The 288,358-nt window shown below is 43.0% G+C and overlaps 1 protein-coding gene across 2 annotated transcripts; it reads right to left on the reverse strand.

Moving 5' to 3' along the window:
* Positions 1-28,925: 28,925 nt before the first annotated feature.
* On the reverse strand, positions 28,926-159,898 carry PDZRN3 (PDZ domain containing ring finger 3). 2 transcript variants are annotated; one of them, XM_082288712.1, is made up of 10 exons: positions 158,985-159,898; positions 153,154-153,240; positions 151,996-152,103; positions 43,914-44,167; positions 41,708-41,795; positions 34,428-34,526; positions 33,814-33,876; positions 33,455-33,556; positions 32,276-32,392; positions 28,926-31,360 (listed from the first exon to the last, which is right to left on the reverse strand). In XM_082288712.1, exons 1-10 carry the CDS (start codon positions 159,699-159,701, stop codon positions 29,810-29,812), a joined length of 3,186 nt encoding a protein of 1,061 aa, XP_082144838.1. In that variant the 5' UTR covers positions 159,702-159,898; the 3' UTR covers positions 28,926-29,809. The 2 variants fall into 2 exon arrangements, with proteins under 2 accessions (XP_082144838.1, XP_082144839.1); XM_082288713.1 differs by lacking the exons at positions 151,996-152,103; positions 153,154-153,240; positions 158,985-159,898 and adding an exon at positions 57,999-58,237.
* Between the last annotated feature and the right edge of the window lie 128,460 nt (positions 159,899-288,358).

Genomic DNA, 288,358 nt, shown 5'->3' on the forward strand with positions numbered 1-288,358 from the left:
GTGTTTAACTGCCTTCTCAACCTTTCGTTCTTCTAGCAGGACACTTAGATCAAATTCAGTATCAGTGGAACTTAAATTATGCAGTTTCAGGTAGGATGAAATAAAGATGATCACAGCTTGCATTCATTTATGGAGAGAGCTTGGAAGACATCACAGGAATCTCTATTTGAAGTTTGAACAGGATTTTTTTCTTGTGTAGACAAAGGAGATGCAATTGAGATGAGCTCAGCTCTCCATGGATGATGGGGGGAATAATTCTGCACGTTGATTTGTGACAATCTAACTCAGGGTGCTGATGATCTGGCCTTACCCAGTTCTTACAGGGAAATGCAGGATGAATTCTGGATTTACATGGTCAGTAGTAACCAGGCCTGTATCCTTCTACCAGCTGGATATTTTGAGTACTGTAGAAACTCTTCCTGAAGGAGCTTTAGTTAGAATCTCATCTCACTGCCCCAGGCTGCATAGAAAGCATTCAGCAGTAGCAGAGCCAGATCATCACTTGGTTTAGCTCCATGTCAGAGGTGTATCTGTAAAGTAAGAATTACACATAGTCTGTATGTGTGCCTTAAAAGGAGTGCCACCTGTTTCTTTCTTTGTTTTGGTGTCATTGGCAGTGGCAGGGTAAAGGCACAGAGCAGCTTTTGGCTGTTGGCACTGCAGAACTCACCTGAGCCTGAAGCAGGGTCTGTGTTATGGAATCTTTGCCGAATTCCACAGGCACCTTTGCTCCAGCTGTTCACTGGGGCAAATCCACCTGTCAGCAAGGCAGGTTTGTTGATCAGCCTTTAATATTTTGCAGAGGTGGCCAGCCTGAAAACCCCAATTAATTATTGTGTTCTTTTCCTTAGTGGAGGTTGTGTGAGAGAGCACCCAGTCTCTGGAGAAGGGTTTGATGCCTGGTGTCAGTTCTGTTCAGATCCATCACAAGATGAAGGTTCATGCTGTGTGGAACAAAGGGTGCTTGAAGTCTCCTGCTGCTCCTGTGCCTGTCTGGAGCTAAATCTCCCTCTGGAGACTGGCAGGGCCAGCCAGTGCTGCTCTTGTGCTGCAGCCTGTCCCATCTGTCACTGGTGCTCCAGCAGTGGCACATCTGAAACAACAAAGGCCTGGACCTATTTTGACCAGTTTAGAACTCGTCAAGACTAAGTTCTGAAGTTAGGACCTACCTATACCAATAATAGTAGCTGGGGAGAGAGAATCTGTGCTCTGCTAGGAGACTTTGAATACTGAACTTGCTTGAATCATGCTCTGAAAGCAGCAGGGCTGTTACCAAAGCATAAAGGAGTTTGTATGTGAGTCTATATATGGATTTCCCAAGATCTTGAGTCTTGAGGAGAATTTAAAGCATCTGAATCTTTCATTATCTCAGCTCTGGTAAAATATGAAGGCCTTTTATGCTGTGGCACAGTGGTATTTTATTATAATTTATTTTTCGGTAGGCCCCAAGAAGCAGAGGAATTATTTTCAAGCAGTCTAATTTATAGTCTAATATTTATATGAGACTGATTCACAAGTAATTAGGTATCTGTGCTTGTATTGAATTTCCTTTTAAAGAGCAATAACTTCAGTCTAGAGAAAATGCTGTGGGATTTCACCCATTCCAAAGTCTGAAGGTGTTTGTTTTTTCAAAGTAAACAATGGATGGCACTCACTTCCCTGCATGTAAAGCAGGGAAAGAGGTGAAAAAACCTCTGTTTTGGATGCAGAAGAACACGGTTTCACTGTTTTCATGTCCAGCAGTCATATTCCAAGGTTGATGATCTCAACACTAACTGGATGGTTTGGTGCCTCTTTGATAAGTTGAATTCTCTAGAAAAACTGAATTTGAGGTTCCTTAAATCTTGTCCAGGGAGTTTTTTTTCCCCTCAAAGTTATAGAATTCACACACCTCTCTTGTGACTGCTGTGTGCTTGACAGAGTTTCCTTAAAAATGGCAAAATGGGAGCAAGAGAAGCAGAAGAGGTAAAAATCAAGGAAAACATCAATGCACTTCTTAACTGCTTTTCAAATTCCTGCTACAGCAAGTTGCAGGTGAGCTGAGCAGGTTTGGCAGGAGGCATTTCCCCCATTTCCCAGACACTTCCTCCCCCCATGTCCCTGTAATGGGAACCAGTTCTGTCCCATGGCCACTTCTTTGGTGGCCCGTGAGCCTTCCCCTGGGCAGGTGGCACCATGGCATTGCCAAATGTGCTGCTGGCAGGGGCAAATAAAGATTGGATGCATCAGGATAATCTGGCTGAGCTCTCCAGAGACAAAGGGTACCAGGGTCATGATGTCATTCACTTCCCAAAGGGTCTCTTTTTTTTTGTTAATGAAAGGGTTATTTTCTTTTGTTTTATCAGCTTTACCTGACATTAATTAAATTGTTGACTAAAAGCTGTGTTTTGGAAGGGGGAAATGGGGACTTGCAGAGGAAGGCCCAGGATTTAAAACCAAAATTGCAATGGTTCTTTTCTAATAAAGTTCAAACTGTTTTCTCAAGTGTTCATTAATGAGGTGGTTTGGATTCTTCTATATAGAGGGAGATTGTGCTGGATCTCTTTGGTTTTGAAAAACATTCAATGAATGGAATTACTGGGCATTTGGACAGGATTTGTACACCATAGCTCTTCCCCTTAATAGCAGTAAGATAAAGTAGGGATGACTTAAATTTTTAATTGAGACTTGGAGAAATTCAGCAGAATTTGGACAATGTTGAGAATGAGATTCCAAAATCTTAAGTATGTGTTAGGACAGCTTGGATAACAAATCATATCTAGGTCTGCTTAATGTTTAAATACTTTGCCAAACAGCAACGAGTTTAAGCTTGTGCACAAGTGTGAATTTGCAGAAAATTATCAGAATTTCAGCACTGAGCACAGTTAGTTCTGTTAAGAGCCCCCTCACCATGGGGAGCTCTTTGGGGATATTGGATAATTGCTGGTGGTCTTTGGTTAGTGTTAATATTTGTCTTTATGGACATCTGGATACTTTCACATTGCTAACTTTTTATAGGGATCTTTTTTAAGGGTGTGTCTGTGTGTAATTATGTAGCCCTGTAGTTTGAATTATTTTATCCAAATTGGACATAGTTGCTTTTCTGAACATTTCAGCTTTACCTCAAGCACTGAAACTTTGGGTATAGTCACATAAATGAACTAATAAACTGTTTTCTTTTAAGAATTGGCTGAAGAGGTTGTAGGTTTGTGGAAATATATATTAGGAAAAAGCCCCCAAAACTAACAAAACTCATGCTTGATGGAAGCTAGACTGAACTGGTGAGTGAATAGCTGATTTTTTTTCCCCCCACACTGATTTTAAAATTACATAATTGCTACACTTGGGTTGTGAATTACCAGAGCAAGTAATGTTCTGCATCCAGCTGGAGTTATAATATAAAATGCCCCACTGAACACCTGTTTGAATTACTCTAAGGCTTTAGAAGCCTGTGGAGAATTTTCCAGGCTGTTCTGTGCAATCACTGCCTGGCAAACCTGACTGGGGCAGTGCCTGAGGTTCTGGAGCTGCTGCTGCTGTGGAAGTGATGTGTGAGGATGCTGGAATGTGAAATTCCCAGCTCACTGTGAAACTGTCTGCAGGGAAGCAAAGAGAACTTGGTGCTTTCACTCCTCCTGTAAAGATTGCAATGAATAGGAAAATGCTGCTTTGCATCTGTGAACTGAGAGATTTTTTAAACCCCACATTGCTGTGGTGTGATTTTTGGGCTTGTGGTGTTGGAAGAGTGAGATCTGGAAGACTGGACTTGATAAGCACTTGCCTAGCAATTATGAATTAGGTTATTAAGTGAGAGATCCCAGTCAAGCCCCTGCTCCAATTCATATTTAATGTGAGTTTTTAGAAAACAGAGCTGAGGAGGGAGAAACCCTGAAGTGTTTAAGTGGGGCATAAAAGTCCTACTGGTGTTGAGGAAGCTTTGCCTAAGTCACACTGTAGCTGTTTGTAGGAATGTCATTGATGAGGTAAGGTAGAAAAAGGTCTGAGTTTCACTCATGGAGGGGTGATTCTGTGTCCTGACAGTGGATTTGTACCTTTCAGGTGATTAATCTGTCTGGCAGAGTCAGCTGCAGGAATGAAGCCAATGTAATTAAGCATCCCAGTGTTGTATTTCTTACATAATCATCTGACTCTACAGTGACTTCAGAGCTCTTGTTACCTACAAGCTTTATTTCAGCACTGAGGATTCTTTCTGAGATGAAAAACACTGTTGTGCTCTCTGCAAAAATCTGGTCTGAAGGTTTGGGAGGTGTCTGAGTGCAGCACCTCTGTTACTTTGGCTGTGATCACCATAGCAGGATTGCTGTGGGTGACTTCCCTGGTGACAGTCCCTCATGAGGCACAAAGGATGTGCCACATAATTTGGAGTGAGGGTATGGTGAGAACCCTCTTGTCTGTATCAGTCTTAGCAGCTGCAAGTGTTTAAATGGTTTAATATCCTTTTATGCTACTGCACCTTAAATAAGGAGCAGAGCCAGGGCTATTTCATGCTTGTTTTTATTACTTGTACCTTTATGTCCCTAGAAACTGATGGAAATGAATTCTGTATAGGGCAATGTTTGATTCAACAAAAACTTCTGTATCAGTCTCTGTGAAAGCTGGCTGAAAACATTTCTGTCAGGACTGGGGCTTGGAGTTTGTGACTTGTTTACTTTTACAGCCCCTTATGTCAAGTTGCAATCATACTTTCATCTAGTGTTTTATGTATTTTTGATTCTCCTGACCCAAAAGATTAACAAAAAATGTTGCTCTTGTTACTCAAAATATTCCTTGTAGCTAATCAGACTTCTTACATAAAGTTTTTTTTCTTTGGGTGTGAGAAAAGAATGATTTTTTTTTAAGACCTGCTAACTTATTTTTGTGTAAATAATTTGATTTTGCAAAATTGCCATGATTCCAGAGAGATTCTTCTTGCTGAACATAGAGCAGCCAGTGACTGCTCAGCAAGATTCAGCAGGGCTGTTTAATGAGGGTTGAAGACAATACAAATGCAAATCCAGGGAACAGTTGCTTTTTCACAGTTGGTAGGCTGTGTTGCAGGTGCATTTTCTTAATGAAGGTTAATTTGTCTCATATTTTAACCTGACAATACTTGGTGTTGTTAGTATATAGGCTTGTTTAGAGAGGTAAAGGGGAAGGTTTTCTTAGGGAAGGTTGGATGTTTAATTTCAAGTGTGCTGAATATTAGCTGGAGTTATTCAGAAAAGTCCTATTAGATTTTTATGAGAGAAAGGGCCTTTTGATTATTTTGACAGTTTGGAGCAAGGCCAAAATCGGCTCTTTTCCTTGGATAAAAATCCTGAAAGGCTGAGATAAAATGGAATAGATTTGTGCTGACCAAGATTTACTGAGGGAGAACCAGAACCAGAGGCAGGCTTGAGTACCACAGCAAGTAATAAAAAGGCCTTGGATACCTCCTGCACATTAAACCCAGAGTAAGAGCCACTGGCCTGGCTCAGGTTGGCCAAAATCACCTTATAAAGTTCATTGTGTAACTGGAAAAAAAAAAGAGAGAAATTACCCTGGGCATGGGCAAAATAAAAAGCTTTTCTGCAGTTGCTTATTAAGCATCATGTGTAAATTATCCATTGTTATCCTACTGTACCTCAAAGCCTTTTAAATCTCCCATGCCTCTTGTATCGACTTGTTTTTGTCCAATATGAGCTCTCATGAATGCTGGATGCTGAAGGACTGGCTTAGAAATCAATTCCAGCTTCTGAAATATTACCTCTATGCCAGTGACTTCTGCTTCAGGGAATCTAGTTCAATATCCTATCTTACACCCATATGGAGGACTCCTTTAGCTTTCTTGTTTCTGGAACATGCAAACGGATATTTCTGTTCTTGTAAAGTAAATAACATCAGAAATCAATGTGTGAAAAGGCTCTGTGATATCTCTGGCAATGGTCAAAGGAATTTGGAATTTTTCCCCCCTCACCTAAGATGTGATCCCAGTGGATAACAACTGAAAGCACCATAGCCATGATATTTATACAGTGAGCCAATGACTTTAGTTTGGTGCTTAATAGATTCTCATAGAAGAAAAAGCAGCATAGTCTGGGCTCTGAGCTGAAGGGCTCAGTGAGATGTTGCATCCACTGGCATTTTCATGTTGCTACTCTTCCACAGATACAGAAATCCTTTTAGCAATTCTGTATTAAAGAGATGCTTATCTCATTCAGCTGCTGAGTTCACGTCCAGGAGTAGGTTTTAATAAGAAATTGCCTATGTAGTAGAATAAAGTCAGATTTGAATCAGGGGGATTGAGGGGTAGTTTGCTACATGTTGCTCATGGTGAGGTGGAGTGTTTTAGAATAGTACTGTAAAAAACAGAAAAATCTGGATATTTGCCAATTAAGTATAATTTTGCAAAATTATACTTAATTCGTGTGACAGATTTTTTTTTTCCTTTTGGCCTCTCAGAAGCATTTTTGAAAGTGATCTCTCAGTTATATGAAGAGTTTGGTTTGAGCAGTACCTTTAGCATTTATGTCTGCATAAATCTGTGTCTGTGCGTTCCATTAGTGGGAATTACAGCCTTACTCGAGGAATCCTTTGGAGAAGATGATGTTTAAATGTTTAAATTAACAACCCAAGGCCTCAGTTATGCAGCAAGAACCAAGACAGTTCCTTGGCAGAGTCAGAGCTTGTATGAAAACTGAGGATAAATTTTTGATCAGTTGCGGGATTAAGGCAAAAGAAGCTGTTTAACAAGGTGGGATTTTGGAAATGCAGGTATTTCAGAGCATCTGTTTTTAAAAAAAATTCCTGCTTCCAGAGTTAGAGCTTCTCTCTCACCTCACAGACTCGGTTCCTGCAGCATCCTGATGACCACACAAAATGGAAGACTTGAAATGTTTTGAGACAGTGGAGTATGAAGCTGACTTGCTTTGCCACAGCAATTATTGATCAATCCAAGGTTAACTCCAAACCCACAATAAGGCAGAGCAGCCAGAGAGCAGCAATGTTTGTAATGAGTTAAGAGCAGTGCCTGTGACTGCAGCTCTGACGTGCAGGGCTGTGCTCTCAGGGCTGGAGGGGACGCAGGGACTGGCTGGGATGACCCGAGGAGCCAAAGGGTGGCCTCAGAGGGGCACAGCAGCATGGCTGGGCAGACAGAAAGGGTGTTTACATGAGGAATCAGCAGCTTTACAGAAGCTCGTTTTGCACTCCCGGGTGCTGTGATAGGTTAATTTATTTCTGTCTAGTCAAGGCAATGATAGACACAAATCTCACTTCTGACCGAAACCAAATAAAATCATTACTCCCCTACAGCAGCTGGGGTGCTGACAATACTTTAAATAAGCATATCCATCAAGAGGGGAGCTCTGAAATTGGCTTAGGATGAGGTCCTGCTCAGAATGGTGCTGGACTTCTAAATCAAGTACAAATACTCTGCTTCTGATTTTAGATAATTGTGTAATATTTGGGGTGATTCTTTACTCAGTTTCACCTGGCTTTGAGAAAAGAAGTTTGTTTCCTTTCTCCTTTGCTTCGAAGGTATAAAATTTCACTTTGATGTACCATATCTGTGTTCTTGAAAGGTGTGCTCTTATTGTATCATATTTTATGGGCATAAATAATAGCTGGTGCTTCAGGTGCTGCACATAACCTTAATGTTTGATGTAACGTATTTTTAACTTACAAACTTGCTTTTTATTTTGATTAAACTGCTGCTAAACTTGCTGGTGAATGGTGATTACTTTTTTTTAGTAGCAAGTTCCCAGTGCTTATTTGAGGTGTGATTAATAGGAATAACATATTCCACACTGAAGTGCCCTACTAGTCATAATCTGGCTTATTTTGATTAACTCATTAAGCAAAATTCTGAATGACTCCCTGTGTCACTACTTCCTTCACCTCTCTGTAGGGAGCTCAGGTGTGCCTTGGCAAACAGTGAGGGTGTTATCTGTTATCAGACACCTGCCTGTCCCATTACAGCTGTCCATTCTTGTGGCTCCATCCCTTACAGAAAGCTCCAGTGCTTTCCTTAACCCTTTTGGGGCAGGTGTGATAGTTACTTAGCTCAAAATAACGAGCTTTGGAAGTTTTCATCCACACAAGACCACAGAGGAAATCGTGCACTTGCAAGCTATCTTTAGAAAATAAGGTTGGATGGGGCTTGGAGCCCCCTGGGATAGTGGGAAGTGTCCCTGCCCATGGCAGGGGGTGGGATGAGATGAGCTTTAAGGCTCCTTCCTGCCCAGACCATTCCAGGATTCTGTGACTCTATAAGCTCTTGGGAAGCAGACTCTTGTTTCCCTCCTGGCATGTCCAGCATGGCCACAATGGGAGTTGATGTTCTGGAGGGAAACTCCTGACCAGCTCATCTCAGGGTGGTGGGAGGGTCTGCCTGAGCCTGGCCACTGTAATGTGCCTCTTGTTTGCCTGCTGACCTTACACAAACCTGAGGAGTGTTCTGGTTGATGCCTTTCAGAGTGTGACGCGCTGCATTTTCACACATTGCAAAAGGACAACTCTGACACAGCTTCACCTCATTGAATGCAGTGGGTGAGACTAAGGCTGTAAATCTCCTGGGTGACAAAACATAAAATCTGCATGGAGCATCTAATCTTTCCTGTTCTGACTGATAAAAAAGAAGGGTGGCTGGTGGGTAGTAAATTAGGATGCAGCGCAAAAGTTTTACCCGGAGGTGCTAAATCGTTTAACTGTATCAGGCTCTTAGGACTGTCTTTGTTAATAACTACAGAGAGGATTATCTGCACTGGGGTGGGGAAGAACTCAGGGGAAGGTCAGCATCTGCCAAGCCTTTCCTGTATAAATAATGGCCTCTGCAGATCCTCCTGGATTACTGTTGTCATTTTTGTGATTACAGTTTTTCATCAGGATATTAGTGAAGAGTTGGGCAGCATGGCAGGGTTGCACACTTGAACAGCAAGGCAGTGCATGTGAGTGGGCAAAGAAGGGCTGGCTTCACTGTCTGGGGGTGGAGAAGCAGGGTATTTTTGTTTAGATTTCCTAAATAGACAACTAAAATCACTGAGCCGTGTAAATGGATACTTTACCCATGCATCTGAGCCTTTGTGATGAAGCTTATTCGGGACATGCTGCTGGGTATCCTCTGATTTATATATATAAAAAATAAATTTAATCTTCTCTAACTTGGCTTGCAGAAATATGTTGAAATAAGCTGGTGTTCGTTATAACCAGCGCCACAAGGCGAGCCCCTGAGCTCTTGCTGTGTCTGCAAATGCACAGGTGCCTGTACATGCAACACACTGCTAAAGGCTGCAGGCCTGGCTCTCAGTAGATTTTGCTTATAATCCTCCCTCTTCACTTTCAAACTGAGTTGTAGGAGTTGCCCTTGCAATTGCATGGAAATCCTCGCTGCAGCAGACTGTTCCCTGCTGAGCCCAGGCTGCACGAGTGAGAGTAAAGCAGGTGGTGAGCGTGCTGTGGCTGTGAGGATTCAGGCAAAAGATGGATTATGTGTTTCATTGAAATTTTAAGCTCTTCTTCCCTTCTCTTTTTTCAGAAGCTGGAAAGATCAGATGGATCTTAAAACTAAAATGTTTAAGTGTACAGCTGAAAATATCTGCTTCAGATCAGCAGTGTGCTTTTTTTGTGTGTTTTACAAAGGACTTTGTTAAAACCAGAAATTCAGCTTTAGGAACACTGGGGAGGAAATGTCCTTTGTAAAACAAGTAAGCATGTACAGAGGTTTGTTTGTTAAAGACCCAGTGTTTTGGGATGCAATTAGACCAGAGCAATTGAGGAGGAGTAACCCAAGCATTTTCCAAAATCTGATAGAAATTGACCTATGCAGAATGAAAGAGCTCTTCTGCATGCTGGTTCTTTGTGGCTGGAAGAAACTGCACAGGTTAATGGTATTCCAGACCCTTCTGAGTTTGCCACTACTGGCTGACTTAATTTAGACCTTGATTATCAAAGCAGCTCACTGTGCTGGCCTAACTCTGCTCCTGCTGAAATCGGAAGGGATTGGGGTGAGGAAAAAGCCAGGTGGGTTTTGGAAACACTGCTGGACTCTGGGTGCCTCTATCCAGCCTGGGAAAGGGAAACTGTGCTCTGTGAGAGGCAGGAAACTTGGAATTGTTTGGATAAAGTGTTAGAGAACAACACTGCTGAGAAGAGATGGTAGGTTCTCTTTAGCCATCACAGCAGAGAAAATATCCCTGTTTATTCCAGTATTGGTGTGCACTGGAGTTCCCAAGATAATTTTTGGGAGTTATTTTAATTGACTCTGGGAACAGGGGAGTAAATATTATCAGGTCTTTTGATTTGTTTACTTGCTGAAAGAGAGGCGAATATAAATTGTGGAAAAGCTGGGCTTCATCCCAGGTGTTGCCTCTTCTAAGCCCCCAAAAGCTGTAAATAACCAGCCTGGGAGTGCAGAATGAAGCTCTGGACAGCAATACTGCACTGTTGCAGTGCAATTGCAGCAGTGCAGTCCCAGTTCTGTGGGGTTTGTGAGCTGTTTGTGGTGAGGAATCAGGCAGCCAATGCCTTAGGAGATTTCTTTGTTACTGCAAAGGGAGAGGAAAAGTGAACTGCTTCCCCTGCTGATCAGTGAGGGTGAGAGATGCTGGAACTCTGCCTGGGAGGTGTCAAGGATGGAGCAGAAGGGTCATCCCGTGGGAGCTGTGGCTTGGGCCACCTCCAAACTGGCTCAGTGAGATGTAAACACGGTTTGCCAAAAGTATGGCCGGGGTTCTTGTGCACAAATCTTAACTTAATTTGGGGTTGGCAACAGTGTCCCAGCAGGAGGGTTTCACTTGGGATCAATAGGAAGGCTTTAGATTGCTTTGGGGGCATCTTGCTGCAGAGGAAGTTAAAAGCTGTGTCTGTCAACAAAGTCGCTTGAGAGAATCATAGGAAGTGGAATTTTATATATTCAAAGCACTGCATTTGTTTCAATTCTTTCAGGCATTTCTGCTATTCATTTTTTTTTTAAAAAGAAATTAATAAAATTTAAAAATTAGAAATATTTCCTTGCAAGTGTGCTTGTGGAGCAAGGGAATGTGAGAGCTACAAGGAAAGCAAAATTACTTCAGGATCCCATATCATATCATATCTTCCACTTCTTAGTCCCCTTTGTTTTTCCATTTGTTTTGGGATGGGAGATGCCTCATATATTTTGTGTGATGAGGGGAAAGAAATTATCACCTCCAAAATAACCAGTCAGTGCCAGGTCAGGATGATCCTGCCACTTCATGTTGATACCTTTCCTGAAAAACAAAAGCAGTGGGAGCGAGACTGCCCTTGGCAGATGGGTTTGTCTGTGGCATCCAGCTGAATCCTGGCTGTTCCTGACCCTCCTTGCCCAGCAGCAGCCTCGGTGTTCCCCAGCAGGCACAAGTGCCACTGCCAAGCCAGGGCAGGGATTTTTCCAGCACTGACAGCTGGAGGGTTCTTGGCCTTCCTTTGGCAGCTGAGCTGATGCCCCAGGGAGGTTTATGGGGCTGCTCTAGGGTGGTGTTGGCCCCCAGAGCTCTGCTTTGCTTTCTGGTTTAAATAGCCTGGCTTTGGTGCTGCAGCTGTGCTCTGTGCCTTGTGGCACTATTACAGTGAAAGATCTGTCAGCATTTTCAGGAGAAGGTGTTAATTTCAGGCACTTAAAGCTCAGCAATAAAAGTTGCTTCAAGCAGGAATATGAAATACAAGTGCTTAGTAGTGGTGTTACTATTTATTCCCAATCTTTCAGAACAGCAGTTTAACAATTTAAAAGAGATTTCAGCTTAACTCTCCTCTCTGACTGTGCTTCAGAAGGTGGATTTCCTTACTGGCCATATGGGCACCAGGTATGTTTTGCACTAAGGATGACAATTTGCCTGCAGGGGACAGTCACTTCTGAGGCAGCTGAGCATCCAAAATTATGGGTGCCAGCAGCAGCAACCAGCAATTTGGTGTTAAAACTCCTCACAGCTCCCAGCACCACAGGATCTCCCCTTGTGGCTGAGTGAGGATCCTTTGGGAAAGAAACCCAAAAACCACCAACACATGCTGCATGGAATAAATCCCTTGCTCTTCCTTTTTTAACTCCAGTGAGAGTTTGGCTGAGCCTTCCAACACATTTGCTTTCTTTGGGAGCCTGCCAAAGGTTTCTGTACTTATTCTTTAGTTTGCATCACATTCTCCAAGTTGTAATGCTGATTGGGTGTCTTTTCATGTCAAAACTGTAGTATTTTATACTTTAAAAAAAGAAAACCTATTTTTTTTAATCTCTTGCCATTTTGAAGCAAATGGCAGCAGTCAATCTCTGAGAGTGAGTTTGCTGGGTAGAACCTCAGCTGTTCTCCAGCACAGCTACTGAGGTTTAACCCAGCAAAGGAACTCTGTGGAAGATGCCTTCTCTATCCAAAAGTCTTACAAGCATAAGGAATCTTTCCAGCTTGACCATTATTCCATATTAATAGCAGCAGCTCCTGAATTTCAAACACAGAAATATGGGGGTGAGGTGATGTTCAGTTGTTTCTCACAGTAGCACTGTGGTCAAAGCTGAGACTGTGACACAGAGAAAGAGCTCAGCTCATGAATAGTGTTACTGACCCCTTCCCAGTCAGAATTCCAGAACCAAGGATGCTCTGGCTGAATTTGGGGTGACAGCTTCCCTTGGAGCTGCCTGGGCACTAACACTGAGTAAGGGCCCCCTGCTCTTGACCTGCTGTGCCTGGACCATCTAGGTGTGTCTTGGCTCTGCTTTTTCATCATCGCATCCAGCTTTGCAGGTGACTATTTGGGGTAACATCAGAACCATGCAGGAATGTGGGTTTGTAGTCCCATGTCTTGTGTTAGAGAAGCCCCATGGGTGTGTTCTGGCTCTGGTGGGATCACCTGTACAGACAAAGACCTGTGGGGTGTTTGGGATTTTAGAGCTTGCTGTTATGGCTACATGGCCTCTACCAAAATTGGGGCTGGAAAAATACCTTGAAATCCCATCTCTTTCAATATTTCCCTGAACTGCTTGGCACACTCCTTTCTCTTTACCCTTTCTGTGCAGTAAATCTTGCTCTTGCTGACAGGCCTGGTAATTGCCTTATGTAGAATGAAAGTCTTCCATTCTCTTTGTTTTTATAGTATGCAGCCTTCCCCAGCAAAGTTTAAAAGGACAGAAAAATTCATGGTGTTTGCAATAAGAGCATGTTTTATGCTTCCCTGCTGCTGCAGCAGAGACAATGCTGCCCTGATATGGAGATGTCAGGGGCACAGGCCTGTATCTAAGGCAGTAAATGTTTCTTTTATTTCTTATTCCACTTTATTCTGGTTGCTATTAATTTTAAACTTTCCTTGGCATTTGCAGCAATAAAAAGGATAAAATCTTGAGGCTTTGTTCTTCTCCTCCTGAACCAAGCCTTCAAAAGAGGCTCAAATGGGACTTGGGCTATACTGGGAAGAATACTGCTTCCAGAGACAGCTGGGAACTCTTACAAATGTGTGTGAGCATTGGAACACCACTGCCTTGGGGCTGAAGGCATTATCTGTTCCTGATGAACTCCACATAGAACATGTGCAGTGGGGGTTAATGGAGACAAATGTCTAAAATCATCGTATAAAAAAATAAAGTCTCTCTTCCAAGCCCTTGTGATGCTGGCCAACTGTGGTTCTAAGGCTGCTTTGTGGGTTTAACTGCACCCTCTGATGTGCAGCAGCTAAAGGATGTGCCTTTGGCTCAGCCCTCCGTGCACAGGATGTCCTCTAGCGTGTGACCTGACTGTGGAGAGGGCTCTGCTGTGCCTTGTGCTGTCCAGCACCCAAATTCCCTCTCTCACACCAGGCTCTTTGTGTTCCAGGAGCTGGGGGGGCACAAGGTTCAACTCCTTCTGTGCTGTGATGATTCATTTAAAACTTGTCCTGACTTTGGCAGATCAGCTCCAGAGCACCCAGGGGAAACAATGACACGTTTGCTGCTCTCGATCTTGTGTGTGTCAGGATTCCAAAGACTTTACAAGTTGAGCTCAGATTAAGGAATATGTGGTGCTTGGCAGTGGTGTGTAGGGCTGGAAGCTAAATTCAATTGTTGTAACTGCCAGATGAATTTCCACAGCCTTTGATTTAATCACTGGAGTATTGACAGGAGCGTCTAGCTGTGTTTTTTGGGTCCCAGACTGGAACAGGTATTGTCATGTTAATGGAAGGCATCCCATAGCAAGTTCTGCCCTGGCTCACAGTCTGAGCAGCCAAGAAATAACAGTTCCTTGCTTGACCCAGACTGGTCATGAAATTGGGCTTGCTGGAACAGGGAAGGCTGTGTTCAATTTTTGTGGGGATGTGAGAAGCTGTGAGAACCCTGCACTGCTCAGGGCTTGCCCCATGAGCCCACTCTGACCTGCAGTGCAGGCACAGCGATAAATGCTGACACTGCCCTCAGAAGCTAGGAATGAGACCAGGTCTGTGTTGTTAATCCCATACCATTGTATTAAATTCACCTCTGTAAATAAATATTTGTTATATAATTATGTAGTGTTGATGAATGTGAGCAACTTGGGTTAGTGGAAGATTCCCTGCCCATGATGAGATGATCTTTAAGGTTCCTTCCAGCCCAAACCATTCTGTGATTCTATTGTCAAAGTTTTCAAGAGACCTTTAGCCAAGATGCTGCTCCATTATGTCTTGGGAAGGAAGATTCCTTCAGAGCATTGCTCTTTCTGAAGTGAGATTTCCATTCTGTTCTGTATAAACAAGCATGGAAATGCTCGCCCTTTTTTCTGATATTACAGCAAAGAGGATTTACATGTGAAATAAATCTTTGTAAATCTTTGCAAGGATGCCTAAATTATTTTAGGGGGTTTTAGTTTGGTTTGCATACCATATTGCACATGTGTTAAACACTTTATTCACCACCCTGCTTTTCACATTAATCACTGCAGGATGTGCTCTGTTCTCCCTGCTAAAGAGCCATCTATTACATCCCAGTGGCCACAGCCAAATGGTCTAATTTTTCTGTTGGTTGTTCTATCCAATGGTTCATAAACTCATGGCTGTTATTACAGTAGCAAAGATGTTTTGTTATATCACATTGATGCATTTGTTATTTTCGTGATTTTGTCATTTTCTTCTCTCCTTTTGTAGAAGAAATCATGATTGAAATGGGGGCTTGTTCACTGAGCTTTGCTCGGTGGGTGTGGGCCGTGCCCTGAATTTCTTTGTCTCTTTATGTGTAAATAGTATTTCAGCTTAGGCTGTTTTCCAAACCAGGCGATGACTGCTTTTTTGGGAATGTGTCCAAAACCTTACAGACATTGCAACCTTTTCCCATTTTGATTGGGGGAAAAAAATAACCTTGACAGACTCATGTCTTTTATGGTGTTATTGGCACGGAAGTGGGAGACTGATGCAGGTGACCTCAGCTGGCTGGGATGAGCTGCATTAGAATTGGCCCCAGTCCCTAGATGTGACCTGTCTGTGCCACTGTGTCATTGAAATGTTCAGTGTCTGTGCAGCTCTGCCTGAGTCTGCTTCAGTATCTGTAAACACCTTTAGATAACATTTGGGTAAGTCCTCCTATGGACATCTCCTCTTGCTTTATTACAAACAAAAAATGGTGCATTAATTTGTACGTGCACACGCAACAAGGCTTTACTGTGCTTGTGGATATGAATGTGAATTCCTAGGGATGATTAACAGGATGGAGACATGGGAATGATGAGGTTTGGAGTTGTACTTTCCTCATGTACAGCTGACAATGTCTTTGAGGCTATTTTGATAATTCCTTGGGAGACTGAATTCCTTATCTTTGTGAATCTGAGCTATGGGACCTTAAGAATAGTGCAGGCTTGTCCTGGTGCTTCTCTTGCCTGGGTGCTTCTCCTCACCTTCCATGTGCAGTTCAGACCTGATGTAGCCAAGCTCGTGCCACATCAGGTCCCCTCTCAGCAGTGCAGGGCCTGTCTGATAACCACAAGCACAAATCAAACACAATTTTGTGGGAATAGCCAAAATGTTGCATTAAAAATACATGAGCACAGATGGCTGTAGAGTAAGAAAGTCACAGCTGTTTGCTCTCTTATGATTCTTAGGAATCACATGTTTTTAGCTAAGGTGCCTGAACCACCTAAAAACATGGGAGGGGGAGGCCAGGAACCCTCCTGCCTTTAGGAGAAAAGCACTACAGGAGCCTTGTTCTGCTGAAGTCATGGGGGTGTTGCCCTAATCCATAAAGCACAGCCATGTGTTCAGATCCCAAAGGGGCATAGTTATTTCATAACAGCTCTCCCCAGAGTGGCCTTACTGGTATTTTAAAAAGCAATTATTGTGGAGAAAACCTATATTTTTAGTGCTGACAGTTTTAAGAATATCGAACAGTAGTTGCAGCTGAGATAGTGATTCACAGAGATTAATGCAGCTCTTCAGCCTTCCCTCTTTCCAAGCCAGAGGAGCTAGGGAGAAAGAAGAAATTCTTTCCATAAACAGCTGTAAAAGTGTAGAACTTTTAGCACCCTCATGCAAACATCAGCGGTTGTCAGGTCCAAAGAGAAATTATTCATCTTTTTCTTTTAATAGGCCAAACTGTGGAGTTCTTTGATCCAAATCTCTGCTCTGGTGCTCGCTCAGGTTTTTCCAGGTGCTGTGGGAAGGCTGGGAGGGCAGAGAGCAGAGTGTGAGTGACATCTGCTTTGTGAGGGAGGCGTGGTGCTGAAAGCCTGCATGTCGTGGGAGGTGAGCTTGCCGCTTTCTAAACAGTCCACGAATAGTTGCAGCATTGGAGTTTGGCTTTGTTCATCCCCTTTTGCAGAGACCCATCCTCAGGTGATCACAATGCCTCACACAGAACTGGTTCAGCTCTTGCTGTGATGCTACAGGAGAGTTTTACTTTGACAGGCTTTTGAAAGCACATTTCAGAGCTCAGAATTCATCATTCTATAACGGTTCCAGTGCAAGAATGCATTTGTACATTTCCTGAGGTTGTTTGGTGTTAATTCTTCGGTGAGACACCTTTCTCCAGTGCCAACAATGCCCACAAGAACCGTGTGACTGAGTGGGATTCTTTTTGGCTGGGCACTCTCCACATTTCCTCTCTCCCAAGGAAGCTGGGATATAAAAGCACATGGTGAGCTTGGCTGGCTGGAATCTCTCTGAAGGAGTCCTGAAGCCTGGATGTCTTTCACCACTACACTAAATTTCCCTTCTGTAATGGGGGAGGTGGAATAGAGCATGGTGCAGCAATTGTTTTTGTTTGTTTTTAATAACAAGCTTTAAGGCAATAACAGGCAGGCAGTGTCAGGCTGATGTATTCTGCTTTGATTTCAGGCATTACACAAGGGACCAGACTATTTTCACATCTCCCCCTAGAGCTCTTTAGCAACAACAGCAGCAATAATAACATTCAGGTTATTAAAAAAAGAAAAGAGGGGAGAAAGCATCACACCAGTTCCCTTAAGGAGCAGCACAAAGCCATGGTGAAGGTGCACAGGACTGGGCATCTTTGCTCCCAGGGTAAGAATAGTGCACATAAATAACAATTTCCAGCAGCATTGCACTGTGAGTATTTCTGATGTCCAGGAAAAATATGAGGCTTTTCACAAAAAATGTTGCCTTTTCAACCCTTGCCTGTGTAGGAAAATGAAATAACTTTTTTTAATCTCTTTAGAACAAGCATTGAGGGAACTTAGGGGATTGCAGTGAGTCAGGCTAATGCCCAGGGTGTTGCCCGGGAAAGAGCAATGAGTTATGTCATGGGGGCTTTGCCTCACCTGAAGTGAGGGGCTTGGGGGCTGGAGAAAGGGAAATGGCAGTAGAGGGAAGGGCTGATGCCTTTTTAATGGTAGAAGGGTCAGTGGGTTGGCAGGAGAATTGATGAGCTGCCCCTATAACGTGCTGTGTGTAACACTGAGGCAGTGCCAGGTCTGTGTTTTAGGAGCACAGTGTCTGCCCCAGGAAATGGCACAGACTCACCCTTGGACTGGGTGAGTCTCAGACTTGCCATCTTCTATAGCTTCTGCTAGGTCTTTCCTTTCTCTCTCTTTTTTTTTAATCTAAAATGATTAAAAAGAGAACCTCTAGGCTCTTTTGTGCTGGAACTCTCAAGAGGACACAGTTCTGGATTTCCTGTGTGGTTATCAGGTGTGTCTGATGCCAAAGAGAGGAGGTTATGAGAGGGGTTGAGGAGGGAGGGAGCAGTGCTGGAGGGGAGAATTGTGCAAATGTTTGGTATGAACATTTCATCAGAGCAGGAACAGCAGAAATGAAACTTCTCTTATCAGGTTGGAGGAGCTTGGTAGCACTGCAGAAATATTCAGAGCCTGTGAGCTTGTTTTTTTCCATTCATAACCATCTGTGGGGATAAACAGAATCCCAGAGCCAGGTGGGAAAACAATACCCTGGATGGAGCCAGGTGCAGAGCCATTGTCTTCTAGGTTGTGGCAGACATGGAAGATTCTTCTAAGTTTTGAGCCATCATCTGCATCTCTGATTTCATTATGGGCAGAAGATTTTTTTTCATCAGTAATTATCATGATTAATTACATTAATTACAAAGTTTGTGCATTGATTTTGCTGTGCTGTCTGTCCTCAAAATCTTTGAGGCAATAGTTGTTGAAGAGTTAAAAGAAGCCCTGTTTTGCAGTGAAGGGTGGTTATGGCCACCCTGTCAGCTGAGAGTTATGCTAATGGAGAGGACCCAAGATACAAATGTGAAATGTGCACATTAGTGAGCACACTCCTTGTTAATTAGTGCTTAAACATGTGCATTGTGCTGTGATTCAGAGGCCCTGAAAGATGTCTCTGACTGCATTTCCACTGCCAGGCATTTTGTCTTCTATGAAAATGTCTCAGGAATGCAGGTTCACCTAAAATAGCCAATTTTTCAGATTGAGAGAAGCAAAAAAGGAATTCTCTTTGTTTCTTTCTTGGTTTAACCTTCTCCTTGTTCTTCAAAACAAGGCATTAATCAATGACAATAGAAACTGCTACTCTTAGGGCTGTCAATGTTTATAGCTTCGGGTTTAATAGCAAGGACATAAATACATACTTTTCATTACATTTTTGCTGTTATTTGCTCATCATCCACAGTGTCTGATATTATCATAACTCTTTGGTTGAAGCTATTAAAGTTATAGCTTGTAGCTCACACTGGCACGAAGCAGAGAGCCATAAAAGCAAAAAACCCTCATAGACTGAGATCAGCTATTAGGAAGAACTGGTCATTTTCTCCCTGTTCAAATAACAGCAGCTCCAGTCTTTGTTGATAATGTTGTTGCCCTTCCTTCCTTATCCTGCCCTCTTCCCCCACAGTAACATTTCTCCTCTTCCCTTGAAGCTTAAGCCATGTTTCCCATTGCTGCTGCAGGTTTGGTTTGGGAAGGACCAAGACTGCTGAGCTGAGAAAGTCTGTTCGTGTGCTGAGCAGAAGCAGAATAGGAATTAGAGCTGAGATGACTTGAGGCTGTTCTTGCAACTGGCCATGTTGGTGCCCACCCCAGTTCTGACAGTAAGGATCCCCTGGGTCACGTGTTTAGGGGGACAATGGAATTTTTCTCCAATGGAAAATCTTTGCAGAGAAGCTTTTTCCTTCTCTGTATTCAGTTTTGCCTGGCAAATTTCCCCAGTGGGGCCCTACCCGTGAGCTTCTCATCTTCGCTGGGAGGCTTCTTTCCTGTCAATACTTTGGCCTGTTTCCAAGTGAGTGGGTAGGAAGACAATGAACTGAGGGAACCAACTCATCAATTAAAGATGGCCAATAAGCAAATAAAGCCTTGGTTGAGACTTGTCAGTATAGGAATGATTGAGATGGTGACTTCATGGGCATAAATCATTCATCTTCTAGTAGAGGATGTCTGACTTCCTTCAGTTTGAAATAACCAGCAAGACATTCTAGATCAAATTCTGATCTGGTTTGAGCTGTGCTGATTCTTGTAGTGTTGCCAGACTCTGATAGGCATGGAGGGAAGGATCCTCATTCTCAGAGGCCTAATCAAAAACCCACTGCCTCTGGTGAGGTTTGAACTAACTTCTAAGAACTCCCAAGCATTTTATACTCTGTATTAGTTTAAATTTCTGTTTACATGCTGTATTTCAGAATATAAATTTACAAAGAGTGCCAGTGTTCTTTCATATCTCCTCCTTCAGAACCAGTCAGCTGTTGGCAGACTTACTTTTGCTGGGTTTTCCCAGCTTTCTGCAAATAATCCAGGCTAATCCTTAAATAGCCTAATTCTGTGTCAGAGAATTTTAGGATTTATTTCAGTTCTGATATTTCATGTGACTATCAAACAAAATAAAACATCCCTAAAAAAAAAAGTCTTTATACAAATCTAATTGTGTTTCTCTCCAAAGAAGCCAGCAGCACATTTAGCAGCTTCAGAACAAGTTTGATTTCTATTTCCAGTGAGGTATTATTCTTTTTAAGCTGCTAAATGCTTGCAGTAACTCACGGAGAGGAACCAGGAGTGATTGCATTTCCCATCTCCCTTTCTACACGCATTTGCTGCTTCCTCACCTGAACCAGCACCTAAAGACTCTCTCTGACTGTGGGGTCCTTTTGTGTTTGCCCCGTTTGCATATTATCACCCTGCTGTGTGACTCAGTCCTGGGACAAACCCTGAATCCATGTAACCCAGAGTTTTCTCTCTAACCATGCTGTTCAGGAGATGCTTCTGGAACCATCTACAAAATAGTGCTGTAGGCTGGCTTAGTCCTCATGAGTTCTGGCAAATAATAGTTTGATAGTAAGAGGAGGTCTGTGTGAGTGAGGGCTTTGTGTCAGTGTCTAAACAAGCATTTATTTGGCCGTGTGTGCAGGGAGGAGCAAACAGTGACCAGAGCACTGCCATTGTTGGCTGATGGCACAACTACGGATGCTTTATTCAATGCTGCTGTTTTCTCAGCTGGCCACCTCCTGTCCTCACTGAATTCCTCTCCACAGCTCAGCACGAGCTGCCAGTCCTGAGGATTTGCCCTTCTGGGTGAGACCTCCCACAGGACAAACTCCAGGCTGGCCCAAGACAAGGAAGGTTCACAAACCAAAGCACTGTGAAAGCCTTGCAGTTACTGCTCCTTGCCGTGTTCTCTCCTCTGTGTGGGTGCTCATTTCTAATCCCCTTTAGTCCTACGGTGTGGAGTAGCTTCATTGGGCATGAATTGCTGTGGAGCAGTCCTTGTCTCTCTGCAGAGGAAGAACAAGGTGTCTCTGCCTGGGAACAGAGCATTCCCTTTGCTTTCCTCAACCTTTTATGAGTCTGAAGACCTCAGGAACATGAGCTCTAGCTGATGTCTGTCTCCAAAGAGAATGAGCTTAGCTCACATGGAAAAGCGCTGCCTCTGTTTGTGAGTGCTGTTGGAATGAAAATTTATAATTTGATCCAAATGGATTTAAAAAAATGTTTTAGCACTTTTTCAGATGAGTGATCTGCTTGGTCTCTGAGCTTGTAACTCTGTGTTCATGTTTATTTTTAACACAGGATTGTTGTTACCTGATCAGCCAGGAAAGTGAGAGAGGGGGAGAGATATTTGAGGGGCTGCTGGCGGAGTTGCAGGGGAATATTCTGAGCTCTTTGCTGGGGTCTATTGCTGCTTTTTGTGGGTTGGCACGCAGGTAACCTCAGTCAGAAGCAGGGTCCCCTCTTCCACCTCTGGAGAAGATGAAAACATGAACTGCATTGTTAAGGCACCCTTGCTGCCTCAGATGTTGGTGATGACTTGAGTTTAGGGCTGTGCTGGGAATACACAATCCCTTTGGCAGGCACTTGTTATTTAGCAGAATTACTGCATTTTGGGCTCCTGTGCCCCTGCTGATGGCACTGATCTCCATGTTAGGAGACAAAGTACCAGCTGTGCCTGGCCCCATTTGTACTGCTTTAGCCACATGGATGTTCACCCATTTAATCTGGAAATATTTCTCCACGCTCATCAACAGCCACATGCAGGCAACTGAAATTGCCACATTTATTCTGACTTAGTTTGAAAACGACAGATGCTGCTTTACTGTAAAACATGGTGAGAGGGTTTGCTAGCTTGGTTTTGTTCCTTATTTGTGTGTGAGTGTTTGATGTATGAGCTATTAATGCTGATGAGTGAAGCTACTTTTCTTCGAGGTTGGCTCCTTCTCCCAGAGCATCAAGCGAATCTTCCACTACAGGACTGGTGTTCATTTATGCTTAGGTAAAGGCCTTAGAAACTGCTCTGGGACTCAGGAGAGAGAAGAGTTGGCACATGTGTGACTTGCAAACACAGGCAGATGTGTTACGTGGTAGTTATTACTTTTTCTTAATAATGTGACTTTTCCCTCAGCCTGAATAATTCAAAGGACGCTGCAGTGCACGTGCCTGAAGGAGCATAGCCTTCTGCATCCTCTGGGTGTGTGGGGTGTGTGCTGCTCCCAGTGCAGGGATTTTAAGGGGGCAAATACAAAACCATCTGCCAAATATGGTGCATCAAGTGTGAGCCTTGTACAGCTGCTTCTCTTCTCACACCTGTTCATTTTTAGGGCTGTGCTACAAACATTTTGCAGGGTGGTGTTTAGAGCCTTGTTCCCATTCCTGGCCTCATGAACCAGCTGTGCTTGGGTCACCAGTGGGGACAGGGACTTTGTCACTGCTCCTTAGCAAGGCCTTGGCACCCAAAAGGACTCTGTTCATACAGGCACTGCCCTGTCCTACACACCGAGGGCCGCTCAGATCACCTGCCTAAAACTCTGTCTGCACTTAGGAAAGCTGGCATTGGGGTCCTAAATGAAAAGCCCTGCAAGACCAGGACATGAAGGACATGCCCTAGTGTCTGGCAGAAGATGCTTGTGGAGCCTGTGTTGAAATTGTTAAATCTCCTTTTAGTGCCTGGTTCATTGTGCCTTTGGGATTTGCCTTGAAGCTGCATCCCGTAGCTCCTTGTTTGTTTATATTGTGTTTAGCAATCCTTCCTAATGCCATGTTTGAGTGGTGAATGGGGCCAGAGGATCTCCAGAGGGCCCTCCCAGCCTCAATTACTCTGTAATGCAGATGCTCAGGGATGCCTACAAAGACTCCTGGAAAGAATAAATGAAGCAGACCCTCTCAGCCTCATTGGAAAACAGTGACACAGGAGAAAGCTCTGTGGTTGTAGGTATAGAAGGGGTCACTCTTTCCTCACTAGAGACAGTTTTTGATGACTTTGGAATGGAAGTACTGAAAAAGGCTCATCAGTTCATTACCAAACAATCCTGCAGTGCTTGAGTTCGGTTTGTGAGAGTTCAAATACAGTAGAGCAGAGAGGTGTTTCTGGAACAGCTTTGTACATTTGGTTTTGTGTTTTGGTACATTTTGCATCTGTGTTTGCTGGATCTTATGGTGTAACCAAGTTGTGTTTCTCGTGGAAATTATTTGGATGTGACCTTACTGCTTTTATTTGGGCTGATTCCTCGAGCCCTAAGGAATATAAATGTTGGGTGCTTACATTGAACTGGAGCAAAGCAGCGATTTGATAAACCTTGGGTGCCTTCAATTTGCAGCTTTTTGATTTACTTTTATTAAACAATTATAGCTGGATTTGCCTTTTGGGGAGCCTTTGTTTATGGCATTCAAAGCTAAGAAAGCCCAGCTAAGCCGGAGGATGGATTATGGAAAATCAAAGCTAGCTCTCCTAATCGTGACAATGGAGCCTCGCCATGACACCTGGGAGGCCCACACTCCAATATGATAGAGTATTTTCTTTGAGGGAAGGTCACCAAAAGTTCACTTTTACAGAGAAGTTCTTATTCTCAGCTAATGGGGCTCCCCGTAGCATGGTCCTGCAGTTGCTTCACATAAAAAGGATGGATTGTCAAAGAAATTACCTTCAAAGCTCCTCCCTGGCAAACTGATTTGAAAGGACAGCCCAAGCGTTGTGTCCTGGCCAGAGGAGCAGCCCCTGACCCAGCCACACAAGCTGTCGTGCCTCTTTGCACTTCTGCACTTTGGGATTTGTCAGCAGTTTGAGTCCAACCCTTGTTGCTGGGCAAGTGCCATCGTTCAGGCTTGTGCTTTATAACAGAATCTCCTGCCTGGCTTTCAGAGCAAGCCATTTAATCTTTTCATGCTGTGGAAATGAAGACATTGTCAGTCCTTTGGGGATATTATGTGCTTCTCATATCGTATGTGAGATGGACTAAGTCCTTTTTTGGTCCTGAAGAACTAAACACAAAATCAAAACACATAAGCAGAGCCAGCCTTGGCGCTTGTTTTGTGTGTGTTACGTATGTAATTTCCTGCACATGTAATTGATCCCCAGTCATAGCTGGGCCCAGACCCAACTCTGGAAGACTGTGGGGATTATTCTTTCTGATCCCTTTCTGGCTTAGCTGGCTCAGTTTTCCCAGAAGGGGGAGAGAGATGGGAGTAGGGTGCAAGAAGTGTGACCTAAAGCCAACATCATCTGCTGGGAGAAATAGTTATGGGCTGTTTGGGCTTGCTTTAACTCGATTATTCCTAGAGGTGCTTGAAGATGATTTTGGAAAAATGTAGTTATCTTTTTAAAATTACTTTCATTTTGCATAGAAAGGAAAAATAATATCAGCCCAGATGTGTATTTGGGCACTGGCTCCCCTGATTTGGCTCCACTGTTTGGGTTTTTTTTTTTTTATGCTATTGGCATTATACTTTTGTAAATTAAAACCCTAATTGGAGCATTGTTGCCAAGTCATTATTAATTGATTTGATTAAATCTCCTCTAAGAAACATTCTGTGTCAGAAGATGACAGTTTTTCGTAAGAAACTGTTAGAAGCTTGTTCTCATTTTGATCAGTAAAAAGCATTGCAATTATGCACTTAGATCTATGACGCTGATGTACGAATTTAGGTAAAAAGAAATCAGGGAAAGTTTTAATTCCCAGCATTCAAAACTGGTAGATAGACTCCAGTGGGATAGACATGTGGCTTTTAAGTTAATTTTAGGTTTTCTTTTCTACCTAGTTTTCAGAGTAGGCAATTGCATTTGTTATGCTGTAGAAATGAGGATGTTTCTAGTGCTTTTGGGTATTTTAGGATTCCAGCAAGAAGCTTTAGGGCACAACTGAGGGGAGGAATACACCCAAGAACACTGAGCAATGCTTGCTGACTGTGAACTTCACGGTCAGTCATGCAGCAGCTGCACAATTCCTTTTGCAGCCTTTGCTCAGACACAGATCCCCTGGAGCTTGTGGAGCAGGGCACAGGTTGGGGTGGCAGAGTATTAGTGGGGGCTGCAGGATGGTTTTTTAAAGCAGTGACCATTAGAAGATCTGTGGGAGGTGTGGTGAGCAGCAGGAAACCCAGTTGTGCTCTGATGTACAAAGCTGTGATGGCCTGTCCCTTCAGATCCTTCACTGCTACAGTGCAGGGTAATTAACTGTGTAAGTTAATAGACTGTTTTAAATCCTCTGGGACTGCTTGGAGTCTTTCAGCTCACGTAAGTGGGCTTTGTGGCAGGCCTGTGTACTAAAGCCCTTATGCTTGAGCATGAAATCAGCCCAGCTACCCTTTATATGTGACCCCCTTATTTTTTATAATGTTAAATACCTACCACTGTCTCCACCACCATCACTTTCTCCAGTGGCCAATCCTGTGTTTCTGAAGACATGATCTGATGGTGAGATCTCCCCACAGAAACCCCTGAATGCGGTGCTGCTTTGTGCCATGACAGACACCTGGAGAAAAGGGAGGTTAATTCTGCATGTTTGCATTCAAACAGAGAACACGTCTCCACATAAACCCCATGGGGCTGAGGTGCTGTACTCATGCAGAAACCACCACTCTCCCAGCTGAACCCTGCCTGGGAGCTCACAGAGCTGTTCCAATGAAACCCCAAGCAGAATCTTTGCTATTTTGTCACATCAAACAATTTACATTCGATAAAACCAGGGGCCTCGGGATGGAGGTACAGCATCTGCTGTGTCAGTTTCTGTCTCACGTTTGGTTTTTGCATTTTCTTTCTAATTAGTTTATGTTCCAATAAATCCTTAATACAAAAACTGCTTTAAAACAATTGAAAATAAAACAAAGAGAGGAATTTAAATTGCTTATGGCTTGCCTTGTATGGCTTCCAGGCATTTGAGCAATTTTGCTAACAAGTATCCGGTAACCTATTTCCAAAGGCCACTAGCAGATAATTATATTTGGTTAATTTACATACTTTCAGTTTATAATCCTAATTAGTTCTCCAACCAGTAGTCCCTAGGCAATGTGTAGTCTTACCTCATTTTATCTGCCATCCCTACTGTGCAAGTTCTCTTAATTTACAAAAAAATGCTGTTAGGTTTGGTTCAGGGCTTTCCCATTTCAGCGCGCATCTAAACCGGGCGATTCCATGCCGCTTTAAACCCTATTTGCAAATAAGTATTTTACATTTTTATAGATTTTTACATCTGGGACACATTGTGCAATTCAGGGAAGCTGACCCCAGTTTGACACAGAGCCTGTTTGCATTGCAGAGAATCAGCCAAATTCTGCACCAACCTGTATCCAGGGTGTCCCCTTGTCACCTCTGGTGGGATGAAGGGGCACGAGTTGTCAAGGGATGGGGACTGAGGTGTTGCCATGGCAGGAGCAGGGACAGGGTGTGGGGCAGCAGGAATGAGCAAGGGCTGTGTGAGAATCTCCAGGAGCTGCACACATGGACTCTGGTCAAACTTCTCAGCTTGGCAATTCCTTGTTCCCTCTTTGTGTATTTAGGATCTCTCCCTGCATAGTTATTATTTTGGGATCAGTTTGCACCCAAGCTGGAGGTTGTGCTCAACAAAGTGGCTGAGGAGGAAGATGGAAATGAAGTTTTATACTTTTCGGGTGACAATACCTTTAGCTCCTTCCAGGTTTAAACTAACTTCAAAAACCACGTGGACTGAGCATCCCCACTGGAAGGAGCACATTCCCAGTGCTGATCCCTGCAGGACTCTTGAGTATCTGGGGTTGTGTCCAGCAAGACCAACCCACCACGTTGTCCCACAGGGGGTGTGTGGCCATGGTGGAGGGTGCTGGATTTTGGGTACAACCTGCAGTAACCCAGGAGACACAACCTCCACTGCTGCCTGGAGACTTTGTGTGTGAGTGTCCTGTGGATAACAGAACAATTTCCATTGTTATCTTTCAAGCACTGGGGTATGTACTATAATGTCATTTTTAGAAAAACTGTTAGATGAAGTATTTCCTCTTGGGTATCCAAGGCTGCTTTTAGTTGGATTCATTGCTCTGTAATGTGAGGTTTGGATTAACATGGTAATTTCCAATGTTTCCTTGCAAGCAATAAAAAGACCCAAAATCTCCCTTTTCAACACCTCATTAAGTACTTTGATAGGGCAATGAGAAGTGTGATGATAACTGGAAAAGGAAAATCTGCAGTTTGCAAAGCTTTTGTTCAGATTTCCAGGATAACTGACGGATTCTGTGAACTGATGCTAATTAATAAATCCTAGTGCTAAAGGAGAGAGCTGATTTTTAACTATCCAAAACAGCAAGTGTTTAGTGAGGAAAATCTCGAAGGTGTGAGAGTAATTCTTGGCCAATAATTTTACTTCAACATCTTAATGAATGTAAATTTTATACTGTGGATGCTTTGGTGTAATTTCTGCACATCACACTGAATTCCAAAACATGTTGGGAGTTCTGCTGCTACCCAATGTACACAATGCTCAGCATCGCTGTCACTGGTGGCCCAAAGGAACCATTGCATGTGAGGTTATTCCAAAGGAGCTTATTTTTATGAGGAGCAGCTTGATAATAACTATTCCTCATTGGAACATTTCAAATTTTAATATTTCTAGGCAGACTAGAGATGGTTTAGCTGTCTTTTCATGCCTGGTTTAAGGATTGTTATTCGACACTAATCACAGCTCTGTACATGTGAGTGTGTGGGCTTGAGGAGAAGGTAATATTTTGCTGTGGCTCTCACACCTGCAGTTGGGATGAACAGAATATGAACCAGGAGTGAGGCAGATTTGAGACAGAGGGCAAATGTCTTACACTGAAAGCAGCGTGAGTGTGAAAATCTGGTGTTTTTCCCACTGTACCACTGGTGATGGTAACAGCTGGTGCATGTCAGGTGAAATCCCAGCTCTTACAAAGTCAATAGAAAAACCTTGCACAGACTACAGTAGGAGTAGCTCTTTATCCCAAAGGAAAATACAGTTTGAAGATAAATTTGCAGAGGCTTACTGACAAGAGTGCCAGATTACAGGGGCTGAAGGTGCATTTTCAGGTATATAGAAGTTCACTGTGGTGTGCGGCAGACACATTCTGTGGAAATCAGTGCTAGTCCACAAAGGGAGCACAAAAACCCTGGACAAATCCATTGTTTGCTTCTTGATGACAGACAAAATGGGCACAAGAAGCTGTTAATCTCTCCTCTTCCAACTCTTCATTTTTATCACCAAGACTGTAATTTTTGCTCTTCTGAGTTAGGACAGAAGGGTCCAGAATAAAAACTCAGAAGGCCTGGGAGCAAATTTTCAAGGGAAAATGGAGAGGGGATAGAGAATCTGGGAATTATTCATAACGAGTCTACATCACTTAATCCAGCGGAATATTCCAATTTGTATCTAAATTCGTAATCAGAAATAGAAAACACAAAAAGGAATGTGATACCTCTTTGACATTGCTGTTATTTTTCCACCATCTCTTTTAATTTGTGTATTTATTTGCTTTAGTTTATATATGCTTTAATTTATATATTGTCGGTTTTTAAAGCAAACCCCCACTGAAGGCTGTAGTTGGGTTTATACACCATTAAGAAACCACAAACCAAAGCAAAGCAGGAGAGCAGATCTTCTATTTCTTTCCTACAAGTCACCTTAAATACCTTGTGAGCTGAAGATAAGCACTGCTGGATTTTACTCTTGATAACCCTTGTGCTTCTCCCTTGCCTCTTCCCTCAAGAAAACCTCAATCCAAATTCCCCCCCGAAGTCAGGAGGGCAATTATTCCCTCAGGTTTGGCTCCAGTGGCTGTCCAGCCACTTCTGCACCACAGGAGCTACACTCCATAAAATTATATTCCAGGTGGTGAAACCAGAAGGGAATAAAAAAGAATTTAAAATAGTTTGAAATATAAAACAATAATTTATTTTACTTCATTTTACTTGTTAACGTTTGTAGCTAATGATGATTTCATGAAACTGCTTTTATAATTCAATACATTCAAATCTATAAAGCAAACAGTTACTACCATGGGCTTTTCAAATTCCACAAACTGTCTTATATAAACAAATTAGCTGTACATGCACGTTTCTTCAATAGGTTGCAACATTTGCAAACATGCTTTAAAATCCTTTAAAGCTGCATTATAGTGTACTTTGCCTCAGGCTTTTCAGATGAAACCTCTATACTTTCTTCAGAAACCTTAAAGAGAAAAATGTTTAAATGTTGAGCATAACTCTATAAAAACTGCTTGATAAATGTTAAATATTACAAGAGAATGACTCTAATTCTGAGTTTAAACCTTGAGCTAAGTATTGATAAACAGCACTCCGTGTAGAAGTGAACAACAGCAAAATAATATCACAAAATATGGTTTCACAAAAAAAAAATACATATGTGCAGATGCTCTTGTGGGTTTCTTGCATTTTTTTTTTAGGTAAAGAAAAGCATGGGTACCTTTTAATATGAATATAGTTTAAGCAAATTACCTGTGTAAGTATGGTTAATACATTTCTGATATTTAAACACATCATGTAAAAGGTAACAAGTAAAAAAGTACAATCAGTATTCCAAAAAGCACTGCTAATATTGCCTTTGAAGGAGATGGGCAAACTTCCTCTCCACCGCAGAATGGAGATCCTGGCACCCACGGCTGTAGAGTTCAGTATTTGAACTATAAACTTGGTGACTGTATCTTATATACAAAAATCTTGCCACATTGAACGAGGCATTGATTCCTACCCCACTGGTAGTGTTTTATGTACATAATTTAGCACTGGGGATTGATTATACAGTAGTCACTGACAGGAAGGAATTGTACACCCGCGTGCCGTCCGGTGATTTTGTTCCATGGGTTAGCAGTTCTTGGATTGTCATCCAATTGTCAAATATTTTTTTATTTCTCTTCTTCATCATTTTTTTGTGGCTCAGTTCAATGATGTTCATCTCCTTCTTCTCCTCTGCACCTTGCTGCTCCTTTAAGCACTCTAACCTGCTCTGCATCATGAACTCCCGCCGCCTCCTCTGCTCTTTCGCTTTCACCAAGTGCTGCTTCCTCTCCTCCTTGCTCCAATAACGGCCCATCTTCATCTCACTGATGGCATCGTCATCCGTGGTCATCCCACTGCGCTCCTCCTTGATCTTTATGGCCCGTTCCCTCAGCAGCCTGTCCCTCACTGGCCTCTTGGTGATGTAGCGCGTCCCATCGCTCCTGACCTTCACCTTCCACTCCATCCTGGGCTCGCTCTGGCCCGAGGCCAAGTCCTTGCACATACTCACCAGGCTCATCTGGCTCTGTGCATATTCCACAGCGGATTTCTGCTGGATCAGCTGCATGTAGCTCTGGTAGTGCTGGGCATGGGCAGGGATGTGAGCGTGTTTATAGGGAGAGTGGTGGTATGGGGACACGTAGGAGCCCGAGGGTTTCTGACCGTGAGTGGGGCTTTTGCTGCCATCGCTGCCTTTTCTCTCCTTGCTCTCCAGCTGCTTGCCGAGGTCAGGATCTTTAGCGGAGGCGTGGCATTTACCAGCGCTGGATTCATGGCTTTCTGAGCCGGCAAACAAATTCTTTTGGGAGACATTATATGCCACTGTCCCCTCGTTACCTTGACAGTTAATGCCTTCTGCAGTTCTGCGCAGGGAATTGTCAGGGGAGATCTCCAGCGTGAGCGGAGTGCTCCGGCAGCTCTCGCCCGTGTTGTAGGCACTCGAGCTGTCCTTGTCGGACTTCTCGGGCAGCTCGGTGATGTCTGAGAGCTCGTGCCTGCGGACGTCAATGCTCGTGTTGTAGTTTCGGAAGCCGCTGTTGTGCAGCATCCAGGGCTCTCGGTACTGCTCCTTCAGCTGCTGCATTTTGTGGGCTCTCACAATGTTCAGGCACTCCAGCTCAATGTTGCGCAGCTCCTCGTTGAGCATCTCCAGCTCTCTGTCAACGCTCTCTTGGTCGCTTTTGCTCATCTCCAGGGTGCTGTTATGGTAATACAGGCTGTAGGGGTTGGCAGACTTCACCTGGCACTTCAGCTCCAGCAGCTCCCGGAACCGCTCGCACTCGTCCACGGGGATGCCAAGGAAGTCGACGTCGGTGCAGTCAGCTGAGATGAACGACTCATTGCTGAACTGCATGTCCCCACTTCCCAGGGTGTCATGGCTGTAGGTCAGCTTCTTCTGGCTGCCCAAAGTGTTGGAGGAGGTGGTGTGATCATCCCCGTTGTTCTCCTGCTCGGAGCTCTCGTCGTTGCGAGTGCTGTCGTCCGTGCGCCCCACGCCACTGTCCTTCTCGTGCTGGTTGGACAAAATAGTGGCTGTGTCTGTGGTGCCTCCATCTTCCTCGTGCTTCTTCTAACAACAGAAAGAGCAGGACAGAAAGAAAAATTATTGCAAGCACATGACATATTTCAAGGTGTTTATTTTTAAATAGTTCTCTTAACCTGTCACTTTTTACACTTTCAGCCTCTTATATGGAAAGAGTATTATTAAGAACTCAAGAGAAAAGGTGACCAAACCCACAGCCTGCTGTGGGTGTCCTTTTCAGAAGAACCTGAGGTCTGGGTTTCACGTATGCAGCAACACTGGTAGAAGTCACATTTTCAAAATGTTTCTTCTCCCACTTCGGGTGCACAACGATATCCAGTTCTCCTGCAGTGCCAAAGTGAGAGCATGTCTCCTCAGAACATGGGGATGCCACAGAGGATGTAGAGTTCTAGAAAACTTCAGAAAAAATGTCTAGGCAAAAACTGAGGAATTGCTTTAATCATAGCAGAATGATGGAGAATATAAGCCCGTATCTGTGGCCCTGCATAAAATTTGTAATGTAAAAATGTCTTCTTTGCCTTTCTCCCCTTATATAGATCTTAGTTCAGTCATTTGCCTGAGTTCTCTATTTGAGTTTCTAGGTTTTGGAAGGCTGTTTCCAGTCTGTTCATGCACATCAAATAGGAGATATTCTGTAAGACAGCCCTCTATCTGCGCTATCCACCATACACCCCGTACTTCTCTCAGTGACTACAGTGACAGGGGATTTCCAAGAATTGTGATCATGTTGTGGTAAGGGGCAAAGCACAAAAGGTACTATTTTAAAATATTTTGGTCCCCAAGATGAAGTTGTGGACAGTCATGTAATATCTTGATTTTACAGCAAGTCCTTTTGGCTTGTCTTAGTGTCATTGAGACACTAAGTGTATTCAGCCAAGTTCAAGATTGGAATATTGAGTGCAGTGGGAAGTTTGACAGCCCTGCACACCAGAAGGGCAGTACCTGCTGAAGCATGCTGGCAGTAAATTGCATTGCCTGGTGGTGCTGTTCCTCTAACATGTCCATGTGCAAGTCATCCAGAAAATCATTTCTGTCATCATCCATCCATCCTTCATCCAGCTGTGTGAAAAGGGAGGGAAAAAACAAACCAATCGTTGTCAAAAGAATGAAGACTGACATAAATTACGATTTTTCTTTGTGGACAGTGGTTGGGAAATCTCAGGAGATTCCTTCCTGTGCCAGTGCTGCCGTGTCCTGGGAAGGAGCCTGTCCTTGTGCTAAGTGCAGGTATTATTGACTGTGCTACCTCCTCCCACAGCTGCCTCCATCTCCAGCAGCAGGGTTTTATCTTCAACAGCCCTTTACATATGAACAGTCTTTTGATCCGAGGAAATACTTCTAGAAGTTAGGGCAGTCTTGGTTTGTGCACAACTTGATTAGGATGTACAAAAATACTCCAGAGCCCAAAGCTTGAACACCTCTTGTGAGGCAGCATCAAACAGCGGAAGGAAAACCTGGCTGGGGTCCGTAGGACATTTTTACTCCCATTCCCAATTATCCCCATGGGAAAGATCAGAAATATCCAGGATAAGAGGACAGTCGTGATCCTGACCCTGCGTCTCCAGGTGCTCTGGCAAGGGCTGCTCTCCCAGCACCAGGAGCAGAGACAGATCAAACAATGGTGCTCCGGGCTGTTTGTTCAACACCTTTGTTGTGCTAATCCCTGCTCTACAAAGGGATCTGGTTCAACCTTTTATTACAGCTGAGGAGGCTTCTTGACAGTATTCAAGTACTTTAAGACATGGTATATGAAGTGCTGAATAATAGGTGTTTTAATGAATGAATAATCAATGGCTATAGGAATTAGAGTTCAGCATGTTCTTCAAAACTGTGACTCAAAACCATTCATAATACCATGCACTGATGTTTGTAATAGCACTGCAGCAAATATAAATCACCAGATGTCTTAGAAATTGAACTTTAATATAAAATATGTATGTAAGTACCATGACTGCTGAATTCCATTATTTTAGACCATATATACAAGTGCAGTCAAACCGTGTATAATATGGTTTTAGGTAGATGGTAGATTTAGGCAGGTTAAACAATTTGAAAGAACTTCTTTCTACAAAACAGCAACTGTTTTAAGACTCAAGTGATGGTTTTTTGTTGCTACTGTACCTGAATTTCTGGTCTTGCCACAAGTAAGGAGATATTCTTGCTCTCCTCGCTGGAGAGAAGTGCCACAGCTTCCTCTCGGTTCTGCACCTCGATGCCATTGATCTTTAAAGAAAAAACAACACCGTGAAGTGTTTTCATGGGCACACCTGGATGCTGCTGTGCCAAGCTCCATGGAAATGCTTGGCTGGATGGATCCATGCATACACCCCCAGCCTTGTGCAGAGAAGTGCGGGGCAAGTGTGGTGGTTTGGACATGTGATGCTGTTCCACCCCCCTGCATGGCATGGGCAGAGCCTTGTTAGGAGGGCAGGAAGTGGAATTCTGGGGTTTAGGGCACTTGGAGCACTTGCCACACGTACCTGGATGATGCGATCCCCTTCTCGGAGCCGCCCGTCTTTCGCAGCGATGCTGTTGGGATCAATCTGCAAATCAAGGGAACTCTGAGTGCTCTGCAGGTTTGGGAGCTCAGTATTTACTTCCCCTTATTTCCTGAGTGGCACATTTTAATGGAAGGTTTTAGATTTAGCTATGAGGTTCTTTCCCTAAACTGGTGCAAATAATTTGAAATGATCTGCATGGTAAAAAAATGTTGATGTCTAAAATGCAGCTTTTTTCATGGAAAGGGACAAAGAGAGACAAATGGGCCCCAGATGTTTGCAAATAAAAATGTGTGGTGTTTTTTATAATTTCTATTGTTTCAGGAATAATCAAGAACAAAAATTAAAGGGGGAATATATGAAAATACTCTGAAGGCCTCATTTGAAATGGAACATTGTTAATATAATGAAATTTGACTTCAGTGGGAGCAGGATTGCACTCAGTTTGAAGAAAAGGAAAATAATTAGATTTCTTCCAATTACTGCATTTTGGGCTGTTTATCCAACATGGTACAAACAGAGGATGAATGTCTTAACTGCCCAACAATGCAGCTGGAAAGATAAATGGTATCTTATGGAAAGCAGCTCAATCTTACCTCACTCACATAAATACCCATGTCATCTTCATCATCTGTTCTGTAACAGACAGTAAGGCCAAGCTTGTCCTGGCTGTTCACTCTATGTAAATCCACTTCCTGAGGTTTAAAAAAAAAAAGAGAAAATACATTGTCAGTGAGACACAGGTGACTGATGGAAGCAATTTTTCAAATGCAATGAAAATATTTTGCTTAAGTGATATAGTGGATGTCTTTTCATTTCACTTGTAGACGAGGTTAACTTACTGAGCAAAACGTGATTATATGCACACAATCAATACCTGGGACATTTCTGACCCTTCAATCAATATGAAGTCATTTTGAAAATAGACCTTTTATTGATCTTAAGGAAGAAAAATTACCTATATTTCATGTAGTGGTAAGACTTCAAAGGCTAAAATACTTATAAAGTATGATTTCAATATTTGTCACAGCTGATACATATTTACTAATAAGCAGGGAAATTCTCTGGCTTTTCAGAAAAAACTATAATACTCTATTACTTTAAATTGTATAATTTTCATGAAGTCATCTAATAAATTTCTCAAAAGTGTGACCGAAGATCAATGTATTGTCAGCAAAGCATTTGGTACTGGTAATAGAAATATAGTAAGCATTTCAATATCTTGCAAGTGCTTGGCTTCAGCAGGTCATGGTGGTCTTGTTCATCTTGGAGACATTTAACCCATCTTAAAAGTGTATCTTCTTCCTCTAGGCTTGTTTTTCCACGAGGAATTCCTGAGGGTTATTTTTTTTTTTTCCTTCTGTGCTGCTGCTGTGTGACACTGGTGGTAGGGAGGATTATAAAATCCATGGAGCTACCCCCGGGCTCTGGGATGTTCCTGACTGGTGAGCTGTGACCATTCCTGTAGCATCTTTCAGTCCTGTCCTCTTGCTTCTGAGGGATATCCCAGAGGTTTAACGTGTTTAACCAACTTGCTGTGACTGCTGTGCTGGTCCTGAGGATGCTGCCGTGGGAAGGAAGGATTTTGCTGCACAGACAGAGGTGCGAGAGCACCTGCAGTTGTGTTTTTATTTCCTCAGGTGAGGGGAGTGAGTGAGGCTGGGCAAGGTCTTGCTCCTCCTCAGGCCAGGCAGGATGGAGGCGGCAAATCTGGGCTCTGTTGCGAAGGGAAAAGTGGGACCAGGCAAAGGGACACAGTGGGATCTGAGGGCTGTCCCATCCCTAAGGCAGACCCTGCACTGTGTGGTTGTGCTTGGACCCATCATTCCAGAGGAAAAGTCCTGATAACACAGCTCCTTATTTCTGACATCTCTGTTGCTGTGCCATTTGGAAGGGGCAAGACAATAAAACAAGCTGATATGAATAATTTATTGGTGTGTCTAGATGACAGCTGCCAAGATCAGCAATCTCATGTTATTTACTTGTCAACATGTGTAATTTCTTTTTTTTTTCCCCTTAAAGGAGCGTAGCTGTAAATGTCAGTGACATTTCAGCTGGTATTTAAGTGGTTTCAATCAATAGTATCCATGGTGAACTGCTGTGCTGTCCCCCCCTTCTTTTGTTACTTAAAGGTTTGAACACAATGCTTTAACAGCGGGGTTTTCTTCAGATTTCTAAAGCTTTGGAGCTTTCTAGAGAGGAGATGGAGATTCTTCACAAGGAAGATGAGACAAAGTGGATTAATTCTGATCTCAGCTGATCCTCGAGAATGCCACTGCAGTCAATGGGTTTATCCTGCATTTAACCATGGAATGAACTGGGGATGAGGTGGGAACTTGTGGATTGAGCCTAACCCAGGCCTGGAACGATTCCCATATTCCCTGCATACTTTAACAAAAAGTTTCATTATCTTCAGGAATGTTTTTACATACTTTATTGATTTGAAAACGTGGCAAGAAATTTGTGCTGTGGCTCATTCTACTGCTTGCCATACTGGCAGTGAAAAAATATATATATAATGTTAAAAAAAATCCCTCAAAACCAAACAGAAATACATGGTGACTTTGGCCATTGCTTTAATAGATCCTGTGTAACTACAAGCACTTGGAGTGGAAGGAAAGGAGGGAGCGAGCTCTTATTTTCATTCTTACTTGCCACATGTTTTGACTAACAATAGGTATTTTTTCAACAGTGTAGGATTACAAAGGGTATCATAATTAAAAATAAAGTATGAGTTTAAATTGTACCATCTGAGACATCACCTGTGATATACTGGAAGGTAATAAATCACCTGGTAAACTAAATAATATATATTTTGAAAGGAAAAGAGCTATCTGTTGTTTAAAAACATACTCAGAAAGAAAGCAGCAAAAAAAGCTAGAGAAAAAAAATTTATAGAGCAGATGTTTAGAACCTGAATTTTTATGAGTAGTTAGTTGACAGACTTACTCTTGGGTACAATCCCTCTAGTCCTTGGTAGGAAGAGAGAAGTGGATTTGATGCTACCCAAATATGATAATTTTATGAACTTAAACCTAGGAACAGCTGCTTTCTATGGGTCTTTGCATCAGTGAAGTTTTAATATAATCATAAAGGTTTGAAATATTTGAGAGATAAAAGTGTGCAATTCCAGTTGGAGTTGAAGAATCAACACCAGAGTCTTCAAAGCAAAGGTAATATTTTCCATATTCAGAGGCAAGTCTGTGTAATGCAGAGATACATGAAAGGGGAAAATAGAAAAGTGGGACCTGCAAGTACAGGTATTATGGCAGCCTGAGTAATTGTACCAGGAATTAATTAAGCAGAGGAATTAATATGGGCCTGGAGAACTTTAAAGGTGTAATTTCCCCTGTTTGTAATGCCACAGGACTTGCCATTTCTTACAGTTCTGTCTCAGGGGCTGCATTCCTGGGCTGTGCAAGGGACGCACTGAGGTTATTCCACACCCTCTCTGGATCCACAGAAAGCAGCTGGCAGGCAGAGGTGCTATCCATGAAGTGCGGGAATGTTTGGGCTGGGTTAATATGATAAATGTAAAAATTCCATCTGTGAGAATTTTTACACTCACAGATAATTCAAATCTGCTTCTTCAGATCAGGTAAAAGTGACATTTTGAGAGATGTTCAAAGGAGGATTTGGATGCTCTTTCAAAATAGTCTTTGCAAGAGAAGTGTCTGAAAGATTATTGGCTCCTCATCAAATGCAGAGCCAAGGAGGGCTCACAGAGCTGGTTGCTGAAATCCATCTGGCATTTGCAGCAAGACAAGAAGAAATGAACATGCCCTGTGACATTATACCTGCAACCACTCATCATAATGAGTTAGGAGCAAGTGATAATAGTAAATTAACCTCTATAAGCTTAGAAGATCCTTCATTTGCAGAGGATTATTGAATTATTGTACTGCTGATTTAGAATTATGGCCTGTCTGCAAATTTAAAAAAATCAGAGTCCTTTCTCTAACAAGACAGAAATGAGCAGTAGAGATCTGAAGTGACAGCGATGGGTAAAAATAGTTCAGTCACTCAGAAAGCCTCATCCCCAGCTTGCATGATAAGTGCTCTGTCCTTCTCCCTCTCTTTGTAAGATGTGGTGGGTTTTTTATCCTGTACTGACCTCTGCCATATCTGACCAGCAGGGCCCCCTTTTTTGCTGTTCTATTAATAGGTTTCATGGAAAAGAAAGTCAGGGAAATAAATATAAAGAACTATTTCCTTTTATACTGCACAAGGCCCTCTCGCTACCTTTCGGCAACTGACCCTGCCACCGCAGGAGGAAGAACCTTGCTCATGCTTTCTTGACTTTGGAAAGTAATCTTTTGATTTGTAGTTTCATATCAATGTGGTTTTCAACGCAGGTAAATGGAAAAAAATCCCACCTTTTTGCTTTTCAAAGGAGAAAATACTATAAAACCAGGTTTTCTTTCCAGAATCCTTTGCCCTAGAGAAGTAGAAATCTACCTGGAGCTTTCTCTGGCAGCCCAGCTCTGTGATGGGAATTCTCTGTCAGACCATAGAGGCTGGACCAGCATTAGTCAGCAGTGGTGCTGGGGAAGGCTGAAGAAAAGTGTTTCTCACCCTGATGAAAAGAGGTTTGGGATGCCTCACTACGGTAACTTGGAGGATGCCCAGGCTCTCTGCCAAGCAGATGGGCAGTGCTCCATGATTCAGACCTTTCTCACACAGCACGAGGTGCTGAGGCCAAGCTAAAACCCTCTACAGAGCCGAGGGAGAACAACCTTTCATTGCTGGCTTGTGAGTTAAATGAAATGTTTTACCACTTTTGCATTTGTTCCAAACAAAGAACATACAAATATTTGTGTTAGAAAGTACAGCTGTGAAGCTTTTCAAACCTTTACATATTCAATCACTGCCTGAAGCAGGCCTGCTCGGGCTGCAGCTCTTTGTATTCAGAGACACAGCAATGCCTTGAGAAGCTCCTGATCAGTGCAGCTCCCTGCAGAGCTGGAGTTTTCATAGAGAAGAAATATATTCACATAAAAGATGCTTTGAAATGCTTTGCAAACTGGAATGGAATAAAAATTGCAGAGTGCCTGTGATGGAGCCTTCCAATTCCCGTGTTCATAGTCGCCTCTCGCCCCCCTTGCAAACAGATTATTGGAGAGTAAAACAAAAGTTTCAGCCAAAGTAGAAAGTACAGCAAAGGGGAGAGTTTGAAACCCTGGTACTCAGCTTTTATTCATGGTTTCCTAAAAGCAGTGGCGTATTAATTTCAGATTTTGAAGCTCAGATTTTGGTGCTCAGGGTGTTCATCTTTTGCTCATCAGCTGTTGTGGTTTTGTGCTGGGAACTCTGGGAGCTGTGCACTGGGTGGGCAAAAAGCTCTTTGAACGAATCTGGTGTCCTCCTTCAGTCTTTTGACATGAATGCTTCATTTCTGTCCAAGACTGAGTGAGAGTATCAGAGGGAAATTTCTCAGCAGTAGCAAACATTTCATGTAATTTTCATCTCCAAGCTTCACTGACTCTCAACTAACCACTCAGTTGAGTTCAGTTCTTTTCTTGGAAAGAAAGACCTACATGCAAGTTGCGTATTGGGAAGGGTGAAGACAGAAAGTCAAATGGGAGGGAACAGGCCCCTTTTTGATGTAGAATGTTCTCCTTTGTAATGTGAGAAAGTTCCACAGAAAGATCCCTCGCTTGGGCTGTGTCTGACAGCTGGACAGACTTGTCTGAATAAACATATTAATGCATAACACTGCTGGGGAACCCTGGAGTGACATTATTCTTCCTTTATGAGCCTGAAATGACTTCTAGCTGGGCCTCAATGAAGAATGAATGTACTTTTAATTTATAATAAAATAGGAGTTCACAATTTAGTTCCTCTTTACTCGTGGCATGTAAACTTCAAAAGAAAATAAATGGTATTTATTTATTTTTGTAGTAGAGAATATATGGCAGTTACCTCTGAGTCATCAATTCTAAGACAAATGTTGAGAGATAAAACCAAGAAAACAATTTTGGCACCTCAGCAATACTGCCAGCATAAATTCCTTCCTATGGATATTTACATTGGAGGTTTGTTGTGAACTTGGCTATTTCACCTTTTTTGTCTTGTTTACTTGTTACAAATCACTAACCAGTCAGTTATAGACCATAAAAGTTTAGACGAGGAGCTTCTGATTTAAATTCAAAGCACATTTTATAGACATAGAAACCCAGAAGGCTGACTTGATGGCTTTCTTACTTTCGACATTCCTGCTGCAGTCAATGAAACAGTGCCTTTGTGGTCTTTTAAAACATATCTATCAAAAGGCAAACAAAAAAGCAACCAGCCAGTTGAGTCCCTGTTAGCACTTTGACCTTACCATTGATCATAGTCTTTACAATTTGAACAGGAATCTTTAGTGGTTTTTAAGGAAATACTATTAGGCTACAGCGACTTTCCTAACGTTCATCTGCCTGTGTTACTGAGCTGATCACCTTTTGCCATCAAGTACTATATCAATGCCAAAATTATTAATGTTGTGGTTTAAGGCATATTAAGGTTTGGCTACTGGAGTGCGTGTGTTTAAACTGTTTTCAGCTCAACTGGTTGACCTTCTGATGGAAGCGTTATAATTTATCCACAATATTAGATTTCCTAAAAAGTAGATTTTGGAAAGATAGTGGTAGAAAATACCAATTTGTTCTACATTTTTCTTTGAGACTGAAATCTATATTGTATTTGTTTTTATTTAAGAGAAGGAAAAAGGCCCTTGTTTGAAAAGTAAGGCCTTGAAGTCTCCTAAGTAGCATTTGTTTTACTGGCACTTTGATTTTATCCTGCCTTTGATTTACGTTTGTATACAGAGATGAATTGCTACCAGATCTGCAGAATTTGAGAACGCCTTGCGAACTTTTTATGGGGTTTTAGTCCTTGATCCTGCAAACACTTTTATAGAAGGAAACAACCCCATGCTCACAGAACGACTGAACTCTGCTCCCACTGAAGCTGTTGACAAATCTACCACTGATTTAAGCAGAGCTTCAGGCAGGTCAGCACTGCTTGCTTTGACAAATAAGTGTTAGTAGGACCAGGATCTAAGAAATCAGAAGTGCAAGCTAGCTAAGGGTATAAAATATTCTCTTACAGAAAATCTTGGATGGATCAGCTGGCTCAGACATTGCTGGCAGTATTTGGAACTATTGGGATACTTTGCTACTATTTATTACAAAATAATTAAAACCACTTCACTGGGTCAGTATTGCTTAAGTATCTTGCAGAGCCCCACAATTTATGTGCTGCACTTTGAATGCTTTGGGAGCAGGTTATTAAAATTAGGAATGAGAAAACTGAAGATGAACTTCTGATGGAATATACAAGCACTAAAACCAAAAGTGATTTTTAAAGATTTGGCAGGTAAATGGACTTTCATACCTTCATGACTGGTTCAACTTTTATTATCTGTAATTTCATATGTATACATATGTCACTTAAGTAATGAAAAAGGGAGGAACAGCTTAGTATAGTGGCAAATCTATCCTGGCCTTGTCTTGTAAACTTAACATACTTCTGAATTGTATGATCAAGAACATCTGTTTCTCAGCCAGGGAATATTTAAGGGAAACTCACACATTTTTACTGTGGTTATGTAGAACAGGTCCTGCCACTCAGCAAAGCCTTCCAGATTTTCAGAAAGCCTAAATCAGCACACTTACACAGAATTTAATTATAGGAATCAATGACTTCATTATTTATGTTAATTTGTTAGCTGAAGATCATCAGTGCCTGGCTCACAGTTCAGAGGACTGATAAAGGTATCAGCAACTAGTGACAATGTTATCACAAATATCTGCTTTGAAAAGTCTTTTCACTGTATATAATTCAAAGACCTTGAGGTGCACACGGAAATGAAATAGTTGCTCAGATTAAGTACCTCTAATTCCAACTCATCCCGGTCCATTTCTTGGTGAATTCCTCCCATGTAGTCATTTGGGTCATAGTATTCATGCACGGATGGATGGCTGGAAAAAAAAAGGTATTTTTTAGGGCAGCACTCAGGACTTTAGTGGAACTTGTTAATGCATTCCAAGCTTGTAGGGAGATGATGGACTAACCCCCACACTGAGGAGCTGCATGTGGTTAATTCTATAAGCTACACTACTTACCCCTGTAAGTGTTTTAAATGAAAATTCCATGTATTTGTAGGAGGACAGCCTGCTGCTTTTTACTGCTTGAGCTCTCCCACACTTCCACTGCCTATACTTTGGAAGTTGTAAGCAGAGTAATGCTCTTGTGATCACTGTTTTCTGTGCTGGATAGTTTTATCTGCAGTGAAAGTAAACTCCCTTTAATTCTCTGTTAACTAGATACATGTCTGAGGCTATTTATGTAACAGCATCTGCTAATTGGCTAAGATAGTCAAGTTGTTAGAGGCAGGCGAGATTTATCTGAATGGAATTGGGAGAAGTGAGAGGAAACTAGGAAAAAATGACTCTGCTTTCACATGCTAGCTGACAGCACACCCAGAGAGCTGAGTGTGGGCCATCGCATGAGAAGGGCTGTGAGGGAACACCAACACCTCCAGCTCAGAGGAAGGGCACTGGTGATCCAAGAGCTGGGATCTGTCTAATGATTAAGGAACAATATGAAGTTGATAGGGCTGAGCTGGAATAATGCAGGCATGTTGTAACCTAAATTATAGAATGATAGAATTATGGAATAGTTCAGGGTGGAAGGCACCTTAATCTCATTCCACCCCTGCCATGGGCAGGGACACCTTCCACTATCCTAGGTTGCTCCAACCTGCTTTGGACACTTCTAGGGATGGGGCAGCCCCAGCTTCTCTGGGTAACCTGTGCCAGGGCCTCCCCACCCTCACAGGGAAGAATTTCTTCCTAAATGATTCATCAGGAATTAATCTTTGCCGTTTTCTTAATGTAACTGGTTTTGCAGTTGGCAAGTCAGAGGTACTGAAAGCTTCTCCTGCAGATGAGGTTGGGAGTGTGCAGTGTTGAGGCTCTAGGAATAATCATGTCCTCTCCACAGGCTCCAAGCCCTGCTGTCTGCTCACTGAAAGCTCAAAGCTACAGCCTCTTGTCAAGTATTTCCACTAAATCGTGCTGCTGTGCTTGAATTTTCAATGGGCTGGGAATAGGTGGCTCTGTTGGAATATCTGCTGGAACCATCCTTCAAGTATCAGCAGAGAGAGCCATGAGAGGAATAGACACTGCACACAGAATGGTCCTGGCTCAATGTGTGAAAGTCAATGTGCTGTGAAAGTGGCTCAGGAGCAGTGCAGGATCAGTGCCTGCTTGTAGCCAAACCCTATTTCCCAGGAATGCTGGCAGGGATCTCTGGAGAGGTGCACTGGCGGTGCGTGCACACCAGTCCTGCCTCTCACCGTGTGCAGCTCACCTCAAACCCAGGAATTGCTGTGGCTTGACCAGATCAGTCTCTCACACACAGCAACTGGGAGGGTCAGAATCCTTTCTATTCCCTGCTCCCTGTGGAGATGTGTGGCAGGATGACAGGCAATCTGCAGGGGCTCCTTGGGGAGCTGTTTTCCTCTTGAACAGCATGTGAGGGCGGGGGGTTTGTGCGCCAGGAGATAATTGTCATTTGTATTTGTAAGTACAAAAGCATCAAATTACCATTAACAATAATTAAAATTTGATTCTAAAACATCCATGACAACACTGGTAAGTAATTTCAGTCCTAGAAAATAACTTATTCGAGTAACAGCGCTGCAGGGTTATAATAAAGTAATTAATACACTGGAACAGAATGCAGCAGCTCTTAGCATTACACAATTTATGGCAGCCATAAAAAACAAAGTTAAAACATAAGCAACCCAAAGAGGCAGTGAGAGGAATTACAAAATGCAATAACTTTATCCATCAAATGCCAGCAAAAAAAAGAGTTTTATGAGGCCATGTTGTGACTCAGTGGCATTACTCATGTGAGTAATGTCTTGCTAATGTGTAGGAAAAATGAAAATGCAGTGACTTATGGCTCAGTGGTGGATGAATCCTGGCTACTTCTGGGATTACATGTTTACCAGCAAGTGAAGGTGAGGTTGTGAACTACTTGTAACGTGCCACGTTACAAGGATTTTTGAGGCTCAGCAAAGCATTACTTACTCTTCAGGCAAGAGATAGGGGTCCAGCACGGGGATGGGTGGGGTGGGCGAGCCCATCTTGCTGAGGGCCATGATGTGCTCGAAGGTGATGTCGGTCTGGGTGGCCACATCCACCAGCTGCGGGTCGTGGGCCGGGGCGAAGGCCTTGGCGCGCGGGGCCCTCCTCAGCACCTGCACCACGATGGGCTCCTTGGCTGTTTTGAATGCTTCCACCGCCTGCTCATGGGTGGCTTTGGATAAATCCTTCCCATTGACCTGCGGGGAGAAAGCAGCAGAGCCATCAGGGACCCATCTCAGCTTCCAGCCATCCCAAGGTACGAGTAGCCAGTGCCAGGAACGAGCCCCGCAATCTTGTTCCTCTCTCATTTTCCCCTCTTGCTACAGTAACTTCACAAATCCTCTGCTCTGCTTTGTATTTTGGTAAGATTTTATTGGGCTTGCTCTTTGAGGTGAAGTACAAACCAGCATCCCATTTGTTTCTTGCAGATTAGAAATCCCTCAGCCCTTGTTCAAACACAACATGTTATTGATTCCCCCCCAGTTTTTCTAGTTTTCGTTTGCTTTTTAGACTCTTCACCTTTTTGCTGAACAAAACTGAAACTACAAAACGATGTGTTTGTGTCTGATAAACCATTTTTCAGATGAAACATGATGGTGGTACTCAGTCACTGCAATAAAAAACTCCATTTTAGAGTAGTGGACAGAAATAACACTAGACATGCCAGGCCATGGAACTGGGGGGCTGAGAAGAGAATTTACACACTGCACTAAGTACACACTGTAATGCCATGTTTAGTCACATTAAAATAAGTGGGCCACCTGAATGAGAACATTACTCAGCACAGTAACTGAATTTAGCCCATGCTTAACATATTGCCCGAGGCAAAAAGCTGGCTGATATAAAGAGGGTTAACTCGAGTGCAGAATAGATTGAAAGGGCTAAATTCCTGCTGAATTACCTTGCGCACACAACACTTTTTCTGCTGTCATCTTGGGTTTACCTTAGAGAGGTGATGACACCAGGATTTTAGTGAAGCCAGCTGAGATGGAAGGTGCTAGCATGACATTTACATTACACAAACACTTGCACTGCACACGACTGCTCCCAGTAATGCACAGTGTGTAAAGTTTGGCCTGGTCAAATTAAATATCATTAACTCACCCAATTGAACAGATTACTTTAAAACAGTTTGTACGGCTGTAAAATTAGGTTCAGCGTAATGTTTTCTCTGGAAAAAGGAAATGCTGATTATGGTTTGAGTTTTATTATTTGCTGCAAATTAAATGTTGCACATTTTACTGTGTGCATCCTAATTTTTTTTTTTTTTGGTACAACTAAACCCAACAAGCAATCAAAATAAAATAATCTAAATTGCAGCATGTAGTGTTTTTCAGAAATGTTCTCAGAATAACTCTTGAGCAGGAAGCTATTTACGTGAGATCCTTTCTCCATCTTTATAGTAAAACCTGGTAAAATCCTGCAAAGGACAAATTTCCAGTTCATTCCCAAATGCTGTAATGAACCTGGATTACAGACAGCTTAGTACAGGCCTGCATTTTAATTTAGGTTCCTTAGGACACTTTTATTTCTGCAAATCCATGGCCTAGCATCCTCTTTGTGCTTTCCTATGCAATTGTTACATAAATAATCATAACCTCAAGGACAGTTTGATGTCATGCAGGGAACAGGTGGTGGCTGGACTGTGTCATAAATTGTTACTACAGGAATTATTTCCAAGTAGTTTCCTGACTATGTTGTCTGCAAGCTGATAATGCCATGAAAAAGAGAAGGTGCTGCACAGCCAGGAAGAAGGACATGGGATCAGATTTTAGAACTGGGGTGATGAGCCAGCTGAATTTTAATATAAAAGCTCTACTGCTGTAGAGGGACCTTGTACAGAAAAGGTTTGTAACTTTCTGGTATTCAGCATTCAGTTGGTAAACTGGTAACTCTACAAGCAGAACTGTATTTGATGTGTATACAATTTTAAACCATGGGTTTGATAAGATGACAATGATTATAGTGAAATGAAAGTATAAGTCACTGTACTGCTGTTATTATGGGTTTCTTAACCCACTTCAAAGATATTGTTAGGGATTTTGTCTTTAGAAGTTAGTATTTCTATGAACTGTGGCAGCACCCACATCATAGTAGGCAAACAATTCTCTGGACAGTAGCTGTTCACATGATGAATGGTTTTGGGGTCAGTCTGTGGATCCCTTACAAGAGACTGATTCCTCAACCCCAGCTGAGTGGAATCCTTTTAGCTCTGCAGGTTCCTGTTCTCATCAGCAGCCTTGGCCACTGTGCCGGACGCTGATCTGTGAGACGTGGTCAGAACTGCACTAACAAATGATGAAAGAATATGCAATGATGCAAAAATATGCTTTAAAGTGATTTACAGCAGGGAATTACATTTCTGAATCTGGTTCCTAAAAAACCTGCAGTGACGGCAAAAATATGGGGTAAATAATGAACAGTGAATAGTTTGTAATTACTTTTTTTTTTTTAAAAGTATTTCCCATCTCAGCACAGCAATAATATCATTTTCCATTAAAGAGAAGTGAGGATGGACATGCTAAATATTTGGATAATAAAACGCAGTAATTCCCAAGTTTGCTTATGCATAACAGAGATAAATTTCTTTTTGGTCTAGAAAAAGTAGCAGGTATTGCTATTTTATTTTTAGTAGCACAAAAATGATGCAGAAGAGAAATATCCTGGGATGATCTCAATGGCCTGATTTCTGGTGTCTGTGCAGAGTCAGTACTTGTGGCTAATCCTGAGCCTAGCAAATAGGTGATACTAACATGGTTAGTTTCTATCTGGAAAATTTGTCACAACTGACAAATAATTATTCCCAGTGCTTAAAAGCCAATAAACACATAATAAAATAAATAAATCAATCTGTATGGCTTTGCTTTGTTAAAAAAAAAGGGGGGGGGGGGTACCTTATATTCATAGACTTTATTCCTAATGCTCCTGAATTGTGCTCAGCAGTTTTTTTTCCTTATAAACAGTTACATCTGAAATAACACAGGGGGAAAAAAATCCAGGCTTGAGAAGACTGCCAAAAACGACGAATATGCATAATTTCTTAGGAACATGCCATGTGACAGAGACAATGGGATCTTTCATGGCACAAAAGATGGATAAATTAACTTGTCTGAAAGGGTGAAATGCCTAGCTTTTGGACCTTCTTAGCACTGGAGATATACTGAATATGGAGAAAGCTGTAGATAAAGTGCAGTGACTGGAGTTAAACTGAGCTGAATGGACTTGGATGAAATTTGTGGTGCAGCCAGATAGTGGGTTTAACCACTGCATGAGGGAGGGACACAAATACACTGAATTAAGACCAGACATTAAAGAAGGAAGGGATGCTTGAATTTTATTGTATTTTTTAATAGAAGCTATGCACTGATTATGAAATAGAATAGCATTTATAGTATTTTATTTTATAGTTTGTACTCTATGTTATATTCTTCTGCACTGAAGTAGGCTGGGGAGAGGACCCCACCTAAAATCTACATTGTAGAGGTAGCAAGAAACCCGTGGATAAAAATGGCCTAATCCTGTCTGGGAGGTCTGTGTCTCCTGGGAGTTTCAATACTCAGAATGAAAATAAAATAGTCACTTGAGCTTGATTTGATGCTCACTGGAGCCAAGGGGTGTTTTGCTTTTGCAATGCCTCAGTTCAGGTTCTGACTGAGAGAGGATATTAACAGCAAAGCAAGAAGTTATGAAGCTGAGTGTGCCATCAGCATTCCATGGCCAAACTGAGATAATGGAAAGGAAAATGCTGTCAATTAAGGTAGAAGTGATGTATATTTGTAATTGAGAAAAAGAGAGATGATGCCCAAAGGCAGAACAGGGGAGGCCATGGCACAAAACCAAACAGGGTGATCCCAGCAAACAAATAGATGGAAAGGATGTCTTAAACCCTCATTTTGATCAGGGAGCTCTCATCAATTCCTATTTCCAAGATGTAAATGGTCAGAAAAATAAGCAGGAATTAATGAAAAGAAGGAAAGAAAAAAAACCTCAGTATGCTTATCTGGCCCTAAATGGAAGCAGCAGAACTTCACTGAGGAACCCTAAACATTAGGTGGAATTGCTGAGGAACATCCCATGATAACTTAGGCGGTGTGAATGCAACAAATATGTGGATATAGTTTGAGATCAAACTCCTAAGAGCCATGAAAAAGGCTGGAAAAGTTTGAGTGCAACTTTGGAGATAACAGGGTAAAAACAGGCAGTAGGAGCTTGATGGGTGTAGCGTTGGTAAGATCCAAGTGCCTTCCTGAGTCTGTTCTCAAATCTCTCTCAACTGGTAGCTACACATTAAGCAGAAAGAACAAATAGATCAGTGATGTTCTCAACAAGGAGAAAGGCAAAAAAAAAACCAAACAGGAAAAACCTCATTTCTCTTTAGGCTTGTGAAGAATTTGCTCTGCCTCACCAGGACATGGCTTTCCACATAACTTTCCAGTGCTGTGAGTGTGTAAGGTATTGGATGTACAATGGCTTCTCTCTGTTGGAGCTGTGCAAGGCATTTGGCACCCTTCCTGTTGAAATCCCCTTTCTCTATTAATTCTGGATATGTCACAGTGAAATACCTTTTGCAAGGACAGATTTTCTCATGTTTTTATACTTTATATAGGTGCTTTTAGTTTAACACTTATTTTACTGAGAGGTTTGGGATCCTCCAGCGATTCCTGAGCCAAGTGCCACTGTTTAGATGCTAATTTCCTGAGGTCAGAATTGGCACAGGGTCCAGAGGCTGGAGCCTTCCAGCCTTCACACTGTGAGGACAAGGCTGGACCTCCTGTGCAAGGCAATGGGAGTTTGCAGCCAAGGCTGGGATGACATAATTGTTCTCAGTTACTAGAAAACACATTTTCATTTGAGGTATGAGGCAGGATTAGTACATGGCTGCACTATTACATAAATGTCATTTTATCAATAGCTGCTGTTTAATTATTGAGTAAGGTAAGTGATTTACATGCTTTATTTCCCTGGGTGGGAAGACAAGACTAATTAATTACCACTTTTTAATGACAGACATAAATCAGAGGCTTTCAGGTATATCAAACTATGTTACTTGTTTACAAGTGGACAACATTTCCTCCTGGTTGCCACCAATTCTTAGTTTCTTTTCCTTCTGATACAGTGCTTATGGAAACTCCAGTAGTGGTGGTTTCTCTTTCCCTGTGAGAGCAGAATTAACACACCTGGGTTCTCTACCTGAGAAGGATGTCCCTGGAGCTGGTTCCCAGTTTCCCACTTGCAGCCACAGCAGGAGCACAAACAGGAGCCCCTGGAGCCCTGAGAGGGGACACTGGGACAGGGCTGTCCTAGGACAAGGCTGGCAGAAGGAAAGTGGGGAGCATCTCAGAGAACGGAGGAGTTCAGCACTCAGGCATGAGCAAACATCATCTGCACTAGCACAGATGAAGTGACTTTGGGCACTGGTGGAAGCAATTACTGAAAGGCTGAAAAAGCCAGAAAATCCCTGTGCAGAACAGTTTAGTTATAATTACTTTGCACTTTATTTTTGCTTCAATAGTGTGTAACATTGTTTTCTGGATGTTGGGAGCACACAGCAGAAACCAGAAGGGTTTCAGTAAAAGAAAATTTTTTTTTTTCATCAATTTAGACTGATTTCTGCAGGTTTAATGCCATGAATGATAAACATTTGTATGCATTGTACAGCTTCTTGGCTCTTCTATGCCTCACAAATGTCACAGAGAAAAAAAACTTCTTTTGCCTAAGAATGAGTAAGCAGCTTTTCTTTGTAGAAATTCATGCAAATCCTTGGGAAGTGCACTATAAAAATGCTAGTTCTGTTAGACTACAGACGTCTCTGCTCCCTTTAAATGCTCTCTATGGTCTGATTCACTTCTTTAGCAAGTTCTTAAAGAGTCTGCATACTAAGAAAAAGCAGCACAACTTTAAAGATTTTTATGGAAGCAAGAGCAGCAAAAAGCCTATTTTATAACCCCCCTTTTCCTCAGGAATTGGAGAAAAAAGGTTCAAAATATAGGTTAATTCTTCTTGCAGCTCCATCTAATCCCTCTTTTATTTCCCTGATATGTACAGTCTCCCTCTTTTTCAAAACCCCAGAATTATATTGTTTAGTAATAGACTGTTTCCATGTGTGTGCATTTCCCTTCTGCCTTGTGAGCCATCCATGACAAAACAGTTCAGACCAAGGAAAAATTCTTTTACTTAAGAGCACAGAATACATTTGTTCTCCAAACCGTTAACTTGCAAATAGAAAATCTTGGGAGAAAGACCCTGGAAATAAAGGAATTTTTATTTTGCTGGTAATTAGCACATTTACGTATTACCAAGGCAGTGCCAGGACTGTCTGTAGCATACTAAGATGCTCTTGGTTGGGTTCTCAGGCTCTGCTCCTGTGGATCACAACTCAAAACAAAACCACAGGGAATTTTATCATTTGCTTCAATGAAAACAGAGCAATGCTGGGGCTTCTGAGACTCTTGGACTTTCACTCTAAGTAAAGTTTATTCAGAGCCCTTTTTTTCTTAAATATGCATTCATTATGTTAAATGACTTTATATCAGGGCAGAAATGCTCTTCCTTTTCTCTTTTTTAAGTGATCTTTTGTGTATCTTTCCATGGCTTAATAACCCAGGTCCATCTAAAATACAGCCAGAAGTTTACAGGCCTCCCCTTTTAATGCCTCTCTCTGCCATTTCTGCATCGTGACCCAGAGGGGGCCAATCAATGGGATCTCTGAGTGAGGTACAAATGAGCCATAAATAATCATGAATTACTAATGACTGGGATTCAGCAAGTGTAATCACCCGTTTTCTCACATCCTCTGCTTTGTCCACCTCTAGCACTGCACCTCCAGTGTGGCTCCTTGGGAAATGCTCTTGCCCTTCCCACATGTGCTTTTCCCAAGAGGCAAACCCTGTGTCTACGTATTCACCTAGTACAGTAAAATACAGGTTTTTATGAATTAAACCTTTAAAAAGGCTGTGTATTCTCTATTTATGTTTAAAATAACACACAATGAGAGTGAACAGCATGAAGAAGGTTAATCTGTTTAGTTGAGGGTGCAATGTTACGTGGGTTCAAGCTGAGTTTGAGCAGCACAAGAAACCAATTCTTGTACTGAATCAGACCAAAGGTCTGTGTAGGGCAGCACCTTTCTCCCACAGAAAAAGGGAATGGTCAAAGACTAAGATTTGGTGGAGGGAGCTTTCCTCTGCTATGGCCTTCCAGCACTTACACTTTGATAAGGCAATATTCAATACCATGCCTCAATTAAAATCAAAGTAGTACAAGTTTCTGGTGTCCAGACCAGGATTTCAAACAATACTGATATTTTAGTAGCAAATCAGACCATGCAAGCACGCAGCAAAAGCCAGTGCTGCCTCTGGAGACCTGCTCCAAGCAAACAGACAAAAGGAATCTCGTACAGATGCAAAGATGAAACACAGAACAAGTGAGTGATCTGCCTGAGGTCACACCAGAGCACAGCACAACTGAAACCTCACATCCCATCTCCCAGACATGTTTAAGATCATTCTAATTCCCAGCATCCCATTTTTACACTGTTCATTGTTTGTAGTTTTTAAGTCCATCTTTCCACTCCCTCCCTTCTTCCACAAATGCCTCAGTGATGCAGGACAGGGAAAGACGAATTTTGGACAGCTCTGAAGATCACCTGTGTTAAAGAGGGTTATTGAAGCTGGTTCCAAGAAAAGATGGAAAGAACACCCACCCAGTGCTGCCCTGTGGGAGCCCAGGGACAGATCCCAGTGGGTTCGTCAGTGAGAGGCGCTGCTGCTTTAGCAGCTTTGTCACCTCGGACCTTCCACAAGCAGAGGTGAAGTGGGAGAAGAAAACGAACCTCAGAAGGGATTGTGTAGGCAGGAGTCCCACCACCACCCCCCTCCACCCCTGCAGTCCGTGCTGCCATGGCCATGAGTTCTCATAGTGTGACATTGATAAAAACACCTTCATTTTCCTTGCCTTTGGCTAAAACTGATGGCAGTCACACAGATGCATCAGGTCAGATAGAAGAGCTTCTGCTGCACTCTGAAGCAGCTCTGCCAAATTTAAAAATTCTCATCAGCTGTGGTCTTCCTCCATATGAATAATTGCTTTCTCTAAAATGATGTTCAGTTTTCACTTCGCAGGAATGTACAGGATATTGGTTTAAAGTTGCAAAACCCACTCTTTTTGCACTTCATTTGTAGTTTTTGTTATTACTTGGGATAATTTTGATATATTAGTGCCCAGTTCCTATGCCAGTGGACAATGCGTCCAATCACCTCCATGTCCCTACCCAGGATTATCCCTGTATGGACACAAGGAAGAAAACACAGCCATGATTCTTGATAATTTGTGTTTTGGATGGAGGCATCTGGCTTTTTGCCTGTGGATATTCAGTGTTAATAGGAAATTTTTCTTCAATTGTCACTGCTTGAAGTAGTGAGTATTGTAGTATTTAATGTTTATGTATATTTGATATTATTTATTCTGCCCCTCTCCTGTCAAATCCCTGACTTGCTACCAAGTTCTGGAGGGCCACTTGGATCTGCTTCCCTTTACCCACCAAATCTCTGCAAGGGCCAATCCCAGTGTTCATGTAACTGCAGAGTTGTCCTGTCCCAGTGAAAATGAAGCCTGACCTTTTGTTCCATTCTTAATGAACACAACAAAACGCATTTATTGAATCTGCACTTTTTCATTACTCCATATGTTTCCTTTTTTTCCCAGCCCATGTCTGACATGTGACAGTAAAGCACAGAGTGACTGTCCCCTAGTGCCTTCTCCCTTGTGACTTTCTGCCACCTGCTTCACAGCATTGAACAGATGTGTAAGTGTAGAGCATCACAAAACTCATCCCTTCAATCATCCACCATCCTAATAAATCCATGCTATGGCTGAGCATTTTATCTGCCCACTGTAAAGACGAAAGGCACTGTAGATTTTAGGAAGATTATGCAGCAGTGAGACATTTCATGTGCAGAGAAGGTCAAATTATGCATTTATATCACAGGTGACCATTAGGCATTTGTTTATTTCATATGGCATCTTGTTTATGTTTCTTTAATGGCCAAAATATTCCTCTAACTTTACAATAAAGAGTATCTTCCAGAGAAATCCTAACAGAGGCATTGCATTATTCATCATCAAGTGAAGAGGAAAATTTCAATTGCCAGTTTCTGGTAAATGTCTAATTAGGAAAGGGGACTTGTGAGCCACAGACAGGCGCCACAATCATTAAAGGGCAGTTTTCTGAAGATTATGAGTCTCCAGTCTGTCAAGCAGAGTTTTTCTACAGCTGAACTAATTCTGCAGTAGAAAACCCTGTCTAGAACAAAGCCCTTGGAATTAACATCTTGTTTAAGCAAACACATGCCTACTTTGAAGTAAGTGTGATAGGTTCACAACTGTTATTGAGGTCAAGTTTAATGGTAGTGAAGTGACAGAATTGGACTTCAGTGTTAGTGTTAATTTCAGCTGCAGCATGGGCTGTACGTACAGAGCACTTGAAGCCATACACTGTATTTCAAGTAGAGCAGTTCCCCATAATTGGCACCACCACTTTGGTCTTAACATGGAAAACTACTGAAATGTAAAACAACTAATTCTCTGGCTGCCCAATTAAATTTGAGGGTGTGAAAAGCATATGTACAGAGGCAATTATTTCTGTTTTCCAAATCTTACAGTTTTGATTAGATTTTTTTTTTTTTTTAGGGCTGAATGTTTATTTTGGCAAGCTTTACTTTGGCCCTGCTTTAGGATAACCTCATTGCTCAGTAGGTTTAAGTCTAGTTAGACTGTTTCCTTGAATTAGGCTTTCTTACTGATTGATTACTTTAGTCTCATTTTCTCAGGCCTGAACGTGTGAATGGAATTCTGATGGCGAAGGGAACTGCCCTGGTGATTAGCTCAGTGCAGCAGGGTTTGTGTGGGAGTTCTGCTGGAGAAAAGTCCCCCACAAGCAGTGCCACTGGAAGTTGCCAATGGAAAACACTGTTGGCTTGTTCCTCATCACTGCTGACCTCTCATTAGCACAGAATTCATGTGTGACCTTGGTGCTTATATAACCTTGCCCACAGAGCATCTCAGTCTGGTTTAAAACACAAATCCAACTTGCCCACTATTGTTTTTACCAACACTGTCATTTTTCTGTGTCTCGGGGATGTGCCAGCCCAGGAGCATGTGAGAGAGGCTTTCACGTTTCTGACACGCTGAAAGATCATGGCAACAACTGTTTATTTATATATGAACTTTAGTGTTCGTGAGAGGTGCCAGCTCAACAATCACGGAGCAGAATCTTCTGACCTCGGCTCAGCTGAACCAAGGGCAGTGGCAACATGAGCTTGTTTCCTGCCAGCCTGTCCTTACCCTGGAGGGACAGCCTGGAGGAAGGGGCTGGGCTCTGTGCTCACTTATCTCAGGGTTTCTCAGCTGAAAGTGCCAGTTTTGATGGGCTGTTCTTATGGTATCTTCCCACAGCCAGCACCGGGTGAATTCTGTCATCTTAAACCCCAGGGAACAGTTTTGAGCACTGCCCATGCAGGTTAGAGTCATCTATAGTTTAAAGTTCTATGTTGATATCCTCAGAAATTCTTCCAGTGGAAGGTGTCCCTACCCACGGCAGTAGGGTTGGAACTACAAGATCTCTTTAAGGTCACTTCCAACCCAAACCACTCTGTGATGCCATAAGGATTCCATGAAACACTGTGTTCCTTCAGGAAAAGATTTCACTGTGTGTTTACCTCCCATACTGTGGGCAACATGTGCTGAGTGTGAAACAGGTGCTGAGAAAGTTCCATAAATTGCATGCTTAATCTTATTTTACTTCATTTTACAAACTCAAAAGCTCTCTCTCAGATGACTCATTCTTCTGTAAGTTTCCTGCAATGGAGTTTACTTTTTAGTTCCCCAAAAATTTTCATACAAAGGGAAAAGCCCTTATTTCTGTTATTGTTTATGTAGGAGTTGATGACATTGAGAAAAGCACATCGAAAACCTGGGGTAAAACACCCTCCCAATTTTCTGGTTTTCTTTCTTCCCCCTTCTTCCTCCATTTTCACAACTTTTAATCTTCTGAAGATTTTCATCTGACCAGACACCCAAAAATCTAATAGCATGTATCACTTCATTTCATATACTGTATTCAACTGGGAAGTAAACCTTGGGATACATCTAAGATAGAATATGCATCCCATTGCTGCCACGCTCATCACTGGTGACACTGCTCTGCATCAAGGCTCCAAGCTGCCACAGTCCCCTTTGTGTTTGTACCACAAAGCATTGATATGCACAGCTACAACAGACTCTAATGACGAGGTGTCTTAATTTGGTTTTTATTATGTGATTAAAGGTACAATAAGGTAAGTGCTCAACAAGAGGGAAGACCATTGTTCTGCATCATTAAGCTCACAGCAGCCCAAAAAGAAATTGTAGGCAATGTGCCAAAGCCCTTAATGAAGAGGATCTCTTTGAATTATCTATGGATGAGGAAGGGATAAAGCCTGAGCCCTGGTATATTTGATCCTCTTTGTGCTCACTGTTACGAGGACTTACAGAGCCAGCCGTACCGGACCTTCTGGAATTGTAATTTATTGAAGCATTAATTTCCCAGCCACACTAAAGCTCTTGGCCTAATAGAGAAAGTGCAGTTATGTACTATTATTAATTCCTTCAAGTGTTTTCTGAATTCCTACATCTTGGAGTCATGAACTTTTGAAAAATAAGGCTAAGGAGATTTATTTATAACAATGCTCAATATTCCCTAAAACCAAGTTATGCAAATTTTGTCTAACTCAGACTTCTTAAATAGCAATGCCTTCTTATCACATGATATTAGGGTTACATGGATGACACAAAACCACTGTAAGAGACATTTTCTAGTGCTGGCAGATTTTGAAACTTTTATCTTCTATATTCTGTAATTTTAAATGACAGTGATTCTTCATCTCCCTCACCGTTAAATTTTAAGTGATTGCTCTTATGTGTAGGTTACATGAGGACGTATTTTTATAGCTGTAGTGACATATAATTATCTGGATGTGCTCCATGAGCTATAGGATTCCCTCCCTCTTATCTTGCGAAATAGAGAAATCAAAGTAGACCCCTGTTAAAATAATTTTGCACAGTTATTTATATGCTAGAATAATCAGGGATTACAGTCTTAAATAATTCAGGTTTTACTATGTTAGAAATCTCAGTTTTACAGGATTACATGCACCTCTCACTTCTGTGGAAACTGAGGGTATTCCAACAGTTTCCCAAAAGACCTCCACACTTAATGGGCACTCACATATTGTGGAAGCCAGGCTGCAGCACTCTGCAGGTTGATTTCTAAATCCAAACTCCTGCACCTGCAGCCAGCACTGGATAGTTCAGTCATCTCAGATATCAGCAGGAACTGTTCCTGGGACTGATTTCAGGACATGTATTTAAAGAATGTTGTCCTGCATCTGTTGGGAGATGTCAGTAAGTTGCAAAGGGTCTCTGCCACCTTCCCTTCATGACAAAAATCGAGCAAGCTTCCTGAACAATCACAACGTTCATGATCTGGTGCTGTCTCAGTCTGTCCTGATTGTTGCATTCCTGAATGTGACTCACTGATAGTCCCCAAACCCAGACTGCACAAAAACTTGGCAGGACAAGGAAGTTCCCACAGCCACTGCTGTATCTGAGCAGAGCATTCACACAGACCATACCTGGCCCCAGGTGTGCTGCTGCAGGCAGCCTCTGCAGCTGGTTCTCAGTTCAGAACACTGTCTGAAAAATCTGATTATCTCCCTCTAAAATTCCTCCCCCCATCACATGCACAGCAGCTTAGCAAGTGGAAGTGTACTGGTATAAATAGAAATGACAGTCAACATGTCTTTCTATTTGCTCCCACAGGGTTTTTTTTATGCTGTAAAACGTCAGCGTCCTTTGGGTGAGCGAGTGAGAATTAGATCACAACTACGTGGTTAAAATTTAATCACTTCCCTACTAGCATAACATACAGACCACATCTTTTATTCACTCTGTTGTCAGTGACATCAGTATCTGGGATCAGCTGCAGGTGGGAAGGCAGCAGGACATGGGACTGCTGCGCAATTCCCTCTGCCGGCAGCACAGAGCAGCGCTGGGAATGTCACCCAGCAATTGTCACTCATCCTAGACCACCTCAGGAATGGCAAGGGGGTAAAAGTATAGCTCGAAGGATCTGGGTAGTGTCTGTCCATCCAGAGTCTTTGTACAGACAATCCACTTCACCTTTTCAGTGTTAACTATGAGTGTATAAGCCTATGAGAGTGTTTCCAAAAAGATCTGCAGGAATACATCCTGAAACACTTGGCCATCACTTTGCAGGGTTCCATCTCGCTGCCTCAGTCTGAATTGTACTGTAGATGTGACAGAGTAAGGAACTTCAGAGGCAGGCAGAAGGAAGAGCAGAAACAGGAAATAAAATCCTTGTAACAGAGGCTGATGTGTTAATACATTCACAGAAAACTCCTCAGAAGGGTCATATAAGTAATTTGGTCTATAAAGATCTGTAGGGCAGTAGTTTTAATCTGCTGTCAAATGTGTTTGTTAGCTGATATTTTTACACACCAAGGTGCAAAACCTACAACAACCAAATACAAACTCCCAGTGACAGGCACTTACAGAGCAGACTGAGCACCAGTGAACGCACTGCACACAAACAAGTGGCTGTAGGTACTTGTAAACAGGTACAAAACCTTCCTCGTGCATCTTTCCCAACTTGTGTAAGGAGTGTGTGACCAAGTCACGATCCTTGACAAAAAATTTTACTTCGTATACACTGGAGAAATGAACACAGTCTTATTTTGTGATGAAAGTTTTGTGAAAAGTTTGATGTGTAATAGCTACATTTAAATATTTAATGTTCTGCACAAGTGAATGGGAAGCTACAGCCTAAAAACACAATCATAATCACACACATTTCAAACAAGGCAAATCCCCTTTCATTTCCAGCTCCTGGTACTCCAGCTTCCCTGCCCTTAACAATGGTCACAAGCCTGAAAGAGAACATTTGCTTTTAGAGACAAAAATCTAATTCTTTACCTGACAAACTTCATACAGTAACTTGTACTGCTCTTCCGGCTTCTGCAGAGTGCACAAACTGCATCCCATGTTTAAACTCAAGTGGCAGAAAGGATCTTCCTTATTCCCCCGAGCAGCCAGAGCGATGTCTGTGGCCAGCACACATCCAGGTACGGCTGGGAGCCGCAGGTGAGGCGGCTGGAGCGGGCGCTGGGAGCGCAGCGGGAGCCGCGGAGCTCTGTCCGTCACCAGCACTCAGCACTCCCTCCCTCTGCCTCTCCGGCGCCCAGGCACGGCTATATACTGCCACTCATGCATATTAATCAGCTCTCATTGACTATTCATAACAGACAGTGATACACAAGCTATAATTGCCAGCTATGACAGCTGAAATTTCTCTAATTAACAGGCAAGTGCTTCAGTAGCAGGCATAATAAAGGACACTAACAATTTTGTAAACCATTTTGTAGCAATTACAAATAAACACGACTGCGTTTTACTACGGTCCCTCAGGATAATTCTTCCCACATTTCAGCAGGCTGGAAGCGGGGTTTAAACGTAAGGCACAATGAAATGAATGCCGTGGTACAGAACTCAGCCACAGTGAAGTTGAATATGTTCAGTAGCATTTATTTCCCTCCTGGACTGTGGTGCTATTTGAGAGCCTCAGTTTTACAGCAGGGGCTGACTGAACTGGGTGTTTAAAAAGCACAACAGAGAAAGGCATCTCTGTCCCCGAAAGCCTCCACAGCCTTAGGATCTGGCTGCAAAGCAAAGAAGATATATGTGAATGTATGTGGATTTAGGGACAAAAAACACCCAACAAAAAAGAGTGTTTTGTATTAATATAGATTAGCTTTAGATTAATATGTATTCCAAGTGAAAAATGGCCATTTATGCTACTGACTCCCATTGTGTATTTGAGTGGTGTAAATGGCAGGTTCACAGATTATCTGTGGTATTAAAAATATAAACTTTATGAGATTATAAAAATATGTACAATAAAATCAGTATGGCATTTATGACTGCTCAGCATTTGAGTGCGTAGATCTGCATTAAACCTGTACCACAGATGTAAAGAATAAGACAGCAGTGAACTTGCCCAATGAGCTAGAAAAGTACTCGTAAGTCATAGGCTTTATGGATATTTTCCAGTCTGTGGGAAGCACTGCCTTGTGTTGGGAATGTGGATTGACCGTAATTTTCCCAGTTGTTTAAGCATTCAGAAGGGGGTGCATTTTTATAACCTCACTGCAATTCATTCTGCCATAAAGAAGATGAGAGAGCAGCCAGGAGTGAGAGCAAGGGTGCCATTCCCACAGGCAGTGCATGGAGAGCCTGGATGGATCCTGTGCCCTTGATATCTAACTGGTTTTGGCTATTTGCTCAGTGAGTTTCTGTGGGTCACAATGGAAATGTTGTGCAAGGACCATCTTTTCTGTCCAAACTCTATACACAGGTGTTTGCTGAGGTTATGTTGTAGGATACTCAGCTCTTGACATAATGGTACTGACTCATAGTTTGCATTAAAATATTCAGTTACTGCAATGCAGATCATGCTTTAGTACAACTTTAGTAAATACTGACTGAAAAGAAGGGTTCCCTTGACTCTGAGGCTTAATTTTGGTAGCAAAATTTGCTTGCCTACAGAAAGAAACAAAGAAGAGAAAGAAAGGGGGCCTCGTTTCAGTGGTGTCCAGTGACAGGACAAGGGACAATTTGGCACAAATTGAAACACAGGAAGTTCTATCTGAATATAAGAAAAAAACTTCTTTATTGTGAGGGTGGCAGAGCCCTGGAACAGCTGGCCAGAGACATTGTGGAGTCTCCTTCTCTGGGATTATTCAAAACCCACCTGGACATCACCCTGTGCAACCTGGTCCAGATGACCATGCCGTGGCAGAGGGGTCGGACTGGATGATCTCCAGAGGTCCCTTCCAACCCCACCTGTGACTGAAACCCCTGCCAAACACCCAAAAGCAAGTAGGAACTTTATCCCTGAGTTGTGACTGGCTGTTCCCTGTTGAGAGAACTGCTGCCATGGTGGCAGAAGTTGCAAGGTTGGAGCAAGGCAGAGGAAGCCTGGATGTTACTGCTGCCCTCAAGGAATGTTTCAGGCTATCCCTGGTCAGATATGCCACTCACATACTAAAGCTTTTCCAAAGCTGGTTGACAGCCAGTGATTGTGGATCCTGAACAACTGGAAAATTCTTGGATGAGGGGACTAGTACTCCCTAAAAGCAGAAAAAGATGATGATGATAAATGAATTAAATAAAGAAAACCCCTCAGACTCTATGGAAATTGTAAAAAAGTTTATGGCTTTGATTAGATAATTTTTTGGTTATGTAATTTGATTAAGCAACTTAAGGTAAAGCTTCCAGAAATGTTGTCCGTGATTTTGGTTTTCTTTTGAAATGCAATTAAGTTTCTCCCCAAATACTAGATGCTATTTAAATAAATGTTAGTGTTCTGTTCAGGTGGCTGAGGTCAGTCAGGAATTTTTTTTTTTTTTTTTTTTTTTAGGAATAGCATGCAGCTGGATCTACTTAGAAATAAACCAGAACCATGCGGGATATTTATTTTCTAGTTTCAAAGTTTCAACGGAAGCACACCTATTTGTTATTTCCCTATAGCAACGTGATAGACTACAGGAGATAATGTTTCATCTGATTCAGAGAGATAATCCCTAAGTCAGGCCAGCAGAGTAAACCCAGCAGAAGACTCATTTTGATGTGTGAGTGGAGGGTCCCATAAATGTGATGTTTGGGATTCTTCAGCTGACACAGCCCCAGCAGCAAGGACTTCAGCCTGGTAAATGAGCTGCTCCTGGAGCCAGGCCAGTGCCCATTGCACTGGAGATGTTTCCATTATTGAAATATAACTTGCATTTCCCTGTTCATCTCACAGGCAAAAATGGTAGCACTGCCTCGGGTCAACATAGACTAGTTTTTACTGCACTTTGCCAAACTTTAAACATTTGGGCTGTAAACTTGCGTTCTGGGCATTGTCCAGTGTTGATTTCTGCCTTTAATGGTACACTTGAGCTGAAGTTTCAGTTATTTCCAGGAGTAATATTACAGGAAGAAAAAGTTTGCCTGTGTTCTGAAATTCTGGATGCTTTCTTTGAGAGGGTTTTAGTATCAACCTAATTTGAAACAAGAATTTGAAGTTTGGCACTGGGATGGTTTGTGTTGTCCTTGTGAAATCTGCTAAATCTGGTCAGCTCCTAAGCTCCTAAGATGTTGCAATTTGTGTGTTCTCAGCACAAAGTTGGTACAGGCTTCCAATTTAATTCCTGTGAGACTTTAAACGAGTTCGGTGAGTGATGCCAGAAGGTCTGAGGAGGCTCCGTTTCCTAATGGCTCTTTGTGAGTGGGAGGATGGATATCAGGAACAAAGGGATGCTCTCTGTGCTCCTCACTGCTGGACCCACTGAGGCAGGGAGAGCCACACGAGCTGCTGGGATGGGCTGGATGTTAATGGTGTGACCACACTTGTTTTATAACACATTAACCAAGGAAGCCTGGTGCCTTACAGGAACCCTCGTCACCACCTGCTGTACCTGGGGCAGGTAAATCGGCTTCCCTTGGAGTGTCCGCATCAGGCAGCTCGTTATGGGATCTGTCACCGGCGCTAACAATGTGTCATGTGTGGTCTCGCCAGGGCCACAGATAATGAGCTTAACCAAATGTACGGCAGTGGAGGGTTCATATCACGTGTAATGGGAATGTTAGAGTGGTCCCAGCTGAATCTGAGCAATCCAGGCTGAATGGGAAGTCAGCGAGCCAGCTGACTGGGAACAATAGGAAATAGCCTTTGAATACACAAGGTGCCAGCAAGAGCTTTCATTAGCATTTATCTAGATTACTCACTCCCTGACTGCCTGCGTGTGACCACGGCTGCAAAATCCCCTTCTCCACAAAACCTGGCTCCGACTATCAGACATTTGCTTTTGTGTCCAAAAGCTAATTCCCAGGAAACAGAGGAAGGTGGGAAGCAGCCAGACTGCATGGGCCACCACAAAGGGGAGGGTGCTGCTCTCATCCCCGGGAAGCTGGAGGTCCTGGAGACAAGGAGGGAATGCTGCCACAGACCACGGGCTGGTTTTGCTTTTGTATGTGTCTTAGTTTCAATTTGCAATCTCTCATCTTGCAGCTACAAACCTAATACAAAATTTGCTGTTTAAATGTTTGATTTATCCTCTGATTAAGCCCGCCAGGTGCTGGCAGGTAGGGGGAATCCACAGGAGACTGATGCACTTCAGGTGTCCTGCCTGTCTGCACAGGATGGTGAATCAGAATAAAGAGGGAAATGAAGCACTCATGAGGGACCTGCACCCTGGAGGGGATCATTATTAGAGAACTCAAAGGCTAAAAAGCACTCTCTGCCAGCTTTTCAAGGGTAGGGACTGGCACTGCCAAGGGTTGGCTCTTGGACAGCAGTTCCCACCAGCAAGAATAAACTCGTGTCCTTTGTGTGAGGAGCAGATGGCACACAGCTCCAGCACAGAGCTGGCCACACACCAAACCCAGCTCAGGGCTGGGAGTTCCTAATGCTGGAGTGGCTGCCTGCGATATCAGTGATGGCTTGGCATTGTTTATTTAGTTTCTTTAAATGCAAGTTGGCTTTCCTACTATGCAGTAACTATTTAACATTATATTTCTGTACATATACTTAGCAAGTTCTGTTTAAAAAAGTGATTCCTATTTAAGCAGTGTGATTAGGGAAGCATTTGCTTAATGTATCAATACTTTAATTACTTTTCTTGTTTTTACAAATATTTAAGACTTGTGAGAAACAAAAGCTAGGGAAAAGAACAGCTGTGACTTTATAAATAATTCTTGCTTTGGTGTGTTAAATAAACAGAAGTCATGGAACTGTACAGATTATGGTTACCCACAGTGGTGTGATAGACAACTGTGTTGCACAACCATACTTTAAAGTTAAGTATCTGGGATTTTTCAAAGCGTGCAAAGGTGCTTTTTAATTATAACCATTGGGTTACCTTTATTAAAGCTCGAGTGCCTCTGCTGGGAATGTGTTCAGACTGAGTTCTGTTTCCCTGTGTTTATTTGAAAATGTTCAATAATACAACCCACTGATAGCTGTGAAGTGTTGGGTTCTTAATAATACATGTAATTAGTGTGGATCTAATTTAAAAATACCCTTCTGAAAAGTTCTTTGTTGAATATGTGAAAGCAAACCAGGATTTTTTATGGCATCGTGCAGGCACAATAATTAAATACATACTCTAAATATAACAGCAAAAAGATCTCAATCCTGGTGGGGTTTTTTTTTGCATGTGGGCATAGCAATCTGCCTATGCATTGGAAGCTTCAAGACTGAGCCAAAATATTTAAACTAAAACATACCACAAGAGAGGATGTGAAAGCAAATGTAAAACTTTGGCTTTATTCCCATCAGTTAATGCTGAAGTCTTGAGATCCTTATTTGCTCCACTTAGCATCTCTGAAAGAGTTCCAATCCTCAGAAGTAACTTAAATGAAATGATACTTATTGTTAAACTGCTGAAGGAACTGTTCTGTCCTTGAGGCTCTCTAACAGTTCGGTATCTCTGTAATTTATGCCACTCGAGAAAGGCAGTGATGTTCAGGAGCATCACAGCACCATCCCTGTAAGCACTGCAGGGCCAGCAGATACAACATTGTTGTGTTAATTCAGTCTCTCATGAAGCAGAACGATGAGGTCGGAATAGGGTAAATAACTGTTTAATATGCCACTGAGACCTTGTGACAGGGAGAACCAGGAGAGCTGACCTATGGACCAAGAAACTCCTCCCTCCCTGGGCTGCCTCTCTGGGCATTGACTGCGGCAGTGCCAAGAGGTCTTGGTCAAAGCTGAAGACAAAAGGTGACCCCTGAGCCTGAGGATGTACGAGCTGCATTTCCGGTGATGGCACAGTGATGGAAGTGGGTGAAACAGGCTTTGAGCTGCTGAGGCCAGAGAATGAACTAATCAAAAAGGAGTGCTCTTTCACCTAAGCATAAGCAGCTCCAAAATCACCATCTGCCAGCTGCGACACTTCCAGCCTAGCAATGCCCAGCTGAGGGAAGGACCTGGAGGCAGATCACGCTCCCCGTCCTGTAGCTCAAATCCCTCGTCCCTTTTCCATTCATGACACAATGGAAACAGCCACTGAGAACCACAAAACCAAAAGTACGGAAGGCTGGCAAGGAAATAAGAAAGTCTCATTATAGGCTGGATTTGTGTTCTAAAAGCTTCTTCCATGTTAGCTGAAACCTCAGCTTCCTCACAAAAAAGCATCTTTGATTTCCTTGTTTTGATGCTGCAACAGCCAAACTAATCTCTGTAATTTTTTTACAGGTTATTTAACTGGACAGCTTCTATTTAAGAAGAATGACAAATTCAAGCTTGCACAAATTATCAGTTTTTACATGGTGAAAGCGCTGTGCTTATCATTAGCAGTTACAAGAATACACAATAGCAAATTAGGAAGATTTAAAGGAAGAAAGTGGATAATGGAAGTAGAGGAGTGTGGAGTCAAATGTTACTTCTACACTTGTCTTTATAAGGTTCACATGCTCTCAAATCTGAAATTACTTACAGAGCATCAATCCCCATTTTGATTTTGCTGTGAAATATCACTTTAGAGAGACAGTATTGGTAACCACGGGCTGCTCTGAGTGATGGTTATTTCAAAATAAGAACATTTTCTGTAAAAGTGATAATACACTTTTAATAATCTCAGAGAATGCCAAATGATTCGGTGGACTTGAATGCTGCATAAAAACTATTGACATAGTATTTCATCTTGAAAACTGATAGACATGTGCCCCAAAAGCTAATAAAGTTCATTCTAATACAAACAAGCAAGTAAAATAGTGTATCATAGCCTGTGATAGCTTTGGCTTCTGATCATATAACTGTAGCCCAGGGACAAAGAAAATTGAAGTGATTTAGAAAGGTACCCAGTAGGATATATCTGATATTTGGCAGTTTGCTGAAGCAAAACAGCAATGTCAGAGAGATACAAAGGTGTAAAATCCATTTGACTGTGTCCAAGTGCTTCTACTCTCTGACCTTAATGTCTCCAGATGAACTCCCCTTTGGGTCAGCTGAATAACGCTTAATAACTGATGGCCAGAAACTGCCAAGGCCTGCTAAGGATCACAGTCTTCACGTCTGTGTTTTAGCTACTGCATTCATATTAAGAATTTTAAGCCACTTGTATTTGAAAAGATGTTAACTTTCATTTCTCAGTTTTTACTGCTCCACACTTAATATGAAACAGAGCAAAACAGGAATGCCATCTATGGTTCACTAGGTTTTATATTAACCACCCGATAAAAGGAATATGTGGGTCTATGAAGTATTAATCGTAAATGGCAGCCAGAATGAAAGGATTTGCTTATCTGTTTGCCTTTGTTTTCATTTCTAGGTTCAGGTGGACAATGAGGAGTTTGATTGCTAATTCTCAGCTAGAGCTCCTATGCAGGCAAGACCCAGGAGACGAGCAGACCTTCAATGAGAAAGGATTCGAGTCTTTTAGGAACAAAGGAAATGTAAGTGCTCATTTCTGTCTTTGAAGTTGGGGAAGACGTGTTTTCACTGAAGGAGATTGGCATTAGCTCCAGAGCTGGTGTGTGTGATTAATTCCACTGTGGGCTCTCAGAAGGGACAGCAGTGGCTCTGCTGGGGATGGGAGGCAGCAGCAGAGTCTGTGCTGCAGCAGAAGTACAGTAAAATAGATCAGGTGTATGGGGTAAGAGGAGAGGAACAGAGGGAAATGGGGACTCTGGCTGGCTGCAACCCCAGAGCCAGGCTGTGTCTGTGCTGGGAATTCACTGGTGCTCTCCCAGCACCACCAATCTCGAAACTATGGGAGGATACAGAGGGTGATTCAAGTCCTACCCAGTGCAGATTTCCATTGTTTAGCTCATGAAACACACCAACAATACAGCATCACCTTTGCTTCCCATTTCTCCTCCTTGCAATGTAATCTCACCAGCCCATGGAATTGCAGTGATGCTGGTTCATGTCTCATTTCATTGTAAAATCAATCCTATTGCAAAAACATTGATTGGATAAAAGACACTCTAAGTATTAATGCCTTCTCTGACACAAGAAGGACACTTTCTATGCCTAACTTGGCTCATCTTGAACAAGGAATTCTGGTTCAATGAGGAAAGTCATAGAAGCGTTTAGGCTGGAAAAGACCTCTGAGATCATCAAGTCCAAGGATTAATCCCCATTGGAGGGCACATAACTCCCAGCTTTGCTCCTTCTCCAGGTCACATCACCTGGCTTTAGCTTCAGTGGCAATGGAAGTGATTTCCACCTGTTATTAGCACTGTATTTCTGGGCAGCTGTGAGTCAATAGGAGGTGACATGTTTACCTTAATAAAAGAAATAAATTACCCACACAGGCTCTTGTATTGGCCAACTGCATGGAGTTATCCCTCAGCTGTACTTCCTCTGCCATTTCTCCCCTCAAAATACACATTCTGATAAGTAGTATTGATCAGGCAGTATTGAAATGGATACACAAATATAAACATTTGATAAAATAAATGGCAAAATACACAGGGAATCCTAACCAGAAATGGTCATTCCTATTGGAAGACACATTAATCTTGTCATTTCCAGTGAAGCCTCAGAGCTGCTGGTTTTCCCTAATCCAGAAACTGCATTACAGTTTTCCTGCAGACTGATGTTTCTTTGCATTTCTCTGCAGAAATAGACCAATGTCCTTGGTAAGAGTTTTACAGACAGAATGGAAGTAAGAATACAAATATTAATTGATGAGATTATCTACTAAGAGACAAAATAAGTGTCTGTGTTTCTTTCAAAGTTGTATTAAGCATCCAGAATCTTCATCCTGGTGGATGACTGCAGCATAACAGTGGGATGCAGAACTTGAAAGTTTGTGTGATTTATGGTGTGACTGTATTTATTCTAAATATTTTTGTTTTGCATTGTGGTTTGACTGTTTTGAGGTATCAGGTGTAGATGGGAAATAAGATTTCAATGACATTTCTTATCCCCTGCCTATCCTTGTTCTCTTCAAATGAGAGGGTTCTGCAGAGTGCTGTGCTGTCTTTTCAAATTATTCCTGTCTGTCCTGACCATGGTGATGACAGAAAACTCAGACTCTGTTCAGGATGGGAATGCACTGGATTGCACATACATGTCTAGAGGCACAATCACTTCATGGCTGCAGGGAAGAGACTCTGGATTTCTGAGAAATATACCTATGAAAGGATTAATTAAGTCACAGATGAAGCCCAGATGATGGGGCTGCCTACTTAAAACACTACATTGGTTGCCAGTATGATGATCAACACGATTTTCTGTGCTGCTTATTTGTTTTTCTGTTTCTTGGCTGTAGTTAGAAGGTTATAAACTGCCAGGCATGTATTCCTAAGTCTTTGAAGTTCAAGTTGCTCTCTGCTTTCTTTGAGTTTCATGTTCTTAGCGGAGGAGAGAAATCACAATAATTACAGCTTAAAATGGTCTCATTTCATGGTGTGGCTAACAAGTGAAACTACAAGTAATGATGTAATCTAACATGTCAAAAAGGAAAATGAAAAGAGGAGACAGAAGGCAGGACGGAGCCAAGGGATGCGATGTGCCATGTCATCTTCTAATTAACTAACTGATCCTTTAAACTGTCAAAATCAGCCAGGAACTCCATGGCCCAGTGTCTTATTAATATTCATCCCGGGCCACGAGAAGCTCTGATTCCAGTCCCAGTGGTTATAGTTAAACATTAACAAAAAAAGCCTGGCTACCCAGGGCTGCAGGAGCCTCACACTGATAGGGAAATGAAGGCAGGCCACCCTGCTCCCCAAGCCTCTGCTGGGGCAACTCTCCCAGGATGCATATTGATTTCTGGATTATTAGGGGGGTTGTATATTGAAAAAAAAAAAAACCAAACCAAACCAATTTTTTTTCCTGTTGCTACGAGCTGCCACATTGTTAATCACATTAAGCTCCATGTTGTCAAAGGAAAGAAAGATGCATGGAATGTTTTGCAATATAAGCCCATTTTTAATTTTGCCCACACCAATGGAATACACAGTTAATAAACCCCGGTTGTTTGGAGGAATGGGGGAATTCATTTTGCCATGTAGGATGCAATTCAGGATTGTTTTTGTAGAAATCTGGGGCCCGCAAGAAAAATAATCTTCCATAATCTTCCTATAATGCAATTATTCTCTTACATTTCAGCCTGCCAGTCTCTTCCTACTCCCACTAAGCAGTTTCCTGAACCTTGAAGTCTAAGGGAGCAGCTGACATTTGGTTTCTCCATTCATTTTCTGTTTAATTCTTCATGGCAGGACAACGCTTTAAAAAAAACAATACAAATCCTCTCTGCTCTGAATTACATGGACTATTTTGGGGCCCAGTCTGTCATAGACAGGGATGTGTCTGTGTGCAGGAGAAGATGGGGATGAGGAGGTAATTCAGCACCTCCTGAAGTCAAAAGGAGTTTTGACATCAGCCTTGTACAAGTAATTTCAAGCCCTGACTATTTTGAGGGCAGTTAATCCCGTTTTATACTTGCCATTTCTAGCTGTGCGTGGCATAGTAGAAAGCAATATATTATGTAGCCCTTTATAGCAGCATGATCAGTAAAGGAGTAGCTGAGCCATAAATCACATGCTGTACCTCTCAATGAAAAATAATTAAATTGTTGGAATCTCATTAGTTGATATCCTTTATTTAATTGGTACATGAAAGGAAAAATATCTTGGTTTACCCCCTATTTCTTCCGTTCTTTCCCCTGCCCTTGCCAGTTTCCTCTAAAACAACTTCTTGCAGTTTGACACAGCACTCAGAGAAAATAAAGGCCATATTTCCCGTATCAGCCACCCACTTGCAGAGCCTGTGTGGGTCCCTGTTCCCGGGGAATCAGCCAGGTGAGGAGTGGCATTCCCTGGGAATTGCCCTCCTGATGCTGTGGGCTGGCACAGCCCTCCTGCATCCCACCAGGACCATCCCAGCAGACGGACTTTGGGTTCTTATCTCAAAGCCCTCTCAGTCCTAGGTCACAGCAGCCCAGTTTTTGGTAGCTGTGGAGCCTGGCTGTGCCCCTGGAGCAATGTCAGAGTGTTCTGGGACAGCCCCCAGACCTGGTGCTGTGGAGCTCCTGTTCTCTTCCCTGGCCATCAACACACAAACCCCAGGGTAAGATCTGCATCAAAACATCCATGCTGTTCCTATGGAGAGCTGGGATTTGTCTGGGAGCCACTCAGTGCTTTCTCATTCCACCCCCCCCCCCCCCCAAATTTATCTTCGAGCAAAGCTATCAACCCAAATATTTAACATCACATAGTTAACTCTCTTGTTTAAGCTCTATTACGGATGAAAGGCAGGCTCCATTATAGAAAAAAATAAAATTAAATACTCTGAAGTGTCTATCAGCCGGGTTAACATCAGGCACCAAACTGCCAGACCACAAATCTTGAATATGTTGACGCTAAATGTCTACGAGGAGCATATGTTATGGATCAAAGAACACACTGATTAATCCAGCAGAGACAAAAGTCTGTCACTTCGGTCATGGTGCCATGATACCACAGAAGACAGGACTAAGGAAGCACATGAACAGAAAACAAATGCCAATGAAAGAAAGAAACGATAGAAAAGGAGGTTACAATCTAAAATGACAGTTCTATTAGGTCAGTGCTTTCACCCCACAGATGCAGTTTCTTAATGCATTTCCTGTTTTTTCAAAAAATAAAGTTCTCAAGATTTTGAGGGATATGAATTTTTATCTATTTCCCACCTATCATTTTATTTATATTATTTATATTAATTCAAGCAGTTCATGATTTTTCTTGTGAAAGTTGTCTGCATGTACATTGGTACATCATGAGGGAACAGGAACCTGGAATCACAGCAGTGCATTCTGAGCTAGACTGTTTTTCTCCAGTACTTTGTTGGTTTATTTTGCATTTCTGCCAAGCAGTTTAGCAGAGCAGTGTCCTGTTCATGTGTAGTTTTGCTTCAATCCTTCAACTGAGGTGTTAAGGTGTTTCAAGTACTTAAAATGTACTTGAAAGCAGAGGAAAACTTCTTCTTTTTTAGTATTTTCAAGTATTTTTCCATTCAGTATCACAGGCATGAGCACATCCCTGTATCTGGTATGTCTTCCTTTAAGAATGCTTCAGAAAACCTTTCCCATAACTTACAAAGGGACACTTATTTCAAACATTTCCTATTTAGTTTCAGTGTTTGTTTGAAAGTGTTTCAAACATTTGCTTTCTCTGCATTCATATTTTCTTCCTCACTGTAGCATTTAGTTTTTAATTAGAAAGGGGGAAAAAACAACTTAGGAAAATGAGACTTTCCTAAATTCAAGTTTTAATACTGAGAATATTTCTTGTGCAGGAAGTAGCAAAGCCAACAGTCTGTGGGGATCCTCTGCTTGAAAACTGGGGGCTCTGTACACAGATTACATCCAGGGGGATGTGATTTTTTGGAGAGAATGAGATTCCCAGCACCGTTTTTAGCTTCCAGAAGAGTCTGTGGTTGAGCTCTGCTGCAGGGCTCCCAGTCCTGGTGTCACTCAATGGTGCTTTAATGTGTCCCCTACATTTTGACAAGGCGGTCACCTTCATCACCATAATATCCTGTCCATGCATGTGCAGTTGGCTAAATTCATGTATAATGCATGAACTAGGTTTCTCAAAAGTAGTCTGTGAGGGGGTATATTAACTATACATGTTTTGTCAATTTTCCATCTCATTTGGTTAAAGATAAGTTATCAGCAATCTCAGACGAGAGATATTTGTGTGTGAGCGGCTGTGCATATTTTATGTAGGCAGTAGCTGTTTATACCATGGTACCTAGCAAGCATGTTGGGGAGTACATGCACGCTGAATTTTACCTGATTTTATTGCAAGGTGGTGCCACGGCTTTTCTGAAGGAATAACCACTGCTGTATCCAGGAGATTCCTTTAACAAGCCACTGCTCGGCTGTATTTGTCCTCAGCTTGTTTTTCTGCATAATTTAAAAGACAGCTGTCACAGCTACCTGCTGTCCTGCCTGAAAGCTGGACAGCGTTAAATAAACCTGACATTTGTACAGTGCTAAAGAAACCCCACTCTGGGCCCAGCCCTCTCTGTGAGTCTCCCTGATCCCATTCCCAGCAGCCAGGCTGGGGACACATGGAAAAACAACAGCGACAACTCATCACATCATGTTACACTGCCAGAATGAGCAGGCCTTTCCTTAGAGAAAGAGTTAAAGTTAATTGCATGGTAAAGACCATGAGATCAGAATCCTGGGACTCAGGAACTGATTTATGCACTGCAAATGTGTATATCCTTTGCAGAAAAGGCCATTTCCTGTTTAAAAATGTAAAAATACTTGATTAAACTCTGCGGTTCCCAAACCAAACACATTACACTCTTTAGTCCATTAAAACTCTGCGAGCCCGTTACTTATCGTGCTGTGATGGATTGATTGTATTTAATCTCTCCTCCTTCTGAAGTTGTTTTCATTTCCTGCAGCCCTGTGCCCTCCCAGCACCAACACACCAGCAGTGCATTCACTGGCCGCCAACAGAGCTGATTATAAAAATCTATTGTCACTTGGACAATGTTTATATGAAAACAGCTACATTTTATGAGTCATTATTATTATTATTATTGTCACAAACCCAGATGGAAGCTGGAGTGGGATGGCAATAAGGACACCTGAGCAGGCACCACTGAAAATTCTTATCTTCTATCATTAAATTAAGTCAGTGTCAGAAGGTCTGATACATTCAAATGATGCTGCACCATATTACTCTATGAAAAGCACTTTTTAGCTGAAGCTAAACACAGAGTAAACATGTTTCTTAAAGGGGGAAAAAAAGTGGATCTTGACCTTTACTATAATTGTCCAATAATAGTTTGCTATTTACCAAGAAACAAAAGTAAACACTATTAGTAGACCAACCTTCCCTTCTGTATTAGAAATACACAGGGGCGATGGTGCCGCCAGACCTTTTCTTTCTCACACCTACTCACGGACTTTTTGTACAGCTCAGACTCTCTTAGAAGTGTTAATCAGGCTGGTTCAAGGAATTTACGAAATAGAAACTCTCACCAAGTTGGAGCACAGTGCAAAGCCCTGGTGTACAATATTAGTGTCATAGATAATTAATTTCCTTAAAGATCAAGTTCAGGAATCTTTTTCTGTGGAGTTTCTGAATCATTGCTCATTTCATGGTTTAGGGCTCTGTTTGTCCTGAGACTGGTGAACACACACAAGCTTCTTAAAGCTGTTTTCCAAGTCTGTGCCTCTAAATGATTTCCTTTCTCTCTGCCACTCACACATTTAAAAATACAAAGTGTAACAGCAAAAAAGATGCTAAACTTGCACGATTTGTCAGTTCATCTCATCTCAAAAGAATGGAATAATTTTTCAAAACCAGTGTGTGTTCCTGAAAAGGCGTAATACAGATCAATTCTACTATAGATTATTTTATATTGAGGAGGGAAATTGTCTGTCTGGTGTTTGTTTTCACTCAAAGAGTTCTTCTTAAGCAGTGGCCACCCTAATTTTCCTCATACCCCCTTGTGTATGAATTCTATTGTGAACTTTCTCTAACAAATTTGGGGGAAATGATGATAGAGAGTTACAAACTTCATCATTCACAGAACATTAAATTTGGTGCTTTTTCCTTTCTCTTGAGCACAGAGCTCTAGCTAAAACTCAGGATTTGCATTAGTGCTTTTTCAGTTCAATGTGGTGATCAGGAGGCAGAACTAATGGAAGGCTTCTGAGTTATCCTGTGCAATCTGACTATGTGGTTCAGACATCAAGAACAATAGTAAAGAAGAAAGGGAGAATTACTGTCCTTCCAACAAACAGATGGATTCTGAGTGGTGGGAGGCAAGAATTGCTGTTATAAAATACAATGCAGCCAGAAATTTCTAAAAAGTGTCATGTTGGGGTTTTTAAACACCTAATATCGATTTAATTCAAAATGATGCCCCAGTGGAAACGGGATTATTTTATCTGTTAACATATCTCCAGGAATCTAAAAGCTTTGACTCATCAGTCAGGTATAGTTAATGTTACACTTTTCAGTTCTTCAGTAAGTCATTTTTCAGATCAGTCTGACTGAGTGGCTTTTAAAACTGACCATTTGTTGGAGAAAGTGTATCAACAGGAAGAAGTGGTGTGCATTTTTTCTGCTGCTGTGGACGTAGCCTTTTGGTTGCTCTGGTAATTACTTGGATCAGACTACAGGACCTGTGTGATTAGCCTGCAAACTTTGCTCTGACCTGGAAGAAAAAAGATTAATCTTTTTAATCTTTCCAACTGTCACAGCACACCCTGGCATTGTGCTCTTGGTCAGCAGAGTAATTTCTTCAGTTGCATGTTTGGGGTTAAAGTCTTGCTCTTGAGTTGCAATATGTGACTAGGGTTTAAGTAACTGTTTTGTGTGATTAAGAGTAATTCTGAGCAATTAAAGAAAACAGTTCATTTGTGGCAGGTGGCAGAAAGCTAAAGAAGATAATTACTCTTTTTAGCCATCTGTGTTAAGTGCCATTAGCAGAATTGAACTGGGATTCACCACTTTGAAATTTGAGGCAAAGTTCCTTTCCCTTAACTACACAATACAATATTGTCTGAAGTCTAATTACAAGAAAAGAGTAATTTCACCCTCCTTGCCATGAGGTGCCTATTTGTTAATTTTGTTAAAAATGTTGGCACTCCAAGATATGATAAATTGGACAACTGCTTGTACTAAATGTCTCTGCATTACGTGTTGGCTGTGAAAAGCTGTTCAGCTTTGAGTCAGTTTATCCTGAAAAGCCCTGATCTGCAGCCGTGAACTTCTGCTGAAAAGAAGAAACATTTCCCCCCTTCTGTCAGGTGTCCCAGCTCTGAAATACCCCACTGCCCTCCCCAGCTCTGCTGAGGATCTGAGCACTTCCAGTGCTGCTGGTAGCCTTGTGAAGGGATCAGGCAATGGGCAGCTCCAGGAATGTGTGCTGAGATGTGGAAAATACGCATCACCAAAGCACAAAAGCGAGCAGGGGAAAGCTTTCCTGGAGGAATGAGCAGGCAGTGTAGCTATTCCTGCCCCCTGGCAGCACTGGAGCCTGCAGGGAGTACAAACCAACCCTTTCTCTCTCCAGCTGTGTGATGATAGATAGCACCAAGCACTGCTGGAAATGAAAAGTACAATTCTGGAAAAGCAGGCATCTCTAAAGGCAGGAATTTTTTCCAATTTCTCTGTTTTCTGGTAATTATAAGGAGGCTGAGTTTCATGACTATGGGACCTGGCTCATGTTTTACCTTCTGGTATTTATCAGTTGTGTCTGCTCTGCACTTACACTTTGGGTATTAGTATTCTGGTAAAATTCATGTCACGCTGGAACCACACACAGACGCAGTCTCACTCACTCTATTAAGGTCACTCTGGAAAAACTGCAAATTTTTCCAAACACTAATGGAGCTTTTGATTATAGAAGTACTTGAGCTTGGGATTTTTTACAGTAAACTTTACACTTAATCACCAGTAGGAGTTTTCATGTTCGCAGGATGATCCCAGCTAATTAATGATTCCTTCTCACTGATTAATACCAGCTACATTTCATTTTAAAATGGGTGGATTAGGTTAAGGGAATTTTATCAGACTTTAATGACTGTAATGAGCAATTATAAATTTAAGAGTATATTAGGATTCTTCTCTTGTGTGAAACACTTCACAATAGCATTTTTCATAACCTGAATCTGTATTTATTGGCAGTACTCGTGTTAATTTTGTGCCACAGTGAGTCTTTAGCAAGGACAGGGGAACAGGGCACCCACAAGGACACTGTACAACAGGGCTGGGTTCAGAAAGTGCTGCTCTGTAAAGGCAGCACAGGACAGGGATCTGAGATGGTCTTTAAATAAGGAAAAGGTTCACAGTCTGAACCTCAGTGATGTAACAGACATATAAGAAATGAAGGATTGAGGATGGGATCCCCAAAACCTTATTCATCTCCTAAGGGGATTAACAGAAGGCATCAGGGCTTTCTGATGCTTCTGGAGCAGCATCTCCAGCTTTGCCAGAGGTTTTGATCTTTTCCTTTTTCAACAGACTTGATATGAGGAGAGTTCTGGGTGATTTGTGTTGGCAAACTTGGATTAACAAAGCTGCTTTTTCTTACCAAGAAATACAACTACGTTTCTCTTAGCATAGTATTAGGAATGGAAATGTAGGTACAGACACCTAGAGTCATCCAAGATTCCTTAAGACATCTATGCACCTGGCAGGTGGGATGCAGAGCTCAGGAGGACCTGCAGTATCTGGAGGCCAGTCCTGACATTCCACAGTACCTAAAATACCACGAAATTTGGCTGTTGAGGCAGCAAAATCCCAGTTCTGGCATGGTATGAATGCTACTGCCAAGCTGATCAGGCTGCTGGAACAAGCAGAGTTGTAGCTACATCCAGATGAATTAAATACATGTTTACATAGATTAGATGTTATTCTGTATAAGGTTTCTCACTCTGTTTATTGTGCTTTGGTCTGTAAGTCATTGCACTGTTCCTTTAGCTGGTGAGATGTCTTTGTTTGAAATAAAAACAGTGTTTGCTATGGAGGCAATATAAGCATGTTGAATTCTAATGAGTGGGTTTATGTTAAATATACAGGACAGTTATTCAAATCTCCTCTGTGAACCAGGCATACTGAGAGTGATGTTGCTAAGCTTGCTCTGCTGTGGAGCTGTGTGTCCTTCCCAGATACTTCTCCCTTCATTATTTCCTTCCTGAGCTGTGTTCTGGGACCAGTACAAAAGAACGGAATGGGAGGCAGAGATTGTGCAGGAGAACAAAAGCCCTTCAAATAACTCTTTTAGACACTTTTCACACTTTAATTGAATAAATTGTACAGAAAATCCTATGTCTGTGGTATACAACTCCCCAGGTGCTCTCAGCTACCATATCCACAGCTGCTTATATTCAAACTAGGTAATTTAATACACTTTTATCTGTATATATTGTACAGTGTCTTTTAAAATCAAATGGCTGTGAATTTTGACTTGGAACAAAGCAAACACCCTGTGAAGGGACACTGCTCCCTCCTTGGATGCTGCAGTATCTGAGCACCGTTAAAAAAAGCCCTTTATGCTGATGTATAAACTCTGTTTTCAACCAGTGTGTAATGTCACTAACATGACATCCATGCACAAAAAAATGTATGGCTCATGGCAGTTGGCAAATCAGCTCCTGCCTGGTGCTCCCCAAGGGGAGGGATTCATGCATGAGGCTGCCAAAAGAAGGGTCATGATTCAGTTTGGCAGGGGCATAGCCTGGACACATTTTCCTTTAATTGCTCCTTGTCAGGTGAGACATGGTCCTGGGTGACACCGTGGCTAGAATAATACAGAAAATAAATGCTCACTATCTCGTCCATGCCAGAATCTCTAAATGCTCTGTTTATTTTGCCAGTGATCATTAGAGAAAAAAAAATAATTAGTGTTTCATTTTCTCCCACCTTTTTTCCCCCCTCACATCTGAGTGATGCAGCAGTCAACATAAAGGAATGGCAGTACATGAAACCATTTTCCTGGCTGATCTCTAATCTTACAGTCAAACTGTTCGTGCCTCACTTTGTAACTTCATCAGCACAGGGAAAAAAGGCTAAAGGATCTTCTTAAGTGTCCCTCTAAAGCCTGATGGCCAGGGATGTCCTACAGGTCCTTCACAGCGGGAAGTGCTGTAATTGTCAGCTCCGTGTCCCTCCCCTGAAGAGCTGCTCTCTGGTGAAGGGAGGGAAGGAAACGTGAACAAGATTTTACAAATTTGGCATATGGCAGAGCAACTGCAGAGGCTGGAAGTGACTCAGCAGCTACAAACTACAGGGAAGAACATCATTCTGAATATAATGAAACTCCTTCTGCACCTGGGCAACCTGCAGACCAGGCTGGGTTTATTGGAGGTGCAGTTTTAGAACTGGGGAGGAAGGAACTGCCTCTGCCCCAGAGTGAAATTGCTGGAGATGGGGAACATTACAAGGAGGGATGGGAATTTTTGTATTAACACATGACCGAGGTACGTTATTCCCATGTAAGACATCGTGCCTCCAGGAGGCAATCCTATGGTCTGCATATTATTGCAGTCATAGTCCCTTCACTGGGCTCAGATCTCACAAAATGATATAAACTGACCATGAAGGACTGCAGAGGATTCCACTGTCATCACTGTCCCACTGCATACAGAAGTGTGTGGATGCTAAAAAGCAGGAGCAGAGGAATTTTCCAGCTGCCTTTGCATTTATGAAGTTTTTCTTTCTCATGCTTTAGCTGAGAAACAGTGAAAGACAGTTTTGTAAACTAGTTCTCTATCTCTGCACCTGGGTTTGTTTTCCAGCCTTGTTTTGGTACTCTGGAAAAAATATTTTGAATGGGTGTTAGAGAACCTCAGCCAATCCCTCTAGGGGGTGGCTGCTCAAGCGACCAATCGTATGATGCTCTCTCACGTACAAAGATATATAACCTAGCCTGTAAATAAGATAATAATCCCTTTTCTCCTTGGATTTGGATTGTGTCCTTTCTCACCAGTTCTCGGTAAAACAGTGACAGAAGTGTCCTGGCCTGTTTGATGTGCCCCCTGACACAGGGCTGAGCTCTGCCAGGGAACACTGGCCTGGCCTTGGGGCAGCTGGAGAAGCTCCAGCCCAGGGCAGGGCTTGTGGCAGCAGCAGCAACTGAGGGTGGCTGAGGGACAGGACCCTTGGCAGAGCAGCAGGGCAGGCCAGCAGAGGGGACACTTCAGACATAGCATGAGCAGTGACCCAAAAAGTCATCCAGAAGAGCCAGACCACCCTGGCTTCCAGCTGATCCTTTGCAGGCACCAAGAGAAAGGTCTTTGTCTCGCTTGTCCCCAGTAAGCTCCTTGTTCAATTATCATTAAGAGTGTGTCAAGTGTTTGAAGGAATCGGCCATTTAATTGTATAAAAGCAAAGGTTTAACCACAAAAGCTGCCAGGCACTCCCACAATTATCATTCATCAGCCAAACAAAATGTCCTCGGGTTATGTATTCATCAAATGATTATTGATTTAAGCTTTGGGCATTTTACAAGATTAGAAATTATTACTTGTGATTTAAATAGTGTTTAGAGGACAGAAATCAAATATAAACCAGTGTGTTTACAAAATGACAGGCTTTTATAGAATTGCAACACAGAAATATTGTAGAACAGGAGCCTCCTTCCAGTGCTTTGAAACTAAAGAATGGTCTCTATACACAATTAGCTGAGTATTAAAAATACAGTAGGCTCATTTTTCATGTCAAGGGTGCTCATCCCTGTGACTGTCTTCAGAGTATTAGAGAATATCAGGTACTCTGAAAATCTTTGGAATTAATGTGGGAACACAGAAACATGAAAGGCTTCTCCTGCTTCTTCCTCTTCTCTTGTTCTAACAGTCTAATTAGTCAGAAATGCCTGAAAAAGGACAAAGCTCCTTTGGTTGTCATTTGAAATGCAGACAGCAGTCATGGGTTGGGTACTTGGACTTTGCTGAACTGGTGGCTGGTCACTCAGGAGAGGTGCTGGCAAAGTATGAGGGAAATCCTCCCACCCAGAGCAGGGGAAGCCGATCACCCCAGTCACGTCGTCTGCAGCTCATGGTCTCACACAGAAATGCTGAGCTCCTTGGGAGAACAAAGCACTGGCAAGCTGTGTCCAGGATGGAGATATAAATACATTATCTACTGAACTATGTCTCTGAAACAGCTTGATCACATCAAAGTAATCATGCCCTGAACGTGGAGCTGATCTTTGGGCAGGGCTCAGTGGGGATGTCACAGGCACTGAGGATGAACCGAACCAGCCCCGGGCGTCCCTGCCACAAACACCACCCGAGATGGGCAGCCTGGGCACATTCCCTGTGTCCCAGCCCTTGAGGAAGCTCACTGAAGGCTGTGTTTATATACACAAAAGCTATTTTCATTTAATGTTTTCCCTTGGCCTTTGTAGGCTTGGCCTCTCAAAGTGTGGCCTTTGTTTACAGGTGAAACGTGTTTTAAGTGAAGGGCATCTCTCACAGCAATTTGTCTGTGTCTAAAGAGCCTGGGGCAGGGGTAGACATTTACTTACAGAACCTTTAGACTACTTCAACCAGGCCTTTGGGACCTCCCTACTGACCAGCCTATAACGTGGCCTTCTGCAGCGTTTCTCTGTGCTATTTCCTTTAATTGACTAACCTCAACTCTGGCTGTTCAAAATCACTTTAACCCAAACATGCCCTCGGTCTGAAGCTCCTAATGACCTTCCCCTGGCCCTAAACACATATGCTGAGACAATGCAAACATCATTTGGAAGATGAGTAAATTCAATAACTCAATTACCACTGCACCAAAATACCATTTATCAAAGGCTGGCCACAGCAGTTCAGATCTTTAGCTCTCTCTGCTTCGATGGCCCAGCATTTGGGTGAAAGTAACTAATCGATTTAGGAATGATTAAATAGAAATTTGTAACACTTGGCATTATTAAACCTTCAATCTTCATTACAACTGCTTAACAATTACATCATGAGCTGTGTAAAATACATTAACAGTAGCTGGAAACAATCTCCTCATAAATAAAGACAGCAAAGGTATTACACTACTGTTCAATAGGAACTCTAATAAAAATACATATATTGTGGCATTATTAGTAGGTAGTAAATTCTGAACTTTGGAGGAGCTTCAAGCCTGGAAAATTTAAAAAGCCCAACAAGAATCCCCCAGCTGGTATCTAACATTGAACTCATTTATTTTAAAAGGTCTAATTTAGCGGCAGAGCCAGCAGGCTGAGGGCTAGAGCTGAACAACAGGTCACCCCTCCATCCTCCTCAAATAGGAGAAACACTTTACAGCCAGCCCAAATCTCAGGTTCTCCCTTGGGCTCCACACTCTCATCCTCTGCCTGAAGTTCAGGGAGTTTCTAGCTCCACCTGCTCCTTTAGACATGCAAGAGAGGGTCCCCTTTTCCTCTTTCAGTACCAAAACATTCAACATTTTATTTAATTTTTATATTTTTAAAATAATTCTGAAAGTCCTGTAAAATTCTTTCACCTAATTTTCCTACCATCTTTGTCAAAGCCTGACCTTCCCACAAACATCCAAACGGGGCAAACCGTTCTACTCATTTTGGAAGCGCCACTTCTTGCTAAAAGAAATCACAGCATTTAAAAAAAAAAATTATCCAGGCTAGCTATTACACAGATACATTTGGTCTACGGATCACTAACCTAAAATATATGTGTATGTCCTAACACTTGGATGCTAATACAGCAGATCTCACAGTGAAATATTTGCCTCATTGAAATTCAGTATTTACATTAACTTTTCGTGTGTACTGAATTAGCCCTCAACCAGCTCCTTCCATAATCTGACAGATACATTACTCCAGTAAAATGTTTGGACACTAGAATATTTCCAAGGTACGTTTAGAAAAAATATAGCATATTCTGAACAGTTAAAAAAGAGAATTTTTGTATGAATTGTTACTAACTGTATCTCAGTCATTAATGTGAAATACATAAAGCACTTTTTCCAGGCAGAGGAATGTGTGTTCCGTGGATGTTTAGTGCACAACAGTGCCGTTATTAAACTTCCACAAATACGGTTTTGGGAAGTTCTGCTCATTTTACCAGCCAGTTCTGATAATCAGCAGTGAAGTCACACATGTTAACTGTAACAACATTAAACCATGGATTGATTGTGGGCTGGGAACTAGGAAAGGTGTTTTATCTCAAGGCTACTGGTTCCATTTATCCCAGGTCAGTGGCTGCTGAAATTTGTTCCAACTGAGTGAGCGTCAGTGTCCCATGGGAAGGGGCTGGGTGGGCCTGCATCAGGATCTGGGGAATCTCATTAAAATCCTACAGCAATCAGTATCCTTAAAACACAGCCAAGATGCTAAAAAATAAAGTATTAGCCTATTGCTCCAAATCAACAGGCTTACAAGTCATATTGAAGTAACGGGAGAGGAAGTTTGTTTTGTTTCTGGCTCTCATATCCCACAGAGTTTCTCTAAAAACAGAGCTTGCCCTTAAAAGGCAAGGAAAGCTGATGACACTGATCCAGAGGGATGAAGCACATTTCTACACCCACAGCTTTGAAAGCCAAGTCCCGAAGCGTCTGAAGTCAACAGAAGGATTTCTGTAGACTTCAAACGCCTTCACATCAAGCTCTGGGGAGCACACGTGTCCCGTGGGAACCTGAAGAAAGTATCAAAGAGTCTCAAAATTCAGATGCTTCCAGTTAAGTTTATTTTATGACCACACCACACTGCATCAGAGATTATCTCTGTGACTGATAAAAATGTAATTTCTGTAGGGCAGGGCTAACGTCACCAGTGCCGCAGCCCAGGCAGATCATGTCGCAGGGCTGGCATCTCAAACCCTGGTGTGACAGAGTCTGTTTCATTATTTTTCAAAATAATATCTTAACCAGAAAATGTAAAATACGCCTTAACACTCGACAGCCTAATGAGGTGTATTTGCATTAACTCCCCAGGCTTGAATATAAATTTAGGATTCTGTTGGTGGTCTGAACTAATTCCCACATCACCGTCTGTAGTCCAGAGGTTTTGAACCCTGTTGATGCAAACAGGTATTTCTAGGTTAATTATATAAGCCTGATCCTGTATTCCATGTACAAAGAAACTACTTAGGCCATACACCTGCGCTTTGCATCCAACTTTGTACATGAGGCTTGCATCTGAAGTTCTGGATCTTTATTTTGACCAAAATATTTAGCAGATGTTATAAATCCCAGAATATCACAGCATCAGTAATTCAGGCATTGAAAACAGGCAGTGAGGAGCAGACAGCTCCTTTTAAATGAAGATTGCAAAGGTGCTGCAGCCAGGACTAGAGAATTAAAGCTGAGCCCAGTCCCGAAGCCTCTGATCAAGTGTGTCATTTGATCTCTGACTAAAGGTTCTCTGACACCAAGTCATGTCTACTCGGACTTTTCCTTCAGTCCCAGGATGTGTGAAGCTCGGACAGACAGCTGAGCTTGGTTAGGGGTGACAATGACTGGGCATCTTTTCAAATGTTTAACTTTTCTGAGCTTTGTTTAGCCTTTGCAGACAGTTTTAAGAGCCGCTACTGACGTACATCCCGCCAAGCTCTGCGCTGGGAGAGCTGCGGGGTAATGGGCAGCAGATGGGGGAAATCCTGCATCAAGCATGGCTGGGGCGTTATCAGCTCACAGGACATGGTCCTTCCTGCCTCCTTGAAAGAAAGACACTTTGAAATGGCTCCTAAAACAGCAACATCCCCCTTGTGGTATGGCTGTAAGGACCAAGTGCTGTAGGGTGAAGAGCACAGTCTTTGGGATACTGGGAACAGTCAGAACTCAAACACAGTAAAGATGTTTGAGTTCAGCTCTCTACACTTCCCCCTGGTAGTTCTTCTGTTTTTGTTTATTTACGGAGAAATAACGAGTATAATGGGGAACAGTAAAGCTAATGTAAAACATTTCAGCTGGATGTGTTTGAGTTGGCAGCACAATAATAACTGTAATCATCTCACAACAGCACTGGGTGTCTCAGAGAACGAATCCAGCCTTCACTCATAAATGTCCAAGTGTTTATGGAGGAGGATAAATCCATTCCCTGAGTTCACCAGCTGCTACTGAGCAAGTTATCACCATTGTGTTTGAGCTTTTCTGTAGGTGTTGCTGGGGAGCTGTGCCTCATCAGACACCTAAATCATGCAGGCACAGTGCTGACAGTAACACACTGCGCTGGCTGCAAACACCACCCAAGTGTCACCTGACTAGCTGACACTGCTTTTATTTGGTATCAAATACACACCCACTGGTGCCAGTCTGGTGTGTGGGAGATGTTGGCACAGATATTCTGATTATGTTGTCATCAAGTGTCACCTCTGTGCTGAGCCTGCATTGTACTGCTGTGATTCTCTGGCTTGGATTGGGAGGGGTGTTTGAGGACACAGCGGGTGGTAGATTAAGAGACCCACTGCCATGGGATGCCCCAATCACTTCAACAGTAAAATTAACAAACTGATAAGAACAGGGGAGAATTAATGGCTTTTCCTTGAATTTCAGCCTGTTTCTCCATTCTGAATGTGTAAGGTTGGCTCTCCAAAGAAACCATAGAGAAAAGGGCATCAATCTCGATGTCCATCTCGTTCATTTGCTAGAGCAAATACTGATTATTCTTACAGAACATATAGCTCAAATGCACTCTTTAATCAATGCTTAAAGTTCTGAGGACTTCATCCAAAGTTGTAACTAAATGAAAAAAAGCCCAGTGTAACCAGGTGAAATTTTTTAAGAGAAATTTCAGTTCTCAAATGTAATTTTTGTGTTGGTATCTTTGGCATTCTCAAACAAACTCAAAATTCTAAAGCTGAATTACAACCTATGAAAAATGCAGTTACTGATGAGGTACCAAACCAGCCATACTTGTACTGGTGCAAATGATACTGTTCCAACACAATAATCAAATGAGTTTCTCATAAACTCTCCTGTAATCCAATAAAGTAACAGCCTTTGTTACAAAACCTTTATCAATCTCAATCTGTAACATTTACATACATATCACAGGGCATGAAAGGGACCTGGAATAACTGACAAGCAAACTGAGATAAATGACAAATAACCATCATTACGGCAAAAAAAAGCAAAAGGCAGCATCATGTAGAAACTTTATCAAGTAATTAATGATCTATCTGGGAATAATTACATGTGACTCACCACTCCCATTTTCTTAAATGAATTTAAAAGCTATTAAATACCCCCTCAACAATAACCAGCATGTGAGACGCAGCTTTGCCTCTTTTGTCCACAAAATTTTATCTTAATCAGGGAATATGGAGAGTCTTGAGGAAGAGTGGGTGAGCAGATACAGCTGTCAGGTAGTGAGGGATGTGTGTGCTTGTAAGGAAGAGGCTGGATAATGGATGGAGATACGGAGCCTTGGACATCAGCAGGGAGATGGTACCTACAGAGGACGGGATGAACCTGTGGACTGTGTCTTTTTATGGCTGGTACAAGGTGGGCCCAGTGAAGGCCTGTCACAAACACTCTGGGATTTTTGGTGTGCAAAGCCAAGCTGGGAGCAGGATGTTCCATGCTCAGGGATGCCAGAAAGCAGAGAGGTCTGAGGGGGATTTAAGCACAGAAGATGTTTTATGCACGTGCTCCCCTAAAAGTCTCACACTGTGCTACCTTCTTGTTAGGAGAATAAACACAAGTGATGATGAGTGCAACAATGAGGACCTCAACTGGGGTGAATTGGACCCAGTGAGAGTCACAAGCTCAGCAGGAGAGATACAAAATGCATCTTCAGTCCTTTTCCTGTGCAAAAGGTTAATGTGTTAGTTGAGGCTGTGGGTAGTGTGACTTTGAGGACAGCACTGCACAGAAGTTTCTTACCATGTACCCTAAAGACTCTGAGGTTATTATGGAAGTCATTTGCTGCATTATTTAAAAAAGAAAGCAATTCAACTATTTTTTTTTGCTGTCATAGGGATAGGGATGGAAAGAGCCTCCCCACCAGACTGAACTGCTCAGGTTGAGCAAGGAGCATTTTGCTTTTGCAGCTTGGCTTAGGTAGAAGGGAAGTGCTGAATTGCTTGGGGTGGTGATGGCTTTGTGAAAAAAGAAACTTTAAAGCTCCTGGGGATTTTCAAATTGAACTAAATAAATTAACCATTTCTATTTGACCGAATTTTGTACCAAGTCCTGTATCAGTTCTACTTCTTCATCATGTTTGAGGATGAGATTATTTTGCCTTTATTTTAAGATTTCATCCCAATTATCTACCTAGACTGTAACCTTGTTGGGCAAAGTCTGTGCTGATAAAGGTATGCAAGATAAAGTCAGTGCTTCAGCTGCATTCTCTCCTCATCCACAAAGAATGCAGCAGAACTCACATGCACAGAACACCAAAGTCATCCTCATGGAACAAAACTCCCTCTTACAGTATGCAGCTGTTTCAGTTCATGATTACAGCTGGGCTTTCTTCTAAAGCTAAAATTTGCTTAAAAATTGTACAGAAATTTCACTTACGAGTCTACTTTAATGTCACATACAAGCTAAATATCCCAGAAAAGAAAATCATCGAAACATCAGCAAACTTTAAATATTCTGTTTCAAAAGACACAGTCTTCACCATTAAATCCTTTTTTTTCACCAACAAAACTATATTACGCCAACTTGATAAGTATATGAGATAGTTTATTGTCATTATTGGTGTTCTGTATGAGTGCTAACGACCTTGCATAAAGCAGACATAAATTATTTTCACATGTCATCCCTCGAGTAGCTTTATGGAAATGCACGGGGTGATTTTGTACTGAGCTCTTCAATTAAATGCCAGAGAAAAAGTGACTTTGGTAAGGTTTTGCCATTTGATTTCATGGGATGATCCCATTCCCCAAAGTGGAAGTAACCTTCTTTTATGCTAAAGGGCAGTGGTTTGAAGGACCATGTCAAAAATCTGTGCCTGTTGTAGCTAGCATTTAATTTCAATTAAATTGCAATTTGATTGAGGAGACACTTGTTTTAAATATCCAAATGCAAGCATTCAAAGACAATATTTGCATCTGAAAGGAAGCAAAAGGAATACTTTCTGTGCAAAATTTTAAACTCTTCTGTATCAAACCATAGGGCACGTTCACGTTGGACTTTTCACATCACACAGGGTGTGTATGAGATACGTAGAAAATAGATGTTTAAAAACATGAGTTGGTTTGATCTGGACAAATTGACAGGAATGTGGTACACTCACACACACTCACCCACCTACTCAGTTCTGTAGTTATTCCCAAGCCAATGCACATAATGAGGAAAAGACAGTTTCACACAGGCACTCTGCATGCTACAATTAAAGTAGATACATCTGTACATGTGTCTGTCTGTGGAGACATCAGCTTTTGTTGCAACTTTTGGATCCAGATGTGAATCTTGGAGCTAGAGCATTCCCAGCTGCCATCCTGGCTTTGACCATTTGCTGTCCTCTCACTTGAGTGCTTGATTTAAAACTGGCTTCAAAAGCACACCTGATGTTCCCAGAGAAGCCTTCTGGAACTAACGTGCTGTGCTTGAAGTATTCTCAAACAACTCAATGAAATGCAACACAATGGAGGAACATGTGTGCATCCTGTTTGTGTAACTTCAGCTTCCCCAGGTGCTCCTGGATTAAATTCTCCCATCTTCAGCAGTTTTTCTCAAAAAAAAAAAAAAAAAAAAACCAACACAAAAAAAACCCAAAAAAATCAACCCCAAACCAACAGCCCCCAGATATTCTACACTGAGTAATAAACATGTAAGAACTTGATATATATTACTTTAACTGTTTTATATCTCAGGATCAACATGAAACATAAGAAAATAGTTGCATTCTTTGTTTGCAGCAGATTGTTTTTGTGCACTAGGCAACATATCCTTGCATCTCCTCACAGGAAAGCTAGTTCTCCTTAAAGAACTCCTCTTTTGTCCTCTCAGTTTGAAGGAGAGCAGCCTTCCTCTGGGAAATAACACCTGAGCTGACAAAAAGGATTGTGCAAGCAGCTTGTGAGCTTCACCAGCTCAAGCTGCTGCTTGTGACAACGTGGAATTAAAGGCAGTGCTCCTCTTGGCCTGGGAATTAGTGCGTGGATGGACTCCAAGCAGGGCAGCACTTCACTCAAACGCCATTTCACAGAGATAGCCGAGCTCCAGAAGACAGACCCACCGTGTGGGGTTCAGAGCAATTCCCTAATCCAGCCAACCTTGGCCAAGGCTTCCAGCTTCAGCCTGACACAAGGGCTCACTGTGTTCCCTGTGCCAGGTCCCACCAGCCAAGAAATGCACGCTGAATTGCATCATAAGGAAAATAAAACTGGGATGATTTCATTTGACATCAATTTCTCCTGAATTCAGAGCTTTGCAATTGTACAGTGCAGTGACTGAGCACCTCCTCCGGGCCTGGGCTTTTTCTGTGTGTAAGGAATAAAATCACAAGCTTGGAAGTTTCACCCTTTCTTCTTGCACAGCACATAGGGAAAATATGGGGAATTGTTATCTTTGGCCTCCGTATGACGCTATGAAAGTGATGCATATAAAATATGTGTTGACAGAAAGCTGAAGTGCCCTGCTCTTTTCTTTTTGATCATCTCCACTTTAAATAGCTTCAACTCCATGTAATTCTTCTCTTCCATCTAATTTGCGAGTTGAAGAAGTGAAAACAACTGTTTCCAAAGATAAACTCAAGGAATTAAAATTATATTATTCTTTAGTTCCTTGCTCCTATGCTGGTAAATTAATTCCTAAATGGTAATATTAATACTTATGATGAAAATACATCCTGTAATTGCCCTGCTTAATAGATGAAGACCCATGAGAAAGACAAAGCAAAAAAAAAGAATTGAAGAAAATTAGGGTTTTCATTTTGGGCACGAAGTTTTGAGTTGCAAATGAAGATAAGAAAATGAACCACATTTCCTGTTTATGTTACCGAGATTCTCATTAAGGTGTCTCCTCTTTGACCTATGTTGTTATGAGAAAGAAGCTAAGGCAAGCAAGCTTATCCTAATGAGAGGCAAGAATATCCCTGCTTTTTCACAATTAGAATAAATGTACTGGGGAGCCAGATGGGGCCTTTAAAATTTTCCACAATTATATGCCTGCTGCAGATAATGGCAAAGACCTCACAGTGGCTATGTTAAGGCAACGCTTAAATGAACAGATTAGCAAATTTTTGTTTTTTAGCTTCATTTTTCCTCCTTTCGCTGTGTTTTGATGTTTGGTGTGTTCTGGGGAAGAGAGAAGAGGGGGGAAAGAGGTGATTTACTGGAATGTTTTAATTTCAAATGATAAATTTCATACAGCATAACTAGAAACAGTTTTTGACTCGATAAAAGGCGAGCTGAATGAATTACAAGAAAAAAAGCAAACCTATGGTGGCTTTCATAAGCAGCAACTAATTCTGTCATTGTTATCTAACTAAAACACCAGTGTTCTTGATTCTACCACAACCTTCGTTGTTGCTTCGCTGCTTATAATCCCCCTGCTTTCCTCACGTGTCCCACACCCCTGGCTCTGCCACAGCTGCTCCTTCGAACCACATCACTCCTGGGTTTCACGTCCTTCTCTGTATTTAGTGCCTTTTGCATGCCTGTGGTTCTGCACACCTGCTTCTTGCTGATCAAAGAATACCCTTTTTTCTTCAGAATACACATTTCCTGGGTTGTTTTAGTTGTGATGTTTCTAAACATTCCGGGAAAGAGTGGCAATAGGAGACAGAGATGTTGTGCTCAAGTACACCGTTGTGCTTCAGTGGCTTCAGAGGGACCTGTGCACGAGATATTGGTAATCTCCAAAAATCAGACCCCCTCATGACACCTGAAACCGGGTGTTACCAATGAAGTGAAAAGAGAGACTGGCTGAGCATTGTTTAATTGTGCTGTTTAGTGTAGTTCAAACATTTATTTCCAAACCCTTCACTTGCCCTTTTTATAGGAAGCCTCTGGCAAGAAGAAGAGTGGGTTTGAGCAAGTTTGGATGACCACGAAGAGGAGAAAGCTCCAAAAAGAGTCTGTCTCAATACAAGTACAGTGGAAAGCAGTGGAAAGTTGCTTCAAAACTTAAACCCAGTTGTGCTTCACTTGACTTAAATCTGAAGATAATCAGGAAGCAAATAACCAATACCTGCCTTAAACCTCCCTGTGGTACCCGGACCATGGGTTTATTTAACTGCCCTGACTGCTGAAAACAGTCATTCAGGAAAGCATATTTTGGCACCATAAACAAAGTCCAATTATTTCATTTTTACCGTGGCACTCAACAAAATTACCAATAAGTAAAACAATTGGCAAGGCTTTAAGATCCACGAGAGTATCCAGCAGTGCGACAAACAAAACAATCGAGTTACGACTGTTATAAAGTGGGTAATAGACACAGTGGGCCCAATTTTCCCAACTTTACAATAATTTGAAAAGCCCTGCAGAGCTCTTTTCACTTGTTCATCTTACTTCCTTCACTGGGGCTCATAATTAATTTAAACTGTGCAATTCACGAACAGTTGTTCCATTGTATTGTCAACTGCGTGGAGTTTTAAAATTGTAGGAGTACTTATTGGAAATAATGATGGAAAAACTGAAATTGTGGTTGCATCTACCTTGGCTGCTTGCACTGAGTTAGCATCGCTCAAGGTCTGTCTGCTCTGCACTCAGGGCATTGAGCAATTGCTGGGTCAGTTTTCCACCAGCTTTTTTAGCGCTGGGGCAGGAGCTGCTGGACGAGCACGGAGCACAGCTGGAGCTCAGTCTCTGTGATGCTCAGGAGGGTAAATTAGCTCACAGAAATCACCTTCTTGGCAAACTGCCTGTATGGGTGCACCCCTGCACCAACCAAATTCTGGCCAAAAATGGCATAAGAGCACGCCAGCTTTCCATGAAGTACTGCTAAGAAATGATCACAATCAAAGGATCACAGAATGAACTGAGTTGAAGGGGTCCTAGAGATCATCCAGTTTCAACTTCTCTGCCATGGAAAAGGACACCTTTCACTATCCCAAGTTGCTCCCAGCCCCATCCACCCTGGCCTGGGACACTTCCAGGGATCCAGGGGCAGCCACAGCTTCTCTGGGCACCCTGTGCCAGGGCCTCACCACTCTCACAATGAAAAATTTTTTCCTAAGATCTAATCTAACCCTGTCCTCTGTTAGTGTGAAGCCATTCCTCTTGTCCTGTCACTCCGGGCTCTTGTCCATAGTTTCCCTCCATGTTTCTTGCAGGCTCCCTTCAGGTACTGGAAGGGGTAATTGGATCATCCCAAAGCTTCTCGAGGTTGAATAAAACTGATATGGCTGTAGACCCTCTTGCCTGCACCCCGTCCTGTGACACAGATTGTGTCAGCTTGGCACAGAAGTAGGTTTTTTGCCTTCTCCTGCAAGGAGCGCACTCAAACACAGCGTTTCCTGTGGTGGGCCTGAATGTGGAGAAGATCTGTTTGCACAAAGTCCACAGGAATCACTCAACAAACGTCTAAAGCTCCGAAGGATGGGTGTGATCTCAAGGTGATGGAGATGGAAAGATTGCAGCCTGTCATGGCCCTGAGCAGCGCAGGCTGTCAGCCCCTCTCAGGGATGGGGAAACTGGGCTGGATGGGAGCTTATAGACAGAGTTATTGACAGTCAGCTGATGAATGGTAACTCATTAAGCCGTGGGAATATTATTGCTTGCAATGCTCTGTCCATACAGTTAATCAATTTTCTAAGTGAATGAAACTGCATTAGGGTCTCTTTAATTTCCAATGAGAATGTCGACACAAGCACTTAGTGAAGTTTGACTAATCTATTTCAAACTAACTTAGGTTTGTTTCTCGCAGTAGCTGTATGTAGGCAACTCTTGGACAGGATCAACAAAGCCACTTCAGGATTAACATGCCAAGGAATTCTGCCATTTCTCATTTCTCAAAGCGTATTTCACCTCAGCATCTTCCAGATACAGCTTCAAGGACCTGCCCTTCAAGCCGATGTTGAAGATTTACTTCAAACCCAAAGGGACAACAGACTTACTCCGTCTTCATGGTAAATGTTTTATTTTTTCATTAAAGGACTGGATGCAAGTGATAAGAAAGTGAAAATTAAAAAAAAAAGGAAAAAGAAAAAGAAGGTTTAATAAAGACCAATAGTTGTCATATCACATAATCCACAGGAAACGTGGGAAAAGCAAAGCATTAGCATAGCATGCCACATGGAAGAAATGTCACACTGAGCCCAGAGAATTGAAAAGGCACCCTCATCTCCTTGAAGCTGATGGGAATTTTGCCACTGACTTAGTGGAGACGGGTTTACACCCACACTGTCTAAGGGGAATGCTCTGCTGCTGAAGGACACCGTGGCAGCCACCCCAGAAAAACAGCAGCCTGCTGCACCATGACAGATGCTGACTCAATCCAAAACCTGTTCTTAGCTCAATGACTGAGTTTTTGGCATGGCTTTGTACCTGCTCTTGTTTTATTTGCTACCGCCTTATGTGGGGATGGCACAAAGCTCAGTGAGAGAATCTTCTAACAAATGTGAAATGGAGATCACAGGATCCCAGGACATTGAACAGTGGCAGGATGAGAGGAGTGGAAGCAAATGCTAAAGGAAATAAAGATTTACTTCCTGCCCTGAAATATTTAGAAACAAAATCAAATGATTAAACTTTATTTCATCCCATGAAAAGATATATTTTTTGAAATGCATCTCCTGGGTTCAAAACATTTTGTATACAAAATCAAATACTTTTCTTCATCTAGTTCCTTTCTGCGGAAGCAATTTTGCCACTGCCCTGGATGTTCTGGTAGGCAGAAAACCTGGTCAGGGATAAAACCAACTTTATTGTACTGACTGTTAAGGGATCCTCAAAACACTGCCCTATTTCTGACTTAGCCGAAGTTACCCCTCAAGTTACCTGTCCTGTTGGTTTAACATGGATTTGTTTAACAAAAGTATCAGGTTATTTTAAATACTAGCCAGCCTCCAAGGAGTCATTACAGCAACAAAAGAAGCAATCACCTGAACACAACTGGGTATCTGTTATCTCTTACTGGTCACCCCAACGGCCCAAATAAACCACAGCAAAGGCCCTGATTAGTTCTGAGCAGTCTGATGGTTCAGGTCATAATAAAGCCTTTAACCCACAACCAGACTTGGTGCACCACAGTGAAGAATTCTTCATCGTTGTTCAAGAAATTCACGTACCCAGGAACAGCCGAGTACAAAGAGCTCAGAGTTTTGAGGTAATTCTCAGCCAGCTACAGACGTTTTGCAATCCAAGAGAGCACTGTCCTGTATGGACTGCGAGGACTCGAGCCATGGGCACAGGAAGGGTTTTCCTGGGAGGAAAACCTTAGCAAAGACGCTGTAGTACGAAACTCTAGTGAGTGCCCTTCCCTTGTTTTTCTCCAGAGCAGTCTCTGTGGAATCCATTTCAGCAACCTTGTCATGGCTCAGTGTGAGACGGGCCAAGAGGTGAAGGATGGTGCCTCTTCTGTCCAGTGGGATTGTCAACCATGTACAAAGAGTATTCCAATGATCTCATTAGCCAACAATCCTACTTCCAAAGATCCTTTCAGATGCCCACAGAAAGACAATTCCTGTTAGGCTGGCATAATTTCCATCTGATATTTTTTTCTTAAAAAGAACTGTGCACAGTTGGCTGCAAGCTTTTCATGCTTATCTGGGAGTAAATACCATAAATTTGGGGCTCAGTAATGTTTTTACTTCTATTAATGCTTATTTTGATTATTACTCACAGAAGAAAAGACATCTAATTCTAGAAAATAGCTGCAATATATTTCATACCGTGCAGGAAATCAGCTTGTGCCTAACCCAACACAGGCATGCAAGGGAGTCAGATATTATGGAAGGAAAAAAAGTTGCTTTTAAGGTGTTCCAGCTCCATTCCCTTCTTGCTGTTTCGGATGCTGAAGAGCCATCCATCTCTGCACGTCTACAGCCAGAGCACATCCCTTTCCCAGTGAAGCCAATGCCATTGATTAGGAGGAGAACTGCCTAGTTAGCCACCTATCCATTCAGGAGAAGGGAGAGACTTGCCCATGTGTTACATCCTAATCTCCAGTGTTACAAACAGGCCCTGCTTTCCCTGGAATTAATGGTTGCAGACACATCGATCCCATGGCAGAAAGGTCACACTCCCCAAAGCCAGACACATAAAAGAGAAAAATGGAGATGAAAAGCTCTTCCAAGTGAGTGTCTAGCTGCTGAGCTGCTCAGCATCTCCCCAGAGCTGTCTGCCTGCATCCAGGCCTGGGATGGGGAGCTAAGACTTGCCTGAGCTGCAGTATCCCAGGTTTGACAGCCCAGTCTGCAACACCCCAACCTTTACAAGGCTCACTGTGCTTGCAACAAAACCACGTTTTAGTCACAAAGAATGTCACCTTCATGTTAAAACGAACCAGACAGTTTTCAGTGGATGTGGTTCAGCAGGGTCCTCTGAGGCTGAAGTGTGCCCATGGTATTTTCATTGTTTTATACTGAATGAAGAGAGAAACTAATTCACTGTCCTTTTGTACTGGGGATAGAATAATGCATGTGATTTTCCACTTTGAAAAGATATTTAATAATCCCTTTTAATGTTGAGTTAAACATTTCATTGTTTGCCATGACTAATCCACAGATTTGAAGGGAAAATTCCACTTTAAAGTGTAATGGAGCTTCTCTGTTCCTTCACTTTTGAATTAGTACTAACACAATCTTGAAAATAAGTACCAATTTGTGGAGATATTTTGCTGCACGTGTCCTAACACACTTATCCTAAGTGCAGTTAAGTAGAGGGTGCTTTGGATAACAAATGCAAATTCGGTCAGACTGGTAAAACCAGTGCAATCTTCACACAGAGAAACCTTCTAATTAAATGAATAAACTTATTCTGAAAGATGTTCAATGAAGGATGCAGAATAGGATTATTCTACTCCATCAAGCACTCTTTTGATGTTTAATGAAACTACAACACCAGGTAAATTATGGGTTTGTGTTCACTGCACACTTTTTAATGAGATTATAAAGAAAAATCCAATATATTATAAGTGGGTTAAATATATTTTTATATCTCTGTCTGGAGAGGCAGCCTCCAGAATGATCATTTAGAAATATGCAGCTGACTACCGGGAGAATATTGAAAGAAAGACACTGTTATTAAAACACAGAAACCACAGAACTGTTGCTATTTTCAATCTGTCATGCCCAGTGAATACAATATAAAAATACGTAAATATTTATGGGTGCACAGTAATGACCTATAATAACAAATTCCATTACAGTATTTTTAAAGAAATACAACTGCCTCAGCCATTTTTGATATTTCCATATTTAAAAACAAACCACTGTAGGTGTCAAGATTAAGGGGAAAGAGGCACTGAAGCCTCATGGGCCATGAGGCATGTGCCACACTGCATGGGGTTACAGCCCTGTTAACATTTCCAAGGAAATGAGCCTTATTATTCAAATACTTCAATTATATCAGCTCTCTGCCAATTTGAAGCAATTGAAAATGTCACACCTCGGTGTATGAGGGTGACACCGGTACCAAATGGTCTCTGTGTAACCAGCAGGGCTGGCCCTGCTGCTGCTGGTGACAGCAGTGATCAAGCTCCTTGTGACTTCCAGGGACACACAGTTAGGCTGGGCAAGCTCCCACCTGGAATAACCTATGGCACCAAGCCACGGATCCTCTGCTGTGTCTCACCTGCTCACCAGAGCAGCTCCAAAGGCCACCCAAACCCATGAGCTTCCTCAGAGAGGTTTGCTATCATCACCACCTTCTCCTGAGCAAACGTTACACTGGCCTGTTGGCCAAAGTGGGTCAGAAACATTTTGTCACCTCTCACTCTGCCCTAAGGAGGAGCCCAGCCCAGTTAATGTGTGTGGGAGCAGGACCCATTTATCTGGCACTTCTTGCAAGCCAGGCACTCTGCCTGCAAGACAAAGTCTTTAAATCCTGGCCAAATGGCTAAATCACTCCTCCTCCGCTTGTCAATGCTTGCTTTTGTGGAAAGACAAGTTGTCTGGGGAAGGCTGGATGCACATCTCAGCAGTCTGAATTGGACACAAACTAATTGGAAACTTCAGCGCAGATGAACTGCTGTCACCCCTGCTCTGCCAGCCAGGCAGCAGCTCCCAGGCGCTCCGCACCAGGAATCAAAGGAGGGCCAGATGAAAAAGAAGGATTTGAACAGCACAGAATTAATCCTGCAGTTTCTCCTGAGATTATGGTGCTTGATGGCTCCAATGCATCACATAGTCCGGGAGCTGCTGGGAGTTGTGACTGGAGACAGACAAATGGACATTCGCAGGCACAGATTTGTGAAATTTGGGGAAAAATTCAGTTCACTTGCTTCTAAATCCTCCATAGCTAAAACCAAGATTTGTGTGACAGCTATGTGACATAAATTGAGTTCCTGTATTCAGCAGTTACAATTTTGATAAAACTTTTACTCGGAGACTTCGAGTTGTCAATAACAACAGTTCCAATGCTGAAAGCATCTTCATACAATAAAACTTGTACTTCAGGGAAAAGAATAAGACTCTTTCTCACAGAATCAACAGGAAAAACATGGTTACCAGGCTTGGAAATACTGGGAAAGAATATTTTTTTTTTCTAAAAAGAACAAGGTTATGTATGCTTCAGACTCATTCACAGCCCACCCTAAGGACTCACTGCTGTCTGAAGAAGGAGAATCTGCACAAAACAGGTCTTGAGCCTTAGCTCATATAAAGTACTATTGGACAAAGGAACATGAAACACTGGAATAATGTCAGAAAACACAGAACTGCAAGTAATTTTAATTTTAGTAATGAAATGGAAGCGCCTCCCTTTGACTCCTTGTTCCAAACCGACTAAAAGTTGGTGAGTTTTGATAGGCTTTGGTTTAGGCACTAAGACCTGTAAAGATGATGAGATTGAGAAGGTGCTCAGTGCTTTGTCGGTAGGGCTGGACTGACACACACACACACACACACACACACACACACAGACACTTCTGCAGGTCTGCTGACACCTTTGCCTCTCGCTGTCACCACAGCTTTGGCTGTGGCTGTTGTTCCACCCCAGCTGCTGGCTGTGTGTCCATCCCTCAGCCTGGCTCAGACCCATCTTTCTCACTCCCCTCACCAGTGCTGCCAGCTCAAACGCCAGGCTCTGAACTGGGCCACTTGAGGAGCTGATATCCTGTCCCCATTCTGCCACCCCTTCCAGAGGACTCCGATGCTGGAAGGCAGAGAGAGGCTTTAGGTGAACAGCTGGAGGTGCTCACGTCTTAGGCCACTGCAGCTAAACCTGCCAAACCTCATCTCACAGCACACAGTTTACACATTCAGCTTCATGTGTGTGCAACCTGAGGACCACCAAATTGCTGATTTAAATACAATGCATTAGCTTGAATGAGATCGATTAAAGAAGAATGCAAGTAACAACTGGAACATCTGAGTGCTTCAATAAAAACCACACTGTTAACACAATTTAGGGAAAAACAGGATGCCTAAACTTTGCACATAATTTAATAATATTCTTCAGGATAAAGAAAAAAAAAAAGATGTTATCTGCTCTCTTGATAAATGCTTCAAACTTACAGAGGTCTGATCTTCATCTGGTTTAACTCAGAGTGACTTCACTTAAGTCAGGGGAGCCATGGAAGTCAACAGCAGATGAAGAGCTGGCTCTAGTTTGCTATTCACTAATCTTCAGGGAAATCGTAAGATTATGGACAGAATACTTTCTTTCTCCAAGATAAGGAAATATAATATCCCTAGAATACCTCTTATCTACCCTCCAATTCAATCTGGAAAGTCTTTCCTCTTTTCCAAGCTTTCTGTAGAATTTCTGTTCCACAAGCATAGCCTTTCCAAGTTTATTGGCATTTTTAATGTGTTAAAGCTGTCGCTCCATTTTTGGCCACAGATCCTTCTTTCCCCGAGTCCTCTCAAAAATTTAAAACCTGTTCTTTTCCTGCTCCTTTCACTCTTCAGAGACGTTTCTTCCATTTTTTGTGGATGGAAATATTTGCTCCAGTCACAATCCCCTTGAGCCTCTCTGTTGTGTTCCAGGTTCTGACCTCCTCAGTGCAGTGTGTGGGGCAGGGCAAACCAGTGTGTGTGAGCTGAGATCTCAGCATTGTTTGCTCCGTGGCAATTCTCATCACACCTCATATATGGTATAAAAGCAAACTGGATTCCAGAGAAACTCAGGAACTGAGCGAGTCCTCCCGTGTTCCTGGTGCTGTGGTGCCATCTAGTGAGTTAGTTACAATACTCTGCCTGTCCATTTTTGCACAAAAACCAAATTTATTTTTAAATATAATACTAAATAAATATACTGATGCTCTCTACAACTGTGCAAAATTCCATAAGCAGAGTAATCAAATCAAATAAAATTTTTACCCAAACAGTGCCCTGAAGCATTTCATTCCCAAGGCACTGATTTAACATTCCACTGAAAGTATAAAAGTTGAATCTTTGATAAAGTCATTCCAAGCAGAAACAAAGGTGCTTTAGTTAGTGATACCCGCCTGTGGACTAAACACATCACTTGTATAATTGATCTCAAAAAGCTGTTTACACTGTTTGCCACACTGGTAAAGGGATGTGTAAGAGCCTGTTATTTACCTCGAATATTTTCCTCAAATCTAAAGTCCTGCAGAGCTTCTCTGTAGCAGATGCTAAAAATCACCAGAAAAGTGGCTCAGTTTTGAAGCCAATGGCTTCAAATGGGAAATTTTCCATTTAACCCTTCCCATCCCTCCAGGTGGGACACAGGATTTCTTTCTTTAGGTCTTCACCTCCTTCAGGTGAGCTCACTCTGAGCCACAACTGGAGCCCGTGGAGGGGACTCCGTGAGAGCCCCAAAGAGCTTTTACTGTTACCCTGCAGCCACTGAACACCCCTCACAGCCTGGCAGCTCCACATCCAGCTCCCGGCCAGCCCAACCTGTCTCCACTGCACAGAAACGAAAAAACATTTTCCACCTGGTCCCATTTTATCCTGGATATCATCAGGCTCCAGCTCAAACAGTTTAGAAGAGTCAGTGAAATCACACAGGCATTGTTTAAAGCTCCTCATTGTGTCATCTTTGTCTTAAAACTCCTGCAGAAAATATCACACGATCAAAAGCGCTTTCTTTTGTCATATGTGTTTCCATCTCACCTCTCCTACTGCTGCTCTTTATGATACTGTAAAAATCTGCCCGACCTACAAACCAGCTGTCCTGCGTGGTGGCTGTGACAGCTGGAGAGGGCTTCCTCCCAAGGGATTCCAAATCACGGATCTGACCCAAAATCAGTTAATGAGCGTCTTTTCACCGATCTCAGAGGGGTCTGGAGCAGGCCTAACACCAAAGATGTTGTCTATTAAGTTGAATTCTGTTTCGGATGACATTGTGGAACTGTTGGCATAGTTCAGTTTCCATTGCCTGCAAACAGATGAACCTAATATTTTACAACAGTTTTATGCAGAGATTGGAAATATGATTTAAGTTATTCCACTGCTGCTTTACTTCATTGAAGGAAATTGGTATTAAATTGTTGGATGTATTTATGTGTCCACATTTGTTACTACTTTAGCCTGTCTGAAGTACCTGCAACCTCCAATACTTCATTCTCACTATTAATTAAAACTCTTCCAACGTTAACACACCCAGGAAGGGGGACTGGGGAGCAAGCGTTGTGTAACAGATGAACTCATATAAAATCTAAATGTGATTTAATTAGTTGATAATGGTTCATTAATTACAAAGCTAGCGAAATGAAACACACTGTTGTGGAAACACATAATGGAACTATTGAGAAAGAATAGATTTGTTTTTACTAAGTACTTGTCTGCTAAGAAAACCACCTGTGCAAATAACCGGCTCAAATCAGATGACAAGCAGATTTTTTATTGCACAAGAAAGATTTGGGTTTCCATGACAACGCACCCAGGTCAAAACAGCAAATTATATATTTTTCTGCAATAAACATCTCATTTACTCTGAAAGGCTTAACATCCAGGTTTATAATGTGTCTAAAATATATTTATTAGCTGCAATTATTTAATACAGCAGCTTCTGCCCAGAAATGGCTGTCCAGTGACTGGGGGTTCAGCTCCAAGTGTATGGGATCTATCCTAAGCCTTCTGGCATTTTAAACAAATGCTGTAATGCTGTTTGGCTCAGAGTAACCTACTGTGAGCTCTGGGGAGAACTAAGCAAACAGTTTAAATGTTATACAAAATTTTTTATTTAATTGAATTCAAGCATTTATGAAATTATATTAAATTAGGTCATACTCATAGGTTATCCAGTATTTAACATTTTCACCAGTAATTGCCTATCCATCTAATTTAACATTTAATGACATTATTTAAGAAAAAGGTTTTCTTGATCTGAGGGCAAATATGCTTTATTTACAGGCCCCTTCTCAGACGGAGAATGGAAAGTACAAATGTGTTACTCATTAAGGCCCACGTTGTTACGGGGCTGGATCACTGAACCACTGCTTCCCCAGGGGGCCTGCACCAAAAACCGCTGGAGTCAGCGAAAGGAGAAAAAGAGGTGTTCTCATTTCCAGCCTTCTGAATCGAAAAAACAATAAGTAAATCTCCCAAATAATGAGGGGTTTCATCCACCAGAGCTGCCTGAAGTTGAACCCTGAGATCTGATGGAATTCTATCTCAGCCAGGGAAACAAAAAGCAGGGGACAGGCCACAGGCTGGAGCCCACCTTTGCTTTAGGTGTGACACTGTGCCTTAGAAGTGCTGTCATATAAAATCCTCTCCTTTTCAGAACACTCCACGTCCCACAGGGAGGAGGAGGAGGAGGAGAAGGAGGAGGAGTCTCCTCAGTGTCCAGCAAATGTTTCCAGGTCTATTTTAGCCTGACTTCGCAGGAAAATGCAGCTTGTACAAATGTGCTCTCTTATCTTCTTCCAGCAACTCCTGATTTTTGGCATGCTGGGAAGCCTGGAAGCTGCCCCAGCTGTCCTGAGAGCTCGTGGGGGCATGAGCCAGGGGGCTGAGGAGCACATTTTTCTCTGGGAAATCCACAGCATGTCTGAGTACTGCCTGGCGGATGGGTCACAGAGATACAGGGCTGAGGCTCGTGTGGGAGAGGCAAAGGAAAATTCTCTAGGAAAACAGGCTTTACTTTATAGAGAAATTGCTTGATTAGCATTTCTGGCCACGGAACAACTTCTTTTCTTTCCTGTGATCAGCCCAGGCTACGTGGTAGAACACAGCTCGTTCTGCCTGGAGTGATCACAGTGACACTGTTGCATCCTTAACCAGAGACCACTTATTGAGAGCAGCATTTGTTTCATGAAGGTTTTCTGCTTGTTTCAGCCTGAGCCGTGTTCAACAAGGGGTTAAGACAGAGGCAGACCAAGTGCTGCAGCTCCAGCCTTGTGGTCTGGGGCTGTGAGGGGCATCTGCAGTGGGCACACAGCAGGGCCAGCTGATCTCTGTGGCAGTTCTTTGTGTAAAGCGACACACGGGGCCTTTTCCTGCATGAGCCAAGCTGGATCTAAGGATGAGGTGGCTCCAAGGAGAATTGCTGCAGCAGCAGCAGGAGAAGCAGGGACTGGACTCCAGCCACAGCTCTGGAGAGCCTGGGCTGGGCTGGAGCAATATGAAGGTGCTTAACAGTGTTTTATGGTCACTTTGGAAAATAAAGTGCAATAATCACCTTCGAGTCTGGAATTCAAAGGTAGATTGTTGTGTTGTGAGTGCAAATAGGCAGCTGGATCAAACACCTTTTAATGCAGGTTTTTTTTTTTTTTTTGAAAAGACTCTCTGAAGATAGCCTGGATCAGCTCTGCTCCTTTTTCCTAAACTTTCAACTAAAAGAAAGACTTTTTCCTGTTTCACTAAGAGTACATAAATACAAGTCACACCCCCCTGAGAGTTCTTTAGAACAAAACCTGAATATAAAGTTCTTGGTAAAAGGAGATGTTTGCTTTCCATAATTCTGCTCCCGATATCCACAATTCCCAAATGGATAAAGAATAACAAAGTAAAGCTTAAAAGGTGAGACTGAGAAAGAAGCAGTGAAAAACAAGGGCTGGTGGAACTTAGGAAAATCCCAGCGTGTTCAAACATCAGACATGCTGCTTCCCATCCTCGGAGCACATCTTTTAATCTCAACAGCCTTGCACCAGTGAATGGGAGTAAGTGTGGAAGGAGTTTATGGGATTAGCTATGCCCTGCCCATACCTCCAGTCCCACCTACAGAAACATTGCACAAACCAGTGCAGGGAGCATTTTCCATTTCCTCGCCCTCTTGTCTTTGATTAATATCTGTAGCCAGTGTGTTAATTACTATTCAAAATAAAGGTTTTTAAAAAAATTATTTTTATTTAAAAATAAAGTGCTCAGATTCTGTGAGAATTGACATGCAAATCATGAGAAGAACCAAAACATTTCTATGCATGTCAGCTTCCAGGACTGGACACAAACTCTTGGGACAGTGGATTTGAGACATTCCATGTCCCTTGATTTGGTTTGGGGTGCAGCTGGGCAGTTTGTGGTCACTCTGCCCATGCAGGGACCAGGCAGGCACTAGATGGCTCCCGAGTGACAGGCTTGGTTTGTTTAGAAATCGAGCTTTCTAATGATATCTGCCCTTCCTGGCTTAGAACTTTGTCCAAAATCTCTGTTCCCTTCTCCTCGCAGGGGGTTTTCTGCAATTCAGCTTTGCCTTCTCAGGCACTGAGGAGTTTGTTGTTTCTTGAAGCGGACGGGATAAAACACGGCTGCACGGGGCTTGTGGCAGTCTGGGACTGCCAGCGCTGCCCTCACACGTGGACACAGCTGTGGAAGGAGGAAGGATTTCCTGACTTCCACCCAAGCATTCATGAGGACCTGCAGAACCGGGTTAGCTTAGCTGGGAGCCAGCTTAACTGGCACCAACTGGCTTCCCTTGGCTGGTCATGTCTCTTCAGAAGTGACTTTCATGTTCCTTTTCCTGGAGAAGCACTTCTGGTCCTTCTGAGAATGTGACAACACTCTCACCCTTTCAGAAGGCAAACAGCTACTGCCAAACTCAGCTTTTCAAAAGAAATGGGCTGTGTAAACAACAGAATGCTCTTGAAATCGTCTCCCTTTTGTGATGTGGTGACCACACAGGAGTACAACTGCTCCCAGCAGCACAGCTCTGAGTTCCACACAAAGTCTGCTCATTGAGAGCTTTAGTAGCCTTTCTCCAGTGAGCAGAAATAAACAGAAACCTAATTTCCTCCCTGAAAAGAGACAAAGGCGCACACTTTCTAAACACGGCACGCACTTACGATCCCAAGGTAAAGCTTTCCATATGGGGAGCATGTCATGGAAAATTAGGTCAGTTTGCCTGTCACTGGATTTGTATTCAGTGGCTTGGACACAGACACTGGCAACGTGGAAATGCTGGGCAGTCCCAGCTGAGTAACAATGGGTTTTAGGTGGCAGTAAAATTGTCTGAAGATTATAACACTGAGAACACTGAAGTTTCTGGTGCATTTAATGGTGGCTGAGTGACAAGGGTTGGCCCTGGGAGCTGTTCAGGACATTGTGGGTGTTACCCAAGTGCCCGTTCTCCACTCCTGCGCCCGTTTCTCCTGGAAGGAAAGGTGCATGTGTGGGCAGAGGGGTGCCAGGGATGGGCTGGCAGCAGGACTGCAGGACACTGCCATTGAGCTGTTCTGTTCACCTCTGCTCTCAGGAATTATCTTCTGTAATTTCATAGTTGTCTGGGTGAGGAGAAATGTATCACTGCAGTCTCCTACAAGTACAGTCATCACTAAAATTCTTTCTGGATGTGTGGAAAGGGTCTAGTTAAAGTCATCTTAATAGTCTTGAAACCCTTGGCTGAGATGGGACCTACTGGCCAGGGCTGGACTGTTCAGAAAGAACAAAGCCTCAAACTCAGACCATTACCAGCTATCACTGGGGAATTACCATCAACACACAGTGGAGGCACAATGTAGAAAGGATCAATCCTATCGAGTTCCTCACTTTCCCATTCCCTCTTAGTGAAACACTTCACAAAACTCCAGCAGAGAAGTTGGGAAAAGAACAACAGCAGCTCCTTGTGCATTTTAAATAGATTTCCTGAGTCCATCCTCCACATTAGATTAGGCAATACCAACGTTTAAAATTTTTAACCATTTGCATTTTGAGAGATGAGACAGGGTAAAATGTTGCTGTGCTGCACATTAAACTTATAAAAGCATGGCTCAGTATCCCATCACATGCCAGCAGCCTTCCAAACTCAGACAGGAAACACCTGGACTTTTGTGGTCAAACATCACTGGGAGTGCACTGTGCATTTTGGAACAGATCATTTCGAATTGTTAATAAATATTCATCTTATTGCAGTAAAACACTGTGTGTTCCCTGTTATAAACATTGGTGGAGCTAAATTAAATATGTGCAAGGTTAGTCATCTTGACTTTTTTTTCCTCCATAAAAAAAAAAAAATGAATGCTTGACTTCCCCTCCAAGAACATCTAAAGTTTTAAAACCTTTAAACCCCTGAAGACAATTCTATGGGATATACAATTTAAATATCTCCATTTCTGTTACATTTATTCTTTGTTAACACATTCTCCCATCTTTTCTAAAAGGCTCATTATAAAGCTCCCTAAAATGAAGCCTTTGTTTCCTTTCCTGGGAAAAGCCTTGCACCTTGGCAAACACAGCCCCGCAGGCTCATACAGGAGTTCACTGTCGCTCCCCTCATGGTCTTGATTTGAAAAACAAATCTAGAGATGTCCCTAATTATGTGACAGCTAGAGGGCAAAATGCAAATTGTGTACAAATTCTCAGACCTTTCCTCAAGAAGCTGCACAAAACCTGTGTCTCTATTTTTGCTGCATTACGGTTGAGGTAAAGGGCTCCAGAATAATGCCTTGAATTGAGATTTCCTGAATTTTAGGATTAATCATTTAATTGTTGCAAACCAGCCCTGAACTGAATGAAGCCTTGAAGTTTCTGCTGCTGAAAGAGGCAGAACAGACAATCCAGGTTGGACTCGGTTCCAAATCATAACACAGATTTGTTGAAGGTCATGATAAACAAATCTTGCTTCCATATCCTTCTATGTAAGGCTGATTCTTTACAGATAATTTGCTCAGGTTTGGGGGCTGTTTCCATGTTTCTCTTCCCTAACTATCTTTTTTTAAAGCTTGCTTGCTAATACTGTATTTCCGTGTCCTAACAGCTTGCATTGTTTAGATTTAACATAAGCATTCACCAATTTTCTACTAAAATATATTGCCTGTGGAAAATTAATATATTTTTCTGTCTTTTCTCAAGGCATTTTAATACTCAGGAAAACAAGATATCATAAATCTAAGGAAAGAAAAGCTGCTTTCAATTGAGCAGAAAAAAATAAAAGGCAAAGTCTGTTGTGCATGTGTGTCAACAGCTTTCAAAGCTGTGAGTGAAGCACAAAAAGCAATCAGAAAAATCCTACTGCTCATACAAAAAATATTTCCCTTGGTGAGAACTCCACCAACACTGAAGCAGCCTTAAAACTTGGCTTATTGTGTCTGTCTGTAGCTCCACAAAGAAGACTACTTGTTTCTATTTTCTGAACGTGTTGAAAACTAGAACATGGCAGCTGTAATTCTGCTGCAGAGCTCCCCCAAACAAACAGCAAAACAACCCTGGCCACCTGTTTTGAGCAGACTTCAGCTGTGGAAAATGCTTCTCTGAAGGGAAAGTGTTGGGGAATATTTATGAGACCCTAAAAGCAAGTGGGTTCTCGCTGAGACTTTCCTATACACTGTGCTATTTATGAAATATCTGTTGCTTTGACCCCCCTGCCGCAGGGAGGTTGTTTATTTGTGCAGTCATCACTGCTGGGAAGAACAGTATTTCTGTACACTGAGATGCAGGATGCAGGCAGAGCTGAGATTCCAGCCTCAGTTGTTACTGCTGTCCTACAGCAACAGGAGGAGGAGGATGGACCTTCTCCTGACCTTCTCCAGATCTCCCCTGGGGCTGATGGCACCTGAAAGGGACCTGTCAGGCTGAGTGATGGTCCGTGGGCACAGGATGCTGAGGCAGGGGCAGCACCCATCCCTGAGCACCAGTTCTTCTGGAGCCACCTCAGGTGTGTTAGCCCAGCCCAGGTAACCAGTGCAGCTTTGCCTCTGGAAGGGATGGGCGACATCTGGAATCTACAGCCCTTTGGAGTGACGTGGGCACTGCTCACAGACTCCTACTCCCTTTGAACACTGGTCAGCCACCCTATGGAGCATTCCCTGGATCCTACAGCAGTCACAATATCCAATAATAAGATAAATAAGTGTAACCATAGTTAGCACATCTGCTCCGCAAATTGTCTCTGAACCATCCTCTTTTCTCCCAGCAGGGATTTTTTATCTGTACCTTCACAGTGCTATGGATAAATAATGCCATAACCCCCCCCCCCCCCCCCCGCCCTCCATCCATTGCCTGAGGATATCCATGGAGCTGCTCCTCCCCACACCCTCCCAGCTATTGCCACACTCAATTTCCTGTCTTCTGTTGACACAAACAAGCTTGCAAAATTGCAGACATTCTGAAAGGCCATTGTGTTCCACAGATATTGGTAATTCCATAAGTAATCAGGCAGTCTGGGATTTACAGGACACAGAAAACTGCATGAGACACCCAAAGTGTTCAAATAAATAATTTCAGATAATGAGTGGTTCAAGAGCTTGGAAAGGCCCGTGCAAAGCATTCTCTGGAAGTTTGTGAAGTTCTGTTTAGCAGCATTGCCTACAAAACAGGAGGGCTGAGTAAGAAACCCAGATACTCAGCTAAAGATGGACAGAGAAAGGTGGAAGAGCTTCCTCAGTGGCTGAGCTGCTCTTCCCTAAGCCATTTAAACGGAAGCAATTTCCATGTAATGAAGAGATCATAGACCATCTGACATGAAGACTGTTTCAGCTGAGTGGTAGCTAAGCAAAGCATCCAGTAGCTTGATTCTTTTTTTTGGCTGATCACAGCCAGTGTGCTGGAAATGGAATGCAATGGGAGAAGATTAGCTCATCCACCTTGAACAGATTTAATAATCTCATTTTTTATTTTTTTTTGTCAACTCCCTCCTCTAACTAGCAAAGATGGAGAAGCTCCCATCAATACCAGCCCAGCTCCCAGCCCAGCCCAGCATCATTCCCTGGAATACCCAGCTGCCTGTGCCCACTGCTGGATATTCTCATGTTTCTCATCTGCTGCCTGGAGCTGCTGCCAGGCTCGGAGGTGACTTCACCGCAGACACTCATGTGGAGACCAAACGCTTTCCCTACAACCTTCAAAACATTCATGGTCTTACTTGGTATCTAGAGACCTTTCATTTCAGGATTTATTCCAGCTGGACTGCAGAGCTGGGCTGAGATTTCCTTGCTGGCCTTGCCCCACGCTCCAAGGCTGAGGGAAAGCTCAGCCTGTCCCGGGCCTCTCCTGCTCTCATGAATGGCTTGTTTGTACGGGTGGTTCTGCCACCAGGCTCGGGACTATGAACACCCTCACTGTTACTGTTTAACTACAGTAAATCAGTTAAAGACTAACTGTGCTGTTCCGGAGAAATATTTTATTTCATGCGACGAGACTGGCCTACAGTCATGGATCTGACTCCCAGACTGGAAAGACTATAAAGAACAATGATTTTAAACTTCACTGCATATTTCTCTCAGTGACTTAAACACACACAGAGTAAGGAAGAGAAGGACTTTGTGCCTTAGCAAGCTCACATGTGAATACATCTGCCTTTTCAGGTGGAGAAAAGTCTGCTGGGTCTAAAAAAAATCAGCAAATAGGTATTTTTAATGAAAGATTTCATTGTGCATTTCTCTAGCAAACTGAAGACCTAAAAGCAGACATTATTATGATAACTCCTAAGTGACCAGTTCAAGCAGGGCAAACATAGCCCTGCCTGACGGATGTTAGAGGATAAATGCTGTTCCCAGAAACTCTCCAATTCTAAACGACAGCATTTCATTTTTCCAGGAGCCTCTCAAGTGCGACCATGTGGATTTTCAATGGCAGAAATATCCTGCTCACAGCTGATGTTTCAGTTTTTTTTTTTTTCCAAGCCTAGTCAGGAGAAAACACATAAATATTCTTCCAAGCAGGTCACTTAGCTTCCAGCTGACATGTATTTTGCATTCCCCTATTTTCACTCTATTTTCCCTACACACAGAGTCCATATTGTAATAGGGAAAACAGTTTATATGAGAACATTGGCCTGGCACAGCTTAAATTCTTCTAGAAAATCTTGAGTAAAAACCTGTGTGGGGCTCTTTTCATTTGAGATTGGAGTATTTTTATTTAATGTGAAATTGTTAGGAAAGGATTCAACTAAACTAAAGTTTAGTTTGAAAATTTGAGTTTGGCACCAGTTAACTCTGGTTTTTGGTTTTTTTTTTTTTTTTTTTTTTTTTTTTTTCAAAAGACAGATTCAGATTATATCATGGAGACTTTTCCATGCAGAGAAACCCTTAAAGTCTGTATCATTTTGAGATCCAACGCTTTCTGCAACCAAACTGCCCAGCTTTAGGATACAGAGAGGATGGTAAGTCTGTTTTGCATTATTCACCATCTGAACTGGGACTAATCCCAGTAGAACATGCGGCCATAAAGCAGTGAGGGATGAAAATCAACTCAAGTGATAGGTAGGATGTAAGAGGAAAAGGAAAACCCTTGATGCAAAATAGAAGAGAAAATGAGTTTTAAATCCCTGTATGAACAGAACAAACTTCTGACATCTGGAGCATGATTTAATACTCCACCAGGTGCTGATGTATTTAGCATTTTCAGGAAAGCGTATGACAATTTTGTATAGGATTTTTGCTTTAATTATCAGTGTGTGAAAACAGCATTAAGGAGGTGATCACAGCAAATCTGAGGCTTTGCTCTGATTAACAAATTAGCCAGTTCTAAACAGATCAAGTAACAGTCAGAAAAGCTGATGACCCTTGAAAGCAGGCTTAAACTTTCATTGGGCCACTTATTACAGACCACTTGCTTTGGATGCAAACCGTATCAGGTGTGCCCCCTTGGACCAAAAAATCTCTTTATTAAAAAAATGAAAGAGCCCTCGGTTTTCACTGGATGCTTTGAAGTAACAGCAGTTATTCCAAATAAGAGGGATTTTCAGGAACCAAGGAGTCTGTATTTAAAAAGAGATTGCTTACACTGGCATACTCCAATTTAATTAACTCAGATTTATAAGTAGAAAGTCTGCGTTAGTTGCATTTGTAATAGGAAAGAAAAAAAATTTAAAAAGAGTTTGTCATGAAATAGAATTTACAGAAAGGGAAACAGCATTTTAAAAGTTAGCATATCAGAAATATGATGTTGTTGAATGCTGAAGAATTCCTTTTTCATATTGGGGGAGACCCTTTTGGAAAGTTTTTGCCAAATGCTGTAAGACTCTAAAGTGACATTCATAGGAGCATTTTCCTGGATTCCAACAGGTGCTGAGTTGGGCAGAGGCACACTGAAAAATGAAGCTTTTTACTTTTATCTCTGTGGTTTCTCAAATTTTAAAATACTAAATCCTTCACCCTCTCCTCAGTCTTCAGAGGGGCAGTTTTTCAGGAAGAGAAATGATTTCTGTGCTGGAGTAACTCAGTGTAGCTGAGGACCTGTCTTGAAGATTTACTTGCTCACAGATAATGTTCTCCTACACACATTTAAACAGGTACAAATTAGGTGGGATCTCACAGACTGGGTCAATGCATTGCCTCAGAGTTCAGCATTAATAAAATATCTAACAAACCATTTCAATGATTCTATTTGTGGAAAATTCTATTTGTGAATAATTCATTCCTGGCACAGAGCGAGACTAGGACAGTACAGCCAACGACAGCGTGTACTGAATTTACAGCAGTCACAGTGTAAATTATCTGTGCATTAATTATATCATTGATTACAGATTCCCTGTGGGAATGGCATTCCTCCTCTGAAGCTGCACCATCATACGCTGTAGCATTAAGTCATGAGTGGTTTCACCATTAACATGCAGCTCGTAATTGCTGCTGGGAGAAAATGTAGGTCCTGACCTTGCAGGTACTTCTGCATGAGTAACTTTATAAACGAATGTATTGCACAAAGAGCTCTTTCTGGAAAACCAGAATGCCTTTCTCCAGGAATTGGAGAGTGGTTTGTCAGTAAATATCTTCACTAGGGAAGGGTTGACGTGCCAGAGCCACCAGATTAAGACTGAAAGCACATCCAGAGTTCATCTCTGTAGGACACATATTGCAGAAGGCACCCTGTGATGGGCAACCAGCTCAGGGGGATCTGACTTTATTCAGGGGTATATTTATTCAGAGTCCAGAACATATTTTCCCAGTCTCCAGGTTTCAATCTGCTACAGGATTTCAGTTCCAAAGTATGATCTAGTCTACCTTGGGAATTTTCATGTGAAGGCTGTTAGTGCATCTGGTTTGATTTGTTTCTAATCAACCACTGTGGACTTCTAAAGTGTATTCCCTTGGAAAGTTTAGCTGATATTTTCAAGGAAAACAATAAAGCAAATTCAGCTTTGACATGCACATTTTTTTTGCTTACACAACAAAAACTTTTGCTTTCAAGTCTGTGATGTTCCAGAGACGCCGGGGAACAGAACTATTTTTTCATGCCAAAGTATGCATTTCTGTTGTAAGTAGATTATTTAAAGAAACCTGTCCTGTTAAACGAAAACCCTCAGTGCATCAGTTCATAAGTGAACATTGCCAGTATCAAATCTAAAAAAAAATCAGAGTATTCAACAAACAACAACAAAAAATTATTGCAGATCCTTGTATTTTTATCAGCTATTGAAATCACCCGTGGGAACCTTAATTTTCTGTGAGTCAGATCCATGCCCCAGCAGATACAAGACCCAAGAAGGCACAAGGGAGCAGGTTTCCAAGTCCAGCTTCAGCAGGCACTGCTTGCACTTCATCCTAAGTCTGTGTCCCCATGCTGGGATCTGACTGTCTGCTGCCTTCTCCTTGTGCTTTCACTTGGCTCCAGCATCATCCTGTTGGTTTCCTGCTCTGTGTCATGTCCCAGTTCCCATTTTTGCCTGGAAATTTATCTTTCTCCTGGTTGTCCTCCAACCTCAGTTGACTGCTGTAATTAATGGCTTTGATATCTGCCTTATTTCATCCCTAGCACTTTCTGGATCACTGAAAGGTGCCCTTTGGAATATTTACCCACTTCCCTACCCTCTGGTGGATGCCTGGCTGCAGAACAAGCACTACTCAGTAGAACTGCCATCCTTTCCACATACAATGTGGAATAACTAGGGAGGTTTCCAAAACAAGAGTTTTTAACAGCACCCTTTTAAAAATTATATGTTTGAGATTGGTAAATACCTGTAATTAGTCATTCTGGGCACCTTTTCAGACCATTTTTCAGTTACTCACACTTTACCAGCTTTATCCAGGAGAATGACATTATCCATACTGGATATCTGCTTCACATTTAGTTTTGTGGAAAAGTTTTCAAGGAGAAAAAAAAAAAAAAGAGGCTAATTTGTTTCTGAGAATGAATACAGGGGAAAATATGCTGGTTTGCACACAGGGAGTATTAGGACATCAGGTTTGCAGTGACAAATTGTGCCTGCACAAGCAGGGACTGGCTGGAGCAGGAGATTTAAACTATGGGGCGCCGTGCCAGGGGAAAGGAACCAGAGGGACACAGAGAACTGGAGAATCATTAAGGCTGGAGAAGGCCTTCAAAGGCATGATGATGGGAGAGTTTTGGGGGAAGTTAGGTCTGTTTTTTAAAACAGTCAAGTATTGCTGCAGATCACTGAAAATGACCTTTCTGCAGGTGGCCACAAGCTGGACACTGCCCAGTGTGTCACTGCCCAGCCTGAGGCCCCTCATCTGGCTGATCTGGAGTGCTGCCACCCCACAGCCTCACAATACAGTCCTGTCCCTTCTCTAAACATTCAAAGTAATGATGTAACTCTCAATACTTTGAGAGATCCCTTCTAAGGCTCACAACATGCCAAGTAGCCTGTCACCCACCATGGAATTACTTTTTTCCCTCTGTTTCAGGTTCATACCTCTTAAGGTCCCGCTATGCAGTTTGAAAGATTAATTAATGTTTGGGAAAACGCCACAAAAGGGGACAACTGTGGCAAAATTAGCAATTCTGTCCTTGCAGCACTGTGTCAGGGAGTCAGTCATGTGAAACAGCCACTGAACAATTTGGGGAACACAAAAGTCCTGTAAAGCTGCTCGTCCCAGCCAGGCTGGCCCTTGTGTGCCCTGACAGGAGTGTGGGGGGACAGTGTGTGATCACAGGAATAAAGGAAAGGACACAGAGCTGGCCTGGCCGTTGAGCCTTTCCATTTAACAATTTAACAATCTTTTAATGCAGTTTGTGTGTGTAGAGGAGCACATGGTGCAGCTTCTTGCTGTTTGCTTTAGGAATTCCAAACTGCCCAGCTGCTGCAGCCCTGCACACACAATAACCCCTGACAAATTGCTCTCGTTGCTAATCGAAGTGGCAAGGGCCAAGGTCAGAGTTCAGCTCCTTCTGATGTCAAGGGCCTTCCCCAGAGCCCATGTGATGCAGGGCTGCTCTTTAATGCCAGCTCCATTAAGGGCTGTAGCATTCACGCTCTGCTGGAAGCTGCCTGGGACGTTGGCTTACACGAGGGGGTGGGTTAAGACTCCTGTTGGTTAATCCCTCCCATGGCCCACTGGCTGCTTTCATGAAGTACATTGGCAAGCTAAAACTGCCTGATTTTCTTCTCCCCTGCTGAAGCTCACGAGCAACTGCCAGTGTAATTCTAAAAACCTGCAAGAGCACCCCAAAATGCATTTGAAAGAGGAACAGGTCTGTGAAGGATGTGGACATTGAGTTCCACGGTTTCCAGACGAGCTCTGAGTGATTATTTAACACATATTATTCAAAGCATTAGGACAATATAGATTATATCTCTATTACAGTTGGGGGGAAAAGGCAAGCCTGATACTCAAAGCTTTTCTCCTCCACAGCCAAGCTTTTATGTTCCCTAAAGAAAGCTGGCATGCCTAAACAGCTTATAGGGAATATCTGACACTTTTACTATTGCCTTTTCAGGAAGAAGCTAATACTCAACATGAAACACCACTTTGCCCTTCAAACTTTAAAAACCTGAGTGTTAACTGTGACATTTATAATTCTCACCCCAGCAGTGAAAGTCCTGCTGACATGTGTGGAAGGGTGAAATCATAGGAGCTGGAAGGCAGAGTGTCAACCTGGGTTTGGCTCTTCTGAATGTTCAGGTGCTTATCTCTTTTTACTGGATTGAAAAGTAGTTGGGTGCCTAAATCGGGGATCTGGATTTCATTAGGCAGCAGGGATCTTCACTGGGGGCTGTGAGCTCAGGTTTGCATCATTCCACATTTATTTTTGGCTCTAAAATGGGATTTGGCTGTGGTTCTGATATTACTCCTCATCTGAAAAGTACCCCAAGGTTTTCTGTGCTGTCTCCTCCTCTGTGGCTGCATTCCACATAAACTGGGGTTTTTTTTTTGCTTTAAACAGATGTCATTTTGGATAATTTTTTGTCTGTGCAGATAAGCATGTTCCTTGTGTCACCATTTCTTAAGATGACCAAGAACCGACACGACTTATTCTCATATTTCAATACTCTAGATAATCCAAACACTTTTTCCTACTAAGCTGATGTTAAAAGTAAGCACAGGAAAAACAAGTTGTTGTACTTGCCATTCTTTGAAATCCTCTCTCTGCTTTCTTATTTCTTCAGACAGTGGGAGACGGCACAGAGTAAGTGCAGTACAAATCGAAGTATGTGACTAATCTGTTTAAATTCAAAATAATGGTCTCTCTACTTTCTAGCTGCTGTTTCTTAGTCCTTACACAGTGTTTCTTCTACTGTGGGGGTCCCAGTCCTGGGGCACTGGGAACACCCTTGGAATCTGCATCCCAGGCTGTTGCTGCTGTTTTGGTGGGAGCTTGGAAATCCTATGACTTGCTTTTTCATCCTTATTTGTAAATGGGCCAGAGAAATCAGCCAACTTCTTACCCACACATCGGCCATTCTTCTGAAAGTGTGAAAACATGACAGTATGTTTTCCATCTTAATAGAAAATGTCTTTCTCAATGTAAATATTTGTGGATGAAACTCCCTCCTCATTTTATACACGAGCAGCTTCTTTCTTCTTCAAAGGGCAACCTGAAGTATTTATAACTTGAGTTGATTACAAATAGCCCATTATTTTAGCTCTAGGAAATTTTCTCACTACCAATGGACGACTTTTACCACTTTGTACTCCACTAATACACTTACTAATGGTATAACTAACTAGGAATGAAGAATTCATAGGTATGCAGAACAGACTCATGCAATTAGAGGACAAATGCTACTTTTCATACTTAAATCTCTAATTAATTCTTCTAACACAATCATATGGGAAGGCAATCTGATCCACATCTTGCCTGTTCAAAATTGTTTACGGTACATGATTAGTCTTCAGTAAGACAAAAATGTGAATTTATATTTTCTTTTGTACCCAGGCAAGGCTATGAGTAAATATTATATGACTTCAGAGGAATTTGGTATATAATAAAGCTGATCAAAAATCCAGCCAATTGACTGGGAAAATAAATAGCATCCATAACTCCACAGAACTTTAACTGGAATAAGAATGTAAATCATTGTGGTGGGTTGATCCTGGAGGGATGGTGCTGGATTGGATCCAGGAGCAACCAAAGCTGCTGCATCACTGCCCTCCTCAGCTGGGCACGGGAGAGGAGAGACAAGGAAAGGCTCGTGGAAGGGGATAAGGGCAGGGAGAGATCCCTCACCAGTGACTTTCATGGGCAAAACAGACTCCACTGGGCAGATTAATTTATTACCAACCAAATCAGAGAAGGATAATGAGAATTCAAAACTAAACCTTAAGACACCTTCCCCTGCTCCAGCATAAGTCATTCCAAGGAATGCAGCTTTTCCCCTTCTTAAATTTGTTATCCCAGAGGTTCCAGCACTGTTGCTGATGGGCTGGGCCTGGCACTGGCTCCACTGGGCATGGGGGAAGCTTCAGGAAGCTTCTCACAACAGCCACCCCAGAGCCCTCACTACCAAAACCTCCCCAAAAACCCAATGCAATGGTCAAGCAGCTCTCAAACAACCAAGTCATGTGAGAGATGAGAAATATCTCCAAGGTTAGTTATAACCAAAGGAAAAGATGAACAGAGAATGAAACTGTAGGGCACATATCCTCGTGTTCTTTTTCCGCTAAGCACAAAAAGCAGCGATTTATATCAGCTAAAAACCCAACCTATCATTTTTTTAACTGACCGTATTTTTTCCAGCACACTCATGAGCTGCTGACAGCTGCTCAAGGCTTTCCCATAAATGACATTCCTCAGCATTTTACTAACACAGGCCTGAGCTGCTACAGTATTTCATCTGCATGAATTAATCTCTGTGAATTAATGTTATGGCTGTGCCCTACTCATTTACCATTACTTACATGCACATATATTCCATGACTACTTGTACAGGAATAAGGTTCACATTTTCTACATAAATACATACTCTTTATGTCTCTCCTGACTTGCTCTCATTAGCTCTGCACTAAATGATGTTAGACATGAGACTGAGTTAGTGTTGACTCTGGAATGCAGCAGCTACACGTGGCTGACTGGCCCCTTTGCTGAGGTTTATAGTGTAGTTTTGTACTTCATAATGCAGCCAATCTTTACAATGTAACACCCCTGCTAATAAAAATAAAATTGTTACGTAAGGCCACTATTAAATAATGAAACCATTACTATGTTTAATTCACCTATTAATTTCTGTGTGGCAGTAAATGCTGTTATAGAGTTTGTTATTAATGTGAGTAACCTCAAAATTGCTGCCAACACTTCAAACATAAAATTTCTGTAAAGATGCTGAAAACAAATGATATGATGCTTTGCAAGTTAGTCCTTATTCCAAAATCAGGGGCAGGCTCCCAGTGTTCAAATGAGAGTCCCAGTAACATTATGGACTGCACTGGAATGGAGAAAAGGAGAGGATGCTGAGCCCACATGCTAAATCATCTCAGGTGCCTCTTCCATGGGATTTCAGCATGTTATGTTGCCATTTGTTTCTGGATTGACTCAGTTAAGCAATTTATGTTCACCTTTTGAGTAGAATCATAGAATGATGGAATAGTTTGGGTTGGAAGGGACGTTAAAGATCATCTTGTTCCAAATCTATCTGCTCTGGGCAGGGGTGCTGTTCTCTACATCAGGGCCTCATCCAACCTGGCCTTGAACACTTCCAGAGATGGGGCAGCCACAAACACGTGAGTGTGCATGAAATGCAAAGAAATACCACAATTGTGAGATTCATTTTCAAACTTCCACTTATTTCCATTAAGGACAGTGTAGGACCTCCAAAAAAGATTGGTGCTGGAGTCAGCCCCCCTGAACACCAAGGTGCTATGACAGGCTGGGGACAGCCCTCTCACAAACATAACCCTTTCTAGCTCCTTGGATCATGGGTAACAAATAGCTCTTTGTTATTACTAAAGCATACCTAACTGTAAAATACAATTACTATCGACCTTCATAACGAAGGAACTCTGAAATAAAACTCCGTAAGTAACTAAAGGAAAACACAGCAGCTTTAACAAAGTTCTGCCTCAACAATTCTTCACTGTGACTTCAGGATTCAGTTTTAACAAGTTGGTTTTAATCCTGTTAGTTTAAGATCAAAGGAAAAGATTCATTGGCAGGGTTAAATGAAGCAACATTGAAGGATTTGGAAAAAGAAGGCCAATACCCACACCAGTCCTTCTGTCCTAATTAAGTTTATATTTTTTCTAAGTATTGCTGGCAGGAATTAATACTCAGAGACCTAGGCCAAAGTAGCTCACTTTAACCCTAGGACATTTTTTCACTTACTCTGACTGTAGTTCAAGTTTTCCATTCTGAAGTATTTAGCTTAATTTCCTACTTGAGAAAGTAAAGCTCTTCTCAGCAACTCTTCAAGTAACAACTATTTTCCTTTTACATGACTGAGTCCACACTGCTGGGCTTGACATTAACCTCTTCTGGTCTTCCTGAACAGTTCCCTCTGGTAAAGGCACTGACCCTGCTGCAACTTTCTCCTCAAAAAAGTATTTGTTTCTGTTCCTGCAGCTGCTTTATCAGTGTGAAAAAATGGTGAGAAAATTAATCCTAAATATCAATGATCTTTGTAGCTGTGGGCAAATAAATTCTGGCATGCAACAATACACATTTACTGTTCGCTGCTCAAAAATGAGCTCGTGGTGGTCCAGTTCTCAGTGGAACTTGTGCCCACTCAGAACATCTGGCACCACTCAGAACATCTGGCACCTGGACGCAGGTGGGCTCTGCCTGCTCTGACAGTGCAACTGCTGTTCAGATTATCTCCAGCTGGACACATTTGGGCTACTGGGGCTGGTTAAACCTCAGAGCTTTGCACAGAGAAATTAATTCCTGAGCAGCAAATACTCCCTGAGAATGGGTCACCTGTGGACCTTCCCTTGTTCTACAGACATCCTAAGGAGGAGAGAGGTGTTGGAGGATAGCTCAGCCTACATGGAGAGTAGAAACAGACAAGCCAGATTTAGAAATCTCTGAAAGAGAAGTGAACATGTAAAACTATCACCTCTTAATAATTTTATTTATCCTCTAGTCCTTCCAACTTTACACTGCCTGTCCTTAAAAAAAGAGCTATCATTTGGGTTCCCAAGACAAACACTTCAGTGCAAGTTAAGTACTTGTTACATCCCCATCCTGTTTCTCCTCTTGTCTGTACAAAATCTTTCATTAACTTTCACTGATTTCATCCTATACCGTGGTCTGGATAACTGCTGTAGGAGTTGCAATTTCAGTTCCCTCTTTGATCTCTGTAAGATGAAGGATAATTTCCGTTTTTAAGTGATTTTCCTTGGCTCTTATACAGCCTAGCACATGGTGTAAGATTGTCCTGAGACAAAATGGAGAGGTTGAGAGGTGGTGGTAAAATATCCAGAGTTGTAATGTCAGTTCTTTGTGTCCCTCCTGAAAACCAGGCGACCAACAGTTAACTGAGGCCATCCACTTCTGCATCTGTGTGTGTACATGTAACACACAGACTTAATTAGAACCAATTGTGACTGCTGAAGTGTAACATTACTGAGCATAACATGTATTTTGTCATGACTTCAAAATGAAAATGTGCCTTTTGACTTGTTATGGAAGTCTTCCTTGCCAGACAATTCTAAATAAAGCCCAGGAGACTGGATTTACATCTTCCCTCTCTTAACCCTTCTCTTAATCACTTCCCTCTAATTCCACTTCATTTTTTTTCAATGTGTGTGGCTTGAGCAAAGCCTCTTCTCTGTAATTGTCTTCTAAATTGGCAAAAGGACAGTGCAGGGTGTGACCCTCCTCCAGTTTTTGTGCACAGTTGTGTCCTCCCGGGCCCCATTCTCCTACAAGCTCTCCCACATCTCTGTTAAGTAGCCAAGATTATACAAAGCAGTCAGATTCCTGTTACACATCTGTGTCTTCCTACAGCAACTGGAGCCATAAAATGAGTTGTCATCGTGGTATTTGATAATATTCTGAGCCAAAGGTACTGTATGTTCACATCTGGGACGGAGTGGGTGCCCTCTTTTAGGTGCAGAGGATGGCACATCTCACTTGCACAAAAGTGGCAAGAGATGCAGCCAAGGATTTCAGAGGAGCAGAAGAAGAAGGAAAGTGTTCCTCAAAATGTTGCTCTTTGTCAGGGATTCACATTGAGCTATTTCCTTTATTGTGTACTTTGCAGCCACTGCTCAGCTTTCCCTGAGTGAAGGTTCTCTCAGCTCCTTGTGAGCACTGGAAATGCTTTTCTTGCCTCAGGACTGCACAGGCACATCCCATTCCCTGCTCAGGGCCCTTGTGCCCGGGATGAGCTGCCCAGGCTTACACAGGAGAGTACAGCTCCCAGGCAGTCCCAGCCAATGCAGGCTTCAACAACACTCAATATTGTGTTCTTGAGGAGAAATTTTAGAGAAAAAACATACATTGTATGTTAGTCTAACATTATTGCTTTTGTCTTAATTCTCTTCTGTTTGCTAAACCCGATGTTTTCAGCACCTGATACTCAGCAGCGAGCTGGGCTGACAGCTTTTGGCGTGCACTGGTTTTTTAATGACTACCATCCCCTGGCACACACTGCCTCCTTTAATGAGTACCAGCCACAGGCACACGTACCAGGGATGCAGAACAGTTTTATTAAATTAAGCGGAGGCACAAACTATCACAATTATTTTCTTACTAATAAAGGCAAATGTTTGCATTTATTTACACTCTGCTGAGTTCAAACTGAATACATGATTAGCTGTTTTGCAATACCTCCCACGCCAGTTTTCATGGGTTTTTAGAGTAGACTTTTCTTACCAAAGACAGTATTTCCCAACATTTTGACTGCTCCTAAGGGCACTGCCCTAACGAGATGGAGCAGCTGCCTGTTTCACATCCTGGCTCCAGCCCCAGCCCTGCCCTGGGATGAGGTGTCGGTGTCACCTCCATGTCCCAAGCAGGGGCTGGGTTCACCTCAGTACAAACCCAGCAGTGCTGTGTGCTCAAGCTGCTCCATCACCTGCACTGTGCCTGATTCTTTCTCCTGATAATCCAATTTATCACCTCAGTGACTGAAATTAGGTGTCAACAGGAGGGAGCCAGCATGAGCTGTGCCCTGCGGCCGATCCGAACCACTCGGCACTGCTTCTCTGACCCACCAACAAATACCCATGACTTATCCCCAAAGTTTCTGTGGACAATCTTTTGCTCCTCTTCTACAACCATCAGCCAAGGGGCCAGTAGCTGGGTTTTCACTGCTTTTTAACTGGGTGAGGTTTACTGGGGCAGTTGAGTGTGCCAGACTAACACAACTCCACTGATGGCTGCCGTAGGTGTGCGGGCTCTGTAAATCTGTAGAAGTGACCTAAAAGTGAATCTAAATGATGATGAAAGATTTATCCAGGTCCTTGGCTATTTAATTTCCTTCATGGCATCACAACTGCAGCAAGAAAAGCTTACTGTCTTCAGGATGCATAATGCAACTTGGTTTTGTTTCTGTTCTTTGAGAGAAGTTTACAGGAAAAGGAAAAATTGATTCTTATTCACTATTCACTCCACACTGGAATAAAAACTCTATTTGCTTTACATGGAAATTAGTAGTATGAGCTACTGCATACTTTTCCAGCAGGAGAATCTCTTTAAAAGAACTAGCCAGGAAAGTGTTCTTTCTACCTAAATACTTATTATGTTATGCTAAACAACAAGAACATGTTATGTGAAATGTCATATTTAGAAACTGCTATTGTTAGAAAAAAGAGCATTCACAAAAATTTGATAAGAGCAGAGACTTCTTGCTTGAACTCTGCAAGTAGGGCACTTTTGAAATTTCCATCTGCAAATATGAGTATTTTGGAATAATCTCTGATCAATAATCCTACCAACAACCATACCTAATTCCTCCCTTTTCCCTCCCTTTCTCCTGGTAAGATTTCTGAACAACCAGGCAAAAATGGGGTAAGCACGAGCCAGCAGATCTCCCAGCACCACTGACAAAACAATTTTCATGCTCCAGGATCACCGCAGTAAGAGTGTTATAGAATATACCCTGAGCTCTCACCGGCACATGCCCACACCTTCCTGCTGTGAACAGCACCTGGCTCTGAACCTCTTGGTCTCCCTATGGATGCTGCTGCTCTAGGGAACGTGGGATACAAAACTCTGAAACATTTTGCTACCTCCTGCCACATTTTTTTCCAGAGTTCTGTGTGTTTCTTTGGGGTAACGTGATACCAGGTTAGCATCACTATCATGCTACATTATCTCCAACAAACTGCCCTTACTGAAGTCATAAAAACACAAGATTTATCTGTAGGTATTTGTACAATCTCAGTATTGTATCAGCATTTTATAGGGTGTATCTGGAATTCCCTCTGATTTCTCAGATGTCTTTAATTTTCTGCAGTAATGTAGGTAAGATTAAATGCAAATCTTGGCAAACAAACCTCTGGCATTGCAACAACAGAGAGATATGGATTTTTTCCTTTATTATTCTGCTAGAAAAACTTGGAAAATGCAGGTTTATTTTCTCCCTAAACTCTTGCAGACCTACTTTTGTATTTTGAGCAGGATATTTATGTACTAGACATTAAAATTCTGTGGTGAGAGTGGCCTGGTTGTCTCAGAGGATGTGGCATTGCCATGACCGCACACACATGGCACAGGTATGTACCACTATGTGCAGGATCTCCTGCAGCCAATTTTGCCACAGAGGGAATGGGAAAAGGAGAAGAAATGGGTTCCTGTGTGCACATGGCTGGTGTGAGCTCAGGGAAACGCTGGGGTGAATTCCCAGCTGGTGTCAGTCCCACAGCCCTTGATGTCAGTGGATCTGCACCGGAGAATTGCAAACTCGAGCATATTTGGATCACACGCTGCTTCTTTACGGCTCTGTGGATGTGACAGATTTCCTGTTGAGTCCCAGCTGCTCTCACTTTCCCGTTTCACGGAGCAGATCCCCAGCGAGGGTAAAATCATGGAAGATGGGCCAAACCATGGCTCTGCCCCCTCGCACAGAGGAACAGCTGAACTCCCTGGAAGCTGCGTGAGCGTGAACGGCGCTGTGCAAAAACCACGCAGCAGAGAGTCAAACCCCAGCACATATTCCAGCCTTGGGAATGTCTGCAATGAGCTGCACGGCGTGGATGGCCGGAGGAGGCTGCGCAGGCTGCACAGCGCTGCTTGGGCTCACTGTGATTTATGTTTGCTTCCAGGTGCATGCAAGTTTTCCATCCCCCATACAGACTCGAGCTCTGCGCTACAGTCACAAGAGATTAAAATTCCTGCACATTTTCTGGAACTATCAGCCCTGCTGAGAAAGGAGCATGGGAAGCACAGTTTGTTTTGTGCTTACAGGAATCCTTCACAGATACGTGTATTTTCTTAGCGTTTCGTATTAGCATGAATTAAAATATTCCATTTGGGCGAGATGTTATTTTAGCTAATTTCCTGCAGACTCTTTTCAGTCCTTTCCTCTGTGAATGGTGAATAACTCTTCAGTAGAGCCCGGCACTTTCAGCTCCCGCTGCTCAGAATAGCTCCCTGCTTCTCAAGTATTAATTGTATCTGGTTATGTTTAAATGTCATTAAAATATGCAGCAAGTGATCTGTGGGGATTCGTATTTCTACCAAAAATCGAGCCTGCACCTAAACGTCCCGCTGCAGGAATCTGGGATGGGCTTTTCCCGCTGTGCCTGTTGCAAACATCTGCCACTTCTGAACACTGAATAGAGCCCTTGCAATCCAAATTTTAACATTGTAACCCAACGCTTTTAAGAGAGAATATTGCTATTTTATTCATAAACTGATTCAAGAAAGGAAAGGGGGAGCAGAGGCGAGGAAGGAAGCCAAGAGAGCTTTGAGTTGCTTTCTGTTTTCAAGTGTCTCGGGGAGCGCTGTGCCAAGAAAAACAGAGTCCAGAGCAGTGAGCAGCGGGGAGATCCTGTTACAGCAGCCCAGCACCTCGGGAGACGGGGCTGCCTCCGGCAAGGAGAAGGAAAGAAGGGGAGGAACAGGGACCTGGCTGCCTCTGCACCCAACAGCTGCCTTTTGGGGGTGGTTCATGACAGGGACCCCATTCTTCATGTGATGGGAACTCAGCAGATCGTTCATGTGGGCAAGACAGGCAAAATCTGGCCCTGGCTGGAGCAGAGCTTTCAGAAATGGGTGACTGGGGAAAGGGAGAGGGCTCATTATTATCAGAATAATAAGCAAAAGTAGGAAAAGTGTAAGTGAACTTACACATGCGACTGCAAACTGCTACACAGCTGGTGTGGCCAGCTCTGGGGCTTAGAGCTTCACCAGTGAGCTCACAATAAGAGAAGGAAAACAAAGACACCCTTTCCCTAGCACAGATGTGTAATTTCTCTGGGTATATTTGTTAGTCTTATACGAGAAAATGAGTGTTTTTGTCTAGTTAAGGTACAGATTGTGGAAAATGCTTAGGACAAGTCAGCAACTCACTCGCCCTATACATTTGTACAGGGAGTTTGGACAAGCCTACAAAGCTCCTATTTATCCCCCCTTTAAGAAGAAAGCAGGGCTGGCTTCAAGTCCTTCCAGGGAGGCAGAGAGGGAATGGGAAAAATGCAGAGCACATACCAATGAGCCTAAAGACAGAGTCTGGTCAGTGCCAGACTGTCCCCCACCTTGCACATGAAGTCTGTGTCTTTCAGAGGGATGATAAAACACAAGCAGTTAAATGAAAAAGTAAAACCTGTGAAGCTGTTAGGAGCAGTGACACCGGCCTGGCCACTGCCCTGTGCTGTCACTGAGAGGGGCAGAGCTGGTGAGCCCAAGGAGCCGGGCCAGACCCCGTGCATTTCTGAGGGATCATTATTTTATGAGGGGTCAGGGCTGGAGCAGGTGGTGTGTGAACTTTCACAGGGGGCAGCGACCTGCAGCAACCCTGCTATTCCTGGCCCTCGTGTCTCCAAGGGGAACTGCCACTCTGCTGGTGACAAGGACTGCACAGGTTGGGAATGCCAGCGATGGCACAGGACACTTGTGGTGTGTAAAAAAAGGGAGAGCAAGGCAAGCAGAGCTGTGCTGTTTCTTGACAGCAAAGATGTGGCACTTCAAGGGTCTCACCACCACCACAAACTCCCTCCACATTTAGACTGGGACAATATGGCCCTGGGACCCTGAGGCCCCCCTGCCTAAGGAATAGATCTTTTGTGCTGCCCTGGGAGAAAGAGGGACTGCTGAGAGCACTCAGAGACCTTGATGGCCCTGACGAGCCTCACCTGGGCTCTCTGCCCACCCCACCCACAGGCCCAGAATCCACTTAAGCTCAGCTGTAGGGCTTTATTCCCTTCCTAAGCCATGTTGGGGCTGTCCTGCTGCCTGTCCCTCTTCCTGAGGTGTTTGGGCTTCTTGGCTGGACCATGGTGCTACCTCACTGCCTTGGCTCTGCCTGGAGATCACCAGCTATGGGTAGGACACGTTGTTATTGCTGCCCTGCTTTATCAGCAGTGGTTTTATTTTTAATGGGGTGTTACACGTTGCTGTCAATTTAGTTGCATTTTAGTTGTGTCAGGTCAAGATTTGCTGTCTGTTGCTGGCTGAATCTTGCTGGGCTTTGGCACTTTGCCTGTTATGTTGGTCGCATCCTAGCAGACTCTTTGCTAAGGAAGACAAGCAACGAGCACAAAAATGATCTGGGAAGGGTTGTGTTTCACTGTGGATGGAAGTTCTCATTGTGGAACTGTGAGCCTGTAGCTCCAGGCCCACAGTTAAATCCTGATCCAAGTATTTTTGGGAGACATTGCATCTTAGCACTGCTGAGGATTTCTCCTAAAGGGGAGGCTATACCAGCCCTTTCACCTCCTTTGGTTGGAGGGACTGTTTGAGCTCTTGGCAAAACTTGGAGCAGTTCAGGTTCGCTCTAATTTGTGCCCACAGTCCCAAGCTGCCAGAGATTACTGTGGAAGAATGAGTGATAATTTGCTTTAGGCATTTCCATGAGGTTTAAGTCTATGAGCTGCCCCTCTGAAACTGCTAAAACCATCCTCTTCCTCCCTTTCCACTTGAACAAGGGAAACCATTTATGCAGCCCTGGCCACTGGTTTACAGATGAACCACTTTGTGGACGATAAAATTACTGACAGCATTGCCAAATACTCTCCAGAGTATTGAACCAGCACTGTCTGAACTCACAAGGATCTTTATTGTGGTTTCCTTGCCATGAAATTGTTGGATGTTGCTGCTTATTCCTGAACACAGCAAAAATAGCCAGTGCAACTTAAATGCATTTTGTAAAACTGACTTAGCTTACAACTAATCCTTTAAATCTATATGGAGACAGGAGAATCCAGTGGTTGGAGCACAGAAATAAGATCCAGTAAACTGGTTTCTAGCATTGCCTTCTGCCCCTTGCATCACCCTCCCCACCAACAGATCTCCATCTGTAAAAACACTGCCAGCATCACTCAGGCACCTTTATATATGGCTGGGATGTTCTGATGAAAAGGGATCGTAACATGTGAAAGACATTAATGAAACTGCAAAAGTAAAAGGCATCAGCCAATATCCAGCCACAATCCAGTCAGAAACACAGTAAACTTAACTGCTCACTGCTGGCCCTCTCATGGAGTACTTTCCAAGACGAGGTACGAAACACCGCAAGCAAGCAGTCCAGAAACCTAAATCTGAACTCTGATTATCAAGGGAGAATCAATTATTTGGGATTACAGAAGTTATGCACTTCAGATTGATTAAGTGAAAGACTCTTCTAAAAAACCCCTGTAATTAAAAATATATGTATTTTTTTAAGGAGCTTTTCTTATTCTGAAAGCCTTGTATACAGTAGTGGGAGGAAAGCTTATGTTATATATGTGTGTGTGTACATACACTATCCAAATTCTGCTATCAATTACAGATACAAATCTGGAACAACTCCAGTGCTATTTGCATGGGCCTAAATTAGAACAGACTGTGGTTTGTTAACGAGGTGTATGCATTCAGTGCTGGTTGCTGTTCTGTGAAGGCAGAGACTTGTGGAAATCAGCTTTTCGTATTTATTGGTGGTATCAGTGCTTGAGGGATCTCTTCTGCTCTACAGCAGTGCAGCTGTAGTATATCCACTTCCCAGTATTTAAAATTATCACCTAGGTTAATATTCAACTCTGTGGTTGCTTGAATATGATATGATGACAAATATTTTGCATGCATAGACATCGCTTGGTGGTCAATCTCAGTGCTTTTATTAATTTTATACTGATGTCTCCACATGTATTGGATTATTCATCCTGTTTCTTAGCCAACTTTCAAGGTCTTGATTGTTTTCCATAGTAAAACTTTGCCTGGGTTTGTCCCTAAATCAATGTGTAGGTTTTGGCTTAAATATGGCTCAGTAAGGTAATTTTGAATTTGGAATGATATGCAATTGGAAACATGACCTATATTTTCAGAATCCTTAATTACTGAATGAAGAAGTACTAAGCACTGATAGATGCTTGCAAAAGAAGGCTTGATACACATATGAAGTGCTTGAAAATTAATTTCTTTTTTAAAAATATCGGTGCTCCTTCTACTTTAACTCCTTGCATGCTCCAGTGCCAGCTGTGCTTTACTACATTCAGATGGCACTTCACATACCATGAAAATAGAGTTTGTGACCAAATTACAGTGTAGTAACACTAAGATTATGCAGCCATTTGGGTTAAGAAACATAAAATAACATCTTATAAGTAACTCATTACATCAGCTCCTAGAGGCGAGGAGAAAGGCAGTAATAAAGGATTTAAGCATTACTCATTTTTAATTTTATTCTTGCCATAAAAATCTATCAAATTTTCAACTATTTTCTTGAAATGGTGAAAAGACAGGGTGGGTTAAGCTCTTCCACTGGTGTGGAAAAGGAGCTGCATTTCAGTTATCCAGTGGTGAAACAAATTTCTCCAGTTCTTAAAACTCTGGTTTTGAATAACCTTGATCAGTACCAGAACTGAGAACAGGAAGTTGACAAAGCACGTTCTGCTCAATAATCACAGTTAAATTTTCGAACAGGCTAGCCTTGTGTGGTTTAGACAGTGCAAGAAAAATAACAGACATGGCAAGGAAGTGTGAGTGGGTTTGTCAACACACACACAGCCACAGATGCACTACTGAGGACAGCACAGTGTCACTCAATGCAGCTCCTGAAGTGTCATTTCAGAGCATTTTTATTCAAGCCTTAAGCTGCAATGATTTTTAAGTAACGAGTTCCCTACAGATAAATGACAGCTGATTCAAAACTAACAATGCAAACTCATCCTTCAGCATGCTCAGCTTTTTGGCCCATTTCTGAAAGAAAACATTCTGCTGGTTTAAGGAAAGCAGCTGGTTTATGTTTATAAAATTTGCATTATCTTTACTTGGAACTGGATCATCAGCCTTGGGTTAGAAAATCTGAAAATATTTCGCTGGCTCTTTCTGAGCCCATTTCCCTCAGCATGTTTCCTCACCCTGACTGCAGGAGTAAGATGGACCACGTGGTCACAATTTACCTTTGATTTCCACCAGCAGAGGTGAATACTGAGAGCAGGACTCCAGAGAAGTTTCAGGGTGTAATTCTCAAATACTAACTATGGTAAAAGTGTTCGAATCATCCTAATTGCCACAGGATGCAAGGATTAGCTTTATTTATTCACTTGTGATTTTGCTGCGGTTTTTTGCCTTGTTTTTCATATTTTTAACTTTATAAACTTCCGCTATTAGAGTGCCTTTCCCCTCTTTATTCCTATTATGAAGTAATGAATCAAGTCCTAATTGCCATTAAGTCAAAACCAAAATAAAGGCAACATAAAATCCCTTCATAAGGTGAAATAACCAAAAACCAGGAAATCAATAGTTGAAACTGCAAAGATATGCTTGTGTATCACTGTTGTATTAATGTGAGTGTGGTCTGTTCTCCTGGGCCATGGGCTGAGGGGACTTTTGTACAAACACAGACAAGAGACACCAGAAACCCAAATCAGGGCTGTGTTTTTTGCAGTGACAAACACGTTTTAGTCACCATCAACACCAAACTGCCAAAATATGGTTTATGACAGCTGAAGGTTTTGCTGATGCAAATTGTGTTTACCATGTCTCAAAATCAGTAATAACAACAGCTACAGGGGAGCTTGTTTAGCCACCAGGAAGGTGGAAGGGGTGCTAAGAGCCAGGTTGAAAGCACAGTACCTTGGGCAGTTAATGACAGGGAAGGTTGAAATGTCATTTCTTGCTGTTCTGGGATACCTCCTGGAAGAGTAAACCAACTTCCCAGGATATTTAGCTGTACACGTGGTGAAAACTGCTCTTAAAGTTGTAACTCCTTTTGTTTAACACCACCACCAATTGTTCCATGACCCAGGCAGCACCATGCAGAGCCCAGTCCCAGCCCAGCTAAACAGATGACAGCCTGGCCATTTACTTCCACGGGAGTTGGACACAAGCCATAACTTTTATTTCTGAAAACATTCTGGCTGTGTGTCTTGATTGAGTCAGATGGAATGTTCTTACAGCAACAAATGCCCTTAAATATTTCAGCACAATTGGATTACAATTATTTTGGTGTACTTAGCCCTGGAGACACTCATGTATCCATAACAGAGTGGAGTGCAGTAAGAGCCCACGATAGGAAGGAGTTTTTCTCAAGAATGTGGCACAATTATATGTATGTTTTAAAGCTCCTAAGGGTGAGATGTTTCAAGTCTGCAGATGTACACATCTATTTTGGGAAAGCACTAAATCATAAAAACCTTGCTCTGGAAGTTGTGTTCAAGATGTTTGTACATGTGTATGTTTTTGTGTGTGCAATTTTACAGTTAATGTGACACATCTGGTGGTCAAGAGCTGGTTTATCTGGGGACAATTACTCAGGTATTTGAGGGACTCTGGAGCTTGATGGTAACCAGACTAATATTTGATAATGCAGATTAAAACTTGCCTTGTGTTGCTTCCATGAGAGACAGAGAGTGTGAACGTGAGAAAGGTTATTGCTCTGCAGGTCACACTTCCATGGAGCATTCTGGATGCACAGTATTTTTGTCTTGGGGATATTTCTCCAACTGGCCACTTCTAAAGAGTCAAACATCCAACAGCTCTGCTTAAAGGGAATGTAAATTATCTCCATTTCACATTCGTTAGCAAAGATTTGAGTCATTTTGCCATATACCTGTCTGGATTAAATTTGTTTTCTGACATAGTTACTATATTGTCTTAATTGTTGAGTATTTGTTTAGGTTTTGATACTCATATATATTACCATAATTTGCAGCATGTAACAATAGGGAGGGAAAAGGGAAGGTTTTGTTGTGTTAAATTCCTCCTGCCCCAAAGTGCTTGCTAGGCCTCCCTATCAGAGGTGCAGCAATATAAAAGTATGGATTTTTTTGGTCAGTACAGTTCTAAAATCCTCTACACCTGAGGATCAACAAAGCCCACACTGGACTGTTTCATTTAAAACAGCACTGTCCTGAAATGCTCTGAAATCCTTCTGTGTGTTAAGCCTGACAGGTTGGTACCACCTGCCTGGGGCCTCAGCCAAACACAGATTTCAGATGCGAGTGTGATTTTCATGAATCACTCAACTGTTGGCAACCAAATGTTTTCTGGATCGTGCTGCTGAGAGCCCAGAGCTGTTTTCATGCTTCAGCTTTGTTCCTAACACTTTCTGGTAACTTCTGCTTATTTTAATAATTGAGATGTACAAGGGAGATGTAATAATTAAAACAGACTGTAAATGTTCTGGATCATTAACAAAAGTATTCATGGCATTAGTCTAAGATATTGTCAAGAAAATATGGTGTTATTCATTCACTATAATGCACTGCAGTCAGCAGGTGGATGGAGAGAGTGACTGCAGAGCACTGTGAAGATCAGATTGGGCTGGCACACAAAGTCTCACTGATTTCATTCGAGAATCATTTCAGTCCCTGCTTGTTGGGGGTCTGCATTTTCCATTTCAGTGCTCTTTCTGTAAGAAATGTTACTGTTCACACAGGACTCAAAAGAACTCCCTATACTTGAGGGCAGGATTTCCTACATGGATTTGCTCATGGATCCTCCCACTTCTTCCTTTGACTCTGTTACCACTGTGTATATATCTGTCTTGAGCTCTGCGAATATGAAATTGTGCAGATATTTGAGTCAGACCTCAATGTCTCAGGGGGAAGATTCACAGCATCAACTCTGGCTCTGATACCTTATTTTTGGTGCCTGTAGGAAAATCCTGAGCTTTCTTGCAGCCTGCATCCCTTGGTGGCTGGCAGCCAAAGGATGAGTGTGACAGCCTGCTGTCCCTTGCGACAGTGGCAGCTTTTCCTGTAAAGCTACTACATCAGTGCCAGGTGTATTCCTGTGTCTAGGAAACCTTTATATACTTGCTGGGCAATCAGGACCTTTCAAAGGCCAGGCTTCTGCCTAGGAACCTTAACAAATGATCACTGATGGTATCAGTGGATCTATTTTCTATATTATGAATACTTTTATTTCATTCTGTGAGGGCATGCTGTGTTTGTACACATCTCCATGCCGGAGCAGGTCCCTTCCATCCTGCCCTGTTCTGTGGTTTTATGATTTAAGTACAGACATGCATCTTTTGTGCTGGGATTGTTTCTGTTCTACTGCAGGATTCTCTGAGGCACTTCTTTGCATAAAGCCCAAGCAGAATAATTACAGAGGCTCCAGCAAGACATATGTGAATAACAAACAAAACATAATTCCTCTCCTCTTGCATTATATTGTCAAAGATTTCTTGAAGCCTGGAGCTGTACTAGCATAAACTTTTACAATTAATAGAAAATCATCACCAAATACTTGCAATTAAATAATATATAGAGCTGGGAACTATTGCACCAATCAAAGTCATGTTCTGGAAGCTTTCATGCAGTGATTTACACTCACTTTGCCTGGAAAGGGCTGTGGAGATGCCTCGGTGCCTTTTGAGGAGAGCAAAGAACAATAAATCAGGCTACTTTGGATTCAATTCTACAACTGGAAAAGACTACACTGACCTTGACAAAACAGAGAGGCCAGTGCTCTGATGCATAGAATTTGATGGTTACCACTCATTTTTGTCATGGAGGAGAGGAGCAAATTGTCCATATGCTTTTAAATAGTACTGTCTACATAGTGTATTTCTAAATCAGCCTAATCCCCTTTGCTATAAATGGAAACCATGCTTTCAGTATTTCTGGTGGGAATTAGTTAACTAAGTGCCAAAACTTGCCAAACTGCATTTTATATAGAAAAGGAGCTTCATGAATCAAAAGCAGTGTTCAGCTGCACATAAATAGGCTCCCAGAAAAATGTATGCCTTGTAATCACATCTTGATAGTCTAATACCTTGTATAAAATCCAGAAACTATTTTTTGCATCTGACAGTGTTTACAGCATGGAGCCCAAAGTCTGCCCTCCTAGAGTTACTGCTGCATACAACTTTATTTATGGCAAAAAAATGAACAGGCTTCCTGTTTACAGCTTGGAGGATGTTTATCTGTCAGGTGTCCAGTTCCAGTCCCCCTTTCTGTGGGAAATAGGATGTGAGAACAAATGTAATCCAAAGTAGAATGTAAATTGTCAAATACCTGTGGACTTGCATGAGGCTCAGCATCCAGTGAGCATTGTCCCTCAGAGTTCAGACCTTCTGTGCAAGGACAAAACTTTGTTTATCCCAGTGTTGCCTTGTTTTATGGCTGTGGAGGCAAAGACTGCCTGAAACCAGAGAGAAATCTCAGCTGCACACAGAGCAGGTGCTGGATCAGTATTTTACTGCATTACCTGGAGTGAGGAGGCAAAGAAAAGTCGAGGAGGGGTCGTGTGGCACTAGGTTTTAAGAGTCTGGACAAACTGTTCCCATTTGAGGCAAAACAAGAGGGATGCTCCTGTGAACTGGACTTGGTTGGACTGGGCATCCTGGTGTTCAGCCTTTAGATTCCCTCTGGTTATTCTGACCTGATCCACTGCAGGTATATTTAGATCCCGCAGGGTTTCCTGTGGATTATCAGGTGCTTGTTTTGCTTTCAGCTGGAGAGGCCCTTTAGGGGGGAGGTACCTCTTACTATCCACTTGACAGCAGTAGATTTGATGGATGTGATTTACAAAGAGAGGGGGCAAAAATGGAGTAAGTGCTTGGAGCTGACTGACAGCTGCAGTAAATCTAACCCAGTCTTTGAAGAGAAATAACGAGTGGTGGGGTGGATGCAGCCCCATCCTTTCCCTCTCTGTGGAGGCATTTCAGCCTGTGAACAGTGCCCTGACTTTTTCATGTACTGCTGAAAACCAAACATATGGTTCTGCTCAATGGAAACAAGTCGGAATCACTGTTAGATGAACTCAGATTAAAACCAGAGGAGAAATGTGACCCACTCGGGTGCTGTGGCACTGCTGCCCTCCCACTCAGCTGAGAGCACCAGCACTCAGTGCCTCCTTCCTCCCAAGCTTTGCTGGGAGCACCCTGGCAGCAGGCTAGCAGGAAATGCTCCTGTTAACAATGATGTACGATCTCCAAACACTCTGCACAAGGAAGGAGTTGGTATCGATGTGATTATTTGCTGTGAAGAACACGTTATCACTGCGTGGCCTCATGCCCAGCCTTTGTAAGGGAGACACGGTCCTGGCACAGCCTCTGTTCTCCTCCTCAGAAAGCAGGAGCTGAAGTTGTGCAGCTCCTCTGATAAACAAGTAACCCTGATGTAATGCAGTTTGTCTCCTCTTTCACTGCTTGTTTTCCCAGGACTGTTATCCCTCCTTCTCCAGGGGTTCAGCCTGCCTTCCCTGCAGTTCAGAGCTCCTCCTGCCAAATACATTAGGTGGGAAAGCTGACTCTTCTGCAATATTCATATTCCAGTGCTTCTGCCAATTCCTCTGTTTTACAGGACACAGTAAAGGCTGCCAGCAGAGAGTGAGCCCCTGGAAACCTACAAAATTCCCCCTCAGCATGGATCATTTTAAGCAGCAGAATAGAAGGATCCTATGTATAACATCAGGTGTTGTGCAGCCCAATGGCTGCAGCTTTTACTTAGGGTGCAAAGTTTTGTAAGGCACATCTTGAATTCTCTGGAACAGCTGCAGCTCTTAAATCCCACAGGAAGCTGCTCTGGGTTTCAGGATAGGGTGAGACCAGCCTCTAACTGGCTGCTGACCCTCTGAGTACAGCCCCTCACAAAATTAAGCTTTTTGTAATAAAACCACATAAGGAGATGACTGCACTACAATCATAAAGGGGGCAGTGCTTGAATTAATGCTTTAAATTATTTAGAAATATATTGCTTTGTACATATGCAGCATATATGGATCCTAAAATAATTTATAATCCTGAATTTAGGTAGTGACCAAGATGATCTGTGTGCCAGTCCAGTGCCAGTCTGGGGGCTGATGTCACACTCATATGCTTCCTATCTGATTTCCATGAGTCTGTGATATGTAATATGCATCATGCTTTGCTGTGTTAGGTCACATCTTAAAGATCTGGTGCAACATTTGTCAGCTTCTTTACAGAGCAAAAAGAAGCCCAAGGAAATGTCCTGGTGCACTGCTGATGTTCAGCCAAACGTGCAAAGCTGATAATATTCAGCAAATGTTGCTCCAAAACCCCAATGGAGCTGGTAGCAAATCTGAGAACTTGCTCTTCCAGAGAACTGCAATTCCCATTTACAAGCCCCAAATCTTAGTCTTCATCCATTTACCCACAGATTTAGAATTTTTTTTTTGAAGAGTAATGATATTATCTAAAAAAAAGAATGAATTAACATGGTTTAACAGCCAAAGGAAGGAGCATTGCTGTTTTAAGAGAAAAATCCCCGGGAGAGTTGCACAGCTTTTTCTACACAACTTTGCTGAGAAGGAGACAAAATCCTTGGAGTAAAAGCCCGTGGTGCTGCTCTGTGCAGCACTGCTAAAGGTTAAGTTGCTGGCTGTCAGAGTTCAGTTATCCATCACATTTCTACTGGGGGAAGGGAGCACCAACTGCTCCTTTTCCAGCTCTGCAGCCAGACTCTCTAAACAATTTCCTGTGCTGGGCTCACATAGGAGACTAAATTGTTTCTAATACAAGGAATGTAGTTAACCACAACCGATAGACAAATACCTTTTCTTATCACTAATGGATTACAACACTTGACTGCAAAAGCAATTTAAACCTTACAAATGGCATATCCCACCCCCCAACAGCAGCTACGCAGGGAGAATTGTTGTTACAGCAGCTTTTCATTTCATCTTTGAATGTTTGCACTGAAAGTTGATTGTGTTCTTGTTAAAAAATCAACACTATAGCTTTTATCCCCTGTATCTCTGAAAATGATAGCCTCGTGAGAATATCCTGTAGCTGTGGACAATATTTTATGCTTAGCAGGTCATACTGACACCCAGCAGCAAAGCAGAGATGGCTCAGGAAGAGTTTAGATTTATTTATTAAAACATCTGAGCTTAATGTCCCAACATGATAAATGTCATGGGTAAAAGCTGCAAATGTGGATTTACATAACTAATCCCCAGAGACATGAAAGTATCACAGGTAAAATGGGATTTGCCTGACATTGCTCAGCTCAGGGAATGGGGGAATAGAAACAGGAGGGAAAACTCTCCTCTTTCATGGACTACACACCTCATGGTCAGGCAGCAGAATTGCTCATTCCTCCTCTTCTTCTGGAATTGTCATTTGTATTCCTGTAAATATTCAGTGTGTGTAGAGGAATGACCCATGATGAGCAGCCAGGATGGTCTCTGTGTGTCCCTTGCAGTGGCAGGACCTACAGGGGCTCCCTGTAGGCTCTGTGGATTCCAGGGTGGATCACTGGATATAAGGACCTGTGGCACGCTCTGGGAATTTTCTCAATGAAGTCCTGGTTTTGTGTTCTTCTACACTTACCCTACTCAAAATGCTAATTACTAACAGGTTATCTCAGCCACAGCTTTAGAGTAAATCTGTGACTGTGTCTACACAAATCAACACTTTCTAACATAAAGCACAAACATTCCTTTTCCATTTACCTTATCCGAATTATGAATAGCTTCTAACCTACAAAGTTATATCTGGCATAAATCATGTCCCTAAGTTGAAATGTGGTATTTCAATATACTGAGCCAAAATCATCCCAGAAGTCACAGGTTTCAGCACTCTGGGGAAGTAAGAAACAAAGCTTTATTCAGAAGTTTGGTACCTCAGCTGCCTACTCAGTGACTACCTGAAAGTTCTGGGTGAAATGAATTGGAAAGGTGCATCCTTTTCTAGCTAGTGGTACAAGCCAAAATTGTTTATCAGCTTTTCCTGGGCTGCAAAATGTCATGGATAGTAATCATGGGGGTTTGGTGGGGAGGCAAGATGGTGGAGTGAGCAGAGCAGTCAGGGACAGAGAGCAGAAAATCAATGAGCAGCTTCCTCTGCACAGAATTCTACCTGCATTGGGTCTCCTTCCCTTCTACTCTGCACCCTTTTAAGTTACAGTGAGTGTGAAACACCATCACTGAGAATAACTGTGCTTTACACCTTCTTCACATGAAATAAAACAACCACCCAAGGGACAAGAAAATGGAGAGTATGGGCCATGGGAAAACATATCTGAAATAATAATTTCTTCTGAGTGTGAAAATCCTACTGAGATTGAGAGTTCTACTTTGATTCAGTGACTTGTGGGGAGTGTCTGGTCTGGATCTTAATTCTTCTGCTCCCCAGAATTAATGTCCCAGAATGTGGGGAGTAGTTATGAGCTGCAGGTCTCAGCCTCCTCTGCATTTCAGCCAGCATTCCATCACTCCTCTGCAAGCCATCTTCTCCCTTATAAATACCAGCAGCTCTGGGGCTGAACTAGCTTTGGTTAAAGCAGCAGTGACGTGCCAGTGCTATAGATTATGTACATCAATAGATCCCTGCTGGGTAATGGTTCAGTGTTCAGTAGACCCCCAAACATTTTCCCTGAAAACACCTCCATGTTATGTCATTTCCCACTGCAGAAACTCAGGTTTCAGCACAAATGTCAGGCGTGACACTGAAATTCTTCCCCAAACAGCCTTTGGGGGGCAGGTCTGGTGGGAGCCCGTTTTTTGGGAGTGGGTGCCAGTTGTTGGAGCCTGCCCTGAGCTGTCACATACCTTCCCCATCACAGAACAGCTGCCAGACTGATATAGCCCCTGCCCCAGAGCCCTGCAGAGCTCACGTGCCCCCCTCTTATCTCCCCAGGGGCTGGAGCTGCTGATACCAAATCACTAAAAATGGCAGCAGAAACAGCAATTCGGGGCTGATCTGACAGCCAGGGCTGAAGGGAAGGCACAGCCCACCCCACCCTGCATTCTTTGGACACCCAAATCTCCCTCTGGGGCTCTTAGGTACACACAGAATAAAAGCTTTCCCCATCTGCAACTGATGCACATCTTGCTTTTTACTTAAAGGAGTATTATTAATTGTTAGAAACAATTAAATATAGCAAGCTATAGTTGAATACATAATTCATGGATAAACCAATTTTTATTACAATTGGAGTTTTAAGCAGCTGTTATCCATATTATGGATGCTTGCCATTCATCACAGAAATGCAGGTATAGCTTGTTTATAGGGTGCTTTAGATATGGCTCAAAAGTATTTTAACAAGCTAAGTATTTGTTTTCAAGACTTTTCTGAAAAGATTCCTATTTTGTCTCAGACTTCTTACTGCTTTCTTAGCCTCCAGGTAAACTGATTTATATTTTAAGGAGGAGTAAAATGCTAAAAAGCATTCAGTTATTTATGAAGGGATGTTTTCCCTACTTTTCTCTCTCCATTTTTCTGTCACTTAATGCTCTGCCCTAATTCCACTGATTCCAATTCTGATAGAACTGGTCAGCTAGTCTGGTCTAGCATAACCAAAAAAAAAACCCAACCCAAAACCAGTGTAGGTGTGACCTGTACTTTAATATAAGCTCAGCTGGTCACACTGAAAGTGATGTCTCCCAAATCCTTCCCCTGACTAGCTCAGCATAATTTATGTTACATGTGTCATATATTGAATTTTTAGAATTATCTATCTAAATCTTAGTCTAGACAAAGGCACTGTGAAACAACCACAAGCTTCCATCTGTACCTAGGAGCCAGGAGAAGCACTAAAACAACCTGGAGAGGATTACAATTGTGGATTTATTCCCCCCTCCTAGGGAAGCTGCTGCCTTTGTGGTTAAGTCACTCCATGGACTAAAAGCTTGGGGTTCCAGCCCTGCCTTAGCCATGAAGGTGGGTAAATAGAGCTGCTGTGAGTCAGTTCTGACAACTGGGATATAACCCCTCTTGGCTTTGCCCTGCTGTGTATTTTTGAATATTTATATTTCACTTTATTAGAGATAAGCTCCGGTGTCAGTGGGAATTTGATTTCTGTGAAGGTCCCCAGGCACTACTAGAGTCACAATAATAGGTGATGAGCCACAGCCTCGGAGCTTGTGTGAAGTTTCTGTGGTGGGTTAGAGGTTGAGTAGAACAGAAGGTACCCACTCTCTCCAGTGCAGTCTGTGTATGATGTGTGGAACAACCCCACTGAAGCCAAAACAAGCCCTCACCTTAATGGGCAACCCTGTTTTTTATCTGGTGAGCTGCTTAAATAAACCTTAATGTTCTACTGGGAGAGCTGAGTAAGGAAATAACCCCTCAGACGCCCCGTGGCACTGATACAGAGCTGTTTCTTAGCACCTCCTCCAGGCATGAGCTGCTCTGAGGATGTGAGAAAGCCAGAAATGGAAAGAGCAAATGCTCTTTATCCCAAGGCAACAGTTGTCAGGAATAACAAGCCAGTTGTAAAACTGTCAAATATCTGATGCTTATGTAAAATACTGGTATTTACCTTCTGCTGCTCAAGTCTGTTCTGCTCCACTCACCCCACTCAGTTCATTTCTCCATTTAGCACTGGCAATAGTAACACAATTAATTTTAGCAGGCTCTTGTTATTACCAGTATTTGATAATTTTCCTTTCCTACCTCCTCCCACTGGAAAAAGCAGTGTCAGTGTCACTGTGCTGACTGCAGCAGGGGAGATCTGTAAGAGCTGAAAATATTTCATGAGGGGACCGCTGTGTGAACTATGACATAAATAAGCACAGCTCTTTTTTGATAAAGATTTCAGACTTAGACTATGTGGGTTTTAGAACTGACAGCAGGCACCACAAGAGAGAGCCAAGAAACCTTCCCATGTGACCATTTCTGATGTGTATTTGTTAAAGTATATTCTTATATTCCTGTAAGAAATAGGAATGGAGATGCTCCAGACCCCTCTGACACTGCAGAGCTGAGGGCAGCCTTAGCTCAGTTTTTAGGCAGCAGTTCTGCTCTTGCTGGGCCTTGGGGCCCAAATCTGGTCCCATCCAGAGCAGCAATAAAAACAACAGAGCAAACCTTAGAAAATGGTAAGACTTCAGGCCATGAAAGGAATTAATATTAACTCAAGGTAGGTATAAAAGTTCATGTAAGAGAGACCTTGAGAAGAGTGTGTATCTTGCCGGCTCATCCAGCTCTGTCATCAGGAATCCTTTAACTGCCCGAGTTCAAGCTGAACATTTTTAAAGTGGAAAGAATTTCATCTATGGGCTGGAACAAAAATATTTTAAAGCATAAACAAGACATCTGGTCATTGTGCTGCTATTGCAGATGAGATGTTTGTTTGCTCACACACATTTTGAGGCAGGAAGTACAGAAATCACCCTTGCCCTGACTGCTTTTTATGAAAAGCATATAGAAATTATGTGCACAACTTGCTGAAACTCCTTTTCACTAAATGAGAAATAATTCATGTGGCTAAAATGAAAACCTTGGAAAGACTACAGCTTTTTTGTACTGCAGTTTGACTCTAACCACCTGTTGCAAGGGTTCAAAATAGTTTCCAGTGTCTTTCCACATCCCAGGGCTCAGTGAAAGGACTCTCTTAAAAGGGGTGTTTGAAACAATCCCAGTCCCCACCTGGAAAGCAAAGTGAGAGTGAGCCTTCACAGCGGCCTGGCAGCTGCTCCTGTGGAATTCCTCCTGCACTGACAGGGGAGAAAAGGCCATTTTGATTTATAACTGAAATCTTACCTTGGTTGAAGTGTGTGAAGTGAGATATTTGCCCTGGTGCCTCTTAAAATGGATTGGGCATCACTCTGCTTCACTGAACTATTGGCTTTTATAGGCTGATAACGGATGATACCAGTACAAAACAGCCACTGCACGAACATCTGTTTAACCAGAAAACCTTCAGTTCCATCTTGAAGAAAAATCAGCTTTTCCTTCCTCCTGCAAACTTCCCTGGTGTCCCCTGCAGCTGTTCTCCCATGAAACAATAGATGGATTCACACTCACCCCCAAAGAAGAGATCACAACCCAAATTACATCCCCCTCAGGGTTACCAAGGCAAGAACACTCTCACTTCTTGCTGACTTGCAGCACAGGGAGCTGCCTGTTCCACCAGCCAGGATGTGTCCACTTGGCCTCTGCACTTGTGCTCTTGGATTCCCGAGTGATCGAGATGGAGATAAATGTGTTTGGGAATAAAAGGTTTTAGCCCCCTCTAAATTCCTCCACAATGTTATCATGGAAGCTGAGCAGCCAGACAAACAGCAGTGAAGTGTAGCTGTTGTCTCTGGAAAATATTCTGAGTGAACTTAAAACTTCAGTTGACAGCTTTTTTATTTCTGTTATTTAAAGTTTTTCATACACTAAACTACATGCCCTAAACTGATTGTGGTAATGCTCTGCCTTGAGTTCAGTGGTCCACAACAATCTGTAGTTTTGCAGTCAGATTCTCCTATTTTGGGAAAATCTACCATCTGTAGGTGAGAGGAATCCCCAAAGACAGAGCTGCCCCTTAATCAGAAGTGTGTAGAATGTACTGTACACAATGCCCCAAAGTAAGCCAGTTTATTTAAGTGAATGTGAATAAAGTTAGGTAAGTATTTCATCCAGAAGTGAATTTTAAGTTAAGACACATCTATTCTTTGTCACTAACTGAGGATTTATAAAAATAGTTTATAAATAGTCTCTAGGTAAGTTACTTGTTGAGGTCCCAAAAGAATTTAAAACATCTTGCCCTGTGCTTTCTGCCCTAAAAAAGCCTCTTCTGGAGAGGTGCATGCTTTATTTTCTTTCCCTTCTGTATCTACTTATTTCTTTTCCCTTCTTTTAACTGTAAAGTCACAGAATTATGTAAGACAACACCTGAATGTACATGGATTTTATAACAAGTTAAGTGTATAAAATTATATTAGGTCTGCCTAGAAAGTCTCTAAATGTCTGTCTAAGGGCTTTCCCCTACGTGGCTGCTTCTGCTTTACATTTTCTCCCATGTAAAATTATCCCAAGTACCAAAGTGTTAACAAAATGGAATCATATTTTATTGTTCCACTAATTTTCCACTAAGCTTTCCCTATTTGTTTGTTGCTGGGCTATGGCTTTTTTCTTCTTTAGAATTTCAATTACACTCCACTCTCAGGGTAGGTGGTCTGTAACATTAAACCATCAGGCAATCAGTTTTATGCTTTCTTTTCCAGCTCCGGTTTTCTTTTCCCAAACAACGGTAGGAAATCCTCTGTCTGACATAGTAAAGGGTAAAGAAAAACAAAAATCAGGCCCATTTGTGATTCAGAGATATGTTCAGTGCTCTTAATGCCTAAAATGCCCCGTGTTTTGATAGAACAAAATACTTTAATCCAAAGGCAATTTAAATGATGGACAAAGTAATGGTTGGGAGAGAACAGCAATAATAAACTGGAGCTTTAGAACTGACCTTGATCTAGAATTTGTTGAATTTGTACATCCAAGCAAAAGAAAACTTTTAACTGTGGAGCTGAACTGTAAACTCGGACAGAATAAATCTAGTTAGATCATGACACACACAAGAATTTACATTCAGAGAAAAGTGATTTTAAATAACTTGGATGCCTGACAATAACACAAGTCTGATGCCTCTCTAAATCACAAAGAGTGGTAGAAGTCAGTGTGTCTCAGTTGCAAAGTCATTACTCCAGGTTCCAAGCCTGTATCTACTCTGCAGTTAATGGTAGAAAATGAAATTTAAAATCAGGACTAGAAAGTGACTGCACTGTAACAAAGTAACAGGAATATTCTGTAAAGGGAAAAAAAACCCAATGTTTTTCCATTTTCAAACATTAAGATGATGTTGCATTTCATTTGCTTAAAAAGGAAATATGTAATATTTAGGCAGCAACATAATACATTGTGGTTCACTTTCTCCTGTCAAAATTTGGTTTATTGGAAGAATAAAAGCAGTTGGTAATGTGGATGTTAGGAATTGAAGGAAGCAGAAGCTGAGCTGTTTACAACAACTGTGTTGTTACAAAGTGGGAGACTGAACTAAAAATCTGTCACTGTTTTCCATAAAATTCTTCTCAAGTGTCAAATACCACAATTTGGATTCTCTGATGACGAGTTATGGTTTTAAGTATTCAAAGGAAATGGAAAATACATTTGTGCCTGCCATAGATCAGAAAATTTATCGTTTGTAGATTATTTTCCCATGTTTATGGGCTCTGACACTGAGCAGTGCCCAAGACCCCAGTTGTTGTTTATCTAATGCATATCCTTAACTTTAGGCAAATAAGCAGGAACTTTGGCTGTAGAAAAACAAATCCCACACTTAGCCTGAACATATAAAACATGCTTAAGTTTCTCCACTGTGATAGACAACTTATGGGGCAGCTTTTTTTCCAGGGATTCCTGCTCATTACAGATTCTACTACAGGCTTGCACAGAACTTCCAGTAATAGTTCCAATAAATAGTCATAAATTTACTTTTTATCCCTTGGTTAGAACAGACTTTATGAACGTGGCCATCAGCTCCCATGAACTCCCTCAGTGAAATCTTCACTGCTGACTTCAGCTAGACAGATATCAAATTAACCAAACATTATGCTCATTACTTCAGGTCAGGGTTTGTCTGTCAACTTCTTAACCACTTTTAAAATACTGTTCCACTATCCTTGGAGAAGGGGCTTGCAGGGCTTGAAATGTTGTGGTTTGCAGTTAACAGTTGATTAACACATGAAGGACAGATACAAACTAAGGCATTTATGCTTTCAGCATGTTTCACTTACACACTTAATTTCCCAGCCCTTTTTCCCCCTGCAGAAGATGATGTACATCACCTGATTGCCTTCGAATAGGAATGGCTGGGGGTGATTATGAGGCTGGTGGCAAAAAGCGGTCAGGACCTTTCCCAAGACCTCCATTTATAGCCTTAATTTGCATTTTCCTACAAGGATAAGTAAATTCTACCACGGTTTATCGCTTCAGTGACAGCTCCCTTGAAGCAGCCATGATAATTGCACTTCTTCCTGAAACGGCAGGAAAACACTTCCTAAGCAGTTAAAAGCTTTTGGGCTTAGTTGTTCTCCAAAGGTTTTCTAAAGGATGGGAATTAAGTCCTTGCAATCAGACACAAACACGAGCTCAGCACCAGTCTCTGCATCTTGTTCATACTGAACAGCACCTCAGGCAATGGGATAAACAAATGGAAAGCAAATTATTTTTAGTTATTCGAGATAAAAGGGACAGAGTCAGTGACAAGTGTATCATCTTAGTTCTGGCTGTGGGGCTCTGGTTCCTTTGTTCTGTAAATCTATTAAAATTGTAACACAGCCTTCAGACCAAGCAGAAAGTCTAAATGAGGGACTAAGAGGCTATTGCTTTAGTCTGGAGGGCTTTTCATTTAGATTATGCACAAAATTCATTTCATCCCAGAAGAAACTCCACGGCACCTTCTCGGCCTCCCACCTCCTCCCTGTTTCTGCCTGAGATACATCACTAAAGTGTTTCTCATTAGTCTAATGAGTTTGGGTGTCTAACAAAGAACCACAGCAGGGTCTGGGGAAGGCAAGCTGGCAAAAGGAACTGAACTGCAGTGTCAGAGCAGGGAAAGCAGCCTTCAATGGGCTGTAAAGCCTGGAAATGTGCTAGAGGCTGAAATATCACCTATAGCTCGCTCTGCCACCCTTGGCTCCGTCCTGGGTTTGTAACTCGCTTTAACATCGGCTGCTCAGCAGGTCTCCTTGCAGTGAGACAGCCAAAAACTGGGCAAAAAACTTGCTTTTGAGTCAACTTAGAAGCAGAGAAAGAGAGAGAACATTTTAATTAGCAGCAGGAGGTAAAACTGGCTAAAACTGAAGGAGAAGGTTCGTGTTGCTAGAGAAAGGTTTGTAATAAAACAGTGAATAATTCCCCTGCTGCAGAGGAAACTTTGCCTACAAAGGTTTTAAGGGGAAAGAGGGAGGCCAAAATGAAGGGAAAACAATGAAAGGCTGTATTAAAAAGAAGTGGCTCAGCATGTCCTGGCTCCTTCAAACACAGGAAGGAATCACAGGGCTGGCTGTGGGACCACTGAAATTAAAACAAGAGTTGCTAGCAGGACACTTCTGAGCTGTGAGTGCAGCTGAAGAGAGCTCAGTGCATCTGTCCTGTCCCCAGCATCCAGGGGGCCAGACTTTCACTCCAAAATGAGAGTTAGGGATTCTTGACAAGTGAGCAGGAGAAGGGAAATACCACTAGCAGGGAAAACACACAAGTGAGAATTACATAAATTCATATTTATTCCTGTTTTATTGTGGTTAAGGGAACTGCCTCAACTCAAATATGGGAATGTGACTGGGTGCAAGGCAGTGACAGTGGCTCCAAGAGGTGCAGCTTCCAGAGCTTCCCTGTGTGCTAACAGGCTTGGTTTTTCAGCAACATTTCACATTCTGTGATTCTATCATTACCTAGCTTTTGTTTGTTTGGATTTAGGATGAACCAAGCTTTAAAGAGTCTGACACACGTGGGTTTTCTTTCATTCAATGATTTAAAAATTCTTTGTAACTACAGACAAGAGATTTCTTTAAGACTTACAAAACAGGAATGAATTCTGACTGAACTACAAGGGAGACATAAATAAATATGCAATCACTGGAGTATCCTGACAAAACAAGTTTTTTTTTTTTCTCTGCAAGAAATTTGCTTGGGGGAAAAAAAAAGTGCTGTACAGAAAAGGGGTTATTTGTTCTCAGGGTTTTGATGAAGATGATGACTTTTTCTTTTTTTTTTTCACTACAGGGAATCACAATTAGCCAGAAAGCAATGGTTCATCTCCACATGTCACACAGCTAGAAGAGGATGATAATTTTCCATTCCCATCCCCTCTGTCTGTAGATCAGGATAGGTACTTGGGGATTTCCAAAGAGGACCTGGTCTGAGCCAACAGTCTGTGTCCAGTTTACAGCTGGAGTGGCCATGGAAGCCTTGTCTTTCCCACCATGACCTTCTCCTTGGCAAACCACAATGTTTCTCCATCCAAAACCATGATCCCAGAAATACAGGCCCTAAAATCCCCATAATTTCAGCCACTAAATATAATTTCTTTTTGTCCATGATACTGCTTCTTATTTATAAACAGTAATAGAGCTTTAAGTAGCAAAAATACAAATAATCACCTTATTCACTGCAGTCATGAAAGCCCTGCCCAGAGCCCCTCACCATTTGCTGTCAGATTTTGGGCTTAAGAAGAGAGGCTTGTTAAAAGAAAGGAGAAAAAGATTTCTGTTTAGAAATCAAGTTAGAGAAAAACACTTCAGAGAAGGCTGCAAGGGTGGAGATCAGATGAGCTTTGTGTGTTTCTTTAGGAGGAAAAAGAAGTTATGCAATTCTAAGCAGTCATGTGGTATGGCAGCTGCTAAAGTTACGGCTAATTTTTATTAGAGCTGGCCAGAGCCAGAAAAAGGCCTGCTTTATAAGCAAGACCTTTAAAGAAGTAAACTAAATCTTCCTGAGCTGGGAGGCCTGCAGAACTGAGAGAAGAAAAAAATAGCACTAAAAAGTTCTTTTTTTTTTTTCCCTCTCCCCCCACCTTCAAATGATTCAGGAAACATTTTCACTCTCCCTTCCTGTCGCTGGTTTCTTTCTCATATTCATCCAATCAATCAAACAGATGGATAATATTTACCAGTTTTCAGCTCAAATTCCTGCTTAGCCCAAAGGACTACTCACATGCCCGATGTGTGTGAGCTTTTATTCACCCAAGGCAGACACGTGGCTCTGGCTGACCCTGCTGGGAGCAAAGGGCTGGATTAGCTGCTCTCCAAAGGTCCTCTCCAACCTCAGCCAGGCCGTGATCCTCTGCAACATCCAATGATTTTACTCTGTTTGATAGAATTGGAGGTGGGATTCCAGTATTCCCAATAGCCTTGTGTATTTTCCAGGACTGAGCACCTGTGGCTCCTGTCTTTGAAAATCTGTGCAGGAATTAAACTGGATCCTGAGCCAGGCTCCGTCCCCAAACTGTTCCTTCTTTCAGCTTTGCACACTTTTGTGCCCTTCAAAGTCATGTGGATGATGGCAAAAAATAATAAAGATTAAATGCAAACGCTACAAGATAAAATTCACCACACTAAGGAGACCAGACACGACTCTTCGTATGTCATCTAATCTCTGTCCAAAAAGGATTAATTTTGTACTGCTGTTAAATGGAGCATATAATTAAGCTGTGGATACTCCTCTGGGGCTGTGGATGGTAACTGTGCCAGTGTGAGAGGGTACAGAGGAAAGGCTGCTGCAGGGATGCTGTTCCTGAGATCCACTGGTCAAGTCCCACAATAAGGGATCTACAGATTAGTGATTTATTTTAAGAGTATTTTAACACCAGGCTTAATTAGACTATGGAAAAGGGGCTTGCACTAACAAAAGATACTGTTTTCCATACTCTGACTCTTTTTTTCCACCTGCTTTGCACAGCTGAAGCACATTTAATGTATAATTTAAACTGGAGATAAGACACTTGCACCGTTTGCACTCTTTGGGACTAGGAATCCCCTGCTCCCTCACAAAAGGGATTTCACGCACACAGGGATGGGATGTGTCTCCACCATTTACTGCTCTGCCCACACAGCCCTTCTGTACCACTCCTGCTCCACCCCAAAGTCTCAACTTTCCTTTCTGGAAGTAATATTCCCCCACACAACCTTTAAAACCCAAATTCCCCTTTCAGAGGTAAATTCACTTTAGAGATATAAGACTTTACAGAGAGAAGCTTCTTTAAAGATGTTACACCTTTAAATGAAAGCTAACATAACACAAATTTACTCTGGATGCTAAAAATGCATAATAAAAGTCTTAAAAGGAAAATATTGGTTTAATTTAAAAGCCCCAGTGGTGAAGCAAAATTTTTCAACTACTATTATTGTCAGCCCAGTCCCATTTGTATTTATGAGAGCCTAGAAACTTTACAAGTCCTGTAGCTGCACTTCGTAGTGGAACATAAAATAGTCAGGCTATATTGTTTTGAAATTTATCAAAACATACAGAAAGTAAAGCAGCAGTCAACGATGGAATGAAATTCCTGATGTTGATAAGTTGTCCCCTCTCAGTGTTTAAAGCCCAGAACTGCAGTTAATTGTGGATAATTTTTCATAGTGTAAAGAATTAATTAAGCAAAGGAAAAAGGCTTATATATGAAGGAGAGCCATTATTTCTATACAATTTGATAAACGTCTTTTGAGCACTCTGCTTTTCCAGGTTTTCCTGGCTGGAGCATTTCTTGTCCTACCATACCCTCACATTTGCCAGCTTTGATAAAACAAACAAAAATCCCCACACCCAGTACTGGAATTGATTTTGTTTACTATAGAACACCTTATTTGTCATTAAAACTACAAAGACCACTAAGAAGAAAAGATTTTGTTTTGTACTTCTCACTAGAACAGCACCATGCTCTTGTTCAGAAGACAATTCCCTCCACCAAAATTACCCAGGGCTGAGCTGCAGGATCAGGATTTGGGATCCCCTGGCAGATTTGGTCATTCTCCCACACTTGGCATTTTCCATGTTTGCTGAACGAATTCCATTTTTAATTCCAAATGACGAGTTATGCAAATGTGACTCGAGTGCCTTTTGAATAGCAATGGTCTGAGCTTGCTCCTTTTGTCAGTTAATTTGCACTTAGTTCATGCATATCTTTAACCCAACTGGCATGGTAATGTGCCACATATGTACTAAATTAAGGATGATTGTGCCTGATTGCCCAATTATGATACCGAATGTGTCAAAATAGTTGATAGCACATTCTGTGTGTTTTCTCTAAAAAGACTCCACGCATTCAAAAATCTAAAAATAAAAGCTAACAGTTAATCATAATGGTTTGGCTTGAAATGTGGAAAACTGAAGAGATGGTGGAAAACTGAAGAGATGATTGAAAATGCAAGGAATTGTACCACATATGAAAAGATTAAATTGTCCCATTGTTATATGCTCTATGTGCATCCTTTAAAAAAAACCCTCAAATTTGTTGGGAGTCTGACACGTTTCTCTCTGATGAACTACAGAGGATGAACCAGGTATTTTTCACTTCTTTGACAGAGTAATGATTCCTAATTCCAAATTCTGGATTTCTCAGGTGGTTTGTATTTTGAATTCATCACAAGTGTCCTGGGCATTGCAGCACCAGGACTTTTCCTGCAGCACTAGCTGCCACCCCAGGCTTGGAACAACCTCCTCACCACAGGGTCGGGAGAAGGGAACACGAGGCAAGCAGGCACCCACCAAGAGCTGGATTATCCAGGCAATTAGCCAGGATTGGTTTAGCAGAAAATGGTAAACACAGCTGAGGGAGGATGGATGAGGGAATTCATGAGCTCTGGGATCAGCACGACAGGACTCAGTGGAATGAGTCCCTGACTTCATGTGAGATTTGACTGGAAATCATCAAAGCAGTTTGCATTTCCTCTCCAATCTTACTCCTTGTGGTCCCAGACAAGTTAACCACACCAAAGAGAAACAACTCCTGGGGCAGAGCATTTGCTAAATAATCTGTGACTTTCACTGTGTTTTAAAGCATCCTATCAGTAGGACTTTTCTCCCAATTTTTCCAACCTCATAGTAATGAAAAGTTTGAGGCAAGGGAACCCAACCTGAAAAGCAAATTCCTCATAATCACTTCTCCTTTTTCTCAAGAGCAATTTCCTGTTGAACTGCAATTCCAACACAAACATGCGCAACATTATTTAACTTCTCTGCAAGGGCTGTGGATGCTCCATCCCAGAAAAGGCATTTCTCCCAATTCCAGTAGTGGCAATTCTTTTCCTGATTTGTGCAGTTTTCACAGTCCCCATTGCAAGAGCACTGAAGGTTTTACGGGACAGATTTCATGCTGGCTAAAGACTGAAATGGTTGTTTTCAAGCAGACTCTGTGAGCAAGGAAAGCAAGAGTGGAGGGAAGTGCAGGGTAGAAAGGACCCACACCATAATCCCATTAATTAAAGATGTGTTACACATAAGGGATCTATTCCTGAGTTTAAGAGAGCTTTTTTTTGATAATTTCAGTACCTCTTAATCATTCAACACGCCCTTGAGAATAATATTCTAAGCTTCCACACATTCAAAATGCCCACATTACACTTAGGATCAGCATGCTGTGGACTTCTATTAAAAAGAAGAAAGAATAAGATGGTGTGGAAATTTGAGGGGAACTCACACAGGACCTTTTCTCAAAAGCTGCAGTATGAAATGTGCTTATAACCCGAGCTCTGCAGCCTCCAGGTCAGAGATCATTGCTCCATAATACTTGAAACAACACTGCCTTCTCTGTTTTCAACACTTCGATTTTTGTTCCATCCAATTTATTTTTCTGGTTTTGTCTGTGCAAAGAACAATATTACAGTATTGAGTGTAAAAATCCTGTTGCACCTCTTTGGTTCATTCTCTGGCTCATCCCCTTGCTTTCCCCAGCTCCCTGCCACAGCTCAGCCTGTAGTATGAAATTGGTATGAAATCTGGGAAATAAATTTATGAGAGGAAAAAATGCAGCGATAACCAAGGCCGCCTGTTTTCATTTACATTCTCCTCTTTAGGTTGTTACTATTATTCCCTTTCGACCGAGCTGTGGGACCTATGTTTTAGCACAGGCACGATGCTGCTTTGTGAGACACCATTAACAGATATGGACAAAGGCCTTGGAAAGTTTTCTGGGAGCATAAACTCCAGAAAGAGCTGACTCTGCTGTAGCTGCACTCGCTGCCCCGCCGCGCTCGCTCCCCACAAATGCTCTCATGTGCTTGCGTGTCCTGGCAGGAACTGCAACAGCCAATTTTAAGTCACTGTCTGAAAATGTTTTCTTCTAGAAAATTAATTCCTGAGCATACAGAGCTGCACAGTAAATCTTGTTTGCAGAGCTGAACTTTTCCACTCACAACAATGGAAGAATTCTGTTTAATCTGTATCCTTGTCAGAGTTCAGCTGGCACCGAGTGTCCCGCAAGGAGCTGCAGGCTTAGGATTATCCTGCTGAAGCTGGCATTGTTTTAAAAAGTGCTCACCAGCAAATCAGAAATTTAAGGCAGTGTTCAGATAGTAATTTTATTGACTGATTATTTGTGGAAGCTGCCTGTGAGTGGTGATAAGCGAGCAGGGCACCCAGTGCAGCACGAGCGTGCACTGACAGTGCAGCCAGACAGGGAACACACCGAGGCCTTTCAGCCCACAGGCTCAGTCTGCTGGAAAAACGAGACCCATCACGCACCACCAGACCACAAGGAATGTTTCTTCTTTTATTCATTCACTCAGTTTTCAAGCCATCCTCGCCTCAGTTTGTGTCACTGGCAGGGAGAGTTCACCCTGCTCCTGCCAGAGTGTCCTTTCCTGCCATTCCTCTGTGCCTGATGGACTTTCTCTGTGCTGATGTGACTTTTCGGAGGCTGTGCTGTTAACACAGCTACCAAATTAATCTCCCTGAAATCCACCTAACCCCCTCCTGTGAGCAGAAAGTGCCTCAGCCAAAACACCACACTTACTCCAGGGTGAACAGGGAGCCCGCAGCAAACGGCAAATTTTGTTTGTACATCCACAAGATTCGCTAAAAAGTTTCATTGTTCTCGTGTGTAATCTGTGAAGAAATGCACGTCCTGGAAAAGCAGCCTGTAATTTGTAGCACATGAGTGTGCTTTGGGGAAAATCAATCACATGAACTAAGACGTGTTCTCAACTCCTAAACTAATGATCCTTCCTGTGAGCAGCATGAAACACCGGGCGAGTCCCAGATGGCATAAATCCTCCAGGTTTCAGCAAAGCTGTGACAGTTTATACTACCCCAACAGTACCCTAATTGTGCTGCAAACTTTTTAAGGTGGCGAGCAGTCAGCCTTTCAAAAGCCTCCTTCTTCCCAAGCAGTCCCAGAGCTAAACAAATTTACCAGTTAGTGAGAGGAGAATGCCAGATTTAATTAATAATCTTTCAGGGCTGATGTGCTTAAAAATAAAAACTCTGAAAATCTAATTTTGTCTTAAGAAACGCCAAGCAGCTGCGTAGAGGCATTCAGGGCTGGGACCTGAACCAACTTCTGTTGAGAGAGGAAATTAGGACCATTTTGTTGCCCTGAGAAAAATGAAATCTATGAGAACAGTAATTCCTTTGCAGAAAAAATCAATAGTTTCAGCATGTTTTTAACGTGGCAATTTGCTACGGAACATCTTAACAATACCTCAGTAAATCACCAGCTGAAATCAGCTGCTGGCTTTAAATGTACAAGTACAGAACTGTACGTAGTCAAAGCAGAGGAAATCTCCCAGAATCATGACTTCCTCACTCCTAAAGTCACTGTGAAAGATCTGAAAACAGACACAGGTAAGAAGCTTTGGTTTACATAGAGAAGTTAAAAAACACCAAAATCCAAATCTTTAACCCTAATCCAGCAAGAACTTCTAGAACTTCTTTCCCTCTATGCCTCAGATTACCCATTTACAGAGTAAGGATATTATTAAACAGTGAGGGAAGTTATTAAGCTGTTAATAGCCATAACATGATGTTCACAGTCCTATGTAAATATCACTATTCAACAGATTCTGTAAAACAAAATACAAGAAAAAGGCTATTTCTCTGTATTTGTTACACGCTGTTCTGATGACTGAGTAGCACAGACCATGCAACATTCATCTTGATTTTTGTCATTTAGCAGTAGCAACACAGACCTCACAGTGCCATTACTTATTTCAATGATATAAAAAGGGACAAAAATTTGCTTTTAAAGAAAATTCAAGTCAATTCTTAAACCTGATTAACTTTTCATTTAACCTCCTGAAAAATGTAGAACAGGAAATCCAAATTACATAAGGAAAATACGTTTAAAAATTATCGCTGACAGAATTCCAAGGTTATCTCTGTATCATACTGTCAGGGGATAGAATTTGCAAGCAAACAGCAGTAAAGCAAACCTTCTGCTATCAGCCCTGAGCAGTACCCTGGATGTGTCTGGATTTCACTCTACCTAATCCCTGCTCACTAATTAGAAATGTTGCAGCAGTTCTGAAAATGAGAAGCGACGCTCTTATTTTATATGTGCTCCAAAACACATCCACCAGAAGATCTGCAGCAAAGAAACATTTTCCAAAAGGAAATCGAATGATTCATGTTTTACTTCATTGTGAATTCTCTGTGATGGATGCTGGAATTAATTAGGGAGATGTTATGCTCAGCAGCTTACAGTGGAATAAGAATTCTTTGTGAAAGAGTCTATTCAAAATCATGCTGATGATACATAAAAACCTTAATATTGAAGGAACAAGTCAAAGAAGTTTTAGATAGCTAAATTCAGTCCTAGAGAACTAAGGTGCCATCTTTCCTTACCATTTTTTGTGCATTTGAAAGCAAATGTGACCTGCTAGGATGCTCTGCTCTGTGCCAAGTCCTCCAGCTGTGTCCTGCTAGTTACAGCTACATCTGTAAATCATTTTTGAGTCAAACTCCCAAATCAAAACTTTGACAGTGTGAAGGTTATAAAAAAACTTGCCTCTAGAAGGATGCCACCACTGGCCATTACCTAATTCTAATAATTACAGCTATTTCAGTTAGCTAAGAAAATCAGACATTAGGGTGATAAAGCTCACTTAGATGCCTTGATGCAGGAGGTGTCCCCTTTTTCCTTATCCAGAGTAAGCTTAGATACAGTGTGCTAAATATAAATTGCAGAGAACACAGGATGAAACAGCTGCTCTCAGGAGCTGGTGTCCACAACATCTGTATTTTGAGGGCTCTCGTCTAGAGCACTCGAGTCTAGTGCTGTGAACTGGATGCCTGTAGTGGCTGGGCTGCATGAAATGAATTAATTTATCTAACAAAGAATTCAATTAGCACTCTTGGAGACTGCTCCACAATGGGAATCAAACCACATTAGCTGGGCATCACTCAAGGCTTGCTTCCACAGAACATTCCTGATCCAGAGTGAGTTGCTGATCTGGAGGCACCCAAAGCCAACACTTGGGAAACAATGTGCTCCATTTTCATCAGCATTTTGTGTATATTTAGAGGTGAGAAGAGTGAAGATGACAATGAGTTTGTGGTCAGCACAACAAGAGCTGTCAACACGTCAGCCCCATGTCAACACATGGGCTCCCGCTACCCTTGGCGTGTTATTAATCCAACAAATCGCTCTAATGCCTTTATTCTGGGCTTTTCTCTTCTCTGAAAATGCAGCTTGAACTGTGCAAAAGGCTCTGCACTAACACTGCTGGCACAGGCATGGCTCTGCTCCATGAGGGGACACAGCAGGAAAGCTCACCCAGCCTGTCCTCTCGTGTCCCTCTCAGCTCCTCTGGATGCAGAGTGGGACTTCGTTCCTCAGCCTGGACAAACACTAAGCTTGGGGAGCAGTAAGGAAGGAGCAAAAATAAGATCAGAAGGAAGGAGGTGCCTTGCAAGAGAGCAGATGGTGCAGAGCCCATGGAGGTTGGCTGCCCTTGTCCCCTGTGCTGTGAGCCAGGGTCACTTCCACAACTGTGACAGTGCTCGTGCTCACGGAGCCTGAACCAGACCAGGACATTTCCTAACCTTGGGGTATTTGATCTCCCAGAGATTTTGGTTTTCATACGGTTGTTTGGTTTATGTGACTGTGCACTACTTCAGAAACGGATGTCAGCTTTCCAAGGAGGCTGCGGGGGAATTCAGCCTTATGGGAAACCTTTCAGTTCAAACAAAATCGCAGAGTTCTCACAAAGCTGTCCAGACCTTTTCGCAATTATGTTACATCACACACAGAGTTTGAGCAACTCTGGATCATTTCACAGCTCAGCTTCTTATCTTTTTATAGTTCTGCTACTGTGGCTCCATTCTTTCCCATATGAAGAAATTTAATTAATATTTTATGCCCTTACTAAATTGTGAATACAATTTACCATAACAGTACAGAAAAAGGCAAATACACTTTGTCCCCTGCCAACAGAAAATCCTTAACAGCTGTTTATTGCTCATTTGCAAAACATAAGAGCAATGGAATTCCATTACTTAGAGAAACTGGCCGTTCCATGATACCCTTGGCAACAAACACCGCAGTTATCGTTTTGAACAATAGACTCTCAAAGTGTCTCCAGCCTACAAAAATAAGACAGTGAGGAAGACTTTTTCTGAACTGCAAAATGCCAAACAATGGGAACTGACTCACCGTCAGCTGCATTTTGTTTCATGGAAATGAACCTTTTTCTTGCTCTCTCCCCTCCCCTCAAAAAGAAATTTGCTCGCTGCAAATTGAGAGCAAAGTTTCATGCAACCATCTCTTTCACAGGAAGAGCTTTTTATTGAGGTCAAGACTTTGGCCAAATGAGTAGAAATTCAGACTGCAATCTAAGTAATGTAAGAACTCACAAAAAACATTCATGGAGTGACTTAGGTTTATGATAAACCATGGAGAAATCACAGAGTGGAATTTTCCCTGACTGTTCAAAACTTCAATACCAAGAAAAATAACGTCGTGCTTTACAGCACAGATATTTCACATATGGTTTTAACTAAATAACTTCCAAGTTTCCAACAGCTTAAAAAAGAACTATCTATGGCATACCAGAGAGATGCGAGCTCCTCAGAAAGACAGGACATGCACATACCATCCATAATCTGGTTTCTATATTTAGGGAAGGACTATACCTAAAGCCCTGGAGGTCAGCACTGAATCAAGGCCAGCATATTTTCACAGACGTATCTTCTAGACAGTGTTTACCACGGTCCACTTCTCCCAAACCCGCAGCAAATATGCCATGTGAAGACCTGAGCTGCAGCTTGCACTATTAAAAGGCAGTTTGTTCACATACCTCAATAATCCTGTCGTGGATTTGCAGCCCTCCTTCCTTAGCAGCAGGCCCAGTGTCAACTATTTTCGATACAAAAATTCCTTCGCTCGATGACCCATCCTGATTGTCCTTCAAGGATGAAAAGGAAAACACATTATTGCCCCTCTCGTCTGCCTTCAGCTGAAGCCTGTCCATGTCACAACAGTGCATGTAATTTGAGAGAAATATTCTTATTGATGTCTTAATATGGAATTACTTTGTGCTAATGAGAACACCTGATACTCCTGTTTTGAAAGACTAAGCAACCAGGGACGGACTTCCATTAGGTAAATTAGTTGCTTGATAATCATTTTCCTCTGACTTAGGCCAGCTCAGGAGTAATTGTCACTGCAATTATTCTCAATGCAAAATCCAGTGAGACACAGCCTGTTTGCACATCAAACATAGGACAACGGTGCAATTTTTATTTTTAGTTGCACAGCTTTTCCTCTGAAGACTTAAAAATAAACCCATGAAAACAACTTACACCTAACAAGGTATTTTCATATTCCTGTGTATTGTGCTTCTACCAACGCAGAACAATGTCTCAGAAAGTTGAAAAACTCTAAAGAAAGTATAACTTCCAAGTGAATTCACTAGGAATAAATCGTGATCAATGTCAGATTTCTGAGCAGCCAAGAAGTAGTTGGCACCAGCCAACAAGCATCCAGAAAAAATACATTAGTGAGTGTGTGGTGCAGGAAACATCTGCTGAAATCACAGAATTCAAAAGTTGGCTGTTTAAGTTCCATGCCTTCACCTGCACAGAGGGCTGCTGCATCTCTGGTGGCAAGGAGAGTAAATTACTTCTTTTTTAATGGAAGGGGCTAAAGTTGTGGCTCTCAACCCACGAACATCACAGGATTATGGTCTGAGAAAGAGACACCATGGGTTTGATCCTTTTGGGAGTGGCACTGCACCAGGATCAGTGGTGCTGGCTGTGATGATATGCAAGAATAAACAGGCAGTGAGAGAAAAGGCAGCGTAGTCAATGGACATCCATACCAATCTCAGTGGAAGAACTGCTCTGAAAGAATCCCAAGAGGACCAAATGCTTGTCAGCAACATTTTTCCTCGAGGTGTTGACCTACATACTGTTCCCAACTGCAAAGGGCAAACGTATTTTAACAATTAACATACCACGCATGGCCGGCCACCAATAATATTAAATCCAAGAGATCCAGAGTCCCGATGCAGGACCAGAGTCAGGGCTTTTGTTTCTTCACCCTACAAAGAACAGATAAACACATTCAAAACATTGTGTGTGGGGGGGGTAAAACAGAACAGGTAATACTTCTACCCAGCTTTTTTGTTGGGTTGGTTTCTCTTTTTTTTTTTATCCCCTTGTAGTTTAGAGACAAATGTTTGGAATAACTTTGCAGGAGCAGAGTCAGCAGCTCCCAGTGGCTGCTCCAGCCACCCCACTGAGCTCCAGCAGCAGAACCACCCCTAAGATTTATGTGTCTTTTTTATTGAGATCTACAGTGAGACAATTAACAGCAACAGAAGAGGTTTATATGTAATGCTGGTTCCTGCAACTACTTGACCCAGTCATATGTGATGTGTTATGTAAAATACTCCACGCTCCCAGCAGTCAAACTCTTTGACTTTTCCAGTGCTTGGGGGTGACTGAATCTTAGGACTGGGTCCTTGCATTGCCTCTCTCTCCTGCTGGCTACGTGACATTGTTTTAAACAGTATCAAACACAGCGTTGTACAACAGAAATTCTCTGCAGAGTTTTAGAAAACAGCATTAAACAAAATTGCTACAAATTTTGCCACAGGCCCAGAACAGCAATTGCTATTCATAGCACCTGCTGTGCATAATTTTTTTTCTCTGGCATTTTAAGACTAGCAAAACAGAAATCTTCCATCACTGAAAATCATTATATATGAAATTCTGCAGTGAATGGTTGTCTGGACAAACAATGTACAACAAAGATACAGTGGAAGGATGTGTACTATTTGGGGGGCTGTGTGAACAGCCTCTGTTATCCTGGTCTCTTATCCCAGCTTGTTCCTAACTACAAACTCCTACAAAATGTCCTTTATGACACAGGGATGCTACTTAGGCCTATTAACTTTCATAAAGACAAAAGTAAATGCAGGAACTGTTAAAGACCACTAAATGTTCACAATGTTCTCTCTTCAGTCTCAATCTAGTGGTTGTTATTTACAGCACAACAAACAACAGCAGAGCACTACAAAAAGCCCTCTGAATAACAATATTGTTTGTAGAGATCAGAATAAGATCAGTATGTTCTTCTAGAGATACAGACGAACTTTTCTATCTCCAAAACCATTTTCTTTGTTTTATCCAAAGGGTGAAAAAGTTACGAACACAAAAAAGTTTGAGGAAGTTATCTTACAAGTCTGGTTTTCATAACCAATTAATGACAAAAATTGCAACAGTTACATTGTAATTCAGTGCAGATGGTTTTAGTTTGTGCATTTTTCTTCTAACATGTCAATTTGAAGTTGTCAATCAAATATTAATGTCTATTAAAGTCATAAAAAATGTCAAAGTAATCCTGGATTACTGAATTACTCCCACAGATTTGGGGATGATAAGGAAGCCCAATTCCCTGCGTGTGAGCTGGCAGAGCTCCCCTGACCGCACGCTCTGAGCTCCTTCACAGGGGAGCTGCACCAACAACTCCACCTGAAAATGTGCTTTACAACTTCTATGTCAGCTTCTGATCATTATCTTCCCTAATGATGGAATAATAAATAGACTTGGACCTGATACAGAGGAATATGAACAAACTCGGACTGATTTTATTTGAATCTGCCTGCACTTGGCAGCTGTGAGAACCAGGTACTCAGAGGAGGACTGAAAAATGAAGTAAAATCTATTTCCCTGCCAGTCTACAGACCCAGACCTCAGACAGGATTTCAAGGAACAAATTTCCAGTCCTGTGAGACCACTTTCAAGGACTGATGATTCTGGATTTGAAAGACAAGCACATGCTAGCATTACTGTTTCCTTCTATTATCCCTATTTAAGAAGGTAAATCAATTAGAACAATCAAAAAACAATTACAACATTGCTCTCAAGACACTTGCAGTAATTAGAGTTGCCTGTTTTCATTAAAGCCTCCTTATGTGGCTTTGATTCGACACTTTTCTACCTGGCTGAACAAGTGTTAAAGCAGGTGGGATTGAATCAGTCGGGTTGTGAGGGAAAAGAAACAACTAATGCAGCTTTCTGGAGGTACTTCTGAAAAAGTACTTCTGTCTACAGGGGTTTTAAAGACATTCCCAGCCCTTTCTGGGGGCTTTGTGTGGTGTCTCCATGTTCCCCATGGCAGCAGTCCCATCCCACCCTCAGTGCAGAACTGCCTGGCCCGGGGAGGCAGCAGCACCTCGCTGCGACACTTGGCCACTGCTGCACATCCACATCTCCGGTCTCAACAATTCCTTCAACAACCTTCTCTTCATAAGGAAGCCACAATGCAAATGATTTTTCCAGGGCTCTGCCTTTCTCTCCCCCTCCAACGTCTCGCGTTCCAGCGGAGCAGTCACTGAACAGTGAGGTAACTGTGGAAATGCGGTGGCCAGGGGCCAGCCCTGCCCCGGCAGCTGCTCCGGCAGCAGACCTGATGGTTCCTGGCATGTTGTATTCCCACAGCTGAACAGAACTCTTAAACATAATTCTTGAAATTACTGCACTTCCCAGCTGAGTAATGTGCAGCTAATAGACTGCCTTTCCCTTTAGGTAGTGGAAGACTAATTTCTTTGGTAGTGCTGTGGCTGAGAAGGTCTGTCTTCACCAGAGGAGGCACCTCAGCTCCTTGTTCCCTGGTGAAAGGGCTGCCAGGACCAGCCTGGCACATCCTGCTTGGGGGACAGGCTGAGAAAAACACATCTTCTTGTTTTAAAGGACTTCATCTGGCTCTTACAGAATTCAAACCTGTGTTATCACCACCACAGAGGTCCTGAATGTCAGATCATAACTGGTTCCTGCCTGGCTGACACATTTAAAGTCAGTCCCTGTCTCTGGTTGCCAGGAGAGCAGAAGGGTTTTCACCCTGGGCTGCAGCCAGCATTGTCAAAAGCTTCCGATTCCCTCTCCCCTTGTTCCTTCCCAAAGGACTTTGTCGGCTGTGTAAATAAGGGATTGACCAGATCAGCTTATCAAGAGGTGTGCACAGTGCTGTGTTTCACCAAGGATTAAGCCTTGTTTGAATTGTACAAGATTTTTTTCTTGATTGTTTAGACTTTGATATTTCAGGATTGACATGTCTGATTGAAAGAAATACTAATTTTGAGTGAGATACACCACCTTCCCCACCACTCCCTCCTCAAGCTCATCCTCAATAAGCCTCTCCTCTTCCTAGCAAGAAATAAACAGTCATTCTCCGAATAAACCTTTGAACTGTACACAGTAAAATTAAAGTGTTCCCTCAGTGACAAAGAATGCACATGGATAGCACAATTGGGGCCACTTAAGGCACGCCTACCTGCTTAAAGGCCTTACAAAATTGTGAGATGCTTACAAATGAATGTGTGTATAAAATAAGTATTTTATTTATGTCTCCTTTCAACATAGTTATGGAGGTGTCATAGAACTCTCCTCAGAAATGGTAGATGAAAGCACAGCAAAGCTGTGATTCATCCTGCATCACAAAATCTGTGCTAGGGTGAATTCTGACCTGGATCTCCAAAGCTGCCAAAAGACCACAAATTTGGGTCTTTAATGAATGGTCGAATGTCACCCAGTATCGTATCTCCCCTTTGACTAAGCATTTGAACACATTTGTACGTGGGCATTTCTTCTGTTTTGACTACAGGATACATCATCTGATTTATTCTGGATTGGTTCTACATCTGCAGCAACACGCAGTCATCAGGCAGGAAAGTCAGAAAACCCTTTTTCTTCATCTACTGAGGAGCCAGAACATCCCACAGTAAGTTCTGCAATCACCACTTGTAAGCTATGAACCCAGATTGTTGGTGCTCAGCCTACTTGTGTTTACATAGAGCAAACTATTACATCTAGGAATGTATGAAATATGAATAATGGTCATAATTTAAATAATGACAGCAAATTGGTTATTTCACACTATCATACCTCTAATCCCTGTGTTCAGGGATCTAATCCTTAGGCAAATTTGTATGTCCTGCTGAGTGTTCCTGCACAGTCTGTGCTACTGTCTCTCAGAAAATAACCCCAGACTTGGAAGTCTGCCACAGCCCCAGACTGGGAAAGCATCCCCTGCACCAGGTGATTACCACGGGTCTTTTAGAAAACTCTCTGGGTCACAAAGATGCAAGTTTGCTGATTGTGCTTGTCTGGGAGCTGGGCAGTGGAGAGCTGTTAGTGTTGGCCAGCTGCCCAAAATGCTGTGAAAGACACGTAATTGACTGACCGCTGGCCCAGGGCTGTGGTGACATGACACCTTCCAGCTTTCTTCAGAGTGGTGGCTGCTCCAGAGAACTGCATAACAGCCTTTTGTAACGGGGCTGAGACCCAGCACAGCGGTCTGGGCCAGCTGTACCCATAAATCTGATAAAAAGCCTAGCTGGAAATGTGTGCCATGAACATTTGCAGCGATGAAAGAGCAGCTCTCAGGATTGCAGCAGCTCCCTACACCGTACAGAGCTAAGTGATGCAAACCCAACATTACCAGCACTAGCCACGAAGAAGGGGTGGTGTGAGAATAAAAGAGATCAGAGATGAGGAGGCAGGGATTGGGCGAGATGATTTTTGACAGCAGGACTGTGTGCAGGGCTCTCCTGTCATCAGCAATGGAGATGGAGCTGTGTGCCAGGCTGTGGGAGCAGAAAGCCTCCAGAGTGTCATGGCAAAGTGCTGCAGGAAAGTGGGGAGACAGAACTGTCCTGAATCTTGGTATGACTGTGAACCCCCAATTTATTTTAATGGTATTACTAAGACTTTAACCAGTATTGCCTGCAGTTAGAACAGCACATTTAGTATTGAAATATTTTCTGGTTTGAGTTAGGAAAACATGGTGGGTTCTGCCCTGGATTGCTAAAAAGGTTAAAAAAAAAAAAAATCCTCTAACATGAAGTTTTATTTCCTTTACACAGCTTTTAGAGCCTCAACATTACCAAAGGTGTGAATACAGATGTCTGACAGTTTTGAACAGTTTAATACTGCTGTGTCTGTGGTAGCACATTCCAGGTCACTGGGAGGACTCTGAATGTCTTCATTTAAAAGATAATTGGCTTCCAGGGCTTCCCTCGCTGGGGAGCCTCATTCCAATTAAAACTTGTTGTAGCTCTGGCTTTTGATTCTGGTCATTTTATGAATGATCTAATTTTGAGGGGCTGAAATCAAGTTAATTTTTCCCTTTCTAAATTGAGCTTTTAAAGAACCCTGTGTGACTCTGGCAAAGAAATCACAAGTACACAGCATACATCCTGTATTTGGATGTGGATGTTACAAAGATGATGGCTGCAGATTCTGAAATAGCTGGTGAGGTGTCTGAGTTGCGCAGTATTTAATCTTAAAGACTGCATTTTGTAGGAAGCCCTATTGTGGGATGCAAGGTGAGCTCAGGGTCTGGAAAGGATTGGGTCACAGCAGCTTCTTCCAATTCACCCGCTTTGTGTGACTCCTGGGAGTCAATTTCTGCTGGTTTAACACCATTTCCAGCCCTGGAAATTCCACTTTTAGAGTTTTCTTCGGGGAAGAAAACCAAGAGAAAACAGTAATATCGTGACCTTGTTACTTTTCCGTGCGAGTTACCTTATGGGGTCCAGCTAGCAATGACAGTCACAGTCGAAAACATGTACCTACAGAAAGCGGCACATTACGGCTATTAACCCCCAAAGCTCAGGTATTTGGAAGGATTTGGGGCCGGACGGGCTCTCCACGACAAGCCCCGCACACGGCGGGGCGGGGGGGCCCCTCTCCCGCAGGAACGCCCCGGGACCCGCGCACGGGACAAGGCGCATCCCGAGCGGCTGCGGGCAGCGCGGGGCGCGGCGGGGCCCGTCCTTACCTTGCCGGGGGAGGCTGCGCGGGCGCGGGCCAGCGCGTCCAGGCGGGCGCTGTACTGCGTGAAGCGCTTCTGGTAGCGCAGCGCCGTCACCTGCAGCTCCAGCTGCGCCGCCGCCAGCCGCGACAGCAGCGACTGCTCCCGCTTGCCGGCGCGCAGCGCCTCCTTCTTCAGCGCCTTCTCCAGCGCGGCCGCCCGCGCCTGCAGCGCGGCCCCGTGTGCGCGCAGCGCCCGCAGGCAGCCGTGGCCGCCGGCCCGGCGCTCACCGTGGGTCAGCACCAGCCCGCAGCCCTGCTCGCACAGCCCCGCGGGCCGCGCCTCGCAGCGCTCCCGCATGTGCGCTTCCACATCGCGCAGGTTGAGCACCTGGCGGCAGCCGCGGTTGCGGCACTTGGCCGGAGAGAAGTCGCAGGTCTCGGCGTGCTCGCCCAGGTGCTGCAGCGGCACCACCGCCTCGCAGCCCCGCGCGTGGTTGTCGCACTTGATGTCCAGCTTGAGGATGAGGCTCTTGAGGGGCAGGACGTGGTTGAGCTCCTTGGTGGAGATGCGCTGGCAGTTGACGGGGCAGCTGCCCTGCTGCACCACCCAGGGCAGCACGCAGCCCGCGCAGAAGACGTGCCCGCACGGGGTGGTCAACGGGTCCTCCAGCACCTTGTTGCACAGGTTACACTTGAAGTCGGGATCCACGTCCCCGCTGAAGCGATCCAGCTCGAACCCCATCCTCCTTCCGCTCCGCCGCGAACAACAGAAAAAAGAAAAAAAAAAAAGCAAGAAAAAAAAAAGCCCAGAAAAAGTACCCGGACTGCGGAGATGGGCCGGGGGAGAGGCAGAGAACGGGAATAAATAAGTAGGAACCGCTCCTGCCGCCGCCCGAGAGGCAGCTGAGCCCCCGGCCCGGCCCGCGGCCGTGCCCCGTCCCCGCCGGTCCCGGAGCGCCCGGGAAGGAGCCGCGGCCGCGCCGCCGCCTGCGCACAGCGCCCGCCCCGCCCGGCACCGCCCCCGCCCGGCGCCGCCCACCGGGACCCCGGGGGTCCCCCGCGGCCGGGACAAGGGGGCTTTGTCTCGGGGAGGGGCTGGGCTCCGCGCTGGCCAGGTGACGGGGGGCCCGGGATGGCAGAGCTGTGCCCGGGGCAGCGCTGCGCAGGCAGCGCGGGGATACGAGCGGCGGGAGGGGAAGGGGCCGCGATGGGGAAGCGGGGGGAGAGGAGGGGAGGGGGAGCGCAGGGAGGGTCGCGGCGGGGGGTGACAGGGTGAGACCGGGAAGGAGCAGCTTCGGCCGCCGGCAGCGGTGGCAGACGGGATGATTGCTCGGAGCGGGGCCGTGGGACACATCGGCTGGGCACAGGCAGAGCGCGGGGGCGGCCAGGCCAGCCTGGAGCTACCTGGTGTAGTGGAAGGTGTTCCTGTCCGTGGCAAAGGGTTTGGAACCAGATGGTCTTTAAGGTTCCTACCAACCGAAACCATGCTATGGTTCTGTGATGAGTTTTGGAAAGGGCACTCATGGAGTTGCCCCTGGGGTCAAGTCCTGGACGAGCTGCTTAGAAATTGGGCAGACTACTCAGTCCTCAGGTGAGAGTTCTGGGAAGAAGTGCAAACAGAACAATCTGCCAGTGTGTGAGGGACTGAAATGTTAAGGGTTAATGATTTGCAAAAGCAACAGGGTGCTTTGCTGAGGCCAGGTTTGCACCCCCCAGCCGAAGGGGACGAGGAGGGGTTTTGGGAGTGTGGTGGCAAAACCTCTGATCTGCGTAAGAATAGCCCAGGTACAGAGTGGGTGAGCACAAACCACCAGAGTCACGATGACAAACCAACCTTTGTTTGGCAACAAGCTGGGTTTTGGGCCAGGCGAGGGAGAAGGCCGGTAAGAAACAGATCCTGCAGAGGTGGAGTAATGCTTTTTGTCATGCCGATGTCCTCCCGTACACACCTGGCTCAGCGGTAAACGCCCTCCTGGGGTAGGTATCGGGACATTCACACGCAGACCTGGGCGTTTTCATCCCCTCTGAGAAGGCACAACTGGCTCAGCTGTGCAGTCATGTCTGAGAAGGGGCCATAAACCATCAAAGATTCCCGAAGTGCCCCCAGACTCATGATCCACGGTGCAGCCCAGGATCCACGGTGTTGCCAGAGAGAGTGGAAAGCTCCCCCTTCAGGGGGGGTACCTGGGCACTCCCACCTGAACCTGAGTGTGTGTTATCCCACTGAACTTTATGTTCCATGGGTTTCCTCCATCCCTGATGGATGAAGACTGAGACCATCACTTTGACAAATGGGCATCAAAATTGCAGCAGTCAAGTCTTGTTTCTGGATCCACGGGTGGTGATATCTTTCCACTGTCTACTCCTATCCTTTCTTTCTTTATTATTTTCTTAAGTGATCTCTTTATACTTTTATACTGCTCTATCACTATAGATGATAACCAGAACAGCTACGTACACCCTTTCCATTGCAACCAAATTGTTCCAAATTAGACCTGCCATATATTTTATATCAATAAAAACACTGTTCACTCAGTGTCATTTCACTCTAATGCCTCCAAGGGATCTATGAACAAGAACCTCAGTTACCTGCCTTCAGGGGCAGGTCAGAGCACAGTGCTGTCCATATCCTCATGGAAAAGGGATAAGTTTTTTCTGTGTTTGCACAGGCTGCTAATGCTCCATTGCTGCCACTTGGATGTAGGTGATGTAGCTCATTAAAAGTCACCACTTTTGATAGCCATTTCTGCCCAGGGATGATTTAAAAGCACTCCTGAATATGTTATAAAAAGCCAGCCAGACCACACCTGAAGCACCAGACACAGTATTAGGCAAAACCAATTTCTCCTACAAGGCAGATATTCAAGTACTGAAAAAAAGCACTGAAAGAGACCGGCTTTGTTCATTGTGGATGGCAGTGCAGAATTCTCATGTGCACCAGAGCCACAGAGCAGCTCAATTGTCCTTTTAATGTGTTTTGCTTTATGGCAAAGCAAAAGCCAGCGAGAAACTTCAGCTTCAAGTGACCTTTAGTGTATGTCTATTATGTCCCAATAAAATGACTTTCTGAATTCCTGGGATGATTTTTCATGTGTTGGTGACCTCTAGAAGGTAAGAAGACTCATGGTTACACAACTGTGTTCCCATTTCAGTCTCGGGCAAGTATTTTTTAGTGCTGAGGCTTTTCCCTTTTCAAATCTGAATTCCATCTGTAGTGCTCATTCTAATTATTAATGTTCCATAAAGCCTGAGGTTGCTTTTGGCTGCATACATTGCCCTGCTGAAGAGAGCGTGCATCAATGTTTAGGGTGATATACCTAGCTAAGGAATTTTTAACAGATTTTTTCCTTTTTTTAAAAAAAAAAAAACCAGATGATGTAATATAGAACTGTGTGTGTAGGTTTCTGTTAACTCCCTCTGAAGGTTGTGTGCAGTCCAGGGTGATAAGTCTAATTAATACATGTATATTGCTGACTTCTGGATTATTCTATTTAAACTGTTGTAGTGATTGTCATATTTCTTCTTGTGCTTCACTGCTTTTTGCCTCTTCCTTCTCTTTGCCATCTGTTTCTCCTCAGGATATCTCTGCTCACATGTCCCTCCTGCCATTCCCTTTCCTGCAATGCCACTTTTCCCTCCAACCACTGGAGCCAGCAGCCCTGCACTGCTGAGTCCCCACACTTCATCTGTAGTGCCAGTTCACGCTTCCCTAGCAGGATACTCTTGTTTTGCATTTTGCCACAAAAACTGGGGTTGCTGTTACTAATCACAGGATCTGGTTTTTCCAAGGGTATTTTACATGAAATAAAACTTCACACTCCCTGTCTGGGGATGCACACAGTCCAGCTAAGGGAGGTGAGCGTTCATTGCTGTAGCTGCTGAATCCTCTGATGGAGAAATCCATCAGTGCACCTGGTTCTGAGCAGGCTGTTTTGAGATAGCTGCTCCAAATCAGTGGCCACTGCCTTACAGCCTTCTTTACCCGAGTTTATAAACTGCCCCATGTGCTCAGGATGGTTGTAAATAGAAAGAAATTAATTCCTTCAGCGATGGCTGTGGAGGTTTGGGTTTAGGGTTTCAAAGTTGTCACTACAGGATGCTTGAGGCCGCTGCCTGAAGCCAGAGAGAGAGCTTTTATTGATTTCCACGAGAGTGATGTCAGGACCAGGTTCCTTGGGCTATTTGAAACTACACAAATATTTGGATGGAAAATAAAGGCAAGAACTGGAATAACATTTTCATTTGGAGCCATTGCTGGGCAGATGCTGTGCTGAATTCTGTGATACACTTTAATGTGACATTTATGTAGGAATAGATACTTTATTTATAAATTAAAGCTTTTGAAGGCCACTGCAGCCTTGCACTGAGACTACAGCTTGGAGTGCTGACAGGGAATTGAAGTTCCCCTCTCCCTGCTGCCTCTGTCCATGGGAGAAGGCCCAAATGGAGCTTTCCCTACTGGAGACACATTTCAATTCTCCCTTAAAAAAAAAAAAAAAGTTTAAAAAGCAGTCTCTCAACATGAGCCTTTAATGTTCTTTTCAAAGCCTGAGGTTTGTAACTGAGGAGAGGTTTGGTTTCCAGGTCTGAAATTACACTGCCCCAGCTAAGGAAGGTCGTTTTTATTTTAGTAAGTTCTCTCATCCTCGGAGGTAGTGCTGGGGTAGGACCACTGCTGAGCCATTAAGGCTCTCCCATTTAACTTTGCTCCCCTGTCAAAGGAAGGGTGAGGGCATGTCAGTTTGGGATGTAGCACAGGCAAAATGCCAGCTCTCAAAGGGCTGCAGAAATGAGGGGTTTGCTGCAGGTTTCACTCAGATTGTGGATTTTTTTCCTGCTGCTGTGAAGTTTCCAGTCCCACAGAAAATCAAATGCAATTCATCTTCACCTGCCTTTTGTCCATAACAGTTGGCATCATTTTACATTGGATTATGAAGTCTTTGCAAAAAACCTGTTTTTTTTTTTTCTCATGAGTTTGCCTTTAAAAAGGGAGAAATGATGAGGTAATGCAGAGAAAGAGTCAAGTCCCTCTCCATGTCAATCATCTGGGTCATTCTGACAAATCCCCTGTGGTTAATAGAACATGTCCAATGTAACATGGTCTTCCTTGTGCACTTAATTCAGGAGCTGGACCACTCCCAGTGGTCCTGGGCACATTTAAAATATGTTTAATGTGTCTAGAATATGTGCAGTATATTAAAATGTACCTAAAATGTTAAGTTCTTCTCAGCATTCTCTTCATTGCCAAGCACTGGTGCACTGTACAGAGTTATAAAGTTGAAAGATTCCATCTTCTTTGACATTTTACGACCTTTCTTGTACTATGTTTGTCTTACATGGGTTTCTTTATCTGTGTAGCTCCTATCATTAAATTTCAAGTGAACTTGCCTCGAGCTTTTATTTTTACTGCTGGCAGAAATGTAAGTTTGCATTAATAGAAGGTGCACAGAAGAGCTGGGGAGCATAGGCCAGATAAAATGTCAGCCGTGTGATGGTAGAGCTATCAAGCCCAGAAGAGATGGTTCATAATGATAATGGTTTATATGACATTTATTGGCAGTATTTTGTGAAAGGTCAGGCTCTGACTTGGCAGCCGAGTGAGATTTCAGGGTTTTACATGTGCAAGTGGAAGGTGGATATGAAATAAAAATGGTACCTTAACAGACCAAGCTGCGTGAAAAATCCACATCAAATCCCTCTGTTTCAGAAGAAAATATCTAAGCAAGAAGTGAAAGACAGCACTTGAGCATCCTTTCCCAACATTCCACACGTATTTTTGTGTAGTTGCTGAAGAGCCACTTCACTGCCTCAGAAATGTTGCTGTCTTCAGCCAAACTTGAAGGACTGGCAACATCTGAGCCTGTTTCATAACTGGCTTCCTTCTCCTCGTCTCTGCACACAGCTAATGAAATAGAAGAGTTTATATTTTATTTAGGCTAGTTGAGAGGAAAGAGCCACAAGAATTTTGGCTCTAAGTACACATTCCTATATTAATATGGGTAGAGAAAAATATAAAATAATGCTCTTCTTTCTGGGGCTTTTTAGGGAATTTGATCAGTCAGCCATGTTGACTTTTACTGCTCTTTGTCTGAATAGTTACTTTATTCACCACTACAACTTCTCAGAGTCTTGAAGTTACTTACTGTACATTTTATTATCAACAATCCACTTTGTGAGAAGGGAGAATTAGCCACGTTTGAAGACTGGGCTTAATGTAATAGAAGTGCTGGTTGTAATTCAGCAAATCTTTATCTGAAGTGCTAGAAATTGAATTCTGCTTTTCCTGAGCTGCTCTTCTCTGGATACTGGCACCAGTTTTGGTGAGCAGTTGATTTCTCTAAGTCTAGGGTTTGAGAACAAGGCTGAGGCCCAGACCTGACCACTGCTGGAAACTACTCAGGGATTCCAGATTTCAGCAGAGGCTGCATCCCAGAAAGGTTTTGGTACCCAGTTTATAGGGCCTGAAGTGCTGCATCTGTGAATTTCCCCAGCACTACAAATCCATGCAGTAGGTATCAAATTCTGATGTAGACACCACATTTTGCACCATATAATTTCTTTGTCTTTTCCCCCCTTATTTAAACAATTTAGAGCAAGAGAGCTGACATCATATCTGCCTCCTTCCCTTTAACACATCTTGCACGTTGTATGTAATGATAATGTTTAAATCCAGACTGTAATTAACTCACTGGTGATGGGTGGGACGTAAAACACAAGCCATAATTTAGAGGCACATTCTGTAGGGGTTTGGAGGATGAGTTCAGCCATGGTGGGGGCCAGCCCACGTCTCAGAGAACAGAGAGTGCTGAGTGAACACAAATTGCTGAGCATCCTGCCCCGTTTTCCATGCACATGGGTGCTGCAGAGCTGTCAGGTGGCACTTGCACAGGCAGTGTTCCACACGAGTGGGTGTGCTTGGGATTGTATTGAGCTCACAAATCTGATTGCCCTTAACTGACAGTCTGGCCCCACCAAAAAGAGGTGAAGCTGTGTTTATCCCTGCCTGTCTGCTCACACATAAGCACTTCCTCAAGTCTTTTTAAGTCCAACCTTCCTCTGTTGAAACATGAAAAAATATTCCTGTTTTCAAGAGCAGGCATGGAAACTGATTCACTTTTCATACTGGCAGGATGATTGTGAATAATGTGGAATGTTCCGGTTTTTCCACATCGGCAACGCTGCTTTATCTCAGGATGCTTTTGTTCCATTTCCAAAATAAACAGCTCTTAATACTTGCACGAGGTGTATTTGACAAGCAGGCTTTTGGGATCATCCACCATTCCTTAGGTAAGCAGTCGCCCTGCTTATGTATTTACAGCTCTGTTTACATTTGTGTAAACTAAGGAAAAAATCCCTTTTTAAAACATGTCAGTTCAAAACCAGAAACCTTATGGAGAGTCTAGGCTGTTTAGTACAAATTCTGAATTTTTGGGTCAGGTGAACCCAAAGATAGAAAAGCATAAAAGATTAGGGGGGTGCTGGTTTTTCCTGATGAGTGTTACAGCAGGATGATGCAGAGCCCAGAGCTACCTGTGGGCTCAGGGAGGGCATGGAGCATCTTGGGGCAATAAATCCAGCTGTTGGTACTCACCTCTGTCTCCAGAAATCTAAATCACTTCTTGCCAGGAGCTGGAAGAGAATCCCTGCAAACCGACCCTGCCATTATCTGTGCAAGTTGAGTATCCCCAGCTGATTGCTCTTAGGCAGGATTCTGGGCTCGAGCACCTCTAATTTGGTCCTAATGGAACTTTTGGCTCCTTTTATTTTTCTGATAGTCAAGTTGTTTTGGAAAATGGTGGTGGCTTTAGGCAGCCTTTCAATTCTTGGATCTTCTGTGCAGTTTATATTGCTTTAAAGTCTTTAAAAAAGGAAGTTCCAGGACTTGGTAAGCACAGATTTCAGAGTTGTTTCTTTATTTGTTGTAGTTAAGGGGGTTGGGATAAACTGAAGCCGTGGGTAGAGAGGTGTAACGGGGCTTTGTGAAGCTGTGAGGTTACACCAGGTCAGGCCATTGTTTTCCTCATTAAGATGCATCAATATTTACTCTGAATTCAGCACGGCGGCGGCGGTGGTGGGAGTTGTGTGTATTCTGAACCCCAGACACTCAGTTCAGAGCAGGAAAGAAGGTACATCCCAGATGTTAAACATCCTCGGGGTTCCTGTTCAGAGAAAAAAGGTGCTTTTTTTTTTAAAACATGAGGAAGTTTCGTGGTTTCTTCTCTTTAAGAACACTCCCGACCACACCTGAAGGTACAGCCTCTTTGCATGAGCAGAGTCCTCGGGAAGCTCTGAATTTCTTTAGGGGTCGTGGCTCAGTGGGTTCAGAGACCCCCAAGGCCTTCCCACAAGGGCTGTTTTATGTAATGTCCTGTTTGTGTGATAGTGTGGAGTGTCAGGGGCTTTTAAATCTGAGTGTGTGCTGTGAGCAGCACAGAGCTGAGGGCACAGAAGTGCACAGGACACTGCCCACCATCCATCCCCATCACATCCTTAAATATTCATCTCCAGAGCTATCTCCCTCTAATGAAAAACATTTTGTGCAGCTCTCATAACTCTTTCCCTTTTAGCCTTTTTTTTTTTGTGTGTGTTTCAAATGTCTTGATCTAGGCAGCTTCTAGCTCCTTTCTTCTTCTTTTTTTTCTTTCTGATTTTTTTTCCCCCCTTTGTGGTTTTGCAATATTAAGTATGCCCTGAAATTTCACTAACATCTTAGACATTTACTTTAAAAGTCTGCTTGGTGTTTCTAAGATCTCTTCTTCACTTTGACAAAAGTTCCAAAAGGAGGGAAAATTGTATCTTTCTATTTTGGCAGGCCCTGCTCCATTTGTCAGTGACAGAATATGAGCCTCTTGGGAAAACAGTTTTTAATATAAATACTAGATCTGACTGAAAAAATAAAAGCTGAATTTTCTGAGAACTCCCTGAAATGTCAAGTTCGTTGTCACCGTAACAAATTAGAAACAGATCATTATGAGGAAATATTCTCCATGGATTTTTTTAGAATTTCTAAGTGCAAAATGTAAATTTTCTGTACATTTTTTTCCTTAAAGTTTTATTGAAATAGATAATTGACTTTTTTTTTCTGAAATAACCAGTTACGAAAAAGAAATCAGTTTGTTAACCAGGATGCCACATAAAAATGCAAGAAAAATATCTGGAAAATTAGCAAAGTAATGATAATAATGCAGTTAATGCTATATTTGAAGTGGAAAAGTGTCGGGAGGGGGGCAGGGATCTTTTTTTTCCTAAAAACTGTATTGATATGACTGGGTCTAGAATGAATCAGAACTGCTCTAGTTTGACACCTCCCTGTGAAAATTTCCATTGCAATGGGAGTAAAACTTTGAAAATGGCCTGAATAGCAATTCCATGGGTATTACTTCTCTTTCACTGCAGCTCGTGTTTTTCGCTGTTAAACCAGGGGGCTGAAAGTTTAGCCATGAAATTAGGATGGGGGCTGCCTCCCAAAGTGCAGAAAATCCTGCTGAACATCAGGAGGAGATCAGAGCAGTAAGCAGTCCGGGGTGTTAGTGTTTGGGAGCAGATCCCTTTCCTAGCTCTTGCTGCTGCAGGCTATCTTAGGATGGGTTCAGGATAATGGCTCGGGCTGGCTGTTTGTGTACTGCTTTATAACAATGAGGAGATTCCTCCCACACCTGTCCTGCTCATTCATTTGCCATTAGCCAGCATCAATATAAAGGCTGCAGCAAGATTTTTCCATCCTCCAGTTAAAAGAAATGCTCTTTGTAAAGGGACTTTGTGCCACGGAGACAGGGAGACCTCGCTGCTGGCACTGGAGCCAACAGAGCCAGCGGTGGCTGCGCCCAGCATCCTGCACACACACACACACACAGACTTGCTGCGGGACCTTCCTGACGTTTGCTATTTAAACAGCTGTATGTTGGGGGTGGGAGGTGCTTTTCCTGCCCAGTCGGGTGTTTGATCATCGGGGCTGTAGCTACGAGGCGTGTGGGAAGAGAGGGCTGCTTGTGTCTCCCCCTGACGTGTTTATAGAAGGCCCTGCTTGCTGTGTCTCTGGTATTTGCAGTCAGAGTGGAGATGTGCTGTTGCAGCCCCCAGGAAATCAAACTCCAAAGCCTGTCCCTTTAACACGGCCTCTGAAGGCTAAATGATTTGGTTCTGAAGGCAGGTATTACCTGAAGATATATTTTTTTATCTGCAATAACTTCATGCCTTCCAACACTATTTTTTTTTAAATTTTTTTGCTAGTTGTGGTGGACTATTTTCCCCCTTAATGCAAAGACAAATTCAATAATGTTTGTAAAGAAAACTGGGCTGACTAGTGAAAAATCATCCAAAAAAGGTGGCAAAAATAGTTGTTTTATAGATTATTGAAGCTTGATGGAGTAGGCTCTAGTGACTGATTTAAGTCATTGAATAACAAGATAGAAAGCAATGGAAAAAGCCAAAGGTAACAACCTTGACGGTAGAGTTAAATGATTTATCTGACTGCAGCTATTCTAAAGGCAAAGGTTAGTGTACTGAACTGGTGTTGGGAATTATGTCAGGAGGCATGCAAAGCTCTTTCAAGTTGCTGAGATTTGTTTTTGTTGTACATTTGCCATTCCTTTAGTGTTAGACCCAGCTATTTCGTAAAAGCACTGCATTGACCTCTGCTGTGTGAAGTTTGCACACATGCAAGTACCAGGAGTTTATTGAAGACAAATAGATTGAAAAAGGAGGGCAATGGCAAAAGTAATGGTAAAGCTGCAAATAGGAGCGGTAACACTGCAAATAGCAATGGTAAGGTCATAGGTGGTTTTGTATACATAGAAAAATACTGTGATTGATAATTTCATATTTTGCCAAACATGCTGCCCATGTCAGCTCTTCCTGTTGCTCTTTTGTTTCTTCTTTCATTTCTCATTTCCCTGCCACCTCTCTGTTTTCTCGTCTCATTCTGCCAACCAGTGCAATTCCCACCCTGTATCTTTCCAAGCTGCCGCATCTGGTTTTACTTGGCTGTCCTTGGCAGGCCTGTTATATTGCTCAAGGGGTTGGCTCCTTCCTGGAATATCCACCCTTCTGGGGCCTTGGCTGGTGAATGTTAGTGCTCAGTCTGTGTCTGTACATTGCTGGTGGCATTCTGCAGTTGTTCTGGCTCTTGGAGGCGACTCTGTCACAAGGGCAGGGACACTGTCTGCTCCCAAACACTGAGGTTTCTGCACAGCAGGGCACCAGCAAAGTGACCTAAAAAAAGTTGAGCAGAACAGGCTGCAAGGTATGGTGCGCATACCTTTCAAAGGCATGAAACTACAGAGAAAGCTTTGGAATAGAACAGCAGAGAGGGGTGGAGGCAGGTGCTGTGCTGGGGAAGCTGCTTCTCTTTGGTTGGAAAGTGTTCCACGTGGGGCAGGACAAAGGGAGAGGGGTATAATCCTTAAAAGATGAAGGTGAAGAAGAAATATATTTAAGGAGGGAACTACAACTCCAGTGTATATAAGTTGCTGAAGTGACACTTAGTTCTGCACAAGCCAAAGCAGGCAGTTTCTGTTAGAACAGTGCCTGCCTTCTTGAAAATTCACAAAAGCTGGATAAAATTAATGACAAGCCAAGAGGGAGGAAGGTGTGAGACTGGCAGATTTCTTGAAATGTGTGGAGACAATGGTGTGTCTCTCAACTTGGTGGGAGTAGCAATGAAGAGAACTGAATATAGAAACAGCACAACTCAGCCTGGTGCTTCCCTAGCAAGAAACACAGTGTATTTCTGCTCTAGCATTGATTTATCTGAGGGATAAATCAGCTTCTTCCATTATTGTTGTTGATCTTTTTCATATGGCTCTCCTGCTTGACTGCTATTTTCCCGTAGCATTTTCCCAGCATGCCTTCAGAAATATCAGAAAATGCTCACAAGTGCTCCAGAAAAGTGCCAACTAAATATTCCACAAAGTGCTTGCAGAGCTTGTGCAATGTTTCCCCTGGTCCTTCCCAGCTGTTTTGGAGCATTGATCTAATATTTCCCCTGTGAGCAGTTAGCATTTTTGTGACATTAAACATAGTGGGGAGGTTGTGTTTCCATGTGTGAATAAAGTGACTGCTCTGATTTTTCAGAAGAAAATAAGTGTTCAGTGTTCCTCCTCACCAAAAATTGCTGCTCCAGATTGCTGCCTAAGGGTTTGGTTTCTTCTGCTCTTTTGGGGTTGTCTGTGGCTTCTCCAAAGGAAATAAGGTACTTTTAGTGTTACAATTCAAACTACTCCAAATACATAGCGTGTGACACTTTGGTTTTCTACTGGCATTGGATCAGGCTCTTAATAGTCTCTGTAATACCTCAGCAGATTACCTGAAGTATTTTTCAATATAACTAAAGAGGAGGTGGCTATGCCAGCTGTCTGCAGCAGGAGGAATTTAGGTTTTATGGATGTAAATAGAAGTCATACAAATCCTATCCATCTCATGAAACACTTTGCATTCATTTCACCAACAGCTCTTTTCTCTTTTCTTCCCATTAAGTTGTTTCTAAACAACATGACCCAAAGAAAGACTGACAAAACCAAACAAGCACAAATTTTGTACTGTTTGTTTAGGTCATTGGTTCATTAGAGGTCAAATCCTGAATTACAGCACTGCAGTTCTGGAGCTCTGGACCTGTTCATGTGAAACATGTGGCTTTGGGAAGCACAATAATCATTATGCAGAATCAAGCCTCTAATTAGACTGATAAAATCTCAGTAATGCTTCAGCAGGGCAGGTGAAACCCATGTGGCAGTTTGCAAAGCTTGTTGTCTTCTGAGGAACAACATTTTTATACACTATTGAAAAGTATTGGGATCCACTTTCCATGATTATAATTGGCATAAATCAACTTGTGCCATTTTTATGGCACTAATGGGTGTCTTGAAAATGTTCCAGATAGATCTCAATAGCGTCTTAATGCAAAAAATTGGCTGTTTAGTAGAACGCATTGGTGAAGCCCGAATTACTTGTCTAGTTTTTTTTACTTTAGCCATTAATTAATTTATCCCTAATTTCATTGAGAAAATGGTGACCCAGAAGTTGTTAAAGGCAGAAATTATAGTGTAGACAGCACTTTTCTGGGTATCTCCTGCAGTCAACCCCAAAAAACATCCAGTTTCAAGAACTAGCCCTAAAAACTGTAATTAATATTTTCAACACCAGTAGCACATGAGTGAACACAGAGGTTGAGTTACTCCCTTAGACCTCTCGTGCATCCTGTACCTCTGGAACAGGACCTGGATGGTCATTTTGGGTAACAGTAACACACAGAAGTATTAGTAAGAATATGTGTATAGGTGTTAGAAGAAAAGTCCATACTGTAGAAAGTATATGCTTGTAAAACAAGAACACCAAGAGAAAGGCAGAGAAAATAGAGTTGATTAGTAGGGACTGAAAAATTACCCACTGCTGTTGCTGTAGTGCAGCACTTACACCAAGTGAGAGGTTGGGGTGGAATCCCTGGCTGTAAGTGCTGTCTGCAGACTCATACAAAATCTATATGAAGGAGAATTTCTGTTGACTTTAAAAATGACTGTTAGCAATTTTTTTCCTGGTGATTCGCTTTTTTGTTCTCAACAGTGATTAATTAGCGAGGAACCAAACTAAGACATGCTCCAAGGCTTTCTGAGCTCCTTAAATCAATCTAGAGAGACCACTGCTCCAAATAAAGCTGTCTGTATAAACACACCACTGTATAAATGTTTGAGAGATGCTATTGGACTGGAAAAATATCCCAGACATCACTTCTAAGATTTATTGTCTGGGAATCTGAAGAATATTCTGTAGAATCTCCATTATCATTCAGGCCATGATCCACTTTAATTGACTGGCAGCACGCAGTGCAGCTTGTTATTTTTGCTATCTGCTTAACCCTAGCAAGAACAAACTGGTCTCTGGAACCAGCAGTCTTAGGAAAGAAACCCTCAGAGTTTATATAAACCAGACTTGGGGTTCAGAGCGAGGGGGCCGGGTCCTCTGGGCTCAGGAGTCGGTGCATGAACAACCCGCGGTGGCACACAGGGAACCTTTGTGTCTTTGCTCTGTGATGAGCTGAAGTGACCCATCCAAACTCATTTGTGTCCTGCTGAGCACCAGCCAAGGCAAGAAGCACCTTTGTGTGCTGCTGACAGTGTTTGAATGTCCCTGGGCTTTAGGAAGCCGGATGCTTTCTGCAGCAGTCGCTGTGCGTTTCTGCTCCAAGGTTGATTTAGTCTGGTTTAGTTGGCTGTTTGCATGGCTTGACTTTTAATTTAGTCCTTGTGAACAGAGAGCTGAGAGAGAGATCCAGGTTGCAGATGACATTGGGATGCCTAAATAAGAAGACAAAGTGTTCTGAGCTGCCGCAGAGAGATGGCAGCTGTGTGAGTTCACAGTTAGTTTTCACATTTCACAGAAAGGAGTTTACATTCAGGCCCTTCCTTAGGGAGCTGTTTGGCATCCTTGTGTAAACAGCGAGGTCTTCCTTGCCCAGAATAGGCTCCTATTCCAATCTCAGCAGGCATCCCAACAAAATCCACAGGAGTCAGAACCCTCGGTGTGCAGGACCTTCAGCCCCAGGTAGCTCTGCCTGCCTTGCCTGCAGCAGGACACCTGAACAGCTTCGGTGCCAGGACTCCTCCAGGAGTTCTCCAGGGGTCCCCACTGCTCCCAGGCAGAATGCCACCTGGAGGTACATTTCAGATCCTGCTGTCTCCTCAGCAGCAGGCGTCAGGACCAGGGCTTGGCATTCTCTCCTGTGCCATCCCTCTGGGAAGGAGCTGTGGCTGTTATCTCCTCACTGCTCGAAACCCAACCATGACTGGGGATGGCTCAGCCTTCCCCTAACTAGTTAAGCAATTTAGTTACTTAATTATTAACTGGCTAGTCTTGCCCTAAGGAGAAAAAACCCCTCTGAGTGATTTTTTTAATGGAGAAAAGCACAGTTGCCAGGGAACAATAGCAGCAGTTGGATGGGGGTTGCCCTCAGCTGGGGTATTTTAGATGGGTTGGAAAGCAAGAGGCAGAAACCACGTGGATTGTGGTTATCTGTGGTTATATCTGGTTATCAGTGGTCATGTAGGATTGTGTAAATACACACATGCTCCTTCCTGAGCTCTTTGCAGTGGGGGAGTTGTAATTGGATTGAGTGTTGTATCACTGTCCAAATAAGCCATTTGTTTGGAGTGGAAAATCTTTTAAGGCAGAGCAGTTTTCCATCTATTATTAGATCAATTGATTTCGTTAGAAAGAACACAAAGTTTTCTGGCACTCAAGCCATTTTTTAAAAGATCTTATGGGATTCTTTAGGGTTTTTCAGTGACATGAATGAATTCTCTGTTCCAAATCTGAGTATTTTTTTCACGGTATCATTCAATCTACTAAACATTATTGCATCTTACAGGCCTTGCCTCCCTTCTCCTCTTGGAAACATTGCAATTTGAACTCATAAACATTCACTTGGGAATTGCAAAACCTCACATTACATGTCTTATCCATTGAGGAATTTGAAAGGAACCCCTGGAGTCCTACTTGCCACGTTTTCATAATACTTAAATCTGATTTGTTGTAAAATTCTCCAAAGCTTCATTGGAATAGTTTTAAATTGGATGGAGGGAAGATCCAGGGATTTATCTTTATATATATCATGGGAGTTACTTAATCTGCTTAAAAGAAAGACAGAAAATTGTGGTTGGCCATAAGCCTGATCTTTCAAATACGGTGCCTCTCAGCTGAGTCTGGTGACAAGCTCCAGAGCTGGTGTTTAGTGATGGTTAGAGGTAGCATAAAAGATCAATTTGATTTTTTCCAGTAATTTTTAAAATTCCCTGTCTGATGCTTAAAAATAATCTCTCTGTTTTTTTTTTTATCCTTTCAAGCACTTTTCAGAAATTTGGAACTTTTTTGGATTGATAGTTACTCTGAAGGTGTCTGGGATAACACAGGTTCATTCTAATGGTTAAACCCTAATGTGAACCTCGATGAAAATGTTCTTGTGGCTTTTCTTTTCTTTTTTAATCTGAGACAAATATCTGCCATACTGCTGTGACCACTCCAGTCACAGAAAGCTGCCAGCATTTCCCAAGCCAGTAATGTTAGAGAAAAGCTGGAATTACAGGGATATTTAAGGACATCATTTTTAAAAATAGTAAGATGCTGAATGGAATTGATCTGCAGAAGTAACGTACTAAACTGTGAGTGAACTTAGAGCAGAAAATTAAATGTGTGTGGACACAGATGTGTGCTAAACTCTTTAGTCAGGATGGTTTGTGTCCTCATCACTATATTAAATATGGCTATATATGTTATCTATATTACATTATATATATTCTGCTGATTTCCTCTTAAGCTATGTCTAATACCAGAAGCCTAACTGAGATCTGAGAAACGTGGCAGTAATTTCAAAAAGCTTCCCATTTTATCCTTCTTTGTTTCTTGGTAGCAATAGTTTCAGCCCAAATAAAACTTGAAAACTGAAAGAAGTGTGGTTTTTATTGAAAATTAGAAAATAAAAATGGTCAGACTAGAAATCATCCAAACCTCTTTGCAGAACTGTTTTCAGAATCAGTTTTCCCCAAATGCTTCGGGGAGAAAGTCAGTCCTTGGCTCCTTCCAGTGGAAAATGTTTGTGGAGTTTGCATGGGACGTAAATTAAAGCAGGAGAAAGTCATAGGGAAGCTGACAGCAACTGGGCCTGTTTGAAAGAAAACAAAGTGAAAGTCAGTGGGGGCCTGGCTGCCCTGGAATGCCTGCCCCAGTTGTGAACTGTGCAATCCAGATGGTTTTCCTCCTGGAACAGAGAGTGCAGTGCGGCCAGGACATGGCTCTCAGGGCTGGTTCTACCTGTGCAGGGAGCGTTTGCCCCAAATCCCTGCTCCTGGGTGGATCCAGGCTGTGGGGACCCCTAGGGTTTGCCCCAAATCCCTGAGGATGGCTCCAGGCTATGAGGACCCTGAGGGTCTGCCCCAAATCCCTGCTCCTGGGTGGATCCAGGCTGTGGGGACCTGAGGGTTCTGGGGAGGCAGAGGTGCCCCAGCTCTCCGGACAGGGAGGAGCAGGAGGAATGTGGCAGGGACAGCATGATGCAGTGTGTGCCCCACCCAGGGGTAGTTTAAACGTAAAGGGAGCTGTGATGAAATATTCCAGATATTTACTGAATGAAAATGCCCTGTGTTCTGCAGAAGACTGTTTCTATTCAGAGGCAACATAATTTTTCCAGGTTTGCCAGGATGATGAAGCTTATGTGGAATTCACAGCCAAAAGGAGATGATTCAAACTCCTCCAGGATCAGGAACTGGATGATAACCACCTTGTTTGCTTTGGGCCACCCTCAGCCAGCATCGCTCCAAGTGCCAAATGTCCTTGTGAGAGTCATGGAAGGACAGAGGGGCAGGTCCTGCCTGGAGTGTGGACAGGGATCTCTGATCCTTAGGGCAGACTGCACATGGGAAGTAAATATGTCATTGTTTTCAGGCACGTGTCAAATCCAAGTGTGGGCCCTCTCTGCTGATGGGGAGTGGGAGAGAAGAAGTGTCCAAGTTTTGGAGCCCTCTAAGATGTGAATGGTGCTCATGTTGTGACTGGAGATTAAGGAGTGCTCTTAGAGGCCTCGCTGCCTTCTGCAGTTGCCACAGTGCTGCAAGGTCACACCTGATGCTGGAGGTTCTCTGTTCCTGTTTCTGAGGAGTTGGTGTTAATCAGCTCTCAAGGGCAGGCTGGCATGTTTAGTGCTAATGGAGTGTTTAATGCTCCTGCTTTGCCTGGCTATCTCTTGCCTGCCTTCCTTCCCATACATCCATCAAGATTAACAGGAATTTATTATGTTCAGCTTCCTTTCAAGAGGTGTCATTAGAGGCACATAACCGTTTGTAAGATTTATTTATTCACCCCAAGGATGCTGGAAAGGTGTGCAAGCTTGAGGAACACACACATAACTTGATTTGGGATGGGGGGAAGGCTTCATCTTATTGGTATTGTTCCTTAATGAGGAATAAATATCAGCCCAGGGCACCATTCTACCCAACATCAGTCTCCCTCTAAGGCAGAGACTCTCTGGTCCTGATGTAGCTGTGTTTATACAACTGCTTTTAAATCAAGTTTGGTTGCCACCAGGAGGCTCAGGATACCCCCAGTGCTGCCTGTGGCACATCTTTAACTTCTCTGTGATGGATCTCTTCCCAAAACGTGATCCACCACCTCCCTGACCTGACTAATTCACACCCTGGGAGCGGATGCAGTATCCCAGAAACTTCTCTGGTTCATTTCAGGAGTGAACACAGCCCAGGAACTGATACTCCTGTAAATGTTAGGGCTGTGATATACAGTGTGCCACAGAGATGATTTGCACATGATCCATAAATCCATCAGGATCCGTTTCCTCGTGCATCCATCACGGCCTGGCAGTCCCAGGGGCACTGCTCTCCTTACAGGTGCATGGCAGAGTTGATCCATATGTGGTCAGGCGGGGCTGCTCAACATCTGGAAGTGCCAGACAAACTTACAAAATCCTCCTCTTTTTTCCCTCAGCAACATTTGTGAGTGGGAAGGAGGGATTTGCCTCATTCGTTCATTCAATCCTGCACTTGTGAGTAAACCCAAGGAGGGAAATGCATGAGAGTAACACAGATTTTAGCTGTAATTTCTGGAAATTCCTTTGAAGGGAATTAAGGGAATGGAATATTAGTACCCACTTCTTTTGTTTCCAAAACTTTATAGAGGACTGAAATTAATACAAGATATTGAGTTCCTCTGTTAAGGAGCTCTGCAAATAAAGTGTGGGGAACTCATGGAGCATTTAATATCTGCATGACTGATTGGAACATTCTCCTGTAACCTTGATGTTCTTCAAAGCAGGTCATGGCAGGGGGAAAATTAACTCAGGCCCTTAGTGATGCCATTGATATTCCTGAGTTTGAAAATCCATGTACCTGAATAAAAATTTGGAAAACTTAAACAGTGTCTGCGTCAAGATGTCAAGAAGGTTGCCTGGAGCCCATATGTAAATTATTAAATACTACATGTAATGGAACCCAATATTCTTGGAACATAAAGCAGCAGCTAAATGGAAACTTTGGCTATTACCATATTCATGTTTCATGCAAAAATATTTCCAAGATCAAAGTTCTGTTATTAAAACAATGGGCATGAAAATAACAAAATTGCTTTTCATAAAACAAACATATTCTTTGTATCTGAGAGGCTTTTCACAGAAATCTGTATTTTGAAACAGTAATACATTACAGATTTCCTTGCTGCACTACTTTGATTCATTCATTAAAATAGTTTTGATTTTGGCATGTTGCAAAGGTCTAAATAAAAGCATTTTCGTTACATAAATACAGACTCTGTGGACTCAACAGTAATATAGTTCGTTTGGAAAACTGTCATTTATTCTGAAGATACACAAAGACCAAACCACAGACAGAATTTTCTCTACATTGTAAACATTCTCACAGTATGGGTATAAATATCCCTTTTTTGATTCATTGCATGCCAGGTCTTCAAGCAAAGAGATAGAAAAAGAAGCTAAAGAAAAGGGATTATAAATTTACTAAGATGCTTAAAGGCAGCGAAAGCCAAACAATTAAAGGGCTTACAAAGTTTTAAGTCACTGTATACAGACAGGGCCATAAAATTGCAATAACAATACCAGATAATATAATCTCATATTTACTCACTTTCGTCTACAAGATCCCCACAAGTGGTGGCATGTTCAGGGACTTGTGGTGGGTGTTTGGTGTCTGGTGGGTCCTAGGCAGAGCTGGGCTGTTGTCCCGTCTCAAAGGGATGTTTAGGAAAGGTTTAAGGGGGTCAATGAAGATCTTTCTCCAGTTTGGTGCATTTTCAGTATGAGGTATTTTGAGCCCAGGTTGCCAATTCTTCTCCTTCCTTCCCTAGGAAAGGTTTCCCACTCCTTCCTTGCGAATTCTTCACTGCATCGATTTCTTTCTTTGCTTTATGGACCATTTTGTCCAATATCCTTCCTCTGGCAGCTCAAAATGTTACTTCCTTTTTAGGGATGGGAATCCAGCAGTGGCAATCCGATCATGTACTTCCAGACATGTTCTTCTCCCTCATTTGGGTCCTGCAGAACCCAGCAGAAGGCAGGAGCATGTATGACATGATTGCATTAAACCTGTCCAAGCAGCAGCAGATGTTCTCACTCTCCACACCCATATCCAGCTGTGGATTCGGAATCACATTAATATCTCTAATTCTGCTGTCTCTTGTGTATATCTGCTGTTTGGTGTCCAGCAGCACCTCATTTTCTTGGCCAAGGGGTAACAAGCCTATGTAGATTCCTTCTCTTATGAAACAAACCCTTTTTAAGAAGAGGGCAGAGATTTGGGCTGTTCCCCGACCACACCACGCAGGAGAACCAATTCCAGCTGGATCAACCTGTGGCTTCCCCACCCCACTGGGAAGGAAGAGGGGGAAGGTCCCTGGAACGTGGGGAGGGAGCTGCTGAGGGTCCCCACTCCCTGCTGGGCTGCCAGGCAGAGGAGCTGAATAAAGCCTCATTTTACATGTAAATGTATGTGAATTTTGGTGGGTCTAAAGAAAATTTAGACTTCAGAAACTAATGATTTTGGTGCCTTTGTTTATTCCTTTTATCTATTCATTGTCTTTTAAATATGCATTTAAAAATGCACCAGTTTGTGCCCAGTAGAGCAAATCCTGAAGCCTTTCTCCAGCTGAATTCCTCTTAGGAGCCTTGTTTGCTCTTTCCCTGGCAGAGCTCCCAATGCCTTGATAGCAGTTTTATCTGAGTAAAGCCCTGTGTATTTGCATGACACTGAAGAGCTAAAATTATCTCTAAATGGAGCAAAAAAAAATTGCCAATATATATTGTTCTGAGAAAGATTGCTCTTTGGTGGGCCCAAAGGGGACATACTGTAAATATGATTTAAAAATGTCTCTGCTACTACTGTCTGATCTTATCATCATGTTGCTGTGGAATTTGTCTGTGCAGACCCCAGAAAGGAAAAACAGATTGAGCACATTAACTTGTGCTGTGAGAAAATATCTGCAACTTACTTTGTCTGGCACAAAAAAAAAAAACCAAGAACCCCATCAACCCATTAGAAATGTGCTCTAAAAATGGAAACAAACATTAAAATGCTGTCTGTCTGCTTTGATCGCTCTGAACTTAAAATGTAAGTGCTGCTTATGGATCCTTTGATGTCAGGGAAGTGACATTTTCCCCCAGTTCTGTCTGACTGTTGTGATGAACTTCAGGTTTTCATCCGTCTTCCTGACACCAAGGGTACAACACGGCTCTGAGCGGGATCCCTGCCTGGAATCTGATTCCAACAGCCAGGCAGCACGCTCTTCTCAGGCTTCTTTATGTTAAAAACCTTGTATTTGTCCAATAAATCATTAGTCATCTCACAGACTGGCCTAGAGAGAGGCTGGTTTTTTGTCAGTAGAGCTTTTTCAGTGTAAGCCAGTAGCATGTCATACTATAAAAAAATACAGTTCCTGGGGTTTTTGAGGAGCTGCTCAATAATGCAGCACTGGGCAGTGAAGATGACAAGGCATATAAATGTCTGAAATTAAATGCAGTTTGAGAATAAATTTAAGAATAAGTTATCAGGCAGACATACAATTAATTTTGCAGAGCCAAAAGCTTTTACATTTTGTCATTTTCTAAGCACTGAAACACAAATTATTCCTGGAAATAAAAGAGAGGCTCTTATTGAGAATAATATTTGCATTTTAAAGTTGTTTTAAATGAATCTAGGAAAGAGAGAGAAATTGTTAGGTCTGAAGGAACACGTGCAATAATCTGACAGGATTTCTAGCATGTCTGCTATGTAACTCATACCTTGGGGTCTGTCTTTAAGGTACCAAAGTTAGGATTTCATAGGTAAAAGTCAGTATAATTTCTGTGGGTGCCAGCAGCGTCGAAGGCAGGATGGAGAGAATTCCAGTGCACACGTGCTGAGGGTGTGGGGGCAGGCTCAGAGAGCTGATATCCATCAAAGGCCATTCTCTCATGAATTCCTACCATGTGGCCCAGCTGTGTATTAGCACCAACATGAGTTTGCCTGCCCTTGCCTGCTCTCAAACCTTCAGCTGGGGTGGAGCTGTCCTGTGATGGAAGCAAACTGAGATCCCCCAGAGGCCAGTTATAATTAAACATCTAATGAAGATAAATGGAGGGAAAAAAAAGGCGATTTTTCTGGTTCTTTTTGTGCTGCAGGAAACTTGGTGCATGGCCATGTCCATCCACAGCCCATGTGTGGTGCAGAAATCTGTAAAATGAAAATCATCTTTTCCTGCTCAAAGTGTGCTGACCAGGCAAATACTCTGCTTAGGATAGGGACTAGTGGCCCTAGAAAAATAAGCCTTGGTCCCAGGCCTCAGAAATATTTGCCACTTCAGATGCTGATTGAACCATTGAGATTAACTAGGCTGGGTCTATGTATTCCTCAAGCTCCTTTCCAGGCTCAAGCCCAGACACAACTCAGAAGAAACAGAAAGAAGTAACCTGGCTTTGTCTCCTTGCTTCATCCCAAACATCCCAGCTTAGTGAAAAGTGTGCTCTCCATGCCATCCTTCTCAATATTTACATGGAACGCCCTTAGAGCTGCATGGATTTACCCAAACAAACCTGATCAGTCATCAATCAACAATAATTTGGGAGCAGGGCTCTGTGCACAGGCACGGAGCTGGAGCTGGGTGAGATCTGCACACACAGGTGGGGCTTTGCAGGGCAGCCAAAGTGGGGGCTTGAGGCAGATGTGGGAATGATAAACACTCAGAACCCAACATGGTTTAGACTTCAAACTGTGCAACAGGAGAGCTTACAAGGAGCTGCTGTGCCCAGAATTGTGGACTTCAGGAGAATGCTCAGCAGAAGTTGGCATGGTTAGAGAAAAAATAAATGTTACCTGCAGGAGCTCTGGGTAAGAGTGTCATCAGAAATAGGTCTGAAGGTGCAGGACTCTGTGAAGAACAATAAATGGATGGATGATGAGTCCTACAGGTTCTGCATAGCACTTGTATTTTTATAGAAAAGTATTTATGGTCAAAGGAGTTGTGCACTTGTGTAAATAGAAGTTTCCACATGGTAAGAATGCTGGAAAAGGAGCGAGGTTTGTCTATTTTTTATTATCACAGCTGCTTTCTTTGGTTTCTGTAGCTGCTGCTAATGCATTCTGTAGCTTGTCTTCTTGTCTGACTGTGTTTAGAGACAACTGGGGCATCATGAGGAGGAAAGTCTGGAGTGCTTCCCAAGAGTGCAATTATTTTGAGCAAAAATTGTATGATCAAATATTTGGAAAGTATCCTAAAATATTTCACATTTTGGTAATGTACATAATCTACTCTTTTCTCATTTTCATTGTTTAATTTCAGGAAAATGGCAGAAATCAGTGGTTACTATTTGCTCCCACAGAATAATCAGACTAAATGGCAATGCCAAGGAAATTTCATACTCAGCAGCAGTCAGTGTAAGGGCACTTAAAAAAATCTGCCTTCCCTAAATTCTGATTTGGAGTTATTTGTTTCTATTAAGGTTGTTTAAGGAAGAATAGAAATAAACTTATTTAAGGTTATGTCCAGTGCAAGTAGTTTTGAAGTCACAGTCGGTGTACACCTACTTTTTTGGTGTGATTATTTTGGGTGTTTTAGAATGCAGAGATTATATGGAATACGTCCCAATAAATACCATGAGAAATGTCCTTCCTTTTCCCCTTGTGTCTGTTTTGGAGCAGGCTGGAGAATCCCAGCGATGGCAATGTGTCATTTTGCCTTTTGTTTTTCTGACTATTTGAATTCCAAATGGAACATGACAAGGGCAAACTACACTTTTGAACTCTGACCTCTGCTTTAAATTGAATGTGAAGTCTAAATATCTCCCTCTTTGACTGTAGCCAAAGAGAGGTTTGTCAGAGACATCTTATAACCTTGTGGCTGCAAGGGTATCCTCTATTAATTAAAAGAAGTTTTCTGAAGAAGTTCTGACTCAGTGGAATAGACAGGGGGCAAATGTGGGGAAGAAAGGCACATTGTTCCCGTGGACAAAGACAGGGGATCAATTTTCATAAATCTGCATTCCCAAGACAACTGTTCAAATCTGGTAAAAGGTCCATTTCTTTGAACTTACATACCAGAAAGCTTTTATTCCCCTGCTCTGCAGCAGACAGGAGTGCAGGTTAACTGTGCCCCATCAATGTCATGCTTTAGATGTTCCAGCGAGAAATTCTTTAGTTTAATGATGGAAGGTACAACCTACTTCAAGGAAAAAAAGGAAAAAAAAGGGGAGAATGAAAGGGTTACCTGTGGTGCCAGACAATGTTTCAGAAGATTCAGTTTCTCTTCATTTTCAAAGCCCAGCTTTTAAGCTTCATGATTTAAAATCACTAGATGTTATAATTAAGGATTTAACGTCACTAAAAAAATTGCTTATTTATTTCTGGAATAGCACATATCAAAATTCTAACCATGAGTGTCCTGCCTAACCTCAAATCTTTTGGTTTGAAGTTCTTATTGCTATTTATTCATTCTTTTGAGACTAAATGATGGTAAAAAATGAACTTTGTTTAATTACAGTTCACTGCTAACACAAAACCCACACCACTTTGCAAGCTCTCGGCAGCATTGCACTGGAATGATGTGCTCGGCCATTCATGCAGAAGAAGCATATTTTTATTTCCAGTGCCTGTGAAGCACAAACATTTTCTCTAGTATTTTCTCCAATAATATTAATATGTATTGAATGTTTTTGTTAGAGGAGCTTCTGGATGTTCTGAGTGCAAAGAGACCATAGATGCCTCCATTTATGTAAGACAAGCAGTGCATAGTCTAAAAATTATCCCAGTCTAAAAGAAATTAAAATAACAAAGGCAGGGAGAAAAGATTTGTTTGAGTTATTTCCTAATCTGAATTTTTTTTCTTTCCTCTTGCCCTTTTGCTTCTCTTCACCTTCTTCTTTTCAGTCCTTTTTTTTTTTTTTTTAATGTTTTCAAACTTTTTCCCACCACCTGGAGGGCCAGAAATAGATTTTCCTAAAAATGATGAGTCCTGGCACCATCACAGAACTTCCACGACTGGGGCTACGAGGCAGGAAATCCAGGAAGATTGGGGCCATAACTGGGATCTCTAAATCAAGTTTGGCTGTGCCAGAGCAGAAAATGCCAAGAGCTGCTCTCAGGTGTGCAGGGTGGAGGCAGGCAGAGCTTAGCTCGAAGTTAAAACACCAAGAACTTCATTTGAACACCAACAACTTCGCTGATAAATTTCCTGCTCTGAGCTTACAGACTGCAGAAATGCTGCTGTAAAGGGAATGCTGCAAATCCAGGGAATGCTGCAAATCCAGGGAATGCAACCTGTAAAAAAACCCATCTGCTGAGATGTGGAAATACAAATTTCTTCCTTTTTTCTTTCTTCTCCTCTTCTCTTCCCTGACTATCTACCCCTCATGGCCTTTTCCTCATCTCTTCAGACGAAGGTTCAGCCAGATTATAATGAAGCAGCTGTTACTGCATCACCTTTGGATCTGTATAAGTGTGTTACACCTGTCTAAAAGTGTCCCTTTCTCCTCTAGCTACAGGCAGGCACACCAACTGAATTGGTCTGTGTTCTTCAGACATTTTTAAGGTTAAGACAAAATCATATCCATGAAAGGAATGAGGGAAGAAAACCGCAGAGGAAAAAAACCCTGGCAACTTTTAATTACAGTGTCTGTTTGTAGGTGTATATATATAAATATATATATGCACTTATGATTTAAAGACTGTTTGATAATTGGGGTAACTGATCAGTGTCCTTTTTAAACAGGAGAAGCTTCTTTGAAGTGGTGAAATTTGGGTCTATTACAAAATCAGCTAATAAAACCCAATGTCCACAAAATGATTTGCTATCAGGAATAGTTATACTCTGAATGTGAATTCCTGTGCCCCTCTCCCACAGTGTTGATAATTGCACGTGCTCTTTTTCCCCAGAATATAAAGGCACAGGAGTGTGGTGTAACCAAAATTTCACTTCTCACCACTTTGGCCATCTGTGCTTTGATCCTTGTAATGTCACAGACAGCTCTCAGAAATTATTCTGGGGCACTTCTTCTACTGCTTTTTCATACACATTTTAAGCTTTCTTTCATTATCCCCTCTTCCTGTCTTACAGCCTCTGCTTGTGTGAAAAATCTACAGAGATTTTTAGGGATAAATTCTGCTCTTTGCAGAGCAATCTGCACCCTGCCTTGTGCTCTTGGTGAGAATTGAGCTATTGGAACTCTTGCACAGGATCCTCAGCAATTACCAAACCTAAACATTCCGTCACTTCAAAAGGATCAGCATTTCCTTGGGAAGAATTTAAGTTAAAAAAACATCAGGAAGACCCAGGATGACATAAAAAATTTAGAATATTCCACAGGAAAGGAGAAACTCCAAAGCAGAGGATATATATTGTCTGACTCCAATGTTTGTGTGTGGAATTATTATAAATGTTTTTCATCAAAGGGAAGAGTTGAAATATGGAATTAACTCCTGATGAATTGGAGATGGGTATGCACTCCCAGCTGGAGAATGCAATCTAAGATACAGTGGCCCTTTAATCTTCAGATTTGCAAAATAAGTGATGTATTCCAAGACTTTCCGTGCTAGGTCATGTGGAAGGCAGTGACTATTATGGTTTTCATTAGGGAAGACTGAGGGAGATAAAGACTCAGTGAGATAAAGGAGATTCACGGGCCTTGTAGGCTTTAAACAAATACAGAACTGATTTGTTAAGGGAATATCTTTTTGCTTTCTGGACAAAGCAATAAACCTGCAGTTAGGGGAGAGGAAGTGCTGGGCCCTGGACATGTGGGATGTGTGAAATGGGAAGGTTTGCACTATTATAAGGTGAAAGATTAGGGTGTACATGTAATTTTAATGTGCTGTTGGGTTTCGTGATGTGCTATGCCATATATAATGGGCACTGATGGGTTATTAACAGAGCAGGAGCTGGCTGGCAGCTCTGGGCTGTATTTATGGGGTGGCTCTCAGGGAGAAGGCCCTGGATAAGGTGCAGTAAATAACACAAAAATTAGATTGCAAAGCAAGGAAGGTCATTCCTGTATTGTGGCCCAAGGACTTTGTCTGAATGGATGGGCAGGGCTCACACAGCTGGGTGGGAGCTGCAGGAGGCTCCAGGCTGCTCCAGGAGGGTGGGATAACCAGTGGGACACACGAAGCAGTTCTAGGCACCCCAGCACTTGTTCGTGTAGTTTGTTCTCACTCTGTGTGCTGAGGATGGGCGGTTTGGGACTGGCACAGCTCAAGGTGTGTCCTGCACCCACACACAAGGTCTGCTTGGCAGAAACCCCAGGCCCTTCCCAAAAATTTGTGTTACTGGTTTTCATCCTTTTCTCAGAGTTGAGGCTGTGGCAGATGTGAGTGGCTGTCATTTCTCAAGCTGAGCAACCAAATCAAAACTCCACGGTGAGGGCAGAGAGCTCTGATCCCTGGATGCTCAACAGCATCACTGGTAGAAAGCCCAAAAATAACTGTGACTTAAAGAGATTTCACAGAGAAGGGGTAGCATGTGGGTAAAGGAAGAGAGAAACTGTGAGGTGATGTAGAAGTGTCTATTTAAACATTGGCATTATATTAAATACTGATACTAGTGCCCACTCTCGGTTTGGTGGTGTGTGTGAGTTCAAAACTGATGGTCAGCTCCGTGCAGGGGACTGCCAGCAGTGGAGTTCTCCTTGTTCCAGCAGAGTGAACCCCAGGTAAGTCTGCTGTAACTAACCCATGCTGGCTGCTGGAAAGGATTCATTCAGATTCCATGATCTTAACCTGGGTATTTATTATTTATATTTATGGAATTGATTTATGCAAAATATTTATAACAGAAGATTGAGGTGGTCAAACTGTCCTCAAAAAAACTGACTTGTCTGACTGCCACAGTTATTAATATTTGCAGACTGAGAGAGTTATGAAAATCCCAGTATTTTCAAGTGAGGTTTCCTTAGCTTGAAAATACACTTTCCATGTTTACAGAAAACTGAAGTTTTAGAAAGTGATTTCATAATTCCCAAGGAGAATAACAACATAACGCTTCTGTCCAGGGGGAAATGGATCAAAAGGGGTTTGTTTAGAGAGCAGGTACATATCTTCACATCACTTCCAGTTGTTGCCACATCATCATCGCTCCTAGAAGTGCATCAGCCTTGGAATGCCATTAAACTTTCTGTTGTGGCTTGCAAAAATGCATTTTGCTTTCTGCTCAGTGCGTAGGGGAGGGGGCATTTTCCTGAACCCATTAACAGGATGCCCGAAATGATGTCAAGAGGTTTTCAAGCTGGAATGTTCGTGCAGAGGTGAAAAGCAGAGTGAGTGGCTTCTCCGCGTCGGAGGTGTCAGGAGCCTCCCGTCCCCCTGAGACAGGGCCAGCGTTGCCGCAGGGTGGGATCCATCCCACCCGAGCCATGTGCAAGCGCCTTCCTTGCAGAGGTGTCGGAGAAATCCTGGAGGGAACGCTCCCTCCTCCTCCTCTGCCCCAGCGCTCCAGCCCATTACTCACAGCCCTGGAATGCAGCTTCCAGGGGCTTGGAGGGGCTGGATCTGCACAGCCACAGCCTCTGGCCTGCCTGTGGCTTTTCCCTCTCCATCAGGTTGTGCCAGCCTGTTCTGGAGCCAGCCTGGAGTGCCAGATGTGGGACTCCTCTTCCCCTGCTCTGCTGGGCTCCAGGGGCAGGAAGGCTTTGGATCAGGCTGTGCCCTGGGCAATGTGTTCCGAAGGCCAGGTTGGAGTGGGACTGCCTGGTGCTTGTTCTGTCCAAAATTCACAGCAGCAGCATTGCTCGGTCACATTCTGCTTGTTTCTTCCCAAAAAACCACTTTACAAGGCTGTTTCTCCATTTAGAAGGGGTTCTGGCTTGTGGGTGAGCTGGCAGGTGTGGGTAGGAGCTGGTGCTCCACTGGACTCACCCAAGCAGCCAAAGCAAAACTGATTTTTATTTCCCTGGAAGGCTGTGAGCAGCTTCAATGACAGCTACAAGCAGCATTCAGGTTACATGAACCAGGATAACCCTGGCCTGAGTTTTGCTATGAATGCAGTAAAAAGACATTTTTAAAACTGAATTAGTGAGGATTTCTACTTTTATCATCAGTGGAAAAATCTTTTAAAAGCTGGAAAACAGTATGTTTTGTTTGCTGCTTGTTTCACAAAACTTTAGACTATTTTGAGAGGCCAATAAAGATTCACTGACGTCAAAATGGAATATTAAAGGCAGATGTTCCTGGTTAGCTTATTTATCCCTAACCACTTCTCCTGATTTTTGTTTTTTGAGAGATAAGTCTAGACTAGACAAAGCACATTTCTAAAGTGCACTTTTTAACTGATTAGTGATTTTTAGAATAAGACTATCAATTTTATTTCCTCTGCCTGGTTTCATTATTAATTAGTGGGTGACATTTTGATAAGCCAACAATATTACTGAGCTTTATCCAGGGAAAAAAAAAGTCTCAGCAGTGTTATTAGAGACAGATGAAATGTGCCACTGGTCTGAAAAATCAAACATCTGGGGAAGATGGATGTTTAGGTGAGTGGTATAAAAGAGCTTTAAGATTTAGATAAAGCAACAAGATTAATATATATGAAGAATGTTGTCTCAGTGAATTATTTTCAGTTCATTCCCTGCCATAACCTCAAATATATTGTACCCAGATTAGTTTCTCCGAGGAGGCAAACTCGGGGTTGGAAGTTGCTTCAGATGAGGGTGAGGAAAGCTGTGCAGCAGCACCCAGATCCACAGCACGCCGTGCTGAGCAGCAAAGAAATATTGCTCCATTAGCTCTCACGGTAAATGTGCTCCGGATCAGGATAGCAATAAATATAAATATAGAGATGGGTTGCTGGAACCAGTCTGGCCCATTTGCAGAAGCAAAAGCACTCAAGGCTGCTTCCAGTTATGCCACCACATTTTAGGCAGCAGGTATGGTCCTGTCTACGTTCCTTTTCCACCAGAAAATGGATGTTGCTTCTGACAGAGGTTAAAGGGGATTAAGGCAGCAGACGGAGGGATGACAGGCTGCAGACTTTGCCTTTGCTTGAGGAGGTGAGGATCAGGTGTTACAGACTCAAATCTGTGTCCCTGCCTGTGCTTTCCTGCTTTCCAGCCTTTCCCTGTGCCAGGGGCTGCCCTGGGATGGCTCCTGGGCAGTGGGAAGGGCTGCTGCTATCAAGGGATGGTGTGGGGACTGAAGTGGAGCGTGGAAAGGAGGAGCAAACAGGACAGACAGTCCCCTGTGCTCACACCCCAACCTTCCTGAAACACCTCAGTCTCCCCATGGCCTTCCCAGCCCTTCCTCCTCAATTCCTCATTACATCCCCAGTGCCTCCACCTACTTCAGATCTCACTGGCCTCTCCCAGTCCTTCTTAGCCCCTTTAGCTTCGCCAGGAAAACCACAGTCCAGCCAGACTGGCTCCTCAAGGCCTCTCTACCCATCTCCCACCCCAGAACTCAGGCTGAATTCTGCCTGTGTTGCTGAGCAGCCTCAGCACTGCTCCTCTCCCAACCTCCTGGAACCTCCCAGTGCTCAGCTGCTCCTGCCCATCCTCACCTCTCCCAGCTCCTGCTGCCTCTTTACTGTCCCCACACCTGATCTGGGACCAGCACTAAATTAAACTTAGCCAGTGTTTCTGGGCAGCCTTTCATTAGCTCTGGGAAAAGAAGCTCTGGTGTCAGTCTGGGAGCAGCCAAGGATCCTTGTGCTCCTCTTGCCAGGGTGCTACAGCAGCACCCTGGATTTGGCTGAGGCTGTGGCTTGGTCATGAGGCTTTTGACCTTTCTTCCTGCATGACTTAATGCTATTTTTAAAATTCAGCCAGGATTTCTTTTCCCCCTTGACAGCTGGATTTGGCTCAGTGTTTCTGTATGATTCCATAACATCTTTTTACAGTATTATCGTATTACTTATTTTCATTTTTAGCCCAGGGCTTCATTTGAGGGCGCTGAAGGAGTTATTGTAATAACTAACATTCCTCCAGATGTGTAGCACAACAGCCAATGGCTTCAGACAAATCTTTTTATGGTTTTTCTATAATAATAAAACAATAAACTTTGAGTTTATATGAAGACACATTAATGTAACTTTCCACATGTAATTCATCTTATAGGAATCTTAAACCTTCCAGAAAATAATGCTTAAGTGGATTACCATGAGCCTTACTGGACATTTAAGGGAATATATTTATTAAAATGTACTTTGGTCATGAGAATGTGCTTGACTTTAAACATGTAACTGAAACCATTTCAGACTGGACTCTGCCAGCTTGTGCTGTTGGGCTCTGTCTTATTCCAGCTGAAACCAAGAGGTGACTGCTGGGAGAATCCAGGATTATTTGACCTGAATTGAAGTGCCAGAGCTGGGTCTGTTATTTAGACAACTTCTTATTAGCAATCAGTTGATTATGTGGAATATAAGCAGGTGTGTCTAGACGTGGCCCACACAATCCAGGTGATGTGATGTTCTCACAGGGCTCACTCAGTGCTTTGCTAGGAGCTCATTGCAGGGGGACTCTGCTTCCCCATGAGCAAACTGGGGATGGGCTGTAGCTCTCAATCACAAGTGGTGTCCAGTTTTCCCTTGTTCAAGGGTGCATCTGCAGTTCTGGGAGTGGGTAGCACACACTCTTCCCTTTCCCATCCCTTGGTGCATTTTGCTTCTTAAATACCAGGACATTCCTCCTCAAAACCTGCTGCTTTTCAGCCCTACACATCCTCTGCTCCTCAGTTCCACTGCTCCCTCCACGCAGTGTTTGCACACCTGTATCACTTTTCCTTCTCCAAATCCTCCAAAGAGACTCCCTCTGCTCAAGCAGTACCTTCCTTCCCAGGATTACTCCAGTTTTGTTGCTCTTTATTGTCATTTTAGGAGTGCCAAAATCTGGAAACAGTCTACTGCTAACTGGAGCAACAAAGGAGCTTTGATTGCAGCAGAGCCTGAGCAAAATATATAGCATGAGATTATGGGATGATCCAAATAAGTGGGAATGTTGCCATTGGCTCCAACAGAGCAAAGATTTCATGCTTGTTTAAATTCAAAAGCTGAAAAGCTGAAGGAAGTGAAAATGTCATAAAAGATGCTGGGAGAAAAAAAGCCCCAAACCACTTAAAAAGGGCTGATTTTCTTTGAAGCTCATTTCTTGATAGCTAAACTGGGCCTGGATGAACATCAGGATCTCCAAATTAGTAGAAGTTTGGTTTGGTGGGGGAAGAATCTTCCAACAAACATAAAAGAGCTTGGACAGCAGAGCATGGACATTTCTGCTCCTTCTTTTGTTGATCATTTATGATTTCAGTCGATTCCCCCACCTCATTTTCTTACCTTGGGCTCTTTCAAAAGAAACAAACATGAAAGGTCGGTGCCTGTGAAACAATAATGTCAGTGCACAGTTGCTCCATTGAAATCCAATACATTCCTTCACATTTTGGGTGATTTCCTTGAGAGCAGTTTTTACTTTCTAATCTGTCATGTCAAATTCTTTGGCACTTGCACATAAATAATCACTCCCAGGCAGTTGTTAAAAGTGGCACTGCACGAAATAATTGCTTATCCAATACTTCCACAGAGCCCTCTATTCAGCTGTGAATTATTAGGGAAGAAGAACGGATGTGATTAGCTCTGATAGCCATTTCAGCTCAGTTGCTGCTGGTATTTCATAGAAGTCTTGCTCACCCTCCAAAATCTACAGGCCCTTCCACAGCCTGGCAGCTTTGCAGCTTGCCCTTGTGATTTTTCATCCATCTCTTTTACTGCTGGTTGCTCACATTAGGAAACCACATGTTTCTTTTCCTGTTGCCTGCAGAAAGTTTCATCAGCCCTGAAACACCTTAGAAAAGGTCTTGCAGCTTGCATTCAGTTGTTTAGTCTGTAGCCTCCCAGGTTCTTGTCAGGAATGGAAGCTGAGGCTGAATGCAGGGAAAGCTCACTGCCTTGGCGTTAGGTCATTAAAGCAATTTTGTTCCAGCCTGGGGCTTTGCTCAGGCTCAGCTTTTCAGGCAGAGCTGCTCAACAGGAGCTGCAGACTGGGGGGTATTTCCTGTATTTCTCTTGTCTGCCCATCTCATTCCAGGGAGGGAGTGTGTGGATAACCAGCCACGCTGCTGTCTCTGATTCCTCCTGTGCAAACCACTTTTGAGGTAGGTTTGGTGACAGTTTTAACCTGACCAGCTTGAAAATGGGAGAGATTTTACACTTCCCTCTTCCACCTTCAATTATGCAAGTTTAAAGGTAAAGTTCAGGGGTCTGTTTTCTGGATAACTTTTAAAAGTCTTCCTCCCTGTGTTCCTTCCCTTTGCAGTGTGAGTATCTCTCAGACGTATCGAGAAAAGTTATTTGGTCTGTTTAGGTCGGTACCTTTAACCCAGGTTGTTCTGTTTGAGTGCTCCTTGTTAAAATCAGTTGTGTTCTCTCTGTTTTCTCCGCTCCCTCAGTTCCCCATATTCCCATGGAATATCTGGGTAAGTTCAAGGACACAGCCATTTGTTTGCTGGTGCTCACCAGTTCTCTCAGGTCAGAGCTAGCAGAGCACGAGGAGCAGAAATGGGGTAGAAACATCTAAAGGTCCTTCCAGACCTCCATGATCTTAGTGCAGCTTTAGAATATCTCCTATAATTAACCCTCTAGCATTGCCATCTAGATATCATATCCATAAACCTACAGTTTTAGAAGGATTTCAGACCAGCTGGACTCTTCCCCACTGTACTTTTTGCTCCAGTTGTGAATTTAAGCAAAGCCACGAAGCCGCGTGGGAACAGAGGGTTCCATTTCACAGGAGTTCACTGTGCTTTCAGATCACTTTCTATTCCAAAATGAGAATGTAACACAGTTTTGGATTCTTGTGGCATGAGCTTTTGGGGGTAAGTATTATTTTAATACAACAGCAACTTTTCAGTTTAATATAATTTTGGTCTGAAATGGATTTTTCTGTTTTACATTGTGTAACATGAGATTAAAAGGATGAAAAAGCGCATTTCAAAACAGAAAGGTTCCACTCGAAGGAAGTCCGAGTGTTCAATCTCAACCTAAGCCCTATTCCAGCATTTTTCAAAACACGGTGTCACTGAAACTGACACATTTCTGCAAACATTTTGGATTCAAGGAAACCAAATTTCCTCCTGGAAGAATGTCCTGCTGGAAAACTTCTCACCGTCTCCATCTCATATTACTTGGCAGATTTCACATTAGGCATTGCTTGTTTCCTTAGCCTTATTTAATACTTTTCTTGGAAGTACTGCCAACTTTTCAACCCAAATGTGGGGAACCTTAATATGTGAGGAAATTCGCATCAATAAAACCCTCCTGACTGCAGTCAGCTTGCCTGTGGCAAGGCACAGCTGAAAGATTGGAGCCCTGTGTGGAGGGAGCTGAAGGCAGAAAGCTCCTTGCATCCACCCAAAGTGTGTGTTCCTGGCACGGCAGTGTGTGCCCCCCTTTATTTGGGGGACTGCTCATTGGGCAACTCGTTCTTTCCAATTGGCACGTGCAAGGACTTTTACAGGACATTTAGAATGGCATTAAACTCTGGAAAGCACTTAGAAAATGTTTTATTAATATGGATACTTCAAATCAGGGAGTGGGGTAAAGCAGGGGCTAAAATGTGGGTCTGGTCACTCTGCAACAGCAGAGTGTTGTTTTTTCAGAGTGTTGGTTTTTCCCTTCACCTGGAGGTTTCTCCCATTTCCCTTCTGTCACAGAGCAATTCCCCCTCTGCCTTCCCAGTCAAGCGCCAGCACAGGCTGAGGCTGATCCCCATCCCTGCAGGGGAGACCTTTCTCTGCAAAGACACCCATGCTTTATCCAGGAATCCTCTCTCCCCAGTCCTGGCAAGCTGGAGATGTGGAATCAGCAGAGGTGAACAGGGAAGCCTCTCCCTGCTCTGGGGCAAACCCAGCCTCTGCATGTGGACTCAGGCTGCAGAAGAGATCCTCCCACTCAGGTGATGCTGTCAGGACCATCTACATCCCCTGCTCACCTCTGCCCTGGCTCCTGTGGCCGCTCTCTCCTCACAAGGACAGGTCTTCTTTGATTTTGGTGCTCCCTGCCTGTCCCTTGCAAAAATCAAATCAGCTGGCACGCTTCAAGCTTGCTGCTAACACACAGAGGCAGTGAGAGATTAAAGGGCACTCAGTTCCTCCTCGCAGCATGAAAAGGGTTTGTAAACTCTTTCAGTGGCTATGTTGGTTTTTTATATATATATATATACTTTTGGTAAGGAAATAAAGCTGAACCAAATAGTTTTGCAAGATCTAAGACAGAGGGCTCAGGGTTATTTTGCACCATGCCTCGGGTAACATAGCTAATAACTCTGATTTCACAATGCATGGGGTTGTGAGAGAGGCACAGAGAGCTGTTGTCAGGGAAGTGCAAAGAAATGCAGGAGACTTCAAGAGACACCTCGGAGCAGAGCTGTGAGCTTCTCAGCTGCTTCTTAGCTGGGCTGGAAGTGAAATTCCGCTGTGAGTGTTAATGTCATCACCTCCACAGACTTCGGTATTGTAAAGTGACACTTCCTGCAGCACTGGGGGAAGTTGTCTGCCTCCATTTGGGCTTTTAGATGTTTGCTTACTCTTTTTTCTGCAGCTTTGAAGTCACGGTTTTGATAGCTGGTACATTTTGGGGATCTTTGGGTGAGCAGGACCAAGCAAGAAGGACAGACCTTGCAAGGCCTCTGTAAAGCACTGGATATAAAATAGACTCTCCAGTGAGTGCTGTGAGCCCTGATGGGTTTGGATGAGCATCTCTGGGGCAGACAGGCAGCAGCATCCTCTGTGCTGGGTGTTGAACGCTCCACAGCCCTGCCCATGTTAATGAGCTCTCCACTCCAAATTAACGTGCTGTTCGTGCTGAGCCATGAGCAGCAAATGCCATGCTGGGAGTCTGCAAACCCCCAGAGCAGCTTTGGGGGGTCTCAGTAACTTGTGCTCATTCACTGGGATTTTCCTTATGGGCCATGGGGCACGCAGGGATTTGTGGCTGAAGGGTCTCTGCTGTAAATCCTCCTCCAAAGGCGAAGCTGAGATGGGGATGTGCTCCCCAAAACTCTCCTTAGATTCCAGCTGGAGCAAACATCTGACTTCAAAGCTAAATGCACTGGGTCTTGTCTAAAGGAAACCTTTCAAGCTGATTGTTAAGCAAAATTAATCCCCCCACTATGTCTTTTTGTGAGTGAAACCAAAGGCTCTTGCAGCAAAATGGCTGCAGGTTTTAATCCCTTCTTAGAAAAGTAACTTTTTCAGACCAAATAAACAAACAAAGAAAGAGGAAATGTAAGATGATTAAACAGGATTCCTCTCTGTTCCCCCACGTTCAGCATTTGCTGTTTCTCTTAGGTCATCAGCCACCATGAAACCAACATTTCAGTCACAGACTGATTGCAACAGCTGCCTGAAGCCCTGCTCATAACCTCAGAAACCAAACTCAAAAAAATATCCAGATGAACTTAGTTTAATTTGCTCAATATATTTGTAACGGAACACGGTATTGCAGATTGACATTGAAGTTCGAAATTTCATCTGCATTAGATAAGGGAGGAAAGTGCTACTTTATACAACAGAAACTACTCTGGGTTTAATTCAATAAATTGTAATCATGTGCAGTGTACTCGTGTTCACAACAAATGTCCCAGATATCCTGGAGAGAAAAACATGAAAGGCTCCATGTCTTTTAGCTTTGGAGTTGTTAATCTTTCTGAATTCATTTGTTTGGTTTCCCTTGGTGGAGCACTTAGTGTATGTAGAGCATGACAGTGGTTCAGTGAGCATGACTGGTGGGTCAGAGCAAACAGTGTTTTTCTAGTTTTAAGAACATTCCCATCTGTCTGTGGAATACAGGTTCTGCCTGGTGGGGAAGGAAAAAATCGCTTTTCTTCCAGCTTGTGTTGCAAGTCTCCTACATCAGTACGTGTGTCTGCAGTTGAGTCATTTTTTTATTGCAGTTTCTGAGCACCTCTGTGTTTATTTTAATAAATCAAAACACTGATTGAAGCAGGCAATGGAGGGGGACTGAGGTGGAGGGAGATGTTGCAGGAGATGTATGTGACCCACTGAGGATGTAAATCAGCCTGAACTGCTGCTCAGACTGTACAAGAGACCGTTCTGTCTCTTGTGGCTGGGCAGGATCAGGTGTTGATAGGTTGTTACTCATCTTGGAAGGGGAACATAGCTGGAGGAGACAGATGGGAACATTCCTCGGTATTATTCCAGGAGAGTAAAAATATACAGGTTCTGTGTGCTTTCTGTTGGACAGGAGCCACCAAAAAAGTCCTTAAAATGTGGCCCCATTTTCCCAGGATGCCCATCTAGTGAAATCAACCTTTGCCACTCGTCTTTGCAAATCACAGAACCCTTAAGGCTGGAGAAGACCTCGAAGATCATCAAGTCCAACCCTAATCCAGCACCACCACTAAACCATGTCCCCAGGTGCCACATCCACACGTTTTCTGACCACTTCCTGAGTTGGTGATTCCCTCACTTCCCTGGGCAGCCTGTTCCATTCCTTTACAACCCTATTTGAGATTTTTTCCCTAACATTCGATCTAAACCTGCCCTGTTGCAACCATTTCCTCTCATCCTGTCAAACCACGCAGTGGGTGATGCTGCAATCAGTCTGATGATGCTGAAATCAGTCTGATGGTGCTGAAGTCAGTCTGATGATGCTGAAGTCCATCTGCACGTGGGCTTTGGGAGCTGGGCAGTGGTTTGGAGGCTTGCTAAAGCCAGGAATGTCCCTATGGGGTGGTGGGCAGCATCCCGAGCCCCCCTGCCCTCAGAGCTGGGTGCCTGATCCCCACTGAGGCCAAACAGGAGCTGCTGTGGTGCTGTCCAGGTGGGGAGGCTGCATGGATCAGAGTGCATGGGGAGAGTGCCCCAGGCTCTGCTACCGAGGCTCAGCCCCCAGCAGCTGCTGCTGAAAGAGCTGCTCATTTCGAACACCCCGAATCTCTGGCAGAGCCGTGTAAGAGCTAAGCTGCTTTGGAAATCTCCTAAGACTTCCTGTCCTGGCTCTGGTACAGACTGAGGTCATTGCTGGGCTGCTGGACTCTCTGGCTCTTCCCATACAGTGAAGATTTCTGTAATTAGGATGATTCCAAATATTTCTGTTTCCCTCATGTGCTTTCCATTATTTGTTGTTTATTTTCCCGCATGAAATTGTTAAGCTGCTCATGGCAGGAAACATTTGCATGAACAAATATTTTGCTAGTTGTGCTCAGATCAGGCAATCCCCCAGCAGGGATATTGCCTTTAGTTGCTCTCACTCTCTCTTTTAAAAAAACTAATTCAGAGCCCCATTACCCAGCATGGGGCACCAGTCATTGGCATTTCAGTGAGAAATTTCTAATGATAACCGAGGAGCAGTTGGCTCTCTATTGAAAGTCATTGAAACGCCCCACCTGTCACAGCAAATTTACACATTCATATGCTAAAAAGCCCTGAATCAGCTGGTGTTGTGTTTCCTCTCTGAGGCAGATTGTTCGCCTGTCACCCCGGAGCAGACATTTCCTGCAGGATTTCCACGGGGCTGGAGAGCAGTGGGTGAGCGAGCGCTCGGCAAGCTGCTCCTCGGCGCTTTGGTCTGTCCCATGTGCTGGGAGGCAGAAGTTCCCCACCTGGATGTGGTGTCCTGGGGTGCAAGGGAGAATTCTCAGGGTTCTGGGGAAACCCTGGATCCCGTGTGGATTTTGGGACTGACTGTGCCAGGTGGTGAGATCTCTGGGCTCAGGGGTTTGGGAATACCTAAACACGGCTCCGTTTGCAGTTACAAGGCTTTAATTCACTCAGGAACATGTATCTCATTTTCTACAGGTGCTCCTGAATCTGCTGCCTTAGGCATTGCACCCTTCATCTCGTGCAAAGGTATCTGAAGAGGCTGGGGCAGGTAGATTTTAGGTTGTGGCCACAGTAATGCATTTCCCCCTCTGCAGGGCTAATTCCCCAAGGTCAGGCACTTTTCAGTGCAGTCACAAACTTCCCAGGCTCGAGCAGAGCACACACACATCTGTCTGCACCCTGCAGTGCAGTCAAAACTTATCTGAGCTGGGGCTGAGCCCTTGGGAGGCTGCAGCACTTCTGCTGTGACTGAAATTCTCCGTAACTCTGAGCACATCAGCCCTTCTCCGGCTGGTGCTCGGCACTCACGGGGTCAGTGCCTGTCCAACACGGCATCTCCCATTTCCCATGGCGTGTCCAAGGGCTCAAAATGTGCCACTGGACACGGGCTGGGGTTGTTGTCCTCTAATTCATCAGCTTTACGCTGGAACACCTCCACGCAGAGCAGCAGAGCACCCAGTGCCCAGCACTTTGCCCAGGGCATGTGCTTTGGCACAAGGCTGTGTGTCCCCGTGTCCCCAGCACTGCCTCAGTGACTGAGGTGTTTCTAACAAAGCAGCTATTTCAGTGGGAAGGATTTTGGCTGCAGCCACCTGACGGGGGACGGCTCCCGACATGAATGATGGCTAATTGAGCGGCGGATGTGTAATTTGTCATTATTAAGGCTGCATTTGTGCTGGCAGCTGCTGTTCGGGGAGGCTGGGCCGGGGCTGGAGGCGATGGTGGATCCAACACTGCCACCTTCTGATAAAGCAGGGCAAGGTGGGGAAGGTGAGGATGGGTCCAGCTGCTCCTGCCGTGCCAGACCCTGCAGATCCATCCCACGCCGGGACAAGCGAGGTCACCCTCGCATGCCGCACACGTTAGGGGAGAACTTCAGTCCTCCTGCAGCTCCCCAGCTCAGACACCACCTTTCCGAAGTAGGATGTCGGTATGTGCAGGCATTTGGAGTTAACTTGGAGGGAAAAATACTAGATTTCAGCTCTAATGTGATAGGAACAGGCGTAACTTGTAATGTTGCTGTTGATTAATTGTATAGGAGATATTGCTGATAAAAAGAAGTTAGTTCCACATACAAATCTGTTTGTTTTGCATGGGAAAGTCACTGAAAAAAGCAAAACAACTCGAATGAAAATGTAAAATAGTTTGAAGTGGGGAATTTTCATCAGTTTAAAAACATTGTTGAGATAAACTGCTCTATTGTTCTAGGACAGACTGGACAGTGGTTGATACTTCTTAAGCTGAATTTTAGCATCAGATAAAATGACCAACTGAGAAATGTTTGTGCCCTAATAGGTAATAACAGCCTGGAAAGTGTTCTTGTTGCATCCAAGGTGATGTACCCTGATAAGGGAAGGATTTTGTACTCAGTGCTGACAGGGCCTTGGAGCAGATCTCTGAGGAGCCCTGATGGGGTGGAGTAGGGAGCTTCTGATTTGAGCCTGGCCTGGGTAACACTGGGTTAACTCAGAAGTGTTAACCTGCACTGGCTTCCAAGCATGAGAGGCCTGGCTGCACAAATGTGCTGTTGCACATGGATCCACTGCCCTAAAGCTCCCAGTGCAAGCGTTAGCACTTGAGAGTGTGTGTAAATTTATGACATTCCTCAAAGGATATATAAATTTATATACTTTATAAATTTAAAATACTGGCAGGCTGGGACAAATGTAATTTGACTTCCATATGTTTCCTGCTACATACAAAAGAAAATAAGCATGTTTACTTCATGCTCACACAATGGAAACTCAAGCCATGAAAACACTGCTTTCCCATTTGAAGAGCAGCAGTTTGTTTGATACCTTCTGTTACCATCAGGCTTCTGGGATGAGCAGAGCCAGCATTAATTAGTCCTGCACTGATCACACACATGGGATCAGTGTGTGACACAGGGGAGAGGGGGAGTGGTTATCTCTGTGTTGCACTGATATCTTCCCAGATTTCTCCTTGCTGTAACTCAAAGTATGATGCTTCCTTTCTTCCTGAGGAGAGTCCTCCTCCATGGAGTCCTCTCTTTGGTTCCTCCCCTCCCCTTCCTGCTCTGTGTCAGCTCCAGACCTGCTCTGGTTGCACAAGGAACTGGTCCAGTCTTTCCCACTGTTGTTGTTGAGTCTAATATCTGAAGATTATACTGAGGCACAGCTTGGCTGGATGATCAGAGTTACCTTGACTGCCCTGCTGGCTTGCCTGTGTCCCTAAATTGTCTCTCATCTTGGTTTAATTGCAGCCTGCCTTAGGCTGCGTTGTGTCTTCATGTCTTTGCACAGTAGATCAAAGGACTTGACCAGAGCTCACAGGTCCCGCAGTAGCAGGATTAATGAGAACATTCTGGAGGTCTGACAGTATTCAAAAGGGTCTCTTTGGACACAAAACATCTCTAAAATTGTCTTCAGAACAGCAGGATTTTGTGTCTCATGTTTGCTTTTATATCATTAAATCCTTTGGAAATATTTACTGTGTTTGGGAGTGATTAAGAGAAAAGGATTTTGTTGAAGTCTGTGCTATTAGGGCCAGGCTTTGCCACAGAGGAAGGCAATGCCAAGCCCAGTTACCCCAGCAGCACCCTTACACATCCCATCTCCTCCCTGAGCTGCTCTACAGGTGAACTTGAAGCTGAAGAGCTGCTCTCGTCTTTGAGTTTTAAACAACAGCCAGTGGTTCACCCTTGTAGTTCAAAAAGGGCTCAGCTCCATTCCCCCCACCCTACAAAGCCTGGCTGCAGTGCCTTCCCATAAATACAGCCTGCAAAGTTTGCATAACATGAGGCAATATTAGCAAAGCCAATGTGATGTTAACACTATAATCTTGTCAGGGCTGAATTTTTCACATTGTCTGGTGTTCTGATGCTCGGAAATAGGCACTTAATGACTCTGTGGGTGTATTAGGAGGACTGTGGCAGCAAGAGGATGAAATGTTTATTCTAAGCTGACTATTTGATGGTTTCTCTGCCATGGATTGCCCAAGCACAAGGGAGTGCTCTGGTCTCTACCCAGTGGGCAGTGATGGCAGAAATCCTGTCTGTCTGCAGCTGGAGAGGTCTGTTGCTTTTGGCTGTCGAGGTTCAGCCACACCGCAGGGGAGCTGGTTACTGGGAGAGCAGCACGGGGTAGTGTGTGTGTCTCTTTCTCCTGCCATCAGCACTCCGAAAAGCTCCCAAGAGGTTCCAGGTCTCTGAGGATATTTATGGGGCTCAGATGCACACAACCCTTAAGAATAATTATTCCATATTTACACATCACTTACTTTTTTTGTTTCTAAGCCAAACATTTGTTCTCTTCACGCGGAATTTTTAAGGACCCAGTGAAGGCGCAGACTGCTCTAATCTGCTTTGCTAAGCAAGGCTCCTCTGCTGCCCAGTGAGTGCAGTTAGCAGGAAGCACACCACAATATTTGCAGCACAGGCAGTTCTGCCCAACCACCAGCCAAGGGCTGCCCTCCAGCTCCTCCACGGATTTGAAATTCAAATCTCTTGGAAGGCCCTTACTGCCGTTATTCATCCCCAAACCTCAAAACCCCCAATCTGCATCTATCCATCTTGAAATGATGAAGGGTCTCTGGGTCTGGGAAGGGGACAAGAACACCCTGAAATAGCACTGAAGGGAGCTGCTACGTGCAGAGGGCAGAGCCAGGATTTTTGCTGCTCCCTCTCTGTCCTCAGCTCACCTCCCATCCAGGGCTCTGGACCATCACTCACAGGCAGAGGCAGCATGTTTTTGAAATTACTGGGTTTTGCTGCATTGCATTTCCTAGGCCTGGTTCCTGTTGCTCATCAGATGAGCTGCTGTGGAGAGGCACAGCTCTTCTAAGAAAAATTTAAGAAGTTTGTGTAGCTACAGCCCAATGCACTTGCTGGCCTAAGCCAAATGCAAAAAGATATTTAAAGGCATGAGACTTAAGTGCTGAAATAGGGCCTAAGTGTTGCTTTGGGACTTTGAAAATTTGACTTAAATTTCTAAGGCACTTGAGAATTGTTCAAGACATTCCCTTGGAGCTGTATGAATCCTGTTTCTGGCCAGCTTTGTATTTAATTTTCTGATGGTGGTTGGAACATGTATTACCGTGACCTGGAAAAAGAGAATTGCATTAAATAATGATGGGGCACTGGGGCTATTTTTCTTGCTGTATGCCAGAAGGTGTTTGAATAAATTGACAGTGTATTTTCTTTTTGTTCTTCATCTTGATTTATTTCCATTCTTGAACTTCCCCCTTTGGAGAATCCAGTTATAGGTTTTCCTCCTGAGCTGTACACAGAGCCAGCCTTCTATGAGCAGTCTCTAAACATATGTCAAGAGATTGAATCACTGTTTTTTTCCATTTGTGTGGAGCAGATAAGACAAATAGAGGTTACTCTGAAACACTAGATTTTGGAAAGAGAAGGGGAGCAAATTCAGAACAAAGACCACCCAAACTATTTTTCAAGCTCAAGATTCCAGCGAAAACAAACACAGCAAAAATAATGTGCTTCTGATTAGCTACATAAATTAGCTGGTATTGTTCTTCTTCCCAGGGCAAACGATTTACTGGTTTATCCCACCCAATGTTAAATGCAAATTGGAAATGTGTAAAATTACATTTGACTGTGGAGCACACAATGTGTACACAGTTGGTGAGCAATGCCAGCCCCATATGTTCTATACATCACAGGGACCCAGTTACAGAGTTCTGGCATGAGCTGCCAGCTGCTGGGCCATGATAGGAGTGATCTGCACTCTGAGAGCTATCAAATGCATCAATCTGGGACAACTGAATAATGAACATATTGAAAACATTGTGGCATTACTGGACCAGCTGTAGGGTGTCCAACTGCTCAGTTTTCCCGTTTGCTGCATCATAAAAGCAAGTTGTATTCCTGAATGCAGAAAGAGCAGGGTGAGATGGACCAAGGAAAGAAAACTTTTAGGGTTTAGGCAGCAAAATCCAGAGTGGGACCAACAAGAGTCCACCTGCAGACCCTCCTGCTCACCTGAACAGCCCCAGCTTTGGCAGCTTCTCCTGCCCTGGGCTCCTGGTCAGAAGGGTGATCAGTGCTGGTTCCCTCCCCACTCTGGGTGTGTTGGGAAGGGGTGAGAGAACAGCTCTGAGACCTGCTTGGCTGAGATAAGCTTTTTGCTGCTTGGTTTGTGAATCCAGACTGGCTGTAGGATGTGGGGAACTTTGCCTCCAGGAGTTAGGATGTAGCCCAGTTCATGAGTTCATTGTCCCTGCCCATGTGGAATTAGATGTTCAAGGTCCCTTCCTACCCAAACCATTCTGTGCTTTTATGAGAGGCTTCAGCCAGCTCCCACCAGAGTGAAGCTGCGGCTCTGGCATGTAAAAGAGATCTTCACACACTACTTAAAGCTACCCAAAAAGGCAGAGCGCTTCTACAAAAGTGAGATTCATTGCTTGGCATACGACCATCATGTCACACCCTTTTGGTTTAAGCTCATGCTCCTCTCATATTTTAACACAAAACGCTGTCACTATGCTGGAGGCAGTCTTTTTACTCTCTTTGTTTAGCATTGAGCACGAAGAGTTTGTGGTGTGGTGTTACCGTGTGTGTGTGCACGTGGATAATTACACATACACATGTCCATGGGTGTGTACATTTGTCAGGGGTAGCTCAACAAGCCCTGCTTTTTACACACTGCCCAACACCTGCCTTTATGCAGGGTGGTTATTGATTGATGGCGGTTTTCAAAACATTCCTCTTTCCCACGTATTGAATTTGTGCTGTGTTTATTTATTTATTGTTTCATTTGTGCCTCTTCCGATTCATTCTGCCTCGTGTTTTCCTCATTGGTGTCAGTTGTAGTCAATTACTTTGCGTGAAAAGATTGAGGACCTAATTTATGGCATGATGACACACAGTAGATACACTGTTCCCATTAGAACCTGATGAAACCACTCTATTAATTTTCTCAGTGTGCCAAGTCGAGTCACAGAGGGTAGACCTTTGATGAATAAAGCATATTTTCTTACTTAGCTCCATTCCTAACTAGCTCAACTTCTAGAAATAACATCAGTTGGCCAATGAAAACACTTCTTTGATAGTGGCAGGAATTTAAGATAAAAAACAGCTGGGTGAGTTTTTTTAGACGAAAGGAAACAACTTTGAACTCTGCAGACAATGTAGTTTAAACCCAAACAGATGTGGTTTAATCTTGGTTTTGATCCTCTTGTAGATTTTCTTTTAAAATGCATGCATGTGCACGGAAATGATGACTTTCAGATGGCTGGACATAATTTGTTAGAGTATCACCTTGGTGCATAAATCTTCTCTGCCAAAGGCTCCACGTCTTTGAACATGGCCTGAAAGGTACCAGAAGGAATTAATGTTGTTCTTTTGGTGCTATCCTGCAACTGTGTAATAGGAAGGTAAAGTCTGTAAAATGAGAATCTCAGATGTGTTTTTGTGGTTCCCAATAAATCTTTTAACCTCGAGGGCCTGAAGTAACTCCAAGACAGAAGAGACAGTATGAGACTTACTCCAGATCAGCAGAGCCCTTTGATCTGAGCCCAGCCCTATCTCACTTCGAGAGCTGTTAGTCACATCTGGCATTTTCATATGCTAATTTCCCTCTCCTTTCCCTATGTATTAACACAAGTGGAAGTAAACATATAAACAGACTTCCCTTCAATAGATAATCAGCTTTTCATATAAATATGGTAGTGACACTGTCTTTCAGCACATGTTCCAATCACCATCAAACTTCAAAGCTCTGTGCAATCAAGACCTGCTTCTTCCCTACAGCCAAATCAGAGGATTGAATACAGGAGGGCTGGCTACAGATGTGCCTCTGCACAGATGTGAGCATTTCTTTCTCCCCATCTCTTATCCTTACTGAAATCAGAGAGGTAGGATGAAAACCAGCATAAAGAACAACCTCTTTTCTTCTTGGCAGAAGTAAAGAGCACTCTGAAAAAAAAGATGATACACTGCTACCTTAAACTGGGGTTTGGGAGCTGCAGCAAGTACCAAGGAGAGCTGGGAAGAAGAGCAACTCACAGAGATTTTTGAAAATGGGTGCACAGTTTTAGTAAGTCTCAAACTTAGTCCCCAGCTCTCAAACATATTTAGGCTTTTCACACACTTTGAAACCAAGGGGAATTAGTCATTCAAATAACTTTTGGATGTCTGAGCCTTGCTACACTTTTCCTAAAGTTTCTGTTTCTCAGATGAAGATATTACATGAGGCTCATCAAGGGAAAATTTTGGTTTTGTAAACTTCAGAGTGGAAGGAAAAATACTGAAGATGTAATGAAAAAACAAAACAAACCAGAAAAAAACCCCAAATTCATTATCTTACAACAAACAAACAAACAAACAAGTTTTCTGATTTCTGGTCATTCTTTTTGGGTGGTTGATTGTGATTTCAGAACAGAGTGCAAATGCTGTTGGCTGGGATGTGTTGGTGCTGTCTTGTCAGCCCAGCTCTGAAATGAGCCAGGCTTTTCCTGCCTTACCTCCTCTATCACAGTCACTCCAAGGCAGGGACCTGGAATTAGGTCTTTTTAAAGCTAAAGATAAAACCATCACATGATTCTTACAAGATTAAAAACAGAGCTTCTAGCAGAATAAATACAGCAGATATCCTGGCTTTTTACCAGGACCTAAGCAGCTGTTGTTTTAGCAGATAGCAGGAAATTATTAGGAACCCGTTCTCAGAGCCTGGTGGAAATAGAGGTAAATCTGCTGTAGATCTGACTCTTAAAACCTCATCTGGACTCATCTGGATCTTGCCAAAGGAGGCACCTGCTACTGCTCCATTTCCTTTTGAATCTTCAGGGTGGCACTGTATTTTATCAATATTTTATTTTTCTTCTTTGTTTTTTCCTCCATGAGCAATAAGGTTTTTTTTTTTTTATACAAACATTTATTTTACATGTCCTTTTACAGATCATCCCATTTCACCCCCTGCCATGGGCAGGGACACCTTCCACTATCCCAGGTTGCTCCAAGCCATGCCCAGCCTGGCCTTGGACACTCCCCAGGGATGGGGCAGCCACAGCTTCTCTGGGAAACCTGTGCCAGGGCCTCCCCACCCTCACAGGAATGAATTTTTTCCTAATATCCCATCTAACCCTACTCTCTGTCAGTGGGAAGCCATTCCCCTTGTCCTGTCACGCCAACCCTTGTCCCAAGTCTCTCTCCATGTTTCTTGTAGCTCCTTCAGGCCCTGGGAAGGCCACAATTTGGTCTCCCCAAAGCTTGTCTTCTCCAGGCCAGACAATCCCAATTCTCCCAGCCTTTCCTCCCAGCAGAGCTGCTCCATCCCTCTGCTCATCCTGGTGCCTCCTCTGGACTCTCTCCAGCAGCTCCAGGTCCTTTCTATGCTGGGATTCGTTCTTGTTTCTGACGATCCCCATTAGTCTTGCACAGCAGCTGCTTGTTGTGTTACACTCTTTTCATAGCATCTCCCAAAAGTGCCACAGCGCAGGGATGATCCACATCCCAAATGTCAGCATCTCCCCCTGAGCAGTCACAGGGCCCTTGTGGGGATGCTCCATCACTCCCCAGACAGCACAAGCCTGAAATGTGAGTTTGGCATCACCCAGCAGAGCTGACAGACAGGTGGGAGAGGAGGGAGCAGTGAATGGTAAGAGCAGTCATTTGCACAGATGACTACAGGAAACCTGTAATCAATTAATGATTTGCATGTTCAGAATGGAGATGAGTTGAGCAGTAAATTATTAACTGCAGTCCAATAGCTCCAGCTCGATGATAGTGGATAATTTGCTGTGCTTACATTAGCAAATAACTGAGGCAGTCAGGATACAGCAAAATGCAAAGCTGTGGAGTGGAATCAGAAGTGTAACTACACAGCTTGAACGAAATTCCTCTATTGGCATGTCTTTTGAAGAAAAAGGGGTTTTTTCCATTAAAGATAGTTTTAGCCAATTTTTTATCTTTTACAAAAAGTTTTTTGCTTTTAGCAAAAGGAAAAGAAGCCAGAAGCCTTCAGCCTTCCTCTCCCTTCATCTCCACTCCCTCCAAAGTCAAAATTAAAAACCATTAATATTTGAATTTTGATAACCCCCTTGAAATTTTATGAATAAGTTCTTTAAATCTGCTTTTATGTGCTTCATCCACATGGACATGTACAGTAAAGTGCCACTACACTCACAGCTGCATCTGTGAAACATCCTGCCATGCCCACCTAAAAGTCTGGAATAAATCTGGTGTGGACACCAGTGAGACTATGCTCAGACCACTCATTTTCTTACAGGTGGCCAAGTTCTCAATGATCTGCGCCAAATGTTGTCTAGTAACACAAATACAGTCTATGTTTGTTTGTTTTTATTTAAATTTAAAGCCATGTATAAATTGCAGGAGATCTAATTTTATGTCAAGTATGAAAACCAGTTAAAAGTACTTCCATTGAGTAAGGAGCAGGATTTCAAGTCATGGATTTTTCTCCTTTTGTTTTACATTTTCAGGACCATTTCCCTTATTCTGCTGGTTTGGGGGTAATTCAGTTTTTTGGAAGCATACTGTAAAAGCATAAAAATTGGGATTTATGAAATAATGTGAAACATTTAGCTATTACGCAGCTGCTGACTCTTTGTAGCAGCATTAAGTACATGAAGGGAGCCTCTTGGTCAGTATTATGATTAAAACATTTGCTTATGGCTTGTAATTCATGTATCACCTCCACTTAGAATCGGTGCTCTAAAGCTTGGCCCCTTGACTGCAGGCAGCTCTTACCTTGTTTTAAAGCTTTTTAATGGTTACACAAAGTTTTGTCAGTGATACCCAGAGATTCTGGAATATCTGAGCAGCTAAATGGTGAATAAAATCGTGGGACTGGGATGCAATGAGCTTTTCTGATAACATGGATTTATTCTGTTTTCTTTTAGTTTTAATTCAGCTCTTCCCTGCCAGCTAATCAGAGCCAGCAGAACATGATTTTTTGGGTATAAAGGGTATCAGGAATTGCATTTCATGGGTGACAGTTTCCCTAGAGGACTTTCCAGTCCCTGCCATGCCCTCAGGGGTTTTGCTGCTGCAGGATGTTGTCCATATATCATGTTGTAGTCACCTTAGGATAATTCTTGGCTTCAGGGAGAGCTGAGCAGAACTTGCACTTCACAATTGGTGAAAAAGTGTGTGTGTAGATCTACATTCTCATTTTCAGATGGGTGATTATGTTACAGAGCTCATCCTTTCCTGCTTTCAATCTTTTTGAAAGACAGGAACTTTAGGCCACCTCATTATCCATCATTTACAGACTTCCAGCCTGATCCACTCTATGATTTTCTATCCTATCCTGTGATGCTTTCAGGACAATGTTGGCATGGATAAATTTGCTGCAGTCTGGGGACTGCAAGCCATATCATCCTGCTGGTTTTACAGGAAGTTAGTTACCCTTTGTGCATGAATGGAGAGGGGAGAGAAGTTCTGTAATTTCATGGAATTACCCTTGATTTGATCACTGCTTGCTGAGTGAGCCAGCTCGCTGTCTGCCATCGCCTTGCCTTGCTGCTGTCATGGCTCACACTGCCTTGGATCACATTCCTGGCCCGGGCAGCATCCCTGTTGCTGCTGCTAGCATGGAGCATCTGGGATCCATGTGGGCAGGGGGTTGGCACAGGGTCACCCCAGTGACACACTGCTGGCACCGGGGTTGGCACAGAGTCACCCACCCCAGCGACACAGGGCTGGCACCACGGGCTGCCAGCTCCCCCCACTCTGCCCCAGCATGAGGAAACCAAGGAGTGCACCCTGAGGGGACCTGGCTGGGCTGGTGGCGTTGTCCCCGGGAATCTGGCCTGCTCCAGGGTTTCTGGGATGGCTGCAGTTGTGTCTGGAGTGTTTGTGTGTGTGTCGGCACAGATGCAGCATTCACAAATGGGGGGATATGAGCAGTGTTCCAGGAACTGCCTTCCCTGTGTTTAGCAGCCAGGTTCCAGCTGCAGGGGTTGTTAAACTCAGAGCATTTTCAGGATAAAGGTGTTGGGTTGGAGGTCAGTGTGGGATACCTGCTTGGTCTCTGCAGTGCAGTTTATGCTGGTTTAAATGTTTGTCTCTCCTTCATTCCCTACTTAGTGAGAAATATGTTTTCTGATGGGAAATTGTAAAAGGTTCTGGATGCACAATTTGATTTTAGCTCAGGACTGATTTGGACAAGTCTGGAATAGGGATAGAATTTTAATAAGGTCCTAAGTGACCTAGGAGACAAAAGGGTGTTGGGATAGTCCCTGTGGCTGTTTGGGGCCATGCACATCAGCGTGAAATGACCACCTTGCTTCATGTGTGTATGTGTGAGAAAAATTTCCCTGTTCTCTAATATTTACTATTTATATCAGCCTGCTGGATTGACAAGAAAACCAACATTCATTCTCTGGAAATGTTTATTCCAGCTTGTAAAGCAACTACGGTGCATTGTTTTACTTTTACTGATTAGATTTGGCACAATTTCATGTTAAGCTAAGAAATGCCAAGTTATTACTTGCTGCCACGGTGATAATATTTGTGAAAATTCTAATAATATCAGGGAATAATCAAATATGCTTCACGCTGTTTCTTTTTCTCTTTGGAAACTTTGGGATTATTTTTCTGTATTCAGATCCTTTTTTGTTGAAATTGTTTGTCTGTATAGATCCCTTTATCCAAAACGCTGCAGTGGGTCCTGGTTGGTGTTTTACACAGCAGATGTTCCAGCAGCCCGCTGGGGATGCAGGTACAAACCCTGTGCATCAATGCAGTTGTGTCTGGAGCAACACAGGTCAGTTTGGCTGTGGGGAACGTTGGATATATGGCACCTTTTGGATGTGAAAGTGCTGGGGGATAAAGCTCTGGATTCCATTAGGCCACTAAGAGCAATTGTACAACATCATTCACACTCCAGTTTGGGAGCCAACAAAGAGAGGGGCACTGTGAAGGCTGGAAATGGCTCAGGACCTGGAATTAGCTCAAACCCAGTTAAGAATAGGGTTAAATGTCCTCTTTTTTCTTCAGATGTGAGATTTGAGATGCAGCCCTACAGCACTGGCCTTGGTCCCTGACCCCCCAATGCTGTGCCATAACCACTGGGAGCAGCGCTGCCAGCTCTGGGTGTTTTAATTCCATCGGATACAGCCGGCATATTGTTTAGGAATGGCAAAAGCCTAAACCAGAGTGTGCTGAGAGATCATCAAAGCTGATTCTAGAGGAAGCAGAGGAGTCTAAAGCAGGGGGGGAGTTGTTGAGGGCTGTAAACCGGAGCCAAGGCTGCTCTCCAGAGCCCAGCCTCGCACCCAGCTGCTGGTGTGGAAGCCGTCAGTCCGCATGAAGGAGCATCCAATCACGGTGATTAGGCTGCAGCAGAGCTCTCCAGGCACTCCTGCCCCCTAAAACCTCTAACCACTCCTGTGATTAGTGGGGGTAATTAGAAAGCCTGTGTTCACTGGAAGGAAACTGCTTTGGTCTCTGCTCTGGTGCGGATTAAACAGAAAACCAAAACGTTGCCATGTTTTGACTAATTGCTGTAGAAACTTTTCAGCAAAATGTCAAAATGTGAAGCGAGGCCACATCAGAAAGTTAAAGTACAGTAAGTGCATGGCTGGTGTAAAAAAAACCCCAAAAATACAATTGGGTGGAGAGATCTAAGGGAAAAGAAATTACCAAACACAGTTACTTGGGGTCCATAAAATGAAATTCAAGTTCAGTATATTAAAAAACATGTGGACTGTATTTGAAAACATTTTATACAAATGCCTGAGAGACAGAATAGGAAAGATGTGGCTGCAGATAAGCTCTCGTGTGCAGAAGAGCAGAGATCAGGGATCAGGCATGAAGAAGGAAAACTAAAGGCAAGATCAGCGTCTGCTGGATTTCAGTAGAATTCGGGGAATTCACAGAGTATCTGTTCACAAACTTGGTGAAGGAAGGGCTCCTATCAGCCTTGGTGAACTTTAATCCAGGATTACACTGAACAAGACTTATGGGAGAGATGGATATAATTCCCAGATTCTGCTAATTCAGTGAGATTTGGTGCTAATAATGGCAAGGTTGTGGGTTTGATCCCAGTATGGGCCATTCACTTGAGAGCTGGACTTCATAATCCTTGTGGGACCTTTCCAATTCAAAACACCGTGTGATCAAATATTGGAAATTTCAGAGCTGACTGTCAGCAAAAGGTACCTCAGTGCCATTTTCTGGTTGCATCAGTGAGACAGCCAGCTACAACGCCCAAGTTTTGATTGCCAGCTCCAGTGGAGACACAATACTTTGTCCATCTTACTGTTCTGTGTAGCTGGTATGAGCTGGATTGGTGGGACTGAGCCTGAAACAAAGATTTTGGTAGGTCTCTCTGCAGATCAAGTTTTGCAAAGCTACTCAGGAGCCTAAAAATGAAGGTACAAGTTTAGCGTTTCAAAATTGCACATCCTGCTTTGGCACAAGAACTTTATCATGGGCAGTTTTCTTGTAGCTCGTTAATGACTAATGAAGCACAGGTCTGTGTAGAACAGTAAATGAGAAACTATTGGAGGGAATTGTGCTGTGATTGACTGTCTGCTGGAGACAGGGAAGGGTGTTCCAGGCTTTTCTGCCGAAGGCCGGTCTCCAGGGAGAGTCCTTTGTTCGCAGCCCTCGTCTCCAATATCTGCCCTGACGGCTGGTATTTTTTATTCCTTTGCTTTCCACCTGTTTTGTGTTAACAACCAGCACAAGCTGAAGCATGACTGAGGGGATTTGTCATCCTCCTGTGGATGCTGATCAGTCCTGCAGGGGTGGCTGCCTCCTCACACACCACGGGCCCAGCACACGCCTCGCCTTGTGCTGCTGCAAGCAGCACAAACAGCACTGATTTGCAGCTGGATTAAGGGAGGTGATGGCATTTCTTGCTGAAATCTACAGATTGACCCCTTAGCTGATGTGGGCAAATGGTTTCGGGGGCTGCTCTCAACCTCTCTGTTCCTTTTGCTTTTATAACTTGAGGGTATTTCAGATCCTGTCTGGAGTTTTGCTTAGTTTAGGTCAGGAAGTTGGCACCAGTGTAAAACCAGTTTGTACCGGACACAGAATATCCAAAGAAACAGATTCCCAGACAAACAGGAACAGCTCCTGATGCCTGCTTTGTCCTTGAAAAAAAAAAGTGTCTTTTCAAGGACTTCATCAAGCACTACTTTTCAGATAAGAACAAACCCTGTTCATGCTAATATTGTCTGAAAATGTCATAATTTTAATAATTAATACTGTAGCCACTCTCACTGTTCTTGTGTTTCTCACAAAGCAGATCAGGAAATTGTGGAATCACAGAATAGTTTGGATTGGAAGGGACCTTAAAGCTCATCCCATTTTACCCCCTGCCCTGGGCAGGGACGCCTTCCACTATCCCAGGTGGCTCCAAGCCCCATCCAACCTGGCCTTGGACACTTCCAGGGATGGGGCAGCCACAGCTTCTCTGGGTGCCAGGGCCTCAGCACCCTCACAGGGAAGAATTTCTTCCTAATATTTAGTCTTGCTCTGTGTTAGTTTAGAGCCACTATCCCTTGTCCTGTCACCCCAGGCCCCTGCCAGAAGTCCCTCACAAAAAGAAATGGCAGGCAGGGACTCAGTGCCATTTAAATTTTATTTTTTTTAAAGCCAGTGCAATTTCCAACTGATGTTAATTACATCATGACCCTTACATGTTTTCATTCTGAACAAGCAGCACTAAAAGAGTCTGTTTCTAGCAGATTCTTATCTTACTTTTTCCATGTGCATTGTTGTCTCCCATTTTCTGAAGGAAACCTGGAAAAATTTAAACTTAAATTAGTCTAAAACAATTTTAAGAGGGAATAAATAATATTCATAAGATGCCTTCTCTCCTCTAGAAGAGTTGGAGAGTGCCAAGATTCCAGACCAATTCTTAGAAATAACTGATCAGCCTCACAACCTGCCTTGAGAATGATTTCTCCTGCAGCAATTGAAGTTGGGAATACTGTGTGGCAGCAGCAGGAATGGGAAGCTGCTATAGCATGAGATAGAATGGGCGTTGGGAATTTTTTCTTCAGAAGCTGGGGTGTGTGTGGCTCTGAGCTGCTGGATTTGAGTGACAGCTGAGCCTTTTGTCCCACTGTTTAAGTGACACCAGTGGCACTTACCAAGTTTCAGTGTTTACCAGTCTCAGGGAGCACTTGTACTTTGAGATCCGTGTAGGTAAAGCTTTGCAAGACTTCTTGAACCAATTTGTTGGTGTGTGCGTTCAAGCACTCCGAATTCTTCCTGCTACAAAGGAAAAAGTGGGAGTGTCTAAACTGCTAAAAACGAAGAGTACAACATTTCAGCAATTGATTCTGAGGCAGGAACAAACTTTAAATGGTACCATTTATCACAGAACAGAAAGTTCTGAGCTGTTACTGCTTTAGAAGAGCCAACACCCTCATGCTATGGAACCACTGTGCCTGTGGATGAGGCTTCTGGGGTGCACTGGGGTTTCCATGAGATGATTTCTACCAGGAGATGCCATGATTTGGGTCTGTCTGGTGAGAGGATCTTGCCCTGGGAGTGGGAAGGGTGTGATGGGGCCCAGGTGGGCACAGGGTGGATGAGGGGGTGGAGCTGGGGCTCCTGCAGCTGCAGGGGATAATGAAGAGCTGGCCAGGCAGCACCTGGGGTTCCTCTGGGCTTGCTGGCACTGGGCTGAGCTGTTCAGAGGTTTCTGTGTCTTGCTGGAGAGTGCTCTAAAAGTTAAATACTTATTTCTGCTTCTGTTATGGAAGGATTTCCCTTTTCCCTGGATGCTGGTGTCGTTCTTGTTCTCCTGTTTGGGTGAGTACAAGGCTGGGGTGCTGTGTGGGTGTGACCTGAGCTGTGTCTTTTTTTAATGAGAAAAAAAGCCCTCAAAGGCCTACAAGTGCTAATTCTTCTGGAAACCCAGCTTTGATTCTGGTTGCACAAAATAAATTTTTGTGGATCTGGGTGTGAGAGAGAAGCTCAATGATCAGTGTTTAAATGCCCTCCTCCACGAGTGGTATGAAATTGCTCTTTCAGCACAGAGTAACTGAGTAATTCCAGGATTTGCTTTCTGAAGGTCTCTCAGCTCTAGGGGTAATACTAATAGGAACTCTTCCCTTCAGAGGTTTTTAAAGGGGGAAATTCCTGAGTTTAGAGCTGAGAATCTCTTATTGGTACAGGCCTGAGAGCTGCTGTTGTTGGTCTTGAGCCAAGGCATTTTTTGGGGGGGAAATACCTTTTCTGTGTAATATAAACTACCATTTTTCTCTAGGGAAAGCAGGAATAATTTCCTTTCTGTGCTGAGCTGAACTGGAGTGTTTGAGCACTAAATAAAATCAGAAAGCATTTAAAAATCTAATTTCTGTAAAAATATAATGGTCAGCTTTGTAGTAGTACTTCATCTCATGCAGGTGGATGGTGATGGAAGTGGAAAGGACTGGTGCAGAAGAAGGGTGGATTTACTTAAGATAGTTTTAGATTTTTATGTGTTTTTGCATGACCACATAAGCTATTCTGTTGCTTAAAGACTGCGTGTGGAGCTGGGATCCTGCTGCTGCAGAAACAAAGGGTGTCCTACACAGAAAAACCCTGTGCTGGGATTTCTGGGGGCAACATCAATGTGAATACGGGAGGTGAAGGAGAGGGAATCCTTTCCAGCTGGAATGGCACAAGACTTGTGCTTGTTAGCTGTGTCCAGCTCAGGAGGAGACAGCTGTGCCTGTTTTCAGCCTGAGACTGAGCTCTGGAGGTGATCTGAGCTCAGGTGTTCCCCAGGCCAGCAGAGGAAGAGCTGGGCTGGAGGAAGACTCTTGCAGAGGGCAGTGTCTGGTGTGGGTGGCATCCATGTGAGAGCAGGTTGGTGTGTGGGAGTCAGGGTTCTGGAGAAGTTTGGGAGAGGATTCCTGGAAACACGAGCTTGCTGTGAGGGGCTGTCACGGGTGTGCTGCTCCGTGAGAACAGAGCAGTGACAACTCTCACTCTGGCTGGAGCAGTGCTGATCTTAAGGACTTTTCAGCTTTGGTGCTGTTATTCTGTTATTTCCTCCCTGTGGCTCTGTGACAGCACTTTTGTCATCCAGCTCTTCAGTGTGGGAACCCTTTTCCTGTCAGGGCAGTGGGAGGGATGTGTTCAGTGCTCCCTCAGCAGGGTTTGCTCTTTGAGCTCCCTCAAAAGCACCATGTGAAATGTGCTAAGAAGTTATAGAAAGCTTGTAAAGGTGGGGGGGGAGCTTTCCCTTCCTTTATGAGCACTTGAGCTAGACTGGCTCCTCCTCCTGTGCAAGTCATGGTTTTTACTCCAGACTTCTCCCACTCTTTTCTGGGTCTGCCCTTTTCCTTGCACTTCAAGGTACTGACTCTCCCCAGTTTCTGTGCTGCTCTTTTCTTGCTTTGCTCCCTTTTTAGCATGAGAATCCTGCCAGTGTGGAGGAGTTAACAGCAGCATTGTGCAGCTGCCAGGAGGTTTGGGTTCTTGTGTCCTGGTTAAAGTGGAGACATTGGCTTGTAACTATTCCACTCTGAGCTGTGACTATGCCTTAGGCCAGAGGCTACAGACATCTTCCTACAATATATTTTGGCAGGGCTGAGTTGATTAATGAAGCTTGAATCATGAGAAGGCAAACTCTGGGAAACTCCTATGCTTCACTTAAAATATCTCATGTAAATTAATATTTCTGAAACATGTTTTCTGCTTTAAACTTAGACCCAGGGGAGAAAAAGTGCTGATATGTACAAGTAGTCTGATTTCCTTGCCAAGCTCAGCAAGAGTCTGTGCCAGTAAAGGGCAGCAAGGAGCTTTGAGCAGAGAAAATAGAAGTTTAATGTTTCTAGCTGTTGACTGAAAGAATTGGGCCATTATGGAGATGACAGAAGGCTGGAATAGCAGCATCTCAAAAGCCCTTCAGCGTTGTCTGATGCTGTCCCTTTAAAAAGTGCTGTACTGATGTAATGACTGCTTGAGGTAATGACTTTTTAATGTATTTAAGGGAAACAAGACCACCCTGATTAGCTGGAGTTTTATTTTCAAAAGAGTTATGATTACTGAAGTGCTGTCATGCCATGAATCACTCGGTTCTGTGGCTGAGGTACCGCAGGCTTGCTGCAAAGCCATCAATTTTCGTGGTTGGGCCCCAAAGTTTCTTTCCCATTTTGTGCCAGTTTGGCAGCTGAACCAAGTCTAAATATATTGATGCATTTTTTCCTACTGGAATCAGTGTCTTGATAGCTTGACTGTAAAGACAGTGAGATTTTGTATTGGATAGTGAGAGTAGGGCTGGGAAAGGGGATGCTGAGCAGCACTGTGGAGCATAAAATATTTGTGAGGGAACTTATGCAGCATCTCTGTCTCAAGGAGAAGTGCAGTAGAACAGATTCTCTGCTAATCCCCTCAAGCAAACCTGTGTAACTTTGGACAAAAAGATTTTGCCACGGGACACGGATGTTCCAGGGTTGGACCGTGCCTTGCAAAAGCTGCTGGTGAACTTCATTGCCAGTGGAAATCCTTCATGGCTGAGCTGTAGCTTTTCAAGGCCATTAGAGAGAAGTTCTCCTTTCTGTTTCGTCCTGTTTTTATGTATGTACACACAGGCTGAAGGCACAGAAGGGGGGTCAGCTGAGTGTGTGTCAATGTGTATAAAGTTAAAAGCAGCCGTGGAAGAGTCAGTAATGCTGCCAGCATGGATATGGGACAACAGCCCACTGCATGCTGGGCTGAATGTTTTTTGTGTCTGGTACCTGCAGAAGGCCATGATATAAGTTCAGATCTTTTCAGTGTGGATGAGTAATTTTAAAAGGTGTTTCAAGCTGAACAAACCCAGTTTAAGTCCCCTGGGATGCTAATTTTCAGTTTGTTCCACCTGGAGGGGTGGCACAAGCAACTATACCTGCACTGTGTGGCAGCCTGGCAGAGGGGGTAAAATCCCTTCTTAGGAGTTAAAAGATTATTCACTGCAGAAACTTGTCAGTGAAAGGCTATCAAGCTAAAATTGCTGGCTGGACTTTAATTGCCAGGATGGGCACTGCTTTGTTATTTTTAGATGCTTGCTGCTATCGTGATCAATATGAGTTGTACTTTTCATGAGTCTTCATATTCTGCTGTTCTGAGCACAGCGCTGGTTGTGTATTTCATTGTCAGTCTCCTGTAACTCATTTTTCTGTTCTCCAGCATTAATCTTTGCTTGTCAATGTTTTCTAAATCTAATCCAGCACAGCCTCAGGAAAATAAAGCAATTGTTTAAATTGATGGCTTTGAACAAAATAAATCATAAATCAGTATATGATCTTTGAAACCTCTCTTCATCTAGAAAGTGTTTTGGTTTTTTGGTTTGGGGTTTTTTTTTGCTCCTGGAATGTGATTGTGGAGCATGGATTGGAGATGTGCAGGAAGGCCGTGCCACCTGCAGGTGCTGGGGAGAGGGTGCAATTTTCAGCAGTGTCCAGGGCTGGCTGAGCTGCCCCTGCACGGCTCTGCAGGTGCTCAAAATAAACACACTCCATTTTCCTTCCTGCTCCAGCTAGCAGAAAGCATGGAATATAATGGAAACTGTTGTTCCAGAATCCCCATACTGACTGAATGTGAGTGAAAAGGGCTTGGATGGGGCAGGATTGGTAGGGGATAGTTTTCCTTCCTGTCGCATTCCCAAGGAGAAGCTCGTACAGCCCGAGGTCCGAGGGTCCCCATGGGCCAGAACCCCGATGCTTCGGTGTGTTGGCTGCTTTATTAGCTGCTGTTCCTCTCCAGTGAGATCCTGATGTCTGACAGTCTGTCCGGGGGCTAACAGGATGGAGCTGTGCTGCTGTTGAGGCTGAACTGGTGCTCATTCAGATTTCTGACTGCTCAGTGTCAAATTTTGGCTGTTTGGGACCTGGCTCAGTGTGACCCCCGTGCGTCCCAGCACTGTGGCACTGCTGGGAGCCAAGCTCCTCGTCAGTCTGCAGCTGCCCCCAAATAACCCCCGGAAACAGAGAGAGAAGAGCACGGCTCGGGAGTGATTTAAGGGGAACAAACCCAAGTGATGGGACACAGCACGTGTTGCTAATTCCCTGCCATTCCGATTTCGGCAGTGGTTTTTCAGCCGTGAGCTGAGCGGTCCCACCCAGCAGCGACCCAGGAGTGCGGCTCTGCTTTGTGGGCATGTGAAGCACCGGGATTGACTCTGTGTCGCTGCTGCTCCGGCGTTTCCATTTAGGATCGTGCTGGAGCTTGGGGAGAGCTGCTGGAGCTGGGTAGTTCATCGCAAATCGTAATTGCATAAAGATGATCTGCAGTAGCTCCCCAGACTCAATTTCTACTTGTAACTGGCAGATGGAAGAAGACTCAGGACAATTATCTGATATTAATTACATCAAAGACTTTTTGGATTTTCCTCATCTCTGAAGTCTCGTTTCTTGACGTGACCACAGAGCTTTGTGCAGGGAGTAGGGGGAGGGAGATGCTAACTCTTTCAGCAGGTCTATCAGAAGCTGACTTGTGCACCTTGTGCATGGTAGAACATCCCTCAGCAGCTTCAGCTCTGGAATTTTCACCACCTTCAAATATCCCACAGGTGCATTTGGTCAGCAGCACCTGGTCTGGACTTTTCTGGAGCTCCTTGATGCTGGACTTTGTGGAGGAGAAAGCACAGGGCTCAGAGCTGAGCATGTAGTGCCCTGCTGGGCATCCAGTGCAGTCCTGCCTACTGAGGCCTGGCAGGAAATTTAAATACTCATTTAAATATTTATGCATAGTGGGCTGAAAACTGTGAGCAGATACTGAAAACTCAACCCCTGAAACAGAGTAGTGCCATTCCTACCTCAACGGAAGAGAAGCTTCCCACAGCCACAACTTTTATTGAATGATTTATGCTGTGAGGTGAAGAAGGAAGATGCGGATTAGAGGACACCTCTAGTACACCAAAAGTTTTGAGTTTTAATTTGGAAGAAGTAGTATCTGTAAAGTTGTGGCCACTCTTGCAGGTGAGACTGGACAATAATTCCAGCCTTATTTTGTCATGGTGCTTTCCTGAGGTATAGGAATGTTTAGGGGGAGGAATTCTAACAGAGCTGTGCCCTGATAAGACACCTCCTCCCAGCCACACTCTCTGCAGTTGTTGAGTCCTGTGCACTGGCAGGAAGAGCTCCATTAATTCCAGAAAAACCTGGGATCAGGTAGCTCTGTGCTGGAGGTGTGTTATACACAGATTATCTTCTGGGCTTGTGTGGACTGCTTTTGGACATTTGTAGTTCATTGGTTGGTTTGTTTGCTTTCCTTTTCCTCTCTGTGGTCTGGTCTTGTGGCAGCTAGTATGGGATGGCAAGGGAGAATAAAAATAGTCCCTGCTCTGAGGAGTCACCTGCAATCTGTGAGGCAGAGGAATGCTTTCTGTCTTGTTCCAGAGGGTGTAAAACCACTAGAGGGTACCGTTTTTTTGTAAACCTGGAGTAAGCCTGCAATGAAAATGGACTTGGCTAGAATTCACACCGTGGATGGGAGTTACAAGATTGAGTTCTCCCCACCTCTATTTGTCCTTCAGGTTTTTTATTGGAATTTATGAGAATCCAGGCAGGGAAGCTGGGAAGAGTCAAACATTGATGCATCCCTCCCTTGCTCCTGTTTGATCGAGCATCCCAGTGTCTGTGGGACTGTGGAGAGCAACTGCCTGCTGAGGGTAGCATGAAAAATGGCCCTCACCCCCTTTTAAAGCAGGGTAATAATATACTATATTTATTGTATATGTTGAATGTTCAAAAATTATCTTTTGGCTGAAATTTATACCCGGCCAGGCCCCTGGAGGGCACCAACAGCCAACGTTAGGATTTTTCACTGCCTTTTAGCTCTTACACACTGACATGCAGCGCCGTGAAGACGGCAAATATATCCCCACGTATAGATTAAGGTGAACTTGCTTTGCCTTGCATAATTTGAAAATTCAAAAGACCAATTTCTTAGTGTAATTGAAAACCGCTACATTTCAGGCTTATTCATTGAATCAGTATTTCCAGTCAGAATTCAAATTAATCTTCCTACCTTTAAACAAGATAACGAGGGTGTAGTTATATTTACTCAGCCTTTTAACAATCAGGTTCAGTGTAGCTGCATATGATTAACTACACACACACAATTGCAGGGGGTGAGTGCAGGCACGGCTCGAGTCAGGAGGGGAATTCATCTCTCAAGGCTGAAAATCTGAAGCGACAGTTCAGCACTCAGCCTAATGCCTGAGTCCCTCTGCAAGGGAAAAGCAAAGAGGAAGGAAGGAAGGTGAAATGACCAGCCCAACAGAAGAGCCACATCAGCTTGTCTATGATTCCCCATGGATTATTTTTTTCTTTAGCCTGGAGGCCTCTTGCTTTAAAGTTGCATTGATGCAGCTTTGCTGAATTATTTCCAACACCTGTCAGAGAGATGTGACATCCAAGAGTGCTTGTGGAGCCCATCTGGGTGCTCTGGGGGTTGGCCAGCTGGAAACACAAGTCTGAGGTTTGTGCAGGGAAGTTTTTATCTGGAGCACTCCCTGCTCTGCACCACAGGTGTCTGATGTGGGGGGTAAATTGGGGGATAAAAATCCCTAATTTTGTGAAACAACAACAGATGGGTTTTAAGAGCTCAACTCTCTAAAGAAAAGCCTAAGGGGGATAATTTGACCGGTTTCATCCTGAGTCTGGGCACCTGACTCATTTGGTCTTTGAAGGGGCTTGGATCATGGACTTGGTGCTTCCAGTAGCATCGTTACTCTGCCGTGTGGTGATGTCAGCTGGGACTTGGCATCTTCACTGCAGGCCATGAGTCCATCAAGGGAAATCTGAGTTTTGGATGTGAGAAGATGGGGATCGAATTTATTTGGGCACCCCCACAAGCAGTCCCTGTGCTACTTTTAATTTGTAGAGACAAAGTAGAGAGTCCCCTGTCCACAATCTTTCCTCTGAATTGGTCTACCGTGCCCAGCATAAACTGGAAAGAGAAGTTGTACCCTAATCCATTATATTTGAAGGGCTGGATGTCGAGCTTGCTGTGTGAAATCCTCACTTGAGCTACCAGGGAGTTTTTATTCTGGATGGCACCTTGCATATGTTTTTCAGTCACAGACTGGAATAATTCCAGGGAAGCTGCTCTGTTCTGTTGCCTAATTAATAATACATCTCTTTAAAGAATAAATCATAAAAAAAATCAATGCATATTTAACTGATAAGCTAGAGTAACTTCAAAAGCACCAGTTTTGGGCCATGAACTGCATAAAACAGTGCTGTGTCACTCTGAAAACCCTGACTAGAACAAAACTTGGGATGTGTGAGTTTGCATTATGCTTCTAAAGTACTTGGGTAGTGTAATGTATTGAATTTTGTGACTTTTTTTTTCCTCTCTTGGAGATAAAGGATGAAAAATACAGTTTAGTGAGCTAAGTGAACTAGTGGAGGTAAAATTGTTACTTCTCCAAAAGGGATTCGTTGGTAAGATGAAATCTGCAGCCCAAGGTGAAGTCGTAAAGGCACTGCCCAGCATCACCTTGTCCTCAACCAGCTGTTAGTCAACAAGCTGCTCTGGAAAGCAGCTTATGTGACCATTCCCTTCTGGTGAGGAACACAGGCTAAAATATGGTGTAAAACTGGGATTTGGGACAGGATTTGTACCTACTGCTGTCACTGTCCCTGTACAACACTGACCAGTGCTTCTCACGGTGCAGTTTCTCATAATGAGGTAAGACCTGAGCTTTTTGCATGACCTTTTGCCTCTGCCGCTTCTGCTGATTCTTGGAACAGCTACTGACGCTGGGTTTTTATAATAACTTTATTGGGGGAGAAGAAAAAGTTGGTTTTGCAAAGATTTCAAGTAATCATGAAGAAACAGATTGGGTTTTGATTCTTTCATGGCCGTTACTCCTCACCAACAGAGACTGTTGGCCTGGGGAGAGGAAATGAGGAGGGTGTGAAGTCCCAATGGGGACTTCCCCAACAGACCAAGTTTGCTTCTATAAAAATGTTTAGGTTTGTTTTCCTCTGGGAATATGTTTTCATATTCAGAGATTTCCTTGGTTTCTAGAAGAGTCTTTGGCAGAGGTGATGAGCAAACAAGCAGAACCTTTCCATCTCTGCTGTGCTGCAGTGCCTTCCTGCTGTTCCTCCTCTGTGTGCCCCCCCCCCCCCAACCTCCTTTTCCAGAGGTTTGCTCCAAAACTCCCAGGGCACAGGGGATCTCCCACTCCCTCTTTCACATGATTCAAGGAGTAGCAACCAAGACCAAAAAAAGTGCAATAATTCTCTTTTGTGATGCTTCAGGAGCTACCTGCAAATGGGTGAGCAGCACCAGGTACCGCTCGTTGCAGAGTGGCGTTAGGGATTCAAGGCTGGAGCTACCACAGGATCAAACTGCGCATCCTGCAACACAAACCAGGATGGCTTTGATGAAAGCTGAGGCTTTAATTTAATTTGCATGGGCTCCAGATTAATGGCCTGTGTGATCAAAACGGATGGTGCTGTAAATAGGTTCAGAGAGCAATGGAGCGATGCCGAGGGAACGGAGCGCGGTCCATGGGCTCGGAGGCAGGGCCTCATCCTGACCTGAGCAGGGAGTGATGCTGGCAGCTTTTCATCTCCTGCTTGTCAGTCAGGAGCTCTGAAAGCCTGCAGACAGCTCAGCTCTGTTATATTTCTGCTTGAGGGCAGAGGTGGTGCAGAGGTGTCTCGCAGGATGAAGGAATCTCCTTTCGTGCCGTACGTGCCTCTGGAGCCTGGGCACCACTTCCATTTCCTGTGCTGTAGGTCAATTGTAGCCCCAATTAACAAACAAAACTCAATTATCTCGATGGTGTACAAAATGGAATATATCAATGGTCACAGAGGCCATTGATTTAGGAAACTTAAAACCCCATTCCTTTCCAGTGTCTGAGAGATTTACTGAGGGAGTTCAGGTTGGAGATGTTCAGGACTCAGGTGGTCAGTTCTATGCACAGGACAAGAATCATTAGAGAATGGATTCTTTAAGGTCATCACCAGCACTTTATAAAATATTTTTCTTTGACAAATGACTCCTGCAAGTGGAGATCATCTTTATTTAAAAGATATTATGTTGTCTTACAGCTCTGAAATTGATCTCAGAAAGGCCAAAGATTCCATTTTTTCAGTCATCTGGTTGCTGAGAACCATCTGGCTGCATTAAAGGTGAGAATTAACTTACTTAGCTAGTAAGTTAATTGATCCTAATGGGTCCCTTCCAACTTGACATATTCTATATTAAGCAAGAATGATTTGGGAGCCTTGCCAGTGAATGACTTGGAGGAGATCTTGCATTTTAATTCTCAAAAATGGTGTTTAAACTCTTTATTTGTTTCCCCAATACCTCCCAGGCTGGATATCAAGCTATGTTAGTTAAACCTTTATCACTTCTGCAAAAATTAAGTCTTTCAAAGGGACAACTTTAAAGATTTAAAGGTCTCTGCCTTTCAAGGGTGCTTTTAACAGATGTATCTTTGCTGAAATGTTCCTTTGCACAATTGCAGTGCAGTTAATTTACCACTTTTTGGAACTGACTTCTGAACTGGATAATGGAAATTACCCCAACTTTGTGTGTTCCCAGCTGCTTAAAGATGGTGATTGCAACAGCAGGGAAACAAACAGCTCTGTGCTCCCTGAAAAGAAGATTTATCTTGTACTACTCGTGTACTCCTGAGGAAATTGTTTTCAGTTATCCAATCCAGCTCCTGATTTTGTGAACAACTGTTAAAAGAGAAACTCAGTGGAATAACCTGGAAGGATGCTGGAGAGGTCATGTAACTCATCCATCAGCCCCAGGGCAGGATCAGCTGTATATTAATCCTGACAGATATTTATTTGATGTGTTCTGAAAGATCTCCAATGGTAGAGAGATGCTCAGCTAATCTATTCTGTCTCCTCATCCCTGCTGGTAGAAAGGTTTTCCTGACATGTACCCTGCATGTTTCTTCTTGTAATTAGTCAGGAAAACGGAGTGACTTGTCTGGTCTGTCCTAGGTATGGAAAAAGATGATATTCTGCTCTGTGTGAGTGAAGACTTTGAGGTCCCCCATGACTTGTCTGCTCTTCAGGGCACACAGCCCATAATGTTTTTAATCTTCCGTCATGTCATGTTTGCAAATCTCTGATTAGTCTCGTTGCGTTCCTGGTGCCCTCTGCAGTCAGGCTGTATCTCTCCTGATCTAGAGTATCTTTCTCATGTGTTTAAAATGGCCTCCATCACCCACTTTTGATTCAGTAGCAGTGTTTGGAATATGTTTGCTATCAAGATTAAAGTAAACCAGTGCTATTATTGAAATATTATTTCCTCTAACTGGATCAGTCTTCCATAGTAACAGTAGTCCTGGTAAAACTAAACATAATCCTAGATATCAGTTTGGAAAGAAATATGCATTTTAAGGAGAAATTGGAGTTCTAAAGCAGGCTTTAGCAGTAGCAAAGTTCAGTGTTTTTCCTGGTGATTTGGACCCAAACAGCTTCTGTCTTTGACCTTTCCAAACAGATGTTTCCCTGCCTCTTTACCTGTTTGCTCAGCTCTGAATACCCAGGGTTTCACTCACTTTTGTGTGTGTTTCCATTCCTTAGATCACGTTCTAGATCTCTCTTGTTGTGGGAGTTACTCCTTCTCATTTGCACACATTCCATGATGTGACAATTTATTTAATAGCAGATGACACTTGTTGCTGATTCTGTCACATGAAACTTCTTCAGAGCCTTTTTTCCTCCCGCAATTAAATCCTGCATCTTAGTTGCTGCCTTTTGTTTCCTTTGAACTCGTCAGGGGAGGAATATAATCAGATATTTGAAATTACAATCTTGGCTAAGAGGCAACATGAAGGCGAGGAGTGCTTCACATCTTTGTTTAGCATTCTGAAGCTGGGAAGCAGACAGACCAAATAATCTGCACTCATTTCTGAGCAGCAACTTAGGATTCTGGGGACTTGGATACTGCCCTAAGCAGCTTTGGGAAATAAGACTCAGTTATCAAGGTGGGGGAATAAAGCTGCAAGAGCAGAAGCTGGAGAGATTTAATAGCCACTCCCAGCTGAGCGGTGCATCTATTCCTCACCCTGCTGCAAAGTTAGGGCTGTGCACAGGTAGAGATGGCAATGTAGGTAAAAATTTAGCATCAAAGGAGTCAATTTGATCTCTTTAAACCAGTCCAGAAGGAGACAGAACCTCTGGCTCCCCCCCAGTGAGCCTCACCACATTCCCATGTGGGCACAGCAATGAACTGCACACCCTCAGCACAAAAGTGGAAAAAATTGTGATGTGCCAAAGGGAAATCAAGAAATGGGAAACTCTCGCTGGTGCCTTGAACTACTGAATTAGCAGCAAATTTGCTAGCTAAAAAAAGTCCAGCTGGTGTTCAGAAACGAGTTGCTTTCCCAACTTCAAAGCCTCCACCAGGCTGTCCAGGGAGGATAATTCCTTCTTTGAACAGTTCATTTAACTCCTGAGTGTGTGAGCTAAGTGAGCTCCTGATAGAGGTTTCTTTTTTTTTCATGTCTTGCAAAGAAGTGTTGAACGGTTTGGGCTTAAGGTGAGAGAACACCTCTTTTGAAAGGTTTTTATGGAAATTGCTTCTGTAACAGAGTCAGGGAGAAACCCTTCTGCACCACAATTGCAGGAGAAAAGGAACAATCTGAGTTATAGCTGAGGGAAACTTGCTTTATTTTTGAAGCTGTGGTGATTTCCTTAGAAACTTTGTTCTTTAGGATGTGTGCCAGGAGCTTTTAGGAGAGGTTTTAGCTCTGAGCATTGCTTGGCTCTTCCTCACCAGAGCCCTTCTGTCGTGGGCCTGTTGTGAGGGGGGAGTGGGGTTTGAGTGGATTATGAAGTGTTGGTCAGTTTGGATGCTCCAGAGCAGGCAAGGAGGGCACAGTTTGCAGAGGGACTTTGAGCTCAGTCTGGTGTTTATTCCCCTTTTTGAAGGTGTTTCAGCTGGTAAAATTTTGGCTAATTTTTGTAACAGTGAAACTTCCAAATTTGCGTTCTCCTTATGCGAGCTGGCTTTGTGAAGCATTGGCTTTCCCTGACATTCTGCACACTGTGCTGAATTCAGCAGGGCTTTTTTTGTGCTGAATTGGAGCTACAATAATTTCTGAGCTCTGTGCCTTGTTTCAATTATTTACCTCTGCAAAAAAGATTTTTATAAATCCTTCCTTCCCTTTCATATTATTAACTTTCTTGTCAAACTTTTATTTAAACCACAGAGACAAAGATGGATCTTTTCTTTATAGCTCTGCAAAGTTAGATTTACTTCTCTGACCTGTTTCAGTGTGATTGAAAGCTAATCTGTCTCATTTTTATTGGCTTTTGGTAAGGCATGTATTTCTTTGTTGCCTTTTTTTTTGTTCTGGATTGTCTTGTGAAAATATGTAACTTCACTGGGCTGTAAAATGTTATCCTCCTAGGGGAAAGGAAAAAAAATGACAACCCTTAATCCAATCCAAGAGAAGCTTTATGTCTTTAATTAGCTTGTTGGATTGCATTCATGTATGATTCATGTCAAATGAACTCTGAGCAGTAATAAAGGTCCTGTGGCCACCTCTGACCTCGCAGAGAGGAGCACTAAAGCCAGAAAGCTTTTTTGGCTCAACATCAATGACAGCTACTTGAGTTTGTCTTTTTTTCGGGAGGTAATTTTGCCATAAAAGCCTGTGGAGTGCTCTCACTGCAGTTAACTTGCTCGGCCAAGGGCATGATATGCCTTGTGGACTGCTAACCCCAAATACTGATATTTTAAATTCTCTTGCTCTCCACTTTGTAATTAGTCCACTTTATAATCAGTCCTTTCGGTGCTTTAATCCTACAGTATGTGTTTCTAACCCCTCTGCAGGAGTTATTTGCCTTTTTTTTTTTTTTTTAATGCTCTTGAGGATATAAAATTACTTCTGTGTTATGCTAGAGTTTTAAAGCTAAAATTACACTTTATGGAGGCTGTTCATGTTCTGCCTTGCTCAGGTGGGTTAGATTGTGATCATGCAGAGCATTGTATCAGACAGAGAGAATTCTGCCCCATATATTTGTGATTCTTTTTGTTTTTAAAGAGCTGAATGAGCATGAGGATAATATCCAGGGATATTGATCCTGGGACTTATTTTGGTAGAAGGTGCTGACTCACAGCAGCAACCCACAATTGATCAGTTTTCCTCCTGTTCAGTGTGAAGCATCTCTGTGGTGTCTCCAACACACTCCTGACCCTGTACAGCAGGGCCAGCACTTCAAAGTCATCTTGCCAGACTTAATATCTTGCTATTTGCAAGGTGTCTGCAGAACTGGGAACACCAATAAAATCTACACAAATGCTACCTGCAGTAGCTTAAATTTATCAAAGCATTTTACCTCACTTTCTACTCAGTGGCTTTCACTGCCAGCGTGTAAATAAGTACTACATATGTGTAAATAAGCACTGTATTTAAGTGTAAATAAGTGCTGTGGCTGCTTCTCCCTTGTTTTTGGGGATGAAATAGCATTTCACTGGCATTCAAGGGGAGGTTCAGGTGCCTGAGAGCAGTGTATATATCATATATATACATTGGGACAGTACACAGATAAATAGATTTATCAGTGTAGCTACTGCTCACTGCTGCTCTGTTGCTGAATGTGGGAAAGCACATTAAACCCAACAAAACAGTAAACAAAGTAGAATAAATGCTGCTAAAATTAGAAGCTCAACCTGCCAGTTACTGATAGAAAAATCTTCACAGGACCTGTGTCTCCCAGTGTTGTGAACATGATTGACAAGTTCTGTGGTTCATGTTTTTGGGCTGAAAGCATGTGGATACAGGTTTCCATTGATGTCCCTGTTCATTCTCCGGGCATATTTTGTTTTGGTGTCCCTGAGATATTTAATAATGCATCCTGACATTCATTAAATATGCGCCCTTCACATATGGACTTTAAAAAACAGTTGTAAATTGCAAGTTAATATTGTTTATTTAGCACTTCCACCTTATTTATGAATGAATTATTTATGTTGGTACATTCATTATGGTGCTGTTTACCTGTAAATCTGTATTTCAGTACCGGCCCAAACATCCTACCAACAAAAAGCCTCCAAAACCAACCAAAAAACCCCAAAGCCCCTGTTTAAACCAGATAAATTGATACAGAAGGCATCCAAGTACTACAGGAACCTCCTCCCTGAAATCAAATGGCTGGATAATATAACCTGGAAGAGCTGAAAAATATTTCTGAGCACAGATGCACATTCCTGAGTGAAAACTTGGGTTCAGGAAGCAGTTTTGACGAAGTTCAGCATCCAAGGTTAATTCATGAATGTTGAGGCAATTGTGGGAGATGTGGGAGCTTCAGCTTTGTAACACAGAAGGCTCAGGAAATAAAGAAGAGAGGGAAACTACTCAGAATTGAATGACAGAAGAACATAAATATTAAAAACTGGAAAAGAATGTGTATGGGTTAAAGTCCTGCAAAGAAAATTCAGTATTTTACTGGCTAAAAATCCCAACGGAGAATTATTTTCTGTAGTCCTTGCCTGGAATAATTGAACCTCTATATATTAATCCAAGGGTTAATTTGTGCTCTGTCTTTCCTTTGATTACTACCAAAAGGAAAATACCTATGGGACAAAATTCCCTGATTAGAAATCTGGAGAAGAAGCACCAGTGCAATACTGGGTGTGCTGAGAAATTTCAGCATCTGAACATCACCTTCCCTGGCAGAAGAGTTTTGAGGAGGGATTTGAGTTTGGGGGTTGTGTGAGGGAAGCTCTGCCCAAGCATTAATGGGAATGTGAAAGGAAATCCAGATAAAGGACAGGACCAACGTGATTCGGGGTGGCCTTGGCTTCCAGATTTGACAGCTTTGTTTAGCAGCAAAACTAAATAGGAATAAAGATGTCTGACTAGGAAGGGTAAGGAAAGGAAATGAATGCAGCCAGATAGAGCAAGTCTTTGATCATAGATTGCAAAGATTATTTCAGTGCATATCAATGCAAAGAGGAATGATGTCTTTGAAGAATTCGTAACACAGAAGTCCATGTTCATGGCAAAGTATAAAGGATGAGAAGGGTAAAGGATTAAGAAAAGCAAAGAATTTGTGCATCATTAATGAATGATGAGGAATAGAAAGACAAATGAAAAATTTCACTACACAGAATGAGAACTTTGATTCTTTTACTGAGTTGCTTGCTTAACACGAGGATTTAAAGAAGGAAAAGAGGATGAAGGCACAAAGCTCCTGTCTGTGTATCTCAACGTGTGAGGAAATGGTGGCAACCGTTTCCAACAGGAAAAGGAGCCAAGAACCAATTAAAATGTGATGCTATAAAGGGAAGTGTGACTCTGAGCTGAAATTGGGAAAGCAGGTGAAGCACATGGTGGTATTGGCCCCTGTTAGAGGGCAGATTTCCCAGGGGAAAGGCAGTTTTGGTATCTGCTGGCACAGCTGCCAGCTGGGGTGTTACCAGGTTGTGTTTTTGCTGGGAAGAGGATTGCTGGCAGAGTGTGTGGGAGAGGAGGAGCCCCTGCTCCTTGTTTCCAGAACAATCCGATGTGCAGCAGTGTGAGTGTGGCACTGGGAGCTGGGCTGGGGCTGCTGCCAGGCCCTGGGCTCACCTGGTGCTGCTCCAAGGCCAGCCTTTCCCTGCTCCCATGGTACTGCATTCCCTGCCAGGAAGTTTCTAGGCATCGTTATCTATCCTTCTTTTTCTGCTTCCTGTAGGACTGTCAAATGTAACCACAAAAAATAAAATACAGAAGGTCTGCTGCTTGCTTTTATTAATTCAGGATATTCCCAACATGTAGTTTCAGCTGTCCTGGATGTTTCTACCTTGTCCAGCTGATTATTTAGCTGTACTGGTGGATCCTCTGCCATATACGATGTGCTACCTTAGAAATAGAGTTACTTTTCAGTTGTCTCAGCAGGTATTTTCCCCTCTCTGGGGCAACTTTGTGAGCCAAGATTTGATTCATTTGTTGCCCGTTTATTGCCCCTGCTCATCTCTTCTCTGAGGAGCTTTACTGTTCCTGTTTGAGCCTGGCAATGGGAGAAGCCTTTTTTAATCTGTAGACTGTGAATCATTGGTGGAATCAATAGAGTGTAATCCAAAACTTCTGCTGAAGGTTTTAGGGAGTCTATAAAACACAGGCAGGGAAAGGCACCAAGACCCCTCTGGCTGCCTGAGATGAAGTGGGCTGGGCTGGCAGCTCCATCCGAGGTAGAGGCTGCTCCAGGCTGGTGCAGAGTGGAGGCTGAGGTGGGTTCTGGTTCATCCTCCAGCTCCCCCAGGACCAGAGAGAGCCTCCAGCAGGGCCAAGGAGCACGGGAGGGGCTGTGTGAGTAACTTTGCACCAATTAATGCCTCGGTTCCTCACAGCAGATGGGGAGTGGGGAAGGCAGGGACTGAGCACAGCGTGTTCTGGGCTGGTGGGCGTTTCTATCTGCTGGGAGCTGTGTGGGGTCAACAGAGAGCCTGAATTTCCAGAGTGGGGGGTTCACAGCATAACAAAGGAGTAGCTGTAATAGCTGCTTGCTGCTGGTGGTATCTAGCACCCAGAAATGTAACTCCATGGCAATAGGAGCTTTCCATAGAGCTCTTTAGGCTTTTAGGAATATGAATGGCTTTTCTGTGGGCACTGAGATAAAGGAGCTGTGAAATGCCATCTGCCTGCTTGTCTTGTGTATCCTGAATCAGCAAAGAATTCGGTTTTGCTCAGGTTTATTTCTTTGTTTGTGGGTCTTTTTTCTTCCAATAGGTTTTTTAACTCCATTTTTCAGCTTTGCCCTTGGTTGTATCTAAAGGTAAACATTGAAGGTTTGTGGACAAGACACAGCCTTCTATTCCACACAGTGTTCTTCAGGGTGCACAGCTTGACATTAGCTTTAAATACAATCTGTAAACAAGTGTTTTACTGCGAAACATGACCAAAAATTAGTCATGTTTCCTTTTGTACAGAACCTTTTTCTAAGTTGCACAAAACCCTCACAACCGTGCTGCACGGCATCAGCACATATGTTTGGTGAATTAAAAAGTATTCTTTCTGTGATGATCTCCCATCTGCTGCTACCTCTGATAAATTTAATGCTGGCTCTTGAACACTGGAATACAGGGATGCTTTGTTCTGGCATGTGCTGGGCAAGGAGATCTTGTATCTCACAGGCTGCCCTTCTTGTGGGTGGCTGCTGATGAAATATATAAACAATAAGAGGTTTGGTGAAGTTAAACAAGAAAAGGGATACGTGGTTTATTTATAGTCTGAAAAAATCAAACCCAGTAAACAACCCAACCCTCTTCTGCCGGCCGGTGTAATAATGTCTCTCCTGTATGAATTTGTTTTAAAGCAATATTTTAGCAGCCCAATAAGCAGATGATAAAGTTTATACTGAGTGAAGAGACCTGGCTTTTCCATTTGCCTTTAAATCACTGCAGAGCTTTCACCTACAAGTGCAAAACCAAGCTGATGAGGAAAATCTGCTCTCTGGTGCTTTATGGGTGTCTGGTCCAGCTCCTGGTGCCAGGCTGAGAGGAGGGAAGGATGAACTGGAAAATTCCTGGAGTGGAGGGTGAACCCAGTGTCTCCCAGTACAGGAAAAAAAGATAAAAAAAATCAGTTGTTATTGTAAATATATAGATTTAAAAATTGTTTTGTTTTTCCTGATTGTCCTCCCTAAAACTGTAAGATTTGATTCCCTTAGCTAATCCCAATTTGCAGAAGCCCTGCTGCCTTCTTCATTTTGTCTTACAGAATCTGGAATAATTCCATGGGATATATGTACAAATCCAATCTCAGTCTGGCTTTGGATCATTAAGTAGCTTCTGCTTTGGGTTTTGGTTTGGCTGAAGTCATGAAATAAAAAATCTGAAGTATTTTGCTGGTGGCAGAGGAACAGCTCCAGTATTTCTCTCACTGGGATTGGAGTGTTCTGGGGAGATTGGTGCTTCCAATCTGGGCAGTGCTTCAGCCAAGAGCAGCAACTGTCCTAAAATGTCTCTGATGATCTGTGAGGCCAGAAAAAATCCACTGAAATTTTTCATTTCTAAAAGCTGAGGCTTTCATTCCCACACGAGTGCTGGTGGATGGAAAATGATGGTGCTCAGGACACAGCTGGATCAAGGAGATGATTTCACTGTGTGTCTGTTTCCTTGTTTCCCCATTTTCATGCACTTTTGCAGTCATTTAATACCTTGTAGGCTGATTGTGAAGTGATTGCAAAATAGAACAAGCAGGTGGTTCTGATGGTCTGAGCTTGTTTTGAACTCTTCTTGCAGCAGCAAATGAACACAAAGCAGAGCTGAATCGGGGCCTCAAACAAGTTTTATTAGAAGAGTTTATTTTTAATGTGCATCAGATGAAAAATAGTATTTTTGTATTATCATATCACTGAAAACCCCTGTAAGGAACAGCTTAGTGACTTATTCAGGAGGGTTCAAGGTATTTGAAACATCCCTGTGATTGTCCTGTGGCATTTTTTCCTCCTCAAAATGCCTCACAAAAATGCACCCAGAGGGTCTGTGCTGGCATTGACCTACAAGTCAGGGCAAACATGAATGAACTGTAATGATAGTGGAAAAAAAAAAAAAAACATGAGAAAAGAAATTTTTCTCTCAAATGTTCCACTTGATGTGCCTGGAAGAGGTGAAGTAGGGCCTTGAGGATAAGTATGGCCCCTCAGCACAAACACCTGGGGGGTTTTTGCTCCCTGGAGATGGTGGTTGGAAAAATGTAGTTGGGCAAGACCTTAAAAGTTACTAAAAACTCCAGTGGTCTGTGTTTGGTTTTGTTTTGGAAGTAATTATGGTTATTTGACAGGACTAAGCAGAGAATAAAAAGGTTCCCTTTAGTCTTTCAGTTCTTATTAACTGGAAATCATTGAGTTAAGGAAATGCCCATGAACAAGAGTTGTCCTGCCTATGTCAATACCTCCAGACGTGCTCCAGTCCATAACCATTTGATTGGACATGGATGCAGCAGCAGGGCAGGACTGGACACACCTGGGTGCAGGAAATTACTTTATCTTCAGCAGCTCTAAGATCAGGAAAGAGGAAATGTTAATTTGGGAGCTACAGGTAAGGAGGAAATATTGAACACGTGTGGCAAATAGTTTCCAATGGAACTGAACACCAGGAAAACTCTAATATGCCTTTCTTTCCTGAAAATTGGGATTAGCTTAGGGCAAGGATGGAGCTTAAGGGAAATCCATGTGAATGAAGTTGTAACCCTTGGCAGCCATCAATAAAATCAGGAATTTCATGTGCTTTAAAGGAGTGACTTTAAAAAATAAATCCTCTTAATAAGCTGATCTTGCCATGGGATGCAGTGGGCAGGGGAGACAAAGGCTGTAACTCAGGCAGCGTGGGAATGCACATTATTGCCTTTCAGCAGATTCAGGCTGTGTCTGCTGGGGAGCTTCTGCTGCTGCATCTCCCTGGTGCAGGTCCAACGTGTGCCACCACAGCCACCTGTTTGTCACAGCCTGCAGAGCCCAGCCCAGGCTGTTTGCAAAGATGACAAAGAAGTAAAGAAATGGTGTTTTCATACGGCTGTGACTGTGTCAGGGGTGGTGACAGTGCAGTGTCTGAGCTGATGCTGGGTGTCTGGGTTTTGTCCAGGAGCTGGGAGAGGATGGAGCAGCCTGGAGAGCTCAGTCCCAGTGATCCCTGGTGGGCGGTGCTTGGGTCAGTGCAAGAAGCACAGCTGGGACAGGCAGTTCTGTATATCCTACCCACAGAACGTTTCTGTTTCTTCAGTCCCTAAATTAACTCAAAAGCTGGTGACAATTAGCCAGTCTTACCACATGGAAATGCCCCAAATGGTTTATGGGCGCTCAGAAGCGCTGCAGGAGATGAGCTCAAAACATGTTACAAAGAGGACTTCAAATAAAACAAAAACTAAAAGTCCTGTTAGGAAAAAAAGGTGGTTCTGGTTAACTCCATGGATCATCCACCCTGGCTGCTTCAGCCTGGCACGGGCTGGTGTGACCATGCAGACATGAGGACATTGGGAAGGGCAATTATTTTAATTGAAAGGGCTTAGCAATAGCTCTTGACTCAGGGGGTACCATTAGTATTACCTCTCACCACCCGAGCAGGTCTGGTTTCACAGATTTCACTGTTCCCTTCTTTTCCAGCCACTAATAGAAAAAAAGTGAAATCTATTTTAGAAGGGCAGCCCGGAGAACTGGATGCTAATGCTAAAATGTTCTGTTACAAGCTGGTTTTCAACTGCTGCAGCACCTGCAAGAGGCTTTTAAAAAAGAGAAAAAGGAGAAAACTCCTCTGATAATTTTACTGCAAAATGGATACTTCATCTCTATAGAGAAGAAAAGTGTCATTGATCTCGATGATAAATTGTATCTTGGTTGTCTGAAAATATAGACCTTGTTTTTTTTCATTATAAGGATGACCTTGCCTCTATTGTAAATCAAAAGTAACCAGGGATTTGTGGCTCTTACAAGAGCTACAGGGGGTGAAAAAATGACTCTGAAGCTGCAGCCCATTTTGGAGCTGAAGGAAGGTGAGGGCAGAGCTCCCAGTTTAATCAGGCTTGCAGCGGGATGGATTTCAATACCTGCTGGATGGATGCTGAGTGTTCCCTGCCTTCCAAAGCCTGAGATGAAAGCAGCAACACAGGAGAGTTTGGGCTCTGGCCAGGAGAGGGTAGAGAAGTGCTGATTCTCCCTTAATCAGAAGAATTTCCAGAAACTTTTTCCAGCCGAGGTTCATGTGCCAGCTGTGCCCTGCTAAGGGACTCTCTCTGTTTATTCATAAATACTGCTGTGGTGCTGAAAACTCCATAATACAAAGTATTTCTCACACTGCTCCTTTTGCAGTTTGAATTAAAAGTTGAACAGTAGCACCTATTTTTGTTTTATAAATGGTGGGGGGAAAAACAGTGTTTTAAATATTAAATGGTTTTAAATTGTAACAAATTTCAGAGCACAGCCTCCTTTGCAGGAGCCCAGAACTGATACAGAAGAGGTCCATAGACATTACCCTCTTAACTGGAGCCCTAACTGCAAAACCAGCCTATTGTGGCTTAGATGAAATTACCTATTTTACTTATGACTTTCCAATTGGTTATTTCAGATCTCAACCCAAAATATTTATCCTGTCCTAGAGGTAGATAATGGTCAGAGCTGGGCTTACAGACCAATCAGTCCTGGGATGGGTTACAGACCAATCAGTCCTTCTGGTGCTGTGGGACATGGGTTGAATGGACAGTTGTCCAAGATACAGTGAGGAGTAAAAGTCTTGGAAAGAGTTTGCATCGTTGGAAAAATTCCTCTGGTCTCAGAGGCCTGAGAGTAAAATCTTCAGCAGTGTCTACCAGAGCATCACCCATATTAAAATGTGATCATTTCCAAATGGTGGAGCTGGATAACCATCAGACTTGGGGCTTTGTTAGAGCTTGACCTTGGCATTAAACTTTGCTGTGGGGAGTTTGAGAAATGCAGGTGCGTGCTTTTTGTCAGGGTTATGAGGGAAATGTCTGTCGTGTGAGTCTTGTGATTATGGAGTGAGCAGTGGAGGTGAAAAAGGCTGGAATTCTTCCTTTAATTCCCTTCTCAGGTTGTGGAGCATCTGTTACAAGCAGATAATCCATTTTCCTGCTCTGGTAATGTTTTCTGTTATAAAATCCTGCAGACCTCACTCCTCCTCCAGCCCTGGGCTGAGTGGGGCAGGATCTTCAAAGTGGAGTTTGTGTTCAGGTAATTAAAGACCACATCATTATGCACAGGCACGAGGGGGCAAATTGAGGTTGCACAGCCGGTCTCAGTTCTGACATTTCCAACTTGGAAGTGGTTGACTCTGCATCTCTAACAATGGCAGAGAATGTGATTGCTGCTGCTCTCTCCACTTACCTCAGGCAGAGGAAAAGTTGGATTTCTTCAATGCACACTGAGATTGGAAGTGTTTTGTAGGGAAGTCATGTGGAAACTTTGCAACATAAAATTCACTGGAAATAACCCTTTTCTGTTTATTTTGGGAGTTCAGTTCCAGACAGCTGGAACTGTCCCACAGGGGGACACATGCAGTTAGTTTACAAATCTTGCCTTTCAAACAGCACCAGCTAGTTTGGTTCAATTATTTAAAATATGCTTCCTGCTTGTGCCAGTACTGTTTCCCTGGAAGTTATTTTTGTGTTTCAGTGTTCTTCACAGCTACCAAAAATACTTCTGTGTAGTTTGAGCCAGAGAGGAGTGAAGATGCAGTGAACCTTGATTTATGTAACTCTCAATCAGGAACTGACAAAGTGCTTCAGTTAAAGGGCAAAAACACATCCCAAGCTACCCTAGAAAGCACAGAGAGCTCTGAAAGCAATTTAGATGGTGATCCTGTGCCCACTATTATAGCTGTAGTATTGATTCAGAGTCTGCACAGCACTGTCCCTACACTGGAGATGGGGTTTGCCCCTCTGGTGGTGGCAGCAGAGGGGACACCAGGCACAGGGGCATTTGGACACTGCTCTGTCCAGACCATGCAGAGGGACAGGTCATCCCTCCTGCTCCAGGCATATCCTGTATTTGGTCATGGACACAGACCTGGAATGCAAGATATCTAAAGAGAAAAAACTGTACTTTGTATTCAATAGGTGGTTTTATTTCTTTTTCAATTTGTTTCTGAGCTGGAAGGCTGGGCTGTACCGAGAATCTTGGTGAAGACCTCAGAGCAGGAATGGTTCCTTGTTTTATGGAGCCTGAGTGCAGCAAGGGTGGGAGAAGTGCTGTTAACAGGGCTCCAATCAATAATTCTATTTACAAAGAAGACTAAATCACTGTTCGTTGAGAGTGGTATCATATATCATAATAAAAAGAATAACAGTCCAACACGAAGTCCCTTTCTAGACAGTTAATGATGTATTCTGGGAAACTGGACGTGTTCATCCCTGGATTGCATTTGAGAGGCTGGATTTTTCCTGCAGGAGCTGGTCTATTATTGAGCTGGGTGAAGTTAACAAGACATTCAGACACAGGTCACAAACTTGTGTGTTGAAAGAGAAGACAATAAGCCAGTTCTGCTCTTCTCATGTTTAAAGGATCCTTGGCTCCTTGGGAATGTTCTAGGGTCTTCACCCCGCGGTTGACTCTGCTCTCAGTGACTTCCCTGCTCCCAGTCAGGACACAGCACTGGGGGGATTGTGAATATTTTTTTGTTTAGGAGTGTTAGGAGTGTTGTTGAGGTGCAGAAATTGGTAGAAAGTGCAAAGCTCTTTGAAGTTTCTGTCTGAACCCATTCTGACAGAGCATGGAGGGGGTCTTGCCTGACATCCTTGTGCCTGGCTGTGGAAATGAGTCACGTTTAGGGCTTGAGAACAGAAGAAATGTCAGGAGGCCAACACAAATAAAACACTAGGAAAATAATTCCAACAGTTCAGTGCTAGTTTGCATTTATGATGACATCATGTCAAAATCTACTTTGAAAATTTATTAACTCATGGCTAAGCAAATGAATATTTTACAAGGCTTCCATTTAACACTTTGGTTTTTTAGAGGAGGATTTGTTGTTGTTGAATAGCAATGTTTCTTCTGGCTTGTTCCTGAAATGTTGGTGGCTTAAACCATTTATTTGAAAAATGCAGCAAACAAACCCAGAGTTTATCTTCTTACTGGGGAAAAATACCCCAGTGGGTGTTGGAAAATTTATCTGTATAAGCTAATCAGTTAGGCATTGTAAATTTGGTTGATGATTATGGCAGCCCATCATAATATAATTTCATTACTTTTTTTTATCTGAGGGATTATATGCTTGAGGAGCTGTCTTTGAAATACCTGTCACACCGAGAAGCCACTGCACCTGTGACAGTTTCTTGTTCAGAGCCTTTGAGGAATATCAGCATGGATTTTTAGAAGCCAATTGAATAGCCAGCCCCCAGAGTACAGTGAAATAACTTTATTAGGCAGTCTAAGTAGTGCCATTGAGTTTGTTTTGTGTCTCTTATTAAATCAGCTCAGTTAGCTCTTTCTTTTGAGTCCCTGTGGCTATTAAGTCTCATTCTAGAGCAGAACCAATCTTGGATTAGCAAGAATGTACAAATGAAGTTTCAAAGGTCCAAAGCAGAGGTCTGTTGGCTGAACTAAGGGAAAATCAGGTTCCTTGTGTGTGAAGCCTGGTCTGCTGTCCTGGAGTGATGCAGGGAGTTCCTGTTCAGCTCTGATGCTCCTGGCACAGTGACCATCGACTGCTGCATGCAGAAGTAGGTGTGGGCTGAGGGGGTCAGTAAGAGATTTCTGAAATTATCCAGGTGATCATCACCAGGAATGCCCTTCAGAAGAGGGATATGCCCTTTTAAATTCAAAAGACTCACTTTTCAGCAGGTGAACAGCCTGGGGTCTCTCTGGTGGGGGGCTCTTCACCTCTGGGACTCCTTCTGAGGACTCCTGGATGTGACGTGTAATCCAAATTTCCCACATCACAACAGAGAATTTTGGTTGTTGGGCCTGCCTGTGCTTTCCCAGGATGTGAGCTGTTGTTTGAGGTTGGTCATGAGAAATGTGGGAAGGGAGCAGGCTGGAGGATCCCAGCTCGGAGCAGCTCAGGAGCTCTCTCCAGCCCCTCTCCTGCACTGCAGGTTGTTTCACACGTGGGATGTTTGTGCAGTGGATGTGGGAATGCTGAAGGGTTGTTGATGGGTTTTGAATATTCAGAACATCCCTTTAATGAGGCAGTAACGTTATGAAGCTTGGACTAGTTATTTCTTCAATTTTTCAAGGTAACTTTAAACTCCATGTTTTTTAGGGAAGTATTATAGAGCGAATTGAATTTCCTTTATTGAATGAAATAATTTTTTCCCTTGAAAACTAAATGTAACAAGAATTTAATAATTCATGAATTGAGCTTCAACATCTTTTAAATAATAGATGGACTGTCATGCCAAGTTCAGCTGAAAACTTACAGAGCATACGTTTTTATGTTTTTATTTGACATTTCGAGGAATTACAGAACTGCAAACATTTATTTTGTACTTTTGCTCATTGCAGTATTTTATTCCTTTCAGGTTGATTTAAGAAATAAAAACAACACTTTAAAAAAAAAGTAACTAGCTTCAGGTTCTGATGGGAAAAGAGAATAGAAGGGAAAGAAGCTCTAGGTACACATTCATAAATGATTCACTGGACTTTTGGCTGACAGAGAGCTTTCATAATAACTCTGTTTATTATTTTTCTTATCAGTGGAATCAAATGTTAAATAGCTTGACTGGAAAGAGCTGTAAGGTTGACTAACAATTACACCTCTGTCACCTCTGCTGTCTCTGTCCTTTTCAAAATAATCAGACTGGATTTCTTTTATTGGTTATTTCTCCCCCTTCCATGAAATAGAAATGATTTTCAGATGTGGCGAGCTGCAGGAGCAGTCTGTCTTTTTGTGGTATTTTTGGACACGAGGAGGATGGGGGAGCCTTTTGCTTAAAGAAATAGGAGCCCAAAAGTTGCCCTTACTTCTGACTCTGTGACTTTTAGCTCCTGCTCTGTTACACCCCTGGATGTGAGGTGTCCCAGGAGAGGTGGAGGTGACACCGTCCTGGCACGTGGTGGCCCTGTCCCTCTGCCCTGTGTCCCAGCTCTGTGCTGTCCCTGTTTTCAGGGATTCAGTCAGGGCAGGCAGCCCAGTGTGGCTGTTTGGGGGGTGTAGCACTGGTTCCTGGGGACATGGACAATGTGTGACCAACTGAGTCTGTGCTGGGGGGAGTGCTCTGCTCCTGACCAGCTCTGAGTTCATGGGTGAGGTCTGGTCAGCAGGAGCAGGATGTGGAGCTCTTGGACAACAAAAGTTCCTACAGCTCTTCAACAATTAGGATTTTAAGTTGTTAATGTTTATGATTTCCCTGCTCTTCCCCATCCCAGTCAGGCAGAACCCCAACTCAGCCTGTTAAACAACAGATAATCTACAGCTGAGGGGGTTGCTGTACATGTCCCAGGAGCTGCAATCCAAAAGAAAAACCCAAGATCACAGGACTTGTTCGGCCTTGGAGTGCCCAGCATCACATCACAAACCCACTGCTGCTTCTGGGATTCATGCCCTTGCTTTGTAATATCTATTCCAGAGCGCAGCAACTGACTCTGAGGTGATGGATTGCCTCATCTGTCTTGGCAAGACCTTCTGAAATCCATAGAAAACTACTGCAGATTTCATGAATAGGTAGCCCGTTCTCTGTTGGTTTGGAAAGTTCTTCAAGTGCCAGAAGTGGAAAGAATATTTTCTTCTTTTTTCATTCCCAAGAAAGTGCGTCTTTCTTTCCAGCTCCCTCTTCTTCTGTGCAATGGAACTTGAGGCTGGGGTTGGTGAAAACAAAAAAATGTTATTTCTAAATGTGGTTTGTAGTGTGCCCTATTGCAAGCAGGGGCCCAGTTAGAGGCTGGAAGATTTTGAAATGAATGGTGTTGCTCTGTTCTGTTCCACCAAATGAGGAATGAGGCGGTGGGGGTTTGAACAGGTGAAGTTGCCTTCTGTAGAGTTGTTTATAAAAGACTTTAGCTATCCCTAGTAACAATTTGGGTTGATTATTTCAGCATTACTGTGATACCATGATGATTTTTGCCTTTTCTTTCCTACCCCTTTTATACCTTTTTACAACTCCTGTATTCTTAGTGCTTTTTGCCTACATTCTTGGCCTTGTTTGTTCAGCCAGGAGACTCAACATCTCAGAAGCTTCGTAGCTGGGGATCAGTGTGGCCCAGACCCCAAAGTCCTCTCCAGAACACATTCTGTAAACTGAGATAGAACCATCCAGGGGAAGGTTCCTTGGGGAGGGGGGCTCACTTGAGCCTCTCATTGGGGAATCTTTGATAGATGTGCTAATTAGTAACACCTATAATGTTATACCAGACATTTGGGGGTGTGCATTGCTGTGTGCATGGAGGTGCACTTGACCTAGATGTGTGCACCTAAGGATCCTTAAAATAAATACCGAGGTAAAATCCCTCTTTCTCTTCTAACAGTGTTTGACTCTTGATTTTAAGACCAGGAAAAGGCATCAACTGTTCCAATTTTCCTCTTGAGCGCAGAACTGAAGAAGCAGAGGGGGAAGAAGTATTTAAGAACCTGAAGCAAATGATTTAAGTGGTAGCACTGTGCCTGCACCTTTGTCTCATCCTATTTACAAACTACGAACCTGTCTTATTAGGCAAAGGGGAACAATCAATTTTACAGGAATCATTATCTTTCCACCAGATATTCCAAGTGTTGAAAGAGAACATTGGCACTTACAGGGTATGAACAAGCAAAAATAATTCACAACTTTGCTGTGATAAATGTTCCCACTTGTGAAATTACAGGGAATCTGTATTCAGTTCCAGCTTGTTCCACCCCACAGAAATGCTTTGGTAATTTGGGTGGTTACTTACAATAACTCATCAAGCTGATAATAGTGTTTATTGCACCATATGTTATCACTTAAGACTTGAACTGTAACTTTTACAATTCCATTGAAGGGGAACTAGGTGAATATGGAAATCAGAAGAGCTTGGGGTTCCTTTCTTTTCTTTTAGAATTCTGAACCTATTTCTTGGAATCTCCAAAAATGTAAAAGGATTAGGAGAAGTCCTCTTAGCTGCTTTTTGCACCAAGCTGGGCTGACCTCACATGGGTGTTTTTGTAGAGAAAGGGCAGAAAAAGAGATTTTCCATTTTTTTTATTTGGAGCTAATAAATAAGGCTTTTCTCTATATTGCTCATAGACTGGAGCCCTGCGAGAAGAGCCAGCTAAGTTTAGTTTCCAGCTCCATCACAGGTTGGGCTGTTATTCCCTGGAAAACTTCACAGTTAGAAGGAACAAGGCACAGTCTTCCCTGGCTGGGTATTTTTAGAACAGATTCACCCACATGTTCAGGTTTTTATCAATAGTCTTTGTAGCATGATTATACCCAGGACTGTAATTTCCAGCAAAGATTCCTTGTACAAAAAGCTATAAACATTCCTTATTAAAAGGTAGTCTCTGTCCCCAAACATTTCTAGCATGTGTCGTTTGAGAGGCAAATTGTATTATCTGGCATAAAACCATTTTGTTCTCCTTTGTAATGTCATTTAAAAGCTCTGCCTCCGTGTTCACTTCTGATCAGGTTTTGGTAAAAAAATCTGTTAGAATTAAAGTTTTTCCTCACTCAATCTTTTACCGAGCACCTTTTCACCCAGGAAGTTTCCTTTTCTCTTTGAGAACATTGCAAGCGACTCAGTCCCAAGGGGAAGAGAGTTCTAATATTCAGTGGGGGAAGAAAATAATTTGAGTGTGTCAGTACAATGGTAGGAACATTTTGATTAAAAATGCAAGAATATTCAATCATTCTATCTCGCCGACCATATGTACATGAAAAGCCTATCTTCATCCTTATCATTTGGGCGCTCATTCTCAACAGGATGATTGATTGGCAAGATTCCTATTTCTACACCTTTCATCTATCTTCAGTACTTTCATAAATGTTGAATTAAGCAGTTTTTATGAAACTTATCATAAAATGGAGTGTTCATTGAAAGTGACTGTGACAAAGTGGATTCCCTTACTCTTGAACTTCAACAGCAATATTGCACAATACATTTATTTCTGGCTGCTTAAAAGCACTGCTTTTTTTTTTTTTTTTCCCTTATGCGACTTTCACCCTGAGGAAATTACAGAGGGGAAGACTGAAGGGCTTTTGAGAAGAGCCATGGTGTCTTGGAGTGAAAGTTTTGCTCACTTTTCAGGCACCTGGAAAGCGAGACTGTTGCCTCTGTGAAGTTGACTTCTTTCTTTTGTTCTTAACAATGTTTTGTTTTGGTCTGTGATTGCCTTTTTGTGGAGGTAATACCTGGAAGCCTTTGTCTGGCTTGGATTATTCCATGTCCTTGGAACAGGAACAGCCTTATGATTCATGCAGATTATCTCTGATTAAAAGTAAATCATGTTATATTAACTCTTGCCTTGCAGGTATCCCATATCAACACAAAACAACTGCTGAAAAAAAATAAATTTTTTTGTTACTGGCATCAGATTTTGGGCTTTAGGAAGTGAAGATACTCTGAGGAGCTTTGTAGCTGAACAGATTCACTGACAGCTTATTGCAGCTGACAAATTTCCTCTTGGGTGACCCTCAGGAGTCTTCCCAAGTTAGAACTGGATAGGGCTGAATTTCCCACTTCCCCTACAATGATGCAAATCCAGTCATGTTCAAATGCTCAGTGGTTTTGGGTATTTTTTTTCTCTGGAGGTATTGGAGCCACATCACATCTGCTGGTGCTTCTGGTACTGTGATGTTCCATTAAGTATCTTCCAAATTGGGTTTATGGTTTTCCTAGGGAAAAAAAAAAAAAAAAGATATAAATGCTTGATTTATGGGAACACATGGCATTTGCAGATGTATCAGTGTCACTGTTTCCCCCAGTAACTGAATTAAATGGCTGGAAAAGGACAATCAAGGTGGCTGTCACATGCCATTGCATGAAGTTAGTGCAACATCTGCTTTGCCTGCTGTTTCAGGAATCACTGGTGCATGGCAGAATCGGGAGGAGAATCTCGAGCACTTTTTTTTTCTTGTTGGTACATACTGTGCATGGGAAATATTTTAAGTTCTGCTGAGAGGAGCCTTTTGTAAGTTTATTGCAGCAGGTTGATGTTTTTACCCTGTTCAGCACTAAAGTTACAAGAAGCTCAGAAAAAGGGCATTTCTCTCTTTCCGTGCTCTCTCTTTTTATCTTTCCATCACTTGCCTGAGCCCCTGATGCTCTTCATGTCTTGCTCCTGGGAGTGCCCCCATTCATGGCCCAATGAGGGATTTTTATCCATACAGTGAGTTAATTGTAGCTGTAATCCCTGGCAGCCGTTGATGGCTTGCTGTTGTAATTTGGTATTTTCCCCCAGAACCATTAGAGGAGGATGTGATATAAACTGCTGGTTAAAAGCTCTGTGATTCATGGCCATTCTGAGGGCAGCAGGGAAAACGAGCTGTTGGTAGCAGAACCTCCAGTTAGAAACATTTATGGGGCTTCCCTCAGGGACTATGAGGGGAGAGTCAAACTTTCATATTCTCAGATGCTTGTAAGCAATTCTCCATCTGGGACTTTAGATTGGAATAGCTCCATTACTCATTTGTACCCCAGAACTCCTTGGGTAATAATCTGCATCATCTTTAGCTGTGAGTGGCCACAGTCACATGTGCTGCTGGGGGAAGCACAAATGAAATGCTGCTTGCTGGCCTTGGAAACCACAAACTGTATTTCTTGCACTACCAGATGCTTCCTTCATCATCTTGGGCAGTCTCTTGCTGATAAAATCGTTTTAGATGCAATTAGCTCTCTGCACACATCACAAATATTTAAGTGACTTGTTATAGAGATGATTTCTGTACCTGACTCTGCACCTGTGATTTGGAATGTGACTCCAGGAATGTGACTGGGGTGGAGGGAAGGTGTCAAACCTCATTGTCCCAGCCCTGGAAGTGCAGTTCCGAGATTAAACAATGGTGTAGAAGCAGGAGCACAATTCCCACCTCCTTTTTTCCATGGTTTTGTATGAACTGGTTTGTGTAGGCACCTGGTGTGTGCATTTTCCAGCCTGTCCTGCTTCCAGGTGGAGTTTAGCACCAGGAGAGGAGGCTCATGGAGAGTTTCAGGGCCAAATCACACTGCATGGGAGGGATAAACTCTCATTCAGGTATGTTTTTATCATGTTGTATTCCATGGTTTGGACAGCAATGCAGTGAAGGAATCAGTGCTGAGCATTTTTGGCTCCAGGAGCACCAGAAATCCTCCCGTTAGTGACTGTGTCCATTTAACAGCATGGCTGGGCACTGGGGACGAGGTGTCACTGATGGTTTAGCTGCTGTCTCTGACCTATTGCAGGCTGGCTGGCTGCTTGCTCATTACCCCAAATTGGATTAATAGATCAATGAGCAGCAACTGGAAAAAGCAGCAGAATTCAGCGTGCGTTGGCAGCTCTGATTACCCTGAGGCTGCAGCCACAGGGGGCAGAGATCTGAGTGTACCCACAAGGTCCCCAAATTGTCAGCCAGGTCAAGGGGAGCTCAAAGAGCCACATCCAGCCTTGGTGGGGAAGAGCTGTTGGCTACAACAAACCAGTGACTGAGGGCCCCAGGGGTTTGCCAAAAGGAGTTTTGGGAGAATTAGCTTGTGCTCAGCTTAGCAGCGCCACAGTTTCTCATTTTCTGAAGGTACTGCCAGTGACTGCACATAATGTCTGTCACAGCAAGTGTCTCTGAATTATTCATAAGTGACTCGATTTTGCAATCCTAAAATATGAGTGTTTTCCCACCTAAACCCAGGCTGTTGCTGTCTCTCGTGGAGCCTTTCCTGGTTATTAGAAGTCATTGCTGGTCTCCAGTCCCAGGATGTTTTCCAGGGGTTGCTACAGCTTCTCAAAGTCCCCTAAACACAACACATTGTGCTGCAGGCTCCCAAATTCTGTCCAATTTGGCATCCCTGCCCATGGCAGGGGGTTGGAATGAGATGATCTTTAAGGTCCCTTCCAACCCAAACCATTCCAGGGTTTTATTTACTGCTCCATTGGATTGCACTGAGCTGGAGAGGGTCATTGACTGCACCCAAAACAAAGTAACGAAATTTTGGGTGTTAAGCAGTCGGTTTACTCCACAAATACTGACTCAATTGAAATTTTTACTTACCTTGTAGTGGAGGGTGCATCTCTGAACCTGTTAGCGTAGGAACTGAAATTAGTGTGTGAGTTTATCTTTTAATGAGTTTAGTGCAGCAACATCAAATAATTTTTCTCACAATTTAGCTCAACATTGATTCCTCATTTAGTTAAAAATTTAAAGTCTTACAGGCTACACAAGAAATTAGGTTCTTAATGACTGTTTTATTCAATTATTACAGAGATACTTGTCCTATCACAGTTAATGTTCCATTGTGAAATTGGTTTGAGAGGGAGTGTAAAATGTTACTTTTCTCCCCAATCTCCTCATGAGTAATATCCTCACGTGGCGTTTTAATGCAGTTCTTAACCATAGTGGATCTCCTTTGCGTGGTTCTGTTTCAGAATTTGAACCAAGAAATTATTAAAATGCAGTTTAAATTGCATTTTAAAAGCCTTTTTTGTCTCAACAAAGATTGTTTCTTACCAAGTTTTTAGCACTTTTTCCAAAATTTCATTTAAAAAACCCGAAACCTTCAGTGCTGCTTGTCTTAGCATAAAAGCCTCCAAATTCTTTTTTTCTCAAGTAGCACTAACAGAAACTTAATGGTTCTTGTAATTCTTTTTGTTGATAGATAAAATTATTTAGCAGCAATTGATGTATAGAAAACTGCTAGGTCAATCTGACAGGAGATACAATCCAGGAAAGTATTTTCCAAGGGGTGGGGGGCTTTTAGGATAATTTTTAGACATTGTTCATCATGACTGACAGCTGGTGGTCAGTACTTTAAAAGAAAACATCTCTGGACTTCCCAGTTTTCTGTATTTAATACAGAAATTCCAGGTAGTACTTGAAATATGGCATAAAGTGTTACTTTGGGCAAAATGAGCAATAAATGGCCTCAGCTGTGGCAGTCCTGGGGTGTAAAAATGGAGCCTGGGCAGGCAGGGAAGGGCTGGGAAGGGGATTAGAGGTGAACAGAAGGAAAGGTTCTTGCATCTCCCTTCTTCCGTCCTTTCTGGACCAGGGCTGATCATTCTTGGCTGTGCAGGTCAAGCTCTCTGCTGTATTTCAGTTTGATATGGATCAGGTTTATCCATTCTGTAACTTCACAGGAAATATTTAATGTTTTGTCACTTGGCTGCATGGCCATTTGGTGCTTTTTTTGATAGGAAGAAATGGTGGGATTTCTGTTTGGGTTTTGTGTGTGGTGTGGTGTTTTTTTTTTTTTGTTTTTTTTTTGGTTTTTTTTTTTTTTTTTTTTTTTTTTTTGTTTTTTTTTTTTTTTCCATTTTTGGTTGTTGTCCTCCCCCTCCTGGTGAACATCCTGTGCAATCTGATGCCCTTTGGAGCAGCCTCTTATTTCCATTCTGTGTGCTGGAAACCTCCTGGACACCTGGAGAGCGGTGTCCTGTGGGTTTGTAACCCACCTACAGCTTTAGCACAGCCGGTCTGCGATTAAAAACCCACGGGGCTGTTGATGGCAAATGAGGTTCAGACGGATGACTCAAAATCCCAGCATCTTCCCACCTGGTCAGGTGCTTTGCAGCAATCATTTGTTTGCTGAAGCAGAAGCGTTTGTCTGGTGTAATTACACCCATCAGAGCAGAGTGTGCACAGAGGGGCTGGGGCAGAGCAGGGTGCGTGGGGGGCAAACACATGGAGCTGCAGCCAGAGGGCCTGGGAAATGCAGGGCTGCACTGCAAAGTGATCTCTGAGCCACGCTGAGAGCTCTCTGTGCATCCAGCATCTGTCGGTGTTGGGGAGGTCTGGTTCTCTCATTCCTCCTCTTTAAATGATCTCCGGCGCCCCCTTTGCTTCTCGTTGCCAGCGTTGTTTCTTCAGCTCCCACCTCAAGAGTCAGCTCAGAACCTCTGACGGGTAAAACATCTTCACACCGATTTTGTGCTGCAGCTCTTGTCTCAAAGGGTGTGTCTGTTGCTACAGAGAATATCTGTTTCCTTCCAGTCAGTCAGGGCAACAGGCACCCTTCAGGACTCTTCTCATGTGCAAAGGCTCTGCAGGTTGTCCCTTCCATCCACAGGATTCTGCCTCCAGTTCCAGCTGTGCTGTCTTAGGCATTGGGGAGAGAGAATTACCAATATAATGTGGTAGTTAGCACCAATTAAGTTAAAAAAATCAAGATCAAATATAAATACATGTCCTGATTCCTTTAAAGTAAAATTCTAACAACTACTTTATGTTCTAGGCTGGTCTAATATCTTACAGAATGTAATACTTTGACATATGTGCCATAATCTGCCTAAATCTGTTGTTTCAGAATAATTGTTTCAGAGTTCTTATTGGTTATGAAATCGAACTTGAAATTTGGTTGTTTCATTTTTTTTTTTTTTTCTGTAGTACATTTTTCTGTCTTCTAAAATTTAGGAAGAATTATCCAGATCGGGTTGCTAAAGAAACTCAAGTGGCTGATGCATTGACTCGAGTGCTATCCCAGGGTTTTTAAAAGCTCCCCTAATTGCAGGTGGCAGTGTTGGTTCATTGTGCTCTGACCCCATGCAATGAGCCAGGCTTTTTAAATAGAGGGCTCACTGCTGGCCCACTGCTTTAATACATTTTTACTGGGGAGTTACCTTGGCCACCAAGGTGGCTTTGACTAGGCCTACCTGTGTGGGAGTGGAGATAACAAAACTTTTTAGAACATCTTCCATGGCAATTAATATTAAAGACTGCATGCAATTATCCCATCCCTATTTCAGAAGAAATTAATACTCATTGTTGAGAAGCATTTAGGAACAGAAAGGTAAAAAATGGCTTTTTTCCCCTGTACCATTTGCAGAATTTGGTTCATGGATAACTTTTTTTTTCCTACCTGTTTTTATTTTGGATGGAAATTGAATGATTCAGTTCTTCTCTTCCTCTGCTATTTCTTTGCTGTGCATCATAGGTACCCCTTTGAAGGGAAGGATAATGCAGGAGTTGCCTGCTGCCTGGAAATACCCAGCAGAAATGCACATACATATTTGATTATGTATTTCTTTCCATCTCTACAGAGCAAAAGAAAGGTAATAAATGTCGAGTCTGCAACAAAGCAGTGTTCTCTGTTTTAAGAAGAGGTGTTGGATTGCTTCTCTGGATGAGATGTGGTCACAGGGAAAAGGTGGAGAAGTGGTGGGAATGGCTGTGGAAGTGAAAAACATCTCCAGAGTAAACACGGAACATCTGACAGATGTGATCATCAGGAAACAGTTATGTTTCTTTTAGTAACAATGATCCTTGGTGGTTCATGTTGATTTCCCAGATTTTAACACAGAAACACCACCTGCATTTTATAAATGCTGGGGTGGCTCCATGGGCCTGTTCCTTTGAGTTCCTTGCAGTTTGCTTTGAGCGACCTGGCAGAACACTGGTGAAGCTCTTTGTTTAGATTCGTGTCATTTCTCTGCTTCTCTGGGTAAATCAGCTTAGTGGGAGTTGACTCCTTTATACCCAGAGCTCTCAGGCTGGAGGAAGAGTTTAAATACGAGGCCTGAAATTAATCTGAGTGCTCTGCTCTGTATCCTGTGAAGAGTAATAAGATGCTTGTAGATTTGCCAGCACCAAACAGGGTACACAAGAATACAATAATCAATATGTGCTGTAGGAATTCCAACTCTTTAATTTACTGCTTATTACATCGAATTGGATTACAGTCTGCTTTGTCTTTTCCTTTGCTTTAGTGCAATAACCTTTAAACCTGGTTTATTTGTTCAGAATAAACCCAAATCTCCCCTTTTTTCCCCCCTCTCAGTAACCTGCTTTATGTAACAGACACTTCCAATTTCTAGTCTCTTTGCTGGCATTTATCTGCTTGCAAATGGATTTATCATGGAGTAATCCCAGTTTTGAACAAAATGTCTTTTGCTATCTCAAAACCCCAGGCTCTGCTCTGTTTGCTCTGCTCCCAATTAAGTCAAGTGAGTCAATGAAAACCTTTTTCAGAGCATCATCTGAGGAGGGTGTGGAGAAGGGAATCCTGATGGCTACTCTGGAGCTGAAGCAGGTGGTGCACAATGGCTCATTTGCACACGGGGATTGGGAGAAGCAGGGAGGATGGATGGTGCTGGCAGGAGTTTCCTTTACTCTTCCTGCCTCTTTTCCAAGGAGCTATTCCATGCCATACATGTCTGGAATGCTGCAGTGAAAGATCTCTACAAATGAGGGTGAAATTTAATAGAGAGCTGAAGCAGACCCAGGGTCACCATGATGCAGCAGCACAAAAAATGGTGTTCACTTTCTGTGTTCCCATTCAGAAAGGGGGAAATGGTTTAAATACAGTAATAAAGCAACAATAAAATGGTTTTTTATAGGTATGATATGAAGCTGTGTGCTAAGTAGGGTCTGACAAAGGAGAGGGGATGGGGATTACTGGAGTGGGAGTGTCAGCACTGACCTTTTCAGCAGTAACATCAGCTTAGCTTAGCTTATTCCAAGAAAATTGTTGTGATGAATTTTCATTTTTGTCAATGACTCTGCTTCATGATGTATCTGCAAATACAACCTTGTCTTTCTATGCTAGAAAATGTTTCAGGTCCCTGTGATTAGGTCAGGATTTGGACCCAGTCCCTACCTTGGTGGGAAGAAATTCTGCTGACATCACTGCATGGTGCAGTGAGCAAATAAAAGACTGTAGGGACTTTAATTCTGCCTTTCACATTTAACTGTGGCCTTCTTCAGCCTCAGGAAGCATCACTGTTCACAGAGATGAAAGTATCTGCATAACAACATCCTTCCTCAGGCAGGAGTTGTTGATATTTACACTACAAATTGCTATAACAACTGAATTATTGTAAACAGGAGGAAGCAGGTAAGAAATCTACCAGCCATTCATTTCGGCACTGGTCAAAGGAACTGTACATTTTATCCCAGGATAATTACAAAAGTAACCCCAGCCTGATAGCTCTGATGCTGCAGATCTTTCTGTTGGAAGGTTTGGAGTGAGGGACAGAAGATAAACTCAACTGTAATCTTAAAATTTAACAAAAAACCAAACAAACAACCCCCCCAGGAGAATCTCAACTTATTTTTTGGTTTTAGCAAACCTGGACTGATATTTATCTTTCTCTTATACAGGCAGGATGAACTCCATATGTCTGTTTTAGTTTGAATAGTATTTTTGGGATGCAGGTATGACATGATGAGGTGTGTGAGGATGCTACTGAACTCTCTTTGGGAGGTGGAGTGAATTCCTGGCAAAGGCTTCAGCATGCAGCAGACTTACTCAGCTCTGCTGCCTGCCTTGATTTAGCATTCAGAGAGGTAACAAGCATTTAAGACTTGGAAAAGTGCAAGAGAAATTGCTCAGGTTTCCTTTTCTACACTGTCTCAGCTAGGATGGTGAGAGGACTTTCACCAAATGAAGGATACTGCAGAGAAATTTGAAACCGATGAAAGAAAACCCCATGCTAATCTAGAGCCAGCAGCTGCAAGATCACAACAGGGAAAGACAAACAAATGGGCAATAAAGACACCTGAATTTGGGTCTGTTCATTGGGAATGAAGGCTGCTAAAACCAATTTATGGCTGGCTCTACCCTGGAGTACTGTGGATACTGGTACCTGAGCACACTCATTTCCCAGCACAATTTCATAGGATGGGAAGCCCTTGTCATGTGAAGAGATGGAAGCAAGGCATGGCCAGGAAGTGTTTGGCCTCCTGCAGAGCAGTGATCAGATCATCTGGAGTTCTTATGCCTCGTGCCAGGAGCTGCTGCTATGACAAATGTTGGGTTGGGATCACAACTTCCAGGCATTGCAGTCCCTGCAGATGGTTCTGGGTGGGTTTGGACCAGTTGTGGGTGACCCTGGCTTGGGAGGGTTTGTTTTTAGTGGGGTCTGGGGCCTGACCAAAACCTCACTGAAGTGTGGTGCTGTCCATCAAGGAGCTCTCTGGCTCTGGTGCTGGGGAGGTGCCCAGTGGCTGCTATTTCAGAGAGCAGCTGCTGGCCCCGGTGCACTGTGCACGTCTGCAGGGCCCCAGGGAGCCCTCGGTGCCACCTCACTCCTGCTGCTCCTTGCCCAGGCTGGGCTGTGTGCCTGCACTCTCCGAGGTCTTTCCAAGCTTTCCAATAGTCTCAGTCAAAAATCCTGAACAAATTCCAGCCTAATAAGATCACATAGTGAACTGTGAGGTATTATGACTTGGATGACATTGTGCTCCTGAAGTCAGAGGAGGGATGGGAAGGAGAGGATGCTTCTGGCATCTCCTCACAGGAGCCACCCCTGCAACTCAGCCAGACCCAATCCAGCAGCACTTAAATAGTTCTGGAAAATCTCCCTGCTCTGTAGCGCAGGAGAAGTCAGATTTGGGAACGGCAGGCTGGAAGGATCTGCCAATAAAGTGGCAGGTGGGCTAATAAAGAAGAGGGGATGAGGTCAGAGTGCTGGTCCAGGGCCTGGAGAATTACCTGATGAGGAGAGAAATGAATATTTTATCACTATTCATCACCATTATGGCAGCATGAAAAGGCAAAGAAAGAAGTGGGGAGCAGTAGGCTGGGACACAAAATGTTCCTTTAGCGGTGCTGTGGGTTTGCTCTGATGAATCTGCCTTGTGTCTCACCCAGAGAAAAGAAGTTGGCTAACAATGTGCTCTGCAGATGGATCAGTGCTGGCACTCAAACCATGCCATAGCCGGTGCACAGGTGTTTGATTTTGTTTTTGTTAACGAGCCAATCGCAGGCAGATTTAGGGGAAATGGACCACAGTTACTGTGCAGAGACAGAGTTTCTCTGGCTCCTTGGAATCCAGCTCCACCATATGTTCAGAGTGAGCCCAAGCCACCTCTCCCAGTCAGTCACCAACCCCGCATCTGCTGAGAGAGGAGGATGGAGCTGCACCTCCCTGTGTTCCTCAGCCCCTGCATCCCTTCACGGGCCTGTTTGGCTTTGCTGAGTTAAGCCAGTACTTCTGACAAGTGTCCCTGATTTTTGTCTTGTCACAAACTCCTGTGGCTTTTTCTGTTGCTTGTACCTCTTCCAGAAAACGCTCTTCACAGCAGATGTTGGCTAATGCAGGAAGCGTTAAGAGTAATACTTGTGAAAAGTAGATTTCAATATGTTTTTTTTTATATATAGGTACATCAGGTGCAGTTATTCAATATGATGATTAAGTAAAGAAGTTGCTAGAATTGGGAAACTCTTCAGGTCTATTTAAAATTAACTGTGAATTTTCTGTAAGAAAAAGAAAGAATCAACACAGAGTCAGCCCACAAACCTGACACAGGAAATGCAAGGAATGTCCCGATGGGCAATTGAGGAGACATGTAGGTGCTCCACTGGATGAAAAGATTTATAAACTAGCAAATCTTTGCTGAAACTATTCATGAATCTTTAACAGGGGAATATTGGTAAAAAACTCATGTGCCTTTCGAGGTCAGTTTGTGAAGAGAATGGGAAAACCAAGTGAGATACAACATGTAATGATGCCCTCTCCCATATCTATTGATGCTTGCAGGTAGAGTGGGTTAAAACAATTGTAGGTAACACAATGGAATTTTCCCAAACTCAATACCTCCAGATCATTCTCAACTGTGTGTTCTCCTTACAGGAACTGTTTCATCACAGCATCTTATTTAGTGCTGGAGAGAAGGCAACGAGTCCTTGTTACTCACTCTCTCTTCTCAGAGTTCTCTTTTTTTTTTCTTAAAAAACCAACTTTTTCCTCCATCTCTTTTTTCTAATTCTAGTTCTTTGCCCTTTTGTAGGAAAGGCTCTTTCTCGGTCAGTTTATCCCAACTGGAAGTGAAACCATGGCAATACCCTTTATCTGCAGTGTTACAGAAACTGTCTCAGAGTTGATGGGAGCCACTCCTTGCTTTTCTCGTTATCTTCTATCCCTGCCTGATTTAGAATGCAGCTAATGCTTCTCCCCAGGCTGCTGACTCACTATTAAAGTACATGCTAAACCCCACACATGCAGTTTGAGTCACAAGGGAATATATTGTCAGAAAATTGTTCTTTGATTCTTTCCTTTATTGGTGCAAACAGGGTGAACAAATAAATCTGGGTGCTTTGAAGTCCCACAGTGCTCCAGGGGGAGCAGAGAGGGGATGCAGTAACAAGTTTGGGCAAAGTCTTTTAAGAATGACCAAGAAAACATGCTCTAAGAAATTCAGAATTCAACAGTTCTTCAACTCTAAGACTTTTAACTTGCTACTGTCACTTTATCTTGGATCATCACAGTTTATTGTGAAAATATTGTAGTATGGTAGTCAAGGGATGTGTGGTCTGTGTTAATCATATTTATGATTATGTTGTGAACTAATACCTTAAACTTTTATGGGACAAAGTGGCATTTATGAATAATTCATTGGTGATATGGTAAACTGAACTGCAGCAATTTCTTCACATGGGTTATTTGGAAGAGCTATTGACAGTAAGGAAAACAGACACTTGAAATCTTTCTGAAAGCTCTCTGGAAGTATTGGGATGGGATGGGATGTGCAGCCTGTGCCTGGGCTGACCTGGATTTGGGAGAGCTGCCTGTACCTGTGGATCCAGCCAGCAGCAGGTGGAATAGGGAAAGGGCTTCCCCAGGCCCTGGCACTGTGCAGGATTGGGGGGGAAAAAAAGAGTCTATTTTCTCTCTTTTCTCTATAAATGCAATTTCACGTTCGTTTCAGCGAGCCTGCTGGCAGGGGCTTGCTTTGCCCATTCTCTGCCCTGTCTGGGTGCAAATCTGCTGCAAACCAGGCAGGTGCAGCCCCGGCAGGGGCAGGCCCAGCTGCCAGGGGAGGAAGCGCTGCTGGGATTCCCGGTTTGCCTGCATGGCTGCAGGTCCTGCGTGGGAGCAGAGCCAGGCTCTGCCACTGCCAGCGTGGTGAATAAACCCTGGAAGGCAGAGCAGGGGCTGTCACCCTGCATTTCCCTGTCACAGCTCCGGAGGTGGCTCCCAGCGAAGCCACCTGTGCCACAGCACCCATGTCCCCGCTGCTGAACACACTCCAAATCCTGCCCCAGTGTTTTCCTTCTGCTTGACAGTTGTTTCCTTTATTATGTGGCTGCTCACGAGGGAGCTGTTTCCTAGGGATTTCAAACGTCTTCCTTGTAAAATCTGCCACTTCTCCTCCGTGCAGCAGACCGGGCGTTTTATTCCTCTCGCGCTGGTTCATTTTTCCTAAACTAAGCACTTTGCTTCCAAAGGGTGTCCTTGTAAATCTTTGTCCTTTTAAATTCAAAGGTCAATGATACTTTCTATATGCAAATTCAGTTGTTAAATGTATTGCACATTACTACTCCTGGCAGATGGGGAAAAACTGCAAATTTATCATGGTGATGGCTTCAGGAACAAAGTAAGTAATTACAGACACAGTATGACAACTAACAACAGTGTCTTTTATTCTCTGGTGTTCTCAGTAGCCTCTCAAATGAAAGAAGAGAATTGGAAGGTTACCTTAGCTCTGTGTCTGAATGTAGGATTATATTACCAGAAACTGCAGTGTATTGCTTTTATTATTACCCATTAGAATGCAATTTAACTTCTGGCCCCTTAATAAAACCCTTCCCATATATGCATTAATAAACAGAAGTTTACTTGGTGTTAAGCTTTGCTTTTGTTTCTTGTGCAGCGTAAGGAATTCCAGGCAGCTGGAAGGAGAATATTCTGCTGAGATGTTTTTTTCTAGTTATATTTTATATTTGGATAATCCAGGCTAACAGTCAAAGATACAAGGTGTTTTATAGAGTAGCTGCTTTGTTTTTATGATGGTGATGGTGGCTAGGAGATCTGTGTGGTCTCGGCTCAGGTGTCACCACAAGTGCGGCACCCAAAATCCAAATATGCAGGTGGCTGTAGAAGGAAGGGAAATGGAGGCTTGTGATCCTCTTGGTACAGGTGAGATTTTGGAAGAGCTACTCCCCATTTCTGGGGGGACAGAGAAGGCCAGCAGAGCCAAACTGCCCCTTGGGACCATGTGGTTCCTGCTTGGCCAGGCTGGATCACCCAGCAGCCCCAGCCTTCCTGCTGCTGGGCTGGACCCGTGGCCTCACCCTGAGCCCTCAGCAGCAGATGCCTGGGGGCAGATCATGTTCCCATGTCTCCCATCTGCACCCTCTCAGCTTAGATTTGAGCTTTTTCTGCCCTGATAAACTCAACCATATTTCCTTACCAGCTTGCTGTCAGTTGCTATATATTGATCCTCAGTGAATGCAGCGATCTGCTCTCCAAATGACTAATTAAATATGCCATAAATCTGCAAGAGAATGAATGCTTCAAGTAACAGAACTCCTTTTTTACGTAATAATAAAAAAAATCTCGTTAAAAAATCATGTCCTAACCATAAGTGATTAAAACCTAGTTTGAAGTTATTTTACCAGTGACAGGACTGTATAAACCATTGCAGTGATGTTTACAGAGCTGCAGACACTGCACAGAAATTCAGAAATCAGAAGTCCAGTGAATAATATTCATAAACAGTAAAAAGGAAAAGATGTAACCAGGCTAACACCTTGTGTACCTCAGATGTCATTTCAATGTTTTGGGAAAACCAAATTAATTCTTTTGGCACTGATGCTTTTGGACAAGAAACCAGTTTGTGATTTCTTGGATGTAGATAAACAACCCAATCCAAACAGGATTTTTTGGCCATAAAGGCATGTGGGTGCTGTGTTACCTGACAAGTGCAACACTCACTGGAAAATAATATTGTGCTGTGGCCTGTCCTGGCACAATGAATTCAGGTGTTCTGCTTCCTCCCCTGGAAGGAGGCTCTGGTAACAGAAGATTAACCCCGCACCAGTTAAATTATCACTGGCAAGCAAAATGCCCTGTCGCTCCCCAGAGAAAAGGAAGGATTTTCAGGGGAATAAACTGATATTTGATGGCTGCAAGTTGCCAAACTCTGCTGCAGTAGGCCAGAGACTCTTTTAGTACTGATCTGGGACTGATTTATTACTGAGGTACATGGTCTGTGTCTTGTGTCTGCAGTCAGAGTTTTCTTGAAAAAAACCAAAATACTGCTCTCATCCTATGGAGTTAACTTGGGTTCCTTCCCCTTCTTCCTTCCCTTTCTTCCTTCCCCTTCTTCCTCTCCCTCCTTCTGCCCTCTAACAGCAGAGTAATATCTATCTTGAGTGAAACAAAAGTCAATTTTTGTACTTAAACAGATGCTCTTACAGGACTGAGTGACTCCTTGTCCCTTCCATTTGCATATCCCTCTATAAAATGATACCGGTTATTCCAAAACTCTTTGAACATCGATGTAGATTAGCAGAAACATTCAGGTAAACAAGCAGTGTGTTTATAAGGAATAATTTAATAACCTTTATACAACTTTGTTGGTAAGAAAATGGCTAAAAATTGAAATTCACTGGTTCAGTGTATGATAGTGCAGGCGTGGAAGAACTTGTTTTTAGAAGAATTTATTAAAGTTTTGTTACAGGAATGTAACAGTAACTGCAGCGGAATTTTACTCATAATCAGTTGGCTTCAGTTTGCAGTGGGTGTTGTGGGCTCTGCAGAGTGTTCCTCAGCAAATACATTCAGAAATATATTTAAATAATACAGGTAAATGAATACCAACAAATATCATAAATTTACAGGAAATAACGTAAATTATGCAAAATACGCGTTTGTAAATATGTGGCAAGCATAGATTTAGGGGATCAATAATTAAAGCTGTTAGGGATATATACTTATCTTCTTTTTGTTTTTTTTTTTAAACATTTGAGAAAATTCCCGAAATTCTAATGGAATTTTGGCTATTCCTTTCCCTTCATTACATTGTGGTGATTTTATCCAGTTTAAAGGGCAGTAGAGTTGAGACCAGAATATTTCTCCTGGGATATCAATTGTTAAGATCCATGATCTTTTTGCTCTCCTGTTCTGGCTTGGGACATTTCTGTCTTTGCAGTGACATTTCAGGGCCCGTTTCAGTCGATGCAAAAACGTGGAATTCTCAGTGATCGATGCATTTTTGTTACAAAATGCCATGGCTTCAGTGGGAGTTTGCTGAGTACAGATCACAAGATCAGGTTATCAGACTAATGCCAAACAGCATTCCAAGAAATATTTACTGAACGATGGAGACCTCTGGAGTGCAGCCCAGCCCCGTGGGAGGATGTCAGTGCTGCCCCTTGGCTAAATAAAAGTGTCATGTCATGGAAAATGAACATAGGATTTTAGGATTACAGAGTTAAGGTTGGAAAGGATCTCCAAGATAATGTTGAGTCCAACCATGACCCCAGCACCTCCGTGCTCATCACTAAACCACGTCCCCGTGTGTCAAATCCACATATTTTTTGAACGCTTCCAGGAATTGTGACTCCACAACTTCCCTGGGCAGCTGTTCCAATGCTTGACCACCCTTTCAGGGAAGGAATTTTCCCTGATATCTAAACCTCCCTGGCACAACTTGAGGCCACCTCCTCATACTGTCAGTTTTTACCTGGGAGAAGAGCCCAACCCCCAGAATTTTGAGTCTTGGCTGGTTTGGAGGTTTAGAGGTTACAGAGCTGTGAACAGGAGGCACTCGATTCCTATTTGGGATTCCTATGGCAAGTGAAATAATGATGGAAGGAAGTGTCACAGTTTCAAAAGTAAAATTCAGATGCTGCACAACAACACTGGCTTTGATTTGAATCACAGAGATTCTCAAATGAAAACAGAGCTTTGAAGTTTCAGGGAAGTATTAAAATTTGTTCTCCTGTTTCTTCACCAGCATGACTTTGTCTGGACATCCAGACTTAAAAGCTGTTATTGATACACACAAATCTCCTTTCAAGTGGGTGATCAGCACTGGGGCTGTGCTCTTATGCTAAGCAGATTGGAATATAGCTTTTAAAAATGACCACACATGAAAGGCTGTTTCCCCCCTTAAAACCCATTCTGAACAAAGTGAATGCTGTTCCATCTCATAAAGACAGATGATTGACATTATATAGTGCATGAAATTTTCCTTTTCAGAATCATGACATTTTATAATAAAAGTGGAGATAATGCTGGGAGCTAGTAATTACACTATATCCTCCCCCAACAAAAAAAGATCCATCGGGGGAAGAAATGAAACAATATGTCTTTACAGAGAATGCAATTAAGTAAAGCCAGATTAGAGGAACCACTGAGGGTAAGCGACATGCCTTATTATCTCCAATGTGTAAATTTAATTTTCTTTTTTCCTCATAATTCTTCTTTCCCCAGCATTTTTTCCTCACTCCGTGGAGATCAACTTGCAACAGCTTCATTTTCCTATTGATCTATTTAATATTTTTCCATTGTGCATAATAAAACACTAAACAAAATTTGCTATCAATGCACGAGCAGCCTTTCTGTCTCGGAAAAGAAAGAGATAATATTGTTGCAAAAATGTTCTCCCTGGGGTAGATGATGACATTAACATTTTTGTTAGGGAAGGAGTGGCTCAAAATTAAATCTTGAAATTACCAGTATTTATCAGAGCCATTCACAGAAGTGAAGGGGAAAGGTGAAAAGGCTGAGTAAATATCATCTTCTCTGCATCTCTAAAGGCGATGCTAAAAGGCATTAAAATAAAGATAGAAAACTCCCCTCAGGAATATTTATCAGAGGTGCTTCATCTTGATGACAAATCTAAGACAAGACATGCATGGCAATATCTGTTGATGTGAAGAATTGGTTAATAGCAGGTTTGGTTTTCGAAAAGTGAGATTTTGTCCCCAGGATAAAGAATAACTGGTTTTGTAAAGGCAAGGATGTGTTGTAGATTAGTTCTGCACAACTGGACAAGGAAAGGAGTGGCACCATCTGCTAGATGAGGTTACCACTTTGAGGTTAGAATTCTGTGAGTGCCTTTTCCTTGGTAAAAAGGAATTCATACCCAAAGTGTTTCAGGAAAAGTGTGCAAATGGGGTTTGTGTAAGTGGGGATGTGTAAGGAATTCTGCTCATGCCTAATTCAGGTTGTAGGAAGATTCTGTCCCATTGTATTCAAAGACCTCCATGTGTGTTATTATTTTTGAGCTCTTACAAACATAGAACAGACCTTGGCTATAAGCGTTTGTAATTTAAAATTATCAATGGATCAAAACCCATTGTTGCTGAAACAATGGAATATTTTGAATGATGAGTCCTACTGAGACCGTGGCAGCCTGAGCATGGGCAATTTGTGAATAGGAAAGGGGAAATTACTGGTTGTGAGTTCATCCCTGCTTGGTATTTGATATTATTGTCCTTGAGGAAGGTCCTGCCCTGAAGGGGCGATGATGAAAGGCGATGACTTTCTGCCATTAATGTCCTTGTATCATAAAAATGTCTGAGTCGATAATAGCAGCAAAACAACGCCAATTTCATTCCTGATGTGTGCTCCAATAGCACAAGGTGCGTTTCCCTGCTCCTCAGTTTGTCTAGGAATTGTTTTGGTGTAGGGAGTTGTGCTAATTATGGATGCTGCACACCGAGGCGTGTTAGTCATGAATCTTGGCATGGAGAGGAGAAGACGAGACTTTATAAATGAGATTCGTTTAGGCAGCATGTCATCAAATGACCTGATAAGTAGGGCCTCATCTGGGTAATGATTAGGTTTTATGTACTATTACAAGGATTGATTTCCTAGAAAGGCAATGAGCAAAAAAAACCATATCTACAGGAGATTTTATCTGGCTGAGCAAATTACCTGACAAGATAGGCAGACCCAAACCAGACTTTTAATTTCTGAAAGGGCAAGATTTTGACTCCTTATCCAAAACACTCTGTGTTCTATGTTGTGGATTGCTCCACTTATTTTGAATAAGTTGTTTTAAGAGGAAAATAATATCAGTGTCCCCAGAAGTATCTGACTGCCTCTGGAGCCCAGCTAAAGGGATTTCTTATGCCCTGTGAGAGGCCCAGTAGTCACAATACTGGGGAAAGGTTCTTGGAGTGGCTTTATTGGATGTTTCTAGAATATAATCTTATGGTTGTGAAAGTCAAAGGCAAAATTTTCACTGGTAGTAATTCTTTGTGGTGTTGGCTTTTATTAACAACCTCAGGAAATTTTCTGTGAAGGTAAGCATTGAGTATTTTTACAATGCAGATGCAAAAATTTATTTGGGTGTAGGTGAGCCACAGAGTTGTTACTCTGATTAGCTTTCACTTTTTTCAACTCCGTAACATAGTAAGCACAAATTTCCCTGTTCTGTTTTTTGGTTGGTTTTTTGTTTTTTTTTTTTTTTAAAGCCAGAGAAAAACAGGCATTGTTTCCTTTAAATTGACTTTGACAAAGCTTTTTTAACTTTTTTCTTTCATGTTGGCCTTTCATTACCCAAAAAGATACTAGTGTAAGGAAGAGCTGAGTGAGAATTAACTACTCTCTGCACTTGGAATTTGTAAAAGTGAAAGAAAACACCCACAAATTTCCATTCAACTCAAATTAGAGCAACATGGCACATCCTTCAGATCCCACTCTTTAATGGGTGTTAATGGAAGGCTGGGCCTTGGTTTTGTCTTCAGGAATCCTGGAGAAAAAAAAAATCATTTGGATATAAATGTAAATGCCATGCACAAACCTATATAAACCCCTACAAATATTCAACTGGTTGCTGCATGGCTGCTCTCTGATCCAAAAAATAAGGAGTGTTTTATTGAACCAGCTCCTAGAAGCCCACTGTTTCTTTTAAAATTTGTTTTGTTTTGGAAGGTATGGATACATGAGCTCTGTGCTTTGTAGATTTATGGCTGGGTTTGGCAGAATTACACAAGGAATTATTTCAGCAGTGGGAACGTTGTGATGAATCATATTCCTGCAAACTTCTGGGCAGTCTCTTTAAAACAAAAGCCAGATCTGAGGCTGGGCGAGTGCCTTTCAATGCATGCATGTAAATTGCTGGTTTAGAAACTAAATCTTCCTTCTGAATTATTCATATAGGAAGGGGGACTTTTATTTCCACTGCTTCTGGCCTCTCCATCTCGGTCTCCCTCTTTCATTTCCCTGGTTTTCTCCCTAAATTTGCCCCAATAAGAGGACTATTTGTAAGCAGGGTGATTGCCTCTCCATTTCCCACATCAGGTCGTTCCCTCTGTAACTGGAGTTCATCACAACATTCCGAGCTGTGTGACACATTTTATGGTACTGAGCAGCCACCCCTGGAGGCAGAGGGATTTCCCATCTCACACACAGGGATTTCTGAGCAGTTTTGTGAGATTTTTCTGGCTGGTGAGGCTGTGGAATGTGCTGACACATAAGGAAGCTCCCTGTTGTGAGTGCTTTCCCTCAGCTACAGAGTTGACTTCAATCCTCCCAGTAGGAAGGAAACACTGAGGGATGAAAACAGGATGGTGCTTCTTGGGCTATAGGGGTGGGGTAAAGGTTTAAACTTGGTGGATGGGGCTGGAGGGAAAGGGATGCAAAGTTTTAGTTTGAAAATCAATGTGGTTTGTTTTTCATTTTTTTTCTAATTTATTCTTTTATCCTAACGCATAGTTTGATCCAAATTTTTTTGTGGTAGTGAGGGCCATTTCTGTTAAGTTCAGTAACATCTTATTCATGTTAAAAGCCTTAATTCAATAAATACAAATTGAAATCGTTGACAATGAAGTTTTTCAAAAGCTCTAGAATAGGAGCTCACTGCCTGAATTTCTCTTTCTGTTGGATTCAGTATTGATTTGCCATCTCATTTGCCTCAGTTCAACTTGAGTTCTGGAAAGGCTGCCTTGTGTTATGACAGTGTTCTTTTGTCTTTCTTTTTTTCCTTTTCCTTGCAACAAGCTGAAACAAGCATGATTAACTTGAAAGGATGAGGTTTATTTCCACTTAGCAGATGTATTTGAGACCACTTGTAAAACAACTTCGGGGCCTTGAACGTAAATGGCTGTTGCAAAAATTCTTTGTATTTAAAATAGAAGCCTAGACAGATATTAATAATGAAAAAGGCCAATAAATGACCTTTTCTTCACTTTTATAGCGTAAATGCAGTATTGAATTTTTCATCTGTTGTTTTCCTTTGAAATGTGAAAGATCACAAGAATGAAAGCAGGTGAATTAGATTGTATTCTCCACAGACACAACCTTCATGCTGTAGCAGTGTTTGGATACAAGAGAATTATTTTTTTTCATTTATTCTCTATATTTTCTTGATCTCCACACAGTATTGCTGCTCCACGTTTTCATGATCTAATTTTATTCATTTTTACAAATGTAATAGCATTTCTTTTGTTGTTTTCTGTGAGCTTTCTGTGCTGTCACGTTTCAACTCTGAGGAAGTTCATTTGTCTGGTAGTCAGTGGGGCACCGTTCTCTGAAATAAATCAGGACAACCCTGAACGACCCTAGAAGAGAAATAAGTTTATGGCTAGCAAAGAATGGCTTCTATTATGCTATCACCTTATAATTAAAAATCATAAATCTGTGCATTAAGAGTGGTTGCCAGGTGAAATGTCAGCACAGGGGAGATGCAGGATCCTGAGCAGGATGAGAGTGAACAGGTAGAAGGGACAAGGATTTGGCTGGGTCAAATCCCAGAATGGTTTGGGTTGGAAGAGACCTTAAAGATCATCCAGTGCCACCCCCTGCCATGGGCAGGGACACCTTCCACTGTCCCAGGCTGCTCCAAGCCCCAATGTCCAGCCTGGCCTTGGGCACTGCCAGGGATCCAGGGGCAGCCCCAGCTGCTCTGGGCACCCTGTGCCAGGGCCCCCCCCCCATCATTCTGAACAATTTCTTCCTTAAATCTCATCTGAATCTCCCTTCTTTTAGATATCCAGGGGGCTCCTTTTGGCCAGGCAGTTTTACACTTGCCTGAATCACTGGCCTTGGAGATTTATTTCTGAAAGTTGCATTATTTTTATTATTATTATTCACAACCCCTCAGTGATGGTGCAGAGCTGCCTTGGGCGCTGCCCCTGCCAGAACCAACTCATCTGTTCAGCACCTGCTGAGGGAGGGAGCAGTGAATGCAGAGGAGGAGCAGCAGAACCCGTGGTGCTTTGGCTGATGAAATGATTTGTATTCTTGCAGAGTAAGTTGCAGTAAGAAACAGAGGTTGGAGGGAACAAACCCTTGCCAGGGGATGGGGCTGTGGCCCTGCAGCCTCTGGGGTGCTGCAGGCTAGGAAACAGAGCCCTGGGGTGTGTGATGTGCCCCCAAATCACCTTTGCTGCAGATTTCAGCCTATTTTGTCTGCATAGGGGATACTGAGCCTGGGCCAAGGAGCTGATGGGACTTGTATCAGTGAGGGTGAGAAGACAAAGCATTTTCAGTGGTGTTTTCTTGTTGGGGCAGGCTGAGTTGGCCAAAGCCCAAATTTGTTTTCTCTCTGGGGCAATGCAAGGGAGGGAGTTGTCTTAAAAATGCCCCATCCCTGCAAAAATAACCCTCACTGCTGGTGGGGCCCCCTCGAGATTGTGGGACATGACCTGAGCCCAGCCAGCTCTGCTTTCCAGGACTGAGAGGCTCATACATGAAAGATTAATGTGATTTTCCCCAGCATAGAGCAGGGTATTTTGCCCTAACTATTACCGTAGGGCTTTGCTCTGCTTTTAGCTCTTTTCATGGCCTTATTCATTCCTGAGACATAAAAATGCTGATTAGCTTTGCTTTTTTTCCAAGCTTGGCCGTTCCTGTGGGCATCTTGGGCTGGTCAATAGGTGAGGAGCTGGGATGCCCTTGCTGAGAGGTGCTGAAGAGAAGCAGACACCCAGAGAGTGACTGTGCATGAAACCTGCTGCTTACTGAGGGGGAAGGTGCTCCTGGAAAAGGACAGGCAGAGCCTGCCCGTGTCTGGAAGGCTAAAACCTTCTGAAGGACAAGGTATTAGCCACCGGCTTAAACTTGTGCTTGTGGTGTGCTGAAGGGCTGTACCAGGAGCTGATGCTGATTTCCCTGCCCCTCCTGGAAGCCAACAGCACGAATCCCTGCCAATTTTAGTAGTTATTGTAATGACTGATTGAATTTAAAGGTTCAGCTCCTGAACCACAGGAGCATGGTGGTCCATGTTTAGAAGTACAGTGCAATGCACAATCATTCTTTGCTGGCCCCAGGAGCAAGAACTCAGCCTGGTGAGCTGGGCTTGGGCAGAGCTCTGTTGGTGCAAGAGGAGTCAGCAGGAATGTGGAACAGTTTCTTGGTTTCTTTTAATCTAAACCTTGTGTCTTTAATGGTGTCTGGACTGGGGAAGTGGAACAAGGCAGAGAAATTCAACAGGAAAAACATCAGAGAGAAGCAACAGAGCCTTCAGGTCTCATGGTAGTCTCAGCCTCTTGCGGGACTTGCTTGGCTTTCAGATGGGTGCGAGGGATTCTGCACTCGATTTATTCTGCACTCAAAGGAAAAAAGCCTCTAGTGATGGCTGAGAACAGCTTTAGAGAGATATACAACCTAAATAACAGAATGCAAAGCACTCATTGCAGTTGAATATGCATGTTCATGAATCCAAACCCAAATGAAGCCAATGAAATTATTCCCTAAGCTTTTGGGTTTTTTTTATTTTGGGGTTTTTTTTCCCTACCTAACACTACATAGTAGCTTCCTGAATTTTAATGGATGAATTCCAGTATCTCTGTGTACACCAGCTGATTAGATTCCCTGCTGTAAGCTCCACTGTCAGGGATAAGTCTGCAGAGACCAGTATTTGCAAATTTATCGCCTCTCGATTTATTTGTAGGTAAAATATTCTCCAGTGATTCATCTCATCACTGGAGAATGCTTTTCCAAATAAATTGCATTGCTTCCTAAAATTTAATTCCTATTTCATATTCCTATTGTTTGCTTAGTTTATATCCTTTATCAAATGGCTTTGGGCAGGTTTCTTACAGCCTTATAACTATCATGGCTCTGATATCACTCCTGCATTTCCATCAGGGTGAGTGTGTTTTGCATTTCTTGTGCTTCTCTGTGGGTTGAAATCCAAGGATGGGATTCCATTTGCTGTCGTCCATATTACATTTGTTGGAGGATGCTCTCAGAAAGCCAAGACTTGGGCATTGCAAGTGGTACTGAGATATAAGCAGAGTGGATATATCTGTTTTTGTGTTAAACCTCACTCCCAGCACAACTTGAACTTGTTGAAATTCAGCTGAATCAGCTCATTTATGGAATCTGGGAGATGCTGGAAGACAAGAGGTTTCCTTCTAACACTTGTGGGTTTATTTATATTGCTGTGGTGTTTGGAGTTCCAGTCACAGACCTTGTGTTCTAAGGAGCTTCAAAGAGAGACCAAAAAAGAACTTTTTGCTTCAGAAAGTTTAAAGTTTTTTTATCAGAAGACAGGAGACTGCACAGATTACAGATTGCACAAGAGGCCCCATGAAGTAATACCAGTCAGCATGAGCTCTGCAGCCTCACAGCTGTGAAGTATTTTAATGAGAGCTTTGTATGGACACAGATATGTTGTGCTTAGAGAGTGGCTTTTGTTTCTTTACAACTTAAACCAGAGTCCTTCCTTGGAAGGGAGGTAGATTAAAAAAAAAATCATTAATTTTTGGGGGGGTATCAGGTTGAAAGAAAAGCTCATTTCTTATGGTTGCACTTAAAATTTCTCTAGTCAAGAGAGAAAGTGTTTCTATTGCGTTATGCTTTATCAAATCTCTATTCTATGTGATTACAAATGCAGCTCGTGGTTCTGAATTTCAGCATTGTTATGATATTTATCCTGGGGTAACAGCCCAAACCTGCTGCTGGAGCATAACCCAGAGGTGGGGGAGGCTCAGCCCTGCAGCAGCCTCAGCTCTGTGCTTGCACAGCCCTGGGAGTGACTCCAAGAGTTTCCTGTGTTCCAGGTGAAGCCCTCCTCCCCCTGCCATCAGAAGTAAGCTGCCAGACCCTATATAACCCTTCTAACAGCTCGTTCAAAAAACAAAGCTCTGCATTCTCTGTTAGTTCTTACTGCTTTGAACTTTAAAAAAGATGTAGGCAAGTCCATCCCGGTGATAAATGGCCTCGTACCTGCTTTTATGATGACTGAATTATTGGAGGAGAACAAAGTGGTGGGAGGACTCCCAGCAGACCTTGTCCAAAAGACTGCCCTTCAGTTTTCCTGTGGTATAGAGCTATTTGCTGCGGGTGCGAACTGCACCTTCTAACTAAAAATTATGAGTAGAAGCGCCGCTATTATTTCAGAATATGGGAAGTGCTTTTTTCATGAAGCCAAGACCTCCTTTTAATTGAAGAGATTGGATAATGATTTGCAAAAATATTCAAGAATTCATTGAGAGTATATTGCCTAGGTCTCGTGGAAAGGTCAGTGCAGACAAAACACATTAATGCCCCCTGTGTTTATTTGGCTTTGTGTATTAGGATTAGTCCCATTAGCTCTGATGAGGTAAATGGGGAAGCATGTGGAGAATTGGTATCTCAGCTGGAATCAAATGAGTTTGTGAGTGTTCGTAGTCTCAGCAATGGGACCTGACTTTCAGTTTTACTGTGCCTTATTTGTACTGTCCCATCTGTAAAGAGAAAGCAAAGAGAGGGAGGCAGACCTTGCCTGTCTATGGTGCAGCTGCTGGCAGTTCTCAGCACTCCCTGGTGCTGTCTCCTGGACACCGAGTTTGAGTTGGCTGTTGGGAATGTTTGTGGCGAGTTACAAACTTTCATGACTGACAAAAAAGAAAAAAAAAAAAGGGATCTTTAAGCTCACAGCAGCCAACTCTGTCATTTTTCCTCCGTTCACTTAATGCTGCAAGATGAAAGCCTGCTTTAACACCAGCATAAGCATACTCCTCCACGCTCTGTTATCTCATACATAATCAATCCACTTAGGCACCAATAGCAGAAATGAAAAAGCAAAAGCTTTAACTTCACTGAACGCCAGCCCCAGCTGTAATCACATCAAGGCGGTGATTTGTGCAAATAATGGTATTCCCCACCTTGCCCAGAGCAAACTCCCTTAACTTGGAATCATGTTCTCCCTGCTACACCACAAGTAATTGAATGTCCAAATGTTTTGTCAGCAGTACAGCTGCACAGAGACCGATTGCAAAGGGCTGTGAGTGCTTTCCTTTCTGATGAAAGTCCACTGAGCAGCCAGAGAAATGAACACAAAACTAAACACTCTCCTCTCCTGAACATGCAGCTGCTGTGTCACAGAGACAAAAGGAGGCTTGAGGGAACTTGTGCCTCTTGGCAGGACAGAACTGTTTGGAGTCACCAGCCAACATTATGACATTTCCTTTTATTGGGAGCATCTGCTCTCGAGGTGGTACCCAGCCTCCATGTGTTGTTTTCTGTGTGACTTGGAGTGGCTTGGCAGATTCTTGGGATCTGAGCCAAGTTATTCAAAGTTTAAATCAAATAAATTAAGAGTCCAAGGCTAAAATGTTGACATCGATTTCTCAAACAACACCTTTAATATTATTATGCTTGCTGGAGTATGGAATGACAGTGGGAGAAAAGACCTCTGCGTATTTTCATTGTTATTGCAGTTAAGCTGAACAGACATGGTCCAAAGTGTCTTTTTTGGGATTATTTCTGAGAAGAAAAGACTTAGATGAACAAAACTGGTAGCTGTTTACAGCTTTCCATGTTAGTATGGTCATTTTGGTGCCTAAGAAAATAGTGATGTTATTTATTCACAGCATTTGTCTTCAAGTATTCATGTTTTTTGATGAGATATCCCAATGGGGAACTAATGCTCTTATGAGGAGCAATTTAAAACCTCAAGAATAACTAAAAGTCGAGCCCCACAGTACAGATGTGTTGCTACACTTTAGTGGGAATAGGGAATAGCTCCGAGGATCTTTATTGTGATCTAGCTGGAAGCAAACTACTGACTTATGTCCTGGGTAATTGAACCTGCCAGTCACAGCATCCAATCCAGGGTGCCTGACCTGAATGCACTTCTCTGGTCTCAGTGGGGTAGAAAAGGTTCTGTATTCTGAGGAGCTTTTGAGCTAATGAAGTCCTTACTTAAGCATTTTGGTTTGCAGCTCTCCTTTTGTGAGGGAAATGCATTTCTGAAAATTGACAGTAGAGCATCGATGCTCCAAGATCTGTTGGGGATGAAAAGATGCTGGGATGTCTGTGGTTCCAGGTGCAGGAGCTCTTTGCAGTCTAACAAGAAGCTGGGAAAAGAGGGGAACAGAAGGATGCTGATAGCACCCTGCTATTCATGCATTCTGTGCTCCTTTGAGACTGTCTCCAAGGAGGAAGGAACTGCAGGAAGGCCAAAGGACTGATTTGTTATTGCCCTCCTCACATTGCCATCTGTTGCTGTCTTTTTCCAGCATGGAAGGGAAGCGTTCACAGTTATTTTTCCATCTAAAATCTGGGCTACTCCTACCAAGAGCATAATTCAAGTGTCTGTCTGCCCTCCCTGCATGTTGCAGAGTGAGACCACTGTGCAAACAAAGCAGGCAGATCTCTCCTGCTTGAGGTGCAAGAGGAAACCACTCCCAGGGTTTGTACTGGAATGAAAGTTTAGGTAAGAACGAACAGCTACTGCTAATTCTTGATAATTTGTCAATAACGAATTGTGGAGAGAGCCATGGAGCATGTGGCATTTTACATACAGGAGAATTCAGCCTGTGTCTCACTGCTGCTGCTGCTGTCATGTCTGCTCCATGTCCAATTGCTTTCTGGCACGGGGGCCCCTCAAAGTCCCTGTAATGCTCCTGTTTCTTCTGGCACAGGAGTCACTTGGTGTTGCTTATCTCACTTGGATGAATGTCCTGAGTCCTAGCAGCAAACAATCCTCTGTGGCATAAACGTGCCTGCCCTGGCCTTGTTTGCAGGTAGAGCTGCTAATTGCAGAGAAGTCCTTCAGGACTGGTTTGATTTCAGCTGTACTCACCCTGGCCCTTCTTAATTTTTCAAGGCAAACAAAGAACAAGGGCTGATAATATTTTACATTTATTCTTCACACTCGTTTATCTAAATGGCATTAGAGAAGTGCCTTATCTGATGCTGTTCTCCTTCTGGTGGAGCAGCTACCATGTGTGCTTTTGGCAGGCAAAGCTGCTCCAGCTATCAGGAAAACTGCAGGTGCTATCAGAGAATGTTTTTATCCAACTGTTGACTGATATCCAGGGGTTTAATGCAGAGCTCCTTCCCTGGGCACCATGTGGTTGTGGCTCTGATGAAGAGAACCCTGCCAGGGATGAGAGGCTGAAGGGAGAAGATTCTGTCTTTATTGTACACCCTCGTTCTCATTTCAGTGTTCAGCAGGGCTACAGAGGGGCACTGACCTAAAGGAAATCTTCAGCACATTCATTAAATTGTGAGTTAGATGTTCTCTCCAGCCTGCATCTCCCTACTACTTAGCAACAGCCTTTTCCAAGGATCTGCTCTTCTCCTTGGTGCTTGTTGTGTTGAAAATGAACATTTTTCATGTATGAAACATGAAACAATGAACATATTTTCATGCAACAATAAAACCAAGTGTAGGACTGAGCAGCAACACTGACAAACAGCACTGCTGGACATGAAACTCCTGAATAAAGCCCGACATGTTATCATGGGGATGGAAAACTGGGCTGGAACTGTTTGGCTGGACCACTGATGCTGGTCTTTGTCCTTCCCACGCAAAATGGTTTTTGTCTGGCAGGAGCTTTGTCTGGACAGGGAGTGCAGCATCCCAGGGAACGTGGGCACGAGGGGAGGCTGCAAATGCTGCAGGTTCCTCTGGCCCCAGCACCCAAAGGCACAGTAGTAGTTGCTCCTGCGTGTTTTAATTTAGTGTGTTAATAATTGAACAAGGTCTTATGGTAGCTCCAAACACTTCAAATCTCGCCGTTGTGTGAAATGCCAAAGTATCTGGAGCTGGGATTGAAATTGGTGGCGTGGGGAGAGCACAGCTGCATTTGGTACTGCTCTCCTGGTAGAATCCAGCTCCAGGTGCTTGGAAAATCACCTTTCAGAACGATCTGTGGCTGTGAGACAGCTCAGCTTTTACCAAACCACTGTGTGTGAGCTGGGTGTCTGTGCTCAGGGCAGGGAGGAGGCAGCCTGGCCCTGCTGCCTTCCCTACTGAGATCCTTGTCCTGGAACACCCCTGGTCCTGCTGCTTCTGGCAGACGAGGAGGTTTCCAGAGTGATCCCACACAAGGCCCGGCTGGACAGGGCTTGGAGCAACCTGGGATAGTGGAAGGTGTTCCTGCCCATGGCAGGGGTTGGAACTGGGGGTCCTTAAGGTGCCTTCCAACCCAAACCATTCTGGGATTCTATGGCTCCATTTTTATTGATCTGGGCTGAACAGATATAACAAGAATGACATAATAAATGCAATGACAACAGCTCCATGGACAAGTGATCATCACCTGATCTGCCTATAACTTCTTTGCAACACTTATACCTGGGTTTTGCATAAATTTTGTAATCAGATAATGATTTGTGCTCCAGAAAGCTGATTCTGATATACCTGAAGGGTCTGGCAGTTCGTGATTTCCTACAGCGTTAAACCGTAGAAACAAATTGGTGTTTAATGTAGATTTTACTTTTATTAGCCTCCTTCCACACTTCAAGAAACAAGTGTATTGACTAACATAAATCAGAGGTTTGAGACCTAAAATACATCTGTTCTCCAGCCTTCTCTAGGGAGCGGAAAAAAAAGATAATTTCTTGCAAAGTAGAGCTGGCAGAAAATGAAGGATATAAATGTTAGGATCTTCAAGTCTGTGGGAAAGATTCACAGCATTTTAATGATGCTCTTCCTCCTGGAGACACCCTGGTGGTATCCCCCTCTCCTTCTGCACAGTCTCCACTGCAGTTATTACACGTTGTGTGTGTTCTCCATCCCAAAGGGTTTCCAGGGGTGGAGCTTTCTGTACCAATGATAACATCATTAATCTTCTTCATTTTTGGGAAAAGTTGAGCAAAAAAGCCTTTGTGCAACAGCCCTGGACTGGTATCATTAATCAGTGATCATTTTGAGGTATTAATTAAAGCACTGGGCTTTTTGCCTAGAAAACATACTTCAAGGCTTTTTTTTTTTTTTTTTTTTTTTTTCACCAATAAAGTAAGTGGTTTCCATTAAAGGGCAATTAGCAGAGACACAAAAGCAGGGAAGTGCTCCATCTGATTCATCAGGCCCATAAACAAGGTGCTGCCACCATTTCTTCAGCCTTAGATGAAAAAAAAGCCTTATGAATGCCTCTATTATCTGTGTCATCTGTAATGGAAATCTGAAGATGCTTTTCCTGTTGTAGTTTAGATATTTGCTTGTTTTTTCCTGTATTCCAGTTACATGCAATAAAAAAGTCCTTTGTGTTGTTCATTCAGAGTTTCTAAAAACATTTTAATGATGTGAATAGAGAGGGTATTTTAAGGAAATGCAGAGTTCACAGTCAAACAATCCCACTGAAGTCTCTTTGGTGCTATTAGAGAGGGACTGCTGTGCATTTTAACTGTGTTCACTGAACTAACAAACCTGGCTTTCTTTAAAGCAAGTCGTGGCAGCACTTCTTGTCAGCCAAGCCTCCCCAGGCCTTTAGAGATCCTTTGAATTCAATTATTTTCTTCTGGATTAGGAAGAACTAACACCCGACAGCTCAGAGGTTGTTTCAAACAGAATTTTATTTGGTTTCTAAGTGTTTGTCCAGTTCTCCTGGATAAAATAGATGCTCCAGCTTAAAAAAGAAAAAAGAAAAAAGCAGCAACTTGAGAGATGGGGAAAACAAGGGGGTGAGGATGATGCTTCTGTTCTACAGGTGCTGTGAGCAGCATCTCTCCCACCCTGTTCCCAAATGATGAGGGTGCATCTTCATCCTCCATGGAAACCTAGGCACAGAGGGACAGTGCTGGATTGTGGAAACAATTTACCCAGTCTGTTTTATCCAGGTTTCAGGCAGCTGGGAAGGTGTTCATTTGAGCCTAATGTTTCTCTGCCCCTCGGGTAACTCTCCCCTCTGGCTGACTCAAAGTGTCATTGAGCTGCACTCACAGCAAGAAAGCCAGGCAGGAAGGGAGGGTGGTGTGGGTTGTTTTTTACCTTGGAGAAGCCCCATGCATAACCTACTTCATGATAACTTTTATTATTAAAAAGGAAATTAGCTGTGCTGAGAAGTGAATGGGACCCTCAGCCTGGGCTTGAACTCAGCATTTCCCCCAGGGACAGCAGAAGGGGCAGGTCTGGAGCAGGGGTGGAACACAGACTCAGCACTGGCATTTATCTGGAGAGCTTTGGTGCAAAGGAGCAGCCAAATTTCACAGGTGCCTTGGTTTTGATCTTTAATCTCCAGCCTTTCTTCTTGAACTTCAGCTTCTCTGCATGTGTTGGAAGTGCTTCCATCTAGATGGGGCTGGATTGGCCAGTGCTGAGGACACAGCTCCCTGACACTCCTAATTAGATCTAAATTAGCATGGCTGTGATTTAGCACTCTGCTCCCTCTCAGTGGTTGCCAATGGATTTACTGGCTTTTATTCTGCAGTTCCTAATTCAGACCTCTGCAGTGGGTGAGGAGCCTGGCTCTGTAACAACCCTGGGAATCACCACCTGGAAACCAAGCAGTGTCCAAGAGGTACTTTTTGGCTGTTCAAGTTCTGCCCTGGTCCAAAAGGGACCAGGAAAGCCCATGTGAAGATCTTGGGATAGTCCCCACGTGCTGTGCTTTGGCTCATGTTGCACAGCTGTTTGCAAGTGCAAAAGCTGTGGAGTGCTTGAAACAAAGCCAGAAGAGGTTTAACTCTGAGCAGGCGTTTGGGCTGTAGAGCTGCACTGGAATCAGGTACTGACTGCACTGTCCCAGCAGCTGGTTCTCTGTGGATGAGCTGGATACAGCCCCTGGGACTCTCCAAAGAGCCCTTTGCTTTGGGGGGATGTGACAGAGCAATGAGTGTCCCTCGAGGCAATGGGAACAGTAGTTTAGGATATAAGAATGAATTAGATGTGGTTTAGTGTGAGCTTGGCAGTGCTGGGTTAATGTTGGACTCGGCTTTAGAGGTCTTGTAGAACCCAAACGATTCTGTGACTCACTGAACATGAAAGAAGAGTTTGTGCTTTGGGCCCATCAAATCCTTCGTTTGGTGGCACATGGGTCATTCTGAATGATGGCAACACCTCATAGCAAGCCACAGGTCTGGCTTCAAGCCCTGATGACAGAGCAGTGGCACAGTAACCACCCCTCTCACCCCTCTGCTCTCCTCAGTGAGCTGAAGCAGTATCAAAGGTCCATGGTCACATTCTTAGGGAATCATTTTTCTTCCAACAAGATTTACTTCCCACAAAATGAAGCTGGATGTTTCCCATTATTGGAAAATGACTGCTATGTTCGGGATGAATCACCGTGGCTGTTATCTGACAGGTGCCAATCATTTATTTGTCCTTGTTCAAATGAAGTAGAGAGGGAGCCAAGGCAGTGATTTGTCTCCTTCCAATGATGAAACATCTGCCTGAACCTTGTTTCCATCAGACACAGGGGCTGCTGGGGGTGATCATCCCCATGAGGCTGGGGGACCCTTTGGGGTCCTCCTCCCCAAACTCATGCACACAAAACAATTTTAATCCCTCATCTATTTCACTCAATTTCACCTGTTCAAATCTCAGCCCACGGAGCTGAGGGAAGGAAGGGCAGGTTACAGGTGTGACAGAGCTGCTGGGACTCTGAATGATCTGAAAGATGCATTAGAATTTGAGGATTTTCCTTAATTTATCACAGCCCTCCTCATTATATTTGCTCAGGGTAATTAAGGTTGTGATTATTCTGTCAGTCCCATGGTAGATTTCTTCTTTTGCAGAATAAAATTGATGGGAGGCCTTTCTTGTCTTCAGGAGGAAAAAATGGTTGGATACAGCATGTCATATTGATTCCATAATGCATGGTTTGCCTCATAGTCATTTTTTTTCCCTCTTGGGCTCCAGTACGTGCTGCAAGGATCTGGTGTCAGTAAAACTGGCTGTCTGTCATACAAGAGTTATTAGAGGGGAAAAAAAAGTAATTTTCTGATCATAAGATTAAATTTTAATGGAGAAAAGAAAATGAAGTTGTAGGTAATGATATAGTACCTTTTTTGGGGAAAAAACACTGCTCAGAAATATTTAATAATAAATAAGAGTATAAATAAGTATATAGGCTATTTCTCAGAGAGAGCAAATTCAGTGAAAATTACACGTGGCAGGAGGGAAGGGGGACTGCACTGCCAGAAACCTGCCTGAGCATCTCCCAGTAAATCGAATTTTATCTTGCATCCCATTCCATTGACATTTATGGAAGTGCCTTTCCAATAGGCAGAGAAGTTTTATCCAGCAGGAAGTCTCAGGGTGCTTAATGGAAGCCAACCAGAATTGTGAGTTTTGTACTGCGAGTCAGGGGTTTGACAAACATCAGCTTTATTTATAAATGGCTCTTTAGGACAAAAATGATGGCCCCTGCTTGGAAAAGTGTCTGAAATTACCAGGATGTGCAGTGGTGAGCAGCGCAGAGCGCGGTGTTTTCTGCACGATCCTTCTCCAGATAAAGCTGCAGCAGACAATGGATTGCTGCGGCTCTTCCCCAAAGAGCCCGGGATTTGCTCTCTAATCTCTTCCTCCAGGACTATTTCCTAGATGCTTTTTCTTTACAAAACAGATTAATAAGTCCACAGCAGAGCTGCCTTTTGTGCCTCTGTGCTGTATTCAAAATACATCCGCTGACATAGGTGAGAAAATTGAAGTTAAATCATCCCTGTGCCACCGTTAAGATTACTGCTGCATTTTGGGCATTTTTAAAACATCACTCTTGTTCTTCCCTCCCCATCCCTGCTGGAAGGGGTTTTTTTTGTTAAACTAAGGTTTTGCTATCTGTCTCAGGGCTGAAAGCTGTAGATTACTTGCTGTCGGGATGTGAAGGCTGTGGGTGCAGAAGGAATTGCTTTTTAGGCGAACACAAATACTGTCCCTCTGTTCTGTTTCTTGTAGAAATTGTGTACAATAGATAGAAGCAGGGAGAGGAGCTCAGGGTGTCAGGAAGGTGACAGTGAAGGCAGCCAAAATGCAAATGGATGGGAAGAAATGGAAGTGAGGTGCCCGAGCGGACCGGGGAAACCACGCTGAGAGATCAAACAGAGACTGAAGCAGGCATGAGAAAGTGAAGTTTAGCTGCAGAAAAAAACAAACTGATTGGCAACAAGGAATTGCTTAGAAACACAAAGAAAATAACCCAGCCAAGAGCACGGAGCCCCGATTCAGTGGAAGGCTGTTAAGGGCTGCTTTTTGCATGAATGAGAGGGGAAGTTGTAAAGTGGCTGCGTGGGTGGCTGGAGCGGTGGTGTGAAATGGTCCCTGTTGGCTGGAGCAGATAGAGGAAATTATTGATGTTGTTTTGGTCTGTAGAGCTGGCAGAAATCCCTTTCCCTGTGAGATGCATCTTTGCCGAGTGAAAGGTGATCTCTTTCTCTGTGGCAGTGCGCTGTGTGTTTTGTGGGGTGAGTGGAGCGGCTGACTTTGCACAGGGGTCGTGTAAATACAGAGTCTGGGTGCAACTCAGGCATCCATCATTCAGCTCCTCGTATTGCAGAATGCTCCTGGAGCCCAGGAGAATCCAAACACATTCCTAATGTGTGCGTGCAAGTCCTTAGCTTGGATGTGGGATGCTGCTGCTGTGTTGATTGAGATATGACTGCTGCTGAGATTTGGAATGGAAACTAATTCCTTGTCTCTCCCCACTAACTCCTTAAAAAATTCCCAATCCAGCCCCCTGGGTTAGTGTGTGTGGAAGTGGGTACCACCAAACAGAGAACTTTGCGTTTGAGAAGTGTTTGCTTGTAAGGAGAAGAGTTTTGAGTAAATATCTTTGCTCGCTGGCTTGGAGTAGTGTTTTCCTCTTTTTTTGGGAAGGTTGTTCCTCTTCCTTGGCACTTCCCAGCCTGTCCTGTCCATAGGCAGCTTCCTCCCTGTCTTCCAAAGATGTCTGAAGCTGTAAGAAATGCAAAATGAAGTAAATCCGAGGCAAACAAAATAACCAAGTTTGGTGTTACCCACACCACATTATCGTTCACTCAGAGGAGGCCGATGAATTATGTGTATGCAGTTAATTTAAAGAATAATGAACAAGTCCTGAGGGAGGAAAAAGTGAGATTAACTCCTTTCCTTTAAAGAAGGAGGGGAGCTGCATAATCATTCTTTAAATGTAGGCCCCTCTTTATACTCTTGCATACTGTGAACTTTCTTCTGAAGGTTGTCTTTGGGCTAAAAAGAGAATCTTTGCTTCTGTGCTTCTCTCCTGCACAGGTTCTGAAAGACCTTTATAGTTTCCTTGAGCATAAAATATCAGAAGTTTTTATTAATAGACACATTATTTGGGAGCATCCAGCAAGTACAGATCTTGTTTTAAAACAGCTTTTAAAATGATAACTTTACTATTTCTACATCTGGTAATGAAATTCCAAATGGACTGAAGTACTTCAAAGCTTGTAGTGCATCCCCTGGATGCTGCAGTTCTGCTCAGAGATGTCTCTAAATCCAGTGGCCTCCACTGATTTTGCTTTTTTGGTGATGAGCTCCAGCAATATAAAAACTCTCCAGAAAATCCCTGAAGGACTTGGCTTCTGTGCAGGTCTCCAGTGCATCATCTCTTCTCATGTCAGCGTTTAAATGGCTCAAAATTCCTGATCATTCTTAAAGGCAGGAGTGACCTGCTTTGTTTCACTGCTCATTGTTCCTGCAGCTCTGTCAGTTCTGTCAGCAGTATTTACAAACCAAATCACATCTGCTTTGGCTGCTATCAATCAACAGATGATGAGAGAGAGATCATTGCACCTACTTATGAAGAACTAATTGCAGGGCAATTAGGATTTCTAGGGTTTTTTACCTGTACTTGTACTGTCTGCAGTTTAAATAACATCCTATAGCTCCTCTTTTTTAACACATGGGAGAAGAAGAGGCTTAGGAAAAAGATATGAGCAACCTATGGGACTTCCTGCTACGTTTTGTTTTCTATTTTGCTATGTTATATTTGTGTTATCACACCCCTCCTGGGTGCTCGAGTTGTGCTGTCCCAAGGAAAATGCCGTATAAATGGCCCAAAGGAGTGGTGAATGAAAACTGGGGTGTGGCTGTCCCTGTCTCAGGGCTGGAATAGCTGAGGCATAAAGGGAAGGATGAGCTAAGCTGCACTGGGGCTCTGTGTGGGTTTCTCCAGTAATTTCTTGGTGCTGTGCTAAAATGAGCCCTGATTTAGGGCCTCCCATCAGCTCCACGTGCACACCTGGGCAAATAAATTGAGATCCTGGAACAGCAGGGAGCTTTCCCAGGGATGCTCCTCCTCAGCCTCCCAGGTGGTTGTCTGGTAAAGCCTGGGTTTGTGCTGAGGGGAGTTCCAGCTGGGTCCTGTCTCTGTGGGGTGGCGGTGCCTGTTCGTCTCATGCAGGTACAGCAGGTGCTCAGTTCTGGTCCCACGGGGGGAGCACATCAGCCTGACCCTTCAAACTGAGACCAACCCCACCTCCCTGCCGGTGTAAATCAAACTGGGGCTCTGGAAGTTGCAGAGGGACCTGGATTTACACCAGCTCAGAAGCTGTCTCCTTAGCCAGGCACAGTGGGACCTGCTGGTTTACATATGGGGAGACCAAACATTTTTGCAGCTGAACTTAACTCTTCATTGCTGGCAAGTGGCTGAAATACCCATTAACATGCCTGGTGTCCACATTCCCATGAAAACCATTTAATCACCAGGATTCTGATCGCTTGCCATGGGCTTACCTGACACTGGAGCTGTTTCCATTGACGTCAGCTGTCCCCAGATCAGCCCCAAACTGCCTTTTTCCAGGTATTCCAGAGTGGCAAGCTGGCATTCAGGCTGTGATTAGCCACCCCAGTTGCATGCTGTTTCTTCCTGCTTTGTAATCGGATTACTGTAATATTAGCTGAACAACAATGAAGCTGTAACACAAAACGGGCAGAGAGGGAAGAGAACATCAGCAGGCAGGAGATTTAAAAATATAAAAATGCCAAAGTGATTTGTTTCTTCCTTCCAGCTGGAGCACTGTGTAAATGCACGTTCACACATCACAAGTCTCATGGCACAGCTTCCATGTGGACAAGGCAGGGAAGCAGGAACTCATGAACCAGGGGAAGTTAGACTTGATGGGTTGTAATTTCAACTTCATGCACAGAGAGGGAAGTTTTTAATTTAATTTAATTTTATTTTCCCTCAATGCATTGACGTTCTTGTACGTGCACGTTCTTGATTTATACAGAAAATAATATCATTTGCAAGTTTCATTTGTGGCTTTAAACTGAAAAAGGGTAGGTTTAGCTTGGATATTAGGAAGAAATTCTTTACTGTGAGGGTGGGCAGGCCCTGGCACAGGGTGCCCAGAGAAGCTGTGGCCAAGCCTGGATCCCTGGCAGTGTCCAAGGCCAGGTTGTGATACCATGATGATTTTTTGCCTTTTCTTTTAAACCCCTTTTATACCTTTTTACAACTCCTGTATTCCTAGTGCTTTTTGCCTGCATTCTTGGCCTTGTTTGTTCAGCCAGGAGACTCAACATCTCAGAAGCTTCGTAGCTGGGGATCAGTGTGCCCCAGACCCCAAAGTCCTCTCCAGAACACATTCTGTAAACTGAGATAGAACCATCCAGGGGAAGGTTCCTTGGGGAGGGGGGCTCACTCGAGCCTCTCATTGGAGAATCTTTGATAGATGTGCTAATTAGTAACACCTATAATGTTGTACCAGATCTTTTGGGGTGGGCATTGCTGTGTGCATTTCAGTACATTCAACCTGAGCATGGTGCACCTAAGGATCCTTAAAATAAATACCAAGGTAAAATCCCTTTTTCCCTTCTAACCGTGTTTGACTCTTGATTTTAAGACCAGGAAAAGGCATCAGTTGGACAGGGCTTGGAGAAACCTGGGATAGTGGAAGATGTCCCTGTCCATGGCAGAGGGTGGCACTAGATGAGCTTTAAGTTTCTTTCCAAATAATTCCGTGATTCTGTGAAAATTTACTTGATTAACCTGCCCTGGTACCCACTTGTTTGAGAGAAAAGACTTCACATGCCTTGAGTTTCCACATCTACAGTTGTTCATGCTCACACAAGCACCGTTGAAAATGGATGAAAGAACCCGCAAAAGTGAATAAAAGTGTTTCATGAAAAGAAGCAGATTATGAAATGGGATTTAACATCTGGCAGCAGTTTTTGGCTGTTCTTTCTCTGTGTGGGATCAACCAGAGCTCACCACCAGGCTGACACAGGGGGAGTTGTCACCATTGTAAAGACAACCTTTATATGTGATCACCTTGCCCCCAAAATCTGGCACTCTAATGGGAGTGGACCTAAAACCTCTTGCCTAAGTGTGGATGACACTTTAAAGCTCATAAATTGACAATCTCAGAGCAAAGCTGCTGAGATTGTGTTTTTTGGTGGGATTTTTATTGCCTCCCAAGGAACCTGCTCTTTCCACCATGGGAATGAATGATGGTGCTGGCAAATTGCTCCCATTTTTTATGGGTGAGCAGACAGCTTCCCATTCAGCAATTCCTGAATTAACCATGAGGTTATCTGGGGCCTTTAGAACAATAAGCATACACCCAAAAAGAGGAAATCTGTCTGTGTGTCCCAGGTGCAGAATGTTCTCCTGCTCAGGCCATGTCAACATTCAGAGGTGTTGCTTTTAGTAATCATTTCACATCACTTTGTTCAAACCTCCTTTCATATTCCTGCTGAATAAAATTTCATCAGAACTGAGAAGGGTTGAGAGTTGCAGAGTTCTGATGGGTTATCAGAGACATGCAACAAGAGAAGAAGGCAGGAGAAATCCTAAACCCTTTACCCAGCCCTGCCATATAGATCAATGTGGCTGCAGGAACTGAGATTTTTGTTAACTTCATCAGCACTGTGTAACTTTATAGATTATTTTCCCCAAATCCTGTGCATTAGTCATTAAAATCTCTCTGGTTTAGGCTGGTTTGGTGTCTCTCTGGTAGAGATCAGTTTCCAGAGGCAGCAGAAAGTAACAGATCACTTAGAGGGGGGTCTTGCATTATAATCTCTTAAATGAGATTGGTGAACCAGTATTGATCCCACACTGTTAGCTGATTGTGGCCTATTGAGCAGGGAGCCCTGGAAAGCTGTAATTTAGTTGGAGAATTCTACAAACACTCTATAATTTCTTTTCTGTTCCTGATGAGCTCAATAAAAACATTTCCACCCTAGACTTTGTAGACTGGTGGCTTACAGCCCATCAGTTCTGGTTTTATTTCAGATTTCTAGAAGATTAAACATAAGACTTCCAATGTTTTCAACTTTGCGGCAGCAGTTGCAGTTTTCTCCTTTATTACGAAGTTCTTCTGATATTTAAATTTGAGGAGGTTTCAAGCACTTTCCTCCAGAAGAATCTTTCCTGTGGTGTTGTGAGTGCTGGGTTACTGTTTATGCACTAAACCCACTGCATAGTTAATTTCCTTAAAATGGATTTTTAGAGAATTCAGTTTATTAGTCTTGCTTTTTAATGCAACGATATTTTATAGAACAACAGATAATTTATCGCCACTGTGGCAGATTGCTGGGATGTGGCTGCTTTTTATCTTTGAAGATTTCATTTATTTTTGATTTAAAACATTTTTCCAATTCCCCCTCCCCATCCACAGAAGTCCAATTTCTATTTTTGTCATCAGAGCACAATTTTAATAGGTAGGACTATCAAGAAATTAAGAAACATTTTCACTATTTTTATGTAAACCAGAATAAATTAGAAAGTACCATGTTACTAAGCTTGATGGAAAAAAAAAGAGAATTTATTACTGGTTTTCTTCTTGATACATAAAATCACTTGACTTAAAAAAAAAAAAAACAAACCAAAAACATTTGTCCAGAGAAATCATGTCTGGTCTTTTCTTTCCCAGAAGGCAGATGTTACAGTATTGTGATCACAAATGGGTCTGAATCTTAAATAGATGAGAGAGGAAAAGATAATTCACGATTTCCTAAAGAGCTGGCTTGGATAAATAAGAATTTGTTCTCTCTGATGAAAAAAATCCCCTGTAAAAAGATCTCCAAACTTCCAAAAAGGCCTCTAGGAAAAGTAGCAGAGATGAAATTTGAAAGTCTTAAGGCTGCTCTAAGATGAAACCCATCAAATTATAAATACTTTAATGGTATTTTAATACATTACAGAGAAACAAAGAAGAAAGCTTTGGTTTTTGTTTCTCAGTGGCCTTTTATTTTCAATCTTACCTGGGACATTTAATTAGGATTTTGTCAGTTGTAAAGACAACTTACTTTAATTATGCAAATTTAAATAGAGGAATGTGCTGAGAAATGGAGCTGTAGATGGAATGAGTAATTTTTGAGGTGCTCTGACTAAATTCTGTCTCATGGTGACTCTTCAGCTGCTTTATTTGCCAACATTTCTTGTGTTTCAGCGGTTTTGCTCCAAATTTCAAAAACCTAATGGTGCTCTGAAGATTCACAGGGCCATGTGTGTGGGTAAGGAGCTTCCTATTCAGCAATTCCTGAATTAACTTTGAGCTTATTTACACTCTTTAAAGAAAATTGGCTGTTGGACCAGGGTGGGGGCTGGCAAGGGGCTGGCAGGGGTTCTCTCCACCCACCAGCACCAACCAAGACATAGCAGGAGCCATGAAAATATAAAAACCATGTATGAATATTCATTAGTATGTCCTCATTTTGAGTTGATGTAGGAATAAACGCCAAACTCCAGACTTTACTATTTCCCAGTAAATCTGCTGCTTCTGGAAGATAATCTCTACTAGATAGGCACCAAACCCGCCCAAACCAGAGAGATTTTAATAACTAATAAAAGGACTGTGGAAAAATAACCTGTAATGTTACGCAATGCTCATTATATGAACAGAAATCTTCGGTCCTGGAGCTGCTGGGTTGGTCACACCAGCGCTGCTAAATCAGACAAAAGCAAGAATTTAGCCATGACTCCCACAAGTACTTTGGGATGAAAACGGTGTTTATGCACAAAGCTGGAAATGACCAGTTAATTTGGAATTGTTGCTTTGATTTAATTGTCAATCCAGCACCCACAGGAACAAAGCTGTTCTGGTCTTCGTGCTGCGGTCGTGCTCTCCAGTGGTTTCTCACTGTGTCTGTCCATGACAGCAGAATGTCCCTGCAGTGAGCCCGTGGGAGCCACCTGAGTTCCCAAAATGAATGAAGTGAGCCCAGTCTTTCCCATACCTTCCCTGGCTCGGGGACAGGAGGATCAGCGGAGATCCCGAGCCGGCGGGATGTGCCTTATCAGCTCACCGGGATGGCCTTTGGGAGCGGCAGGAGAGCTGGAACAAGCAAATGCTTATCAGCAATCAGCAGCACGAGGGAAAGACACCTCAGGCCCCACAACCCTGCCCCCGGCAGGAAATGGGATTTCAGCCCCTGGTCCCACCAGGTCCTCTCTGGGAATGTGTCACACTTCATGTGCTGTGATTCCGGGGGCTCTGGCACTTTCTATTCCGGAATATCTGTGCAGTGATAAATGGAGATGGATGGGACATTATTATCGACAGCTGCTTTACCTCAGTGACTGCTCCTGTGTCTCTTTCCCAGCTGATGTGGCCTTTTCTAATTCGTGGCTCTGTTCTTGATTCAGACCCTCTAATTTGTTTTCTGTTCTCAGAACAGAACAGAGAGAGAACAGAAAACAAATTAGAGTTGCTGCCCCTTGAAAGTGAGAACTGATTGCCTCCCGTTTCACGCATCCTCGGGGTGTTCTGCACCTTTGCTCACTGCAAAAGGAGGGAAGAAAACACAACAAAAATCTATTTGGAACAGCGTAAGAAAAACCGTCCTCATGACCCCTGTAAAGATGGCAATGTTTCAATCTGAAATGGATTGCAGACCATAAAAATTATGAACAGGTGAACTCTGCCTGTTGTACTGAGTGCTGCCCATGCATGCAGCAGTAAATGCTGACCTCCTCACTCTGTAAAGATAAGAATTTCAGCTGCATTTGTGGATGGTGAGGAATGATGTGCTCATAACCAGATCTCTGTAATAGGGAGCACACAGTTCACACCGAGCCCACTGCTGGGAGCTCTCAGATGCTGTCGGAGCAGCAGCCACCCTTTTACAGGTGTGAACTGCAGAAACAGGCGTCAAACTTGGTGGGAAGTAGTAATAAAAGGCAAATAAACCCAGGATGGGAGCTATTTACTCATTTATTTAGCTCCGGTAATTCCCAGAGCTGAAGATGAGATCTACAGCTGGCATGAAGTGAGAACCCTCTTGTCTTTAGTTTGCTCTTGCTGTGGAGTTACCAAGGAAGTTTAACTCCTACCTGGGCTAGGAACTGAAAATCAGGAGCTTGGTTGTTATGTAGCCTCACCTAAAAACACCCATGTTTGCTTTGGTCTAAATTAAGGAGGTTTCTTTGGGAGGAAATTTGGCTGAATGACAGTCGGGGTGCTCCACAAGGAGCTGAGCTGTGCAGCCTCCTGGGAGAACAAATACGGACCATGATACTTCAACCTTTCTGTTAGGAATTGAAGTAGGTGATTGGTTTAAAGGTATCACGGTGTACTACTCACCAGTAGTAAAGGTGTTGTAAAGTAGATGCTGGTAGGCAGAATATTTAGAGAAAATGAAGGTTTGGTGAGAGGCTGCTAAACAAATATTTATAATTTGTTTTCCCCACTGCCACTAATGTTCCATCCGCTGGTTATGAATATGCAGGTAACAATAATTTCCTGCATCTCAGGATGGAGTAATTAGCGTCCTGAAGGACTCAGAATAGTAGGAGCTGGCTCCTAGGCCAGGCTAGCCAGCGTGGGAGGGATTGTTCCTGCAGAGCAGGGCTGTGTTTGCAGAGGGAATGATATCCCAGTGGGATCCAGATCCAGGCGCGTCCTGCACGTGCTGCTGCCCTTTCCACGCCTGTGTCTTGTGCCATGGGTCTCCCAAACAGTTGTGAGCTGGTCTGAGAGGTGGGAATTATCCCAGTGTGTGTGTTTAGCAATAAGATTATCCATCTACTGTTAATCTTGTTATTTTGGTCCGTTAATGCACTAAGAGAATCTTTCCAGCTAACTCAAAAATACCGAGTAAATTCTAGGCAAGGAGCAAGTGTGGGTGTTCCGTAGCTCTGACATTTTCCCTGGTCTCTGGCATTTTGTCCATTTCTATATATCATCACCATGACTACAGTGGGAATGTCTAAGAGAACTCCAGGATCAATCTGACAGCACCTCCTTAGAAGTACTTAAAATCATGTAATTAAGTAAGAAAATGCAGCTGATTGAGGAGGTTAGAGCTGCCTCGCAGAAGATTACAGCACATTTCATGATTAACAATCAGAACATTCTTTGCCAAACCTCTGCCTAATTTAGCAGACTGAGGTTTCAGCTGAGGCTCTGCTCTTAATGCTGCAAGGAGGGAGGGAGAAGGGTAATTTCCCACCATTTTCACTGCTTTCCTGGTGTTTACTCCAGTGTCAGTCTCTTTCCAGTTTTGCTGCCTGGGTTAACTGACTTAACAGAAGTACTGAAAAGGCAAAAAGGTCAGCGTTGCTGATCACAGCACTGTAATTCCCTTCAGTCTCTTGGCAGTTGATAATTAGGATGGAGGAATAGGATAAAAACAAATCATTTTAGTGACAAAGCTCTGCACCCATCAGTTAATGTGCCAAAATTCATCTTTTCTCTAAAATTATAGGTTGGTTTCAGAGATAAACTTGTGTTTATTTACTGGCAAACACATTTCTGTGGAACTCTGGAGGTAAGCTGTTGGAGAGAAAGAAAAATAATTCATGTATGGAATACAGGGGTGTTATTTAGAGTTTTCAAGAGAAAATGTTGTTTTGGTATGTAAACTCGTAGAATGGTTAGGGTTGGAAGGGATCTTAAGGATCAGAATGGATCAGAGATAAGAATCATTTGAAGGAGGTGACAGCATGAAAGGGATCCTGAGAGACAATCCCTGTGGTAAATTGTGCAGGGAGTTTTCCTGTGAAATCTGCTGGGTTTGGGACTGCTGTCAGTGAGAGGACAGTGCTGCTGCTAAAGCAACTCCATTTCTCTTTGCACTGCACACCTGCTCAGACATTTATAGACAGCATCGTTAGGGAAAGCTGGAGTTTGAAACCACACCTGAAAGTGTGGTTTTTCTGAAGGATGTCCAATGTGACACTGTGGCAGGGGGAAGAAAGGTCCTTAACCACAGCTTAGCTCAATGCCAGGTACTTTTACCTTCCTTCTGTCAGTTTTTGATTCATTATTGTCCATACAGTTCTGGCCACGTTCCCTAGGCTTTGTTGCCTTAATATATATATATATATATATATATATATATATATGTGTGAAAATGAATATGTAAATTGCCACCTATTTTCTTGGCAGCCTTCAAAAAAACTTCGCTACTTCTTGGCTCATTTTGCCTTCCATGGTAACTGAGTCCATGTCAATCTCCACGTTTTTCTGGGAAAGTTTTTTAACTTTTCCTCCATCACTCGGTCGTGTGCCCACGTCGTGAATTACAGGAAAAGAAAATATTCCTGTTGTTTAATTCCTCTCTCTACACCCCCACTAAACGTGAGGGTTTTTTTTTTTTTTTGATATATGTATTATGTAGAAGTGTGTTAAAGGTTGGAGAGAAACTGGAAGTGCTGCATAGAAGGTTTAAAAAAGGAAGAACTTCTTATTTTCTGTGAACATTTTTCCACAGAATAAATATCAACTGCATTCAAGGGCAGGTGCCCTGAGAAAAAGGAGAGTCAACACATGCAGCCATGGAATTGGGATTTTTTGCACCCAGATCCTTTGAGGGAATAAGGTTTTTTATCTTAATGTTTGTGGTGAATAATGATTTCAATTGCATCTCCTTTTGAATATACCATGCAGTGTTTTACAACATTTTAAGGACTTTTTTGTTTTCACATAAAAATTAATAATTGCAGCCATCATGGGGAAAACCAGCAAGTTTTCCCCCCCACAATACAGTACAGATTTAAATTTCCAAGTCCTTTAAAAATGGATAATGCATGACGTTTGCATCTTTATTCTCCTATTGCAAAATGCAGCATGATTTGTGGAGGGAATTGAAATCAAAAATACATTCCTGGTCCTAGAGGCCTGGTTTGAGTGTAAATAGAGTCGAAAAAGTCCTGTGCTTATGTTTGCATGTCCCAGTTGTGGAAAAGCTGACAATGAATCTGACGTTTCTTTCTTAAAAACTCTTGGGGAAACGCTGGCACAGATATCATTATTAGCATTTGTTAAACCAGAGCAAAAAATACTCTTTACACAAGAGCCGCTGCTGGAATGATCAAATATCTGCATTGCTGCAGGTCAAAATGTGCAAATTAACAGGAATATTCAAGTATTAAATCACTGCCAGGGAATGGCAAAAGGTTTGCAGCAAACAGAGGCTGTGTGGTGTTTTTATCCAGCAGCCTGGCTGAATGACAGGATGATGTGCAGTCCGGAGGAATTATTGACTCAAAGGAGAAGAACATGAAGCAGGCATTTAAAATTCAAGTCTGTAATTAACTTACCTCAAAATGATCTTGCAGGATTTATATTGCCAAGGGTTGTGGGGCTGAAAAGCTGGAATTTTACTACTGAGCAGGCATGGCTCAGGTACAGAGTTAATCTGAAGGGGAAAACACTTCAGTGTTTGGAATTCACGATGCTTGTAATGAAATAAAGGAGAAGAAGCTGCAAAACAGGGCATGTGACAGACATTATCTAACTGTGTGTGTGCTGAGAGGGTGAGAGGAATCAGCATTTCTTGTCAGGTTAAAGCAACAAAATGAGAATCTTGCAGAAAAGTTCCTCGCTGCGAACAAGCCTGTAAGTTTGAGATAAAAATAGGTAGAGATGTGGATGTAACTCCAAATTATGTAAGCTGCTTTAATGCACGGATTTCAGTCCTTTTTGAGGCAGAGAAGCTTGATGCTTACACCAAGTTTTGATATTGGGTGGGTGCTGTTTAGGTTGTTCTGTAATTCTGTTCCCTCTTATGATGCATTCTTTAATTTCAGCACATTTATCCTTTTCCAGCCATGGGGCCAAATGCCAGAAAATCTGAATGTACCCTGCTTGTCCTACAAGAGGGAGCTGGTTCCATGCAAGGCCAGGTTGGGTGGGCAGCATGAGGGGCATTCTTGGGGGTGGAATTGGATGGTTATTAAAGTCCATTCCAACCCCAAGAATTCTATATTTCTGTGAAAAGATGCTTTGCTTGCTCAAGGCATTAATGCAAAAGAGAAAAAAGAATCTTAACAACGTATTTCATTCTTGCTCATGGCATCTCCTTTCTATGAGTGTTTACATCCTTACCTGTACCTGAGGAGTGCTGGGTGGAAATTGGCCTTCCAAGAATATGGGAAAAGCTATAACTTTGCATGGTTTTCCCCTAAATAATCCTATTCTCCTCCTGGAAAACAAATTATCTTCAAGCTCTACCTTCATTTCAGACCACTGAAGATGCATGAACTTGTAATGTTTTCCCCAGTGTTGCCTTTTTAGCTGATATTATCCCAGAGTGTTGTAAAAATCTTGAGAATACATTTTCAGATTGCAAAATTGCAGCACTCTGTTTCAGATGTGTTGAAACGTTGTGTTCCAGCACCAGTAAACGGCTCTTTGCAGTTTTTAAACAAGATGTGAATCCTGACATGTTTCTGGTACTTCTGTTTTGATTAGTCAGAATTACCCAACAACAACAACAAAAATATTCTGCCAGGGAGTTTTTGGTTGTCCTGTTCTGCTTTTTTTTTTTTTTTTTAAGTGTAATTTTTCATCCATCTGGCTGCTGCTAGCCTTATCCTTGGATTTGTGCCTCTCATACAAGAGTGACTGATTTGAAGTATTTTTATTGTCAGCCCAGCTGCCCTGCAGTTCCTGGGTCAATTGGTGAGAAATGCCATTCCTGACCTAGAGGTGTGGCTCTCAGAAGAATTGCCTGGGGATCACAGAGGGAGGGAATGTGATTTTAAGCTATTTTTAGGCTTCCAGATCTACTTTGCTGAGTGAAAGTAAGAATAAGCCTGAATGTGGTGGTTCCAGTCCTCATCATGCTTCATCCTTCCTCTGCTTCTTTCAAAATATTTGGGAGGGGATGGATGGTCCTGGTCATTTCACAGAATCCCAGAAGATTTGGGTTGGGGGTGACCTTAAAACCCATCCAGTGCCACCCTCTGCCATGGGCAGGGACACCTTCCACTCTCCCAGATTGCTCCAAATCCCATCCAGCCTGGCCTTGGACACTTCCAGGGATCCAGGGGCATCACCAGCCCTATCCCAGTGTGGGATTTTCTTTATGGCAAAGTGAACCCTGAGAACAAATCAAGCCCGTATTTTAGCCAATGTATGGAAACTTTGCTGGAAACCTGAACCCCACATCATCCTCCCCATCCAATCTGACATTTTCCAGATTTGCATTTTAGTTACATTCTGAATTGTTCCTTAGGTACCTCCTTACTCAGTATTGCCACAGGTAGTGCTGGAATG

Source organism: Coloeus monedula (genome assembly GCF_965178545.1).
Source record: "Coloeus monedula genome assembly, chromosome: 11".
In the NCBI taxonomy this organism is placed as follows: Eukaryota; Metazoa; Chordata; class Aves; order Passeriformes; family Corvidae; genus Coloeus; species Coloeus monedula.

Coding starts and splice junctions, on each gene's coding strand:
- PDZRN3 (XM_082288712.1), bottom strand. CDS start 159,701: ATGGGGTTCGAGCTGGATCGCTTCAGCGGGGACGTGGATCCCGACTTC. Junction 153,241..158,984: donor GCGCAGCCTCCCCCGGCAAG/GTAAGGACGGGC, acceptor TGTTCTTTGTAG/GGTGAAGAAACAAAAGCCCT. Junction 152,104..153,153: donor TTGGTGGCCGGCCATGCGTG/GTATGTTAATTG, acceptor TCATCCTTGAAG/GACAATCAGGATGGGTCATC.